Genomic DNA, 245753 nt, shown 5'->3' on the forward strand with positions numbered 1-245753 from the left:
GCCTTCAGTACCCTGTCCAAGCGCTGTCTGCACATTCCGGATCCCCGGAGCTCTGTCCAGGCGTGGTGTGCTTCTTCTCTCCTGATTCACGACCCGCACTTCTGGGTGTCATCTGTCCGGTCTCTGGAAGGTGTCCCTCGGGGATCTCCACGTGGGAGTCTGGGGCTTGTCTGTCTCCTAGGACGTCAGGTACCCCCTCCAGCCTCTGACCCCCCAGCCCATTCCCACTGCCGGGTGCCACCTCTACTCCCTTACTCCCCGTTCTCCTTCAGATTAGGGGCCTCTCTGCAAGGTGGGGAGGTGGGCAGCGCAGAACTACTAGCAGAAATCAGGCCTCCGGGAAGACGCTTGGGGTCAGGAGAGCTCTAGGCTCCTGGTCTGATGAGCGACCTGGACAAGCCCCTGAGGAATTGCCAGGGCAGGGGGATGCAGCCTGGGCTCCGGAGTTTTAGCTCCAATTGGAGGTTGTCCCCTATCAAGGCACAACCCGTCGGAGGGCCCTCTGTCTCCCGCCGATTTAGCTTGGTCTCTCTGACACACTGTGGGAGCTGGTTTGTCACCCTAGGGCTGTGCTCCTAGACCCTGAGTCCGAGTGCGCCCCCTGCCGCCATCAACCTGCCGCTGGCGACCTTGCTCAGACCAAGCCTGACGCTCTGGTCTTGGAGGATGCTGGCTGGTTGCCTATCTGGTTGCCCCACCCTGAAGAATCTCCCCAGCTCACTTGACAAACTTCAATCAATCTTTCCGTCCCTCCCTCCTAGAGCCACCTGCTTGAGGGCTGTCTCTCAGGCAGTTGTTTCACACACATTTCTAAACTGTTTCAAACACACCTGTAAAGTAATTCACTTTCTCCCCCCACAAAAAACTGTACCTTGCAGATCATAGCATCACTGCCTACTCGAAGTTAGATACCGTGAAACATCCTTTCAGTATTTGTTGGTCACCGGCTGTTATTGTCCCTCTCCATCCCACCCTGACCCCACCCATAGAATCTGTATCTCCTAAATATTTATCTAATTTGTCCATGTGTGTCCATAGGACGGCAGCTGCTGTTCATCGAGGTTCCAATCTCAGCCACTCAAATCCATCTCTCCACCCCCATTCCATCCCAGTGAGCTTTGGGAAATGCAAATCTAACCTTGGTAAATCTGATCTCTGCTAAACGCTTCGGAAACTCTACCACTGGCACTGCAGGATAAAGTTCAAATTCTCCAACCTGACCCACACAGGCTCCTCCCCCACGGTGGTTGACCTGCCTGCTCTTAGTTGCTCCAATCACATGGAATTACCTGTAGTTCCTGCAGGTGCTGTTCTCTCACCTGTGACCCTCAAACGTAGTCCTTCCTGAAACAGCATGTCCTCTAGGAAGTCTTCCCTAACTACTCCCGGTGATTGTCTCCAGACTGTTTTGTAATTATCTATTCATCTGTTGTTGTTTTTTTTTTTTTTTGTACAGTTCTTCTGTGTATTCCTGCCACCTCTTCTTAATATCTACTGCTTCTGTTAGGGCCATACCGTTTCTGTCCTTTATCGAGCCCATCTTTGCATGAAATGTTCCCTTGGTATCTCTAATTTTCTTGAAGAGATCTCTAGTCTTTCCCATTCTGTTGTTTTCCTCTATTTCTTTGCATTGGTCGCTGAGGAAGGCTTTCGTATCTCTTCTTGCTATGCTTTGGAACTCTGCATTCAGATGCTTATATCTTTCCTTTTCTGCTTTGCTTTTCACTTCTCTTCTTTTCACAGCTATTTGTAAGGCCTCCCCAGACAGCCATTTTGCTTTTTTGCATTCCTTTTCCATGGGGATGGTCTTGATTCCTGTCTCCTGTACAATGTCACGGACCTCCATCCATAGTTCATCAGGCACTCTATCAGATCTAGTCCCTTAAATCTATTTCTCACTTTCACTGTATAATCATAAGGGATTTGATTTAGGTCATACCTGAATGGTCTAGTGGTTTTCCCTACTTTCTTCAATTTAAGTCTGAATTTGGAAATAAGGAGTTCATGATCTGAGCCACAGTCAGCTCCTGGTCTTGTTTTTGCTGACTGTATAGAGCTTCTCCATCTTTGGCTGCAAAGAATATAATCAATCTGATTTTGGTGTTGACCATCTGGTGATGTCCATGTGTAGAGTCTTCTCTTGTGTTGTTGGAAGAGGGTGTTTGCTATGCCCAGTGCATTTTCTTGGCAAAACTCTATTAGTCTTTGCCCTGCTTCATTCTGTATTCCAAGGCCAAATTTTCCTGTTACTCCAGGTGTTTCTTGACTTCCTACTTTTGCATTCCAGTCCCCTGTAATGAAAAGGACATCTTTTTTGGGTGTTAGTTCTAAAAGGTACAAAAAAGATCTTCACGACCAAGATAATCACGATGGTGTGATCACTCACCTAGAGCCAGACATCCTGGAATGTGAAGTCAAGTAAGCCTTAGAAAGCATCACTACAAACAAAGCTAGTGGAGGTGATGGAATTCCAGTTGAGCTATTTCAAATCCTGAAAGATGATGCTGTGAAAGTGTTGCACTCAATATGCCAGCAAATTTGGAAAACTCAGCAGTGGCCACAGGACTGGAAAAGGTCAGTTTTCATTCCAATCCCAAAGAAAGGCAATGCCAAAGAATGCTCAAACTACCACGCAATTGCACTCATCTCACACACTAGTAAAGTAATGCTCAAAATTCTCCAAGCCAGGCTTCAGCAGTACGTGAACCGTGAACTTCCAGATGTTCAAGCTGGTTTTAGAAAAGGCAGAGGAACCAGAGATCAAATTGCCAACATCTGCTGGATCATCAAAAAGGCAAGAGAGTTCCAGAAAAACATCTGTTTCTGCTTTATTGACTATGCCAAAGCCTTTGACTGTGTGGATCACAATAAACTGTGGAAAATTCTGAAAGAGATGGGAATACCAGACCACCTGACCTGCCTCTTGAGAAACCTGTATGCAGGTCAGGAAGCAACAGTTAGAACTGGACATGGAACAACAGACTGGTTCCAAATAGGAGAAGGAGTATGTCAAGGCTGTATATTGTCACCCTGCTTATTTAACTTCTATGCAGAGTACATCATGGGAAATGCTGGGCTGGAAGAAGCCCAAGCTGGAATCAAGGTTGCCGGGAGAAATATCAATAACCTCAGATATGCAGATGACACCACCCTTATGGCAGAAAGTGAAGAGGAACTAAAAAGCCTCTTGATAAAAGTGAAAGAGAAGAGTGAAAAAGTTGGCTTAAAGCTCAACATTCAGAAAACGAAGATCATGGCATCTGGTCCCATCACTTCATGGGAAATAGATGGGGAAACAGTGGAAACAGTGTCAGACTTTATTTTTCTGGGCTCCAAAATCACTGCAGATGGTGACTGCAGCCATGAAATTAAAAGACGCTTACTCCTTGGAAGGACAGTTATGAACAACCTAGACAGCATATTCAAAAGCAGAGACATTACTTTGCCAACAAAGGTCCGTCTAGTCAAGGCTATGGTTTTTCCAGTGGTCATGTATGGATGTGAGAGTTGGACTGTGAAGAAAGCTGATTGCCAAAGAATTGATGCTTTTGAACTGTGGTATTGGAGAAGATTCTTGAGAGTCCCTTGGACTGCAAGGAGATCAGCCCTGGGTTTTCTTTGGAAGGAATGATTACTCCAGTACTTTGACCACCTCATGCGAAGAGTTGACTCATTGGAAAAGACTCTGATGCTGGGAGGGATTGGGAGCAGGAGGAGAAGGGGACGACAGAGGATGAGATGGCTGGATGGCGTCACTGACTCAATGGACGTGAGTCTGAGTGAACTCTGGGAGTTGGTGATGGACAGGGAGGCCTGGCGTGCTGTGGTTCATGGGGTCGCAAAGAGTCGGACACAACTGAGCAACTGAACTGAACTGAACTGATTCATCTGTTTGACTTCCATTTTTCCCATTGACTATGAACTCTTTGGGGACATGAGCCATGCCTTATTCAAAGCTTACTATAACCAGCTCTTGATACAGAAGTAAGCACAAAATGAGTTTGTTGAATGAAACATAAATAAATGAAAAGATGAAAAGTGTCAGCTTCTAGGAATAAAGAACTCAAAGCTGGGAGAATGATGTAATGCCAATAATAATGACCCTTTACTGAGGGTCAAAAATTTACTAGGTGCTTTACATACTGTGTCATTTAATCCCTACAGTAACCCTGGAAGATAGCCACATGCCCATTTTCCAGAAAAACAAGCTTTAAGTAACATTTCCAAAGTCACAAAACAAGTATGTCAGAACTGAGATTTGAATCCAGGTCTAATTTGAATGAAATTCTGGGGGGTTTTTTGTTTTGTTTTCTGTGTATTTTTTTTTTGGGGGGGGGGTGCTGTGCCTTGTGTTTTAAAGTCCCCCCGTCAAGGATTGAACCTGGGCCAGGGCAGTTGTAAGCACCAAGTCCTAACCACTGGACCACCAGGTTATTCCCTGGGTTTGGGGGTTTTTTTCCCCAGTCTTTTTGTCAGGAGTGTTAAAGACCCCACATCAGCACTGCTGGCAAATCGTAAACAAATTATTATACCTAAAGTAAGCTACAAGGATATGTTACTCAACACTGGGAATATAGCCAATATTTTATAATTACAATTTAAAAATTGTGAGTCACTATAGTGTACAAGTGTAACATAAAACATTGTACATCAACTGTACTTCAATTAAAAAATCATAAATAAAACCACTAAAGTACTAAAAAAATGTAGAAGATTATTTTACTGATTTTAAGGTAGAAAAGGCTTTTCCATCTTTCCATTACACATGACATTAAACCCAGAAGTCAAAAAGAAAAAGACTTGTCTAAATTTAAATTTTTAATTTCTGTAGGGAAAAGGAGAAAGAAACTATAAACAGCATTGGAAGACCAATCACAAACTGTGCAAAGAATTAATATCCTTGATATAAAGTCACTTATAAATCAATGAGAAAAAGATGACCATCTCAATTGAAAATTGGGGAAAGAATACAACCAGTGAGGGGCGGGTGGAAAGAAAAAAAAAAGAATATAACCAAATCATCTACAGGAAAAAGTACTAATAACTGACAAAGATATGAAAAGAAGTTTGGTCTTAGAATAATCATAGAGATTCACTCTAAAAAAGTTTTTCTAATGTGGGCCATTTTTAAAGTCTTTATTGGAGAAGGAAATGACAACCCACCCCAGTATTCTTGCCCAGAGAATCCCATGGACAGAGGAACCTGGTGGGCTGCAGTCCATGGGGTCGCAAAGAGTGGAACATGACTGAGTGATTAAACAACAGTTGAATCTGTTACAGTATTGCTTCTGTTTTATGTTTTGGCCCCAAAGCATGTGGGATCTTGGCTCCCTGAGCAAGGATCAAACCCACACCCCCTGCTTGGAAGGTGAAGTCTCAACCATTGGACCACCAGGCAAGTCCCAGAAATTCACATTTTAATGATACTATTTTTTTCATTTTTTTAGTGATTCCATTATATATATATGTGTTTGGTTTTTTTTTTTGAGTCATGGAGCAAAGCATGTGGCATCTTAGTTCCTTAATGAAGGATCAAACCCATGCCCCATGCAGTCCACTGGATCACCAGAAAGCTCCATATATGTATATATGGAGTTATATATTTTTATTGTGGTTTATTACAGTTATATCTTTCTCACTGTAGTTTATTACAAGATATTGAATATAGTTCCCTGTGCTATATAGTAGGTCCTTGTTTATTATCTATTAATATTTTATATATGTTAATCCCATACTCCTAAGTTATTCCTCCCTCCTCCTTTGGTAACCATAATTTTGTTTTTTATGTCTGTGAGTCTATTTCTGTTTAGTAGATAAGTTCATTCATATCATTTTTTAAAATTCTGCATATAAAGTGATCTCATTATATTTGACTTACTTCGTATGATAATCTCTAGGTCCATCCATGTTGCTGCAAATGGCAATATTTCATTCTTTCTTATGGCTGAGTGATATTTCATTGTGTATGTAGACATATCTTTACCCATTCATCTGTTGATGGATACTTACGTTGCTTCCATGCCGTGGATATTATAAATAGTGCTGCTATGAACACTGGCTGCATGAATGATGTTTTTTAAATCATTCATATCAAAATATCATTTTTTTGAGTTAAAAACCTCAAATAAAAAACTTTTATCTGGGGAATTCCCTGGTGGTTCAGTGCTTAGGACTTCATGCTTTCACGGCTGAGGGCCCAGGTTCAGTCCCTGGATGGGGAACTAACCCACAAGCTGCATGACATGGCCAAAAAAAAAAAAATCTCACAAAAACAAAACACTTATCTGTACAAAGAGTTTGACATTTTAAGAAGCTTTAACATGTTATTGCCTTAGAGATTTTTTGTGTTGTGCTAAAATAATAATGAGATTCCACCTCTAACCTATCAGATTGGGTATGGGGAAACAGATACCAATATAATTTATGAGAACATAAAGCCATTCAGCTCTTTTTGGGGGGCCATTTGGAGTAAATACTCAAATGTTTAATATTGTTACCCCATAACCCAGCAATTCCACTTCTAGGAATCTCTTCTACAAAAAAAACAGCACTAATACAAAAAGAAATGTAGACCAAGTTGGCTACTGCATCATTTATTGGATCAAAATAATTAGAAACAACCACATCCCCATAGGTAGGGGATGGCTTAAATAACCTGTGTTATTTCCCCATGATGGAATCCCATTTTTTATAAAAAGAGGTAGTTTTATATTAACTAACATCAAAACATAGCCAGGATATATTGTTAAGAAAAATAGCAAACTGCAGAATGAGACGCTCTTCTGTTTTCATGCGTGCAGAAAAGCATCTGAAACGAAGCACCTAAACTGTTCCTGAGCTTCTCTACCCACTGGGACAGAGGGGTTTGATCTTTGTTTCCTGTCTGGGCAATGCAAATACGTGAGGAAAGAATTCAGGACTAGACCAACAGGCATTCCATGAAAATTGAGTCTGGCCCCTCCCTCATCCCACAGAATCCCTTGAGGAGAAGGGAAATCTGATTTTTACTCTAGACGTGTCTATAATGTTAGTACCTTTTATTTATTTTTAAACTTTTATTTATCTTTGGCTGTGCTAGATCTTCAGTGCTGCACAGGCTTTTCTCTAGTGGTGGTGAGCAGGGGCTCCTCTGGGTGCTGTGCGAGCGCTTCTCGTTGCGGGGGCTTCTCAGGGGCTCCTCTGGGTGCTGTGCGCGCGCTTCTCGTTGCGGTGGCTTCTCTTATTGGGGAGCACAGGCTCTAGGGCACGTGGGCTTTGCTCTGCAGCACGTGGCACTTCCCAGACCAGTGACCGAACTCGTGTCTCCTGCCTTTGCAGGCAGATTCTTGACCACTGAACCACTAGGGCAGCCCAGTACTTTTTAACAAACAACGTTGCTTGTTATAATTTTAAAAATTCAACCTAGTGAGAGAAGTAAAAAAGAATGTAGGAAATTTGGAAATTATGTGTAAATTTAAGAAAATATCTGCCACACTCTCATCTCCCAGAGAAAAATGCAGTGTGATGCCTTCCTCTCAAATGTTTTTTACGCACATCCATCTTTTTTATTTCTTTAAAGAATATTTATTTATTCGGTTATGTCAGGTCTTAGTAGCAGCACATGGAATCCAGAGTGGGCAGGCTTCAGTAGTTGCTGCATTCTGGCTCTCTAGTTGTGGTCCGAGGGCTTTGTTGCTCTGAAGGATGTGGGATCTTATAGGTCTCTGACCAGGAATGGAACCCGAGTCCCCTGCATTGCAAGGCGGAACCACTGGACCACCAGGGAAGTCCCCCTCACGTCTTTTTTTTTAAGTCTATAAAACAGTCACAAAATAAACACAAAATGGAAGAATTCTAAACATGTATTCTGAGGCCAAAAGGAATGAAATTTGTAAAAAAGGAAACATGATTTACATGTAACAGGATAGCATGAACAAGCTCCCATATTCTTACACAACCTGATTTAGTTGGTTGTTTAGGAACCTTTCATAAGGAATATCTCTTTAATCTTTTATCATCCAACAGTTTGGTTGTTTCCCATTTCAGAAAAATGTCTTGCAAATGAAGGAAAGAAGAGACTGGGGCTAAACAGAGCCCAGGACAACAGAGAAAAAGTCCCTGCAGTCATCTCTTCCCCGTTCCTGACCCCATTCGGTGGGGTCTCTGCCCAGGCCTTCCAGACCCACTCCCAGAGCTCGGCTAGGACCCAGAGCCACCTGGCCTCCAGCACTGACATTTCCCAGTGAAAGTGCAAGGGGGCATGTCTTTCTGGCCCTGGGATCTTTTCCCAGCACAAAACAATCTGATAGGGGCAATCTGAGGCCTAAGCCCCATCCACCATCTTCCCACTCATGAAATTCAAGATCCTCAGGGTTCCAGTGGCCCAGAGATGGGTACGACATTTTCATACTGGGGCTCTTCCTGCCCTTCCTTGTCAGCCACCTTCTGGGGATCCTGTACTAGGGAGCCATCCTCAGGGGCCAGCTCCTGGCCACCCTCTGAGCTCTTGATGCCGCCCCCCAGGCTCCTGGCCCCTTCCTCTGACCCAGTCCCTGAAGACTCCAAGGCCCCAGTCAGCTCCTCCTTCATGGCTGAGCTGGGGCTCTGATTGGCAGAGCCAGAGTCTAGCCTGGGGCTGTCCTTGTTCCGACTCAGGGCCCGACGTGGAGGCTTAGGAATGGCACTCTTGACCTTGGGTTCTGCCTGGCCTTTCTGGAAGCTACCAAAACGGCGGAGGACAGACCGGACGGGGCCCTCAGGTCCCCGGGGTGTCCCTGCCAACATGTAGATCGTGGTGACAGAGCCTGAGCTTTCCTGGACACTGCCCTCGATGGCTTCCACACGCTCAGCCACTGTCCGGCCACCAAGTGGGAGCCGGCGGCGACCAACAGCTGAATCCCTGGGGCTGGCAGTACCAGGAGGGGCCCCATCTGTTTCCACTTGAGGGCCTGTGGACTCCTCAGTCTCCTGGCTTTCAGGACCTGGCTGGGTCCCCCGGGAGAGCCTCTTGGGCTTTCGGAGAGGGCTGGACAGCTCCCCGGAGCCTCGGCGACTCTGTGGTGCGAACTTGGTGCCTTCAGCAAAGGAGACTGATGGCCGCTTGGCCCTAGCGAGGCTGGAAGTGCGCGGGATGGCAAACGGCGTGGAGGCATCCTCAGGGGGAGGGAAGGGACTTCCAGCCAGGCTGGCCTCTGAGGATTCCGCTGGGACCGCAGGGACCATCCCTGGCAGAGGAGACAGAAGTGCTTGACTGAAGCTGGGCTGGGCTCCCCAATCCATTTTACTTACCCAGCTCAGCATCTTTTGGGAGGCCCCCAAAATGGAGCAAGGGAGAGGGTGAGGATGCAGAGAGCCTGGGGAAAGGGCTATTCAGGCAGAGGCTGCTGCCGCTACCCTCTGTTCCCACTGTTCTCCCCGACTTTGTGATAATGCCACACTCCAACCACGCTGAAACTCTCTCGGTGCCACGTGGCCATATCCTTCTTACTTACTGCCTTTTGTGTACACTGTTCCCTCTTCCTGAAATGTCACTGCCATTTCTCCCTGTCCCTGGGCTAACTCCTACTGATTCTGCCAGATTCAACTCCAATACCACGAACACCGAGACATCATCTCTGACCCCTGTCACCCCTGACATGCTGGATTACTAGCACCTACTCGCATGGCCCCCATGAAAGCATGTATCACTCTGTCCTACCACCCACTGTCTCGTAGACTATACGCTTGCGCAGGGCAGGCATCTCTCTTGTTCTCGACTGCATCCCACAGCCAAGAACCGTGATGGGCAGAGTGGGTGCCTGCTACACGTCTGCTGAAGGAATAAAGAAGAGGGTGTGATGAGCAGGCTGGCTCAGGGGCAGGAGGCTGTTTGGGGGCTACCTTCTTGGGGTGGCACGCAATAGGCAGGACCCTCATCCTCTTCTCCAGACTCGGAATCCGAAGAGAAGGAGTCGTCCGAAGCCCAGCCAGCGGAGGGCGGCTCGATGAAGCTGTGGTTGAAGGGGATCTCCGGGTCGTGGTGCGAGACTGCGGGGGAGGGGCTCCAGGTCAAGTGCAGCACCCGAGGGGACACCTTGACCCTTGGCAACCCTTGACCTTCAGCACCCACTTACCTGTCACCCAGGGAAGCTTGTGGCTGCTCAGGGGACCACAGGGCAGTGCAGAGCCCAGGCTGGAGGTCAGGGCCCCCCAGACCCGCAGCTTCATCCTGGACATGGCGGTTCCATCTCTCACCGGCCTGAGGGCAAGGGAGAGTGGTCAGTGTGGGAGAGCCCTGACTAGGGCAGGAGAAAAGGGCCAGGACCATTCTGACTCCACGGCTCATGTGACAAAGTGACCGTGTCTACCTCAGTTACTCTCTGTGACTACAGAGTAAAACCCAAACCGAGATCTGGAGAGAGAGAGAGATTGACCCCGAGATCCAGGCCTGACACAGACGGCAGCATGGCTCCAGAGTCACAAGGTGGCCAATCTGGCTCTGATTTAGCCTCTCTGGGCCTCAACTTCCTCATTTGTAAAATGGGGACAACGACTCCTATCTATCAGAGCTTTTTTTCAGGACCCAGCATAGCACCACCTACACAGAGGACTGCCCCCAAATGCAGCTCTGTGTGATTATCATCTTCGCTGAGCCCCAGCTCACTGATCTTTCTGGAAGTGACACCACCTCTGGGAAGCTCCCCCTTGTCCCCACCCCCAAGCTGGAAGCAACTGCTTCACTCATTGCCATTCCTCAGACAGACTGTGCACGCGTCCTGGTTCCTGAGTGAAGGACTTCTCCTTTTCCCTGAGAACTAGGTCCCCAGGGTAGGGCCTTCTAGGCCTGCTGCTCTGATGATGCCCCCACAGACAAGAGGGGCATGCTCAAGAGGTAGTGAGTGAACTAACAGCACACCAGACAAAACAGAGTCCAGAAAATGGCACGGGCTTCATGCAGGCCAGTGACTAGCAGGGTCACCTTGGGTCTGTGTCCTCCTGGGAATTAAGAAGGCAAATCCCCTGTCCCCAAGTGCCTTGCTCAAAACCTCCGTCCACACTGCTCTGAGCTTCCAAGGGGCCGAGAAGTATGAAGAGGTTTCATAAAGGAACAAAGCTCTTGTGCAAAGAGTGTTCCCCGCAGCAGCCCCCCAGCTTCAATCCCTCCTCGCCTCTCCTTTTCTCAGAAAACCACGCTCTCTGCTGAAGCCTTGCACAGGCTTTCACGGCACTCTCCCTTCACGTCTCTTTGCCTCCCCGCCCAGAGCTATCCTGCTGCTTCTGCCTTCTGCCAGCCTGGTGCCTGCTCCCCCACACCCCCCACCCCTGGAAGCATCTGAGGAGGGCAGGTGGCTGACCTGGTGTCTCCAGGCCACGGCCATGGCCAGCTACCTCATTACCTCTGACCTACATGTGTGACAAGGTCAGCCTATCTCCATCCCAGAAAGGAAACCATAGATACCACCTTGCTTCCACCCATGGCCTGAGCTGTGGGGTCGGGAAGACAGGGGCCTGTGTTCACCTGTCCTTGGGGTCCAGCCGGGCAGCCCAGCAGCAGCAGGCACAGCAGGCGATGGCCAGGAGCAGCAGCAGCAGAGGAACGAGGATGCCCGCAATGAGGGCAGCGTCCTGACTATGCGATCCTAGGGAGGGCGGGGATGGACACGTATTCAGGGCCTTCTTGTCTCCCGCACATCATGTCTCCTCTCTAGCTCTGCATTGCCTTCTCCCCAGAATCTCCCACCTGTGGGGCCCTCCCCTTCTTCTGAGAGATGTAGACTTAGCTCAGCTTGGAGGCCCCCTCCTCCAGCCAGCCTCCCTGCTGATCTTTCCCTTCCTGATGGTCCACGGCCCGTTCCACAAACTCTTGCCCCAATTCTCAGGCCTGATGAGACACCCCAGTGTCCAGCCCTGTGTACCCATTTCCTGCGTGCTAGCCTGTTTTCTCAGGGGACCAGGGCTCTAACCTGTCTTTGGGGAGCTCCAAAGCACCCATACAGATTTCAGGTAGAGAGAGCATATCTGAAGTGGGCTTAGCCTTTCTAGCAAGTAAGGAAGTCCCAGAGCTTGTGTCGAGGGCCATTCTTTCATGATTTCCCTGGCAGACCAGTGGTTAAGACTCCGAGCTTCCACTGCATGGGGCGTGGGTTTGATCCCTGGTCAGGGAACTAAGATCCCACATATCACACAGTACAGCCGAAAAAAAAAAAAGGCCACCCTTCCCCCAGCTACTTCACCCTGTACTCTTTGTTCCAGCTTACCCAGCTGGCAGGCCCCAGAGACAGGGTCGCAGTTTCCCTCTGGACATTCGCAGGGAACAGAGCAGTTGTTTCCATGGAAGCCAGATGGACACGAAGTATTGCAGCTTTGGGGGGACAGGGGAGATAAGCGGGAGGCTGGCTGAGAAGGCATAGAGGTGGGCAGGGGAAGGTAGATTTCTGGGCACTGCTCCCCACCCCCTGCCACACAGACTTCCCCTGAAGGATGCCCAGCCAGACTCCTCTGACCTCTGAGCCACATTCTAAGCACCCCACCCCTGGCAGTGTTTAAAATAATCCCTTAGCTCCTAAGCCCATCTTCCAGAGAGACCATCCACAAACTGCCCCCTGGCTCCCAGGCCCCCCAGGGTGCAAGCCTCAGGCAGGGTCCACCTCTCACGATCTTCATTCCATGTCCACTTGGCGCTATCATTGAAATAAGCAGGATGCCAGTGGAATCCAGACTTCCTCGAGTTTAGACGTCTGGGCAAGGCCCAGCCCCGCCCTAACTCTCTGGGCCTGGGTCCTCTCCTCTGTAAAATGAAATCTCTGCCAGTTAATACTCTCTTCTGTCCCACAGGTGGGAGAACCTGACATTGGCGACACTGACATCCCCAGGTGGCTCAGTGGCAAAGAATCTGCTGCCAAGGCAGGAGGTGCAGGAGATCCCTGGGTTGGGAAGATCCCTTGGAGACGGAAATGGCAACCTGCTCTAGTGTTCTTGCCTGGGAAATCCCATGGACAGAGGGGTCTGGCAGGCTACATACAGTCCATGGGGTCACACAGAGTCAGACACGACTGAGCTGGTTCTACTTCTACTACTGAGCCCCCTTTGGAAGATGCAGACCCCACAACCAGAGGAATACCTTCCTAGTTATGAGTATGCTGGGTGGGCGGTGGAGAAGCCCAGGCAGGGAAGTTTAGGGAGCAGACTGCACAGAGGCCTGACCTAGGCCCCTCCTCCTCCCAGTCCTCACCTGGGCCCCCAGTAGCCAGCGTTGCAGACACACTCCCCTGTCACAGCATCACAGGCCCCCTGGACACAGGTGGGGCAGGTAGAGCCGCAACCCTCCCCAAAGGTGCCAATCAGGCAGGGGTCTTCACACCTGAGGTGAGGGGAGACTCAGAATGGAGAGCAAGGCCAGCCTGACCTCCCCCCCAGGGCCCCACCTATCTTCCCCCATACTTCTAGATTTAGAGACCCAAGCGTCTACACATTCAGCAGTGAAGCTCAGGTGCAAGCAGGGCCTTGAATCTGAGGTCAGACCCAATAGGTGACGGACTATAGATCCCTGGAGGGAGATAAGGGTGGGAAGCCTGAGTAGTGGGGGGCCTGCCCAGGGCCCCATCATCACCCATGTTTCCTGCCTTAGTTTTCACCCAGAGGTGGGCCCCATGGGGTTGTGTGACTATATGCTTGGAAGAGGGGGCAGCTTTCCAAGAGGGAGCAGCTGGGGCAAGCATTTAGAAGGAAGGTATACCTCTCCCTGAGCAGCTGGCCCCTCACCTGGGCCCCCGCCAGCCAGGCTCACAGCGCTGACAGTGACCGGTGTCTGGCTGACAGGCCTCTCCAAGCCGGCAGTGGGGGCACTGCTGGCTACAGTTCTCGCCAAAGGTGCCAGGAGGGCAGGGCTGATGGCACTGGGTCCCGTTCCAGCCCGGCTTGCAGGCCTCGCAGCTGCCTGTGTCTGCAGAGCACGGCTTATTCTGCTTGCAGTGGCCACAGCTGGGAAGAGAAGGAGTCCAGGGAGCCCTGGGAGGTGGACGGATGTCGCACCCACCCAGGCCTCCAGGGTCTAGAGAGCATCTTGGTTCCAGCAGGGCCATTCAGGCAGGTCTGAGCCTCAGTTTCCCCATGTTGTACAACAAAGAGGCTGGACAGACTATCTCTGAGGCTCTAGTAGGATTCCAGCCCTTTCCTAACCACCTCCCCATTCTGAGCCCCATCCTTCGCTGGATCCCAGGGTCCCCAGGAGTTCCCAGCCCAGCCAGGGAAACCAAGTTACCACCCCAAGCTCTGCCTCCCTTCTGCCCAGGGTTTCCTTCCTCCCCCTTCCCCTTCTTCCCTTCCACCCTTGCCACCTCAGAGGTCTGGCATGAACAGGCCTCACTAGTTTAGCTCCTTTCCCATTTTGTGCTTTATAAAAAGGCATCAAGTGCAGGTTTTCACCACTAGCATTTTATCTTTAGATTTTTTTAAGGTTTACTGGGTTATCATTGACATACAGCACTATTATGAATTCAAAGTGTGCAGCGTAATGACCTCATATATATAGTGTGAAATGATTACCATGAAAAGTCTAGTGAACACCCATCATCTCATATGGATACCAAAAAATAAAGTTTTTTTTTTTTCCCCTTGTGACGAGAACTCTCAGGATCTACTCTTTTAACAACTTTTCCACTAAGGCTTATCTTATCTTAATATCGCCTTCATCCTTATTTGAACTTTCTCCCTCCAGAGACTTAATTATCTAGGATCATGCGCTTGGATCAGACTCGTTAGTGGGAGAAGGGGAGTTCATAAAATCAATTTAACAGATCCTGACCAGAATTAAAAAAGGGAGAACAGAAAACATTTGGGTGTATATATATGCGTGTGTGTGTGTGTGTTGTCAGCTTAATTTTTTTACTTCAGTTAATATATTGCCCATCATATACATGTATGATATATATGTATATCATATGTATAAATAAACAAATAAATGGACCATAAAGAAAGCTGAGAACCGAAGAATTGATGCTTCTGAATTGTGGTGTTGGAGAAGACTCTTGAGAGACCCTCAGTCCTAAAGGAAATCAGTCCTGAATAGTCACTGGAAAGACTGAGGCTGAAGCTAAAGCTCCAAGCCTTGGGCCACCTGATGCGAAGAACTGACTCACTGGAAAAGACCCTGATGCTGGGGAAGATTGAAGGCAGGAGGAGAAGGGGATGACAGTGGATGAGATGGTTGGATGTCATCACCGACTCCATGGACATGAGTTCGAGCAAGCTCTGGGAATTGGTGATGTACAGGGAGGCCTGGCCTGCTGCAGTCCATGGGGTTGCCAAGAGTCGGACACGACTGAGCGACTGAATTGAATTGAATACATATATGATGGAATGTAAAACGTTTCTTAAAGTGGGTGGACCTGGTCAAAGTTTGAAAGACCCTGAGTGGCAGAGAGACCCTGCAGTAGTCCTTTTGCCACGCGATTCGTTATGTTTCTTTTGTCCTATTTCTATGGCTTGCTAGGAGTATTCTGTTTAACAGTAACCAGATGAACCTACCTAGATAGCACATTGAAAAGCAGAGACATTACTTTGCCAACAAAGGTCCGTCTAGTCAAGGCTATGGTTTTTCCAGTGGTCATGTACGGATGTGAGAATTGGACTGTGAAGAAAGCTGGGTGCCGAAGAAATGATGCTTTTGAACTGTGGTGTTGGAGAAGACTCTTGAGAATCCCTTGGACTGCAAGGAGATCCAACCAGTCCATTCTAAAGGAGATCAGCCCTGGATGTTCTTTGGAAGGAATGATGCTAAAGCTGAAACTCCAATACTTTGGCCACCTCATGGGAAGAGTTGACTCATTGGAAAAGACTCTGATGCTGGGAGGGATTGGGGGCAGGAGGAGAAGGGGACGACAGAGGATGAGATGGCTGGATGGCATCACTGACCCGATGAACTTAAGTTTGAGTGAACTCCAGAGATGGTGATGGACAGGGAGGCCTGGCGTGCTGTGATTCATGGGGTCGCAAAGAGTCGGACACGACTGAGCGACTGAACTGACTGACTGAAACACATGAAAGTGGTGGGCGAGGGGGACTTAGGGGCACCGAGGGTCTCTTTGCCCTCTTTCACCCCACCCTTGTCTGTTTCTGCGCAACCTTCTCCCAGCGCCCCGGCCTCCCCTCTCATTCTCTCCTGTTCCTTCGCACGCCCTCCTCCCTCCCTTCTCACCCTGGCTCACCTGTCGCGGCACCGGAGCCCGTACTGGCCGGCGGGGCAGGGCAGCTCGCAACGCACGCCTTGGAAGCCGGGCGGGCAGGAGCACTGGCCGGAGACAGCGCTGCAGCGGCCGCGCACGCACTCGCACGGCTGTCGGCACTCGGGGCCCCACCAGCCCGGCCGGCAGGCGCAGCGGCCCGACTCCTGCGCGCACGGCGAGCCGTGGCAGGCGCAGCGGAAGCTGCAGCGGCGGCCCCACCAGCCTGGCTCGCACAGGCAGGAGCCGGTGGCCTGATCGCACCGCGCCGCCGCGGGGTTGCACTGGCACGGGCGGCGGCACGTGGGCGACCACCAGCCGGGCTCGCAGCGGCATGCGCCGGTCTCGGGGTTGCAGCGGCCGTGGGGACCGCAGGCGCACGGAAACTCGCAGCGGTCGCCCCATCGGTCAGGTTGGCAGTGGCACACGCCGGTGGCCGGTTCGCACTGGCCGTGCGGGTGGCAGGCGCAGACCTCCCTGCAGTCGGGGCCCCAGTACTGGCCCGGGCAGCCTGCGACAGGGCAAGGGGGGACGGAAGAGGGTCAGCGGGCTCGGGGCCGGGCACGGATGCTCGCCGCACGCCCCCTTGTGTGCCAGGAGGGACCCTCCAAGAGCCCGGGACAGCCTGTCCCCCTGGGGCACAGCTCACTTCCTGCCCCCGACTCTGAACCATAAGGCTCCTTAAGTACTGGCCAGCCTCCCACTTCCACATTCCTGAACACACTTAAGAGTGGGAAAGGGGCCGGTCTAGAGCCACACGAAGTGGGTGGGCCTGCATTCGGGCCCCTCCTCCCTCTCTTTGGGTTCCCCCCACCCCCAACTGTGTCTCTCCAGGCCTGGAGGCTGCCCTTGGGGTAGCCACACACCCTCAGCGTCTCCTCTCAACCCCAACCCGTGGCGGCTGGCTACCCTCTGGCTAAACTGCCCACCAACCACTTTGCCAAGTCCCTCTTTGTGCCAGAGAAGGTGGACACTCCAGTCACCCTCCAGACTGGCATAAGGTGTATGAGACTGAGAGCGCATTCATTTTGCAGTTGACCGGAATCTCCAGCATCTTTCAGAAAGTTGAAAGGGAAGATGAACAGCCCAGAACTGAACCTGTGGGAGGACTTTAAGGATGGCGTAGAAACCAGATGACTCCGGGCATCCCCAGGAGTGCGTCACTTCCTGTCTCCGGACCTCAGTTTCCTCAGCAAAGCTTGGAGGGACTCTGGCCCTGCTCTTGTAAGATTACTTTGCTACCTGCTTCACCTCCCCTCTCCCCCAGTCCTGTCCGGCCCCTTTATCCTTCAGGAGACACTCAGGACTCACGGGAGTTGCACTGGGCTCCAAAGAATCCAGGTTTGCACCGACAGAGGCCTGGTTTCACACATACCTCGTCTTCCCGGCAGGCATCCAGCCCCTCGCAGATGGCTGAAAAACACCCCACCCAGGTTGGAAGGACAGGGGTGTGGCCAGGGGACACTCTGTCCCTCTCACTGGCTCCCGCCGCCCCTGCCTCCCTCAAGGGCTATTTCCTCAGGGGCGGGGGGTTGGGTCACAGGAGGGACCCTGGCACAAGGGCTCAGGAGGGCAAACAGACCCCAGGGTGGGTAGGAAGGAAGGGTCACTGGGCTCTGTCCTCCTTTATCCTCCAGTGGCGGGTGGGGTGGGGTGGGTGGGACCATCCTGGCTACTCACGGATGGTGCATTCTCGATCTTTCCGCCTCCAGCCTGGGCAGCACTGGAGCTCAGCAGAGGGACTGTGGGGCAGAGAGGGGTCAGCTGGGGGGGCAGCCTGGCCCTGCAGGTGGATCACTGTCACTGGCCTCAGCCCCATCTGGTAGGGCTGGCCAAGGTTTCACAGCCCCACGTCCGCAAACCCTTTCCGCTCTGTCCCTAGCCATCCCACCGCTTCCAGGCTGTCCCCGAGCCCCTCCTGCTTTAGCCCCTCTTTCTTCATGTCCTCTTCCCCCTCATCAGACTCCCACAAGACCCACCTGCTGGCCTTGCAGACGTGCCGCCCCCCGGCGTCCAGCTCAGACCCTGGGGCCCCCAGAGCCTCGAGCAGCAACAGAGGGAACAGCAGCCCCAGCCCCATGGCGGCCAGTGCAGCGGGAGGGCTTGGGTCAGTCTGGCCCCCACAGCGCCCAACCCCCTTCCTACTTCCTCCCCAGGCTTTTCCTGAGGAAACCAGGCTAGAGGGGCGGGCTGCCATGAGGCACCTCCCTGAGACAGTGGGCAGGCGCTGAGATGCAGACACCAGAATAGTGAAAGGAAAAGGGAAGGCCAATGGTGAGGGCTGAGTAGAGGCTTCTGGGCTGGTCTGAATCTGGAGCCGGCAGGAAGATGAGGCTGTAAGTTCCGGATCCCAGGACAGGCGAGCGGGTGAGCCATGGGAATCCATTAGATCACATTCCCCAAGGAAAGTCGGAGAGGGGAGAAGGCCCCCCCACCAGTGACAACCAAGGGGCCATCCTGGCAGAGCTGGGCAGGGGCGGATCACCGGCAGACAGACGTGGAGCTGTTTCTGGCTATCACGGGCAGTTGCTTTATTCCAACAGCTTAGGCCATCTGTACAAACAGCTGGGAGGAGGGCAGTTAGCTCTCCATTTCACAGACGGGGAAACTGAAACTCAGAGAAGCAGCACTTCTATCTGGCCCCCAAGGCTTGGCACAGAGGTATAGGAAGGACAGCATATTAAAAAGCAGAGACATTACTTTGCCAACAAAGGTCTATCTAGTCAAAGCTATGGTTTTTCCAGTAGTCATGTTTGGATGTGAGAGTTGGAAAATAAAGAATTGATGCTTTTGAACTGTGGTGTTGGACAAGACTCGTGAGAGTCCCCTGGACTGCAAGGAGATCCAACCAGTCCAACCTAAAGGAGATCAGTCCTGGGTGTTCATTGGAAGGACTGATGCTGAAGCTGAAACTCCAATAATTTGACCACCTGATGGGAAGAACTTACTCATCGGAAAAGACCCTAATGCTGCGAAAGATTGAAGGCAGGAGGAGAAGGGGACAAGAGAGGATGAGATGGTTGGATGGCATCACTGACTCAATGGACATAAGTTTGAGTAAACTCTGGGATGGACAGGGAGGCCTGGTGTGCTGCAGTCCATGGGGTTGCAAAGAGTCGGTCACCACTGAGCAACTGAACTGAACTGATAGGAAAGAAAGTAGGCTGAGCTCCCATCAGACTCGGACCAGGATTAGAGAAGAGCCAGGGAGGAAGGCAGGGAAGGAGGGAGCCTGGTCCTTTGAGGTCACACATCCAACCACAGACAGACTCCAAAGTCAGGCCTCTGGGGCAGCTGAGACTCCAGACAAAGATGTTCATTGAGAGCACAGCAGGACCCGTCAGGAGTCGGGGGCTGTCGGCCTGCCCACCGGCTCCTGGTGGGGTGGCTGCAGGGTCTCCTCTCCTCCTTGTAGCTGGCTGGGAGCCACACGGCTGGTCTCAGTCCCAGGGGCCTCTGCTTCACCCCGATACCACTGGCCAAAGCTGGGGGGAGACCAAGAGGTGTTTTGAGCCTGGCTGCCAGGGAGGTCAAGGACAGGGGCTGAGGGCAGCAGAGGGTGCTGTAAAAAGGGGACCCAGAGCAAGAAAGGGCAGCATGAGACAGGGGGCGGTAAAGGGGCCACCAGAGGAGCAAGAGGGGATGGGCATGCTACTTGCTTGGGGCAGCAGGAGGGAAGATGGGCCCCTCCACCCTCCACCCCTACCACATTCGTCCTTCCCTTCGTCAACATACAAACTCTGTATTCTGGACTCAGGGGCTGGGGGTTCAGAATGGTCTCCCTTATCGCTGGAGAGCAGGAGCCATGAGCCATCCTCATCGTCACTGAGGCAGAGAAGAGTGAAGAGAGGAGAGAAGACGTGAGGGTCCTTTATCAAGGCCCTGAGGGCCAAGGGGAGTCCGCTATGTTCAGCCTTCTGTGCAGCCCCCAGGAGCAGGAAGGGGAGGACAGAGCGACCTTGGGGCCCCCAAAGCTGGAGTGAAGGAAACTGAATCACTTTGCTGTATGCCTGAAACTGTCACACAACACTGTTAATCCACGATACGCCAACATAAAATAAAAAGTTAAAAAAAGAAAGCTGGAGAGAAGGAAAATCTGGGCAGACAGAGGACATCTTGAGGCTTTTCTTTTCTAGCCAGATACATAGCAGGCCGTGGACAGGCCTGCAGCTACAGCCTTACCTTTACCTGCCTGAGAACAAACAGATGCAGCCAAGACAAGAAACCAAAGAAACCGAAAACCGACTGTGGAGAAGCAGAGTCAGGATGTGCAGCAAACAGGGCAGGTAGGAGCAGCTGTGATCCAGTGAGAAGGCGGTGGGTTCAGCACGGCAGGCTTGGGGGGGTGGGGTGACCAGGTCAGGTTAGCAGGTTCCAGAGGTGGCTAAGCTAGGTGACAAGCACAGTCTGAGGCAATGGGTTCAGAAGGTGACTAGGCTCAGTGGGAATGGAGGCCAGGACTTACCTGCTCTCTGCTTCCTCTGGAGTCCCTAACATTTTGGCCTTAATCTTCTTCCGCTGCTTTTTGACAGCTACCTTCATGGCTTCGAGCAGAAGCCCAGGGACCCGGTGGTCTGTGAGCAGCTCCCTACGGAGGAGGAGGAAGGGCAGAGACAAAGCGGTGGGGATGCTAAGAATAGGTCTCGACTCAAGTACCTGTGCATGTTGTTCCCCCTTTTGGGAACACTCTGCCTTGCTAACTCCTCTGCCCCTGAGCTTAGGTGTCACCCCTCCTGGGAGTACTTCCCTGACAGCCGCTGCTGCTGACCCTCAGCACTGGCCCTCCCCCGTGTGGAAGAAGATCCAGGAGGGCAGGGACTATGTGACTCACGTCCTCCAGTGCCCAGCATGGTGCCTGGCACACGACACCGTGGACGTATCAACCACTCAAAGAATGAGGCGGGTGAACCGAGGCCAGGGAACAGGTGCTCCTGGCGCCCCCGAGCCTCCGGGCCCTGCCCAGCGCCCTCACCGCTGAAAGTAGGCCAGCTCCTCCTTCAGCAGGAACACGTTGGCTTTGAGCTCATTCCGCTCCTGAAGGATCTGCTGAACCTCCTCTCGACTGAAGCTGCACTGCCCTGCCTTGGCGGGGAGCCCTGGCGGCAGTGGGGCATCCGCCTGTGGAAGGACAGGCTTGGTCAGGGGGCGCCTCGGTTGGACAGGGACGCGAGAGGACTGGCAGGGAGCCTCGGGAGGCCAGGGCGCTACCATGGGTGCCAGGCCGGGGCTCTGGCTGAGAGTAGGGGCGGAGGCCGGCTGGGGGCGCACACTCGTAACCACCTTCTAGCTAGCCTGTTGGCCCTGCTACGCAACACAGCAAAACTTTCCCGAGTGCCCACCGAGAGCCGGACCGGTCCCTCACTGGGCACTCACCGGGTCCTCGGGGGTCCCCGGGGCTCTTGTGCCCGCGGCCGCCCACTCGGACTCCCGCCTCTGTTCGCACCCGGGGCCCGCGGCCTGGCCCTGCACCGGCTCTGGAGGCGGCTCCACGGCCGCTTCGCGCCGCTGCTCTCGTTCGCTCTCGCGGTCCCGCGCGGCGCGTAGCTGGGTTTGTACCGCGGCCAATTTCTGCCGCAACTCCGCATTCACCAGCAGGAGGCGCTGCAGCTGCTCCTGCAACTGTGGGCGGAGCCAAGGGACTGGTGGGCGGGGCGCCTGAGGGCCTGCAGGGCCCCGCCCCCCGCACGTTGCCCCGCCCCGCCCTCACCGCCTCGGTCTCCTGGCTGCGCTGCAGCAGGTCGCGGTTGTACGCCCGGAGTTCGTCCCGCTGGCGGTCGGTCACCTCCTTGAGCTGCCGCAGCAGAGCGCGCTCCTCTGAGGAAGGGGCGTTCTCAGCGGCGGGCCCGCGAGAGGGGGAGTCCTGAGCCGCCCCGACCACGGAGCTCCGCAGGCCCGCACTCACCCTGTGGTCCAGAGCGCAGCTCTCTGCGGAGGCGCTCGTTCTCTTCTCGCAGCCGCCGCAGCTCGAGTTCCGCCTGCTGCGCGGATACCTGCAGCTGGGGAGGCCGCGCTGTTAAGGTCAGCCCCCGCTGGCCCAGGCGGGCGGCTGGGGAAGGGCGCCGTGACTTACCGAGTCCGGGGTGGGCCCCACGGCCGCCTTTTCCAGGAGCTCCAGCGCCTGCACCACCAGTGGCACGAGTCCGGCTGCGGCCTCCGGCCCGAAGCGGCGCGCCAGCTCCTGCAGCTCAGCGCCCAGGGCCCCCGCTAGGTGGTACACGAGCTCCGCGGCTGTCCCCGATCCCGCGGCCACCGGAGGCCCGCAGCCATGCGCCCCAGGCACCGCCCTTCTGGGCTCCATGTCCCCCGAAGGCGACCAGGGCTGTGACACCCTCCTCCCCCAACTGAGGCAGGAAAAAGCCAATCAGCCCCGGCCCAGGAATCGGCTTAGGACAGTAGAGGGCGGGGTAGAAGCGACAAGGGAGGAGCGATTCAGGGAAAAGGCTGGAAGAGTCTCAGGGCCCTGGACCCTGTCCTGTTAAAGCCCCCAAGGTCACAGGAAGTAGGACCTTCCGGCCAGGAGTCCAGGAGCTGAGGCCCAGGGCTGTAAGTGGTCACTTTTGTCAAGCCCTCCCCAGTGTCCACACCAGGCTCCACCCCTGTGTCTAGAGTCATGGGGCCTGACTTGGCTGCCAACTCTCCAGCCAAGAGGTGAGAGGTAGGCGGGCTGTCACTGACCTCAGCCAGCGGCAGCCAACTGTCCAGCCGTGTGCCTATTTCCAGGACAGGCTGAGAGTGACACAAAGCTTAAGGGGCTAAGCTGGGCTCTGCAGCTACAGAGAACAAGCCGGGAGCTTCTACACTCAAAATAGTGACTGCTCCAAGAGATGCTGAAAAGCGGTGAAGGTTTACAAGTATTTGGGGGAAAACTGGCAAACGTGGTCATAGCAGCAGGGGTGTGAAAGCCCAACTTTCCTTCAGCTCACTGAGCTTAGAGGACATTTATCCCCACAGCTCCGAACAGGGGGCCTCAAGGTTCAGTACAGCAGCTTGCTGTGAACACGTCCAGCCTCTGCCATCCCTCCACCCAGAATCTGAGCTCAGGGGAAAAAAAGCTTCAAAACCTCCTATTTATACAAAATTTATTATTATACTTTTTCACAATTACAAGTCACCAGGGGTCAACAACATCACAAGCACAGAAGAGAGGAAAAAGGGGCCAAGCTGCTGAATGTCACCAGCTTGTCTGTGGGGCCACAGGCTCTAGCCTTGACCAGAAGGCTGGAGCAAAAGGTGAGGAGACGACTACGCATAGAGGTCCTCTCGGTCCGCAGAGTAGACCTCGCCCTCCTGCAGGAGAGCGAAGTTGAGGAAGTGGGAGGGCCGGTGCACCTCGTGGTAGAACTCTTTGGGGTTTGCCAGCTGCAGCTCGTACTTCATGTTGGGATCATGCCGGACACCTTGGAGTAGAAGGAAGAGGCCAACATTGACAAGGTCCACCTGCCTCACCCAGCCTGGGTCCCTGGGCCATCTCTAAACCAGAATCTGGGCCCAAGTGCTAAGGCTGGTGGCCTAACCTCATCCCCACTTTCCTGTGCACCCCTGCCCGCAGCCCACACCCTGCCCCACATACCCATGAAGTTGTAGTTCCACGAGGACTGGGCAGGCACCATAAAGAAGCCAAGGAAGCGATCCGACAGTAGCATCTGGACCCTCTCGTAGTGCGAGGGTAGGTAGCCTTTGGGGTTGTTGCCCTTGTCTGTGTTCTGGCGGCCCCATTCATAGCCACTGGGGGTCAGCTTGTAGGCTGTCAGGGTGCAGGAGCCTGGTGTGAAGCTGGAAGAGGAATGAGGACAGAGTAAGAGCTCAGGCCACCATTCTGGGCCCTGGCCCGCAAAGCCTCCCATCACCCTTCCTTCAAAGGGGGCGCAAGCCCACCTGCAGGTGATGATAATGGTCTTCTCGCCATCCCAAGATGGGTTGTCAGCCATGATTTTGGCATGGGTGGTGACATCCTGGGGTGACAGCTGAGGAGACTCGTTGGGCTGAGTGTGGATCCAACCTAAGGGTTCCATCTCCTATAGGAAGAGCAGTGGAAAGCTCTTTAGGGCCCAGGAATCCCACCCATGAGAGTAAAACCTCTGCCTTCCCTCCACCACCCCGAGAGCAGGATGCCACAGCTCTCCCACTTCCTCCGCTAACCTTGAGGTACTCGTGCTGGGGCAGCTGGCCAGGCAGGTGCACAGTCTGATGAGTGCCCCACTGTGGTACCATCACGATGCAGCGGATCTCCTTCACCTGGGGGTTATCTGGTGGGCTCACCCCATACAGGTAACCTGCAATCTGGAGACAAGGGGGTCAGGAACCAAAGAGATTCTTAGTACCAGCTTAAGTCCCTTCTCCAGGAACAAGGTCAGAGTTCCCCAAAATGTGGCCAGAATCTCCTGCATCAAAAAAGCCTGGGGGTGCTTATTCAAAATGTTAAACATGGACCTCATCTCAGATTTAATCACATCAGAATCTTGAGTGGGGTCCAGGAATCAGCATTGCTCACACATTCCCCAGTTGATTATTTAAGTATTTAAGTACAGTATCCATAAATGAGCACACAAGCACACAGCTCAGGCATTCAACAAGCTGTACCCATCTTTAAACCCAGCACTCCGCAGCACTTTTTCCACCTTCGGTTTCTCCTCAAAACTACCTTCAAACTTTTTGCCCAATCTTTTAGTTATCTTTTATTTCTTCTAGTTATCTTTTATTTCTTCCTGTTTTTGTCTTTTGTGGTACTCTTTGTCACACACAAGTTAATCATTTTGATGATGGTTTTGTGTTATATATCTTATTTAAGATTATTCCATCACTAAGACAATAAATATTTTCTTCTAATACTCTACTAGAGTTTAGTATTTTACATCCAGATTTTTATTCCACCTGGATTTTACTTCTGTAAGTGCCACAAAGTAGGAATCAAGTCTTCCTTTGCTGATTATTCCAATATCATAAAACACACTTAATCCCACAGAGGAAGTGGAATCCTCAAGTGATACAACTGATTTATTGTATACACATGAATCTGTTTCTGACTATATAATACTTCTTTCCAATAACTTCTAGGCCAATCACACATTCTCCTCTCAATTACCATAGCTTTATAATGCTTTGGTATCTGGTGGGGGCCAAAACCTTCTTCCCTGTTTTGGCTATCCTTACATATACTTTACTCATCCATGAATTTCAAAACCATCACCTCCAGTTCTAGGAAATCTCAGGTGAGTTTTAGGCTCATAAATGCTTAGTACACACTGTGGCCTAGTTGGACAAACATACTCACTTGGGCCCGAAGGTCAGATATGCAGATAAACTTCTTAAGCACGTTCTTGGGAAGGATATAGGTGTACCCAGTCTCCTTGATGTCATCAGATGAAACATAGATGTGATTGGTCCTTAGGTGCAGGTTGGCGGCAGAGATGGCCCTAAACACAGGCAGGGAATGTTGGCATTTCTCAACTCAAGCACCTCACGCGGCACCAGCAGGCCTTCCCATCCCCACCCGTCTTGCCCCGTGCACTACCTGACCCTCCATTCAGTCTTAGAGGAGAAAGTCTGGGTCTCGTAGTTGCTGGTGGTAGAGGTGATTATTTCGTCACCATGCTTATTGACAGTGCGAGTCTGGGTTGCAGTCAGCTGCGACTGTTCCTTGGTCTGCTTCTCAATCTCAGCAATCTGCTGCCGCTGCTGTGATGGTGCTGAGATCTCCATCCCCAGGATGATGTCCCGAATTTCTGACTGTGTCAGCGATGCCACATTCACACTGTGGGGATAGTGTGAGTCACACCACAATGATCCCTTCCCTTGGTCACTTATGCCCCTAACTGCAAGCATGTTAACTGGGTGAGAAACGGAGCCCATGTGTACCCTGACCCCTGACAATCCTAAGTGATACTTATACAGCAAGTGTGAAGTGGAAATACACTAATATGGATCAGATTTGTCATATCCCAGGCTGACCCAATGCCTGTACACCTTTTGACCATGCTCAAACCAGATTTAGCAACCACACGTCCCACTCTACCTCAACAAAAAGTGCCCTGAAACTGGAAAAACTTTCAAAAACGAAAATCCTGAAACAAGTTCTCAATCAGAGTTGACACATCAGTCACCCTTACCAGTGTCTGGAAATCTATGGACATTTTTGGTTGCAAAAATGACAGGGAAAGAGAAAAAAAGGAACGTGTGTGTGTGTTTTATTACCTGTGCTACTGTGGGGTCTGGGATGTGAGAACTTCGTGTGTGTGTGTGTGTGTGTGTGAGACGAGCGGTGGTACTGAGGGGTCTGGGATGTGAGAAGTCCCTGGACTGCATGGACAGTAAAGAAACACCCTGCTCAAAATGGCAACAGTGCCTCTGCTGAGGAACAGTGCCCAAGAGTCAGCTTGAGCCCTGAGACATGGACACTTCCTGTACTATCAGAAGACACTGCCTTACAGGCATCTCCACGACAATTTCCTGAGAATCGTCTCGGCTTAAAATGTTTCGAAAATCCCAGAAACCATATACTGAGCCGCCCGTTTCACCCCCGGCGGCTCTCCTCTGTAGCCCCCACCCCTGCTCACTTGTTTTTCTTGCCGTAGTCAGCCAAGATAAGGTCCTTGAGCTGCACCTCCACCTTGATCCACTCCTCGTCGGTCAGAGTGGGCCAGATGTGGTGCGGCTCTGTGATCGTGGTCTTGTCCGGCTTCAGGATCACCTTCGCGCGGTCGTTGTTTACGTGCAGGGCGCGCAGGATCAGGATGAGGCGGGAGAAGGCCTAGGGAGGTATGGCGGCACGTGAGGTCAGCAACGGACGCTCTTCCCTCTCCTCCAGCCCACCCCTTCGGACACTAACCCCTAAGGGGGCCCCCTCACCACAGGCAGGGCACTGGCCCATTCACAGGTGGATGAGGTGAAAATAAGCCCCCAAGAGGCCTGTGAGAAAGCTAAGGCACAGGACTTTCTTGTGACCCCAAACCCACTCTTCTCAGAGTGACGCTCCCAGCAAGGTGGTTTCATACCGTGTAAGATGAGATAGTCTTGAGCCAGTCGTCATAGAGGTTAAAGAGAACCATCTGTGGCTCAGTGGCTTTAAGGATGAGATCCCCAAACTTCTCCACCTTGAGGCAAGCCTGGAAGGGGAGCTGGAGCTCTGATCCTTTAATCACAATATTGGGGAAGTCCAGCAAGTGCACCTGAGATGAGATCAAGTCCAAGTTTAGAAACAGAGCCAGCAGGTCTCAGCCCTCTTTCCTTCTACCTCATTCACCACTTCTCACCTCCAGTGGATCCAGCATGCCTTTCCTAGTGACAATGATCTGCTTGGGCTGCTCCTCCACGGGCAGAGATCGGATTAGGGCAGCCACCTCCTCAGCTGTCTTCCATTTAGCCAACTGATAAACAAGAGAGGAGGACAGGGAAACTCAGTCTCCGCCCTCCCAGGTCAGATAAAACAGAACATCCCAGTCTCGAAACACTTATCCTTACCCTATGTTTCTACTGTATGCTACGAACTGTTAGGTACTCAAGAGCTATAGAAAAAATGTCCAATTGTCTTGCCCCAAAGGATGTTTCAACCTAGCTGGCCAGACAAAACTCACACAAGCTAGTGTTTGATTATACACACACTATGTCAGGGACAAAAGAAATTAAGGCTAAAGGTCACAAAATGTTGCACAAAGAAAGAAGTCTTGAGGAATGAGTAAGACAGTGATTAACAGAGCTAAGAGAAGAGTTCATGCTAGCAAAGCCACAGAGGCGGAGATGTTCACCAGGGTTTGGGATACCAGGATCCTGGACTGACTGCCAGAGGGCACATGCTACAGAGGACGAGAAACTGTGGCTGGACAAATGACAGCCTACCTAGATATGAAGTACCTAGAAAACCAAAGCGTTAACTCAGCAAGACGTAAGGGGTTACCAAAGGCGTTGAGGTAGAGATGCGGAGAAATCGACATTTTAAGTGTGTGCTCCCTTTAGAAAGATGATTTTTCATAGCCCTCTTCAAGATAGGTTAGAGACAAAAGATTCATGAAGCAGAGAGCCCAGTTAGTAGGTGATGATGGACCTCAATTATTCTTGGACTTCTTACAAGAAGAACACTTCCCAAGTTAAGTAATTCAGGGGGAAAAGTGTAAATGAGATACCCTCAAACTTGCAAAGACAGAAATAGGGAGATTCTCTCTCACACATCCACCCAATAACAAAGAATAAGAGGCAGCAAGGTTCTACAGCCTCTCTACCCTTTAACAGGCTCACCTGTCCCAAACGCTTCTGTCCAGCCCACACAGATGTGTGAATTATCTTGAGAAAAAGCTGCCCTGTGCGTGGGTTGAAGATGAAGATGGCCCCATTGATGGGCTTGGTGGTCAAGTTCCCTTCAAAGGTCTAAAGAATGATTACATCAGTTAGCACAGTCTAGACACAATCAGCCTTCCTTCCTTCCAGTATGCACACACTTGTCCAGTCACCCTCCCACAGGCATATACAAAGCCCCACACCCTCACGTGCGTCTAACTCTCACCTTATGGATAGTCACTCTGTAGACATTAGTGTCATCCACAAACCAGATAATCTGGTTGGAGAAGAGCTCACCGTAGTTCTGAGAGGACAGATAGGGCTCAGTGGGCTCCGATGAATAGAGCTGCAGCCCCTTACGGATCCGTTCACGTAACACATACAAGGCAGGATTTGCCTTCATGATCTTGGCCATGGCCTGCTGTATGAGAGGCTTGCTGCCAGGGAACCAGTTTCCATAGGCACTGTGAAGGGGAAAGAGGCAAGAAAGATTAAGACCAGACTAGAAGTCCCAGGAACAAGGCAAAATGCAACTACAGAGGAAGAAAAGACTGTTCGCCAGGCTGAGATGAAAGTGTCTGCTCATGTACACAGAGGCGAGGAAGAGTCAGTGACCCAGATGAGCAAACCGGCAAACCTCAGCCTCACCTGGGCAAACCAAAAAGCACATGCATACTGAAGTATGGGGTGGGGGTGGGGGTGGGGGACGAATTAGGAGGCTGATAATAACATGTATACACTACTGTATATAAAACAGATAAATAACAGAGACCTAATGTATAGCACAGATAACACAAGACGGTGTAATAACCTATATGGAATCTGAATCTGAAGAAAAACTGCTATAGGTATAACTAAGTCACTTTGCTCTGCACCTGACATTAACACAACACTGTAAATCAACTATCATTCAATATAAAATAAAAATTAATGGGGTGGGAGAGAGGTTCAAGAGGGAGGGGCCGTATGATACACCTATGACAATTCATGTTGATGAACGGCAGAAACTAACACAATGTTGTAAAGCAACTGTCCATCAGCTAAAAATAAGTAATTCTTAGAAATTAAAACAAAGTGTGGGGCTGAGGAAAAACACATGCTTTCGAGCCTCAACTTACCTATGCAGGTTATATGCCAGGTCAATGGCAATGAGCACACCAGTGGGCGAAGGGTAGATACTCATGTTGTCTGTGGTGTAGTCCAAGAACTTGGCCCGGGCATAACGCTCGATGTCATGGGAATCGTAGTCCCCCCAGCGCAACTGTATGTCAATCCAATACTTCTGAGTGGTGGTGCTATCCATCACATCCCTGAAAGTGGAGAGGGGTCAGGAGTCTAGGCTTCCAGGAAGACACTGGTACAAGCAATATCCCCAGAACACCAAGAACTCTCAATCGCTCTGTCTACATCTTAAAACCAACCCCTCTCCTATTTCAGATCAGCAAGATGCACCAGACAATCAGCAGACCTGGCTGAAGGTGCTGACAGAATCAGGGGGTACATGGGCTTCTAATTATAAAGAAAGGCAGCCAGGACAATTTCAAAAGTAGTGCTGCTAGAAGAACAGTAAAATGAAGGTTCCCAGATGCTCAGGGCCCAGTCAGAAGGCACTTACTTAGAGTCGGCCAGCAATGAGGGCCGGGAGACATTCCACTTATAGGATGCAAACAGCAGGATATCTGCACAGGAAGAATTCATCTTATAGGACTTTCGGGGGTGGATTGTCTCCTTCTGAACTGTCTCGATCTCCAGTGCATCCAGTTCCTGATCAAACACCTGGAGGCGAAGGTGGAAAGGTTACGACTATTATGGAAGCCTGCTTGGCGTGGGGGCTGACAGACTGAAGATAATGGGGCAGCTGGGACCACAACAGAAGTCTCATCCTAGGAGCTCCGAGGGTGGATTTCCACACCCCAAACAGCGAGCGAGCAGACTGGACTTTCCGTGGCATCCTTCCCCCTCATTCAGGCGCACCTGACACAAGTCCATAACGATGCTCTCGTGGATCTTCTGCCACAAGTGAGCTCGGAAGATCTGGATGAGAGAGATCTTCAGCGTGGGGATCTTGCCGTGCATGAAGATACCGGTCAGGTCCAGCTGCACCTGAAAGCCCACGTACACCTGATGGGAGGAAGAGGAGGAGAGTGGAAACTGAGCGACTCTGGTCCTCAGAATATCGTTAAGGAGGGAGAAACCCTTGCTTTTAGCTTCCCATTCCCGTATCTACCAATCACACTCACGTTGGCTCGGTTGATGGTTGGGGACCACCAGAGGGTGAACCTACGATTGGGAATCTGGTTCAATCCTGATCGCTGGGCATTGGTGAGCTTCTTCCACTTCATGGACTCCTCAAAACCACTGGCTTTCTCCCTGGGAAACAGAAGAGATCAGGTAAAGTGATGTCCTGCCATCCCTCCCCAGAATACTGCTGACCTCCTGGGGTGGCTGTCTGGGAAACTGCAGTAGCAGACAAAGGCACACAAGGGATGAATTCAAGAGAGCTGTGACATGTGAGAGATCACTGTAGAGAGAACAGGGATTTCCCTGGTGGTCCAGTGGTTAAGACTCCACACATCCAATGCAGGGGGTGCAGGTTTGATCACTGATCAGAGAACCAAGATCCTGCAAGCCCTGTGGCACCGCCAGAAAATAAATCAATGAATAAAAACCGACTAGCAACTGTAAGAAGAGAATAGAATCCTCACCAGAAAAGCCCCTCCCAGGTAGGGAAGTAAGTGCCCTTGAAGAGGGTGTGTTCCAGAATGCCTTCCACACCACCCAGGGCCTGGATCATGTCGGTACGGTAGTTGTTCAGGTTCCAGAGCTTCCCATCATGCCGCTGGTGTGTCCACCAGAAAGGATTCTGCTTCAAAACCTAGAAGGCAAGGCAGGTCCAGTCAAGCTTCCAGGAGCCCACTGCCCCCGGTTCCCACAACAGCCACAGTCCCCCCCAGTACCTGGTACTGCTTAAAGTCAGTTCGAACACGCCAGCCCTTATCATAAGCCAGTGTGTGCCTGTCCTTCTGGAACAGAGTGTTGATTCGAGGAATGCCACGATCCCATGAATCTTCTAGATCTTCTAGGGTCAATCGTCTGCCAAGGAAAAAAGACCAAACTTAAATACATATATGAAAAGTTCAGCATTCCTCCCTAGCCAAGGATAAATATGGTCAGATATAGAACCTACTTCCTTGACTCCACAAAATACGGAATGCTCTGCCCTGACCTCTAGGCAAGGCTCAAAGGTCACCCCTCCTCCTCCGACAGAACTGCTACGCCCTTGTGGATGCCCACCTGTTCTGAGCAATGGCCTCTTGTCTCTTGAGTGCATACTCAGCCCAGACCCGCTGAGAATCAATGAACTCACTCTCCCATGGCTGTATGTAGCGATACAAATTGGGAATCAGCTGGTCTTCTTCATGGCTCATTCCTGAACGGAAGTGTGTGATACCTACATCTGTCTGCTTGGACCACCTGTTCGGGGGCACAACCAAGATTAGGCTAAAAATAAAGAAACATCCCCTTTTCCTCAGGGTCTAAGATTCCTAGCGAAGTCCTACCTGAGGTCAGACTGGGGAATGAGCACATGGCCCATTGAAAGCATGCCAAGTCCACCCAACTCCTTAGGGGTGTAGAAAACGACAGGGGGGAATCGACTCGGCATCTTGGAGTTGAGGCCAATCTTGATTCGTGTCTGGATCTTGTTCTCACACTTCACCAGCAAGTCCAGGAGCTCCTGGGTGTTTACCACAGCCTCTCGAAAGTATGTCATAAGGCCAATAAGAGCTGTGTTCCATTTATTCACAATCTGAAGACAGTGAGGAGAAAGTAAATTATGAATAAGTTCTTGCAGGGAGAGGACTGTGGCTGGGAATCACTAGATACAATTGGCTAAATTCTCTCTAGTTCTCAAGAAAGAGCTGAGCTCAATGTCATTCGGGAAGTGTGTATAAATCAAAATCACTATGAGATATACTTAACACACATTGGAATGGCGATGAGTGAGTGACAAGTATTAGCAAGGATGTGGAGAAAATACAATTATCATATACTGCTAGTGGTAATATAAAATAGTATAGCCACACTAAAACAGCCTGGCAGTTCCTCAAAAGGTTAAACAGAGTAACTGTATGACCCAATAATCCAGGTATACACCCAAGAGAAATAAAAACTTATGTCCACACAAAAATGTGTACATGGACTTCCCTGGTGGTCCAGTGGTTAAGAATCCGCCTGCCAATGCAGGGCACAAGGGTTTGCTCTCTGGTCCAGGAAGATTCCACACGCCACAGGGCAACTAAGTCCACGTGCCACAACTACTGAGGCTGAGCTCTAGGGCCCGAGCTCCGCAACGAGAGAAGCCTCTGCAACGAGAAGCCCACACACAACCAGAGAGTAGGCCTCGCCTGCTCCAACTAGAGAAACACCATGCACAGCACTGAAGACCCAGCACAGCCTAAATAAATACATTAAAAAATCACATTACAAATGTGTACACAGATTGTTCATAAAAGCATTATTCATAATAGCCAGAAAACAGAAAATCCCCAAATGTCCATCTACTGACAAAATGTGGTACAGCCACATAACGAAATATGAAAAGGACTGAAATACTTATACATGCTGCTGCTGCTAAGTTGCTTCAGTCGTGTCCGACTCTGTGCGACCCCAGAGACGGCAGCCCACCAGGCTCCCTTGTCCCTGGGATTCTCCAGGCAAGAACACTGGAGTGGGTTGCCATTTCCTTCTCCAATGCGTGAAAGGGAAGTGTCTGACTCTTCATGACCCCATGGACTGCAGCCTACCAGGCTCCTCTGTCCATGGGATTTTCCAGGCAAGAGTACTGGTGCCATTGCCATACATGCTACAACATGAATAAACCTTGAAAACATGCTAAGTGAAAGAAGCTAGATGAAAAAGGTCATATCCATGATCCGCTTATATTACACATCCAGAATAAACAAATCCATATAGACAGAAAATAAGAGGGACTTCCCTGGTCGAGTCCAGTAGTTAAGAATTCACCTAGCAACGCTACAGATGTGGGTTTGATTGGGGAACTAAGATCCCACATGCTGTGGAGCAACTAAGTCCCAGTACTGCAACTACTGAGGCCACATACTCCAGAGCCCACAGGACATAACACGTCCACACGCAAGAGCCCACATGATGCAACACATCTGCTGTGTGCCACAGCTAAGACCCAGGAGCCGCGACTCCTGAGCCTGCATGATGCAACTCCTGAAGCCCACAGGCCCTAGAGCCTGTGCTCCACAAGAGAAGACACTGCACTGAGAGACTCACCCACCTCAACTAAAGAGGAGCCCTGGCTGCTGCAACTGAAGAAAGCCTACACAGCAACGAAGACCCAGCACAGCCAAACAGAAACAGAAACAACAGATGATGGAATTAGTAGACAAAGACCTACAGCATTTATAATTATGCTTGAATATACAAGAAAAACACGAACATAATGAGGAGAGAAATAGTTGTTAAAGACCCAAATGAAACTTCTAGAGATAAAAATTTCAGTATCTGAAAATGTAAATATATTGATGGGATTTACAACATTTTAAAGCTTCAGAAGAAAATAATAAAGGCAAAATAAATACTTTTCCTGACAAACAAAAGCAGAGCATATTCACTGCCAGTAGACACTTACTACAAGCGATGTTAACGGACATTCTTCGAGCAGAAAGAAAATACCAGATGGAAACGTGGATCTACATAAAGTCATGAAGAACACCAGAAACAGTATGTGGGTAAAAAGACATTTTTTCTCATTTTGTAATTTCTATAGAAGACTAAAGGACTGTTTAAAGCCCAAAGAGCAACAATGTATCACTGTGTTTATAATATAGGTACAGTTAACACTACAAAGAATGAGGGGAAAAATGAAAGTCAACTACTGTAAGGTTATCATACAATACGTAATGTAATAGACTAGTGGTCACAGTAAGACAGAGATGTACACTGTAAACCCTATAGCCACCAAAAAACCCAAAGAACCGTAGCTAATACTCAAAGAGTGGAGATAAATTAAAATCATACCAAAATCCCCACTTAATCCAAAAGAAACTTGGAAAATTAGTTACTCAAGTTTTCCTGGGTCTCTTTTTACAGATTTATGTTATGAAACCTTTGTTTTTCTCATGTTTAAAAAAATAAGTTAAAAAGAAGGCAGGAAAAGAGGAAAAAAACCAGAACGAAGAACAGATGGCAGATTTAAACTCAACCATACTGAAAGTTATCTCAAACGTAATTGGAGTGTTTAGACTACTCGTATGGCAAAGACTGTTCAAATGAATTTAAAAAGCAAGAACCAACTTAGTGCAATCTGTAAGAAGTTAACGTTAATTATAATGACACAGCTTAAAAGTTTAAAGATGGAAAAAGACATCCATGCACACACGAAACAAAGCTAAAGGGGTAGTACTGATGCCAGACAATGTAGACGTTAGAGCAGAGAATATTACAAGGAACAAAGGACATTTCATGATGATAAAGGAGTCAATTCATTAAGATATGATAATTCTAAACATACTGCCTACTTAATAACACAGCCTCAAAATATATGAAGCAAAAAAAAAAAAAAAGATGGACCTGTTGAAATACTAAGACTCAAAGAAAACAAAGCATATGATGATGCCCAAGGGTATGGACTCTATATACCTTGCCAGGGCGCCAACAGCGCTGCTTCTGTCTACTGAAACGTCTATGTGCGCACCAGCTGCAAAGTTAATTTCTAACTGCAGCTCTATCTTCAGGTACATGATAACAACATTCCACCTGGCACACGCCTTGGTCATCACCCATATGCAGGTTTCTGAAGAAAAATGTGTCTCAGTGAGATGGCTCCCTACTCCCCTAAACCTGCTAATCTCCTGGTGACTCACTGGTTTTTCATCTGCAAGCCAAGTATGTTTGTCCAACTTTCACTAAATATTTAAGATACCAGAGCAGTCTGAATTTCAGACATCCTTTCATGCTCAAAAAAAGTATAAATTTCTGGAAAAATGTCATGTGTCTTTGTATTATAAGCTTAGATGAGTTTAATAAAGTGAATGCTATCTCTGAAGCCAAAAATAAAAAGAGGAGCCTGGAAGGGGAAATAAATCTACAACTTCCAACACTCTTCTTTCAGTAACTGACAGAAATAGGCAAAAGAAAAAAAAAAAAAAGATATTAAAGGACTTGAACAACACAACTTACAGAACCTAAATGACATCTGTAAAACCCAACAACAGCAGAATACAGATTCTTTTTCAAGTACACAGGAGACAGTCACCATATAGGCTAAACCATAAAACAAGTCTACATTTGAAAAACTAAGATCATAAAGATCTGACCATAATAGAATTAACTAGACACCAATAACACAGAAGTATCTGGCTTCAGCAATACGTGAACCATGAAGTTCCGGATGTTCAAGCTGGTTTTAGAAAAGGCAGAGGAACCAGAGGTCAAATCGCCAACATCCACTGGATCATGGAAAAAGCAAAAGAGTTCCAGAAAAACATCTATTTCTGCTTTATTGACTATGCCAAAGCCTTTGACTGTGGATCACAATAAACTGTGGAAAATTCTGAAAGAGATGGGAATACCAGACCACCTGACCTGCCTCTTGAGAAATCTGTATGCAGGTCAGGAAGCAACAGTTAGAACTGGACATGGAACAGACTGGTTCCAAATAGGAAAAGGAGTACGTCAAGCCTGTATATTGTCACCCTGCTTATTTAACTTCTATGCAGAGTACATCATGAAAAACGCTGGATTGGAAGAAGCACAAACTGGAATCAAGATTGCTGGGAGAAATATCAATAACCTAGATATGCAGATGACACCACCCTTATGGCAGAAAGTGAAGAGGAACTAAAGAGCCTCTTGATGAAAGTGAAAGAGGAGAGTGAAAAAGTTGGCTTAAAGCTCAACATTCAGAAAACGAAGATAATGGCATCTGGTCCCATCACTTCATGGGAAATAGATGGGGAAACAGTGTCAGACTTTATTTTTTTGGGCTCCAAAATCACTGCAGATGGTGACTGCAGCCATGAAATTAAAAGGCGCTTACTCCTTGGAAGGAAAGTTATGACCAACCTAGACAACATATTCAAAAACAGAGACATTACTTTGCCAAAAGTCCGTCTAGTCAAGGCTATGGTTTTTCCAGTGGTCATGTATGGATGTGAGAGTTGGACTGTGAAGAAGGCTGAGAGCCGAAGAATTGATGCTTTTGAACTGTGGTGTTGGAGAAGACTCTTGAGAGTCCCTTGGACTGCAAGGAGATCCAACCAGTCTATTCTGAAGGAGATCGGCCCTGGGATTTCTTTGGAGGGAATCATGCTGAAGCTGAAACTCCAGTACTTTGGCCACCTCATGCGAAGAGTTGACTCATTGGAAAAGACTCTGATGCTGGGAGGGATTGGGGGCAGGAGGAAAAGGGGACGACAGAGGATGAGACGGCTGGATGGCATCACCGACTCGATGGACCTGAGTCTGAGTGAACTCCGGGAGTTGGTGATGGACAGGGAGGCCTGGCGTGCTGCGATTCATGGGGCCGAAAGGAGTCGGACGTGACTGAGCAACTGAACTGAACTGAATCTGGAAAAACACCTCAATATTTGAAAATTAAACAGCATACTTCTAAGTATGGGTAAAATAAGAACTCACAAGGGAAATCAGAAAACATTTTTAACTGAATGAAAAGGGAAACCTATCAAAATTTGAGGGATGCAGCTAAAGCAGTGCTTAAAAGAAGATTTTTCAGCACTAAGTATGTCCATTAAAATGAAAGGTCCAAAATTGTCATTTAACCTTTACTTTGACAGACTAGAAAATGAAGAGCAAATTAAACCCAAAGTAAGCAAAAGAACAGAACCAATGAAATAGGAAAGAGAAAAAATAAAATTAAACAAAACCAAAAGCAATTTTTGAAAAAGATCAATTAAAAAAAGAGAATAAACTAAAAGTTTATTCCAAAAGATATACTCAAGGTTTTAAGGCAAGGAATGTTTGTCAGACAATTGTTGACGTGAAAGATCACATTGGCTGGAGTTATCATAGGTATCAGCCTTGAACAAACAGTATTCAGGACAGGCAGTACGAAGTGACCCCAGAGTGAGGTAACAGCCTGAACCAAGTCACAAAAGCAAAACTGAGCATCTGAGCAACAGACCTACAGCAGCAGCTGGGGGCCAGAATGGGCTAGATCTGGCAGTAAAGCAGACTTCAACAGGGTACCTGAGGCTTAGTAATAAGTTCTCTGACTGTATTTGGCCCTTGGAATCACAAGCTGCATGGTTTGTATTACAGAACACCCCAGTTCTGCTGTAGCTACCAGTGCTGTATTTCTGGTAGGGAATAAGTATGAATTCCGAGACAGCATCATGTTCCTTTAAGAACAGTAGCAGTTTCCGGGGATGAGTGGAAGCAAGAAGGAAATGACACTGAGTGATTCCATGTACCGTGTACCATGTACCATGGTTAAGAACTTCACACATGTTATGTCTTCATAAATGAGATAAATTCAATCACATAACCTGCACATCATAATACATGACCAACCTGGAATGTAATGTGGAAAAATAAAACTGATGTTAGGACAATGGGTTGCTGGTGTTTTATGGATTTTGTTAGTATTTAATTTCTTTTTACTATAAATGAAAACATAACTATTAGAGAACTTAATGATAACTTTTACTGTATCCTTTTAAACCATGATATAGTAGAGACCGATTTTTCTTCTATTTAAAACTAAATGTATGGCTGGGGTGGGGGCAGGGGAGACAAAGAGGCAGAGAGGGTTTTTTAGGGCATGAAAACTGTATGTTATTTTAGCAATGGATATGTGTTCTTATCGGCTTCCCAAGTGGCGCTAGTGCTAAAGAATCCATTTGCAATCCCTGAGTTGGGAAGATCCCCTGGAGGAGGGCATGGCAACCCACCCCAGTATTCTTGCCTGGAGAATTCCAAGGACAAAGGAGACTGGCAGGCTACAGTCCATGGGGCTGCCAAGGGCAAGACACAACTGAGTGACTGAGCACAAGTATTCTTATACATGTGTTCAATCCCAGAGAATATATACCACACCAAGAGTGAACCTAAGGTAAACTTGGGACTATGGATGGTCACAATGTGTCAATGTAGGTTTTTCTGTGGTAAAAATGTACCACTCTGGTGAGGAACGCAGGCGCAGGGATTTTATGGGAAATCTTAGTACCTTCCTTTCGATTTTATTATAAATCTAGAACTGCTCTAAAAAAAAGTTTATTAAAAATAATGTAAAATAAAAATCAAAACAAAAAAGGACAGAGAAATACACCTACTGCTGGGCAAAGATGTTTGTTTCCTCTAAGTCATCTACACATGCTTAAAGGGACTCCCTGGTGAGAGGGAGAGAAGACAGGGAACTCGGCAAGAGTTCCTGTCGGTCCTCCAGAAGCTAAAGTTAGGTAAGTTGTACCTTACAGGTCAGGTGCTCGAACGTGGTACGTTGCTATTTTCCTTCTGTTATTTCTGGCACTTACCAGAGTCTTGTTTAAATGTTCCAGTCTTATTTCATAGCCACTACTAGGACTGAGGGCGTCCTGGCTCCAAGCCTGGGCAAGCACACTGCCCGTACATAAAGCAAGAATGCACCTAAAGCTGTAGCATCAGTAATGACTACAAGTGAGTCCCCCATTTTACAGATGTGGGAACTGAGGCCCACAGTGTGTGAGTGACTTAACTCAGATCCCAACCAGTAACGTAGCAGAGCTAGGACTGAACCTAGTTTGACTCCCAAACCATTACTCTAACAACTATATCACACTGCCCCCCTGACCTCTGGCTCTAACCTCTCACACATCTATTCCCTTGAACCCTGCCTTTTTCCCCCAGGGCCATTTGCCTCTCTGGTTTCGTCCTTCTCCCCCACCCAATATCCAGGATTCCAATGGGGCCAGCATCTTTGACTCCCTGCATCCAGTCCCTCATGACTCCCCAACAGCCCTATGACAAAGCCCCCATCCTAAATCAGCACTAGAATCAATATACCTTCTCCAGCCCCTCGCTGAGTGCTTGAATAGCTGAGTCCTGGGAAGAGGCACTCACTCACAGCTGTCTTCACTCTCTTAAAGCCCTCAAAGTTCCTTCAACAACTGAATCACATCCTCACTGCTGTGCTCAAGTAAAACATCCTATGCCACTCACTCCAGCCCTGGCAAAACTGAAAAAAGCAAGATTTGTTACAGCTTCCCACTATACTTATCTACATTCACATCAATACCGACCTCTTTCTACTAGGTTCAGAGGATGCGTCCCTGCACCTATTCCTGCTGAGCAGACACCACTCCATTGCTTATCACGTCTCTGCTGCACTCAGAACACTGCTGGCTCCCTACTGTGCAATGACTCCCATCACTCCCATTTAAAATACCTGCCCTGACTTCTATCTCCCTCTAGGTGGCGTCTCGTGTCCCTCCTCCTCCAGCTGCTCTGGCAGACTGACAGTCCTTCCTGTCTCCACTCCCTCACTTCCCATAAGGCCTCACCCACTGCAATCTGGCATCTCTCCCCACTATTTCTGAAACAGCTCTTGCTAAGGTCACCAATGACGTCCTGACTGCCAAATCCAATGGCTACTTGTCAGGCCTTATCTGACTGAAACACTCTTAGGCAACTGACACTGTTAAGTGCCCGTCCCGATTCTTGACAGGCTTGGCGCCCGTGACCCGGCACTCGCCCAGACTGGCCACACTGATGCTCAGTGTTCCCTAAGGTTTCAAACTCATCCCTCTGCTCTTCTCACTCCTTCCGCTTTCCCCAGATAATCTTGCTCATCTTGAGCTTTCAACCATCGCCTTTATGCTGACAGGCTCTTAAACCTACATTTGCAATCCAGACATCTTCTCCAAGCTCCAGGGTGCAAAGTTATCTCTACCTAAACATCCTATAGGAACCTCTAAGTTCCCCCTAACCTCTTACTTTCTCATCTCATTTCTCTCCCTGGAGCTTCAAACCTGTAATACTTTTTTTCATCAAATCTAAGAGGTACCGCTAAGAGGGACAAAATACATACACTTATATATGGATATATTTACCTTGGAACTGAAGAAATGTGATTTCAGTAAGTGTCTGCTGGAACGTCTATCTGGATGTTTTTAGGAACATCAAACTTCTTATACCGTAAACTAAATCCATTTATCTTCTCTCCTAAACCCACTCTTCTCCCTGTAGTCTTCCAGTTGGTGGCTCCATCATCCATCCAGTCACCCATACCAAAAACTGAATGTTATTTTGACTTCCTTTCCCTCTGGCATGTCACCACGATGAAGCTCTGCTGACTTTTATCTACTAACTACTTATCAAATCTGTTCCCCCATCCCTCTACCTTCAGTGTTCTCATCATTTTTATCTGGCCTTCAGCAGAGCCCCCAAACCTCATCTTTCTTCCTACTCTTCTGAATCCATCTTCCTGACAGCTGCACGAGTAAACCACCTAACTCAGAAACCTGAACAGTCACCCCGTGCTCAGGACCCTTATGGGATTAATGAGGCGGTGATGACCTCCATCATCTAGTTCTTATCTGTTCCGCCTCCATCTCTTCCACAATTCTATTGCCCCAAACTTTTTATGGCCCCACAGACACTATGCTTGCTACCTCTTCATACCTCTGGCTGAAAGAAGGCCCTCCCTCACCTGTCTCTCACCTGTTATATCTTTTGGGAAGTATTTCTCCCTTTCCCAGACTGGGCTAGAGTCAAGACCACGAGGACTTTCACTGATCCCCAAATAACACGAGAGCTCTAAAAACACACGGTACTATAGTTCTCTTGACTATGCATGTCTCTCCAACTAGGCAGTGAGCTCGAGGAAGGCAGAGACTCTCACAGGCAGCGTGTGTGTATGCCTTGAACACAAGGAATGAATGAGTTACACAATTCCTGTCACCTGACTCTAGAGGACATAAACCAACCGAAGAAGACAGACACTTTTCCCCGCACTATACCCCTCCAAATGTATCATGGGGAAGTTGAGATAAGGAGTATCATTAAAAAAAAATGTATCCTTAACAAAACTATTAAAAAACTCTACTAAAAAACTGAAAGCCTTCTTTATTACATATTTAAAGGGATAGGAAGCCAGAAGGGAAGAAAATGCTACAGCTAAGAGTTACTCTAAGACAAGTCAGGAGGAGGTGATATTTTTTTTAACACACTGGGGCATTTTATCTCTATATATGTACTATATGCATTGAAAAAGAACCAGGTTATCCCCCCACATGTTTTTACATCTTGCTTCTTTGTGGTGCACGATGCCAGCTGAGTTGTCAGCACAATGAATCCAAACTGATGGGGCAAGAGCAGAATATACTGCCATTTTTCTAGATCTTTGAGTCGCACAGCAAATCTGGGGCTGATCACATCACGACAGTGTTTAATCTGCCTGTGAAGTTCACAGTTTTGCCTGCTCTGTGATCACTAGCAATTTAAAATTCACCAGTATCACGCTGCCTCATCACCACAGCTAGAAACTGGACAATGACTTTGAAACACAACCTGGTAAGAACCTAGACTTCCCTTTCTTTTTGGTATAACTGATGCTCTTGAGAGCAACAGCCAGGACACTCATGTGCACCATTTCTAGAATGGGAAAACAGCAGAAAGAGCAACGCGCCTTTTTAAACCTTGAAAAAAATGTAAGCACACACAGTTAAGTAATCTTCAGATTATTCCTTCTCAATTCCAGCTGCCTTCCAAAGGGGTGGAGCGGGGGGCTTTGGAAGCAACTAAAGAAGAAATAAACAAAGATAGCTTGTTATACTTGCTTTTTAACATGCATGCTACGTTAAAGGTCAAAAGATTAAATTTATGACCTGGATAACAAGCCAGGTTGGGGAAGACACAAAAATGGTGATTTTTGTCCAAATTTAAAAATCCCACTTCTACTCTCACCTTAACTTAGAAGCATTGCAACTACGTAGATGCAGGCTATAGAATTCCTACAAGGATTCTCAGGAAACCACTATGAATTGATCTGACACTCCAAGCTGCAGTATCATGAAGCATGGAGACTGTACTCTGAGCACAGCTGGGAAAAAAGAACAAAGCAGGGAAGGGTGGAAGGGATGAGCCAGAGAGAGGCCACGACTACTGTGTGTACCTTCGTGAAGGTGGTGGAGCCAGAGGCCATCAGAATTTGACGCACGCGGTTGTGGAAGCGCTGCATTGACTCATCATCCACACGCAGGAAACACTGAGCTGTCCGCTCTTTAGTCACCTAAATCACAAGCTCAAGGTTAACTACCTCTGGAAATGCCAGGGGAACAAGAAACAACTCTGACCACCACTAAGCCCTAGCCTCCCAGGAAGGCCCAGCTGATTGACGATGGAAAGTGTGCCGCGCCTCTCGCCCCACACCCGTGAGGATGGAGCTGGGCCTGCTCCTACCCCCGGCCCCACCCGAGACTGTACCTCGTTCTGTAGGTTCCAGACCCCGTCCTTGTGGGTGAACTCCTCGTAGCTGGTGCGGCACTTAGGCAGGATGCGGCACTCAAAACCACACATGTTGAACAGCAGGTTGGGATTGTCCTTACTGTACACGGACACGAAGCTGTTCTCCCACTGAACTGTAGTCACTGAGCGTGGCAGACGGTTCTTGATGTCCCAGAACACTGCCCGACCTCTGCCCACAGAGAACACAGGGTCACATCGGTCTCTTGGAAGAAGCTTCCCTTCAAAGGCCAGCCAGACTGATGACGTCCCGACAAAGCACACCCTCCCACCCAGGACACCGCCTCATCAACTCCTTTTAATCGCCCTCTGGGTCCCTCAGGCTGACACTCTTCCAGCTCCCACAGCCCCAGCTTAGACTCACAGGTTGACATCATGCTTCATGAGGCGCATACGGGCGTCTCGGGGCCAGCACTTCTTGTTATTGTAGCCAACGATGTTTTCGTTGTTGGGGTCAGGGTGCTCTGTCAGGTAACGCTGGATCAGGTCCCGAGCCTCATCTGCTGTGAACCTACAGAGCAAGGTGAGTGGCTGAGGCCCAAGGACACTGGCATCTCATGAGGCCTATGGCTCCACAGGTGGAGGCCACTCCCAATCTCCATGCTACTCACAGGACTTCATCCCATTTCAGAGCGCCAACCCAGAAGCAAGTCAACTAAGGTACAATAGCTGCTTCAGAAGTTGGGCAAGGACCTCAACACGGTAAGACTCCAGGCAAGCCCTCACCTGAAGAAAATATGGATGCGATCAATGTATCTGCAGAAGAGACGGATGGGGTGGGCAGCCTCGGTGGCTATGTCTTGGAAACTGAGAAAATCATTTGGCATCTGAGGTGGCCCGGCCATCTCACTGGCTCGGTGCAACCCCAACACAAGCAAGTCCATCACCAGGCCGTAGTACTGTACAATGAAAGAGGCAAACTGCAGGCCTCTGATGATCCCGTATGAATTTGTATGGTTCATGTCCTAGAAAGAAAGACAATTCTTTACCACAGAGCCACCAGGGAAGCCCAGAAAGACAATTCTTAACCACAGCCAAACCCCGGGGTTTTCAGGGCCCATCCTCTTCTGCCTTCCCCCTGCCATGGAAATCCAAACTCAGTGGGCCAGACCACCCCCCACTTCCCCCAATTCCTTGCCACCCTGCCCCAAGACACACCTTGTAATTGATAACGACATTGTTCTTGGCTGTCATGTAGTCAGCTATATTGTGGTCAACGATTAGACGCAGCAGCCTATTGAGCAAGGTCAAGTCAATCTTCTCATACATCTTCTCAAATCGTGACTCCAGCATGACATTGCACTCGCCCTCGCTTGTCTCCCACACATCCTGCAGGTTATTGATGCCTGAGGGGGGAAGAAACACAAAGCTCTGGCAGGTCAGAAGTTCCCTTTCAGGACTAGTGCCTACAGAGCCATCACACTCCTATCCAGATCATACGACCACTCCATTCATTCACTTGGATTGCTAGCAGAGTCAAACTGCTCAGTGTAACATCAACACCATTTCTTTGGTACCAGGCATCAAGAGAGTAAACTAATTATGCTATCTGGATGAGAATTTCAAGGTAGAAATTAAGGTATCTGCCTTCCTTAGAGGCAACCCCAGAAAAGTTTTACCTTGGCACCATTTGTAAACAAGCAGAGGAGGTGGTTCTGTGTCTGCAGGCTTGATCCAGGGTGGGAACAGGCGGCGCTTGTCAGCTTCGTACCACAGGTACTGGTCCAGGTAGGCATCAGTGATCTTCTCCAGTGGCTCCACATCATACACTGGCACCAGGTGGCTATAGAGGTCCATGAACTCAATGCCCACCTGTGGGACAAGGAAGCTGGCTCACACCAACCCACCAAACACCCTGGGTGCCATGAATGAATCACACAGCCAAAAGAAAACGTGTGGGGCATCTCACTCACTTCTTTAAAGGCTCTCTGTGTAAGGAGGTGTCGCTTGATGCGGGACAGCGCCTCATGGGGGTTGTCATAGGCCTGCTCGATCAGACCTAGCTCCTCCCTCTGAGACTGGTTTAATCGAGACTTCACACTGACAAGGCAGAAGAAAAGGTGAATGAGGGCACTTCCCTGGTGGTCCAGTGATTAGGAATCCACCTGCCAAAGCAGGGGACATGGGTTCAATCCCTGGCCTGGCCAGGAATATTTCACATGCCGTGGGGGTAAACTAAACCCATGCACTGTTAACTTCTGAGCCCGAGCTCCAGAGCACATGCTCCACAAAAGAAACCACCGCAATGAGAAACCCACACACTGCGAGTAGAGTAGCCCGTTTGCTGCAACAAGGGAAGGCCCAAGGGCAACAATGAAGACCCAGTGCAGCCAAAAAACAAATTTAAAAAAGTGTGAATGGGAAAACCAAGAGGAAGCCATCCCCAGAAAGGCCTTCTCTGGACTCTAAAGATGATGCCACTCTGTGTCCATCACCTCCCTAAAGGGACCTGTCGACTCTACTCCTCCCTCACCTGTAAGCTTCCTTGAGCCGCTCCAAAGCCAAGATCAGCAACTTGGTGTCATGCTTGTAGGAGAGCGGGGGGAAGGGGATGGGTGAGAATCTACGGCTTTCCAGCCAATGCACAGTAGTGGTATACACCGCCACCGCTTCCTCCGCTGTGATGTAAGGACCGTCCTGCAAGGTGGATATGAGAATCAGCTTCCCACTGCAGCCTCATCCCACCAGGGCCAGGCATGGTTCCAACCCTGCAGTCTGCCCTCCTGCTCGCGCCCACGCCCCTAGCCCAGCCTACTCCGTCCAACCTTTAGGTAGTTGTGCTGCCGCTCCTGCTCTGCCTTCAGGTAGAGCCGAGTCAGGCGGCCCAGGTTCTTTTTGCACACAGTCTTGTCTACGGTGGCCCCGCGGCGGATGCGCTCTCGGTTGTAGTGGGCGGTGTTGGTCCACCAGTCAGCCTTGGCCTTCACGTACCGAAGAATCATATTCTCTATCGGTGTTGGCAGCCCAGGGACCTGAAAGTGCAAAAGGCACAATGAAAAAGTGACAGGGGGCTAAAGCAATCCAGGACCGGTAATACCCAGGCCCCTCTATGAGCCGGGGAGACCTCCCCACCTTCCAGGGAATGTTGGCCTTCCAGCAGCGCCAGGCCTCACTGAGGTGCTGCAGGATCGTCCGGGCCTTGTTCTGCTTGATCCCCTCAGGCATCATGTCCAGGATGTCATGCATCACAGCGGCCCGAAGCTCAAGGTCAAAATGTGACTCCACTCGCTGCTTTGTTACCGTCTTGGCCACCCCCTTTGAGTGTCGGCCTAGAAGTGAAAGTGGTTAAAAGCAAGATTTGTTGTTCCTACTAAAGTCTCTACTTTCATATCCGTTGACAACCATGGTTACAGTGAAATCAGCAAGTATGAATAAAGCCCAGCACATGCAAGACACAATACGTCTGAAAAGATTCACAACGATGCTTCTGAGGCATTTCCATCCTACAGATGCTCGCTGGCCTTAAGGCCCCACAATGAAGCCCAAGAAAAGAGAATACTAGGTCAGACTCCTTAGGTACTGGGCCTTAGAGGTGATCCAACAGGAAGGGATGCTCAATCTCAAACAAGGACAAGGGAAGGATCAGGAGCACACGTGGCCTATTCTTGAATGGGAGAAGTCAGACATGGAGAAAACCACTCACCTTCAAACTGCCGGGCCAGGAGGTTGCCCAGCCATCGCTCCAGCAAAGGGGTGATTCCACGCATGAAAAACAGCCAGACCCGCCAGCCAGCAGCCCAGAAACCACAGCCAGGGCCCTTCCCTACAGGACCCTAGGATCCCAAGCCAAAGTCAAGAACACAAGTTAGTAATTCATTCAGACAACAACAGAACACTGGGCAGAGGTGGAGCAAAGGGCACAGGTATGGCAATAAAGGGGGGAAAAAGAGAAACTCTTTTAAGATCTCAATATTTAAAATGGAGTAAATGAGGAAACCAGCAACTGAGATTTTCTATTTAGAACTAAAGGTGGGCTCTGGGGAGAAGTGTTGAGATCTACAGGACAGCAGTAATAACACTCAGAGCCTCTCTCCAAATAGGCCCTTGGAAAGAGCCCTGATCGATGTAAAATTAAGATGGATCTGAGAATATGAATGCACAAGGGCAGGGTCCTACCGTGTTAAAGCGATAATAGATAAGGTGCTTCAAGTCCTTGCACATACGAATCTGCCGCATCAGCTTGTATTTGTAGCGGTACATGCCCGTCAGCTGCCCCACGTGGGCGAAGATATACTGCAACCCATCTGCCAGCTGCAACACAGTGGCCCCAGTAGGCTTCAAGCTAGAGCCAGCTCCATGATCAGCCCAAGCTTCACCCAGCTTCCCTACAAGGGGCAGGGACTGGGGATTCCTAGCCTCACCTGGAAGGCATCCACATTGCCCAACCGATACTGCACATGACTGTCCACCACCAGCTTAGTTAGACGCAGAACTTCTCGACACAGATGGAAAGCATTTCCAAAACGAGATTTCTTCCTTTCCTGGAAAAAATGCCAAGGACAGAAACAACAGTAGTCAGCAATGCTCTGGACTGGATACACACCATCCCAAGAAGCCAGGGCAAAACCAGCCCGTCTCTGAGCCCAGGACCCCCTTAAGGTCCAATGCAAGTACCTTGGTGGTGAGCGTCTTAACAGGTTTAAGGTTGAAGTTGTAATCCAGGTGCAGATAGTTGAGGTTCTTTCGGTGAATGAGAAGGTTGAGCATGTTGTAGCCCTGGCGGCAAACCTGTAGCCCCACCTCCACCCAATCCAGCTTGGTAGACTGGAAGAATTTGGTGGCTTTGAAGGATCGGAATAGATACCTGGGATGGGAATAAGGAGTGAGAGTGAATCTCCTGATCATCTCTGGGAACAGAAGAAGGCTGAGCAGGGGCCCCAGGGCACCTCACCTCTTCTTTTGGGCTTTCGGGGGCCGGTGCTTCAGGGCATTGAGCACATAGTACTTAAGCAGCTTCTGGTAGGAGACCCTCACTTTCACAGGCTGCCCAGCAGGACAATGCTCCCGATACCTGAAAAAACACACCCATTAGAGCTTGGCCCACCTCTCCCTCCAGCTGCCCTGCTAAAGGCTATATGCCCACCCAGCTGGAGTCTTTAATCCTATACATCCGCTACTCTCCCCAGGTAGAAGCCTTACCAGTTCTTGACAAGGGGGATGTCTAGGGCCCGGCGAGTGCGACCAGAGCGTAGGTTGAAGGGCCGGGGGGCCCAGAGCAGGGCGATGCCATTGGCTGTATTGTCTGTGTAGAGGGGTGTGTCCTTCAGAAAGGGCTCCACAAATTCTGGGAGCTCAAACTCCTCATCGTCATCTGGCAATGGTTCCTGGCTCTGAAAGAAGAACCCCCATGGGTTTAGCTCCTGCTGAACTGGGCAGAGACCTGGGATGAGAGAGAAACTCTCTGGGGCCAAACACAGTGGCTACATCTGCTATGGAAACTGGGCTGCCTGACAAGAGAAGCCCTGAAGAACGAGGGCAAAGGAGGCCAAGGGAGCAGAGAACAGGGCAGGGCCAACTGGGCGAGTGAGAACCACTCCTCTCACCCCAACTGGCTCTCCACCAAAGGCCTCCCACAGGAGCCCCCAACACAGGGAGAGGTAAACGTGCAACCACCTCCTGTCCAAGCTCCAAAAACTGGGCCTGGGGAAGGAGATCTGTTTATGTTAAGAACATGACGGAACATGAATCAACACCAAAAACACTGTGCCAAGTATAAGAAGCCAGCCACAAAAGACTACATACTGTACAACACTATTTATATGACATGTCCAAAACAGGCAAATCTATAGAGACAGAAAGCAGATTAGCAACTGCCTAGACATGGAAAATTCAAGAGAAATAGACAGTGACTACCATGGGTGCAGGGTTTCTCTCTGAGGAAACGAGAATGTCCTAATAACTGTGGTGATGGTTACACAGCTCTGTGAATAAACTAAAACCACCGAATCATACACTTTAAATGGGTGAATTGTGTGTAGTGAATTACAGCTCAAAAAAAAGAATTTAAAAACACACTGGAGAGACTTCTCCAGTGGATAAGACTTTGCACTTCCAATGCAAGGGACACAGGTGTGATCCCTGACCAGAGAACTAGATCCCGCATGCCACAACTAAGGCCTGGTGCAGCCAAATAAATAATAAAATATTTTGAAAAATAAAAAATTTTTCTGGAAACAGACCAGAATAAGATTAGAGTCCCAGACGAGAAACAATAAAGCCCAGATGGGTAATCACAGAAACCAAGATAATGTGAATAACTTGGTTTGAGCCAAGTACCAAACTCTCACACGACAGTTCCCCTCTTACAGCTCGAGGGGAACACTTAAGGATGGAAATCATGTCTCCCTCTAGGTGAACTTTTATCTAGTCATGCTTCTGCCCAGTCGGGAAATTTATCTTGAAGAGCTGAGAATGTCCCTTCCTCTCACCTTGACAGAGTGTCTATGGGAAATTGGGTTGATCAAAGGATCAAAGTAGAAAGCTGGCAAATCAGGATCCTCAGTTTTGATGAACACAACATTAGGAGTGTGGTACCTGAAATGAAACGAGAGTCAGCCACGGCGCTCCTCCCGGCCCACCCCAAACGCCAGCCACCCCCTCGCCCAGCTGGGCTCCAGCTCTCTCACCAGGTGAGGTGGACATGGTGCGGCAGGTTGTTGTACAGGTAAGGAAACGCAATCTTGTACTCGGTGCGGATAGGCTGCCGGATGATGATCTTGTTGATGTCATTGAATTCATTCCAGTCTTCATCCCTAGGGCACAGAATCAAGGGTGAGCAGCGGAGTTGGGCAGTCTGGAAACTATAATGGGATCTAAAGGATCAAGATTAGATTTTACAATGGCTGCTTCACGTTGATGTTGGGCAGAAACCAACAAAATTCTGTAAAGCAATTCTTCAATTAAAAAATACATTAAAAAAAATACATTTCAAATTTATTTAATTTAAAAACACTCTACTCTCTCCAACTTACTGTAGGTTGATGTCTCGGACAAGAGGCTCAAATTTGGGGCCTCCAGGAATGGCCATATTAAGTGCCTTGGATGTAAAAAAGGCCTTCAGATCAAACAGATAGAAGTAATTGTCATCAACCAAGTCTGTCAAGAGCTGATTGGCCAGGCGGTAGAGAGTGGACATCATAGGCAATGTGAACTGCCAGCGCTGGTAAGTGGAACCATTTACATACCTAGGGAAAAAAGAGAGGCCCATATAAGTTCAAGTAGGTGCACCAGCTAGCCAGGGCATGCTACCTACTGGTCTCCCAGGACCCCCTCTGGAGTTCCAAACCCTCACAGGAGTGGTAACTCCAACTATCACTCACTTCCGGCTATCCCTTAATGGCTGGTGGTCATAGAACCAGTCCAACACAGGGGCATCCTCCTCAGGGTCCAGCTCTAGCTGAATGGCTTCCAGTGGCTCAACATCTAGAATATTGTCAGCATAGTCCAAAGGTGGCTCCTCATCATCAAAAGGGGGGAAACGCATCCTCTTGAAATGCCTCCTGTCTCTTTTTTCCCGACGCATCATAATCCACATTGACCTGGAAGTCGACAATGTCACGCAACAGTTTCTGCATAATGTCCCCTCAACCGCCACCACCACACCCCACATTCCAGCCCCTCTCACCCCCACTGGGAGATGTAGACAGGTTCAATGACCCAGGGGATCTCATTGACAAAGGAAATGGCTCCGGTGATGTGGTACAGCACAGGCACATCCCGAATCTGCTCCCAAGGCATAGGCATGTTCTCCAGGAGCTTGAGGACTGCATGCGGCATGTACTTGAGGGCCCTGTAACAACAGGGAGAGAGATGATTAGAAATGACAAGGTGTTCTGCTACCTAAGCCATGCAGAGAAGTAACAAGGTATCACATTCCACAGAAAACCCGCCTTACAGTCTAACTCCTAAATATAGTACCCAGGCCCTCTGTGACCAGGAACTCTGCCTCCCCACCTCCAACAGTGCCACTTCTTTTTCTTAAACATCACTGTCCCACAACACTGGGTTTCAGTCCCTCTAAATCACCAGCTATCTCCCTAAAAACAGCTTTTAGGCTATCTCACATTCTATTCTCTCTGTGAAGTGAAGTCGCTCAGTCGTGTGCAACTGTTTGCGATCCCATGGACTGTAGCCTACTACGCTCCTCTGTCCATGGGATTTTCCAGGCAAGGGTACTGGAGTGGGTTGCCATTTCCTTCTCCAGAGGATCTTCCTGACCCAGGGATCAAACCCAGGTCTTCCGCACTGTAGGCAGACGCTTTACTGTCTGAGCCTAAATAAGAAAATATTCACACTTTATTTTAATCATTTGTCTGTTATGTCAGTAGGCCATAAGCTCCAGAAAGACTGTTCCTTCCTGATCATTGCTATATCCCTGGCACCTAGCACAGTTCTCAAATACTTTTGAAATAAATACAACTTCCATTGCTGTATTGGACTAGTTCATTAAATGGCTAACACTTTTGTGTAAAAATGAAAAAAGGATCTGCTAAGGTATTTATACCTGTACTCACCCACCTTGGGAAAACAAAAGGACACAAAGACCTCAGGACGGAACTACCCTCAAACCTGAAGACTCTTGTCACTTAGGAATTACAGGCAACAAGAATGCACAGGTGTCCTGCTCGGGGCTTTAATTCACTCAAAGGTAAAGATGTCTTATCATAATATCAACAGGACAAATTAAAAACTCCAGGCCCAGATCAGGGAAAAGAAACATAACAACAAAGAACATAACTGAGAACATCTTACATCGTTGGTAGTAACATAATTGTTACAGTCACTAAGGAGAACAATATGGAGGTTCCTTAAATAACTAAAAAACAGAGCTACCATATGAGCCAGCAATCCTACTCCTGGGTATATATACAGAGAAAACCATAATTTGAAAACAAACATGAACTCCAATGTTCACTGCAGTACTACTTACAACAGCCAGAACATGAAAACAACCTGAATGCAGATCAACAGATGAATGGATAAAAAAGATACAGTACATATACATTCTGTCCAGTTAATTCGCTCAGTCGTGTCCGACTCTTTGCGACCCCATGAATTGCAGCACGCCAGGCCTCGGAGAAGGCAATGGCACCCCACTCCAGTACTCTTGCCTGGAAAATCCCATGGACGGAGGAGCCTGGTAGGCTGTAGTCCATGGGGTGGCTAGGAGTCGACGACTGAGTGACTTCACTTTCACTTTTCACTTTCATGCATTGGAGAAGGAAATGGCAACCCATTCCAGTGTTCTTGCCTCGAGAATCCCAGGGACAGGGGAGCCTGGTGGACTGCCGTCTATGGGGTGGAACAGAGTCGGAAACGACTGACGCGACAGCAGCAGCAGCAGTAGGCCTCCCTATCCATCACCAACTCCCGAAATTCACTCAAACTCACTTCCATTGAGTCGGTGATGCCATCCAGCCATCTCATCCTCTGTCGTCCCCTTCTCCTCCTGCCCCCAATCCCTCCCAGCATCAGAGTCTTTTCCAACGAGTCAGCTCTTCATTCCAATGAGTCAGCTCTTCACATCAGGTGCCCAAAGTACAGGAGTTTCAGCTTTAGCATCATTCCTTCCAAAGAACACCCAGGACTGATCTCCTTTAGGATGGACTGGTTGGATCTCCTTGCAGTCCAAGGGACTCTCAAGAGTCTTCTCCAACACCACAGTTCAAAAGCATCAATTCTTCAGCGCTCAGCTTTCTTCACAGTCCAACTCTCACATCCATACATGACCACTGGAAAACCCATAGCCTTGACTAGACGGACCTTTGTTGGCAAAGTAATGTTTCTGTTTTTGAATATGCTATCTAGGTTGGTCATAACTGTCTTTCCAAGGAGTAAGCGTCTTTTAATTTCATGGCTGCAGTCACCATCTGCAGTGATTTTGGAGTCCAGAAAAATAAAGTCTGATGCTGTTTCCCCATCTATTTCCCATGAAGTGATGGGACCGGATGCCATGATCTTTGTTTTCTGAATGTTGAGCTTTAAGCCAACTTTTTCACTTTCCTCTTTCACTTTCATTAAGAGGCTTTTGAGTTCCTCTTCACTTTCTGCCATAAGGGTGGTGTCATCTGCATATCTGAGGTTATTGATATTTCTCCCGGCAATCTTGATTCCAGCTTGGGCTTCTTCCAGCCCAGCGTTTCTCATGATGTACTCTGCCTAGAAGTTAAATAAGCAGGGTGACAATATACAGGCTTGACGTACTCCTTTTCCTATTTGGAACCAGTCTGTTGTTCCATGTCTAATTCTAACTGTTGCTTCCTGACCTGCATATAGGTTTCTCAAGAGGCAGGTCAGATGGTCTGGTATGCCCATCTCTTTCAGAATTTTCCAGTTTGTGGTGATCCACACAGTCAAAGGCTTTGGCATAGTCAATAAAACAGAAATAGATATTTTTCTGGAACTCTCTTGCTTTATCGATGATCCAGTGGATGTTGGCAATTTGATCTCTGGTTCCTCTGCCTTTTCTAAAACCAGCTTGAACATCTGGAATTTCATGGTTCACGCATTGCTGAAGTCTGGCTTGGAGAATTTTGAGCATTACTTTACTAGCGTGTGAGATGAGTGCAATTGTGTGGTAGTTTGAGCATTCTTTGGCATTGCCTTTCTTTGGGATTGGAATGAAAACTGACCTTTTACAGTCCTGTGGCCACTGCTGAGTTTTCCAAATTTGCTGGCTTATTGAGTGCAGCACTTTCACAGCATCATCTTTCAGTATGCTATGTATGTATCATATTTCAATGATATGTACATCATAATGTACATATACATTAGTACAATGGAATATCACTCAGCTATAAAAAAGGAAATAATGCATTTATAGCAATACAGATGGACCTAGAGATTATCACACTGAGTGAAGTCAGACAAAGGAGAAATATTGTATGACATCCCTATATGTGGAATTTAACAACAAATAGAATCAACATTGCCAGGAGAAATATCAATAACCTCAGATGTGCAGATGATACCACCCTTATGGCAGAAAACAAAGAAGAACTAATAAGCCTCTTGATGAAAGTAAAACAGGAGAGTGAAAAAGTTGGCTTAAAACTCAACATTCAGAAAACTAAGATTACGACATCCAGTCCCATCACTTCATGGTAAATAGATGGGGAAAGAATGGAAACAGTGAGAGATTTTATTTTCTTGGGCTCCAAAATCACTGCAGATGGTGACTGCAGCCATGAAATTAAAAGATGCTTGCTCCTTGGAAGAAAAGCTATGACCAACCTAGACAGCATATTCAAAAGCAGAGACATTACTTTGCCAACAAAGGTCCATCTAGTCAAAGCTATAGTTTTTCCAGTAGTCATGTCTGGATGTGAGAGTTGGACCATAAAGAAAGCTGAGCGCTGAAGAATTGATGCTTTTGAACTGTGGTGTTGGAGAAGACTCTTGAGAGTCCCTTGGACTGCAAGGAGATCCAACTAGTCAATCCTAAAGGAAATCAGTCCTGAATATTCATTGGTGCTGAAGCTGAAACTCCAGTACTGTGGTCACCTGATGTGAAGAACAGACTCATTAGAAAAGACCCTGATGCTAAAAAAAATTGATGGCAGAAGAAGAAAGGGATGACAGAGGATGAGATGGTTGGATGGCATCACCGACTCGATGGACTTGAGTTTGAGCAATCTCTGAAAGTTGGTGATGGACAGGGAAGCCTGGTGTGCTGCAGTCCATGGGGTCACGACTGAGTGACTGAACTGAACAACAAATGACACAAATGACCTTTATTTAAAATGGATAACCACCCAGATGAGCTGTCTGAGAACATTAAAAGTCCCAAAATGACAGCAGCTCTCCAGGACTGAAACATAAGAGACAGGGAGAAGGAAAAGGGACCAAATGCCAAATGAAATAATTCCAGGATGGTCTTACCCCAAGTACACCCTTTTATCATGCCGAAACTTCCTGTTGGTCATGTCTCCATGGTCTCGGATGATCTTCCTGACATGTTCTGGAGGCATGTCTTCCTTCTGCGCATCCACAAATCCAAACTTCCGCTTTTCGGCATAGCGCTTGGCCTGCAATTGTTGCCATTTCCGGGCTGCAAAGACACCTCAGTTTAAAGACCTGCACATCATTTGCTTCATCTCTCCCCACCTCTCACCCTAAACTGAGTTTTCGTCAGGATGCATGACAGAGGGTGGGCATCCAGAAGGAACACTCCCTGCCAATTCTCTTGTCAACTTGCTCTGCTTTACTTTTTTAAATTTTTGCCAGCCATTTATCATTGCCTAGTATTTTTGGTACAACTAATGAAGCCTTTTTTTTTTTTTTTAAACTATGTCTCTTTGCAATTTAAACCCTGTAAGGGAATGGGGTTTTGTCTGCATCACTATTGCATTCCCATTGTCTGGATCAATGCCTACAAGTAATAGGCACTTAAAAAAAAAAAGGATGGTTTCAGAGACTCGATTAGATGAAAAAATTAATAGGGGCTAATAAGTGCACTAACACCTAATGTTTTGACACCTAACAAAACAGGGGAAGGGGTCAAACCCGCTGCGCGCACGCGCACACTGGCACACCCGCCCCCAGGCGCCTCTTCCACCCGCTTTCTTCACCTTTCTCCTGCAGCTTCTCCTCCGACATGTAGTCTGGCAGCGGGGCTAAAGGGCCAGGCACCGGGTTACCCGGCCCTCGGTAAGGAAATACTCCGGCCATGCCCGGAGAATCTGGGAAGCAGCAGAAGAAAAAAAATTAACGAACAGGGCCCAGGCCCTCAAGAGAGGCCGCAGAAACACGTCGAAACCCCCCGCCTGCAGTTCCGCCTCGCTCAGAGTGCGCCGGCCCAGTCCGTCTGGCCGCTCAGCCCCACTGGCCGCTCAGCCCCAACCTAACCTCGCCTCCCGCAGCCTGGCCCTTACAGTCTGCCACGCACCCCTACAGCCCCTCACACAGGCGGCCGCTTTTCAACAAGGCAATGGCGGCAAGCCTACGTCCGCTCCTCGTTCCCAAAGCCAGGAAGTACGCAACCCAGGTTCAGCGGTTGGCCCAATAGGCGCCAAAGTACTCAGACGGTTTGGCGAACTCACCAAATAGAGTTGGAATTTGGGCAGGAAGGGGCGGGACCAAGGACGGAAGTGTTGAGCGCGAGGGGGTGTGGCCGGAATGGCTGCAAGCCCCTCCTTCCGCTTTTTTAGAACAGTTTCTAGGGCCTCAGCTGCGACTGGCCTGAAAGTGAAAGTGTTAGTTGCTCTGCTGTGTCGACTTCTTTTAAGCTCCACGGACTGTAACCCGCCAGGCACTTCTGTTCATGGGATTCTCCAGGCAAAAATACTGGAGTGGGTTGCCATTCCCTTCTCCAGGGGCTCTTCCTGACCCAGGGATCGAACCCGGCCTCCTGTATTGCAGGCAGATTCTTTACTGTCAGAGCTACCAGGGAAGCAACTTTGCGACTCGCCTGGGGCCACTGGAAACCCAAGCTTCCAGAATTTTAATAAATTTGTCGAAATTTGGGGCTGCCCAGGTGGCTCAGTGGTAAAGAATCCGCCTGCCAATGCAGGATTGGCAGGAGACACGGGTTTGATCCGTCGGTTGGGAAGATCCGCTGGAGGAGGAAATGGCAACGCACTCCAGTATTCTTACCTGGAGAATCCCATAGTCAGAGAAGCCTGACGGGCTACAGGAGTCAGACACGACTGAACACGCATGCACGTGGGAATTTGCACTTTACTCTGTGTCTAGGCTTCTGTATTTAGACTTGACGTGCAGTATTAGCTCCGAGTCAGTCAGTCTTTTGTTCATGCGTTCAGTCGTTAATTCAGCCATCATTTATTGAAGGCTCACTAATGTATCAGGGGTTGGGGAGAGGGGAAAGCCAACCGCAAGGAGCTCAACAAGTTGCCCTGAGGTAGACAAGAACCCAAGCTCTTGTGATGCTCTGTGATAGGAATTCGGGGGCAGGGTATTTAACCCTTTGTTGTCAAAGAGGAGTTAGTCAATGAACCGTCAAAAATAAAAGAGGTGGTGGGGAACTACATTGCAGAAAATTTTCTCCCCCTCCCTCTTCATTCCTATTTTCTGTCTCTGGCAACCCTATGGAGTGTATAATGAATACCCTATAACTGTTTCTTAACTCTTTAGTTACGTCTTTCTGCTTGAATTGCCCTACAATCTCCTTTCCTTCGTTTTACATTTCATCCCTCTTGCTCCATTTTTGGTAACAACGTTGAATCTGACTTGGGTCAGTTTGTTCAAACACAAGTTTATTGTGGGGGATGTAGAGGACTTGTAATCCTTACAGCTTCTTCATCTAGATGGGAATTTAGGACTCACAGGAGAAAGTGACACCTATGCAAAGGAGAGTCCAGGCCATTGCAGGCTGGTGTGGAGGTTTATGTAGTTCAAAGAAGAGAGGAAGAGAGGAGCAGTATTAGAGATGTGCTGGAGATGGGTGATATAAGGGATTTGAGGAGGTGAAGAAAGAGGAAGGAAAAAGGAATCCCAGGTGGTGGTAAATGCTAAGGTTAGAGTTTGGAAAGAAAAAAATATGGCATGTTCTGAAAGCAACCAACAAATCAACCTGGCTGCAGTAGAAAGTCCAGTATCATCTTTATTATGTTCATCACTGTCAGTGTCCTGAAGTTCTTAGCACTTGTATAAGGTTCACTGTGTGCCAGGCATTATTCTAAAACCTGCTAAAATTCTAATATCATCTGTTTTAGTTAATGGTATTGTACCAATGTCCACTTCCTAGTTTCTATTGTCCTCCTACTGTTATGTCCTGTTGCTATGTAAGAAGTTCTCAAGCAGGTGAAGGGTACACAGGGACTCACTGTACTATTTTCTAAATGGCATTATTGAGAAATAATTTGCATTCCATAAAGTTCACCTGTTTAAAGTATACAATCCAATGGCTTTTAATATATTTACAGAGTTGTGCAATTACCAGTACCTAATTCTGAAACATTCTCGAAAGAAATCATGCACCTACTAGCATTCACACCCCATTTCTTCCCACCTCCTTCTCCTCAGCCCTTCAGTTCACTCACTTAGTCGTGTCCAACTCTTTGAGACCCCATGGACTGCAGCACACCAGGCTTCCCTGTCCATCACCAACTCACAGAGCTTACTCAAACTCATGTCCATCAAGTTGGTGATGCCATCCAACCGTCTCATCCTCATAGTTCCCTTCTCCTCCCACATTCAACATCTCCCAGCATCGGTGTCTTTTCCAATGAGTCAGTTCTTCCCATCAGGTGGCCAAAGTAGTGGAGTTTCAGCTTCAGCATCAGTCCTTCCAATGAACACCCAGGACTGATTTCCTTTAGGATTGACTGGTTGGATCTCCTTGCAGTCCAAGGGACTCTCAAGAGTCTTCTCCAACACCACAGTTCAAAAGCATCAATTCTTTGGTGCTCAGCTTTCTTTATGGTCCAACTTTCACATTCATACATGACTACTGAAAAAACCATAGCTTTGACTAGACGGACCTTTGTTGGCAAAATAATGTCTCTGCTTTTGAATGTGCTGTCTAGGTTGGTCATAGCTTTTCTTCCAAGGAGCAAGCATCTTTTAACTTCATGGCTGAAGTCACCATCTGCAGTGATTTTGGAGCCCAAGGAAATAAAGTCTCTCACTGTTTCCATTGTTTCCCCATCTGTTTGCCATGAAGTGATGGAACTGGATGCTGTGATCTTAGTTTTCTGAATGTTGAGTTTTAAGCCAACTTTTTCACTCTCCTCTTTCACTTTCATCAAGAGGTTCGTTAGTTCTTCTTTGCTTTCTGTCATAAAGGTGGTGTCATCTGCATATCTGAGGTTATTGATATTTCTCCCAGCAATCTTGATTCCAGCTTGTGCTTTATCCAGCCCAGCATTTCGCATGATGTACTCTGCATCAAGTTAAATAAGCAGGGTAACAATATACCCAGTTGTGGATGTGACTGGTGATGGAAATAAAGTCTGATAATGTAAAGAGCAATATTGCATAGGAACCTGGAATGTTAGGTCCATGAATCAAGGCAAACTGGAAGTGATCAAACAGGAGATGGCAAGAGTGAACATTGACATTTTAGGAATCAGCGAACTAACATGGACTGGAACTCAGATGATCCATTATATCTACTACCATGAGCAAGAATCCCTTAGAAGAAATGGAGTAGCTGTAGGGTAAGGGAGTTAGAGAAGGCAAGGTTTGGAAAAAGAACGAGAGCAGCACTTTCCAGGAACAGATCACCTTTGATGAGGTGAGAAGGGGCAGCAGTCAGATTAGTGAGCTGCTGCACTAACCCAAGAAAAGAGTAAGTATATTAGGCATATATGTGGAACTCTACTGTCTTAAGGGGGCCTGTTCTTATCCAAGGTTGTTCGGAGTAGTTATCTCTTAAAAGGCTAGGGCAAGGAATTCTGGAGATCGGCCAGAGGCTGGACCAGCTGGAAGCTGGGCGTAATCAACCTTAAGGTCCTTTTTTTTTCTTCCGGTGAGAGAGTTCTTTGTTTTGCATAGAATGGTGGGGAGGACCCAGAGGGGAGTTTTAACTCCAGGCTATTTTGAGCCTTGTAACTTTCCTTCAGTAGCCCTCACAGTAAACAAGAGTCTGAAATGCAGTACTTGGATGCAATCTCAAAAATGACAGAATGCTCTCTGTTTCCAAGGCAAACCATTCAATATCACAGTAATTCAAGTCTATGCCCCAACCAGTAATGCTGAAGAAGCTTAAGTTGAACAGTTCTATGAAAACCTACAAGACCTTCTAGAACTAACACCCAAAAAAGATGTCGTTTTCATTATAGGGGACTAGAATGCAAAAGTAGGAAGTCAAGAGATACCTGGAGTAACAGGCAAATTTGGCTTTGGAGTACAAAATGAAGCAGGTCAAAGGTTAATAGGGTTTTGCCAAGAGAACGCACTGGTAATAGCAAACACCCTCTCCCAACAACACAAGAGAAGGCTCTACACGTGAACATCAACAAATGGTCAATACCGAAATTAAATTGATTATATTCTTTGCAGCCAAAGATAGAGAAGCTCTATACAGTTAGCAAAAACAAAACTAGGAGCTGACTGGCTCAGATCATGAACTCCTTATTGCCAAATTCAGAGTTAAATTGAAGAAAGTAGGGAAAACCACTAGACCATTCAGGTATGACCTAAATCAAATCCCTCCTCAGCCCTAGGCAAATACTAATCTACTTTTTTTCTCTATAGATTTGCCTGATCTGGATATTTCATATAAATGGAATCATAAGATAGTGACTTTTTAACTTTTGTGACTGGCTTCTTTTACTTAGCACGTCTTTGAAGTTCATCCTTGTTGTATCACATATGTTTTCTTTGGAGAAACATCCTTTCAGATCCTTTGCCTGTTTTAAAATGGAACTGTCTCTATGTATTCTAGATACAAGTTCCCTGTTATATATATGATATGCACAATTTTTCTCCTGTTCTTTGGATTATCTTTTCACTTTCTGGGTGATATTCTTTGAAGCACATTTTTAATTTGTATGAAGCCTAACTTATCAGATCTTCTATTGCTTATGACTTTGGTGTCACATCTCAGAAATCATTGCCTAACCCAAGAGAGATAATATCTATTTCATAAGGTTGTTTTGAGGATTGAGTTAGCTGATTTATTAACTGTTTTGAAATACTTTTTAGACTCACCTGGGCTTCCCTTGAGGCTCAGAAGTTAAAGTGTCTGCCTGCAATGCGGGAGACCCGGGTTTGCAATCCTAATTTGCAATCCTGTGTTTTCTTTCAAGAGTTTTATAGTTTCAGCTCTTACCTATTTATGATTCACTTTGAATTCATTTTTGCATAGGGGTCCAAATTCATTATTTTGCATATAGATATCCAATTGTTCCAACACCCTTTGTTAAAAAGACTACTCTTTGTTCTTTGTCAAAAACCAACTGACCATTTGTTTTCTCTATAGATTTGCCTGATCTGGATATTTCATATAAATGGAATCAAGCTCTCAATTCTGTCCCGTTGAGCTATATGTTTATCTTTATGCTCTCTCTGTTATTTTTGCAACTTCCATGTGAGTCTAAGTGAAGTGAGGTCACTCAGTCATGTCTGACTCTTTGCGACCCCATGGACTGTAGCCTACCAGGCTCCTCCCTCCATGGGATTCTCCAGGCAAGAGTACTGAAGTGGGTAGCCAGTTCCTTCTCCAGGGGATCTTCCCAACCCGGGGATCGAACCCAGGTCTCCCGCATTGCAGGCAGACACTTTAACCTCTGAGCCACCAGGGAAGCCCAGGTGACTCTAAAAAGTATTTCAAAACAGTTAACAAATCAGCTAACTTAATCCTCAAAACAACCTTATGAAATAGATATTATTTATCTCCATTTTACTGTGAGAAACCCAGACTCAGAAAGGTTGAGTAACCTGCCTTGGGGCACTTGATTAATTGCATAAACTATGTGTCAGGCTCTCTCTAACTTATATGCAACTGTTCATTTAATTGTCACAATAATTCAGTGAGGTAGGTGCTATTATTTAGCCTCATTTTGTAGATGAACAAACTGAAGCTCAGAGAAACCGAGTTTCTTGCTTAAGGCCGCACAGACAGCAAATAACAGAGATGGTAAATAATGGCTCTGGAGCTTGCGGGGTTTTTTTTTTTGGCTGTGTTGTCAAGATCTTTAGTTGCAGTGTGCAAGCTCAGTAGTTACTCTGTAGCATGTCGGATCTTGGATCAAACCCAGGTCCCCCTACATTACAAGGTGGATTTTTAAACACTGGACCACCAGGGAAGTCCCTGGAACTTCTGTTCTTAACCGTACTGCTATATCATCTTCTATTTTCTTCTCAGAAACATAAATGATACAGATGAGAAAATTGGGACCAAATCAAAGCTGGTCTTGAATTCCAAACAGAGTTTTGACCTAATTGCCAACGATTTCCAAACTTTTTCTTTTAAAGATGGAAAACACTTGTGCCAACAAAATAATTTGCAAATGAAGAAACTAAGACTAAAAGAATTAAGAATGTCTCTTAATGCCTTGTAACTGTTCAAACACAGTGTGTCTTGAGTTAATCTGATGAAGTTCAGTTGAATAGGAAAGTGACCAAACCAGAAACAGATCAGAACAGAGAATATTAGCTGCCAGTGTTATTAATTGCAGCCAAACCAGTCTCCTCATTGTTTGAGAAGTTTAAAACTGAACTTGGAGGGGACTATGGGTCATCTAGGTCAGGGTCCCCAGCCTTTTTGGCACCGCGGATAATTCAAGCACATGATATTTATTGTGTGTTATATGTGTTAGTTGCTCAGTCATATCCGACTCTTTGTAACCCCACCCCACCCCCAACCGCCCTGCTTTGTGACCATGTGGGCCATAGCCTGCCAGGCTTCTCTGTCCATGGGATTTTACCAGCAAGAATACTGGAGTGGGTAGCCATTCCCTTCTCCAGGGGATCTTCCCAACCCAGGGATTGAACCCAGATATCCTGCATTGCAGGAAGATAGATTCGTTACCATCTGAGCCACCATTAAGCATCAGATCCTGGAGTTTGGGGACCCCTGATATAGATGAAGGAGTCTTCTGGCTTAAAATATTCAAGTGGCAGTCTAGGAACACAGAAGAGAGGTTGAACTATCAGTTCATGAGAAAGCCAGGAGAAAAAAATCAGTACATAGAAAAAAGAATAACAGAAAACTGATGAGGAAGGCTGGAGAAACACATGGTCTGGAATACGAAAAGGCCCGAAAAACCCAGGGAGGTCACAGCTGGAAAAACTGGAAGAGGCGCAAGGAAGGAAGACTTTCAAGAAAAAGAAGCCCTCTGTCATGTGAAATGATGTACGAGGTAGAAAGACTGAGAAAGGATACAAGCTCGAAAGTTTTCTGACCTAGGAGAGCAGTGTCATAAAAATAAGGGGAGAGGAAGCGTCTCAGTTGCCAAGGAGGATCATGAAACAATGGAGGAAATGGGAATCCACCATTCATTTGAAAATTTGGACATGAAAAAAGATAAGAATTTAAACCAAGCAAGAGGGTTAAGAGAAATTGAGATGAGAAAGAAAGATTAGAATCACAGAACCAACAAAGACATCAGAGATTATTGTGCCCAAACTCCTCTTCAGTGCAGGATGTCTTTGCAAAGTATACTTAACACTGAAAAGATTTCATTCTACAAAGGCTTAATGCACACCTCCCGGTGCTGGCCTTGCCAGGGTGCCCAGATATAGAGGAGAGCAGACCAAACAGAGGCCATGTGTGGTGGGAGCTTGTATTCTAGATGGGAACACAGATGTTAAATAGCTAGCTATACATTTAAGATTTTCATAGTTCTTGTTGTTGTTCTACCAGTTTATTGCTACCAACCCATCTCCCTCCACCCTCCTTATGCATGCGTGCTCAGTCATGTGACCCCATGGACTGTAGCCTGCCAGACTCCTCTATCCATGGGCTTTTCCAAGCAAGAATATTGGAGTGGGTTGCCATTTCCTTCTCCAGGGAAGAGTTTTAGTTTTTACAAAGTTAAGAGTCTTATAGAACTTGTTCCAATGGTTTGTTCCAAAGCACAGCCAACAATGCTCCCTCTATTTCTCTCTCCCCAAAAGAAATCACTTTTACCAATGTTAGCTGATTATTTTGGCCTGTTTTTCTGTTTCACCAAGCAATAAGCTTATATCGCTATTTCTCGACTTTCTACTTTGCGGCATTATCTACTCATTTTCCACTGTAGAAGATGAAGATCCTGGGAATTCTCTGGCCGTTCGGTGTTTAGGACTTTGTGCTTTCACACCAGTGAGGGGTGGGGGACAGGTTCAATTCCTGGTTGGAGAACTAAAATCCCACAAACCCACAGAGCAACCACACACAAATAAAAAAACGGAGCTCCAACACCTCCCCTTAGCCTCTCATGTGCGTGTATGTGCTTCCCACTACCCCATACTCCCAATATGATTGTGACTTTGGTGAGATTAATAATCAAGGTTTACATAACTGTGCATGCAGTAGTAATAGCTAGGCCTTATAGAGCATTTTGGAGAAGGCAATGGCAACCCACTCCAGTACTCTTGCCTGGAAAATCCCATGGACGGAGGAGCCTGTTGGCTGCAGTCCATGGGGTCACTAAAAGTCGGACAGGACTGAGCAACTTCACTTTCACTTTTCACTTTCATGCATTGGAGGAGGAAATGGCAACCCACTCCAGTGTTCTTGCCTGGAGAATCCCAGGGACGGGGGAGCCTGGTGGGCTGCCGTCTCTGGGGTCGCACAGAGTTGGACACGACTGAATTGACTTAGCAGCAGCAACAGCAGCATAGAGCATTTACTCTGTGTCAGGAACTTTTCTAAGCACGTTAACATTAATTCATTTAATTCTCATGATAATCCTATTATTGTCCTTCCATTATACAAATAAGGGAACTGGGACACAGAGAGGTCAAGTAACTTGCCCAACACCACGCACGTAACTAGTAAGTGGAAAATCTGGGATTTAAATCCAAGTATTCTGGCTGTTGAAGCCAGGACCTATTGTACCCACCCTGGCTTTCTGTGAAGGACTCAGCAGTACTGGAGTGCGTGCCCAGCCTCTGAGATGCTCAATTATTTCCTAAGTTTTCAAGTACAGCCCTACCTCCTGGGCAGACATCGCGCCTTTGCTAAGCATCCAGGCTATAGGGAGGGAACCTGCACCTTCCCTCCCTCTTCCCCAAAGTTGTCCTCTCTCCCTCCCCTCTGTCAAGTGCAATCACTTCCAGCTGGCTGATATTGTCACTACTTTATATGAAGTTAAAATATAAAACAAACACGGTTCAGTGGTTAGGACTCCGCCTTCCAATGCAGTGGGTGTGGGTTCGATCTCTGGTCAGGGAGCTAAGATCCCATGTGACTTGTGGCCAAAAAATCAAACCAAACCAAAACATAAAACAGAAGCAATAGTGCCATAATTCCATAAAGACATTAAAAACCCGTCCACATTAAACAAATCTTGAAAAAAATAAAAACAATTACGCACACAAACTTTATTATGCTTCTCTGTTCACAGGCACCCACAGATTTGCAGCTTACTTATTCAAGTAGCAAACTATGATTACATTTCCTTCCAAGCAACTGTTTGTTTTCCCATAGTTAGTAGCTGTATTTGCTTAGTTTTTTGTTGTTTTTTCCTATGGATCCTCTGCCAACTCCCGCTCTGGCTGTTCGTTGGTTTTTAAATCTGTTTTAAAATGTTCAGACATATAAGGTAGTCTATCAATTTCACCTTCCCCTGCAAAAAAAGTCTTTCCCAGAGCTTCATGAGCTGCTGCAGAATATCTAGTTTCCCTCTCTATTTGTTGTATAGCTCTCTTCCTAGGATCCCCTTTCACCATCAACCTGGGAAGTCCTATCTTCTATGTTGGATCTCCTGTTTTCTATTAATATGTCTGGGTCTTCTTTCTTGGTTGACTTCTTTAATTTGATGGAGTGTGTTTTCTAGTGGCTTTCTGAGAAGGGTTCATGGCAGATAAATGTTTTTAGACTTTGCATGCCTGAAAATACCTTTATTCTGCCGTCATACTTGATTGATGGTTTGACTGGATATCTTATTCTATTTCCCCCAAATTTTTGGCGAACTTGCTTGATTGCCTTTTAGCTTCCAGTGTGTTGTTTAGAAGTTCGATGTCGTTTTGATTCCTGGTGTTCGTATGTAGCATTTCCCTCTTCCCCTCTGAAGCATTCATCTCAATGTTCTGAAATTTAATTCTGTTGTTGCTCAATGTGAATCTGTCTCCTTTCACTCTTCTGGGAATTTCAATGATCCATCAGTATGGAAACTCATGTCCTTTGGTTTTGAAATTTTTCTTTCATGATTTCATTTATGATTTCCTTTTTCTTTTCTGTCTTTCCTTCCTGTTTCTCAATTTTCTCTTTCTCTTCATTATTCTAATGTTGGGTGTCTTGGACTAGTACCATGATTGTCTCATTTTTGTTCCTAATATCTTCTTTCTGGGAGATTTTCTCAACTTTATCTTCCAACTTTATCTTTCCAATATCACACTTCTAAATACTCTTTTATTTATTTATTTTTTTTCATAGTGGTACTTGCTTTATTAAATACTCTTTTAATTCTGACTGGATTTAAAAAAAAATTTGGGAGCATTATTTCATGCTTACAGTATATTCTCTTATCTCTCTGAGGAAAATAATGAGTTTTTCCTCAAGTTTTATTTTCCATGAATGGCCTTTACTCTCTCTGTGTTTTCCCCTGTTTTTCACATTCTATATTTTTCATGTTAGAGGCTTTCCTCAAGAGCTCATAATCAGTCCTTCTATTAAACTTGTAATAAGCACTTCCAATGAGAAGTGAGAGTGTATAAGATAAAGGGAGTGGAGTAGAAGGAGGGGAGCCAGGAAGACGGAAACAGGGGAGAATGGAAAGCCTACCAGGCGCTGGGCATTGTCTGTGCAAGGTCCTGAGAAAGGAAGGAGCACGGTGTATTTTATAAACTGAATAAAGCCACCCAAAGAGTGACACAGAGGGAGCTCCCCAGCAGTCCAGTGATTAGGACTCAGTGCGTTCACTGCCAGGACCAGGTTCAAATCTTGGTCAGGAAACTAAGTCGCATGGCAGGGTGGAAAAAAAAGGTTGGCAGGGGAGTGAAACAAAGTACCATGGGGCTTCCTTGATAGTCTAGTGGTTAAGAATCCACCTGCCAATGCAAGGAACATGGCTTCGACCCCTGGTCTGGGAGGTTGCCACATGCAGAGAGGCAACTAAGCCTGGCCACCACAATTACTAAAGCCCATGAGCCCTAGAGCGTGTGCTCCCCAACAAGAGAGAAACCACTGCAAGGAGAAACCCGCACATGGCAACGAGTAGCCCCCGCTCCCCGCCACTTGAGAAAGCCTGCCAGTGACGAAGATCCAGCACAGCCAGAAATAAACCTGAAAAATAACAAAGACAGTACCACAAATCTGGACAGTAGACAAGGGTCACCATGCAGAAGCCTACAGGTCGTATCATGATTTATATATCTATCTGAAAAAGGAGGAACACTGGATGTATTAAGCAGAGAATGACATGATCCAATTTGCATTTTAACAACCATAGACTGATCACTATGGGGAGAGTAGTCACTAGGCCATCATCATGTCACCTAGGGTAGAGATGATGGTGACTTCAGCCAGGGTGGGATAAGAGAAATGGAAAGGAATGAATGTGAAAGCCATTCTGAACTCAGTGATTAATTGGACATGTGTGTGTGTGGGAGTGGGAGGTGGAGTGGTATGGCTTGAGGATGATTCTTAAGTTCCTGTCTTACCCTGTGAGTTGATGGCAGTGCTATGCACAGACCAGGAGCACAGCAAAGGGTGCAGGTCTTCGGGGAAACATCCTGGACGAACCCTTGAATGTCAGAATGCAACAATCCCTTCCTCAACATGTTGTCAGGTCATCTTCAATCTGTGGATGACCCATTTCTACATCCCTTACCTCTGGTTTCCCTCCTTTGGATGACTCCTACTTTCTCAATTTCCCACCTTAAAAAAATTTTTTTCAACGTGTTTGGCTGTGCTGAGTCTTAGTTGCGGCATGCGAGATCTTTGATCTTCATTGTAGCATGCGAACTCTTAGTTTCTGCATCTGGGTTCTAGTTCCCTGACCAGGGAGCAAACCTGGGCCCCCTGCATTGGGAGTTCAGAGTCTTAGCCACTGGACCATGGGGAAGTCCCTCAATTTCCCACTTTAACCATATCCTCCCTGTATCTCCCTGCAGCCTGGTCACTGTCTTGTTTATTCACTGTTACATCACCTATGGACTTTTATAAATACTTGCTGAAAGGAAAAATAGAGTGGTGTGGGCCAATCATAGTTAGAGCCATAAAATAAAACAGCACATTTTCGTGGATCCTAACACCAACAGTTTCACTTGACATTTAGTAAAATTTAAAAAAAATTTTTTTCAAGTATTACAACTTTTAAGTGATTTCAAGTGTTATTTTATATTTAAAGAGATGGGAAAAGATTTTGAAGCAGACTGCAAAGTTCACATGAATTTTTAAAATTCAATATATGTCAAGGAAAGCCTGTAGCAGCTACCCTAGGCTAGGCCCCCCTCTCTCCCTCCTCCCATTTCCTCCATGCTCCCAGCCTCCAACCCCTGCTTGCTGCCAGGGTGGAAACATTTGGATTCTAGGAAGAGCTGGGGTTAGGGAAGGAAGGGCACGAGCATGAAGAAAACAACGTTTGGACAAGCTGCCGAGGGAAGCTAAGAAGGGCTGATGGGCAGTATCTTTCTGGGCCAACACAGCAGCAGGAATCTGTGGCATCCTTGTTCCTTGGCTTCTCCGTCCTCTAGTGGTGCCCTGACCTGGGATCTGGGGCACAGCGAGCCTCTGTGCCAGTCTCTCTGCCCCAGGGATTAGCAGTGCCAACCAGTGAAGTTCAAGGAGGTGAAGGAGCCCTTCCAAGGGCACAGGCTGGCAGGTCAGAATGACAGGACAAAGTTTAATCCAAAGGAATCATTTACCATCCTTGGAATGTCAGCTACTATGCCAGAGCCCGTGTTGGGGTTGGATGGTGACAGGGTGGAAGAACCGCTGCAGGAACCTCTCATTTCACTCTGTAAGAATGACCTCCTAGGGACTTCCCTGGGGATCTGGTGGTTAGGATTCAGTGCTTCGAGTGCAGGGGGCACGACTTTCATCCCTAATCAGTGAACTAAGATCCCACATGCCATGCTGCGCGACCAAAAAAAAAAAAAGAATGACTTCCTAGTCTTCTACTCTTAAAGCCCACATGGCCTGCATTCTTATCTCAATGAAAAGAGCTCATTCAGTCTGAGAATCACTTTCATTTCAGCGTATACTTCCTGTGGAAGATGTGAAGGTTTGTCCCCCACCTGGTTCAGTTCAGTTCAGTTTAGTCACTCAGTTGTGTCCGACTCTTTGCGACCCCATGAACCGCAGCACACCAGGCCTCCCTGTCTGTCACCAACTCCCGGAGTTTACTCGAACTCATGTCCATTGAGTTGGTGATACCATCTAACCACCTCATCCTCTATTGTTCCCTTCTCCTCCTGCCTTCAATCTTTCCCATCAGGGTCTTTTCAAATGAGTCAGTTTTTTGCTTAAGTGGCCAAAGTATTGTTATTTCAGCTTCAGCATCAGTCCTTCCAATGAATATTCAGGACTGATTTCCTTTAGGCTGGACTGGTTGGACCTCCTTGCAATCCAAGGGACTCTCAAGAGTCTTCTCCAATACCACAGTTCAAAAGCATCAATTCTTTGGCACTCAGTTTTCTTTATGTCCAACTCTCACATCCATACATGACCACTGGAAAAACCATAGCCTTGACTAGACGGACCTTTGTTGGCAAAGTAATGTCTCTGCTTTTTAATATGCTGTCTAGGTTGGTCATAACTTTCCTTCCAAGGAGTAAGCGTCTTTTAATTTCATGGCTGCAATCACTATCTGCAGTGATTTTGGAGCCCAAAAAATAAAGTCAGCCACTGTTTCCACAGTTTCCCCATCTATTTGCCATGAAGTGATGGGACCAGATGCCATTATCTTCGTTTTCTGAATGTTGAGCTTTAGGCCATCTTTTTCACTCTCCACTTTTACTTTCATCAAGAAGCTCTTTAGTTCTTCTTTGCTTTCTATCATAAAGGTGGTGTCATCTGCATATCTGAGGTTATTGATATTTCTCCCAGCAATCTTGATTCCAGCTTGGGCTTCCTCCAGCCCAGCGTTTCTCATGATGTAGTCTGCATATAAGTTAAATAAGCAGGGTAACAGTATACAGCCTTGACGTACTCCTTTTCCTATTTGGAACCAGTCTGTTGTTCCATATCCAGTTCTAATTGTTGCTTCCTGACCTGCGTACAGGTTTCTCAAGAGGCAGGTCAGGTGGTCTGGTATTCCCATCTCTTTCAGAATTTTCCACAGTTTATTGTGATCCACACAGTCAAAGCCTTTGGCATAGTCAATAAAGCAGAAACAGATGTTCACCTGGTTAGAGGGAGGGAAAGAATGTGCTCTCAACAGTGAGTTAAGTGATGTTCGTGTTGTCAGGGGAATGCCGAAACGGACCTCTGCCCTGCGCAATGACTACATTCCTGAAAAGTGCAGAAATCAATACTTGGTGAATAGAAGTTTGGCTTTCCAGCTGAAGAAGCATCCTGAATTATAAATACCACTTCAGAGACAATTTGTCTGATTTGATTGATCTTCAGTTGTCAACTTTCTACAGGTTTCTCCCTTTCTCAGGCTTCCTATAAAGAAAGGGGCAAAATAGTGTATCAGAATGTTCCCTGGATTCTTCTTCTGGTTGTGCCACAAACTAGTCGGGTGTGCTTGGATAAGTTGCTTTTCTTTTTTGTTTTTAAGTAATTTTAAAATTTTTATTTGTTTATTTATTTAGTTGTGCCATTCATTCAGGATATTTAGCTGCTGTGTATGAACTCTTAGTTGCAGCATGTGGGATCTAGTTCCCTGACCAGAGATCTAACTCGGGCCCCCAGCATTGGGAGCACAGAATCTTAGCCACTGGATCACCAGGGAAGTCCCCTCACTTAACTTTTCTAGGCTTTAATTTTCTGCAAGGAAATTCGCTGGCAGATCAGTGGTTAGAACTTGGTGCTTTCACTGCCAGGACCTGGGTTCAATCCCTGGTTGGGGAACTAAGATCCCCACACGCCAAAAGGCATGGCCAAAAATAAATAAATAAAATACACATAAAAAAGGATTAAGAATTTAAATGGTAAGATAATCTTGAAGGTCATATATTAATAAAGACTCACTGTTACAAGTAAAAAAAAAAATTTGTTCATACTCACTAAAGCAAATCTGGGAGTTTTTAGAGTTGTGTAACTGAATGGTCTGGGGGATGGGGGGTGGAGTTCTTGCTTCAGGTAGAGCTTGATCCAGATATTTAAATGCTGGTAGAAATCTGTCTGTATTCTGAATCTTTTTTTCTGTCTTGGCTTCATGCTCATGGAAGTTATCTTATATCAACCTGGATTAACGACGTTAGCACATAGTGCATCTCAACCAAAAGTTCTAGCAGAAGGCAAGGTGTGGGGGCTCACAGTTCTGCCCAAGTCATAGGCTCATCTCAAAGAAAAAGGATACCATGTTCAGATTGGCTAGCCCTGAGTCACATGCCCAATGAGAGGAGAGGGAGAGAGGAGCTAAGCAGGCAGAAATAGCAGATGTTGGACACAGGTGCTATAATAGAAAACAAACATATATATGGGCTTGAGTCTAGGCCCTGTCACTAACCGGCTAGGTAATCCTGAGTAAGTTATCTTGGTTTTCTCATCTGAAAAATAGGATGGTGACTTTCCTGGTGGCACAATGGTTAAGAATCTGCCTGCCATTTCAGGAGATATGAGTTCCATCCCTGGTCCGGGAAGATCCCACATGCTGCAGGGCAACTAAGCCCATGTGCCACAACTACTGAGCCTGAATTCTAGGGCCCACAGGTCACAAATACTGAAGTGCACGTGTCTAGAATATGTGCTCCCCAACAAGGGAAACCTGAACACCACCACTAGGGAATAGCCTCCACTCACTGCGACTAGAGGAGGCCTGCAAGCACCAACGAAGACTCAGTGCAGCCAAAAATTAAATATATATATATATATTTATGTATATAGGATGTCTCTATTGTGTGGGGTTAAATGAGAGAAGGTATCAAAGGTGCCTCATGTGGAAGGCTCATGACACATGTTCAGCCTAGGATGGTGTGACTTTCATTAACGATTCTGAACAAATACTGCATTTCAATGAAGGAGCAGCTCTTTAGAGAATAACTTCCCTTGTGTAATCACCTGGAGAGTGAGGGCTCCTAACCTTCAGCCGAACAAATCCAGATTTTACATATAACAGGCTTTGACAACTCAGTTATGGATATTTCTGTTTAATTTTCTTGTTAACTCAGGATAAATTTAAAAATTCTTTTGGATTCAACCCTTGGCATTTGAGAATCACTCTAAATTGTCTGAATCTTTTCTCTTGCTCTAAGTCCATTCTACTGAAGACGTTTGGTTCGCCTTTTCAGAGTAGAGGCTCTAGGGCTTTGTAGATTAAAGAGTTAGTGCCAAGAGATCTTCTCACAGCAAAGCTTCCATAAGCCAGCATCACATTATAAACCAGGACACCTCTGGAGCCAAGAAAAGCGACTCAAAGTCACCATATTCACAAAAGACTGATGATCTTATTTACATAGCAGTTTATTAATTTTTGATCAGGATAGTGTTCTGAAACCATAAAATATCAATGCTTCCCATCCAGGAAATCCTCTCCCTTATGCCAAAGGACAAAGAAGTTATCAGCCAGTAGCTCAGTGGGCACGGAGTCAATCTTTGCGATCATGTCATCTCCCCTGCCAGGTAAGTATGGAGTCAGTCTTGAGGACCACTTCACTGGGCCATGGTGAGGCTCGCTAGAGCACCGCCATGGCAACCCAACTCACTGTACCAAATTTAGCATCTGCCAACCTCCACCATGGCAACCCAACTCATTGTAACAAATTTAGCATCTGCAAACCTCTGCATTTTTTAGCTTCTCTTTTCTAGGCTTTCAACTGACTATGCCTCTTTGATTCACATCATTTATACCTGGTTCACAATACATATAACACCAGTTGATGAGATGTCCACTTACTCAATTATAATCACAGTCCAGTCCCGCCCTTCTGAAGTTTCACTGGGTCACTGTGATGGAAAATTGTGTGTGATCCCAAATTCTCCAGGTGTCCACTTACATCCTGCCCCCTGCCCCTCAATTAGCTAAATCACTTCCTATGTTTTAAGAGTTAACCCATAGGAATAGCTATTTTTCACCTCATATTTCCCTCTATGATGGTTTTTCCTTTCTCCATCTTGGGCACCCTTCATAGATACTACCAAGTTTTCCCAAGAGGGGAACTCGCTTGAACCGTGAATTCATGACAGCAACTGAAGAAAAGGTGTAGGGATTAGAATGATTCAGTATTGACATCAACACATAGTTTGGGAACAGATTCCTCCTATCGTTTGTCACATTTTTCTTTGAAAGCTCGAGACAATGTTTTTGTTAATCAAGGCATTTGGTTAACATAACAATTGAGTTTTGAAGATACTACTTTATTAGGTCTTGGGATTTCCCTTGTGGTTCAGTGGCTAAGACTCCACTCTCTCAGAGCAGAGGGCACAGGTTTGATCCCTAGTCAGGGAACTAAGATCCCACACACCAAATGGCATGACCAAAAAAAAAAAAAAAAAAAAGAAATCTCTATCTCAGTTTCTACACCTTTGCATCTCTGGTTTTAGTCTGACTACATTCAAACCCTCTGCTCTTATTTTCTGCCTGTGCTTACTTCCAACTGTTGCAGTTTCTCCTTGTCTCTATTTGTCATTTTTCCCCTTTGTGCCTTGGTTTTAATGACTCTTTGATGGGGATATCTCACAATCTCTCTCTCTCTCTCTGTCCCCTCTCTATGTTTTTTCCTCTATCTATATGTTCCCTCTTTTTCCTAGTTCTTTTCTTTGAATGTTTATTTCATCGTTCTGCCCCCACGTCCTCTTTTTTCTGATTCTCTTCAGTCCCTTTGCTTATTCTTCTGTGTCATTTCCCATTTCCTATTCTTACTTCCCATCGTCCTACCAGCCTCTGCCTCTCAGTTCTTGTCTCTGTGTTGTGCACTGTAGCTGTTTGTGCTTTGTCTTTCTGCCGGTCTCCAACTCAACATATTGCACACTTTTTCTGTCAATGAATCTTTCCATTGACTGCCTCCTCTACCTTCTGTTCTGCTTCTCAGCTTCCCTGACTAATCTTCACCTCTTTCTCTCTTTTTTTGGTCACACCATGCAGCATTTGGGATCTTTGTTCCCCAACCAGGGATTGAACTCATGCCCCCTGCATTGGAAGTGCAGAATCTTAAACCACTGGACCACCAGGGAAGTCCCCCACTGGTCTCTATTACCACCTCTTTCTTCTCACTCTGCTAATCTATCAGCCACTACCACCTGTCTCCCCGGGATCTGGTGGTTCCTCCTTTTCACTCACTCTCCTTATTTCACCATCTAGACTATCTGTATCTTCCACCACTGGGGTCCTTTCCCATCAGCCTTTATTTCTATTTTGCTTGTTTTCTTTATGACCATTTAACCAATTCTATGATTTTGGTTCTTCTCAGTATCTATAATAGACTTTCTTGAAATTTCTGCCAAGGATTGTGTCTTGCCCTCCATCTCTCTTCGTCTCTGTCTCTTCTATGCAACAAATCTTTTCTTATCTGTCCTTCCGTCTGCATATGTCTGTTTCTTTCATTCCCTTTGTCTCTCTCTAGCTCAGCTTTTTGCTTTTATCTTTCTCTCGCTTTTGTCTCCTGTATCTTTTCTGTGGATAATTAAGGGTTATCTATTTCTTTCCCGTTGTTTAGTGGAATTGCAACTTTCATCTGCTTACAGTTCACACAACCTGGATGTTTTGCCTGCAGAAGGGAGGTGTCTTTTGCAATAGAAAAAAAAAAAAAAAGAAAAGAAAATGAAGTAGAAGCAGCAGAGGAGAAAGGAGAGCGTTCAAATTAATCCCAGAAGAGAGTCAGGTATTCCTTAATGCTTCTGCATCCAAGTGGAAGCCTCACCTCATTTGCTTCTGCCTCTGACTTCATTCTTCCATGAAAGCCCAAGCTTGGGAAGACCCTACACGGGGCTCTCAGAATGGGTGGTTGAGTTCCTGCTATGGCTCTTGACTTTAGTACAGTTTGGAGAAGACAGACCTAGCCAGGTGCTCATTCCTCTAATGAATCTCAGAAATCCTCTAAGAATCTGCACTTTCTTTGAAAAGGTGCAAAGACACTAAACAAAGGTAAAAGGAGGATGCTGGACACAGTTGGACTAGATTGAAATACAAACAGAATGATATGGTTTTGAGAACCAGAAACATCACCAGTTCCTTGTCTCTTAGCAACTGTTATGTCCATCCCTACTGGTTACACAGCACCTGTTGTACCCTCTTCCCTCTGCCATAATTTGGTCATAGATGAGGTCTCTCTTCTCTCTGATCTTCACCCCTTCTGACCAGATCTCTCTCTGATCCTAGAAGGACTTCCACTTTCATCATCTGTTCCTGTGCTAAAGCAGAGTCTCTGTTCCCATTGGCAGTTTCATCCAGCTTCATGTCTCCCACTACCCTTTATTGGTAGCACAGGCTGTACCTCTGGAATTAGTTTGCTGAAAAGGGCAGTAATCTGATGATGGGATTCAGTGAACCAGAAACATCACCAGTTTCTTGCCCAGGTTCCCATCATCCATGAATATTAGCATTTCTCCTCAGATCCTAGGAATGCAGGAGTTAGCTGGAAGAGGAACTGAGGTACTGAAAACCAAGTCCAGGCCTTGTCCCTGGGGGATAGTGCATTGAAGACGAGCATCTCCTGGTGTTAGTCTTCCCTCTCCAAGGCCTGGCAGAGGAGGAGCCTGAGGCTCAGTCTTTCAGGCTGAGAGTGGAATCATCCCTGGTGATGGCCTCACCATCACAATCGGTCCTGGTGCCCCTGGCTTCCTTGTTTCCAAGGATGGGTGGGCAGGGCCGAGATCGCAAAACATCACTGACCAAAATATGGACTCCCAAACTGATGCTCATGACACCCACAAAGGCCAGTCCAGTTCCACCAAGGATGACCAAAGCAAGAGGGATCTGGTGGCATTGCTGGAACAGCCACAGGCTCATCCATCCCAGCGGCACCAGGCGGAAGAGGACCAGGGTGGCCAGGGCGGCCCAGCTGGTCACGCTGAAGGCCAGAGATGGGGCCTGGCGAGAGAGCAGCAGCAGTTGGCGTAGGTGCAGGAAGATGGAGTTGAGCTCCAGGAGCAGAGACACCACAGAGAAGCCCACGTAGTGGCCGGACAGAACGGCGGTGCTGAGGCAGCTCACGACCTGGGGAGCCGAGGTCAGAGGTCAGAGGACCTTCCACGACCTACCACCCATGAGGTCCCAACACAATCAGGTCCCAGCATCCCAGTCCTCAAGAAGGGTTCCCAAGCATTTTGTGGCACTTCCCACAGAGCCCCCAACAAAGCCAACTTTATGTTTACCCTTATGTTAGGAGCCTGAATGGCCTTGAAACAGCCCTTCCATAGAATAGAATTGGAGCAGCTTTGGCCCGGGCTGTCTGCCCCCTACGATTTGCATTCCTGTGCTTTCACACCCTATCCCCACTCCCAGTACTGGGACTCCCCCTTCTTATTAAGCTCCATAGTCAATGTTTCTGCGATAGACTGGACACCTGTGGGAATCCAGTCTCCTTGGGAGACTGCAGTGCTGACTCCAGCTTTGGCCAGCAGTAATCCCCTCCCCGCAGTTCAGCCCAAGGTTGGGAGGATCAAGTGCCAGCAGGGGTTGGAAACTCTGGGGGAAGTCACAGGACAGAAAGCTGATGAGAGACCAGGAACCCCCAGGCTGGGCATGCCTCCTTCCCTGTCTCACCGCTTGCCAAGTCTCACCAGTGCATGGTGACAAACAAGATCCCAGGCCTGGCCCAAGGTCTGGTTCCACAACAAGTCAGTTCCATCTGCCAGGAAATAACCTGTGGGCAAGGAGGGGAGGCTGCTGTTACCCTTCCCCCAAGCCAGTGTCCAGTCTGGAGAAGAATCTCCACCTTTCCCTGCTCTTTAGTTTCCTCTCAGTAAAGCTGCCAGAAACATTTCACTCCATCAAGAAATGGAAGAGCGAAGGAGTCCTGGAATGACTTCTGGAAGTTTGTCCCCTGCCCCAGACTGGTCCAGCTTTCCCTGAAGACTCACCCACAGAGAAAGCCACCAGCAGCAGAGCCCAGGGAGGGTGGCCATGAATCGGGTCGGCGGCCATCTGAGGGTACAGCGACAGCCTGGAGGAGACCGGGGGAGCCATGGTCACCGTCTGTGTGGACACGGATCCATTCTCCGACTGTGGACGGATCGACACCACCCACTCATCCACGAACCCACCCCGGCCTCAGACACTTCGAGATCTCGCATGGATTCTGAAGATGCCCCCGGGTCTTTTAATCCCAGCCAACCGCCCCCCTCCCTCGCCCTCGCCACGGTGCCTCCGAAACCTCTTAAGCCTCGCACCCGAGCAGGGCCCCGGCCCCCGTAAGCAAGCTGTGCACCAGGGAGACACAAATGTTCCGCCACTTCCAGCGGTTCTGGGCGGCAGATCCCGGGGTGGGCAGCAGCTGCAGCCCCCAGTGCAGCCCCCGGAAGGCGGCAAAGGAGGCGCCAGTGACGAGGAGCCCGGAGGGCGCCATGGCCTGGCGGGCGGGCTACGTCCGGATCGGTCCCTGGGGCTCCCAGGCTCTAAGCCCCGACGCATCCAACACCCCGCTGCGGAGACTGCGAGCAGGTTTTGTGGCAAGGCGGGGTCCTTAGGTGCCCCGCCCGCTCCGCCTTCGGAATCGGCTTTAACTTTTCCAGGTCTCGTCCACGCCCCCAACCCCTGGCTGGGCGGTGATTGGAGAAGCCTTGGGGCCGCCGCCCCTTGAGCCACAGCAGCCGATCGCGTGCCGCCCTCGAGGGGGATGGAGGGTAGGGGGCTTCCGGGGCTCAGACCCGTAAACGGAGCTTAAGGAGGCTTTCTGGATGTCGACAGGGATCTTCCCAATCCCTCTTGTGTCCCCACGTCCCCGCAAATCTGGAAATGGCTTGTTAATCTCACCTGACACTCTCAGAGGCCCAGCCATATGAACCTCCACCTACTTCACCTGCTCTCACCTCTCACCTGCTGTCCCTCCTGCCCATCTCCTACCCACGCAGCCCTGAAGTCAGAGGCCAGGGCAAACCCGTTCCTATGGGCATAAACTTCGTCATCGCTCTGCCCCGCGCCCCACCCTGGTCTCAGTTGTGGAGCGGGGGGGCAGGGAGGGGGCGGAGGGGGTGGGGAGGGGACACTGGGGCACCTCACTTCCTTCCAGCCACCTTCCTTCCTGAGGTTTCCAGACCTTGAACACATTTCAGCAACCTCATGTAAACTCCAGGAGTCCTGCCCCCTTGACATGGTACCTCTCATAGGGAACAACTCCCTTTCTCTAAGAGCGACCCACCAGGGCCCCTCCCCTACAGAGGACCCTTTCATCAAGAAGGGAACCATTCAGCCCTAGTCTTGAAAAGCACCCCCCGCCCCCTCCCGCCAGGGCTTGGTACCCATTAGGGGAGGAGTGACTATCTGTGCCAATTTGAGGAGGCAAGGAGAGGTCACACAGGGTTATCTCAAGATTGGGGAAGAGTCAAAGGGAAAAAGCCACATCTTGCTTTCAGAAGCAGGACTGTCAGGATTATACAGAAGCTTTCAGCTTTGGGGGCGGGGAACTTTTCCTCTTCTGAAGAGTGACAGGTTCTTCCTGTTTTCCATTTTACTCCATCCACTCTACATCTCTTTAGGTGGCTGCCACCAAGTCAGCGCAACAGCTGTTCCCTGTACAAGGAGTGGATTCCAGCTACTCCCAAAGAATAAAATTCATAAAGCAATAGGTGCTCCCACAAATGTTCTCACAACTCCCCTCCTCCACCAAAACCCTATTATGTGAATGGGGCTGGGGGGATCTCTTCATTCTTCCACACCCACCTCTCCAGAAGTTTTAAAAATTACACTGATTCTTTTAAATCTTATTTATTATATGAAAGCCATACATGATTAATGTAGAAAATTTGGCAACTACAGAAAACCAAATGGAAAATTACAACTTTATTCCATCATCCAAAGATAACCACTATTATTAACAATTTGGAGTATGTCTGCAGTCTTTTTACAACTGTCTTATAAGTATACACCCATATTTAAAAAAGCAAAATTGAGATCACATAATACATATCATTTTATAACCTTTTTAATATTCAGAGAGCATTTTTCTTTCCAGTCAAATCCTCTCCTACATGACTTTTAATGGCTGCGCAGTGTTCCACCATCTGGGTGGATCCATAACAATTTACTCAAGCAACCCCCTCTTGCAAATTTTCATCACAGTAGAAAAAGAAATGAATTCCCAACCGGATAGTTGGTTCTCAATTTTTCCTACTGCATTGCTGGGATGAACATCTTATTACTAATCTTTAATTATATTCTTAGGATACATTCCCAAATATAGAATTACTAGATCAAAGGCCATGAAACTTTTAGGATGTTTGGCACACATTACCCAACTGACATCAGTAAGACTACCCACTTGTATACCCATGTGCAACATATGAGAGTGTCATTTTAGTACTTCTTTGTCAATAACTGGGTCTTGTTTTTCCTCTTATAGTTGGCTACAGGAAAAAATGCTTCCAGCTATAGCTGCCTTTCTTTAATTACTAACGAAGCACACCTTTTTCCATGGTTTTATCTATCGGAATTTCTTTTATGAATTTTCTGCATATGTCCTTTCACAGCTGGCTCTTGCTCCTCTACGGTGCTTATAGACAAATTACATGGTGAGGAGAGGTGGGAGCAGGAGGATGAAGTCAAGGACACTTCAACATGGTCCCACGTCTCTGAGGGAGGCAGAAAGACTGGAGAGGAATGGAGAATGAAGTAGTCGGCTGGAAGCTTGTCTTCGATGGACGGTGGCTTGTCCTCCCTCCTCCTGGGGGCACTCCTGGCCTCTACGGGCCCCCCTCTGCAGGATGTCCAGACAGGGCCCTGTGCTCTCCAGGCCTGGTCCTTCACTGGTCTTCTGTCTGCCTCTGTGTTTTCAGGCTGTTCTTCCTCATTTCTGCTCCATGAAGGGTGAGGATGGCAGAGCCATGTACCCAAGGCTGGATGAAGACACTGTGGCCCGTGAAGCGAGGATGGGAAGAAAGGACGGAAGCAATGTCCAGGGACAGAGCAACCTTTGTTGCAGCCTGTGAGTGGACTCAAGTCTACCCACCCTCCTCTATTGCAGTCCACTCACATCCAGCTTAGGCTGCAGAAGGGTGGGTTCAATGAGCTACTCTCTCCTAAATCTGTTCCTCAAAAGTGGAGAACAGGATCCAGTTAACCGCACAACTCCTGCCCCCAAACAGAACAGCTTCCAGTAACCCGTGAACTTGATTACCTTCAGGCAGGGAGACTGGGCCAAGGCTGAACCACACCAGAACATGAGCCCAAGGGTGAGATTAGATCAGGAGCTGGGGGTGGCAGTTTTATTCTGCCTGATGCCCCTAAAGTGGTCACATCTCAAAACCCATCTCTTCTGGTTGCTGGAGAGGAGAATTTCCTGCCTGCACGGGCCTGAGCTGAATCTCACACCCTATCCTTAAAAAGTGGGGGAAGTCAGCAGTGGCAGCTGGAACCCCATCAGGGCTGTGGTCCTGCTCTGGGATGCAGGGGAAGCCTGAGCCACCTTTGCTTGGTGGGAAGTCAATGCCAAGACTGAGTTCCCAGCAGCTCCTGGCATTGGTCTAACCCTAGTCCCTCCCCTCAACCTCCAGCCCCAGCTGGGTTCTGGTCAGGGGTGGGGGAAGGGCAACAGCTTATGTGAAAAGCTGTTCTGTTCCCACCCACAGCAGAGGACAGCCCAGGCTCTGAGTCCACAAAAGTGGGCTTCTGATTCCTTCATGCATGCTCAATTGTGTGACTCCCCATTTCACAGGTGGAGAAACCGAGACAGAAGGCCTAAGGGTCCCACGTGGAGGTGAGTATCCCTGAATTTAGAGTCTGGGCCAGACTAAGGAAATACAGGGAAGAGGTAAGAGGAGGGAGATGACTACTCAGATGGGCAACTCAGTATGACCTTTTCCCTGAAGAAGAAACTTACTTTTGAACTTGGAAAGGCCAGTAGGAAGGAATGAGGGGCAAGGAAGGAAGGAGGATCAGGAAAGACATTTGCGTAAAGGGTAAGGCAGGATTTCTTTGCTCCACTTCTTCCCACTGTCAAAGAGCAACTAAGCTTGGGTACTCAGAGCCTTCTATTCCTCAATTCAGCCAGGATCTCTGATCTGAAACTCTCTCTCTTGCTGGGTCAATCTGGGGCAAGGTTCTCCAACTGAATAGGGTTCCCTTCCCTAAAAGGTATCATCACTCTCGCTGTTCAGACCTTCCCAGCCCCAGTTCTGTCACCTTCCAGAGGGGGGAAGCAGCTCCTTCTCCTCTTCTTCCTCCTCCTCCTCGAAGCCAGGGGCAGAGGGCAACAGTTCTTCAACTGGCAGCTTTAGCTGGGTCAGGACATAAAGCTTGCCACTGAAGAACTACTGCGGCTCAGCCAGGTGAGGATGTGGGAGGCACAGGTTCCTAAAAGGGAAAGGAAAGAAAAATGGGAAAGACATGAGCAAGGCCATGTTACAGGGACACTGTCCCACTGGCCCTCAAAGTCCAGCTCCAGTGGATGTTCAACCTTCTAATGAAGGGCTTCTTGGCTCTGATCTGGGCCTCCAGCAAGGGACAAGAGGCAGCTCTGAACCTACTTCCCTGCTCCTCTTTCCAGAACTGAAGGCTGTAGAAACCTGAATGTGCTCTCACCCCTTGTCGCCTTGGCTACCCACCTACCCACAGGGCAGCCTCCAGCCTCCTCAGCACTGAGAGGGCAGGATCGGGGAGCCTGGACACCCTCCACCAGTTACCCAGGTATTAGGTGAGAAGGTGTACCTCAGGTCCAGAAATGGGAGGGATCAGGGCAACTGACTCAGTCTCAGGGAATTCAGCAGGAAGAAGAGTTTTGGGGGGGTGGTGCCTACATCTGGGGAAGAGTAAGGAAGGGAGGAGGTTTAGGGTTTCGAAGGTCAGCAGAGGTTCCTGGGACTGTGAGGAGAGGAAAAGGGACCAGAGGCTGGAGGAAAGGGAGGTAGGGCAGGGTGGTTGGGCAGCTTCCCCAGGACTCTTAAATGCCAGGCATTCCGCTTGCACATTCCGGGTACATCTGGTATGAATTCCAGGCTGTCTGCCGGCCCCTCCATGTCTGAACTTTGTTCCAAGTTCCAAGCCCCGCCCCCACAGTTCCAACGCATGAATCAGCAGGAAAAGCCGGGCCCTGCAGCATGGCCCAGGGAGGGGGCTGGGGGCGTGGCAGGCTTGAAGGCTGCGAGCTTGGGAGGGTGGGTCTGTGCTGACACTCTGTCGAAGGGCATGGTCCATGCCAGTGTGAGGGGACAAGGTGGTCTTGCCTTTAGATATCTATACTCAGAGGGTAAAGAGAGATTAGGGTGGGAGGTTTTCAAATTACAAAACCCTCTTGGGAGGCATGAACTTTGTGGCACCTTCCTTCTCCCAGGTGACCAGTTCAACTCCTTCCCACTCCTATCTGCTTGAGCAGGCTCTGTTCAACCCATAGGACTCAGCTGCTGCTGAGAGTCTGTGCCAAGCAGGTGCCCTTGGCTGCAGGGAGGGGTGGGCCCAGGGCACTGACCCTCTGACCAGCTGCTCCATCAACCCTTTGGCACTCTGACAGCTCCTAGCTCAGTCTGACAGCCAGGATGACAGGCCAAATGAGTTGGAGGCTGGAACTAGGGCCGGAGGGAGGTGGGGGCAATAGCCTAGCCAGAGGCCACGGGGAGGGGCCAAGAGTTGGCCGAGAGGTGGGGAGAGAGGGAGCCCAGTGATGACTAACCCAGGCGCCCCACCCAGCCAGCCGGCTTCCCAGGCGGTCAGGGCCAGGCCTGGGCTAGGGGCCCCACAACCGGACAGGCTGGGGGGAGGTGCAGAGGTGACCTTCTCTCGGCTCAAGACGGCCAGTTAGGCTGGGGAGGGGGGAAGGTTAGAGTTTCCAGGCTCTCCTTCTGCCTGCTCCCCCCACCAACCCGCGGTGAAACCCTAACCTTTGGGTTGCATAAGGCCCCCGCACCGCCGCCCCCTACTCCTCTCCCCTCCCCCCTTACATAACATCCCCTGGAGGGAACGAGAGGAGGGGCTGGTCCGCCCAGAGACCCCTTCCCTGCCAGGGCGCTCAACTGGCCCTGACCCAGTGACTGCCGGCACAGGCAAAGCACCTCCCCGCTACCCGCCCTGTCCAAATCCTCCTCAAGCTGGGAGGCCGGCTCCCGTATCCTCATACCAGAGGGCGCCGAGGTTAGCCGCCCCCAGCCCTCTGGCCCCTCGTCTTCCTCCCAGCTACTCCGCAAAACCTTCTGCACAACTACTGTCCCAGACTCCTTCTTTAAACCTCCTGACACACTACTCCAGCCAGTCAAGGCCCCTCTCCCCCGGAACTCCCCAACCCCCGCCGCCCCCTCACCCCTCCCCCGGAAGGGCAGGGTGTGGCCGTCAGGACCCTACTTTCCCCCATTACCCCGTTAGCACGGTTCCCTCCTGTGCTGCCGGGACCCCAGCTCACACCCACCTGGTGCTGGGTGGGGGGGGTTGCTGAGGGTAGGGGAGCAAATCAGTGCGTCCGATCCCCACGGCCGGCGGCGCTGTCTCTTCCCAGCGCCCAGCACACACCGGCTCCAGTCTCCGATCAGCTGGCGGCGTCGTGACGCACAAACTGCGATTGCACGGCCCAGGGCCAATCACCGCCCACTGCTGGGCAGCGTGACTACACCCACTCGGGGGCGCCAGCGCTTCGCCTTGGTCCCGCCTCCCTGGCCGTCTTAGCTTTGATTGGCAAGGAGGCCACCCCTTTGCCGAGTGGAGTAAGGCTAAGCCACGCCCACCAACTCGAGAGCTGGCCAATAGGTAAAAAGGTGTGGCTTAGCCCTGCGTCTAAGCTACTTGCTTAGAGGGGCGCTACGTCAAACCCGAGTCCTAAAGTGCAGAAGGAAGTCGAGGCGTGTGTGTTTGCGGTGCATACTGGTCAATGTAGTTCTCGGTCTGACACCTCGTTCCCAGAATCCAGCGCGCTCTGTGAGTTGGCATTTTTAAACTCCTCTCAGAATCCATCCCGGCGAACTCCTTAAAGGGCTACAGCCCCTCCTTCTCGGAGCTGTGAGTGGTTCTTTTAGACAGCCCCCAAACGGATTCACTGACCTCTTGCAGGAGGCGATGTTTCTCTCAGGAAGAGCAGGAGAGGCTGCAGGAGTGAGAACTGAAGGTGGAAATCAGCCCCAGGGCACACAGACTCTTCCTTTGAAATGAGGACTCCTGGGAACTTTTGGAGGAGTGAGGACTGCCCACCTCCGCTGGCCTCAGCTTTCTCTTGGAGAGGTCTAATCCACTCCTCCTCCTGGAGGGCCTTCCTAATCAGAGGAAACTTCTGGTAGAAGATGTCTTGCCCCAGTCACAGAGAGACAAAGCCTGTCAAGCAGCAGCTTCCCAACGAAAGATTTATAGCACAGTCTTCACCTGAGGGTAGAAGTTAGACTTGTGGTCAGAAACTAGGGGACGGGCCGGGCCAACGTGCAACTGGCCAGCAACCCCGTCCTCAGGACGATACCCCCATTCTGTCCCGCCCCCCAGAAGCTTTTCACTGACTCAGGCCTACTTGGGGAAGAGATTTCGGAGGTGGAGACCAATGAGGAGGCTGTTCCTTCCCCAGAGGCCAATCAGAGCATAGAGGGGCGGGGACATGGGCCAAAAAAAATTAATAATAATCGGAAAAGAACCCAATGACTTGGCAAAAGCTGCAGAACCGCTTCGTTAAAGGGGCAAGTGTGAGGTCCACCCTATCTCAATCATTCCCATCTCTCTGCCACCATCAAAAAGGGACGTGTGTAGAGGGATTCATGATGTTTCCATAAGCTCCCAATTGAGGGTGAAGGTAACAGCCTAGAGTGTGAGGTAGTTCCTTCTGCACGAAAGACAGGCTCCATCAAGGGATTGCTATGGCTCCTACGAGCTCCAGAATGCCGAACCTGTGTTCAGAACATTGTGCCTTTAAGGAAACTTCCTGCCTTCCACCCCGGTAACAGCTGATTGTTGGAAAGTGTGACCTCAGGGGACGAATCAGCTGTTACCACATCCTCCTCCAGTTCTACCCTCCTCTATCCCCTTCTTCTCCGCCCTCGCCCCCCCCTCCATGGGTGGTGAGCAAAGGAAGATGAAACCCCAAATATGGGGGACCTGCTTGTACGTTCTTTCCTCTCTCTCACTCCAAGGCTGCCTCCCTCCCCCACCCTCCCCCACCCTCCCCCATCTCCTCCCTCCCCGACGCTCCCCTTCTTCCTCCCTCCTCTCTCCCTCCTCTCCCGCCCCTGTCTGCTGGTTAGGTCTTCAGAGGCTCTGAGCGTGGAACGAGAGGTATTTCCTGTCAGCACAGTCAGCTCAGACTCGCCCTCCCCTGGTCTAGTTGGGAGGCCAGTATTGGGGAAGCCCAGAATGGTGGCTGCCTGGGTGTGTGGGTGCTCTCGGAATGGGTACTGGGGAAGGTCCCGTGAATCTACAGTCCAAACCTGGAGGAGAAAAATGGCTGTGGAAAGGAGCCTCCCCAGTGTCAGAACTCTGCTTTCCAGGCCAGCTCCCCACTACTCCCTCTCAGGTTCCTCCCCAGACAGGGTCCTGCTAAGGAGATCCTCCTGGCTTTGCCCATTACTCCATATACATTTTTTACACTGCTCCATTTTTTTATATTTTCACCTCCCCATCCCCCCGCCTTGCCAAAGGTGCTAATGTGGAACCTCCCAGGGGCCGCAGGTGGAGCACAAAGGCCCCAGGAACCAGGGGCTTTGGCTAGGAAGTCCTGTGCTGGAAGACCCAGGTAAATATTTTGCTCAGCCCTGAGCTGGGAGTCGGGGTCACTCCAGGACAAGCTTAGTGTGACGTCCCAGGACTGACTTGGCAAGGTTGGGAGAAACTGAGCAGGGTCTTGGCCAAGCTTGGAAGAAAGAGAAATCTCACCAGCTGCCCCCGTTTACCATTATGCTTAGCACAGAAGTCCTGTTCCCTTCTTCTCACCCAAGACCCTTGGGATAGGCCCTTTCCTGTTTTGTTCTAACTTACCATATTGCCATCCTGCCACTGTGTAGGGCAAAAGCAACAGGCTTTGAGCCCAGGGTTTTTGATCACAGCACTTGTGGGAGCTGTCCTGTACACAGTAGCTTGTTTACTGGGATCCTCAGCTCACTAGGTGCCTTTAGCACAACCCCCCCCACCGACTTATGACAATCAAAATCGTCTCCAGACTGACCAGATGTCCCCTGGGGGCCAAAATCGCCCTCCATTTAGAACCACTGAGTTAGACAAACTTGGATTCAAATTCCAACTCTTACCACCTGTAAGCTCGATGAAGATACTTCACATCTCTGAGCCACAATTTCCTCATCTACAAAATTGAATGAATAATAAAATCATGGCTTATTGTAGGGTTTTAAAAAAGAATATGTTTGAAAACACCTAGCACAATACCTGACTCAGAGTTGGTGCACTAAACTTTAGCTTCCTTCACTTTTCTCCTTGCCACATTGGCAAGAGCTAAGCTCCATCAGCACAGGCTGACTGTCGGGACTGCTGCAGGCTTCCTCCCTGACCATCCAAGCCGTGACCTCCAAGAAACTCAATATGGGGTTTGGTGAAGGAGAGTCGCTGACTTGGTGCCAGATCCCCCGAAGCCCAAGGGTGCTTGGGCTGAGATTCAGGGAGCATTTGGAAACAGAGTTATTACAGGACACAGTATTTCAAAATGTGGCCTGCAGATTGCCTGCATCAGAAATACCTAGTGCTTGTTAAAAATTCAGATTCCAGAGGTCTCAATCAGAAGTACGTCATAACGTTTGAAAAACCACGGTCTTAGGGTTTGAACTGGGGAAGGTGTCATTACCCCAGAATTTTAGAACACCAGTGCCCAGTATTGCAAAGACATCTCAATATGAGAAATGGAAAGAACTCTTAAGAGATAAGGTTAGTTACACTCAAGGTCATTGGTGCATTACAAGCTAAAACCACTAGAGGGCAGGGCACACACAAACTTGAAGAAAGAAAAAGGAATGCCTCCTTACTCTAGGTAAACTGAGAGCAGAGCAAAGAAGACTGCAAAATTTTGTTGGTACTAAGAAGCAGGCTCAGGTGCACTAGTGGTAAAGAACCCGCCTGCCAGTGCAGGAGTCATGAGACGTGGGTTCGATCCCTGGGTTGGGAAGATCCCCTGGAAAAGGGAGTGGCTACCCACTCCAGTATTCTTGCCTGCAGAATCCCGTGGACAGAGCCTGGAGCGCTACAGTCCATGGGGTCACCAAGAGTTGGACACAATTGAAGCAGCTTAACACGCAGCACGCAAGAAGCAGGCACTACCTCCAGAACCTCCTCTGGTCTTAGGTATTTAGACCAATGTTGAGGATACAAGATTGTTCAGTTCAGTTCAGTCACTCAGTCGTGTCCGACTCTTTGCGACCCCATGAATTGCAGCACGCCAGGCCTCCCTGTCCATCACCAACTACTGGAGTTCACTCAAACTCATGTCCATCGAGTCGGTGATGCCATCCAGCCATCTCATCCTCTGTCGTCCCCTTCTCCTCTTGCCCCCAATCCCTCCCAGCATCAGAGTCTTCCAATGAGTCAACTCTTCGCATGAGGTGGCCAAAGTACTGGAGTTTCAGCTTTAGCATCATTCCTTCCAAAGAACACCCAGGACGGACCTCCTTTAGAATGGACAAGATTGTTAAGAACACATAATTTCCCAAGTGAAAAAAAACAATATAGCATGATGGTTACCAAAGGGAAAACAGTGGGGGAGGGACAAATTAGGAGCTTGGGATTAACACACACACACTACTATATATAAAACAGATAACCAACAGAGACCTACCATACAGCACATGGAACTCTCCTCAGTATTCTGTAATAACTTATATGAAAAGTATCTGAAAAAGAATGAATATATGTATAACTGAATCACTTTGCTGTACACTTGAAACTAACACAACACTGCAAGTCAACTATACTCCAATAAAATTAAAAAAACAAAACAAGGGACTTCCCTGGAGATCTAGTGGTTAATTTTCTGTGCTTTTACTGCAGGGAGCACAGGGTCCATTCCTGGTTGGGGAACTGAGATCCCACATGCCACAGGCATGGCCAAATTTTTTTTTTTTTTTTTTAATTAAAAACAAAATAGTACTTGGCCAAGGAGTACAAAGAACATTAGTTTTAGAATGAGCCAGGCCTAGATTTGAATCCTGGTTCTACCACTTCCTAGCTATGGGACCTAAGCAAATTACTTAAAGTAGTCAGCTTCCTCATCCTAAAACAGATCTAAAACTATCCTCTTAAAAAGGGTTGGGGTGAGAATTTAAAGTATGCAAACTGCTTAGCAAGATGCCTGGCTCCTGATCAGTGTTCTGTAAATGGTAGCTGTTATTACCGGTCAAGGTCATGTGACCAAGCACATCAGCGGTTCTAGCTGCTTTTTTCAAGAAGGATACAGATGAAATCAAATTATGGCTGAGCCATTCCTGCTCCTCTCTAATTAGGACTTCATTTTTTTCTTAAGTGCCTTTATGGAGCTCCCACACCTCCACACCAGACTCCTACATGAGGCAAACTCTCCTTCTAGGAGTAGGACTGGAAAAAGAGAGATATTGGCCACTCGCTGAACACAATGGCCTGTCAATCCTGTAAATGAGTCAGAACCGAGACCTCTTGAAGGAGTCCTGTAGTTCTGGCCCAGCTCGCTGGTTTCTGCTCCCTGACGTGCTGCACCGTCCCCCCAGCCATGGTGGCATCTGCAAGGCTCAGACAACAGCAGGCAGGCTCTGTCATACAGCAGAAGCAGATCTTCAACAGGAAGTCTTGGGGGAACATTTCCATCCTGGCTTTTCAGCCTGGTCAACTTCTCTCCCCAAGATTGCCCAGAATTTTTATTTTATTATTAGAAAAAAAAAAAAAAGGCTTTAAAAGAGCTGTCAGTGGGGAAGACTCCAGAGCAGATCTGTGCCCCAGTTTGGTGAGTTTCCATGCTGCCACTTGGAAAAGCCTCTTCGGAGGTTCTTGTTTTTTTACCTGTAAAATATGAACAATAATAACCGCCCTTCCTAAATCACTGAGTGTTGCCAGGGCCAAATGTAATGTTACTACTGAAACTTCGGAAAATTAAAAGCTCTTTCTTTTGGAAGGCAGCATAGAGGCGGTGAAGGGACTTAATGTGAAAAGTCCCAGCTCTGCTTCAGGTTTCTTATCGGTAAAACCAGAGGGAGGTGGTTGTGGCGGCGGATGCGGCGGCTGCGGCGGCGGGGGTGATCACCTGGTTAAAGGCTGCCCTCTCTAAGGGAAACCCTCCCTAGGTCCGCGTCCCAGCGCTTGAAGGAGGAAGTAAGGAGGGAAAGGGAAGTCTCGTGGGCCGCTCATAGCCCCCACCCCTGCCCGATTCAGCCCGGGAGGAAGCGAAGCCGCCACCAGGCCTAGCAGGGTGCGGGGAAGGAGAGGCCGGCGGGCGGTGGCGCGGCCTAGAGGAGGCGGGGTTCCCGGGCTCAGTCGAGCCACGTGCGGTTGTTTCCGTACCGGGGCGATCACGTGAGCAGCGTCAGCTGACCCGTCACGGTGGAGCCTGGCGCTGGCGCCCCTCAGCCCCCGCCCGGCCGCGCCCGGAGCGCAGGACCCTGCGGAGGGGTAAGAGCGCCCCCGCGGCCCCACTCTGTCCCCGGCCCATCCCCGCCTCCTCCGCCCCAGCCCCAGTCCCTCGCTCACCCCTACCCACCTGGCATCCCGGAAGCCGAGGCGAGGGGGGCTGTGGCCGGGCTCAGCCCCGCGCTGCCCCCAGGCGGCCAAGAGGGGATGGCCCTGAGGAGCAGGGGGCGGGAAGTCGCGCTTACCGCGAAGGCGGAGGACTGGTCACCGCCCCCGAGCCCCGACATGGAGGAGCTGCTCCGGAGCGTGGAGAGGGACCTGAACATCGATGCCCGACAGCTGGCTCCGGCCCCGGGGGGCGCACACGTGGTGGCTCTAGTGCCCGCGCGCTGGCTGGCCAGCCTCCGCGAGCGCAGGCTGCCCCCGGGACCCTGTCCGCGCGCCGAAGGCCTGAGCGAAGCGGAAGTCAGGACTTTCTTGCAACGCTCCGTGCAGAGGCTGCCTGCCGGCTGGACTCGAGTCGAGGTGCACGGGCTGCGGAAACGAAGGCTCTCCTACGCGCTGGGCGGCCTGCCTTTTGAGGAGGGGTCCAGCACCCCGGAGACCCTCACTCGCTTCATGCAGGATGTGGCTGCCCAGAATTATCGCAACCTGTGGCGCCACGCGTATCATACTTACGGGCAGCCCTACAGTCATAGCCCTGCCCCCGCGGCTGTCCCTGCCCTGGATTCAGTGCGACAGGCTCTGCAGAGGGTCTATGGTTGCCCTTTCCTGCCACTGGGTGAAGCTGCACAGTGCCCCTCATATGCCAGAGAAGGCCCCTGTGCCCCTCGGGGCTGCCCTGCCTCTCCCAGTCTTCTGAGAGCCGAGGCTCTGTTGGAGTCACCGGAGATGCTCTACGTGGTCTACCCGTATGTGCAGTTCTCCCTGCACGATGTGGTCACCTTCAGCCCCGCCAAGCTGACCAACAGCCAAGCCAAGGTGCTCTTCATTCTCTTCCGTGTGCTGAGGGCCATGGATGCCTGTCACCACCAGGGACTGGCCTGCGGGGCCCTGTCTTTGCACCACATCGCCGTGGATGAGAAACTTTGCAGCGAGCTCCGCCTGGACCTGAGTGCTTATGAGAGGCCCGAGGAGGCAGGGGATGAGGAGACCCCGGAAGCAAGAAACGGGGCAGGTGTCGAGCCTGGCGAGGAGGGACGACGGGGACCTGGGTGTCCCACCTGCCAGGAGGAGCTCAGGGGCCTTGTGCTAGACTGGGTCCACGGCCGCATTAGCAACTTTCACTACCTCATGCAACTGAATCGGTTGGCAGGTCGGCGGCAGGGGGACCCCAACTACCACCCGGTGCTGCCCTGGGTGGTTGACTTCACCGCGCCCCGTGGGCGCTTCAGAGACCTGCGCAAGTCCAAGTTCCGCCTCAACAAGGGGGATAAGCAGCTGGACTTCACCTATGAGATGACCCGGCAGGCGTTTGTGGCAGGGGGTGCAGGCGGCGGGGAGCCACCTCACGTCCCTCACCACATCTCCGACGTGCTTTCTGACATCACCTACTATGTGTACAAGGCCCGGCGCACACCCCGGTCTGTGCTCTGTGGACACGTGAGGGCGCAGTGGGAGCCCCACGAGTACCCGGCCAGCATGGAGCGAATGCAGAGCTGGACTCCAGATGAGTGCATTCCCGAGTTCTACACCGACCCCTCCATCTTCTGCTCCATCCACCCTGACATGCCTGACCTGGATGTGCCGGCCTGGTGCTGCTCCAACCAGGAGTTCGTGGCTGCCCACCGGGCGCTGCTGGAGAGCCGAGAGGTGTCCCAGGACCTACACCACTGGATTGACCTCACCTTTGGCTACAAACTACAGGGCAAGGAGGCTGTGAAGGAGAAGAACGTGTGTCTGCACCTGGTGGACGCCCACACACACCTGACCAGCTATGGCGTGGTACAGCTCTTCGATCAGCCACATCCCCAGCGCCTGGCAGGGGCCCCTGCCCTCGCCCCTGAACCTCCCCTCGTCCCCAGGCTATGGTTCCACACCATCCAGGAGAGCACAGGCCGGGAGGACTTCCCTGCACAGCTTACGAATGGGATGGGCAGGACAGTTTTGGAGGCTACTCCCTGTGAGGCTGGCTGGGCCAGGGACAGGCCCGGGGTAGGGGAAGATGAGTTGGAGCAGGCCACAGAAGCTCTGGATTCCATCTCTCTCGCTGGGAAGACAGGTGACCAGCTGGGACCGTCTCCCTCCTCTACTTCGTCCTCCAGTCAAGTCCCGCCAGGCCTCTTGCCTTTCTCAGGGGCCTCAGCCTCTCGACCGGGCCGTCGGAACAGAGCTGCTGGGACAGACCCCAGGGAAGGTGAGGAGGGCAAGATTCTTCTTCCGGAGGGCTTCAGTCCTCTGCAGGCTCTGGAGGAGCTGGAGAAACTAGGCAACTTCTTGACCAAAGGCCTAGGGGGCCGCTTGGAGGTGCCTGAGCAACCCTGGGTTCAGCCCCCCGTGCAGCTGCGGGACCTCTTTCATCGGGACATGCAGGCTCTGGGGGTCCTGTTGGCTGAGATGGTGTTTGCCACCAGGGTCCGGACACTGCAGCCTGATGCACCTTTGTGGGTACGCTTCAAGGCTGTGCAGGGGCTCTGTGCACGCCATCCCAAGGAGGTCCCGGTGTCTCTGCAGCCCGTGCTGGACACACTTCTGCAGCTGAGTGGCCCTCAAGGCCCCGTGGTTGCAGGGAGGGGCAAGCTGGACCCACTGTTTACATATAGGCCCGTCTCCCAGGGATTGCCCCCACCCTGCCCCGCCCAGCTCCTCAGCCCCTTCAGCTCTGTGGTCCCCTTCCCCCCATACTTCCCCGCGCTGCACAAATTCATCCTCCTGTACCAGGTGAGGCGCGTGGAGGACGAGGCCCAGGGGCGGGAGCTGGTCTTTGCCCTGTGGCAGCAGCTGGGTGCCGTTCTGAGTGACATCACCCCTGAGGGCTTGGAGATCTTGCTGCCTTTCGTGCTGTCACTCATGTCTGAGGAGCACACGGCCGTGTATGCGGCCTGGTACCTATTTGAACCTGTAGCCAAGGCCCTGGGCCCCAAGAATGCCAATAAGTACCTTCTGAAGCCTCTCATTGGGGCCTACGAGAGCCCCTGCCAGCTCCACGGCCGCTTCTACCTGTACACTGACTGCTTTGTGGCCCAGCTGATGGTGCGGCTGGGCCTGCAGGCCTTTCTTGTCCACCTCCTGCCCCACGTCCTGCAGGTGTTGGCTGGCGTGGAGGCCTCACAGGAGGAAAACAAGGGCCTGGCGGGGGCCGCCGAGGATGAGGAAAGTGGGCTCCTGGGGTCCAGGCCCGGGTCCTGTGCCTTTGAGGAGGAGATCCACATGGAAAGGGAGCCTGCGGCTGCCTCGGGCCTGGGGCTCCCGGACTACACCTCTGGCGTCAGCTTCCACGACCAGGCTGACCTCCCCGAGACGGAGGACTTCCAGGCCGGGCTCTACGTGGCCGAGTCCCCTCAGCCCCAGGAGGCTGAGGCTGTGAGCCTGGGCCGGCTGAGCGACAAGAGCAGCACCAGTGAGGCCTCCCTGGGCGAGGAGCGGGTGGCCGACGAGGGGGGCGTCCCGGTGGACAAGAGCAGCCTCAGGTCAGGCGACAGCAGCCAAGACTTGAAGCAAAGCGAGGGCTCCGAGGAGGACGAGGAGGAGGAGGAGGAAGGCTGTGTGGTGTTGGAGGTGGGGGAGGGGGAGGGCGAACAAGAAGAGGTCCCTGAGACATCCGAGCTCATGCTCTCCGACACTGTGCTGTCCATGGATACGGTTGTGGCTGGCGACGCCGGGGCCAACGGGGAGGAAGAAGAGGAGCCGCTGACCGAGCAGTCGGAGGGCAAAGAACAGAAGATCCTTCTTGGTGAGTTCTTGGGCCTGGAGGTGTTGGTCTGATGGTCGTCATCTGCTGAGCTCTGCACCGAGTGGTGGATGGAGCCGATCTACACACAGCAGAGACGCGGGCCTGCCCTCCTAGAGCTCATGTCTAGCAGAGGAGATGCCACGCTGTAGGCAGGAGTTCTGTTAGTGCTGCAAAGAACGTGGCTGGGTACTACGAGGGAACATAAAGTGGGACTTAGATCTCGTTTTCAGGGGTCAGAGAAGACTTCCTTGAAAGTAGTGCTGGTGGAAGTTCAATGAGGAGGAGAAAGCTGGGCAAACATGGCAGGGTCTGTGGTGGGAAGGGCATTCCGGGCAGAGGGAACAGCATGTGTGAGGCTCTGAGGCTGTCATGGTTCCATTCAAGAACCTGTGAAAGGCCAGTGTGGTTAGACTGAGAGAGTGAAGAGAAACGGAGAGGGTGGAGGGCACCTCCTCATTTAGGAATTGGGGGAGAGTCACCATAAGAGTAACCTTCCTGCAGTTTGTGCCCAAGTAGGGCTTCCCTTGTGGCTCAGCTGGTAAAAAATCCGCCTGCAATGCGGGAGACCTGGGTTCAATCCCTGGGTTGTGAAGATCCCCTGGAGAAGGAAAAGGCTACCCATTCCAGTATTTTGGCTTGGAGAATTCCATGGACTGTATGGTCCACGGGGTCCCAAAGAGTCGGACACGATAGAGCGACTTTCACTTCACAGAGGTGCCTGGAGCTGCCCCAAAGCCAGACTCCCACAGGCTGCTCTGCTAAAGGGAGGGTGGGGCCTTGGGGCCACCACGCTCAGGCTGGGCTCCTGGGTGGAGCTGGGACCAGTGTCACTAGGTGGGGCCCATGGGGTGGGGTGGGGGAGTCGTGAGCCCCTGTTATCTGATGCACTCAGGGACTACTCCCGCCCTGCAGATACAGCCTGCAAGATGGTCCGCTGGCTGTCCGCCAAGCTCGGCCCCACCGTGGCCTCTCGCCATGTGGCCCGGAACCTGCTCCGCCTGCTGACGTCGTGTTACGTTGGTAAGATTGAGTATGGGGCTTCCTTCAGCTCTTTGTCCCTCTGGCCCCCTGTAGTGGATCCTCCACGTTCTCATCTCAGACCTCCTCCTGGGTCCCAGTCTGCTGTGAGTGCCTTCCTTGCTTGGGTCGGGTGCAAGGAGACCCCAGGCTGGAGTGAGCATGAGCGGCCACTGCAGTTCCCTAAGGGCTCCTCCCTCTCACTGTCCACGGGCTGCTCAGGACTGCTGGCCCTTCCTTGGCAGGGCCCACCCGGCAGCAGTTCACCGGGGGCAATGGCGAGAGCACCCCGCTGAGCGTGGGCAACATCTATCAGAAGAGACCGATCCTGGGCGACATAGTGTCGGCGCCCGTGCTCAGCTGCCTCCTGCACATCGCCCACCTCTATGGGGAGCCTGTCCTCACCTACCAGTACCTGCCCTACATCAGCTACCTGGTCAGTTGGGATCTGGGGGTGCTGAGGAGCCTGAGGGCTGACCCAGGACTTCTGGGGGTTACAGGGGGTCTGTGGGGCCACCTGGCCCTCATCTGCTCTGTTGCCATAGGTGGCCCCCGGTAGCACCTCGGGCCCCAGTCGACTGAACAGCCGCAAGGAGGCGGGGCTGCTGGCTGCTGTGACGCTGACCCAGAAAATCATCGTGTACCTCTCGGACACCACCCTCATGGACATCTTGCCCCGAATCAGCCACGAGGTCTTGCTGCCCGTGCTCAGCTTCCTCACGTCTCTCGTCACCGGGTAAGTCTCTGCCCACATCCCCCACCAGGGAGCAGCCCAGCAGAGGGGGCTACCCCAGGGTGGGAGTGGGGTGTCAGACATCCTGTTCCTCATCCTGGCTGGGTGACCCTGAGCAAGCCACACTTTTCTGTGCCTCTGTTTCCTCATCTGGTTTGGATGAGGTGGTCTTACAGCCCCTTTTGTTTACAGCTTGTAATAGATTCTGGACAAGCCCTCTAGACTGGGGATCACTGGAGCTTATAATCTCTGTTGGCAGGTTCCCAAGTGGAGCCCAGGCCCGGACTGTCCTGTGTATGAAGACCATCAGCCTCATCGCCCTCATCTGCCTGCGTATCGGACAGGAGATGGTCCAGCAGCACCTGAGTGAGCCTGTGGCCACCTTCTTTCGTGTCTTCTCTCAGCTGCATGAACTTCGGCACCAGGTGGGCAGATGTACCGGGCAGATGTACCTGGCAGCTGCGGGCTGGCCAATGGCCATGGCCTCTGCTAACTCCCCAGGGCTTCCTGCCCACAGGATCTGAAGCTGGAGTCCGTGGGCCGCAGTGAGGGCCAGCTGCCAGAGGTGGCCTTCTCTGATGGGCAGCTGCGTCCGGCGGACCCCGCCCTGCTGGACGAGCTGCAGAAGGTGTTCACCTTGGAGATGGCATACACAATCTACGTGCCCTTCTCCTGCCTATTGGGTACTGCCGCATCATGTCCCCTCCCAGCCTCTGCAGCTACCATTCTTCCCCTGGGAGGGCCCCACTTCCCGTCCCTGGAGTCAGTAGTGGTTGTTAGGTGCAGTTTTCTGGGTCAGAGCCTTAGACCTCTGAGTCCCAGTGACATATAAACAGAGACTGAATTTTGGCCAGTTGGGGGTGGGGGGGCACAGGAGTGGCCTAGCCTGTCCCTGGGGCAGGGAGGGGAGCCAGGCTGCCGGACTGATGTCTTAGGAGCCGCCCAAGAGGAATGAGCGGCCCACCATTCACGTAGCTTCCTGTGCAGGCCTGGCCCTGTGCCGAGTGTCCACATGTGTCATCTCCCTGAATAGTATGAGCAGCCCTGGTCGGATGTGTTGTCATCCCTGCGCTGACATCTGAGCCGTGGGAGGCAGAGCATCACGTGTCTTGGTCCCTGTTCTGTTTCTGATGCCCGGCGTGGCACCCAGCTCATAGGAAAGATGCTCACATGTCCATACTGAAGGCGTGAATCCAGGTTTTCCTGGGAGGAGGAAGCCGGCTCAGAGACAAAGAGTTACTTGCTGAGAGTTGCACAGCCAGTATCTTCCCTGTGTGCTGTGGTTCCCAAGCCCCTTGGGTGGGTGGCGGCAGTTGCTGGCCATCTCCCTTCATCTCAGGACCTCTCCCGCTCCCATCCAGGTGACATCATCCGGAAAATTGTCCCCAACCACGAGCTGGTAGGGGAGCTGGCGGGGCTGTACCTGGACAGCATCAGCCCGAGCAGCCGTAGCCCTGCCATCGTGGAGCCCACCGCGCCCAGCGCCGGCCCGGAGTGGGACCCCCAGGGTGGGGGCTGCCCCCAGGACGACAGCCACTCGGGGACCTTTGGGAGTGTCCTGGTTGGGAACCGCATCCAGATCCCCAATGACTCCCAGCCTGACAGCCCCGGCCCTCTGGGCCCCATCTCTGGGGTGGGCGGCGGGGAGCCTGGCAGCCAGAGTGAGGACAATGCGCTGAAGCGGGAGCTGCCGCGGAGCGCACATGGGCTGAGTGGGAACTGGCTGGCCTACTGGCAGTACGAGATTGGCGTGAGCCAGCAGGACGCCCACTTCCACTTCCACCAGATCCGCCTGCAGAGCTTCCCAGGCCACTCGGGGGCCGTCAAGTGCGTGGTGCCCCTGAGCGGCGAGGACTTCTTTCTGAGCGGCAGCAAGGACCGCACCGTGCGCCTCTGGCCACTCTACAACTCCGGGGACGGCACCAGCGAGACGGCCCCACGCCTCGTCTACGCCCAACACCGCAAGAGCGTATTCTTCGTGGGCCAGCTCGAGGCCCCGCAGTGTGTAGTGAGCTGTGACGGGGCTGTGCACGTCTGGGACCCCTTCACAGGTGAGCGGGCCCGGGTGAGGCCTGTTCTGTAGCTGCGGTTCTGTCCTCTACCAAGGGTGGCGGGTTGGGGTGTAACGGTGTGTGGTTGGGGGTGATGCAGTGAGTCCACAGAACGGAGCATTTAGGACTTGGAATCCATCAGACTTGAGTGTGAGGGTCTGCCAGCTTCCTTGCTGAGTGACTGAGCAAGTCCCCCTGCTGCTGGGAGCATCGATGTGTATGTGTGTGTGTGTGTTAGTCTTTTGGCCATGCTGCTGGCATGTGGCATCCTAGTTTCCCGACCAGGGATTGAATCCGTGCCTGCTGCATTAGCAGCGCAGAGTCCCCAGCTACTGGACCACCAGGGAAGTCCCTGGACACGTCAGTTTTCCCATCTGCAAAATGGGAATCAGAACAAATGCTTAAGTAGATAACGCGTAGAGGTTTGGCTTAACATGTAGCATGTAGTATCCTGGTTAGTAAACAGTTGCTTGCTTATTTTGTGTTGTCATTGTAGGGAAAAATAAGGTTAAAAATCAGGGATTGGGGGGATGGAGTAGTATCAAAGCAGACGGTGGAAGGTGTAGCTTTCAGCCAGTTTGCTATGTGAATAGAGAAGCCTGGCATGGCCACAGAGATGTTAATAGAAAGATGGGAGGGTCAAAAAACATCCTTAGTGTTCGTTGAGATCTGGGATGTGGGAGGCAAGTATGGGGTGGGTAGGGGGGATAGGGGAGAAGGAAATGGCAACCCACTCCAATGTTCTTGCCTAGAGAATCCTGTGGACAGCTGAGCCTGGTGGGCCGCCGTCTATGGGGTCGCACAGAGTCGGACACGAATTAGCATGCATACATGCATTGGAGAAGGAAATGGCAACCCACTCCAGTATTGTTGCCTGAAGAATCCCAGGGACAGAGGAGCCTGGTGGGCTGCTGTCTATGGGGTCGCACAGAGTCGGACACGACTGAAGCGACTTAGCAGCAGCAGCAGCAGGTGGGATAGGAGGAATTGGGGCTCTTCCATCAGTAACTGGAACCCCATACCCACCATGTCTTTCCTTCACAGGGAAGACTCTTCGCACGGTGGAGCCATCGGACAGCCGGGTGCCCCTGACTGCTGTGGCCGTCATGCCCGCCCCCCACACCAGCATCACCATGGCCAGCTCTGACTCGACCCTGCGCTTTGTGGACTGCAGGAAGCCAGGCCTGCAGGTCAGGAGCGACCCTTTTTCCAGCCCTGACCTGGGTGCCTGGCAGGGAGGAGAGAAACCCCTCCCCCCACCCCTGCCCCCCAGGAAGAGAGGAGCCCAGGGTGGAGTTTTTCACTGGAGACAGATCACCTGCAGCAGCAAACCCTCCGGGGTGGGGGTGGGACTCTGGCCAGGGATCCTGGGGGCCTCTCCTTGATGGGTAATGAGGCTCTGGGGGTTGGAGGCTGAGCTGCACCTAGCGGGGGGAAACACGGGTTGGACTGGGCAGTGGAGCCCCAGCTTTTCCTCCTCTGCCGGCAGCATGAGTTTCGCCTGAGCAGCGGGCTGAACCCCGGGCTCGTCCGCTCCCTGGCTGTCAGCCCCAGTGGCCGGAGCGTTGTGGCCGGCTTCTCCTCGGGCTTCATGGTGCTGTTGGACACCCGTACGGGCCTAGTTCTGCGTGGCTGGCCTGCCCACGAAGGGGACATCCTGCAGATCAAGGTGACAGGCCAGGTCCCCTCCCCTCCTGCCTGACTGGTCCAGCCCTCACCTCTGCTTAGGGCCCACCCAGGACGGGCCCCCCTGCTGATGTCCTTCATACCTGCTGGAGGATTGACAGGCAGGGCGGGTCAGGAGCCAGACTGCACCTCAAGGACTTGAGCAGGAGGTGGGCCCCGGGGGCGGGAACCAGGGGGCCGAGCTGACCCTGAGCTTCCTGGAGATGTTCTAATGAATAACCCTTGTCCATATTTGTCTTACTTGGGGGATCAGGGGTCAGGCCCTGTCCATGACCCAGTCAGGTTAAATAAAGCTCAGCTGGGAGGCTGTTTACTGCCCCCAGACCACTGAGCAGAGTCCATGCCCCTTGCTGGGCTGTCCTGGTGGGGGAAGGGGCTGTCCTGGTGGGGGAAGGGGCAGGTCAGGCCTGGGAATCCTGCTCCCACCTCCACCCCGCCCCATTTTTTCAATCACAGACCTCAGGGAGGTCCAGGCAGGGAGGAACAGGGCTATTTGTGGGAGGGTTTTTCCAGGCAATTGGGAGTTCCTCCCCAACCTAAGTGGCAGCCAGGGGACATGCACTGCCACTGCTGGGGGCAGGGCACCCCTGGCTCCTTCCAGGGCCCCCTAGGTTCTGTCGTTGCTCAGTTGTGTCCAGCTATTTGTGACCCCATGGACTATAGTGTGCCAGGGTTCCCTGTCCTTCACTATCTCCTGGAGCTTGCTCAAACTCATGTCTCTTGAGTCGGTGATGCCATCAAACCATCTCATCCTCTGCTGTCCCCTTCTCCTCCTGCCCTCAGTCTTTCCCAGCATCACAGTCTTTTCCAATGAGTTGGCTCTTCACTTCAGGTGGCCAAAGTATTGGAGCTTCAGCTTCAGCATCAGTCCTTCCAATCAATATTCAGGGTTGATTTCCTTTAGGATTGACTGGTTTGATCTGGGTTCTGGATGCCTCTAAATTCTGACTTTCCAAGAAAGCATCAGGAGGTCCCTGGGGTCAGCCTGCATGTTAGTCCTGGCTCTGCCACTTACTGGCTCTGTGACCTTGTATGATGACTTAACTTTCCTGAGCCTTAGTTTTTTTTGTCTGTAAAATGGAAACAGCAGCACCTATCTCATAGAGTTGTTATGAAGATTAATCATGGTAAGATGTTGAATGTGCTTGATACAACATCTTACATGTAGTAAGCACCCAAGTTACAATGATTACTGGGTCGATGATGCTTTAATATACTCATATGAGCTGATGCTAATATAATGTGGGAGGGTGTAATGTAGGAGGGTGGCAGCCTGTCCCTGACTCGGGACAACACGTCTTCCTGGGAGGAGATGTAGGAGAGAACAGGACGACTCCGGCCCCCACTGAGGCTCTCCCCTCTCCCTGGCAGGCAGTGGAGGGCAGCATCCTGGTCAGCTCCTCCTCTGACCACTCCTTGACTGTCTGGAAGGAGCTGGAGCCGAAGCCCACGCACCACTACAAGTCTGCCTCTGACCCCATCCACACCTTCGACTTGTACGGCAGCGAGGTGGTGACCGGCACTGTGGCCAACAAGATTGGCGTCTGCTCCCTGCTCGAGCCCCCTTCCCAGGCCACCACCAAGCTCAGCTCTGAGAACTTCCGCGGCACGCTCACCAGCCTGGCCTTGCTGCCCACCAAACGCCACCTCCTGCTGGGCTCTGACAACGGGGTGGTCCGCCTCTTGGCGTAGGCTGAGGCGAGATCTGGTCAGGCAGAGATGGCACACATCGTCCAGGAAGCCGTCCCTCATCTGTGTTTCCCCAGTAGCTCCTTCCTGGCAAGCCTCAGGCCCCACGCCCTGGGTGCCCACGTGGCCTGCCAGCTAGGGTGGTGTGGGAGCCTGGGCTCCTGAATCCCCAGAGTCACTGAGGCCCCCGGAGGGGATCTCATTCATGACTTGGGGCGATGTTGCTCGGAGCCAGCGGGAAGCAGATGGGAGAGCCTGGCAGGGGCTTCCCTGGTGGCCCAGTGATTAAGACTCTGTGCTTCCACTGCAAGGGGCGTGGGTTCAGTGCCTGGTCGGGGAACTAAGATCCCACATACCAAATGGTGCGGCCAAGAAATAAAAATTAAAAAAAGAGGGAGAGCCTGGGAAAGCATCGCTGCCCTCCCTTCTCTCCAGCTCCGCCCTCTGCATCCGCATGGGGACAGGATGCTCTGGGGAAGAGGGAAGGAGACCCCCTGCCAAGCTGTCTCTACCACAGCCCCCCTCCAGCTGGCTCTCTCTGACACTGTCCTCCAAGGATAGGGAGGCTGCCCCACTCCAGGACACTGATGGTGCTTGGACTCCAGCCTCTAAGGGCTGACCACGGTCCAGGAGTTAAGAGCCTTGGGCTGGGCTCTTAAGTGTCCACCCAGCCAGGCCCTGGCCAGTGTGGGACCAGTAGGGGGAGAAAGAGGGCAGGACCAAAGGAGGGCAGATGGATGGGGCCAGATGGTGCCTGTCTGGAGTGACCCCATGCCTTGCCTGCCCACCCCTCACCACAGTGTTTGTGCCTTGAGCTGATGAGGCAGCTTCTGGGTCCAGAAGCCTTGAGGGAGGGGGTCCAGGACCCTGAAAGAAGGGGTGAGAAGAATCATCTCTGCATCTCAGGTCTCCCTCCCCCAGGGGGACAGGAAGACCCAGGTGTTGCAGGTCCTCGCATTCTGGAGCAGAGATGAGGTCTGAGGCTGGACCCCTGCTGCCTTCTCACTATTTGCAATAGATGTAAATATGATCAATAAATCCTGTGGAAGAGCCATGGATCCGAGTGAGGCTTTTCTTGATGGTGGTGTTCGGGGAGGAAAGGTTGGGACCCCGCAGCTTCCAGGACAGGGATGAGGAGGGGAAGCATCCTGACCATGGTTCTTCAGGTGGTTACAGGGTCCACGGCCTCTAGTTCATGCAGCCCAGAACCCTCACCCCAAGGAGGGGAAGGAAACATTGCTTCCGAGGAGGTGGGATGCTGAAAGAGGCTGCGTCCCTAGACGGCATCTTTTCTCTCCCCTCCCCCTGCCTTCTGGACCCAGGCTGGAAGCAGCCCACCAGGAGCCAGGACATGGGAGGACCAGGGATTCGCATCCTGCATCCTGATCCAGGTTTCCTCCCTTGCCTTTTGTAGCTTCCTCTTCCCTTTTCTTGGGAGGGGGAGGCAGTTCTGAGGAAGAGTCAAGGACACTGGAAGCGGGAACCTGAATGTGACTCAGCCCAGCTCTGTGTCCTTGGCTAGGTCATACAGCTTCTCGGAGCCCGACTGAAGCAGTGATAACCCCCTACTTCATGGGGTCACTGAAAGTCCCCTGTCCTTCTTGGATCTAACCCCGATTGAAGACAGGCTCTTGGTCTCCTGAATCTCCTTTCTCCAGGCTCAGGTGGGAGCCTGAGAACCCTCTCCCGGGGTTCCAGGTGGCTGTCCCAGTATTAGATGCCCTGGTGGGAAAGGGGCTTTTGGTCCCAATATCAATGTTTAACCGGATGTGCAGGTCAATATTTACCAGAAGAGAAGGCAACTGGAACAGTGGTTGGCTGAGAGCAAAGGTCCTGGTGGGAGGGGAGGGCTCAGCTGGGTTGGCTGGAGCGGGGCAGAGCGCGGGAGCACCAAGCGGGCCGGAGGGAGGTTGTGTACAGCAGTGAGGAGCCTGCAGAGGTAAGGGCAGGGGGTGCCTCGGCCTGGAGCTGCCCACCTTGCTGAGGGGTCTGGGCTGAGTTTATTCAGGAGGTTTGTGACTTCCCAGCCTCCTGAGATGATGAGGTGCCAAGGTGGGGGCTTTCAAGGGGAGTCCCTCTGGGAAATGAAAAACTAGAGGTCTTTTTCTTGGTAGGAAGATTTAAAAAACCCAGGTCGGAGATTGGGGCCCTGGCCAAGGGTCCTTGTGTGGGATGCGGAGGGGCCTAGGGGTGAGAGAAAGACGCTTGAGATGGGGGCGGGGTGGGGGTGTGTGCGAGACCCGCTCCGGGGCCAGGCCGAGACCTGCCCATCCCCACCAGTCATCCTGGCTTCCCGGAGTCAGCCTGGGGCTAGTGCGGGGGCCGAGGCCTGTGTTTTCCGTAAGTCCAAAGGTGGCTCTGGCCACAGTCATTCATTGGGCTCAGCCGTTGGGTCAATAAGGCCAGTCTCTGGCCCAGCTCCCCACCCCTACTGAGACCACAGGCCAGCCCACCCTTGTGGACAAGACCAGGCCAGCCAGAAAGGAGAGTTGGATTGGAGCTCTGGGGAGGGAATTCCAGTACGGAGCAGGCTTCAGGACAGGCCTTCCAGAAGAGGGGCCTTGGGAGGCTGACAGCCATCGCTGCGTGCTGGCCCGTGCAGTCAGGGCTCACCAAGACCAACTTAGGTTGGTCTCCACAATACACGTGGGATGAGGAAGGGACTTTTGCCACCATTTTACAAGATAAAGCAGAGCCCAGAGAGTTTAAGGGACACATCCTGGGTCCTCTGCCAAGAGGCGAAGCCTGGATTCAAACTCAGGTCTGACTCACAACTCCCAGCCTTGAGAAATAGGGACTTTTTCTGTTTGGGTAATATTTTCTGCCATGAACCAAAACACTTTCAGGGCATACAGTGTAAAAACCAGAAAACACAAAGCGGGAAGAAAGCAATTCGGGAGAGAGTTCGAGCAATTCACAGCTCAGAGAGACACGCTGTGGGCGTGGGTACTGCTGCTGGTGTTGTCCCCTCCGCAGTGGTGGCTCAGGACTCCAGCTGCCCATGAGCCTGTGGGTGGGATTCCTCCGCGGGTGCGGGGGTGAGGTAGGAACAGAGCCTTCCCGTCCTGCACAGGAACATGGCGCTGCTCTGGGGGCTCCTGGCGCTCATCCTCTCCTGCCTGTCAAGCCTGTGCTCAGCGGTGAGCCTGGGCCGAGGTCTGGGTGGGGTAGGGCGGCAGCTCTGGGAGAGGTCGAGGGTCTTGGGGAAAAAGAGGGGGGGTGCTGGGTTGAGGGAGGTCTTGGCTTCAGGGGTTCCCTCTCCTCTCCCCCTCCCTCTCTCAGCAGTTCTCTCCTGTGAGCACCATGGAGCCCTTGGATCTGCAGGTACTGGGGAATGAGGCAGGACAGGGAGGAAGGTCCCCAAGGGCCTCTCCTGTGGCTGGTGCTGGGTAGGGGGCTCAGGAAGGGCTGCTCTCCATCTGCTTCCTCCTTCCTTCAGCTAATGGACGGGCAGGCCCAGCAGAAGCTGCCCCCACTTTCCCTCCTCAAGCTGGACAACCAGGTACAATCAGGTGGGGCTGGGCAAGAGTGGGCGGGACCCGCGGGAGGAAGGCAAATCCGAAGGGCAAGGAAACGGGGAGGGGAGGGTGGCAGTGAGGCTGAGGCCTGAAGGGAGAGGATGGGAGGGACCCGAGGGAGGAACCTAGCCCCCAGAATGCTGTCGCCCATCGGGACAAGGCCCTGCTGTCCCCAGTACAGGGGCTTTGAAGGAAATCTTCAACAGAGCTGACCCCTTGACCCCAATGCCCCTCCCCCCCCCCAATCTGTCCCTGTAGGAGCCAGGTGGCCAGATTGCCCCGAAGAAGGCCCCAGAAGACTGCAAGTTGTCCCCAACCCCTGAGCAGACACGCAGGCTGGCCCGGGCCATGATGACCTTCACCACAGACCTCTTCTCCCTGGTGGCCCAAAGCTCCACCAGGCCCAACCTCATCCTGTCACCTCTGAGTGTGGCCCTGGCCCTGTCTCACCTGGCACTAGGTACTGGGGCAGCAGACCAGGAGACCAGGTGCAGACCAGGAGAGCTAGGAGGCCAGAAGGAACTCGCCTCCTTCCCCAGAGCTTACTATCAGGCGCTTCCTCCATCAGGGTCCCTTGAAAGTTTGTTAAAAACACAGACTCGTATCTCCATGAATCAGAGTCTCAGGGATTGGGCCCAGGATGGGCCTCTGGTGATTTTTATGCACGAGTCTGGCAGTTCCAGTGTCTCTTTTGGACTGGAGGGTCTCATGGTGGGACAGAGTCCAGAGAGGGAAGGCGATGGAATGAGGTCACCCAGACTAGCAGCAGCGGAGATGGAAGTAAAACTTGGGTGTCCTGACCCTCAGGAGGTGGGAGGAGACAGTGTGGTCTCGTGGGCATGCTCACTGTAGATGTTCAAGGGGGACAGGAGGACTTCCCTGGTGGTCCAGCACTTAAGACTCTGCGCTTCCATGGCAGGGGACATGGGTTTGATCCCTGGTCTGGGAACTAAGATCCTGCAATGCTGCAAGGCACAGCTCCGCCCCCCCACCCAAAAAGGGTTAGGAAAAGATGAGGGGGTGGGAATGCCCACTGCTGCTGTGTCCTCCCTGCTCAGGTGCTCAGAACCAAACGCTGCAAAGGCTGAAAGAGGTGCTGCATGCAGACTCAGGGCCCTGCCTGCCCCACCTGCTCAGCCGCCTCTGCCAGGACCTGGGGCCTGGGGCTTTCCGGTTGGCTGCCAGAATGTATCTGCAGAAAGGTAGGTGTGGGTGGGGGCAGACACTGCCTAGGTAGCTAGGTAGTGCTCTGGGGTGGACAGGGTGAGGAAGATGGACGTGGGCTCAGGCAGTTTGTTGTAACGCTGGTGGCTCTGGAGCCCAAGTCCTGGCAACAGCCTGTGCTCCCTTCTGTGTAGGATTTCCCATCAAAGAGGACTTCCTGGAACAATCAGAACAGCTCTTTGGTGCAAAGCCCATGAGCCTGACGGGAATGAAGGGGGAAGACCTGGCGAACATTAACCGATGGGTGAAGGAGGCCACGGAAGGGAAGATCGAGGATTTCCTCTCAGATCTGCCAGATGACACAGTGTTGCTTCTCCTCAATGCCATCCACTTCCAGGGTGAGCTCCTCCCCTTCTCGGTCCCCACCTGCAGCCCCTACCCCTGCCCTGCAGGCATGCTTTGTTCTGAGGGTCCCTCCTTCTCCCCAGGGCTAGGCTGGGAGGCGGTGGAGATGGTGGGAGATAGGTCGCAGTGTTGCTGGGAGGAGGCCCAGGAACTGGATGGGGCTTTCGTGGAGAGTTCCCTAAGAGGAGCACATGGCAAGCCACTCCAGTATTCTTGCCTGGAGAATCCCAAGGACAGAGGAGCCTGGTGGGCTACAGTCCATGAAGTCGCAGAGAGTCGGACATGACTGAGCGACTAAGCACAGCACAGCCCTGGGAGTAGTGGTAATAGTAGTAGCGTTAGTCACGTCCAACTCTGTGACAGCGTGGACTGTAGCCCGCCAGGCTCCTCTGTCCATGGGTTTCTCTAGGCAAGAATAGTGTCTTCAGAGCATCATCCCAATCTGGGAACTGAACCCGGGTCTCCTGCATTGCAGTCTGATTCGTTACCGTCTGAACTATAGGGAAGTCCTCCCTAGGAGGAAGTGAAGTCTAAAAAAACCTGGGGTAATGGGGGGATTTCCTGGGAGCAGAGCAGGGTAGGGGGAATGAAAGCCCAGATTCTGCAATCGCTCCAGAGAAGACACCTCAGATCACCTGGGTATCACCTGGCACGCCACTGCCTGGGGCCTTACCCTCCACCTTTTGTCCCTTTAATGGGTTCTGGGTGGGACGGGGAAGAGGCTAGTGGTGTAGACCCTACCTTGGTCCCAGTCTAAATGGCCCTGCCCTCTGTTGGATGCAGGCTTCTGGAGGAGCAAGTTCGACCCGAACCTCACACAGAGAGGTGCTTTCCACCTGGACGAGCAGTTCACTGTGCCGGTGGACATGATGCAAGCCCTCACGTATCCGCTGCACTGGTTCCTGCTGGAGCAGCCTGAGATCCAGGTTACCCCTGACTGCTCAGGCTGGGCCTGGGTGCTGGGAGGTGGGAAAGGAACTGTGCAGCTGTGGACACCATAGGGCTCAACAGTGCACCCCCCTCCCTTGCAGTCTCGTCACTGGGGCAGGTGGCTCTGAAAAGTCTCGCGGGGCCCTCACCCAGGGGGACTGAGACTCGAGTCTCTTTGAGGTTCATTCCTTGGGCGTTACTTGTGTGCAGACTCTGTCCCAGGCACTGCGGTTCAGTGGAGAACAAGGAAAAGCAAATCCAGGGAAGACGCACAGTGCCTGAGCAAACGTAGATCAACAGGATAATTTCAAAGAGTGGGGGGAGGTATTTTAGCTAGAGTGGTCAGAGAGCCTTCTTTGAGGAAGAGACATTGTTGAGGCCCCTTTGGCTAAGGGGATTCATTTCAAGGACCTGTGGGTTGTGGGGTAGCACAAGCTCTCAGCAACCCGAAGCCTTTGAGATGCGACTTGAGCTCTCGCATGCTCCTTAGAAAGGAGGGTCTGATTGGGATGGCTTGGTCAGCTTCCTGATGGAGCGTTCTGATTAGAGAGAGGGCTATGCCGTGTATCTCAGGTGCAGCCTCCCGTGCTTCTAGCCTAAACATGGTCCCCTTGGCCTGAGCAAGCACTGGTCCCTGGGCCAGTCAACTGAGGTGGCAGTGTTGGTTAATTTCACAAGGCCGTGACTGAGAGGGGCTGTGGGCAAGGCGGGTCCCCTGGAACAGTGTCCCAGCCTCTCTCCAGTTCACCCTGACACGTGGACCATCTGATTCACCTCCCCACCAGGCTGTGTCCTGCCCACACTTCCTTCACCTTTTAATTTTTAAAATTTTTTGTCTGTGCTACTTGGCATGTGGAATCTCAGTTCCTCAACCTGGCATTGAACCTTTGTACTGGAAGCGTGAAGTTTTAACCACTGGACCACTAGGGAAGTCCCTTCCTTCATCCTTTAGTCTCCATCCTTTGCCCTCCTCGGCCCTCCTCTTCCTCGCACCCTCTGCAGGCTGGCCCAGGCAGCCAGATACTGGCACTCCCCCTCCCACCGCAGGGGTCCTGCCCCCTGGGTGCTCTGCCTGGAGGCCGAGGGGTCACATCCACTAGGGCCCGTGGAGCCCAGTGCTTTTCACCCTTCTTGGACTGCAGAAACACCCATTCACATGAAATCTTACCCCAAATCACAGTATAAATAGGCAGCCAGGCAAGTCACTGTTGGAGGAGAAGGGAGTAGAGAGGGTACCCGCCTCCAGCAGGGAAACCTGGTCCATTGTACACAGGGAGGAAGCGAGAGGTGTTCACCGGGAGTTCCTCATCCCGAGTCACGGGCTGGCTGGCAGCAGAGGAAGAGAGAGAAAACCACCATTTATTGAGTGAGCACCGCCTATGTGCAAACACTCTGCTAGAAGCTTTAACAGTGTATCTCTTTCCATTACATGTCAGCTGGCAGTGTGGGCAGGTAGTGTCACTCTGCCCATGAGGAAGTGGAGGCTCAGGGAGGCCCCCTCCCCTGACACACCTGTGAAGGATGGGCTGTCTCATAAGGGATGCTGGCCCAGCTCCCACCTGGGCCTGGGCGCTTTCTGGCCCTCATGGTGTCTCCTTCCCCTGTCTGTAGGTGGCTCATTTCCCCTTTAAGAACAACATGAGCTTCGTGGTCCTGATGCCCACCCGCTTTGAGTGGAACGCGTCCCAGGTGCTAGCCAACCTGACCTGGGACATCTTGCACCAGCCCTCGCTGTCGGAGAGGCCCACCAAGGTCCAGCTGCCTAAGCTGCATCTCAAATACCAACTGGACCTGGTGGCCACCCTCAGCCAGCTGGGTAAGGAAGCTGGGCATGGGACAGCCCCCTCACTCAGGCTAGGTGGGGTGGGTGAGGAGGAAGTTTCCAGCTGGCAGGTCAGAGTCAGAGCTAGCCTTGTGTCCTGGACTTTTCTGGGGCTTGGGGAGGTGAAAACCTTTGGATCCTCTCTCCTGGGGAGGGGTGCGTGGCCCGGCCATTGAGGGCCTGCTCTGCCCAAGACTGAGCACTGTAAAGAATCCTGAATGGAAAACCAGAGTAGCACATGAGCCTCCCTGGCTCCCCTGCAAGAGGCACGGGAAGCCCACCATGTACAAGGAGCTCAGTCTTATGGGGTGGACAGGTGAGGAATCAAGTACTTAGAATTCAGCATAAGTGCTAAGATAGAAGGCTTCTCTCCAGTTCACCTGGGAGAACACTGAAAAGGCACCAGGCACCTATCTGGACTTTGGGGCAGACAATCAGGGAAGGCTTCCTGGAGGAAGGGGCCTTTAAGCTGATACATGAAGGTTAAATAGGAGTTAACCAGCCCTCTGTGAGTTCAAGGTGTTCCCTGACCAGGATGCCAGACACCCTTCCAGGCAGGTCCAGGCAGCCTGTGGGGCAGAAGGCAGCTCTGACCAGCCATCTGCTGCCCTGGGGCAGGCCTGCAGGAGTTATTCCAGGCCCCGGACCTACGTGGGATCTCCGATGAGAGGCTGGTGGTGTCCAGCGTGCAGCATCAGTCGGCACTAGAGCTCAGCGAGGCCGGCGTGCAGGCGGCCGCGGCAACCAGCACGGCTATGTCCCGCATGTCCCTATCCTCCTTCATCGTGAACCGCCCCTTCCTCTTCTTCATCCTTGAGGACAGCACGAGCCTGCCCCTCTTCGTGGGCAGTGTGAGGAACCCCAACCCGGGCGCGCAGCCGGAGCGCAAGGAGCAGCAGGACTCCCCCGACGGCAAGGACTCCTTCCAGGATCACAAAGGCCTCCCCCGCGGAGACAAGCCCTTCGACCCAGACTTGAAACTTGGGCCGCCCTCGGAAGAGGATTACCCTCAGCCTGGCAGCCCCAAGTGAGGGGCTGTGGCCTCCAGCATCCCGAGTCTCTGCTTGGACCAACATCTCAACTCGTGTGACTCTTTCCAAAAACAGCTTTGTGGGATTGGGGCTGGGGGCCTGGGGAGGGCAGTCTGGGAGAGGGGAGGAAGGGAGCCGTTCTCTTGTCTCCTCTTGGGTAGTTTGGGGTGGGGTGGCGCTGGGAGGAGGGCAGGCATCAGGGAACCATGGGCCTCGGTCCCACATCGCTTCTTCCAATGGGGCCCAGAGGGTGTCCTGGTTTGGGGCTCAGACAGAGGGGTAGCGGTGGGTCATTTTGTTGGGAAGGTAGGTAGTTTATTCCCTAGGGCAGCTGTGTTCCTCCACACTTGTTTACCAGAGAGGGAGGGACAGGGAGGAGGGGACACCCTGGCCGAGGAGAGGGGGCGGCTGTCTTGAGGTTGCACAACACGGGTGGAGGTTGAGCTCCCTGCACCACTGCCTCCTGAGCTGCCCAGGGCCCACCAGCCTCCCGCTCACTGTCACCTCAGTCTCCCCGCTGGTCCTTGGAGGTACCAACACTGCCAAGACTCCTCTTCTTCCTTCTCCCCTCTGCCCCCTCTGCGCCGTGTCTCAGTGGCTGAGAGGGTGGGGAAGGGGGGGCATTAGCTGCCAAAGGCTCTTTTGTAAAGTTTTTGTAGTGATTTTTACGCCACCTGAATAAAGAATGAATGGGCCTGTCTGCTTTGATGTCATTGTTTGGGCTATGGGTGTGAGCACAGGGTGCTGGGGGAATGCGGGAATGAGGCTACCGAGCAGACGCGAGGAGAACCACTCTGGGCTCCGGGAAGCAGCCCTCTCCGTGCCACGTCTGGCCTCTGGCCACTCGCCAGCCCTTGTCCAGCGCGCAGGCCCTCTGACCTTGCCAGCCTGGCTCTGCTCTCAGCCTGGTCCTCTCTCCGGGCCTCAGGCAGCCGGCAACAAAGGTGGCCCAGAATAGCGCCAGCCTCCTGGTCTGGGAGAAGAACTGGCAATTAGGGAGCTTGAGGAATTTTTAATTACACGCCGGCCCCCTCTGTCAGGAGCTGGCGCCTGCCAGCCTGGGAAGGGAGGGGAGCAGGCGGCTGAGAGCGCGGGCTCCAGCTGGAGACTGTCAGTGCCTGAGGATTTGGGGGAAGCAACTGGGGGCACTTGGGCACAGGGCTGGGGGCTGAATGGCTGTCCACGTGGGTGGGCTCTTGTCTGTGAGTGCAGGGTGTCTGCGTGGCAGCAGCCACTTGCAGCCCTGTGGTGCAGTGGTTAAGAGCAAGTCCTTAGGACGGGCTCTGGCTTCTAACAAACCAGAAGGGTGGGGAGATGAGAAATAAGTCAATAAGTGACATACATGGTGTGTCAGAGGGGGATGAGTGCTCTGCTGAGAAGTAAAGCAGGGAAGGCCTCCCTGAGGAGGTGACTTTGGAGCAGAGATTAGAAGGAGATGAGGGCAGGCACTAGGGGAACATCCTGAAGAAGAGCATCCCAGGCAGAGGAGTGGGAGCTGCCCAAAAGGTTTAGGATGAGCAGGAGATCCGTGGGGCTGGAGGAGAGAGAGAATTGTAAAGAGATCATCGGAAAGTTACTGGAACAAATTGCCCAGCCTGCCAGCTTAATTTTCCCACTCCTGAGTTTTCTTCAGTTCTCTCCTGTCTATTCGGGCTCTAGCCAAAATTTGGCTCTAGTCATCACACCCAGGGCTGCCTTGACTACATCTTCTGCCCTGTAAATACTTGTCAGGTGCCTCTGCTGTGCCCAGCAGCACCCCACGCTCTGGGGCTGCAGTGATCAAAAAGCCGACAAGATCCTCCCCGACAGAATCTAAACCTGGTGGGTGATTGGTCCGGTCCGGCAGTCCCCCACCTCCAGGATCTAATGACTGATGATCTGAGGTGGAGCTGATGTAATAATAATAAAGTGGACAAGAAATGCAGTGTGCTTCAATCATCCCCAAATCACCCCCTACCCCGCTGGGTCCGTGGAAAAACTATCTTTCACAAAACCGCTACCAGGTACCAAAAAGGTTAGGGATGCTGGTCTAGACAATAAACAAGTTAACATTTTGGATTGACGTATAGGGCTTCCCAGGTGGCTCAGTGGGTGAAGACTCCATCTGCAATGCTGGAGACACAGGAGTCGCTGGTTTGATCCCTGGGTCAGGAAGATCCCCTGGAGGAGGGCACGACAACCTGCTCCAGTACTCTTGCCTGGAGAATGCCATGGACAGAGGAGCCAGGCAGGCTACAGTTTATAGGGTCACAAAGAATCAGACGTGACTTAGCAACTGAGCATGCACGCATGCATAGTATGCTGAAGCGTAATGAGCTGGACACGACACAGCGATGGAACAACAAAAGCGTAATGAATTTGTTTCACAAACCGAGCGCCCCGTGCCACCAGTACCTAGGTCAAGAAACAGTACTCACTCTCCTGACTCCTGGTAATGGACCAGTTTCTCCTGGTTTTGAACTTGAAATAAAAGAAGCACGCAATCCGTGCTCCCTTGTGCCTGGCTCTTTTCGGTCAACCTCCTGTTTGTGAGATTCATCAGCGCCATGTGGATGGCAATTATTCACTCCCTGTGGAAGACTTTAATTGAGGGGCGCCATGGTCTGAAGTAAGCTCTGGAAGGCTCATTTGGCTGTTGTGTGAACAGACGTTGAGGGACAAACGCAGGAGGAGGGAGGCTGGTTAGCAGGCAAGAGTCGAGTTGTAGGTGGCTTGGCCCAGGGTGCTGGCTGTGGAAATGCAGGGAAGTGATCAGACTTCAGGTATATTGTGCAGGTAGATGTTACAGAATTTGTGCATAGATTGTATTGGAGATAAGGGAAAGGAGAGACTCGCAGATGTAGGGTTCATCATTCAAATCTCTGGATTTTTGTCTTGAGAAGATGAGTTTTACTGAGATGGGAATCTGAGTGAGGGGCAGACTTTAGGATTGACTGGAGATGTCCATTTTGAACATGACTGAAATGCTACATTGATACAGAGCAACCTATGTCCCATTGTGCCTCGGGCAGTTTGAGTTATGCCTGTGGTTCCAGTTTAATTCACAGCACCTATTTTTGATCTTAGAAGTGTTTGGATGATGAATTATAATCTCCTCTCACTTGCTGGGCATCCATGTGGTTATGTCAAAGTCGAGGCTGGAAGTGTGTATTTGGGAACATACAGATGCTTTGAAAGTCATGGAACTGGCTGATGTCACCTAAGAGGAGATGGAGAGAGAAGAAAGGGGGATCCCAGAATCAAGCCAGCAAGGAAGATGGAAAAGATGGGGCTTGTGAGATGGAGAAAAATGGGAGGATGTAGGGAGTCAGGGTTTCAAGAAGGAGGAAGAGTTGGCTGCCTGCTGCCAAGGGCAGAGATGTCTGCTCCTTTGACAGCAGTTTCAAAGGAGAGCTGGGCACAGAAGCAGGTTGGAGGTTGAGGAGGGAAAGCACGAAGACGGTGCCGATGCCACGGTAACTAGCTCTGTCCCGTGTGGGTGGGAGGAAGGATGGAGAAACGGACAGTAGGTCTAAGGGAGGTGGCAATAAAGGCAGTGCCTTCCAACAGGGGAGTAACAGGCTATTTTACGGCTGTGGGATGGTCCTTCAGAGAGGGGTACGTTGATTGTGCAAGAGCGGGGCGGCCCATACAGTGCTGCTGTGACATTCTTGCCACGTCCTTGTGCACATATGCAATCTTTTGGGCTCAAACACTTAGAAGTAGAATAAATGAGTTGTGGGTTTGCATTTTCTTGCACTGCCAGGGCTGCCTCATACAGTCATTATGATTATTTTTCCGAAATTTTGGCTGCACTTGGTCTTTGTTGTGGCGTGTGGGCTCAGTTGCCCTGCAGCATATGGGATCTTAATTCCCCGACCAGGGACTGAACCTGTGTCCTCTGCATTGAATTTTTTTTTTTTTTTAATTTATTTGGCTGTGCCAGGTTTTAGTTGGGGCACACAGGGTCTTTTAGTTGTGGCACACAACTCGGTTGTGACATGTGGGATCTGGTTCCCTGACCAGGGATTGAAACCGGGGTCACTAAGCATGGAGTCTTAGCCCCTGGACAGCCAGGGAACTCCCACGCTAAATATGGTTATGCACAACTTTGCCGTTTGTTGCCAGATTGTTCTTCAGAGGGGTTATATCAATTTACGTTCTCAAAAGGAGGGCCCATGGAGAAGACAATGGCACCCCACTCCAGTACTCTTGCCTGGAAAATCCCATGGATGGAGAAGCCTGGTAGGCTGCAGTCCACGGACTCGCTAGGAGTCGGACACGACTGAGCGACTTCACTTTCACTTTTCGCTTTCATGCATTGGAGAAGGAAACGGCAACCACTCCAGTGTTCTTGCCTGGAGAATCCCAGGGACGGGGGAGCCTAGTGGGCTGCCATCCCTGGGGTCGCACAGAGTCAGACACGACTGAAGCGACTTAGCAGCAGCAGCAGCAGCAAGGAGGGCCCAAGAGATCCTAGCTGTCCGCATGCTCACTAGTACTTGGTATTCTCAGAAGTTCCAGTTTAGCCCATCTGAAGAGTACACTCATCAAAGTATGGTTTTAATTTGCATTCCCTTGATTAGCTGGTGAAAAAAACATCTATTCATAAGTTTATTGGACACTCAGGAGTCTTCATCTGTGAATTACCTGGGCCTGTTTTTCTGTTGAATTGTTTTTATTTTTTTATTGATTTGTAATTATTGCTCTGTTACAGTTAGTAATCTTTTTTGTCAGTTATCTGTGTTACAAACATTTTCTCTTAGTGTGAGGCTTGTCTTTTCATTTTGTTTTATGGTACCTGTTCACGAGAATGAGTTTCTAATTTAGTGCCAAATTTATCAGTCTTTCACAATTTGTGCTTCTTTTGGTGTCTTGTCTGAAAAAGCATTCCTATTCAGAGATCACAAAAAAATCCATCTATACATTTTTCAAAAATGTTTACATTTTTTTCCTGTTGTGTATATCTGTTTGTACTTGCTTTTTTTTTTTTAACGGGAGAGAAGGAACGAGTGGCTTTATTCCTTTGCCAGGCAAAGGGGAAACGCAGTAGGCTAGTGCCTCAAGAACTGTGGCCCCTAAATTTGTTTTTTAAGCCATTAAAATTATCTTTGAAAGGATTCATACAAAAGAGATTATTATTACCTGTCTCCAGGGAGTATGGACTCAGGTGACTGGAGATCAGAGTGAAAAGAGAACATTCTCTTTAGATAGTTTTGAGTTTTGAACATATGAACAAAATACCTATTGAAAAATAAGTTGAATAATTTAAATAAAAATTCATTAAAAAGGTGCTGCAAAAACAGAAATTGTTTTTCAGAAACACTTAAATCTCTAATGTACCTACAGTTAATTTTTGTGTATGTTGTGAAACAGGGATCCAACTTCAGCTCGTCCGCAAAGATAGTCATGCCTTCCCATGTTTCTTATTACTCTTTTATTTGGGCCTTCCCTGGTGTTCAGATGGTAAAGAATCTGCCTGCAACGCGGGAGACCTGGATTACATCTCTGAGTGGGAAAGATCCCTGGGAGGAGGGCATGGCAACCCACTCCAGTATTCTTGCCTGGAGAGTCCCATGGACAGAAGAGCCTGGTGGGCTACAGTCCATGGGGGTCACAAAGAGTCAGACACGACTGAGCACATTCTTTTACTTGACTTTGCCAGGTCTTAGTTGAGCCACATAGGATCTTCCATCTTCATTGTGGCATGCGGGATCTTTTTTTTAGTTGTGGCATACAAACTCTTAATTGCAGCATTTGGGGTCTAGTTCCCTGACCAGGGATCAAACCCAGGCCCCTGCCTTGGGATCGTGGAAATTTGACTACCAGGAAAGTCCCCTTCCCATGTTCCTATGATTAGCTTATTTGTATTCATCATGCAAAACTCAGATTCATATATTCCAACTTTGCTGCCACGATAACCTATAGAGCAGTGCCATCCATCAATGAAAACCACATATGCAGTTTAAGATTTCTAGAAGTTACATTAAAAAAGAAATAGGAGAAATTAATTTTAACAGTATATTTATTTAATCCAATATATTAATCAGGGTCAAAGTTATTGCTATTATTCACATTATTTTTCATACTAAATATTCAACATCTAGTGTGTATTTTACATTTACAGGTGATCACAGGAGCTCTGTGGCCACCGTGGTGAGTGGTTATCATACTGGATGGCATGGCTGTAGACAGCTATCACAGAACGTGCCACTATATTGGAAGGATCTGGGCTCATATCAGCCTCTGTTTTTAGCCAGCGAGCTTCTGAAGGACGGGCACCAAATCTTAATCGTCTATGCACTCCTTCTCCGTGTACCTAGAGAGTGATTTGAATAGAGGTCCTCAGTTTTTGGTTGGAAGGATTGAACTCTGACTGCTTTTTCCCTTTGTAAAAAATCGGGGTATACTTGCTTTACAAGGTTGCACAATAAAGTGAATTAGCTATATGTATACATTTATCCCCTCTCTCTCGGCCTTCCCTGTCCCTGACCCCACATCCTACCCACCTGGCTCATCACAGAGCACCAAGCTGAGCTCTCGTTGTTATACAGTAGGTTCCCACCAGCTGTCTGCTTTACACATGGTAGTGTGTAGATGGCGCTTCCCTTGTGGCTCAGTCAGTAAAGAATCCGCCCGCAATGTGAAAGACCTGGGTTTGATCCCTGGATTGGGAAGATCCCCTGGAGGAGGGCATGGCAACCCACTCTAGTATTCTTGCCTGGAGAATCCCCATGGACAAAGGAGCCTGGGGGGCTCTAGTCCACGGGGTCACAAAGAGCTGGACACAACTGAGTGACTAAGCACAGTGTGTTTATGTCAATCCCAATCTCCCAATTCATCCCAGTACCCCCCACCCCTTGTCCACATGGCCATTTTCTGTGTCTGTGTCTCTATTCCTGCCCTGCAAATTGGTTCATCTGTACCATTTTTCTAGATTCTATATATGTGCGTTAATGTACAATGCTTGTTTTTCTCTTTCTGACTTCACTTTGTATGACAGACACCTGGTTTATCCATATCTCTAGAAATAACCCAATTTTGTTCCTTTTTATGGCTAATATTCCACTGTATATATGTACCACATCTTCTTTATCCATTCATCTGTCGATGGAGAACGCTGACTGTTGACACACTTTTCTTTACATAAATCTCAACCTGGTTCCCTGGGGAGTTCTACCCAGGGGCCCTAGATCTGCTCCCTGGAACCTCACATGAAGTGTGTGTGTGTGTGTGTGTGTGTTAGTCTCTCAGTTGTGTCCAACTCTTTGCAACCCATGGACTGTCGCCCAACAGGCTCCTCTGTCCACGGGATTCTCCAGGCAAGAATACTGGAGTGGGTAGCCATTCCCTTCTCCAGGGGATCTTCCCAACCCAGGGATTGAACCTGGGTCTCCTGAATTGGCAGGCAGATCTTTTACTGTTTGAGCCACCAGTGAGGGTCCCCTAAATTTTCTCTTCTGAATATCCCAGAGTGCTTTCCCTTCCTTCTCTGACCCCGCCTTCTCTGAACAACCACTGGGCTTGTGTCAGGACTCACACGTGCCTGGAAAAGGTTTTGGTACATTCTCTATAATCATTTCTCATGTCAGTATTTTAGTCTCACAATCACACTGCAAGTTTCTTAATGCCCTGAGGTGAGCACAGCCTCGGAGCACTGTTCCCAGGTGAAAACTACGGTGCCCAGGTGGGTGCCAGGTACTCACACTCGGCCTTCTCTCAGGACTAATGTTTACAGTACATTTCATTTCTTCTGCTCAGATATTTTCCCCACTGCCTTGTCTGATCTTCAGAAATCAGAGCATTTCAGTGCTGAAAAAGCACACAGACATCCCAGTCCCATTCAGTCATTTTTCAGTCAAGGGTAGGGAGGAGCCATGAATGATGTCTTGCCCCAAATCTCAGTACCAGAACCAAGGACCAGCAAAAACCCGAGTCCCAGTTCTCGACCAGTGTTTCCTCTATTTTGGCTTCCTCCTGAGCCTCCTCCTGCCAGACTCTTCCTCAGCCCTGCTCCCACCCAGGCTGACGAGGCTGCCCTCCGGGGATGGGGGACACTGTCAGGGCTCCAAAGAAAGGTTTGGTGCTGCAGTCTGATGCGTGAACTGGGGGTGTGTGGCAGAAGGCCAGCAGTGGGTTAAAGTTAACACCAAACAATGATGCAATCACAGATGCAATCACAGACTCCAAATTGAGTGCAGATCGCTTTAAGAAAGGAGTAGCTGTAATCTGAAGCCTGCTGGACGCTGGCTTGGGAGGCAGCAGAAAAGGCTCTGGTGCTCACAGGAGCCCCTCAGTGTGCAGACCCAGGCTGGGCGCAGAGCGGCGGTGCACCCACAGGTAAAGCAGCTCCCTGTCTAGTCCGCTAGTGTATCAGGGGAAGTTGGGAGGCTCCCCTGGGCTGGGGTGACCAGGGTGAGGCAGGTATAACTCCAGGAAGCAGAAAAGAGGGGTGCCAGGGAGAAGAGGCAGGAAGACCATAGTTCCTCCAGCTTGGGGACCAGGGTGAATAGGTGAGGGACGGCAGAGGGAGTTGGAGGTCAGAAGGTCAGAACCCAATTATCCCTAAACCACTAGGAGAAGAAGCTGGAGAAACTGCACCACTGGAAGAAGCCGGGAAAACTCTTGAATGGAATGGGTTGGAAAGCAGTGGAGGAAGGCAGTGGAGGGGAAGAAGTGAGAACGTGGCTAGCTGCTGGGTCAGGTCTGAGCAGCAGTTTGGGGTGGGGTGCTCTGCAACCCTCGGGGAAAGAGGCTGTTGGGTGCTGTGCCTCCAGTGGGGAGCCCATTGGGCAACCTGGCCATGGCTTAGGCTTAGCTCCCTGTTGCCTTTTCAACATCACTGGCGCTGATTTTAAAGGTAACTTCTCAACACTGCCCAGCAGCTGGCCTGAGGGGAGCCCTCCTGGGGTGGGTGGTGTGCTGGGATGGAGGGCAGCGGGGTCCTTCTCTCCAGGGCCCACCATTTTTCTTTGGCCAAGTCAGCTGCCACTACAAGCTGGGAGATCAACGGGGTCTTGGCCTCTTGCAAACAATGACCACTATTGAGTTCAGCCTAGGGTATGGGATTTGGGGGCTTAGCTGCCAGAGCTGGAGAGGTTGGCTGCCCACACCCTCGGTGCTCCCTGGGGCCAGCCACATCGAGGGGCGGGTCTGGGCCAGAGAAGAACTTCAGGCTTCCCAGAAACCCCATCATTGTCTGGCCCATTCCAGTTCACCAGTTCAACCCCCAGGCTGGGGGTGGGAGGGGAAGCGGGCCAGGGAATTCTGTTCCCAAGACTGATCCTTCTGGGGTGCGGGGAGCCGAAACCCCTGGGTGCTCTGCCTCCACGCGTTCAGGTTCCAAGACTTCAGAAAAAAAGTTGCCTGGGGACTTGGTGGGGTCACCATGGTGGGGTGGGGCCGGGCAGTGCCCTTCCCTGCACTGCCCGTGAGGTCCACCGCCATGTGGCTTAAAGGCCGCGTGGTTCTGGGAGGAGGAGGAGTGATGGTGTTTGTCTCACCACTGGGTTTAATCTGAAACACATGTATTGGCTCAAATGTATCCTTCCAGCTGGTAGGCAGGATCCCAGAATCGCAGTTCCTTGTGTCTCTTGATTGGGGCAATGTGGCCGAGAGGCAGGCCTGAGCTTGGCCCAGCTGGGAGGAGTCACCTCCTCCCCGCCCCCGCAGCTTGGACACTGCCCTTTGGACGGGATGGTACCACTGTGCGTGTGCCCCTGGCCAGGTGACAGCTGCCTGGCCCAGCCACAGAACCGTTGTCCCCTTGGAAGACACCGAGTGTGCTCAGAGGGGCCCTCCTGTGCAGAAGACCCTTACTCTCAACCCTCTCCCTGCCCTTGCAGGGGGCTTTCAAGAATCTCTCCACTTCCCTCATCCCCAGGGCTTGAGGTGGAGGGTTCAAAGAGGCACCGCTAATACTATGTGTCCTGGCGACTGGCTCTGGCAGCTGTGGACCTGTGTGCCTTTCCCTGCCAGGGTCCCTGACCACCGCATCTTCAGTCCTCAGCTCACCCACGTGGTAACAATGATCAGATGACCCAAGGTTTGAGCTCAAACTCTGTAGAGACTCCTGTAGAGAAGATCCACCTTCAAGAGCACCTGGACCTGGTTTCCTTAAACACCAGGCCAGGGTGGTGTCTCTCAGCTCCTCCCTCTTCAGTCGGTTCCCTACCCTGGCCCAGGGACTAGAGCTAATGGCTTTTCCTTGAGCCCTGCCGCCCCTGCATCTCACTGAATTTCCAGTCTCTGCTAAACCAGTTTGCTGGGGCTCAGGCAGGGAAGGCCCCTGCCAGCTCTGGGTGGGGCTGGCTGGGTGGAGAGAGCAGCTGTGAGCCTGGACGCTGTTACGGGCTCTATCTTGCCCTGCAGAAAGTTCTTCCCATTGCCTCAGTGGACAATTTCTCCCTGAGTGGCAGGGGCTGCCAGGCAGAAGAGCAGGTGGCTGAAAACAGAGGGGTCACTGGAACTCACTGGGTGACACATGCTCAGGGTTTAGAGAGAAAGCCAGGCTGGTGCCCACTGGCCATCCAGCCATAAGCAGAACAAACTCAGAGGCCATCTTTTCTTTTGCTGCCTTTCACATTGTCCAGAAGATTGTGTGTTAGTCACTCAGTCGTGTCTGACTCTTTCTGACCCCATGGACTGTAGCCCGCCAGGCTCTTCTGTCCATAGGATCCTCCAGGCAAGAATACTGGAGTGGGTTGTCATGCTCTCCTCCAGGGGATGTTCCCAATGCAGGGATCGAACCTGTATCTTTTTAGTCTCCTGCGTTGGCAAGGGGGTTCTTCACCGATAGTGCCCCCGGGGAAGCCCCGAGTATGTGTTTATGGGTATACAAAAGGAAGAGCGAGCTTGAGACCCTTGGCCGGTGTGTGTGTTGCAGGGAAGATGAGAGGTACAGAAGACAGATTACAAGTTCTTGACTCAGCAATGTGAATGGAGGGAGAGCCAGAGGTCCTGACTGCTGGGACCTTATCCCTCTTTCTAACCAGAAGGCCCTCAGAAGACCTTATTTATGAACTTCCCACTGCCTTCATCCCCTCTCACCTCCACATCCTGACCCAAGGTTGAGCAATATAGAGGCAATGAATGTAGGAGGGCAAGAGATGGGGGAGCCCTGCACTCAGAGTTCCCTTTGCCCTTGTAGTCCAGGGGTTGGATCAGTCAGGTCCTAAGAGGCTACTGCTGGGGAGGTATGGGGATTTGGGTGGCCTTACTAAGACATGGTATTATTTAACTTGAAGGAAAGAATTCTGAGGAGTGTCAGAGTGGGTCCCAAGCTGGTAGGAGGAAGAGGACTTGGCTCCCCAAGGGGAAAGGGGGGCCCTGGGGTTCCAGGAGTAGGGAGACACAATTTGGCTCAGGGGTCATTGGAGAACTCACCTGTCTTTGGCCCCGCTGAGTGCTATGAATGCATTGCCGAATTTAATTCTCATCACAATAGGTAAGAACTGATTTCCATTTTACAAGAGAAGACACTGGGATTTAGAGAGGTATTAAGACACAGAACTGGGGACTTCCCTGGTAGTCCAGTGACTAAGACTGCGTTCCCAATGCAGGGGGTCTAGTTTCAATCCCTGGTTGGGGAACTGGACCCCACATGCCACAACTAAGAGTTCACACGCCTCTAAAGAAAAAAAAAAGATTCCCATGTGCTGCAATTGAGACCCGGCCCAGCCATAAACAAACAAAAAAGACACAGGATTGATGGGAATTCCCTGGCAGTCCAGTGGCTAGACTCAGCATTTTCTCTGCCTGGATCTGGGTTCGATCCCTGGTAAGGGAACTAAGATCTCACAAGTCCCTGATGAAACCACAGGTTCCAGGGCAGGGCAATTCGAGGAGAGAGTTTGAGAGCTTCTTGCGGGGGACCTGGGGCTGGACTGGATGCCCCCATTCTCTGTGTTCTGTGACTCTACATTTGAGATTCTGCCCCCATGCTGTTACTAGACATAGATCCAAATCCTACATAATGAGCTGGTCAGGTGCCCGCAGGGAACAGCCTCGGTGTGCATTTGGGCTGGATCACACTCCCACACAGGACCACTGCTGGGCGTTCACCACCCTGGAGGTTTAGGAGGGTCTCCTGGCACAGACATGGATGAAAGCATAAGCTTGCCACAGGACTGTGGGCTGTGAGGCAGGGGGAGGGCTGGGGAAGTGCTGAGAGGGAGGGGTTAGCAAGCTGAGGGTCCACTTCCAGCCCTGGGGGAGGCTGGGTGGAAGGTGCCTGGCCCTGCTCCCTCCCCAGGACGGCCGGTGATGCAGGTGGTGAGGGAAGCAGCCTGCCTCCTCTTTTGCTCTCTTGCAGGCCCCGAGATGCAGGCCCTCGTGCTACTCCTCTGGACTGGAGCCCTGCTTGGGTTTGGCCGCTGCCAGAACGCCGGCCAGGAGGCGGTCAGTAGGAGTTGGGTGTGGTGGGGGCCTGGGGCGGGGGGGACGTTAGCAATCCCAACCCCGCCTCGCCAGGCAGCACGGGGAGAATGGACAGCACCCAGGCTGCAGGCCAGGCTCTGATCTTTCCGTCCAGACAGGGCCTTGGTTTTTCCAAGAGCAAAACAGAAAGCGTCTCGCCCTGCCTTTCAGAGGACAGAGTGGCGGTGGGGCGGGGAAGATCCAATAAGGTGAAAGGCGAAAGCCCTCTAACAAGCCCTTCAGTGAAGAATTTCTCATTACCCTTCATTACTTATGGGTCTCAGTGAGGAGCTGGTGGTCTTGGATGTTTGCTCTGATCCTAACTACGGGGCAGCAGAGATGTAAGAGCGTGGAAAGCCCTCTTTCCTGTCCAGAGAGAGCACCATCGGGTTGCAAAGGCGGATGCCAAGAAGCCTAGGCTATGCGACGATTGGGGGGTAGGGAGGTGGTGGTGACTGTCCCAAGGGCAGCCAGGGCAGGTGGGGCATACTGGCAGGAGCTCTGGACTTTATTGTGAGTTCCAAGTTTGAATTCTGATTCCACCTCTCACCAGATTTTTTATTTTAGATAAGTCACTGTAACTTGAATCTGTTTTCTTATCTATAAGACAGGATGAAAAATACCCATCCTTACAGGGCCAACGTGGACAGTCACTTATTTATCTACTGAACACCTACTCTGTAGGTGCTGGGGATGGGTGGAAATATAAAAGACTCAGTTCTGGCCTTCAAAGAACTGTTTTAAGACATTAATCTTTGAGGATATCACTTAGATCAACTAGTATGAAATGAAGTAACTCAAATGAAAAGAACCACCACAGAGCCTGGTGGATGGTATACACATGATAAGTGGTTAATACATAAGTGGTAGTTGACTCTCAAAAATGGCCAGAGAACTAAAGGTGCCTTCATACTGGGGCCACCAGGGCAAGTCTGTGATGGAGGAGGTGATGTCTGATCAGGGCCGAGAACGACAAGGAGGGTCTGATAGGAGGGTCCATGTGGAGACCTGGGAGCAGTGGGCAAGGCTGAGCAGACAGGGAGACTCTGGCCTGAGAACAGAATTTCTTGGGAAGGGGGACTTCCTTTTTTTTTTTTTCCCATGAGTCACAGGCCTGAAACTCCCAGATCACTGGTGTTTAAAGCTGGCCAGCTAACCTCTCTTGCGGGTTGCCTCTTCCCAGTGGAGCACCCCCACAGGAGTAGGGGGCACAGACTCATTCCAACAGATGGCTATACCTCCTCAGGCAGGACAGCCTTCAGGGACCAGAAGGACAGTCCCACGCCAAGCCATGAGACCAGTCACCCCCTGCTCAACTGCACTGGTCCTTGTACTCAAATGCAGGGCTCTCTGACCCCTGAGAGCACGGGGGCACCAGTGGAGGAAGAGGATCCCTTCTTCAAGGTCCCTGTGAACAAGCTGGCGGCAGCCGTCTCCAACTTCGGCTACGACCTGTACCGCGTGAGATCCGGTGAGAGCCCCACCGCCAATGTGCTGCTGTCTCCGCTCAGCGTGGCCACGGCGCTCTCTGCCCTGTCGCTGGGTGAGTTCCCCGCTGCAGAAAGCCCAGGATCCCAGAGCTGCCCTCTGACCTCTGTACATACCTGACTCTAGGCCCTGGACACACTTCACTTAGGGAGGGTGATGAGGGTCGAGAGGCTGGCCCAGGGGTCCTAGTACGTAGGAGTGGGGGCTCAGGTGGGGGAGTGGGGAGTACTGCTGACACAGTGTGTGGCCTTGGGACCACTTATTGACATTCCTTAAAGGAGCTCCTCCTACGTGCCTGCCTCATCGGCTTGGCTAGATAATGGGGATGTAACTACACACACGCAGACACGGTGTCTGTTCTCACTCGGGCCACACAGCTGAGTTCATGGGGAAAAGTAGGAAATAGGAAGCTGTAGAACAGTCTGGTAAGTGCTGTGATGGGAGAAGCACAGGGACTTTGAACCTGACTCCCATCCTTTTATTTTTCCAGGCCTGATGCCTTTGGCCTACCTTCAGGAAAACCTATTTTTCTTCCACTGCCTTCAAATTCCTTCCTGCCTAGAAAGTCTCCAGGTACCAGCAGATAGACAGGCTCAGGGTTCAGGGTCCCCGAGAGCTAGGCTGACATGGGCCTGGCAAGCAGTTACAGAGGCTCACACGCCTGTTCCGCTTGGCAGGTGCGGAACAGCGGACAGAATCCAACATTCACCGGGCTCTGTACTACGACCTGATCAGTAACCCAGACATCCACGGCACCTACAAGGACCTCCTTGCCTCCGTCACCGCCCCCCAGAAGAACCTTAAGAGTGCTTCCCGGATTATCTTTGAGAGGAGTGAGTTGCCCTGCTGGTCCGAGCTGCCTGAGGCGCATGGGGCTCTCTGCTGCAATGCATCTGGGGGTTTCTTTCTAAACACCAGAGCACGTCTGCCCAGGGCCAGGCCTGGCACTGGGGGGTGGGCAGGAAGGGGCTGCATGAGTACAAAGAGGATCAGAAAGAGGATATGGGCTGAAGGAGACAGTGGGAGGGTTGGGGGAGGGCAGTCATGTGAAGAGAAAACAGCAATGACTGAAATCTGTCGTTCCCCATCCAGTGCCCGGGGAAGCTGGCACGGAGTCTGGGAGAGCCCCGGAAGGATGCCAGGCAGGGAGTCAGGGCTTGCCAAGGATCAGGGAGAGCCACAGACTGTCAGGGAGGATGCTGGGTGAGGTCTCAAGAGTGCACTAACCTCTGCCCCATCTCTTTGCAGAGCTGCGGATAAAAGCCAGCTTCATCCCACCCCTGGAGAAGTCATATGGGACCAGGCCCAGAATCCTGACCGGCAACTCTCGAGTAGACCTTCAGGAGATTAACAACTGGGTGCAGGCCCAGATGAAAGGGAAAGTCGCTAGGTCCACGAGGGAGATGCCCAGTGAGATCAGCATTTTCCTCCTGGGCGTGGCTTACTTCAAGGGTGAGGGCTTCTCCACTTGGCTTTCGGGTGAGGGTGGACAGTGGGTGTCAAGAGGGGGCCAGGGAGGAGGGGACGTCAAAGGCAGAGGAGGACCCTGGAAAGTTCCTTGCCTGAGGGCTCCCTGCTTGTCACCAAACCCAAGGCAAACAATGGATAAGTACTTACAAAGTGTAAGGGGTGGTGGAGAAAGACCAGCAGAGATAAGGGGGCACTCCTGCTCCTGTGCCTTTTTCGGGGCTGGTAGAGGGTCCATGCCTGGCTCTGGCTGCAGAGATCTGCATGAACTTCATAGCCTTTTGGAGGCTGTTTTCTCGTCTGTCACTGGGAGATGGCAAACTGATTTCAGAGGCACTCTGTGTGTGTGGTCTCCTATCTTCTCATGGACCCAGCATCATGCCTGGGACACACAGCAAGTACTCGATAAACCAGGTGTGTGTGTGTGTGCTAGGTCGATTCAGTTGTGTCTGACTTTCCAACTCTATGGACTGTAGCCCACCAGGCTCCTTTGTCCATGTCTAGGCAAGAATATTGGAGTGGGTTGCCATGCCCTCCTCCAGGGGATCTTCCCGACCCAGGGATTGAACCCACATCTCTTACATCTTCTGCTCTGGCAGGCGGCTTTACCATCAGCATCACCCGGGAAGCCCTTGATAAATTATGTTAGTTTTCTAATAACACTCTTCTAGGCCATGGTGAGGTACCCAACTATTCCATGGGCCCAGTGTGAGGCCAGCCCTATTCATGAGCCTTGGGTGGGGTTTTGGGCAACCTCCCCTTAAAATGCTTCACAACTGTCTATCAGGCAGTGTTTAGAGGGGACCCCCTAAACCCCAGAGAAAAATCCTTCATGAAGCACTGAGCTCTAGGAAATGAAGAAGCTGTTACAGATCAGCATGTTAAAGACCACGTTAAACGATCGGCTCACTGTGTGAGCATGGGCAAGTCACTTCACCTCTCTGGACGTTCATGCTTTTCATCTATGAGATGGTCGATGACATGACGTCGAGGTCCCTTCCAGCTCTGGTCTCCCTGCAGTCTGTCTTCTGGACACATCACTGTAGAAGTGTGTACCAGTTCACCTTTCTCCTAGCTATCACAGAACTTGAATAAACCTGACAATATTTCTGAGTTTACACATGGAAGGTAGTCAGGACCCTCAAAATATCATGGTCCAGACTGCCCATCCTAAGACAGAGCTATTCCCTGACGTGTTCGGGCCTCTGATGACTCAGGTTCCTGCTGTTGTTTAATTGCTAAGTGGACTCTTTCGCAGTCCCACGGACTGTAGCTCCTCTGTCCATGGGATTTCCCAGGTAAGCATACTGGAGTGGGTGGCCACGCCGTCCTTCAGGTGATCTTCCCAACCCAAGAGTCGCACCTGCGTCTCCTGCATTGACAGGAGATGCAGGTCAATTCTCAGTTCTTTACCACTGAGCCATCAGGGAATCCCAAGATTCCCGTAGCCGGGCAATTTCCAGAAGTATGCCTTTCTGGTCTCCTGGGTCTCAGGGCACTCCATCTGTTTCATTCCAGGGCAGTGGGTAACAAAGTTTGACTCCAGAAAAACTTCCCTGGAGGATTTCTACTTGGATGAGGAGAGGACCGTGAAAGTCCCCATGATGTCAGACCCTCAGGCCGTTTTACGGTACGGCTTGGATTCTGATCTCAACTGCAAGGTCTGTATGGGCAATGTGAGTGGCGGTGTGGGTTCAGGCAGGATGGTGCAATGGGAATAGAATGGCCTTTGAGATCTGACAGCAGTCTGAATTATTTATTGACTTATTTACGGCTGAGCTGGGTCTTCACTGCTGCGCAGCATGGACTTTCTCTAGTTGTGGGATGGGCTTCTCACTGTGGCTTATCTTGTTATGGAGCTGTTTGAATTTTACCTGCCACGTGCCCTTCAGTAAATTGAGAGCTTTTCTGAGCTCTTACTGGAGTGGGTTGCTGTGCCCTCCTCCAGGGCATCCTCCCAACCCAGGGATTGAACCCAGGTCTCCTGCATTTCAGGTGGATTCTTTACCAGCTGAGCCACAAGGAAAGCCCAAGAATACTGGAGGGGGTAGCCTATCCCTTCTCTTGTGGACCTTCCCGACCCAGGAATCAAACCGGGGTCTCCTACATTGCAGGCAGATTTTTTACCAACTGAGCTACCAGGGAAGCCCCACTAGCTGAGCCCTTTGTTTCTAAAACTGAAGGGCCATAGCTACTGAAACTTATCCTCGGACTCAAGGTTTGTTGCAAGGGTTGGTAAAGTGAAATTGAGTCCTCAAGACTGGGCACTCAAATTCTGGTTATTTATTTTTTTCTTTCCTTCTTCTCTTTTTTGGGGGAGAACTTGTATTTATAAAAATCCAAACCTTCAAACGGAGAAGGCAATGGCAACCCACTCCAGTACTCTTGCCTGGAAAATCCCATGGGCAGAGGAGCCTGGTAGGCTGCCATCTATGGGGTCGCTAAGAGTCGGACATGACTGAGCAACTTCACTTTCACTTTTCACTTCATGCGTTGGAGAAGGAAATGGCAACCCACTCCAGTGTTCTTGCCTGGAGAATCCCAGGGATGGGGGAGCCTGGTGGGCTGCCGTCTATGGGGTCGCACAGAGTTGGACATGACTGAAGCGACTTAGCAGCAGCAGCAGCAGCAAACTTTCAAAATCTGTCGCAAACTCCAAGTTGCTGGCATTCTAAGTCTCTCCTAGGTGACTCAAGAAAATTCTAAGTCAGTAGTTTTTTTCTTTGGGAATCTGAAAAAATGCCTGAAGCACTGGAGAGAAATGCCACCTATGCATCTCTGCAGGTGATTCCAGGGGCTCCTGGGACCCCCGATGCCATCTGCCCTTAGGTTAAAGGCCTCTGCTCAGAGGGCCACTGTACTGCCACTTCTGCACTGCTCTTCCCAGTGCTCATTTCTAGTCCGGGCTCTGTGTATAACAGATGATCAGTAACTATTGGCAGGCAAACCTTGGGAGAGAACCAAGGCCTGGGAATTCAATTCTGGCTTTTTAGAAAACCACAGAAGAAAATTCTTTAAGCAGATAACTTCAGTTGGTATTAGACTAAGAAAAGACAGTGGCTCGTGCTTGAAGAAACATCAGCAGATAGCTTTTGTTTATTTAGCTGCATTAGGTCTTAGTTGCCTCGTGCAGGACCCTTCACTGCAGTGCAAGGACTCTCTAGTGGTGGCCCATGGGCGTAGTTGCTCTGCAGCATATGGGATCTCACTTCTCAGCCCAGGGATTGAACCGCTGTCCCCTGCAATGCCAGAATTCTTTAACCACTCTACCACCAGGGAAGTCCCATCAGTAGACATCTTGCTGCTGGAAAGCAACAGCTTAGAGGGACAACTGTTACACAGATGAGGGGCGGGGAAGCAAGGCAAGGCCTGGTCCCAGGAGAGAAGGCAGCTTGGGGTGTTTGTCCATCGCTAAGCTCCTGGGCTCCAAACGACTAACCCATGTGCTTCCTCCCTGTTGTTTCAGATCGCCCAGCTGCCCTTGACCGGGAGCACAAGTATCATCTTCTTCCTGCCTCAGAAAGTGACCCAGAACTTGACCTTGATAGAAGAGAGCCTCACCTCTGAGTTCATTCATGACATAGACCGAGAACTGAAGACTGTTCAGGCGGTCCTGACCATTCCCAAGCTGAAGCTGAGTTATGAAGGCGAACTCACGAAGTCCGTGCAGGAGCTGAGTACGGCTGCAACACCTCTTTGCTCTTGGGGAGGGTGGGGTTGAATCTTTGAGCCTTCCTTCCACCTTGCTACAGTGAAAGTGAGAGTCGCTCAGCTGTGTCCAATTCTGCAACCCCATGGACTCTACAGTCCATGGAATTCTCCAGGCCAGAATACTGGAGTGGGTAGCCTTTCCCTTCTCCAGGGGATCTTCTCAACCCAGGGACTGAACCCAGGTCTCCTACATTGCAGGCGGATTCTTTACCAGCTGAGCCACAAGGGAAGCCCTCCACCTTGCTAAGCAGAACGCAAAGCCTCCAGGGACTAGTACTGGGGCCCGGGATGATCCCTTCATTCTAATAGTGCTGGAGAGGAAGACTGAACTGCCTTCCTTATCAGACTCATTCCTAAGCCCTAAGACCATACATCCTGTAACAGGAACTCTGAACACTGCCTCTCAAGACAGGTCCCTTGACCTCGTTTCTAATCTTAACCTCACTGGCTGTGTGCTCTTAGGCAAGTCACTTAACCCTTAACCAGCCCAGAACTCTACATATGTCATAGACAGTCAAAAGCAATGTTCCACCCCCACTTAGCTTGCCTTCTTGAGAATCAGGATTGTATTCTTCCTTGCAGCGTTCACAAGGCAAGGTTTTAATGGAAATCTTTCTCAATTTCTGCAGAGCTGCAATCCCTGTTTGATGCACCAGACTTTAGCAAGATCACAGGCAAACCTATCAAACTTACTCAAGTGGAACATCGCGTCGGATTTGAGTGGAATGAGGATGGGGCGGGTACTAACTCCAGCCCAGGGGTCCAGCCTGCCCGCCTCACCTTCCCTCTGGACTATCACCTTAACCAACCTTTCATCTTTGTACTGAGGGACACAGACACAGGGGCCCTTCTCTTCATAGGCAAAATTCTGGACCCCAGGGGCACTTAGTACTCCAACTAAATGTTCAAATACCCCAGAAGAAAAAAACACTAGAGGGATGGCACATTATATATTATACGAAGGCTGCCCCTACATTTCAATGTATACTTTGCAATAAAAGTGCTTTATCCTTACCTTTTGTTACCCTGCTCCTCCTCCTATTTTGAGCTATGTTAAATTTAATGTGAAGACAAACAGCCCTTTAGGAATTTTTTGGTCCCATCTTTATAGGCTGGGTCTATCTAAACTGCAGAAAGTCACCATATGAGATATGAACTTTAGTTATCTGCACTGTATGATGCTGGGACTGAGTCTCTGCTCTGTGGGGGTTCACACTTCAGGACACCAGTCCCCCTGGGAAGAGATTTCCTGTCTCTACAATCAGTGGAGCCAGCTCTTAAATACACAGGACTTTGCACACTACGTTGCTTCAGTCGTGCCCGACTCTTTGCGACCCTATGGACTGTTGCCCGCCAGGCTCCTCTGTCCATGGGATTCTCCAGACAAGAATACTGGAATGGGTTGCCGTGCCTTCCTCCAGGGGGTCTTCCTGACCCGGGGACTGAAGCCGCATCTCTCTGTCTCCTGCAGTGGCAGGTGGGCTCTTCACCACTGGCACCACCTGGGAAGCACAGGACTTCAGGGTTTCATTTTGTGGCCACACTACACAGCATGCGGGATCTTAGTTACCCTGGGTCTCCTGCTTTGCAAGTGTGGAGTCTTAGCCACTGGACCCCCAGGGAAGTCTTGGACTTTAGGTCTTGAATCAAGCACAGATAACCCCCTTGTCAAGCTAATGTCACCTGACAACACAGGCTAACATGCAGACAGATCAGGGAGGAAGCCTGTAACTTCAGGAAATAATTCTTTATTTTATAGAGCATTTAAAGAAAGCTTTTAGTTCACATAAGAATGAGGTCTGTGATGTAAAATTCTACCCATATTCTTTTTAAGGAAGTGGGCCTCTTTTACTAAGTACAGCGGAACCTTTTTTTCAGGAACTTGAAACGTGCCAAGTGTTTCAAGAACAGAACAACTACAGAAGCAGCCACAGGACTAAATTTTTCTTCTTGAAAGTCAGCTCTACCCAAACATCTCACTGGCCATGGCCTCTGCCACAGTGAATTAGCAGAAAGGAAGATAAACGAGATTCTGCCTGCCCTTCATTCAAAGGTTTGAGTGGAAACCATGTTCTGAACACTCAGCTTCTTGAAAAGCTATTGCCAGGCAGCGTCAAGGCCATTCAATTCCTGATTATAAATGCCAGGGCACTGGCATTATAAACTACCAGGCACTTCTTGGGCATGGTTGGGGTGGGCAAGCTCTCCAGGCAGTGTGAATTCTTTTCCACTAACTAACTCATCTGAACCACTTGGTCCCCAGTGGTGACAGAGAACCCAGGGTTCAGATCCAGAGACTCTGGCCTCCTCACGGGGTTTAGACTGGGGTCCCCAACCTCCAGAATCTAATGCCTGATGATCTGAGGTGGAGCTGATGTAATAATAATAGAAATAAAGGGCACAACAGACATAATGTGCTTGAATCATCCCCAAACCATCCCCACCCTGCTCCTGGTCTGTGGATAAACTGTCTCCCATGAAACCAGTCCCTGATGCCAAAAATGTTGAGAGCAGTGCTATATAGCCAGGCAGACAACAGTTCTTCCTATCTTGTCTCTTAGGTTTGAAACCACAAGCAGCCACGCCCACACCCTCAGCATCTTCTGAAGCTGTTTTTCCCCCTTTTCAGTACTTACATAGTCTGTATTTCATTTGCCTGCTTGGGGAGATAGGAAAAAAAAGCGATCTCTTTTCAGGTTTGCTAATAAACATAACTCAGAAAGGAGGTGTTATAAAGCCTTCGCTACAAGCTTGATCTTATTAGTGTTTGGTCAGTGAGTCAGCCAAGAATATACAGTGAAATCCAGAGAACAAGGACTGGAAAACTAGTAGAAAACACATTGAGAGATGCCATCCTAGCCCAACAGTAAAATGGCCCCATATTTATTTCTCTATTCATGATTTATATGCTACCGGATTAAACAAAGGATTTGAGGAAGCTAGATAACGTAAATGAAACTGTCTCTCTAGAGGTAAGGAGCCTCACTGACTTCTGGCTTTATAACTATTTTTCAATTACAACACAACTATTAAGAGTTAAAGTTCCCACTGGACTGGTACACAACATTTCATTACTGCTAGAAACCATAGGAATGTTCCAGTGAAGCCGACATCATCATTTAGAGAGGTGGCGTCTAGCCAAAACCCTAGGCTAACATCCAGATGCCTGCAGACCAGCTAAAATCCTTTTAAAGGGCTTAGGCTCTCCAGATACCAGTTTGAAGTCTTTTCTGGGAAATGGGAGTTTGTGCTGGAGAGTAGTTAACTACTTCAAAAAACATCCATCAAAATAGGTGAGCCTGTCTCTAACTGCGATGCTCTCCAAGTCCTTCCCCATCTCGTACACCAGGCTTGTGACTGTCAGGCAGGTCCTGTATTTTAGGTGACAGCTCAGCAGCAACAGACCCTCTTTAACTCATCCCACCCTACTCCTTAGGTCCCACAGGGATGGGCAGCAAGTCCAATAAACAGGACTTCATCTTTTGTAGCTCCCGGATCTCGTCATTCCAAGGGCCATAATGTACCAACAGGACCTTCTCTGCCTTCTGTATTGTCTTCAGAGCTTCGGGTACTGCACACCTGAACCAAAAGCAGGTAAAGAGGAGTGAACCCATGTATTCAATCAGGCAAAGATTAGTGGAGGGCCTACTCACATCCTGCGAAGAATGCAGAGTACATAACTTTTGTTTTCAAGAACCTTATAGTCTAGAAGGGCAGATAAGACTCACAGAACACACTGAAAGGCAGAGTTTGAAATGAAAGTTACAAAAAAAGTACAAAGATTCCAGGATACGGAGAGACGGGCAGGTCTCAAAGCACTCATCCGATATTTCTGTTGTTGTTCAGTTGCTAAGTCAAGTCCGAGTCTTTGTGACCACGTGGTCCTATATTTACTTGAGGTTTACTCAGGAGTCGTTGTCTCAAGAGACACCAAGTCCATCTGTGATCTGATTCTGCAGCTCTTTGCCCTCTCTCTGACCGAATGGGCTGCCTCTACGTCTTGGGTATCAGGCCCACCCACCACACAGTCCCAGGACCTAGTTTCAAACATTTCACCACACCAATGGCAGCTTCATCAAGGCTGGACGTATTCCATCCAGAAATACTGACAGCAGGGCCTCCTAATGGTCCCCGTTACAAAAGTGGATGAGGCCGTCAACTCACCAACCCTACTGTTCTTTCAACTTGCAAAGCTGGGTTTCTCAACCTTGACGATATTGACATCTGGGGGCCAGATAATTCTTAGCTGGGGGGTCGAGGTGCTGCCGGCCCATGCACTGATGGGTGTTTAACAGTATCTCTGGCCTCCACCCCGAGTCCTAACAATTAAAAACGTCTTCAGACATTGCCAGACGTCCCCTGGGGAGCAAGAAGACGCGTGCTTGATTACAACTGCTTTAAAAATAGGACCAGGAAGAAGGAAGAGGGCCTGGAGTGAGGGTGCTGAGAATGAGCACCCGAGGGAGGGAGGGGACCGAGAAGAATGGCTAAGAGCTGCTACGACGGTGGGCATGGGGTGCGGGGAGCCTGAGGCAACCTCTCCCTGGGAAACTCCCTTCAGAGCTAAGAGCTTCCCCGCATCTCCCAGGAGGAAATTCTAAAGCAACAAATGTGTCAGCAGGACAGAAGGAAGGGATCGTTCCTAAAGGGGAAATAAAGACGTTTCACTTTATTTTCATTCCAGGGGCCGCGTGACCTAATTTCCTAGAGAAACTGTTCGGCCCTCATCAGAGCCTCATCTCTTTTCTACAGAGCAGTGGGGTGCTGTGAGAGCAAAAAGGAACACACAAAAGAGCCTAGTATAAAATCAGTATGTGGCCTGGCGAAGTGCTACGAAACAAGACTTACCCATTGAAGAAGACCTGGGCCAGTTTGAAGAGCTCATGGCCCATCTCCACACTGGATGGCCCATGGTGGACCTCCACCACCTGAAGACTCTTCTGCAGGTGGGTCGCTGACTTCTCCCAGTCCCCTGCAAAGAGAGGAAGATCTGGATCCAGATGAGAACCACAGTCAGCTGTGGATGAACTTGTTCTGGGAAAGGAAAGCTGAATGGAAGGGAGAGCAGCCTCAGATGGAAGACTGAGAGACACCCAACCAGACAAGGCCAAGGTCACGACCGCACACACAAGGCAGGTTCATTCCTCGGAGCGGAAGATACAGACACAGGCCATACCTAAGGCAGCATAGGCCTGGGCCAAGGCATCCTCGATTTCTCCCACCACGCTGTGTTCCGCAGACAGGAAGCTCTCGGCATCACTCTGACACCCCAGCAACAGCTGAATGGCTACCTCTATCAATTCAAAGGAAAGTGGACTCATTACAGACACAAATCCAGTCTTAGAAATGAGATTCCAGCCCTTAAATCCTCTATGGGTGGGCCTGAATGTGGAAATCCCACTTTGTCTCCCTGGGTTGTGATCAACCCGCAATGTTGGGTCCAATAAAGCTGTTCTCTTATGTTTTCTCTTTCAACAGCACAAGGTGCTGGGTGAGGCCTCCCCACATGTGCTCTGGGTTTCCAACTTCAGTTTGAAGTGGGATGGCTACATTCCATGTATGGTCGTTACTTCTCTTGACTCAGAAATCTAAGCAAAAAGGTCAACTTTCATAAAAAGTAGGGTAAATAAATTCCCATGACGTCAAGCCCCAAGGCAGAGCTTTCCAGGATAATGAGGGGTTTTGTAACTCCCTTTCTGGAAAAAGCAGGATACTTAAACCCACTGGGCACATGCTCCACTGCTCTGTAGATGAGAGACAGGCTCTGGTGAGTGCAGAACAGTTTCTCTGGGAAATTAGATCACGAGGCTCCAGAACTTAAGTAAGTGACATTGAGCTTCTGGATATGCACAAAGATTACGGATGTCAGAGATAATCCGTTAGTCTTTAACTAACTCTCTGATGCCTAAGAGAACAACAGCTTAAATCAGTTGGCCCTTTTTCAAGGACATCATGCAAATTGAACTGGTAAGGGTTTGGTCTCACTGGCCTACATAGCCATCTTGTGGCTGGCAGGGGGATAATTAAATTCAACGCTTCAATCTTCACTGAGTATCCTTGAGATCAAGGTGAACTTGGACTGAATAAAAGAGAAGGGGCTGGAGGACCGAAGCAGGGAGCCACTCTCACCTAGTCTGCCGTTTCTGAGATGCTTCTGGGCCTCCCCCACCTGCCGCTGAAGGTCCTGTAGCCGGGAGACCAGGAGGTCTCTGCTGACTGATTCCATACAAGCTGGGCCGCTGCAGCTCAGAACATCATCTCCCTGCAGAAGTCAGTATTCTCTTTATTGACCCAAGTCAGCTAGCGACACTGCACGTGCTTACCCTACAGCATCACTCCAGAACTTCTGACCCTGTGGGGCAAGGAGACTCCTGCCGTAGCATACAATGACCAAGGGGGACTGAATCTGGATTCGGTTTGATGGCAGCAACTTTAGCAGAAGCAGGAGCTGAGCCTTGTGGGAGATTTAGCTTCTGCAACCAAATTAAAACTGGTACAGACCACAGTCTCTTTCCATATTAGCGTTGTGTTGTGTGTTAGTCGCTCAGTTGTGTCTGGCTCTTTGTGACACCATGAACTGTATCCCACCCGGCTTCTACAGTTCCTCTTACTTCTCTCTGGGGCTAGGACTTTGGATGACAGACATATTTCCAGGGGTTATGAAAAAGCCACAAGGAAACCAACAGGAAAAGGTGCTGGGTGAGGCCTCCCCACATTTGACGCTGGGCTTGTTGTGACTTCAGCTTTACAATAAAACCAGTTCCATGTTCTACCTACAGGTCCCCTAAGACATTAGCTGTTTTTCAGATGCCAGAATCCATGGCTCCATTTGGCAAGAGCACCCTGATTTCTCCCGAGGGTCCTCTTTCACCCTTCCTCAGTCAGTACCTGGGAGCTGAGCGGGGAGCAGGCAGCTCTGATATGGCCCATCCCTCTGGCCCAAATGGCTGGAGGGAATCTCTGTGCCTCTGATTTCCCTCCAGCCACAGGTATTGGGTTGATGAAACGCAGTATGATTTTTGCCCACATCTCTGTTAGAGTCTGTATGTTTTTATCCTTCTGGACTGGGAGGGTCTAAGGCTGGAGCTAAAGGCAGCCATCCGGCCACGGCAAGGAGGAAGTCTCTCTGAGACTGGGTTAAATAACAGAGAAAATGGAGCTGAGGGGCAGAAAGAAAAACTGGGTCTTGGTGACGCTCCCTGAGCCCCTGGGCCACAGTGTATTTGAAGCGCCCTTGACCTGGGACTTCCTCGCGATTCACTGGAGCAACCCTGACTTAGTTTAGGTGGGATTCTCTGCTCTTTGCAGGAGAAAGAGCGTGAATCCCAACCCTTCCCTGTGGTTCCTGTAGGGGGTGATCAAGGTGTGGGGGAAGAGAGAGTATGGCTTTCAGCACCTCCAAGTCCCAAAGGCATCCTCCTAAAGATTTCAGGCCTTTCAGCTGGATAACTGATGTCCCAGAAAAGCCACGAGAAGAGAGAAAGATTCACCTGCAGGAGCGCTCTGCAACGGTGACAACGGAAGGCTCCCCGACCAGGCCCCGCCGAGGGTCTCTGCTTCTCACGTTCACAAGGTGGACAGTCGCAGTCAAAGAAATACTGAGACCTCAGCTTCTGGCGCCTCTCAGCAACGCCCATCCTGCTCTCATGCGGTCCTGCAGAAAGACCACGCTTGGCCAATATTGAAACCCAGAGAGCACCAAACACTGCTTAAAAGATTGCAGGGGACTTCCCTGGCGATCCAGTGGTTAAGACTCTGAGCTTCCACTGCAAGGGACAGCGGGCTGCCTCCCTGGTCAGGGAACTAAGATCCTGCACATCACAGTCAAAAAAAAAAAAAAAGACTTCAGCTTAGTGGAGGGTCTGGTAATCACACATCATGTGAGAAGTACCTTTTACTCAAACACGGGTGTAACTATAGAAACAGGCTTCACAGTCATGGGGACAGGAAGGAAAAGAAGCCAAGAAGTTGTTCCCAGTCCATTTTCAGAATAGGATGCTTATAGGGATCAAGCCGTGAGACACACCGTAGTGTAGACACAACAGGGCCTAGTGAGGAGCTCTGTGCCGCCTCCACCAGGAAACAACCCTCCCTGGGCAGATGAAGGCACCTGCTTTGGGGCCTGCCCATGCGAGTTCACCCCGTCCTTTTCTGCTGGAGAAGGTGGGCAGCGGGGAGGATGGACGGCTCACCATAGCAGTGCAAGATCTCTTGCCCACTTCGAATCAGCTGTGATGCCCGAATGGTGGCGATGGTGCCGATGAAGGACACGCTGGTGTTGGGGCTGCAGGAATGGTTCAGGAGGCTGACGACAGGGAAAAGGGCCGTGGCAAGGCGCACCCGCCGGGTGTCAGTAATGAGGCTCTCTTTAGATCCTGAAAGTGCAAGAGGAGACAGGGGAAAAATGCGTCAGGACATTCATCCTGGCCTCGCCCTCCATTCCAGCCGGATGAGCTGGGTGATCAGGCCTGAAGCCCGGCTGAGTCAGAGTTCCACAAGCCGGATCTGATATAAATCAGACGGAGCGTGACTCAGAGCTAACTCTGGTCCCCAGGAAGCAAAGCAAATGAGCACATGAAAAGTCCACCAGAATCCGGGAACCTAACCACTGTGTCTCAATTCCCCCAAAATAATCCAAAGATTAGAATTTGTAGAAAATAATAAAAAAGGAATTATCAGTAGGGAGCCTTCTAGACAAGACAGTTGCATAATGTTCATGACGACATGGAAACCGGAGCACCTGCTGAGGTGACTTCCTAAAGACTTTGATAGTCCAAGTGCTTTTGTTTAACTGGTCTTTGGGGGGTTAATAGAACAGGTAACCTAATGGCTATCTTAAACAGGCCTATCATCTATTTTTTAAAAAACTAGAGTTATTTCTTATGCTCACCTCTTTATTCTGCTCTTTGTCCCAATTTGATGGGATATCAGTCAGTAGTAGTTCTCACTGAAAAAAATCTCTGAATCACTTTTTTTTTGGCTACACCTTGCCGCATGTGGAACTTCCCTGAGCAGGGATCAAGCTTGTGCCCCCTGCACTGGAAGTGTGGGGTCTTAACCACTGGACCACCAGGGAAGTCCTGGGCTATGTCTATTCCAGTTCCATATCCCAAGCAACCTCTTCTTTGAAACACAATCAGCAATTTAACCACATGACTGAAAATTAGGAAGGAAGTGGTGGAAAAGAGTCGTGAGGCTATTTCTGCACCAAGGCTCAACCACTTATATTCATATGTGAATTCTTCTATTCTCCTGAAGGCCCACTTGCTCTTATTTTAGCCATAACTCTAATTGGCATAGCTATTCAGCTTCTCAGCCCACAACAGTCCAGAAACAGAGAACCAATAAGATGCAGGATTTCTGACAACGACCAAGGAGACGGTGACAGACTGGGGAGGAGGCAGAACTTATACAAGGATAATAGCCTTGGGGCAAACAAAAATACTAGCACCACCGAGTTTTACTACAACTGTACATCTGACTTAACCAGAGGCTCTCAGACTCACACCATGCTTGCACGGATTTTTGTGACAGCCATACGTATCAGGAGAATGCACAGTACACACAACCTTGAGCGTACGAAAGGTTTCAACTGCGTTCCGAAGCCTTGGTGTAAGCACGAGCAGATCGTATTTCCAACAAAGCTGGTTGAAATAGGAAAGATACTGGTACTTGAAAGGGAAATTTCAGTTTTCTGGAAAACTGATAAGCCATCACTTAATTGTGATATCACCATATAAGCCAGGAGTCTCAATCTACCAACCACCAAATAATGGGGTGTAGGCACATATGAAATAAAGAAAATATAAACCATCAAGTGAAAATGTTCTAGAAAGGAAAACATTAGCTATAGGGCTAATACTGTCTCTCTGCAGACAATTCTATTACCTGCTGCTGTGGAGAGCCAGAATTAGAACAAGTAAATAAAACTCACAGGGAATCCAAATGACTCCATTTTAGTCAACAGTTCTACACTGTATTGAAATCTTTCATTAGTCCGTCTCCTAAATGCATAACTGATTTTAGTATCCTTCCCCCCGCCTTGTCCAAGGCCTACCTTCTGGTAAATGTGCTAATGAGCAGTGGAAATGCTAAAAGGTAAGGAGGCCGCAGGAAGGAGCAGCACAGGGCACAAACAGTTTGTAGTCTGAATAATCAGCCTCTGCATAATTAAGAGTTGACTTGCATTGCCAACTACTGATAACTGGCAATCTATATTAGAACAGCTGCTAAAATTTTCCCAGAAAAAAATTATCACAATGCCGTGAGTAATGCCAGCTTCGTGAATTATTTATGGATTATCCTCTGACAGAAGTAGGCCCAGCAACTGAGTGGGGTGAGTATTTTATGTCAGAGTTGAATCTCTAATTATCTCGACAAAATTAAGTATTGATTTTAAAAGTTATTCAATATTTTGCATTAGTCATCTATTAGCAGAGATCAGAGAAAGAGAGAATGTGTAGGTACCTTAAGCAAATCTGTTGACATTTTGTGTACAGAACAAACAAAAAACAAAAAAAGAGGGACCGATTCTTTATCTTACGGAAAGGGCAGCTCACTAATATCCTTAGTACACTTAAAATGAGATTCAAGTAAAGAAAAAACATTCATTTATAATACTTTTGGAATATACCTCTCTTGGCAGATATTTTATGAAACTTCATAAAACTTATGGCAGATATTTATGAAATTTCTGTGTAAAACAAGTCATCAAGGATCCCCACGAAAGGTAGATTCCCAGTGGCTGAAGAGTGAAAGGGCAGTGAATTGACCTGAACCTCTGCAGAACTTCATTAATCCCCTTTATGACCTGAACCCAGACACACCATGAATATGCCAGTTTTACCCAGACAGATCTGCACATACCGAGGTCTGGAGTTTCATCGGTGGCCAGTTCTATTCCTTCAAATAAGTGCCAAAGAGAGGTTCCTGAGGAACTATGATTAAATAGGATTTATGCAAAGATAATAACATACATTTTTATAGGTTTTTGTCAAAATCCATCCAAGTTAACACTTTAATCCTTCTTCTGAGCTACTGATGAAACAGCTGCTAATGAAATTCAATGAGAACACTAAACTGGGAGGTGTTGGAACCCCAAAGAAATAATAAAAAGGAATGAAATAAGATTAGAAATATTAGCAGACGGAGACAAAATTAGATTGACTTCAAAAATGAAAGTGAACATTGCTTGTGGGCGTGTTAACTGGTACAACTTTCCTGGAGGGCAATTTTGCAGTATGTATCAAGTGCCTTAAAAAATGCTCTTATCATGTGAACTTTTTTTATTGTTTAAAGAAACGAAATTACAAAAGAAACACATGGGAGTCCGAAAAAATTTACAATCTGCAAATTACAGAGAAAATAACATCATTTATAATACTCTCAGTCAGCTATAAGGTTTTGGAGCATTATATAAGTTTTCTTTCTAGCCCTAAATATGGAATTTTTAACATAACTAGCAACATGAGAGACTTCACTTTGACTTTGCACTTTCATGCATTGGAGAAGGAAATGGCAACCCACTCCAGTGTTCTTGCCTGGAGAATCCCAGGGACAGTGGAGCCCAGTGGGCTGCCGTCTATAGGGTCCCACAGAGTCGGACACGACTGAAGCAACTTAGCAGCAGCAGCAACATGGTACACGTAGTGATTTGTAAGTTACTTCTCTTCACTTAGTATGTCATGGCCATCTCTTTATACTCTAACCTGAGATGTATACTATAATTAAAAAAAAAACACAAAGCAACTCTGCCAATCTGATAGGGAAAAAAATGGTATCTTGCTTAAATTACTAGAGAGAGGTTAGAAATGATCATCTTTATTACTACTTTGATAAAGTGCTTGCTTATGTATACATAAGATTTAACTTATATACCATAAAACTCACCTATTTTAAGTGTAATTCAACAATTTTAAGGAAATTAATCTAAGTTGTGCAACCATTACCGCAATCCAGTTTTAGAACATTTCCATCACTATGTCCATTTGTAAAAGTTGACTTTAAGAGTTGCACAGTTGCTGGGAATGTTCTCATTTTGTCACTCACATTCTCATTTTTCTTTATGGGTTTTGGGGGGTGGGGAGTGTTAAATCGACAACTATTTCATTTCTTACAATGCTGTGTGCCAACAACTTTGCTTGAGCTCAGCTGAATATTTTTTCTGCTAGTCTTGCCTGGGATTACCTTCAGGATTACAACCATCTGCATGTGGTTTTTTGAGAGGCTAGCCCAGGCTTGTTCACAGTCCACATGATCATTTTAAGAATTAACAATCGCAGCTGCAAGGTCTCTTAAGGCTTAGATTCATTAAGTCACATAACATCACTTCTACTGCACTCCACTGATCAAACTGAGGTTCAGCAGGGGGGGAAACAGGCTCCACCTCTGGATGGGAGAAAAAGCAGTGTCAAGTTCAAACGGAGTAAACATATAAGGATGGGACCACAGAAATTGTGGTCATGTTTGCAAACAGCCTCCCCTAGAGGCCTGGAGATTCACCTAGTCCTCTCATTATCCGTATCAGAGTACTGACCCCCACAGAGGTTGAGTAACCCGCCCAAGTTCATACTGAGAGTTAGTGGTTAGAGTGAGAGAACAGGAACTCACTGTTCCCCATCCAGCACTTTCATTCCTTCAAGGGCCTCTTTCACCTACATCTGCTATCTTCTTTTCTGATTATAGTGTTTTTGAAATTTGGCATTTAAGTTAAATCTAGCTATCTTCTAATTACTGAAATTTGGTATTATACACTTTAGAAAGCTTCTCTGACCAGCCTAAAATTATGTAAAAATTCACTTATCTTTGTCTAGATATTTTATGGTTTAATTTTTAAATATTTAATTTTTTAATGACTTGAGGAAAGACTCTAATACTTTTGGGGGGCTACCATATCAGTACCATATTGCTTTTAATTATTGTAGCTCAATGCTGATAGGAAATCTAGTAGTACTAAGTCCCTTCAGTACTTTTTACAACAAAAAGGCTATTCTTACCCAGTTATTCAAGAAGAACTTTAGGACACTGTCAAAGTTTCAGAAAAATCCAATCGTGATTTCACTGGAAATGGCATTATACTGATTAGGTCAATGCAGGGAAATCGGCATTTTTACATTTTTTAGTCTTTCCTTCTCAGGACATGGCATGTGTCTGCATTTATCCAAGCCTTCTTTTATATCTTTCCAAATTAAAATATCCTTGCATTTCTGGAAGAGATTCTACTTGGTGATATATGATTGCTCCTTTAATAAGCTGCTGGATGTGACATAGCAGTGATTTTTTTTTTTTCAGGGTTTCTGCATCTATATTCACAAGTGAGACTGGTCTATAGTTTTTATTCTGGGCTTTGTAAAATGAGTGGGAAAAGGTACTAGGTTGTACCCATGTCCTGGAAGAGTTTATAATGTATAAAAATGATATAAAGTATCATTATATTTTTAGATATTTTTATAATGTTTATATTGTATAAAAAAGATAAAAATATCTTTCTGTTCCTTGAAAGGTACTTTTTAAAAGGTAGCTAAATGTGTTCCTTAAAAGTTTTAAAGAACTCACATAGAAAAGAGTGGGTCTGGCTTGTTTTTATGGAAATATTTTGATAACTTTTTCAATTTCTTCCATAATCACTGGACTTTTAAAGCATTTTCCTCCCTCTGGAAAAATTTAGGCAATTTCTCTTTTTCTACAAAGTTGTCTACTTAGTATTTTCAAATTCAATAATCTAAAGTTGTACTAAATATTTGCTATAAACTTTAAAACAAATTTATATTCTTGGCTACACCCCTTCATTGTTTCTAATTTGGGGGCGTTTTCCCCTGCTGCTGCTGCTGCTGCTGCTAAGTCGTTTCAGTCGTGTCCGACTCTGTGCGACCCCATGGACGGCAACCCACCAGGCTCCCCCGTCCCTGGGGTTCTCCAGGCAAGAACACTGGAGTGGGTTGCCATTTCCTTCTCCAACGCATGACAGTGAAAAGTGAAAGTGAAGTTGCTCAGTCGTGTCCGACCCTCAGCAACCCCATGGACTGCAGCCATCCAGGCTCCTCTGTCCATGGGATTTTCCAGGCAAGAACACTGGAGTGGGGTGCCACTGCCTTGGATTTCTTACTTAGATTTGCCAAACTTCTGTCTCTATCAGGAACCTGTAGACTGTATAGCCTGTGTGCCAAATCCTGCCTGCTGCCTCTTCTTTGTACATATGTGGCCTAAGAATGGCTTTTGCATTTTTAAAAATCATTTATTTTTATTTTTGGCTGCCCTGGGTCTTCGTTGCTGTGCACGGGGCTTTCTCTAATTGCGGGGTGAGCAGGGGCGACTCTCCAGCTGCAGTGGGAGGGCTTCTCACTGCGGGCACTTCTCTTGCTGCGGTATGTGGGCTCCAGGGCGAGGGCTTCAGCAGTTGCGGCCCACGGGCGTAGCTGCTCCTTGGCACGTGGAATCTTCCAGGACCAGAGATCGAACCCATGTCCCCTGCACTGGCAGGTGGATTCTTAACTAACCACTGGACCATCAGGGGAGTCTGGTGCTTACATTTTTAAGTAGTTCAAAAGAAAATTCTCATGAAATGAAAAATTGTAAGGAATTCAGCGTTCAGCGTCCATAATAAATTTTCATTGGCGCCCAGCCAGGCACATTCATTTGTGTGCTGTTTATCATCGCTTTCATGCTACAAGTGCGGCTGAGTGGCTGCAGAAGAGACCACGTGGTCTGCAAAGCCCGGGCATTTACTACCTGGCCCTTTACAGAGAAAGTTGGCTAAACCCTGGTCTATAGGACACAAGCTTTGATGACTATATCTCTGAATTCCCTGTTTTATTATGTTATCTTGGTTTCTATATCCTTATTATTAATATATTTGATCAGAGGGGCATATTAAACTTTCTTATAACCATGGAGTTTTTGCCAGTTTCTCCACATATACTCAGTCACTTTTGTTTTACAGACACAATCTCTATGTTCCTGAGAGCTAAGCTTGATGATACATTTCAGAAAAGTCTCCTTTACAAAAATAAAGTGCCTCTTTACAAAAAAAAAAAAATAGATATCTTACCTTGGGTTCTACTGTTTTATATTAATACCCTGATTTGCCTGTGATTCCCGACATGTCTTGCCCAAACACTTCATGTTGTTTCAAGAGTCACCTGGAGGAGGGCATGGCAACCCACTCCAGTGTTCTTGCCTGGACAATCCCATGGACAGAGGAGCCTGGCAGGCTATAATCCATGGGGTCGCAAAGAGTTGGACATAACTGAGCAACTAGTACTTTTTGTAAACAGAATATAGTTGGATTTTAATCTTTTTGACCCATCCTAAAAGATTCATTTAATAGAGTTTAGTCCATTTATATTTACTGTTTAAGACTCATTTTTATAATTTTCCTACCTTTTGCTCTGTGAACTATTTTTTTGAATGTTTCTCATTTCCCTAGAATGAAGGGAAAGGTATACAACCAATTTTAAATTTGCTAGAATAGTGTTACCACAGTGTGAATATGTGTTTTTAATTTTAAAAATACAGGTATGTTCAAAGAAAGCCATAATCACCCATATTTCCACTTTTAGAATTCATCACTGCTAATTAAGATTTTGGTATTTTTACTTCTAGTGTTGTTTTTTACTAATGTATATACAGTTAAAACATAAGTAAGAATAAATCATGCATAAAATACTAGAACCTCATAGATGAAGACAGAGTCTCCTTTTCCGATCACTTCAGGTGACCAGTATTATGGTACGTATCTAGTCCTTTCTAGTCCTTTTCAGCCACAGAAGATACAAGTGTTCCTGACTATACATATTCTTCCTACCAAAATTCATTCTTAATAACTTGTGAAAAATTTTACCCCAAACTTGCCGTGTAAATAAAAAACTGACTGCAATGCAATACCATGAACAGGGAACAAAAACATTTAGGCGATGACTCTCTGACCATAAGGGGAGGCCAGTGAAGGAGGGCAGGTGGAAAACACGTTCGTCCCTCTGGCTTTGCCATCCTGCCTCAAGGACTCAGCCTGAGTTAGTGGTCGCCACTACTGTTTTTCGCAGACACCAGTTTTCACAGTTTTGCAAGCTACTGACATTTATATCTTTTTCGTATGTTCTACTTAGTATTTTAGAGGCAAGACATAATAGAATCAAGAGGTGGTATCTTTCTGCTGTATAATCTGGAAGCTCTATATACTATTTTTTATATTCAGAAAAACAAAACAAAATGAAAACAGTATTTTTTAAAATGCCAGTGAATGTACCCAAGGGAAAACACAATTCTGTAGAAACACTCAACAGATATATTTTAGAAGGTAGCAATGGCTCAAAGCAGCAAAAGGCAGAGAGGAAAACGGAGACTGGCTTGCAGTGTGATTCTGTTGTATCATGGGATGAGGCCAGTGCTATTTTGGGATGTTTCCTGTGCTTCAGGATGGGGAATTGAGTCCTGCCCCAAAATATGTCCAATGAAATAACTATACACTGTATAACTTGGCAGCTGAATTAAAATTAGAGATAAAAAATATAAACAAAAGGTTGACAGGATTCTACATTACCTCGTGTGAGACAATCAAAAGAGCTAAGCATATATAGTTCAGTGAAGCCACATTTAATATCTGCCTATAAATACTAGGTGTAGATATGACCTCATTCCTCCCCTCCAGAGAGCTAATTAGGAAATTGAGAAAAGTATCCTGAGCTGACTGAATTGAAACACACTGTCTGCTAAAATGGAGATCAAACAACAGAAATGTTGGAAACACCATTTCTTTGCTAATAACAGTATCTGTTGTCAGTACAATCATATTAGAGGTGGCACTCAGGATGCTGGGCACAGGTAACCTCCCCATCTACCTTAACAGCCTCATCTCCAGGGTCTAGTTCAGGAAAACAGGGCTAGGCTAGTCTGTGTCTAGCAATGGCCCTGAGACCAAAGGCAGCCCAAACTCAGATAAGGTAATCCATGTTTGATTAGAAATAGTCATACAGCCCTGGAGAAGGCAATGGCACCCCACTCCAGCACTCTTGCCTGGAAAATCCCATGGACGGAGGAGCCTGGTGGGCTGCAGTCCATGGGGTCGCTAAGAGTCGGACACGACTGAGCGACTTCACTTTCACTTTTCACTTTCATGCACTGGAGAAGGAAATGGCAACCCACTCCAGTGTTCTTGCCTGGAGAATCCCAGGAACGGGGGAGCCTCGTGGGCTGCTGTCCATGGGGTCGTACAGAGTCGGACACGACTGAAGCGACTTAGCAGCAGCAGCAGCAGTCATACAGCCCACTATAGCAGTATTGCCTGAAAAGCTGTGCTGGGCCAGATTCCTCTCTTGGAAATTTAAAACAGAAGAATGGAGGGAAAAATCTGTTGGCTGAAGAGAAGAGACAAGACTAGCTGTGTCACAGGAGTAAGTTAAGATTCTGATACTTTAACTACAGACCCTGCTCCGTCTGCAGTCTTGTTTGTCGTGATTGTTTTGTCTAGATTGTTTGAGCTTTCCTTCACAATAAAAAATTAACAGTGTAGGATTTCCCTGGTGGTCCAGTGGTTAAGGATCTGCCTGCCGATGTAGGAGACGTGTTTGATCTCTGATCCAAGAAGATTCCACATGCTCTGGGGCAATTAAGCCTGTGTACCACACCTACTGAGCCCTTGCGCCACAACTACTGAAGCCTATGCACCCTAGAGCCCATGCTCTGCAACAAGAGAAGCCACTATAATGAAAAGCCTCTGCACCACAACTAGAGTAGCCCCTGCTCACTGCAACTAGAGAAAGCCTGTGCACAGCAATGAAGACCCAGCACAATCATAAATAAACAAAATTTAAAATAAAATTACAGTTAAAATTAAAACAAAAATTAACAGTGTAACAGAGTTTTTTTTGGGCAGGGGATAGGATTTTTAACTTTATTTTTAGAAATAAGCACATCGGCTTCACAACTCTGTAATGTTAGGTGAGATTAAACTACCCATTTTACAGATGAGAAAGCTGAGGCAGAGTAGGATCAAAGTAATTTAAAGTCACAGAGCTTCTCGATGGCATAAGCAGAAGACAGCTGTGTGTTCCCTTAAGCCACTGACTTGACTACTGTTCTCTTTTACAGTTCTTTCTCCACTGTAAATGTTAGCTCTATCAAGAACAATATTGTAAGGCAGAATAAAGAGGTTTCCTCTTACCTGTTTGCTGGATGGTCGTTATTGCCTGAGCATTACACTGCAGCTGTAACATGTGTCTCAGCATAGCCACTCCCCAAACACTCAGCTCTGCACACAACACAGGAGGCTCTGCAGCTTTCAGCTTAGTTGGTTTCAGATCTGTTGTGAAGGCCTGTAAACCAGCTGCTTCGAGCTGCCTGCACAATGCAGAAACACTTAGAGCACAGAGGAATTTGTGCTCAGGGCTATGGTTTTCAGTATGGGGTAAAAGGTGGAAGATGGCATTATAATTCCTTTCATATTTCCCATTAATATCACATCCAGGAATTGGGGTCTCAACTGCTTTGCCCTTTTTGTCCCCCTCTCCTCCCAGGTCATATTTGAGTGTCTGCACCGGATTCTTGCTTTCAGGTAAGCAGATGCCCTGGTTACTCATCTCACCACAGAGCTTCTTGGTGACTTTGCCAACATCCTCAAATCTAGCTAAAAGAGTCGACCTCAGGGCAACATGACAAAACACACCCAGTGTGAGAAGCAGAGCCCCCAGAGAACACTCCACACTATGGTAGCGATCCCAGGCCTGCTGCATACACTCCTGGCTGCAGTACTTGGCATAGCTGCATCCATCACAGGGAACCGGGGCCAGAGTGTGCCTCAGACATCGGTGACAGTGAAGGTCCCCATTGGTAACTTGGATGTCCCACTTGCTCTCCAGGCCACGAGGCCGCAGTGGCACTTCTCCTGGGTTAAGGACACTCACAAAAGCATCCTCTTTCACCAGAAGCTCTCCTGGGAGGATATCTTTTGTGGCAACCAGATAGCGGCCTTTTAAAGGGTCTATATGTAAGCTGACAGAGGACGAGGCGCCAGGAATTTGTTCATTCTCTTCCCTTAGGTCCACACCCTCAAAGGTTTTGGTTAGAGCCTCTGGGAAGATTTCTGGGAGATTCTCCTTTTCTTGTACCTTCACTTTCACACGACAGAGGGTTCTCTGCAGAATCTGAAACTGGGAAGCTGAGAGAGTTGGCTTGGCAGCAAAGCTACTTTCAAGATCAGTGACGGTCTGGCTTGCCTCCTGTGGTCTCCCCAGGGTCACCAGACACTCTGCCTTACGCAACAGCAGCTTGGGTTGCAATCTTTCTGGATACCCATGCGTCTGTGCTCTGACGATGTCTTTAAGGCATGTCTAAAAACAGAAAGTAGATTCCCAAATGACCATTCGTCCCCACTCTATAAAATATTCACTTGGAAGTCTTAACAAAAATCTACAAGTGAGTGAAGGATTATTAAAAATAGAGCAACTACAACCCTGTGCTTATTTCTTTAAATCATATTGTACTGTGATCTTTTAGTTTAATGATTAGAAATACATGCTGAAGGTATTATGTTTAACTGTCATTAACTATTTTTGATTCTAAGGAAAAAAGTTTTACAGACAGAAGAGGCATATTATGGTGATTAAGAGGGCATCCCAGTACAGACTCCGCCTCTTACTAGTTGTATGACCTTGTGCAAGTGAATTAGCTTCTCAGTGTTTAAGTTTCCACATCAGAAAAAATGGGGATAATAATACCTCACAGGATAGAAGTAAAGACAAAATCAAGGTAATATACCTGAAGTGTTAAAAAGATGCCTGGAACACAGTATGTGCTTAATATATGGGAATCATTATTGTAAGAAGTAATAATATAGGGAAGATATAAAGGGCTAAACGCTTCACAAGGTCTTCCCATCGCTGCCTTCAGTAGCCCAGGCTTTTCTTGCTGGGGGACTGGAGTTAGATTCTTGCTCTCCTCCTTTGGACCAAAGGGCTTAAGTGTGAACTTGTGATTACTCAGATAGCTCTCTCCCCCACCCCCGCCACTTTTCCAGTTTTGGTTGTGCTGGGTTTTCGTAGCTGCTCAGGTTTTTCTCTAGTTCTGGAGCATAGGGGCTACTCTCTAGTTGCGGTGTGAGGCCTTCTCACTGAGGTGGCTTCTCCTGTTGTGGGGCACAAGCTCTAGGGCTCTCTGGCTTCAGCAGCTGTGGCTTCTGGGCTCTAGAGCATAAACTCAGTAGTTGTGGAGCACATGGGATCTTCCCTGATCAGGGATCAAACCTGCATCTCCTGAGTTGGCAGACAGATTCTTTACCACTGAGCCACCCGGAAGCCCTACAGGCATATTCTTAAACCTGCTCATCTACTTATTAAAAAAAAATAAATAACCCAAACAAATAAAATAGTTTGCAAACACTTAGAACCTAAAGCATTATTAGCATTAGCTGTGTGTATCACAATTGATCTTAACAACTGAGCACTGCTGACCCACTGGAGAGAGTCCATGGCCCTGGGGAACGTGCATGTCTCTTTCCTGCCAACCAACACCACCCTACATAATAATCTGTGACAAGTGAAGTGAACGATGAGAAAGAACAAGTTCGGGAGGATATCAATTTGCTTCTGGTTCAACCAGTTGCATAGGGCCCAGTTTTAGTGTTCTGAGGTGGAAGCAAGGATGAAGGTCTAGTCCCCCGGGGAACCCCCTGCAGATCCTCTCCAATCACACCAGGCATTCTGATACTCACTTCATACTGACCCAGGTGGAAGAGGGCTGCAGAGCGATTGGCATAACACAGTGAAATGTCCGTAGAGCTGGGCCCCGAATGTGATACTCCCTGAAGAACAATGAACCGGTTAAGGTATATACATGGAAACTAGCATCTTCAGAGTTTTTTTTTTTTTTTTTTCCAGAGAACAGGGGCTCTGCTACAAAACACTGTATACGATCGGGAAAGTTACTGGATCTCTTTGTGCTTCATCTGCTTCATTTTTAAGTACCTTAGAGCAGAGCTGAGAAGATTAGGTGAGGAAATAAATATGTGAAGCACTTTGAAGACAGCAGCTTCAGACACAGGGTCGGCCACAAGACCACACTCAAGGTAAACAAAAACTGAGGAGTATAACCTGGCACATAACAAAGTGTGAGGAGAGCAAACAGAAAGTCACACAAGAAGAAACACTAATGATACGTGGGAAACAATTCCTAGACAGATAGTCAAATACATGAAAATGAAAGCAGACAAAGGCTGCTTTTTTCTACCACCAAATTGGCAAGGAATAATCATAAAGGTGGCGTCTCCAATCACTGGAGAAAAGATTGGGATTATTCAATGAAAGTACTGGGACAAGTAGCCACTGAGGAAAAATAAAGTTGGTTCTCAACAGATGATAAAACTTTCATTAGGATAAATTCCCAATGGATCAAAACCTTAATGTGAAAACTAAAACTGTAAGAGCACTAGAACAGTCCAAAGTGATGCTGGAGTGAGAAATACCTTTCTAATTATGACACAAAACCCAGAAGTCATAAAAGGTTAATAAATGTGGTCACATAAAAATAAAAAATTTCTGTGGAGCAAAAACCAATATCAAAAGACAAACATTGAACTGGAAAAAAATATTTGCAACTCCTATTATAGGCAAAGAGCTCATTTCTTTATGAACAGTCCTACAGATCAATAAGATGACAAGCAATAATTTAGTAGGAAAATAAGCAAATGATAGGAACAATTCTCATGGGAAACATAAACGGCCCTTAAACAAATGGAACATGCTCAACCTCATTCATAATCAGCAAAATGCAAATTAAAACTCTGCTGAGATGCTATTTTTCACTTATCAGATCGGCAAAGAGAAGTAAAATTGATAGGATACTCTGCAGGCATAGGAATGAGATACACTTTGTCTACATGGCTAGTGGGAATGTAAACTAGTTGCACGACTACTGAGGCGATTCAGCAATACATATATCTCTTAATATATACGTGCTGAGGCTTTCCAGTTGGTTAGTGGTCAAGAATCCACCTGCTGACGCAGGGGACGCGTGAGACACAGGTTTGATTCATGGGTCGGGAAGATCCCCTGGAGCAGGAGATGGCACCCCACTCCAGTGCTCTTGCCTGGAAAATCCCATGGGCAGAGGAGACTAGCGGGCTACAGTCCATGGGACCACAAAGGCTCAGACACGACTGAGCATATACACTATATTTATATATGTATCTGTATCTCCACTGACCCAGCAATTCCTCTCCTAGGGATTAATCCTACAGATATCATCTCTTATCCTACACATATATGCAAAATAACATACATGAAAGGCTTCTCATCACAGAATTGTTTGAAGTAACAAAAGATAGGAAACAAATATTGATCTAGAAGACACTAATAAATTAACATTACATCCATACAAAGCAACAGAAGTGCAAAAACTGCAGTGCTTAACAGTGTGTGCAGAATTTTATTTACATAAAAAGAGTGCATGTGTGCAGGGGTGGCAGATTACTTGTATTTATTTGTGTTTGGTGAGGTACCTCTGGAAAAATACCTTTTAACAGCATCAGTGCTACTCACTTCTGGAGATGGAAACCAGGTGGCTGGGGAACAAAGGAAGCAGATGGCACTGTATATTCTTGCACCTTTAAAATTCTAGCTATGTAAGCACATTTCCTATGCCAGAATAAATAGGTAAAATAATGATAATAATACCATAATAATCAGTATTGCTTAGGATATAGAGAAATGAACATCCCATGTTCTGGTGGAAGGGGAGTAACTAGCTTTTTCCTGGAGAAAGATTTAGCATCAAGTGCCAAAGGCCTAAAAAAAAAAAAATTACATTCAATTGACCCAGCAATTGCCCTTCAAGGAATTTATCCTGAGGAAATAATCAGGTGTGTACAAATATTTACATAGAAAGATGCTTCTTGCAGCTTTATGATACCAAACAACCTGCCAACATTAGGAGATGTTAAATCAAGTATAGTTCTCTGTAATGGAACACTAAGCCAGCCGTAAAAAATCATGTTCTAGCGGAAAATTTAATAACATGAGAAAACGGTCACAATAAATTGTTGAGGGGAAAAAAAGCAGGTTACAAAACACTAAGTACAGCATTATCACAATTTTGTACAAGAAAAACATATTTTCAGAGGAAAAAGAGGCTGGCTGGATGTAAGCAAAAATGTTAACAGTGCTTATCACTGGTTATGGGATTTTTTTCTTACTCTTTATGCTTCTCTGTATTTTCCAAGTAAACATATATTACATTTACAATCAGACAAAAATAACAAATAGTATTTCAAAAAAGAAAGAAAATAGCAACTCTATGGGAAAACGGCAAAGTACTATAATCACCAAAATACTAGCTTCATGAAAATAGGAAGGCTCATCTCCCTCTGCATTCAGAACAAATCTTAATTTTTCATCTGATTTTACTTTTTTAGTTTATTTTCCTTGAACAACTTCCCTGTGATCACATTTATGACACGTATGCATGCAGCTGAAGAAAGATTAGCTCTGAAAAAGAACTATTAAGGCATTTATCAGTGATCATTACATCTAGTGGGTTTTAGTTCTTCGGCAATCACTAACACGTTATTCAGATAAATACTTTCTTGTAGCATCATAAAGCAGAGCTTTTATCAATTTTAGAAGATACTGCTGTTAGTCTGATAGCTGGAAAACTAATTCCAAACTTTAAGCATCGGTCTGTTTAAGATGCAGAGTAGGGGGTACCCACTTCAAAAGCACTGGCTTCCCTGATAGCTCAGTTGGTAAAGAATCTGCCTGCAATGCAAGAGACTCCGGTTCCATTCCTGGGTCAGAAAGATCTGCTGGAGAAGGGATAGGCTACCCACTCCAGTATTCTGGCTTGGAGAATTTCATGGACTGTATAGTCCATGGGGTCATAAAAAGTTGGACATGACAGAGTGACTTTCACTTTCACTTAAATTGCACACTAACTATAAATTGCACACTAACTATTTCAATAGACAAGGTTCACAGACCTGATTCAAGGGATTGATACATTCTTGCTTTAAACCCATATTTATTGCTAAAAAATTATGGAAGGAAGTATCTCAGGAATCTTTTTCAAGTTCCTACTCTGGAAGCCTTCTCATACTGTTCATGGGGTTCTCATGAACAGTAGATCACAATAAACTGGAAAATTCTTCAAGAGATGGGAATATCAGACCACCATACCTACCTCCTGAGAAATCTGTATGCAGGTCAAGAAGCAACAGTTAGAACCGGACATGGAACAACAGACTGGTTCCAAATAGGGAAAGGAGTACGTCACCCTGCTTATTTAACTTATATGCAGAGTACATCATGCGAAATGCCGGGCTGGATGAAGCACAAGCTGGAATCAAGACTGCCGGGATAAATATCAATAACCTTAGATACACAGATGACACCACTCTTATGGCAGAAAGCAAAGAAGAACTAAAGAGCCTCTTGATGAAAGTGAAAGAGGAGAGTGAAAAGCTGGCTTAAAACTCAACATACAAAAAAACGAAGGTCATGGCATTCGGTCCCATCATTTTATGGCAAATAGATGGGGAAACAATGAAAACAATGAGAGACTATTTTTTTGGGCTCCAAAATCAATGCAGATGATGACTGCAGCCGTGAAATTAAAAGACACTTGCCCCTTGAAGAAAAGCTATGATCAACCTAGACAGCATATTAAAAATCAGAGACTTTGCCAACAAAGGTCTGTCTAGTCAAAGCTATGATTTTTCCAGTAGTCATGTGTGGATGGGAGAGTTGGACCATAAAGAAAGCTGAGCGCTGAAGAATTGATGCTTTTGAACTGTGGTGTTGGAGAAGACTCTTGAGAGTCCACTGGACTGTGAGGAGATCAAGCCAGTTGATCCTAAAGGAAATCAGTCCTGAATATTCATTGGAAGGACTGATGCTGAAGCGAAACTCCAATACATTGGCCACCTGATGCGAAGAACTGATTCCTTGGAAAAGACCCTGATGCTGGGTAAGATTGAAGGCAAGAGGAGAAGGGGACAATAGAGGATGAGATGGTTGGATGGTATCGCCGACTTGATGGACATGAGTTTGAGCAAGCTCTAGGAGTTGGTGGTGGACAGGGAAGCCTGGCATGCTGCAGTCCACGGGGTCGCAAAGAGTTGGATATGACTGAGCAACTGAACTGAAATGAACCTTAATCTAAGTCACACTGGCTATAAGCTAACCTGGTGGCTAGCCCCCAAATCCAACTTCTCTCTAAATTGGGACTATCACACACTAACAGCCTCATCGGTTATTCAGACAAAAAAGGGCACACAATTCAGTGAGAGCTGATAGACATGGGTTAGGGAGGCCAAGGCGTCCAGTAAGGCTTGCTACACTTGTGCCTGAGGGAATACGTGAAGAGAAGTTTCTTGGTGGAATTTAGGACATATAATACAAACTCTCCTTTGTTTCAGAATATGAACAGAAGCAGAGTTGTACCAGTTTTCTTTTTCAAATCCAATCCAGAATTAATAGACAAAGTTACTAGTGGCTATACCACTTGGCAAGAACGGTTCTGTCTTTTGAAGAAATATGCACTGTTGGATGGTTGAGACAGCTCGTCCTGCTCGGCTGGGGGTGGGTCTTACCTTAGAGTACAGCACTGCGGCTCCCATATAATCCTTCGCCTGAAATTTTTGGTTTCCTTTTTCTCTGTAGAAAAGGGAAGCGTCGGGGTCCTTTCCAACAAGGTAACCTCCAGAAAGCCTTTTTAAAAACATCTCATCTTCAGGTCTTCACGAAGAAAGAAAAAACGACAAAAAAAAAAAAAAAGCACAGACTTGTTATTTCAAGGAAAATGAAAGACTGCACCTGAAACAGGAGTGAGTGCCTATGAAACACTGGGACGCAAGAGGTTGGATGCGTTATGTAACGTGACTGGGGAAACCAGCTTCGGTCTCAGAGACAAAGGGACTAGAATTTCTATTTAGAGGACAGAATACAATTTATGTATTTGTTTTGAGGCTGTGCTGGGTCTTCACTGCAGCGCATGGGCTCTAGAGCACGTGGGCTCAGTGAGCCCACATCACGTGGGACCTTTTAGTTCCCCCAGCAGGGACTGAACCTGAGTCCCCTACACTGGAAGACAGATGCTTAACCACTGGACTTCCAGGGAAGTCCCGTACACTTTTTATTCTATATCTCATAATTACTGGCCAATAAACCATTCCTTGGATTAATGCATTATACAGAAGTTTGGGTGTGGAGAATGACATAATACACAAGAGTCTGTACTAAGACGTAGTCTCCACCTAAACTTTATTGAAAATACCTGGGTGAACAGCTGACAGAGGGGAGAGAGGGAGGAAGGGAGAGAGTGAGAAGAGGGAGGGGGAGAGAAGCCTGAAGAAGAGGAAGAGAGGAGATGAATCATAAAGTTAGTGTAATGAACTGTGAACATCTGGAGAATCTGAAAGAAGGGTGCTGCACAGCAATTCTTTACCTCATTTTTGCAAGAAAATCTGAAATTGTTTCAGTCTGCCAAGTGTTTAAAAGTAAGTATATGAATTCTCTAATATAGAAATATACAAACATACACCTTTCTTCCAATAAAGAAAAATAGTATAGAATAACCTAGCCTATGCTCTGACTATACAGTGCAATGAAACAAAATATGAACAAAATGGGAACTAAAAATCCTCTTAAGCAACTCTTGGGTTAAAGGGGAAATCAAAGTCAAAACTGCAGAATGTTCAGAAAACTATTTTTCAAATTTTTGTTTACAAAGATCTACCATAAGAAATACCTTTCACGTTGCGATTCAGTGTGATGCATCTGCATATATACAGAAATTTCACAAAACATTATCTTTCATTTAATGTCAAATATGGTTTTATTAATATTTAAACACAATATAAAAAAAAACCCTCAAAATAAATAACAGAGAAAGAAAAATAAGGAAAGATTTTATTTAATTCAGAAGGTGTGCTTGCCTGTTCAAAATTTATTCCAGTCCAGAAAATCTGAGGACAATAACCCACGCATATCTGATACACACAGATCCTATTCTTTGTTCTATTTGTTTTTGTGTTGTTTTAAATTAGGTTAAATCTGCAAATCCTATCCAAACAAAAAAGTTGTGATGAACAGTAATAACAGGAAAACTCTTCTTGCCTAACAATGACTATTCTTTAATCTTAATCCAAAATGATGAAAAACTCAATGTTATTGTAATTGGTCTTCAGTGTAATTAATAACTAAGCTGCAATAACTCATTCTTTCTTGCAGCACCAAGTTTAACTCAGTAATTAAAAGTTTTGAAAAGCAAATGGATGGTCTTTTTTAATATTTCAAATTTTCTTTTGGAAGGTTAGGATAAAAAATGTGTGGAAGTGAGATGAAAAACGTTTTTCTTTTGGTGTGGGTGCACTCTGTGGCATGGTAGGTGTTAGTTCCCCACCCAGGGATTGAACCAGTGCCCCCTGCTGAGGAAGCTCAGAGTCTTAATGGATGGACCACCAGGGAAGTCCAAGATGGAACAATTTTCTGGTTAATTTTTTTTTATTGTGGTAAATATTTTAAAAATTATCATTTCAACTATTTCAAAGTGGACAGTTTAAGTACATTCATAATGTTGTGCAATCGTCACCACTATCCATTTCCAGAACTTTTTCACCAGCCCAAACTAGAAGTCTGTACTCATTAAGCAGCAACTCTCTAGTCTTCCCTCCCTCTAGCCTTGGTAACCTCTATTACACTCTCTGTTTCTATGAAGTTGTCCATTCTAGGTACTTCATATAAGTGGAATCATACAGTGTTTGTCCTTCTATGTCTGGCTTGTTTCACTAAGCATAGCATTCTCAAGGTTCTTTTTTTCACAGCTGAATAATATTCCATTGTATGTATATACCACAGTTTCTTTATCCATTCATCTGTTAGTGGACATTTGGGCTATTTTCACTCTTGGGCTATAGTGAATAATACTGCTCTGGACATTGGTGTGCAAGTAAATCTGTTCAAGTCTCATTTTCAGTTCTTTTGGGTATAAACCCAGAAGTGGTACTGCTGGATTACACAGTAATTCTAGTCTAAAATTTGAAAAACTGCCATATTGTTTCTCATAATGGCTATACCATTTTACATTCCCACCAACGGTGAACAAGGGCTCCAATTTGTCTGCATCCTCACCAACACTTTTTAATTTTTTTTTGGATAGTAGCCATGCTAACGAGTATTAGGACAATAAGGTATTTTGCTGTCGTTTGACTTGCATTTCCCTAATGATTAGTGATGCTAAGAGCATCTTTCCATATGCTTATTTCATGTGCTTATCTTCTTTGGAGAAATGCCTATGCAAGTCCTTTGGCCATTTTTAATTGGGTTTGTTGTTGCTGTTCTTGAGTCTAGGATTTCTTTATATAATCTGGATATTAATCCCTTAGCAGCTATATGATTTGCAATATTTTCTCCCATTCTGTCGGTTGCCTGCAGACGACTGCCAACAGAATAAATGCTCTGTTGGTCTTGCCACTTGAGGCACTAAATATCCCACTTTTCACGAAGTCTGATTTGCTTGTTTTTTCTTTTGTTGCTCATGCCTTTGGTTTCAGAGCCAAGAAAAGATGCCAAATCCAATGTCGTCAGCTTTGGGCTTATGTTTTCTTCTAAGAGTTTTATAGTTTTAGCTCTTAAATCAACTAAATTACTTGAGTTATTTTCGAGTTAGCTTTTGTAGATGGTTTAAGGTAAAGGTCCAACTTCATTCTTTGGCATGTAGAGTCTAACTTGAAAGCAGATAGAAAGAACCAAGCTCTTTCCTCTAGCCATGCCTTCTCTTTCTAGAGCCCTAGAGAGGTAGAGCCTCTTATTCGCTTGATAGGCAAAGCAGAAAGGCCCAGCCCCAGCAGAGCGTACAGAAGATAAGAGCTGAGAAGCTATAGCTTAATAACTAGCATCCATTCACACGTGCACATTTTTTTTCCTGAAAATAAGTGCAGTCATCATGGAAGTTCACCTCTAAGTATTTCACCATGCCTCTGCTAAGAATAAGGACATTCTCCTATATCTTGATATTACAATATCATTATCATGCCTAAAAAATTAACTCTAATTCAAATATCATTTAAAATTTCTCCATTATTCCTAAAATGTCTTTTTTTTTTCTTACCCCAACCTGATGCAGGATCAAGGTTCTAATTACTGCACTTAGCCATTATTTCTCTTTAGTGTCTTTTGATAGTTTCATGATTTTTGTTTTATTTTTCATGACTAAATTTTCTGAAGATTCGGGCCAGAAAAATGTTCTACATTCTGGTTTTGTCTCATTGTTTCCTCATGATTAGATTCAGATCAAACAATTTTTGCCAAGAGTATTAGTACATTATTAAATCTGTATACTTTTTGCTGTTTCAAACCAGGAGACACATAATATCAAGCAGTCAGTCCGACCACCACTGGGGATGCTGTTTGGTCATTTGATTGGTGACTGTTAGATTCCTCCAATATAAAGATAACTTACCTCTTGCAGTAAGTAACATTAATAAGTAATCTGTGGGGCTTTGAGGCCATGGGAATAATCTGTTTCCAGTGATCTTTCTTCTAATGGTTTGAGCATCCATTGATGATTATTGCCAGAATTCAGTTATTACATTGGGTGTTACAAAATGGTGATTTTCTAATTTTATCATTATTTTTAAACTTATTAATTAGCATTCTTATGTAAAGACAAATGTTGCCCCCTTTTCTTCTTTTACTTATGTATTTATTTGAATATCACCATGAACTTAAAAAATTCATTTTTATAAACCATTACCATCATCATACTTTTTGATGCTCAGACTGTCCTAAATTTGGACAGTGGAAACTCTCCAGACTGGCTCCTATGTTATTTTTATTTACATAAATCCATTAGTCTTTGAGCATTTCCTTGATTTCTGGAAAGTAGTCCAGCTGTACCAGTATAAAATCAAAACAAATGGAAAGGCAGTGAGTACAGATAATAACTCTGTTAAGGATTCCCTAGGACACTGCAGATTATCAGTGGGAGAGGTTCACTTGTCTCAGGAGGTCTTGATATTGACAAAAGGCATCTAATTGGAGAAAATATTCCTCAAAGACTGTAAATGGCAAAAAAGAAAAGTGCATGCCTGGCTTTAAGCTTTAAAGGCCCAATTCACATTTTCCTTTAACAGGCAAGCATATGGGAATTAGAAATTTAAATCTTTTTTGGTCATTTTAGATTATGATTGGCTAATTTTACAAACAGCTCTCCAGAACTAACTTGTTAAGTAAAGAAGTTTGGGGATGAAGTAGTAAGAGATACACAGAACAAATAAAAACAGAGGGAAAAATTAACTTCAGGGAAAACAAGAGTTGTATCAGAAAGGAAATGTAATTCAAAATATACTTTGTGGTTCACATGATATCTACAGAGACATAATGATATACACAGTGAAAACTGGTTTAACCAGTATCATATTCTATTAGCTATACAGTTGTGGATCACAACAGACTGTGGAAAATTCTGAAAGAGATGGGAATACCAGACCACCTGACCTGCCTCCTGAGAAACCTATATGCAGGTCAAGAAGCAACAGTTAGAACTGGACATGGAACAACAGACTGGTTCCAAATAGGAAAAGGAGTACGTCAAGGCTGTATATTCTCACCCTGCTTATTAAACTTATATGCAGAGTACATCATGAGAAATGCTGGGCTGGATGAAGCACAAGCTGGAATCAAGATTGCTGGGAGAAATATCAATAACCTCAGATATACAGATGACACCACCCTTATGGCAGAAAGCAAAGAAGAACTAAACAGCCTCCTGATGAAAATGAAAGAGGAGAGTGAAAAAGTTGGCTTAAAACTCTACATTCAGAAACCTAAGATCATGGCATCTGGTTCCATCACTTCATGGCAAATAGGTGTGGAAACAATGGAAACAGTGACAGACTACTTTTTTGGGCTCAAAATCACTGCAGATGGTGACTGCAGACGTGAAATTAAAAGATGTTTGCTCCTTGGAAGAAAAGCTATGACCAACCTAGACAACATACTAAAAATCAGAGATATTACTCTGCCAACAAAGGTCTACCTAATCAAAACTCTGGTTTTTCCAGTAGTCATGTATGGATGTAAGATTTGGACTATAAAGAAAGCTGAGCACAGAAGAATTGATGCTTTTGAACTGTGGTGTTGAAGAAGACTCTTGAGAGTCCCTTGGACAGCAAGGAGATCCAACCAGTCCATTCTGAAGGAGATCAGTCCTGAATATTCATTGGAAGGACTGATGCTGAAGCTGAAACTCCAGTACTTTGGCCACCTGATGTCCTTGGAAAAGACCCTGATGTTGGGAAAGACTGAAGGTGGGAGGAGAGGGGGATGACAGAGGATGAGATGGTTGGATGGCATCACCAACTCAATGGACATGAGATTGAGTAAGCTCCAGGAGTTGGTGATGGACAGGGAAGCCTGGCATGCTGCAGTCCATGGGGTCGCAAAGAGTCAGACATGACTGAGAGACTGAACTGAACGAATACATTGTGAACTATAATATAGTTATGACAACAGAATGAGGGAAAAACAAAAATATACATGGAGAAGGCAATGGCAACCCACTTCAGTACTCTTGCCTGGAAAATCCCAGGGACGGAAGAGCCTGGTGGGCTGCCGTCTATGGGGTTGCACAGAGTAGGACATGACTGAAGCGACTTAGCAGCAGTAGCAGCAGCCTGCATGTGAATTGGGAGTAAGAGAGCTAGATTTGGCATCTAAAACTAAAAACTCAAAACTAACATTATTACCATACTGTTTAGCAATATGAAATTAAATACTGGAAGAAACAGTGAAAATAATTTTAAATATCAGTCTTTGGGGAACAGAAATGGGGGAAAGTAAGACAGAGAATTGCTGTTTTTCTTTATAAGCTTTGAAGTATTATTTGACTTCTTACATTATATGCATATTCTGCTGTGCTATGCTTAGTTGGTCAGTTGTGTCCAACTCTTTGCAACCCCATGGACTGTAGCGCACCAGGTTTCTCTGTCTGTGGGATTCTCCAGGCAAGAATACTGGAGTGGGTTGCCATGCCCTCCTCCAGGGGATCTTCCCAATCCAGGGATCAAATCCAGGTCTCCCACACAGCAGGCAGATTCTTTACTGTCTGAGCCACCAGGGAAGCCTGATATGCATATTACTCTGATGAAACATGAACTAAAAAAGGAAAATATTTCCACTTAATAAGGTACCATGTCTACACAGTTTTACAAGATTTTCTACCCGCTTTAAAGAATCAAATAATCCCTACAATACATGAATTATTTCAGAGCACACAGAAAGATGGGAAACTCTCCAATTCAGGCTATGAGGCTACCATAACCCTGATACCAAGAGCTGACAAATAGAGCACAAAAAAGAACATGCCATCTAATACCATTTCAGAACACAGATATAAAAATCCTAAAAATAACATCAGCAAATTGAATCTAGCCATGTGTTAAAAAAAATGATAGATAATAACCAGAGTTTACCTCCAAAACAGTTCAACTTTAGTACATCTACTGATACCAATTTTGCATTAACAGATTAAAGGAGAAAAAGAAAATGATCATTCCTCTTAGAAGACACTAATATATAAAAAGAAAGAACTGATAAAATTCAGCACTTATTTATGGTGGAATGTAAGGCAACTTCCATAAACTGAAAAGGGTATTATATAATACTATATCCCTGTAGCAATGTCCTAAATGGCTATTACTATTCAACACTGCACTAGAGTCTGGTCTAACTAATGCTATAATTAAAAGGTAGAAGAGCTACAAATATTGGAAAGGAAGATTACTGCTTGCAGATATACTTCCTAAAAATTCTAACTGGACTGGCATAAAAATGATGAAATAATGTGAAAGCAGTTAGGTGGCCTGTTACGATTCCTAGGTTATGTTTATACCATCGATCATCAGTTAGATAATTTAATTGGGGGTTAAGTCTTATTCACAAGAACAACAAAAACCTTGTAAGAAGTAAGAATAAATCTGAGAGGAAATGTACAAGATCTGTATAAAGAAAATGATAAAAAAAATTTTACTTATGGACATAAAAGAAGCCCTAAACATGTGGCAAGATATACCCTTTACTTGAATGAGGAAATTTAATATTGTAAAGATGTCAAATCTCCCTAGATGAATCTATAAATCCAACACAATTCCAAAAACCCAATGACACTTTTTATTGAACTTGACTGTCAATTCTGAAGTTCACATGGGGGAAATGTATATAAAAATAGCCAAGATAGTCTTGAAAAAGAAGAATGACCCTGTGTGTGTGTGGGAACTTGGCTTAACAGAGAGCAAAGCCACATTTGTACCAGACTTTTCTGCCTTCAAGTGCTCTTTCTCACTACATCTGGTAATAAAATCTCAGGGGAAACCATTCCTTGTGGTTGGAGGAGGACTGACCCCAATTTCACAAGAGGGTTGGGCATGTGGTACAGGCCTGGCCACTCAGAGGAGCCCACGCCTTTGGTTGAAGGGGTATGCATGCCACCAAAGATAGGTTGATCAGAGTCCAACCCAGACATTTTTTTTTGGCCAAAACTCTTGGAAAAGATGACCTCTTTTCTTGTAGTTATTAAGCTATTATCAGGGTGTGCTCAAGGCTACCAATGGCTATCCTGAGTACCAGGGGGAGAGAGTGCCTGACAGATGAAGAGATGGGAGTCTGATGACATCTTCTGAGCTCCTGGACACAACTTTGCGAAAAAATAGGCCTGCCTTTCTGCACATCCTGGTTTCATAGCCTGTAGATTTCCTAATTTGGGCTGGGTTCTGTCACTTGACTGAACGAATTCTAATATTATACTATAAAATCACAGTAATTAAAACTCTTTGGTTTTGGCACAGAAATAGAGCCTAGGAACACATTTACAGATAAGTAGGAATTTAATTTTTAATGAATGTGGCATTTTGAAGCACTGGGGAAAGGATGGACTATTCAATTAATGATGTCAGGAAATCATCTGGGGAATAAAACTTAAAACATTCCCTCACATCATATACAAAAAATAAATTCCAGATGGATTAGAGAGCTAAAACTAAAACACAGAGCTACCAAAAGAGTTAGAGGAAAATAAAACATTTTTTATAATCCCAGGGAAGAGTAGACTACCCTAAGACACATAACCCAGAAGCCATAAAAGAAAATGACAGATATGGCTGCATAGAGGTTAAAACACATACACACAATTTATGCACGAGAGACACCGTGAGTAAAAATTTTAAAAAGATAAATAATAGACTAGGAGAAAGATTGTAGCATGTACCATAAAGAAATACATAGCCAGAGTCATGAAGACTTCTTATGAACAAGAGAAAGATAAATGATCCACTAGAGAAATGGGCAAAGGACAGGAACAAAAAATTAACAGAAGAAACAGAAATGGGTAACATCGCAAATGGTGTTACTGTAACTAGTCATCAGAAAAACGGGAATTGAAACGTTATTTTGTCCTTAAGGGTGCCAAAAATTAGACTGTTGCTTTCTAATGCTGGTGAGAGTATGTTTATGATATATGGGTAAAGCCTTCTTGGAAGACAATTTGGCAGTTATTTGTTAAATTTTCCATGCTTATAACCATTGATACAACAAATCCTCTTTGAACAATCCATCTTAAGTTCTAAATATATGTACAAAAATATACATATAAGCTGTTCACTGCAACAGTTTTGTAACAATTAAAAAAAAAAAAAACCCACAATACTATTTTACCATTTCCCAAACACAAGAATCTTACAACAATTTAACACCATTTACTCATCTTGCCCTTTGAACTACTGATGTCATGTCTTTGAAATGTTTTAAATCCCATAAGACGTTAACATCATTGTTTTATTTTTGTCATCATTTTAAATAATTAATTCAAAACTATTTACCCACATACATACCTTTTCTGGTGCTTTTCCTTCCTTTCTGCAATCACAATGCTTCCTAACCTGAAGAACTTACTTCAGTATTTCTTAAATAAGCTCTGATTTGCCAAAGAAACAGTCTCTCAGATTTTTCTTTTGCATTTATTTTTGAAAGGTACTTTAATTAGGTATAGAATTCTAGGTGGGACAGTTTTGCCTTACTTTGTTTTTCTTTCACCACTTTAAATGTGCCATTCAGGTGTCTTCTAGCTTCTATAGTTTCACTGAAAAAAACTAGCCATCAGTCATATTCTTACACCCAAAAGGACAATGTACATTTTTTTTCTTTGGTTATTTTGCAGATTTCCTCTTTTTTTCACCTTTAGTTTTGAGCAGTTTGAGTCTGATGTCTCTAGGTGTGATTCTATTTATGTTTACACTGCCTGGGACTTGCTGGGCTTCTGGAATCTATGGGTTGATGTCTTTTATCAGTTTTAGAAAATCTTTGGTCATCCTTTTAGAATATTGCTTCCATCTGCCTCTCTTCTTTACTGACACTCCAATTACAGGTAAGTTAGACGTTTGATTGTATCCTATATATCTCTGTATGCCATACAATTTTTTCCATTCTTCTTTTCTTCTTGTGTTTTATTTTGTTTTTCATTAACCTGTAAACCACTTTCCTAATCTAATTTTCCACTGCATCCAATTTTCTGTCAAGCTTGAGAATTAAGTTGATTTCAATTACAGTATATTTTGAATTCTGAAAAGTCTACTTTTTTGCCTCGATTATTTAAAAATTACTTTTATTGTGGTAAAATACACATAGTATAAAATTTACCATCTCAACCACTTTAAAGTATATATTCAGTAGTCGTATATACATTCATAATGTTACATAACCATCGTCAACATCCATTTCCATAACTTGTAAAACTGGAACTCTAAACTCATGAAAACAATAACCCTCTATTTCCCCCCACCCTCAGCTCCTGGCAATCACCATTTTACTTTCTGCCTCTTTGATTTTGACTACTCTGGACTACCTAAATTTGATTTTTTTATAGATTCTGTTTCTTTGTTGCAATCTATTTTTTCATCCACTTAATCCATCTCCTCTAGTTTCTTCAACATGTTAATCAGAGTTATTTAAAAGTCTGTATGTAGATATCAATCGATCTATTTCTAATGTTAATTTTTTTCCCTCTTCATTATTGGTTATTTTTCTGCCCCTCTGCATGTTTAGTAAATCTGTGTTCCTGACACTGTGTACAAAAAACATAAGGAAGCAAGACAACATCTTCCACCGTCAAAGTGTCTCCCTAGACAGACAGAGTATGAGGGCTGGCCTACATTTATCCAATCAAGAGTTGAACTGGATCAGTGTTGGGCTACAGGCTTACTAAAACTCAGTACATCTGTGGTTTCCTCGGGTGTGGACGTCCTGAGCTTTTGGTTGAGAGACTAGAAGGTCTCTTGTCTCCTCATACATGAAAATTTTGGTCTCTGCATGTTTTGAACTAAGATTTTCTTTTTAATAACTTTTTTTTTTTGGCTGTGCCACGCAGCACGTGGGATCTTAGTTCCCCAACCAGGGATCAAAAATGTATCCCCTGCAGTGGAAGCAGAAGACCACTGGACCTTCACGGAGGTCCCTAGGATTTTCAACTTACCACAACAGAGATGCAGAATCCAGCAAATGGCTTGAGAGGAAGATTGTATGTGTGTTTTTTGTGTACAAAAAGAACACAGGAAAGACGTATGGCCAGTGATCTGGAGGGCTTCCCTGGTGGCACTAGTGGTAAAGAATCTGTCTGCCAATGCAGGAGGCACTAGAGACTCACATTCGATCCCTGGGTTGGGACGATACCCTGGAGGAGGGCATGGCAACCCACTCCAGTATTCTTGCCTGGACAATCCTATGGACAGAAGAGCCTGGGGGCCTACAGTCCATGGGGTTGCAAAGAGTCAGACATGACTGAGTGACTGAACCTGGATGTCTACTGGACATTGCCAACTGGAATATGAATCGTTCAAGTTCCTTCCCAAGACAGCTCCACCTGCAGCTTTCCCAGGTGTGGAAATTTCATCCTTCTACCTTTGCCCTGTAGGTCTACATCACGAGAGCCACTTTTGACTTCTCTCATTCTCTAATACACCATATTCCATGTGTCAGGAAATGCGATTAAGTCCACCATTGGAATTCAACCACTTCTCATCCCTACTACTACCACCCTGGCCCAAATTACTATCACCTCCTCTCTCACCTGGATTAAAGCAATAAGCCTCCCAACAAGTCTATCTATTATCCATTCTTGCTCCTCTTATGAACGTGAAAGTCGCTCAGTCATGTCCGAGTCTTTATGACCCCGTGGGCTATACAGTCCATGGCATTCTCCAGGCCAGAATACTGGAGTGGGTAGCCTTTCCTTTCCCCAGGGGGGATCTTCCCAACCCAGGGATCGAACCCAGGTCTCCCGCATTGCAGGTGGATTCTTTCCCAACTGACCCATCAGGGAAATGTTCCTCCTATAGTATACCCTCAACACAGTGGTTAGAGCAATCCTTTAAAACAGGGATCAGCAAACTTTCTCTAGAAAGCCAAAGAATAAATATTTAGCCTATATGGGCCAAGAGGTAAAAATCAGGCTGTTACATACATACTTCTACAACAAAAGAAAAAACATGCTTTTATTTGCAAAATTCAAAATTAATAGTAATAACTGAGCACATTTTTAAACAAGGTCTACTAATGAGAAAATGAAAACCAAAAAATTTTTAAAGGATCCCATTTTGCTAAACTGGAGCTCAAAGCCAATGTCCCCCATCATCAAATTGACTACAAATGTTTATCTGTAAAAACCATTCTTAGCTGAAGGCCACACAGAAACAGGCAGTGGGATGGATTTATCCTGTGCGATGTTGTTTGCTGATATCTGTTTTAAAATATAATCAGATCATATCATTCTCATCTCAAAACTGCGTTAATAGTTTTCTATTGTTGTGTAACAATTGCCACACATTTGGCAGGTTAAAACAATACCCATTTATTATCCTCAGTTCTGTAGATCACAAGTCCAGGTGGGCTTGCCTGGGCTCTCTGTTTAGGGTCTTAACAGGCTGAAATCAAGGTGAGCTCTTCTACAGAAGGTCTGGGAAAGAATCTGTGCCTAAACTCATTTAGGCGGTTGACAGAAGCCAGTGCCTTGCAATTGTGTGTCTGAGGTTCCCATTTCCTTGCTGGCTGTTAGCCAGGAAGCACTCTGGGCTTCCAGAAGCTGCCTGCATTCCTTGTCATGTGGCTCCATCTTCAAAGCCAGCCAAAGCGCATTCAAATCTTATGCTTTGAATCTCTCTGATTTCCCTTTCTGCTACCAGCTGGGACAAACTCTCTGCTTTTAAAGGTCTTGCTTGATTAAGGTTATGCCCACCCGGTAATTATATCTCAAAGTCAGCTGGCTTGGGACTTGCATTCCATCTGCCAAATCCCTTCCCAGCAGTGTTTAGGTTAATGTTAGATTAAATAACCAGGGGACAAGAATGGTGGGGGTGAGGGGCATTTTTAGAATTCTGCCTACCACATGCTGCAATAACTTCCTACTCAGAGTAAAAAGATAAGGCACTAATAAAGGGCCCACTTGATCGGGAAACCTGCTCCCAACTCCCATGCATGTCCCATTACTCCTCTGATAGTATTTCCTACCACTCGCCCTCTGGCTCACTTTGTTTATTCACTACTACCTGTTCACCCAACTTGCTGTTTTTTAAACCAGGCCGGATACTCTCCCATCTTAGGCTCTCTGCCCAGAATTCTCTTCTATCAGACATCTACTTTGCAAACTCCTGTATGGCGAAGACTCTGCTCCACTTTTGCTCTTTCAAGAGGCATATCTGACGATACCATTTAATACTACAACCTGTACTCTCGTTCCTAGCACTGGCTATTGCCTCCACCCCATTCAATTTTCCTTTTTTCAACTGCACTTATCACTTTTAACATATTATACACATTATGATGTTTATTTCTGTTCCTCCTTGGTAGTAAGGATCTTTGTCTGTCTTAAAAAATTCATTTATCTATTTTTGGCTGAGCTGGGTCTTTGTTGCTACCTGGGCTTTTTCTCTACTTGAGGTATGTGGACTTCTCATTGCAACAGCCTCTCTTGGTGCAGAGCCTGGGTTCTAGGACAAGTGAGCTTCAGAAGTTTCGGCACACAGGCTCAGCAGTCGTGGCTCCCAGGCTCTTGAGCACAGGCTCAACAGTTGCGGCTCACGGGCTTAGTTGCTCCGCAGCAAGTGGATTCTTCCTGACCCAGGGATGGAACCCGTGTCTCCTGCATTGGCAGATTCTTTACCACTGAGACACCAGGGTATTTTTTTAAATGATGTGCTTTTGGTTTACTAAGCACCTAGCACAGTAGTTGGCATGAAACAGATGTTCAATAATAATTCACTGAACGAGGTTTTGGGAAATTGTTTCAGTTTCTTATACACATGTGTGTACTAGGTCGTGATGTACAATATGTTTCTTATTGAAGAATGTAGTCAAGAGTGTTTTAAAACTACTTAGGTTAGACTATATGACCTCCATGGTTCTTTCCAAATAGAATTTTTTAATTTCTATGTGCAGCCACTGAATCTGCACTGTATCCTTTGGGATATGGCAAGGTGTACAGCCTAGTAACTACCTCAAGGCATGACTACTGAGACATAATGCTGACAATGACAAAGCTAACAAGCATCCATCCACCTGCCAATGCAGAAGACTCAAGAGACACAGCTTCAATCCCTGGTCGGGAAGATCCCCTGGAGAAGGGAATGGCAACCTGCTTCAGTATTCTCGCCTGTAAAATCCAACGGACAGAGGAGCCTGGCGGACTACAGTCCAAGGGGTCGCAGAGAGTCTGACATGACTGAGCACAGACATACCTGTTCTACTGATATAATAGGTTAGAAAGAACTGTGGAAATAGCAAGAACTGCTGAATGCCCCAAAAGAGAAAAATCTGCACTTAACTCTTCCATCAGAAAGAGATATAATCTGAGAGGAAGTCATAAAAGAGAACACTTTCCAGATCAAAACTTCCCTGACTGAAGCTTTCATTCACTTACTGAAGAAGCGGAGATGAGTGAAGAAAGAGATCGTGCAAAGTCTCTGCTGTAGAAATGGTGACCTGAATGGACTTGGGGAGCAAAGACCACTTCTGAAGTATGTATGATTTCCACTCATCCACGGGCAGATCCATGCTACTGTAGATCTAAAAAATGAGTGAGAAAACAAGGAATTCAGTTTTCTACAAATGCATAATTTCAGAAAATCGATTTCATTCAAGCAAGCATGAAGCAACAAAATCAGATCTTGTAGTCTCTTCCTACAGTTGTTTACATGCCAAGCAAGGATGTATCCTCTCCCGCACCAATTCACATCCCTTCATTCAGAAATATTTACTGAAAACTGACTTTGTTCCCGGCATCGTATTAGGAAACCGTTATACATGATGAATCAGATTTCTTACACAGTTCAGTTTTTTCTTTTCAATCCCGAGGTCACTCCTTTAGTTCAAGCCCTCACCATTTCTTGTCTGGCATTCTTTCTCGAGTGTCTTTAGTCTTCAGGCCCTCTGACTCCCCCTCCCCGCTCCCCCTTCCCAATTTAGTCCATCCTCCATACTGAGACAGATGTCAATTCTCTGCCTTAAATTCACTGATGCTCCTCCTAGAACTTAGGGAAGCCCAGTGCAAACCCTTTATTATTTGACCCCTGGCCCACTTTTTGATCAAGTCTCGCTTTTTCCTCTATACCCTACTATCCGAATTTCCACACATCCTTCAAGATGGTGGAAATGGTTCCTACTCCGGGAAGCCTTCCCTGATTTTGCCACCTGTGACGACAGGAGCACACTTTGCGTCTCTCCTGGGGCCCAAACCACGTCTACACTGAGTTAAGGCTACGCACAGCAGAAAACTCCCTCGACATACTGTGCTCCCCTCTGGGAGTAGAGACCAGGTCTTATTTACCTTGAGAGACCCCCCACTGTGCCAAGCTCAGGGTCTGGCACCTGCGGGAGCTCAGCTCGGGGTTGCTGAAAGAAGCGAGTCACTGCTTTGACTACATTCAGTAGCAGAATTATCAGGGAACCCCTCGAACACGCCTCTGGGCCAGCAGTCTGTGGCTGCCAGCCAAAGGCCGAGCGCGGTTCGTTTCCTAGAGCCCGAGGGGAAAGCTCCCGGAACCCCTCCGCCCTGCGCCCTTGGCGGCGCCCGCATCACGCTTCGCGCGCCCCGCGGCTCGGCGCCCCGCCCCCAGGCCCCCGCCATCCCGCAACAAGGCCCGGGACCCGGACTCCGGTGGGTCACGTGAGCCGTGTGCCGCGCCTCAGCCAATGCGGTGGCTGCTCGGCCCTCAGACCTCCCCGTGCCGTGCGCACGCCGGGAGGCGGGGGCGGTTCACGCAGCTCCTCCGGCCAATCGCCTTGGAGCGCGCGGGTCCCCGGGAGTAAAGCCAGGCTTGTGTTGGGGGAGCCGGAGCGCGGGAGTTGTTGCGGCGGAACCATGGTGGGCCACCTGAGCGAGGGGGCCATTGCGGTGAGGCGACGCCTGCGAGCTGGGCGCGGTCCGGGGTGGCTGTGGGCCCTGGGGCCGTGCGGGTGGAGAAGGGGGAGAGAACACAGGAGCCGGAGTGATAGCGGGGGCTGGGGAGGAACCACCGGATGACTCCCTAGAATCATCAGTTAACGTATTTTTATCGTCATCTTTTTAAACATGCTCATGTTTTTCCTGCTTAAGGAATTGAAACAAAGTAAACTATTGATTTCCTCCCATCTCTCTCCTGCAGCCACTTTTTCTTCTTCCCTTCCCCCATCCGCAGCGAAACTTTCTGCAAGAGTTGTCAGTTTTCAGTTCTTTTTCTTGCCTCACATTCCCCTTTAACCGACTCGAATTAGTCACTCCCCTCCCTGATCAGTGTTCTTGCCTGGAGAATCCCAGGGACCGGGGAGCCTGGTGGGTTGCCGTCTATGGGGTCGCACAGAGTCGGACACTACTGACGCGACTTAACAGCAGCAGTAGCTCCCTGATCGCTGTAACCCTGGCTAAAGTCAGCAGTGCCTCCTGGGGTTGTTAAATCCAACAAACACTTTTGAGATCTAAATTTATCAGTTCTCAGCAGCGTTTGACTATTGGGCAAAGCTTTCTTCCGGTAGCATCCTCTTTTTTTGGTTTCTATGGCTCAGCTTGGCTTGTCTTTCCCCGTCTTATTTTCAGATCCTTCTGTAAATTTTTCTTGACTCAAGGCTCAACCCTAGGCCCTCTTCTCCCAAAACAATAAAATTACCGTCTCTATGTCAGTTGCTCAAAAGTTTTATTTTTTGTCCAGGGCCAGCTTTACTCTGAAAGACAAACCTCTATCATCTGTGTACTTGATATCTCAAAGACATGTTCCAACATGTTCCAAAGCAAATCTAATATCTTCCTAAATTTGGGCCTCTGCTGTCCCCTGGCTGGATGCATGGCACCGTTATTCATTAAGTTATGCCAGCCAGAAATGGTCGAGTCATTCTTTCTATAAACTCTGTCACCCTGGCTGTCCAGTCCGTACCTAAGTTTGGTCTGTTATGCCTTCACCTATGTCTCAAATCCAGCTACTTCTCTCCAGGCATACTGGCACCCTTGTTTGTGCCTGGCCTTCTCGCTTTTACCCAGCATAATCTTCCTCCTGCCATTCCTAACAGCATATTCCTACCTGGTCTTTCCTTTTTTCCAGCTTTTTTTTAAAGTAAATTGTAAATTCCTGGTATATTTCATACTCCTGCCTTCCACAGGGGCTTTGAACATTCTTTAACCTGTGCCTACTGCCTGGGTGGTGCTTTTTTAAAAAAATTATATTGTTATTAGATTTTTTATTTTTTATTGGAGTGTAGCCAATTAACAATGGGTTGTTCTTCATTCTTCTCCTGTTGATTAGCATAATCTTCCAAGTCTCCACTCAGTTACTTCCTCAAAGAACTCTTCCTTGACTCACTTTGCTAGGCTTAAGTCAAAGTATTTTCAGATCCTAATTCCTGTTTGTTCACCTATTATCTGTGATTTCAGGCAAGATATTAAAGTCTGTCTTTCCTCTTCTGTCACAGGCTAATCATACCTAGTACCTGTTGCCTATGATTAGTGGAAGGATTAAATGAGCTATTAAAGTGCCTAGTCCATGTCTGATACATAATAAATGTGCATTACTTGTTACTTTTTATTAACAGTCGCAGATATGATTTTACATTAAATATTGTTCATTTCATTAATGTTAGTTCCTTTCTGTCTCCCCCCCACTGGATTGTAAATGCTCTGAAGCCTGAAATCTTGTTTGGTTTTTTTGCCCAACACAGTCTGCCCGATTCCTGGAGCAGTGCTGGCCAGTATTAGGTGCCCAATAAATGTTTACTACTTGCGTGTGAGGCAGTGAAAAGAAAGGGACAGAGGTGGATGAAGAGGCACAGTTGGCAAAGTGGAGTGAATATTTTAATACATTAAAAATGATAAACCTTGAGAAGTGATTGCAAATTGTAGTCCTTGTTTCCTTTATAGCCGCAACCCTGCATCTTTAAGACAAATCAGGAATTGTTCTTTACTTTTAAAAACAGTGACTAAGGTATTATTTAAATAATTTGCTGAGTTAGTTTTTGTCATGTTCAAAATTGTAGTATTACTTAGATCTTGTTCATAAACGACAATGAAAATTTATATGTGTGTTTTGGTAGAGAACCTTTGTCAAATTTCTCATCTAAAGCAAGTAATATTTTAGTTCAAAAGACATAGACCCCCAAAGGGCAACTAATGCACACAAATAGTAGGGACATTTTCAGCAAGAGCTAACATGAGAGATTATTCATGAAACTATTGTGGTAAATAGAACAAATAGTATTTCTATCTTAAGTAATTAGGTAATACAAAGAAGGGGGAAGGGAACTAATATTTTTGATCATTTCCAATGTGCCAGATATTTTATTATAGTCAGTACTTACAGTAACCCTGTAAAGTAGATTTTTATCATTAACCCCGTCTTACAGACGAAGAAATTAAAATGCAGAGAAGTAGTTTGTGCACGAGCTGAGGATTTGAACGCATACTTTTGAGCATTGCATTCTGTTGCTTTGTGTTTTTTTCCTTCCAGTTTTACGGAGATATAATTGAAATACCGCACTATGTAAGTTTAAGGTGTAGGGCATAATGATCTGAAACCATTACCACAGTCAGTTTAGTGAACATCTGTCACCTCATACACATGCAAAAGAAAAAATAGTATTTTTTTCCTTGTGATGAGAGCTCTTAGGATTTACTCTCTTAATAACTTTCATATTTAGCATCATTAATTATATTAATCCTGTTGTACATTACATTGAGCCTGGTACTTATCTTACAACTGGAAGTTTACCTTTTGAATAGATTTGTTCAGTTCCTTCTCCCTCTACTTCCTGCTTCTGGTAACCACAAATCTGATCTATTTTTTTCTTTGAGTTTGTTCATTTTTGAAGTGTAATTGGCCTACAAGGTTAGTTCCTGGTGCACAACATAGCGACTTGATATTTCTGTACATTACAAAATGATCACCATCGTTGCTTTGTATTTTTACTAGCAATGGTAATTTGGAATGTTTAAGTCAGTTCTGTCTTAAGTGTATATGTCGTGTTATATGTCCCAGAAGAGTAAGTCTTATATTCACTATTTATTGATGGCACAAACGTTAAGAGTAGTAAAGAAATACATGTATTCTGTTTTAGACTCAGATAGAACAGAAAGGTGCTTGATGAAATTACTAACCTGCCCCTTCCCCTAATTCTGTTCCCCAGTAATGGCTACTTAAAAATCAGACTTCTTGGCAGTCCAGCAGTTACAGTTCTGTGTTTCTAGTGCAATGCACGGGGCTCAGGTTCAATCCCTGGTCAAAATCTAAGGTCCCACATGTTGTGGGGCATGGCCAAAATAAAGATCACATTTACTGAAGTTTAATTAGATTTACATAAAGTAGAAATTATGTTGCATAAGATTTGCACACTATTAGTCTGTAATACATCCAACTGTACACAGTAGTACATCAAGCCATATGCCGTTTGATGAATTTGGACAATTCAAAAAGTATAGAAGGACACAGTGCAAGGTCTGCCTCCAACTGGATGATGTATCCCCCATCACCCAGTTCCTCTTACAAGAGGCAACTAGTGGTATATAAACATTTTCTTGAGGCTGCATAATACTCTGTTTTAAGGGTTTGCTATACTTATTTGTCTGATTCCCACTTAATGGACATTATAGGGAAATAAATGTGCTGTTATGAATAATGAGTACATATGTGATGCCAGTATTTTATGAATACATACATGAAGTAAATGTATATTGTTGGTAAGTATGAATCCCACTTTTATAATTTGTCCAGAGTGATAAAGAACTTAAAGTGGATTCTCAAATGGTAAGCTCTGAAAGGAATCTTTTACTAATGTTATCTGTGGTTTGTTCCAGATACCAAACTAAAAATACGTCAAGTTTTAATCATGATTTGAACACCTGTCTCACAAGAATCCGTTTTTACTTTTTCAGGCCATCATGCAACAGGGAGATACATCTATAAAACCCATCCTCCAAGTCATTGTGAGTATCTCCATATTTTTATGTCAAACATTTTTTGAACTTACATATAATTATAAATTACATTTCATAGAGGACATACAGTCCACTTTAGGAAATTTGTCCACTCTAAATTCTCTTCATCGTCACAAAATTAGTCCAGTCCATGTTGTAACTCTGAGAGAGAAACTGGGCTTTATTTTTCTGTTATGTTAGTCAGAGTTTGATCTCTGGAGGTTCCAATTTGAAGCTTTGCTTTTCTCTTCTTTCCACAATTGGTAGATACTGTATTGCTACCCATTTTTATTTAAGAAAAGTATCATTTCTGTTTTTGCTACAACATTGTTGTTATTCCCATTTCACAGATGATGAAACAGGCTCAGAGAGGAAGCAACTTGTCCAGTTTATACAGTAGAAAGCAGTAGAACCCTGATTTGTACCCAGGTGGTCTGACTCCAGAGCCCACCTGCTGAACCCCTGCTCTTGATTATCTCATCTTAGGAACAGCTTTCTAACCCAAGTTCAGTGCGTCATCATTCTGTTATTCATAAATCTTGCCTTTGTACCTGTCATTTTTTAGCCTTCTAGATAAAGTATTAGAATCTTATAACAAGAACACCTGCTACCTGTGAGCATCTGGAGATTATAGGATTCCTATAAACCCTTCAAAGTCAGTAGAGCCCAGAGTGAAATAATCTCTACATAATATAGAATGTGGGCTTTCCTGGTGGCTCAGCAGCAAAGAACCTGTCTGCCAATGCAGGAGACTTGGGTTCGATCCCTTGGTTGGGAAGATCCCCTGGAGAAGGAAAGGGCAACCAGCTCCAGTATTCTTGCCTGGAAAACCACAAGGAGAGAGGAACGTGGCGGACTAGTCTGGTTACAAAAGAGTCAGGCCTGACTTAGCGACTAAACAACAACAAAAACACACCATTACTTCTTCCTCCTTGGTGGTTCTGCCCTGGGGTTTGTCTTGCTCAGATCTGTCTCATATTTGGCTTCTGGAGCTCTCTACCCAAAAAAAATTCTTCATTAACCCTATCAGTCATTTAAGGAGTTCTCAAATTTTGCTGAGGATTTTCAAAATCAATAGGAGCAGAAATCTGGACCACGATTGCAGATTCTGAGTCAGTAGGCCCGATGGTTTATCTCTCTGTTGCTCCCAAACTCATTACCAGTCTTCTTAAGGCTGTTTTCGTATTTCATGTTCTTCGGAAAGCTGCCTCTGATTTTCTTCAAGCTGAAATAAATGTCTTGGCTCTGCTCGCATGTCATTATGGGCACACCTCTGCTATTCTCTGCCTCCATCTTCACCCCAATTGTAAGCCTCTTCAGGGGAAGGATTTCCCACCCCCCACCTCCCCACCCCCCGTTTTGTATTTTTGTCATGTTTCCTCAATAGTACCTTACCTATATTAGCTGCCTTGTTGTATGATGTTTTTTTTTTTAATTAAATTTTCAATCAAATTTGAATTAGGGGAGAGAGAATACAAGAGTATTGGTAACTTACTTTGTTTTTATCTGTGTTGTGTTTAATAATGTTAGTAGAGAGAGGTTGGTGGGAGAATCATCAAGTCCAATTTTCTTTTGCTTGGATTTAGGTGTCAAGAGAGTGGGCAAGCAGCTCTGTTTCTGTGGGACTAATGGCAAACCCACTCTCCTGCCGCTTAGGTTTACTTATCCCTGGGGACTGGGCAGACAATATGGCTAATGAATCGTGTTTTCTCTCCTAGAACATCCGTCCCATTACTACAGGGAATAGTCCACCCCGTTATCGACTGCTTATGAGTGATGGATTGAATACTCTATCTTGTACGTATGATGTATAAATCTAGGAGTTTGTATTTTAATAATGAAAGCGCACCCAGCAACCTGATTGCAATAATTGGAACATTCCAGAAGTCTACATTTGCTTGTCTGTGTCTTCAGTCAGACAGAATTGCAGCTGCCAGAAAGCATTCTAACAATAGACTGGGTCTAGTGGAAAGCTGCCACTTGGCTTAATTAATTTTCTCTAAGTGGTGCTCTGTGCTTCCTTTGATTAATTTCCCTTAGGATGATATTGACATTTAGTGGGTATGATGGGTTAGCTGTCCTATACTTGTCTTTTTGGGGTTTTATTTCTGCATTGGAAACTTTACAGGGAGAAAGAGAATTTGCAGAATATATACTTACTATCTCTAGTCACAAGGTGAAGGACCTATAAGAGATTTTTTTTTTAGTCTTTGTCATGAAACCTGAATGATTGAAAAGATAATTTGAGGCACTTCAGGAAATACTTAATTTCATCAAAGCACCAGGTGTTAAATGCACAGCAAATTATTACTGTTTTTTTACCTTACAGAGTCTGAGTAGTTTTAATTTCAGGAATGTCTTTTAAGGCGTTGTTTTATCTTTTGCTGGTACAAGTATGATCAGCTTTTAGACTGTCATGACTGAAATGTCTTAGAGACTAAAGCAATCTCTGTGCTTTCAGCATTCATGTTGGCAACACAGCTGAACCCTCTTGTTGAGGAAGAGCGATTGTCTAGCAACTGTATTTGCCAGATTAACCGATTTATTGTGAACACGCTGAAAGACGGAAGGTATGTGGTTTTGTTTTTTTTTTTTAGTATTTATTTATTTGGCTTCATCAGGTCTTAGTTGCAGCACCCGGGGTCTTTCATTGGGGTGCTCAGACTCCTCAGTTGTCGTGAGCAGGCTTAGTTGCTCTGTGGCATGTGGGATCTTAGTTCCCTAAGTAGGGGTCGAACCTGTGTGTCCTGGACCACCAGGGAAGTCCCTGTGGTATGTTTTTTTCCTGTTGTATTGTGTTGTAAAATGGGGGCTAATTTTATTTAAAATAGAAGTTTACTGGATGCCAAAATTCAATTAGGAATCAAAGAGACAGTGGTGAGCTGTCAGCCAGGAGTTCAGAGCTATTGAGTTCTGAACTCAGGCAACTGAAAACGGGACACCGACAGGACAGACGTATGGAACCAAACTGGAAATCTCAGAGCAGGAAATCGAAGCCGAATGTAGAACTCACATTTCTAATCTCTTCAGCAGCACTGATCCTAGGATTCTCTCTTGAAGTATCTTTTAATGAAAAAAGGGTCACTTTTTAGGGCAAAAGAAGATGCATTTCATTCTGTAACACTGCCCCTTTTCTGCAGTCTTGAATCTTTCATAGTAAACAGTTTCTTCAGCCAACAGAGAGTACTGTAGAGTACCTACATGATGCTCCATGCTATAGACACAGCGGTGAACAGAACTGTTAGTCACACCTGAGTAACCATTGCTGAAATACTTTTTTTGGTGGCATGCAGAGTCATACTTGCCAAATCTAGGGCAGTTTAAAAATTAAAACTGTGAGTTTCCTGGCAGTCTAGTGGTTGATGCTCGGTACTTTCACTGCCATGGTTCCAGGTTCAGTTTCTGATTAGGGAACTAGGATCCTTCATACTGTACGGTGTGGCCAAAAAATTTAAAAAAATAAAAAAGCCAAAGTAAATAAAAATAGTAGCATTATTGAATAAGTTATTGAATAAAGTAGGAATTCATACATCCTCACTGAATAAATGAATACATGAGGGGGAACAGAAAGCTTTTCTTACGATGGAATGCCATCTAAAAATGTAGATGGATTGACAGAATTAGAAAATCACCATTTGGCGACCGTCATACATGCAGGAAACATTTAATAGGTGCTGTGTAAGTTTCCTATGGCTGCTCTAGCAAAATACCACATGTTTGATAGTTTAAAACAAAGAAATGATTTCTGGAATAATTTCTGGAAGCCATGAGTTGACATCAGTTTCACTGGGCAGAGATCATGGTGTTGGCTGGGCTAGACTCCTCCTAGGAGGTCTATGGGAGAATCCATTCTTTGCCTCTTCCAGCTTCTGGTGGTGAATAGCATTCCTTGGCTTGTGGCTGCATCATACCAGTCTCCCTCCATGGTCACGTTACCCCTTCTGTCTGTACCAAGTCTGCCTCTACCTCCTCCTTTTTTTTTTTCTGACTGCACAGTGTGGTTTGTAGGATCTTAGTTGGCCAGTCAGGGATCGACTTTGTGCCCCCTACAGTGGAAGTGTGGAGTCCTAACTCTGGACCACCAGGGAACTCCATCTTCCCTCTTCTTAGAAGGATATATGTAGTTGCTTTTAGGGCCCATTGGACAATCTGGGATAAAATCGCCACTTCAGTCCTTAATTAAATCACACCTGCAGAGTCCCTTTTTGCCATAGAAGGTTCCAGGCGTTAGAATGTGGATGTATTTTTGTCGGGGGTGTTCATTCAGCTGACTGCAGATGCTGAAACAGGTAGTGAAAGTTTGATGAGGAACAAGTTATTTTTAGGGTTAAAGTATATCCCCCTGCCCCACACAGCATAATTATTAGTTGTAAAAGGAAAAGAAGCAATTTACAGCGGAGAAAACTGGCAGATGGCACCTTATTCCAGTTGTTGACATTAACTTTATCAATAATGGGGCAAAGAGAAGTCAGCATGTTACCTGATTGGATGCAATGAGAACATAGTGTCAGTTCAGTTCAGTTCAGACCTCAGTCATGTCCGACTCTGCGACCCCATGAACTGCTGCACGCCAGGCCTCCCTGTCCACCACCAGCTCCCGGAGTTCACTCAAACTCGTGTCCATTGAGTCAGTGATGCCATCCAACCGTCTCCTCTGTTGCCCCCTTCTCCTCCCACCTTCAGTCTTTCCCAGTATCAGAGTCTTTTCAAATGAGTCAGTTCTTCACATCAGGTGGCCAAAGGATTGGAGTTTCAGCTTCAGCATCAGTCCTTCCAATGAATATTCAGAACTGATCTCCCCTAGGATGGGCTGGTTGGATCTCCTTGCAGTCCAAGGGACTCTCAAGAGTCTTCTCCAACACCACAGTTGAAAAGTATCAATTCTTTGGTGCTCAGCTTTCTTTATAGTCCAACTCTCACATCCATACATGACTACTGGAAAAACCATAGCCTTGACTAGACGGACCTTTGTTGGCAAAGTAATGTCTCTGCTTTTGAAAATGCTATCTAGGTTGGTCATAACTTTCCTTCCAAGGAGGAAGCGTCTTTTAATTTCATGGCTGCAGTCACCATCTGCAGTGATTTTGGAGCCCCCAAAATAAAGTCTGACACTGTTTCCACTGTTTGCCCATCTATTTGCTGTGAAGTGATGGGGCCGTTTGCCATGATCTTAGTTTTCTGAATGTTGAGCTTTAAGCCAACTTTTTCACTCTCCTCTTTCACTTTCATCAAGAGGCTCTTTACTTCTTCACTTTCTGCCATAAGGGTGGTGTCATCTGCATATCTGAGGTTATTGATATTTCTCCCAGCAATCTTGATTCCAGCTTGTGCTTCATCCAGCCTAATATTTCTCAGGATGTACTCTGCATGTAAGTTAAATAAGCAGGGTGACAATATACAGCCTTGATATACTCCTTTTCCTATTTGGAACCAGTCTGTTGTTCCATGTCCAGTGCTAACTGTTGCTTCTTCACCTGCATACGGATTTCTCAGGAGGCAGGTCAGGTGGTCTGGTATTCCCTTCTCTTTCAGAATTTTCCAGTTTGTGGTGATCCACACAGTCAAAGGCTTTGGCATAGTCAATAAAACAGAAATAGATGTTTTTCTGGAACTCTCTTGCTTTTTTGATGATCCAATGGATGTTGGCAATTTGATCTCTGGTTCCTCTGCCTTTTCTAAATCCAGCTTGAACATCTGGAAGTTCATGGTTCACATATTGCTGAAGCCTGGCTTGGAGAATTTTGAGCATTACTTTGCTAGTGTGTGAGATGAGTGCAGTTGTGCAATAGTTTGAGCATTCTTTGGCATTGCCTTTCTTTAGGATTGGAATGAAAACTGACCTTTTCCAGTCCTGTTATATTATTGCCAAAGATGCATAATCTGTATCCAGTCACGAGGAAGCCTAGGGTAAATTGATGGACATTTTATAAAATAACTGATTTTCAAATTTCAAACATTGAAGAAGTCTAAAGAGATAGGGTAATTAAATATAACACGTGATCCTGGATCCTTACACTGTTAAGGGCATCATTAAGACAATTTATGAAACGTGAATGAATTCTGTGCATCAGGTAGAAGAATTCTTTGGTTTTCAAGTTCAATAACCAGGTCATGTCTCAATGTCAATTGTTCCTCTTTTTTTCTTTTCTGGTACGTGATGTACGCTCTTTCAGTCCACAATCAGTTCTTTCTGATGAAAAGTTTCTGTTGTTATTCCTTAATGACCTTTTCTATTTCATTTGAGCTCCAGTTTTCACTTATGTTGTGGATAACTTTGTTCTCCATATATGTCTTCAGATTGCTCTAGTCTTTTTTTTCTAAGGCATGCCTTGGCTTAAGATTTTCTAACACATCACGTAGTTTGGTCTTTGTTAGATATTGCTTCTGTTCTCTCTTGCCCCTTAACTTTTTTTTTAAAGATACACACACACACACAATCTTAGTTATTTTTTTCAGCTGTGCTGGGTCTTCATTGCTGCGCGAGCTCTTCTCTAGTTGTGGAGAGCAGGGGCTACTCTCTGGTTGTGCTCAGGCTTCTCACTGCGTTGGCTTCTCTTGTTATGGAGCATGGGCTCTGGGGCACTCAGGCTTCAGTAGTTGGGGCACGTGGGCTCAGTAGTTGCTGCTCCTGGGCTTCAGAGCACAAGCTCAGTAGTTGTGGTACTGGGGCTTAGTTGCTCTGAACATGGAATCTTTGCCGATCAGGGATCAAACCCGTGTCTCCTGCAATGGCAGGCATATACTTTACCACCGAGCCACCAAGGAAGCCCTCCCTTAACTTTTCAAGCTCTCTTTTTTTCTCAATCTCTTGTTTCTTCTCATCTTTTGACTTTTACTGAATTCTTAGTCTTATTTTGCAAGCCACACTTGGAAAGCATTCCCTTTCTTGGCTTATGCTTTTCTCTGGATTGGATTCTTAATTGTCTCTGCCCCCTCTGTTCCGTTTATTTTTATGTACTGTTGTGTGTTACATTGCTGCTGTGTTATTTCTTTTTATCTTATGCCTGCCAATGCAGGAGAGATAAGAGACTCAGGTTCAGTCCCTATCGGGAAGATCCCCTGGAGGAGGGCATGGCAACCCACTTCAGTGTTCTTGCCTGGAGAATCCCCATGGACAGAGGAGCCTGGTGGACTACAGTCGACAGAGACGCAAAGAGCCAGACTCGACTGAAGCGGCTTAGCATGCACACACACACATGCTTAATGTGGACAGCTCTGTCCAGACTTCATTTGCTCTGACGTAGTCTAGGCTAGGTCCATCTCCTTGCCAACCTCTTCACTTGGGACCTGTTATCTGCCACCCCGGGCTGCTGTGGATTGCTTGAGTGGTGCCTTCTATCCACTTTCTCTCCTCTAGAACGTGGGATAGGGGAGGGTGGGGAGCATTGCTGTGATTGAGTACAAAAACTCGAGCTCCATTCTCTCCCGTCGCGGGTGATGCCATGTGTTCCTTCCTACCACTGCTGAAAACTTGAGTGTGAATGTGCGACCAGGTTTATTCCTTATCTTATTGATGGTCACTGGTTTATTCCAACCAGGGCTTTAGCAGTCATCCTTATACATTTATCTTTACAAGCTCATGCTGTTACTTCATAAGAGTTGATTACAAGAATTAGAATTGTGGGGATCAGGAGACATCTGTTGTAGAAATTAAACCAATTAACATACTCTTGATCCTTGTATAAGAGGACCTGTTTTTGAATAGGCAACAGACAAGGGTTAGATTCCTGGTTCCCCATGGTGGGGGACTGGAGAGTTACTGCCATGGAGCACAGGGTTTCTTTTTAAGGTGGTAAAATGATCAGAAGTTAGGTCATGGTGATGCTTGCCCAACTCTGTAAATATATGAAAGACTGCTGAATTATATTTTTAAAAAATTTTATTTATTTTTGATTGAAGTATAATTGCTTTCTGGAGAAGGGAATGGCCTTCTCCAGATCCCTGTATGGGAGACAGGGATCAAGACCATCCCCAAGAAAAAGGAATGCAAAAAGCAAAATGGCTGTCTGGGGAGGCCTTACAAATATCTGTGAAAAGAAGAGAAGTGAAAAGCAAAGGAGAAAAGGAATGATACACGGATTTGAATGCAGAGTTCCAAAGAATAGCAAGGAGAGATAAGAAAACCTTTCTCTGTGATCAGTGCAAAGAAATAGAGGAAAACAATAGAATGGGAAAGATTAGAGATCTCTTCCAGAAAATTAGAGATACCAAGGGAACATTTCATGCAAAGATGGGCTCAATAAAGGACAGAAATGGTATGGACCTAACAGAAGCAGAAGACATTAAGAAGAGGTGGCAAGAATACACAGAAGAATTATACAAAAAAAATCTTCACAACCCAGATAATCACGACGGTGTGATCACTCACCTAGAGCCAGACATCCTGGAATGTGAAGTCAAGTGGGCCTTAGGAAGCATGATTACGAACAAAGCTAGTGGAGGTGATGGAATTCTAGTTGAGCTCTTTCAAATTCTAAACAATGATGCTGTGAAAATGCCGCACTCAATATGCCAGCAAATTTGGAAAACTCAGCAGTGGCCACAGGACTGGAAAAGGTCAGTTTTCTTTCCAATCCCTAAGAAAGGCAATGGCAAAGAATGCTCAAACCACTGCACAATTGCATTCATCTCACATGCTAGCAAAGTAATGCTCAAAATTCTCCAAGCCAGGCTTCAACAATACATGAACCATGAACTTCCAGATGTTCAAGCTGGATTTAGAAAAGGCAGAGGAACCAGAGATCAAATTGCCAACATCCATTGGATCATCGAAAAAGCAAGAGAGTTCCAGAAAAACATCTATTTCCGTTTTATTGACTATGCCAAAGCCTTTGACTGTGTGGATCACCACAAACTGGAAAATTCTGAAAGAGAAGGGAATACCAGACCACCTGACCTGCCTCCTGAGAAATCTGTATGCAGGTGAAGAAGCAACAGTTAGCACTGGACATGGAACAACAGACTGGTTCCAAATAGGAAAAGGAGTACATCAAGGCTGTATATTGTCACCCTGCTTATTTAACTTACATGCAGAGTACATCCTGAGAAATATTAGGCTGGATGAAGCACAAGCTGGAATCAAGATTGCTGGGAGAAATATCAATAACCTCAGATACACAGATGACACCACCCTTATGGCAGAAAGTGAAGAAGTAAAGAGCCTCTTGATGAAAGAGGAGAGTGAAAAAGTTGGCTTAAAGCTCAACATTCAGAAAACGAAGATCATGGCATCTGACCCTATCACTTCATGGCAAATAGATGGGGAAGCACTGACAGACTTTATTTTGGGGGCTCCAAAATCACTGCAGATGGTGACTGCAGCCATGAAATTAAAAGATGCTTACTCAAGAATAGCAAGAAGAGATAAGAAAGCCTTCTTCAGCAATCAATGCCAAGAAATAGAGGAAAACAACAGAATGGGAAAGACTAGGGATCTCTTCAAGAAAATCAGAGATACCAAAGGAACATTTCATGCAAAGATGGGCTCAATAAAGGACAGAAATGGTATGGACCTAACAGAAGCAGAAGATATTAAGAGATGGCAAGAATACACAGAAGAACTGTACAAAAAAGATCTTCACGACCCAGATAATCACAATGGTGTGATCACTGACCTAGAGCCAGACATCCTGGAATGTGAAGTCAAGTGGGCCTTAGAAAGCATCACAATGAACAAAGCTAGTGGAGGTGATGGAATTCCAGTTGAGCTATTCCAAATCCTGAAAGGTGATGCTGTGAAAGTGCTGCACTCAATATGCCAGCAAATTTGGAAAACTCAGCAGTGGCCACAGGACTGGAAAAGGTCAGTTTTCATTCCAATCCCAAAGAAAGGCAATGCCAAAGAATGCTCAAACTACCACACAATTGCACTCATCTCACACGCTAGTAAAGTAATGCTCAAAATTCTCCAAGCCAGGCTTCAGCAATATGTGAACCGTGAACTTCCTGATGTTCAAGCTGGTTTTAGAAAAGGCAGAGGAACCAGAGATCAAATTGTCAACATCCGGTGGATCATTGAAAAAGCAAGAGAGTTCCAGAAAAGCATAAATTTCTGCTTTATTGACTATGCCAAAGCCTTTGACTATGTGGATCACCATAAACTGTGGAAAACTCTGAAAGAGATGGGAATACCAGACCACCTGATCTGCCTCTTGAGAATGTGTATGCAGGTCAGGAAGCAACAGTTAGAACTGGACATGGAACAACAGACTGGTTCCAAATAGGAAAGGGAGTTCGTCAAGGCTGTATATTGTCACCCTGCTTATTTAACTTATATGCAGAGTACATCATGAGAAACACTGGACTGGAAGAAACACAAGCTGGAATCAGGATTGCTGGGAGAAATATCAATAACCTCAGATATGCAGATGACACCACCCTTATGGTAGAAAGTGAAGAGGAACTAAAAGCCTCTTGATGAAAGTGAAAGAGGAGAGTGAAAAAGTTGGCTTAAAGCTCAACATTCAGAAAGCGAAGATCATGGTATCCGGTCCCATCACTTCATGGGAAATAGATGGGGAAACAGTGGAAACAGTGTCAGACTTTATTTTGGGGGGCTCCAAAATCACTGCAGATGGTGACTGCAGCCATGAAATTAAAAGACGCTTACTCCTTGGAAGGAAAGTTATGACCAACCTAGATAGCATATTCAAAAGCAGAGACATTACTTTGCCAACAAAGGTCCATCTAGTCAAGGCTATGGTTTTTCCTGTGGTCATGTATGGATGTGAGAGTTGGACTGTGAAGAAGGCTGAGCGCCGAAGAATGGATGCTTTTGAACTGTGGTGTTGGAGAAGACTCTTGAGAGTCCCTTGGACTGCAGGGAGATCCAACCAGTCCATTCTAAAGGAGATCAGCCCTGGGATTTCTTTGGAAGGAATGATGCTAAAGCTGAAACTCCAGTACTTTGGCCACCTCATGTGAAGAGTTGACTCATTGGAAAAGACTCTGATGCTGGGAGGGATTGGGGGCAAGAGGAGAAGGGGACGACAGAGGATGAGATGGCTGGGTGGCATCACTGACTCGATGGACATGAGTCTGAGTGAACTCCGGGAGTTGGTGATGGACAGGGAGGCCTGGCGTGCTGCGATTCATGGGGTCACAAAGAGTCGGACACAACTGAACGACTGATCTGATCTGATCTACTCCTTGGAAGCAAAGTTATGACCAACCTAGACAGCATATTAGAAAGCAGAGACATTACTTTGCCAACAAAGGTCCATCTACTCAAGGCTATGGTTTTTACAGTAGACATGTATGGATGTGAGAGTTGAACTATAAGAAAGCTGAGCGCTGAAAAATTGATACTTTTGAACTGTGGTATTGGAGAAGATTCTTGAGAGTCCCTTGGACTGCAAGGAGATTCAACCAGTCCATCCTAATCAGTCCTGAATGTTCATTGGAAGGACTGATGCTGAAGCTGAAACTCCAGTACTTTGGCCACCTGATGCGAAGCGCTGACTCGTTTGAAAAGACCCTGATGATGGGAAAAATTGAAGGTGGGAGGAGAAGGGGATGACAGAGGATGAGATGTTTGGATAGCATCACCAACTCAGTGGACATGAGTTTGGGTAAACTCTGGGAGTTGGTGATGGACAGGGAGGCCTGGCGTGCTGCAATTCATGGGGTCGCAAAGAGTCGGACAGGACTGAGTGACTGAACTGAATTGTGTTGGTTTCTGCCATATATCAACATGAATCAGCCATAGGTATACTTGTGTCCCCTCCCTCCTGACCCTCCCTCCCACCTCCCACCCCTGAATTATACTTTTAAAGGGTGAATTTTATGGTATATGAGTTATATTTCAACAAACCTGTTTTTAGGGCAAAAAAATAACCATTTCCCCTTAACCTTGTTGGCATATTATACTAGGTATTACAGATTTTTAAAAAATAATTGCTAATCATTTTAATTTAAAATATAATAAATTCTCCTGTTTGTGAGGTCAAGTATCTTTTCATATATTTATTGATATTTGTAGTTCTTCTCTGAATAGCATTTGATTATATACTTTGTCTTTTATGTGTGTGCTGAGGGTAGGGTAGGGGGAAGCTTTTTATGAATGAGGGATATCAACTAATTCTTTTATCTCACTTTATCATAGTCTGTTTATGCTGTCTTATGATAAGGAGTTGATAAGTTTTTTAAAATATAGTTAGTTTTATCCATTTTTTTCTTTATGGCTTCTGAATTTTGCTTAGGAAGCTTCCTGACTGGGTTATAAAAACATTTCTTTGCTTCAGACACTTGGGTGAATTTTTTTAAGTAGACGTCAGTTCATCTAAGATTTTAGTTTGTTTCTGCTTTTTAGTTTTAAAGGCACTTGGCTTATTTTAAGTTATTTAAGGTTTGGGTTTTTGTTATTATTGAAGTATAGTTGATTTATAGTATTAGTTTCAGGTGTACAACATAGTGATTTAATATGAGGTTTACTTTTATATGGGATATAAAGAAAGAATTTAGCTTAGTTTTTCCCAAATGGATGGTGCATATCATGGGAGGTCTACAGGAAGGAGTTTATTCTGAGTATGATGGGAAGCTATAGACTTTTGAGCGGCAGTGTGTGTGATCTGATAGTCCATTCTAAAGGAGATCAGTCCTGGGTGTTCTTTGGAAGGAATGATGCTAAAGCTGAAACTCAGGCCACCTCATGCAAAGAGTTGAGTCATTGGAAAAGACCCTGATGCTGGGAGGGATTGGGGGCAGGAGGAGAAGGGGACGACAGAGGATGAGATGGTTGGATGGCATCACCGACTCGATGGACATGAGTTTGGGTGGACTGCAGGAGTTGGTGATGGACAGGGAGGCCTGGTGTGCTACGATTCAAGGGGTCGCAAAGAGTCGGACACAACTGAGCAACTGAACTGAACTGATTTAAATATTTTAAAGTATCCAAGAGATGATTTTGATAGCTATGTGGAGAATTGGTGGTTGGTGACAAAAGTAGATAGAGGCTGCTGCTGCTGCTAAGTCGCTTCAGTCGTGTCCGACTCCGTGCGACCCCATAGACGGCAGCCCACTAGGCTTCTCTGTCCCTGGGGGTCTCCAGGCAAGAAGACTGGAGTGGGTTGCCATTTCCTTCTCCAGTGCATGAAAGTGAAAAGTGAAAGTGAAGTCGCTCAGTCGTGTCTGACTCTTAGCGACCCCATGTACTGCAGCCTACCAGGCTCCTCCGTCCATGGGATTTTCCAGGCAAGAGTACTGGAGTGGGGTGCCATTGCCTTTTCCGAGATAGAGGCTAGTATTCCATTTATCTTGCTCTGTTCTGTTGATCATCTTTTACATCTATCTGTTTGTCTAGTCCTGTGTTTGTGCCAGAGTTGGTTTTTCTCTTTCTTTTTCTCTACCTTTTTTGTGACATCTTCTTGACATATAATTCATATACCACACAATTCATCTATTTAAAGTGTAAAATAGTTTTTGTTATACTCAGAGATGTCCAGCCATCACCACAATTAATTTTAGAATATTTTGTTACCCACCAAATAAACCCTGCACCCTTTAGCTATCACCCCCAAACACCCCATCCTCCCAACCCTAGACAACCGTGCATCTACTTTCTTTCTCTATAGGATTTGCTTATTTTGAACATTTCATAGAAATGAGACCTTGTAATATGTGGTCCCTTGTGGCTGAGAAGTCCCTAGTATATATTTTTAAAAGGTAGTAGTTCTTTTTTAAAAACTCTTATTTTAGTGCCTAAATATTCTGTCACTGTTCAGTATGCAAGTATTCGTGTGTGTGTGTGAATAATTTATCTGTATCAGGATCCAAAGGGAAGCGCACACTGCAGTCGGTTGGTAGTTCTTTTAAGTCTCTATGAGTGTAGGTTCCTCCTCCATCTCTTTTTCTTCCCTGAGTGTTTATTTGTTGAAGAAACCAGGTCATTTGTCCTTTATCCTCATGCTGTTTCCCACAGTCTCAGTTTTGCTGATTATATCTGTATAAAGTTGTAATGTGTCCTTGTCATCTGTGTTTTCTCCAAGTTGGTATTGTGTGTATTCTTTTCATGTGCTGCTGGATTTATCTTACTAATATTTTATTTAGGATGTATGTATATTACAGAATAAAGTTAGTAGTTTGTTTTTTTTAGGTTTTGGTATTGGGATAATACCAAATGATTAACAAGACTTCTGTTTTTTTCTGTGTTCTGGAGTAATTTGGATAATTTTGGAAGGTGTTAAATATCCACCACTAAATACCTATCAGAGTTTTTAAATAGTGAATCTGTATGTGATATTCAGGAACAGATAGTTTCAAGCTTATTTTATTGAAGTAATATAGCCTTGATATGAAAACCTGCTAAAGGTTGCACGAACTGATGAGTTATATGTGAAAATGTAAAATACAGCAGACCATTTAAAGAATACATCACAATGAGTTTGGGCTTGCTGTTGTTTAACTACTACTCCAGACTGACTACCTTTTTTTTTTTTTGCTGTGCTGTACAGCATGTGGGATCTTAGTTCTATGACCAGGAATTGAACCTGTGCTCCCTGCAGTGGACGAATGGAGTCCTAACCACTAGCCTGTCAGGGACATTCCCCGTCTGATCTTTTTAATGTCCATCGAGACTGTGCTAATTCTGGCCCCGTCAGTTCTTCTGTTTTTCTCCCTGCCTCCAGTTGTGTTCCCCTCAAAGTCTTTCATACTGCAGTTCTTTTTAAAATACGAACATAGGAGAAGGCACTGGCAACCCACTCCAGTATTCTTGCCTGGAGAATCCCACGAGACAGGAGCCTGGCGGGCTACAGTCCATGGGGTTGCAAGAGTTGAACACAACTTAGCAACTAAACTGCCAACCACCACCACTACCACAACTAGAGAAAAGCCCGAGCAGCAATGAAGACTCAGCACAGCCACAAAATAAATAAATACAATTAAATTTAAAAAGATTTAAAAATACGAACATGATCATGGCATTCCTGTTCAGGCACATATTGAGAACCGCTGTGGACCAGTTGCTGAGGTGAACCCTGGAGGATGCCTGCCATGACTGAAAGGGCAGCTTAGTAGGAGTACAACATAGTCAATAATGAATATACAAGTAAAATATATATGTGAGTAAATAATCAATAATGAACATGCAGTTAACCCAGATATTAATCATTGTCAACCTGTATTAATTAAACCTGAGAGATGTGATCTGAAGGAAGGAAAAGATGGCTGTAGAAAAGAGTACAGCCGAAGACTGATCTAAAGCAAAGATTAAAGAGGCCTCTCTTAAAGACCTGATGTTTGAAATGAATATTAGATGAAGCAGAACGAGAGACCCTCACAATCAGAAAGAGGCACGTACAGAGCCCTGTGGCAGGAGAGAGCATGATACACACCAGGACCTAGAAGGAGACAGATGGTGGAGGGCAAGGTGCCAGGAAAGCAAGATCAGCTGGAGAGAGAGGTGTGAAGCCAGAGCTGGCCGAGCCTCATCGGCTATGTGGAAAGGTTTCTAACTTGTGGTCGTTGGTCCTTGAGAAGTTACCGAGAGGTTTTAATCAGAATGAAAGATGGACAAAGAACTGAAAGTTCTTAATTAATTGTAATCACATGAAAAATATCTCTGGGGACTTCCCTGGTGGTCCAGTGGTTAAGGCTTCGCCTTCCAGTGGAGGGGTACAGGTTCAGTCCCTGGTTGGGGAATCGAGATCCCACGTGGCTTGTGGCCGAGGAACCAAAACAAAAAACATGTGACATTGTAATGAATTCAACAAAGACTTTAAAGTACTAAAAAAACACCTTAAAAAAGAGTAAAAAAAAAAATCTACAGTCATATTGGTTTTCACAGGGAAAGGGCAATTGTTCAGATAAGTATATGTTTCTAAAAACAGATCATCTCTTGTTGTGCCACATATTGTCGGATTTAGTAATCTAAATTCTTATCATGTCATTTGCTCCTTGAGATATGGTATGTAGTAAGGACTCTGCATTTTAATTAAGGAACTAGATGGGAAACGAGAACCCTGCAATCATAAAAGGCCTTGATAATGATGCAGTGAAAGATTAAGGGAAATATTTATGTAAGAATTGATATCATATACTTCTCAAGTTATTCAGTAATGAAAAACAGTTGACAAAGGGAAATAGTTTTTATCACTGTGATTATTGGGGGAAAGCTTTTAAAGTAGCTTGTCATTTTAAGGGCTTCTGAATTTATTTTTTCTAACATGTTTCTATTCCTTTGCCTTTGTAGGAGAGTGGTTATTTTGATGGAGTTAGAAGTTTTGAAATCAGCTGAAGCAGTTGGATCAAAGATTGGCAACCCAGTGCCTTATAATGAAGGTAAAATGTTTTTTATAGGTTGTAGCACTCAGCTGAATACCTCTTAATAGATCTGGAATACTTCCTTTTGCTATAGTTTCATTTGTTCCTCTATGGGGGGGTCTTACTCTAGGAAAGAGTAACAGGTTACTCTTTCAGATTTTTTTTTTAATACTGAAAAAATGATGGTAGGACTCTGTAAAGGAAAACCTCTCCTCTGTTTTTCTCTGCATGCAACAATCATACATATTTCTGGCTGTGACCAGATATGTGGGTTTTTTCCTCTCTAATAAGCCATTCTCCAGTTCTCTATGGACATCAGCTGGGTCTCCTACAATTCAGTTTAGTTCTGACACTGGGTATCTGGAGTTAGCATCAGATCTCCCAGGGTAAGGGCTCAGGCCCACCAGACTGCCTTATCCCCGCCTCCACCCCTCCCCCCACCGCTGCTCCCTTCAGTCGAAAGTCCTGCTTGTTACCTGTGCTTCTGACCAGCTGGCTGTAAATTGTAGATTCCTCCAATTCCCTCTTCTGATTCAATTAGATTAATTTTTAAGTTGTATTTGTTAATTTTTGGCACGGCTGGGTCTTCGTGCTGTGCGTGGGTTTTCTCTGACTGCAGCTAGCGGAGGCTACTCTCTGGTTGTGGTGCTTGGGCTTTTCTTTGCAGTGGCTTCTCCTGTCGTGGAGCACAGGCTCTGGGGCTTGTGGGCTTCGGTAGTTGCGGTGCATCAGCTCAGTAGTTGCAGCACACGGGCTTGATTGCTCCACAGCATGTGGGATCTTCCCTGATCAGGGATTGAACCCGTGTCTCCTGTATTGGCAGGCAGATTCTTTACCACTGAGCCACCAGGGAAGCCCTCAGTTATAATAATTTGCTACAGTGGCTTCCAGAACTCAGAGAAACAGTTTACTTACTTTGTTGTTGTTCAATCACTCAGTTGTATCTGACTCTTTGTGACCCGTAACAGGCTTCCCTCTCCTTCACTATCTGGGAGTTTGCTCAAACTCATGTCCATTGAATCGGTGATGCCATCCAATCATCTCATCCTTGGTCATCGCCTTCTCCTCCTGCCTTCAATCTTTCCCAGCTTCAGGTTCTGTTCCAGTGAGTTGGCTCTTTGCATCAAGTAGCCAAAGTTTTGGAGCTTCAGCATCAGTCCTTCCAATGAATATTGGAAGGGGTTGATTTCCTTTAGGATTGACTGGTTTGATCTCCTTGCTATCCAAGGGACTCTTAAGAATCCTCTCTAGCACCACAGTTCGAAAGCATCAATTCTTTGACCCTCAGCCTTCTTTATGGTCCGACTCACATCTGTGCATGACTACTGGAAAAACCATAGCTTTGACTATACAGACCTTTGTTGGTAAAATGATGTCTCTGCTTTTTAATAGCATCAGTATCAGTTCTTGGTCTCTTTTAATCAGTTAATTTTTTTTTTCCATATTATCAAGAATATTTTTCTGCTTTGTGTGCCTGATAATCTTGGAATGAATTCAGGCATTGTGATTCATACTCTGTTGGGTGCTGGAAACTTGTATTCTTGAATTTTTTTCAGGGATACAGTTAAATTATTTGGAAACAGTTTTATCTTTTGGGGTGTTGCTTTTAAAATCTGTTAGATGGGATCAGAGAGTGGCATTTATTCTGGGTCTGGTTATTCATAGTACAGAGGCAAGACCCGTTAGCGTATCCTACTCGATGCCCCATGAATGTGAAGTTTTCCATTCTGCCTGTTAGGTACAGGTGCTATTTCTAGCTTGTTGTAAGCACCAGACACTGATCCCTGAGGTCTTCTCAGATGGTTCTTTCTTTCCCTGGCTTCCGATAGTTTCCACACACAGATCAGCCAACCAGTACTCTGCCGACTCCTCGAGGGGAACCTTCCATCGTCTCTGGAGGTCTTTCTTCATCCTGAGAACCCTCCATGTCTTGATTCCCCACATGCTCAATTCCATCTCCTTAACTCGGTTCTTCCATGCCCACTTCCTGTGTCACAGCCTGGAAACCCTCAGGGCTTCCAGTAATCTGGTGCAGTCACACTCACCTTGTTTGTTTCCTGTCTCAGAATTATTGTCCTTTGTTGCTTAATGTCCAGTATCCTGAGAATCATTTGTCTCATAAATACTTTGCCTTCTTTTTGGTTATTTTTGGTGGGAGGGTCATCTTGGTCTCTGTTATTCTGTCATGTCCTGTACATAGTTGTAAAAGTCAAATAGTTTTGCGAGTGTGTTCTTTGAAGCAAAACCAAAAAAGCATTTCCCTCCCCAGCTGTTCTTTGTCCTCTGGCTCCTATCCAGGGGCAGTTTATTTCAAATCTTAGAGCTGTTTCTCTGCTTTGTGTTCACGTGTTTGTCCATTAAAACTTGTATACTTTTCAAAGTTGAAATATTAAGATAGACATATTTTTTTAAAATAAACATTTTTGTTTTAAATTTTGAGTAGATAATACAGTTACATCTTTTAGAAGGCAAAACTCTAAAATTAAGTATTTAGAGAAATCTTACTCCTGCCCCTGCCTCCTCTTGTCTTGTTCGTACTCACTGCTGCCCTCTGTAGGTAACCAAATTCAGTGGTTTCTTTTTGTCCTTCAAGGGTTTTCTTAATGAAAATACAACCAAAAAAAAGAAAATATAACCAAGTACGTAAATTACGTATTTTCACTCATAATCCACTTTGCTTACACCAAAGGTAGGATTAAAAAAAAACAACACTGAACAGCTAGACAAGTATGTACACTATGTTGTCTCTCTTTTTTTCAGTCCTGTTTTTGTTTTTTAATTTCAGCTTAGAGATATTTTCATATATATACTTAAAGATCTTCCTCCTTTTTATTTATTTATTTATTAACAGTATAGCATATTGTGTTGTGTGACTGTTGCATAGTTTAAGCAGCCTTTTGTTGATGGGCAGTTGGGTGTTTCCATACTCTGGCTATTAAAACAGTGCTGCAGCAGCTAACTTTATACATATGCAGGTATATGGGCAGAGGGGCTTTGATTGTTAAAGGTGAGATTGTTGGATCCGTGGATAAATGCCTTTGTGGTAGGTAGATATGCTTGCGTTCCCTTCATAGGATAGCATTATTTTGCATTCCCACCAACAGTATGTGAAAATACATGTTTCTTCACAGCTATGCCAACAGAGTATGTTGTTAATCTTTTGATTTTTTTTTTTAATCAATCTGATAGATGAAAACTCAGATCTCAGTGTAGTGTTTAATTTGTATTGTGAGCAGTATGAGCATCCTTTTAAATGTTTAAGGGCTCTTTATTCTCTGAACTGTTGTGTTGTCCATTTTTCTTTTGAGTTGTTTATCTTTTTCTTCTCAATTTTTAAGAGATCTTTAAAAAAAATAGAATTAGTCCTTCGTCTCTGATACAAGTTACAGTGTCTTTCAGACTTTGCTTGTGGTGGTTTTTTTTGCTGTGCAGCAGTTTTCTTTTGTTTTTATGAACTTGGATTTTGCAGTTTTTTAAGACTTTGGACTTTTGAGGTGCAGTTGGAAAGATCTTCCCCACGCCAGTTACAAAGGCAGTCACCCGTGTTTTATTCTAGTACTGCTGAGATTTTATTGTTTGTATTTGAATCATCCATGCTGCTTCTCTCTTACAGTTGTGATGTCTTTATTTGTGGTGTTTTGGGCTTCACTTTCGCATAATTTGCAATTTGTCTCTTTCCCCTAGCTTCACTAAAGATGCAGTCTGTATATGGGATGTTAGTTTATGGTAACAGCATTCATTCTTCTCGTCACTCTGTGTGATTTTTAGGAGAAGGGAAGGCTTGGGACTTGGTCATCACCATGCTTCTTTCAGAAGTGGAGCCTTCTAGATTTTAATTTTTACCTATACCAAACGTATTAATTTGGTTATTTACATTGGAAAAGGGAAGCTGCAGCCTATTCAGGTAAAATTTCAAGATGTTAAATAGGAACAGCACAGTTGTTTTGCAATAGTAAAGTGTTTTTAAAACGAGCATGTAGGTTGTCTTATTCCCAGCTTTTAGGAAGGCAAGCCAAGACAAAGCAATACTTAGCATTTCTATGAAATCTCTGGATGCTGTAGGCTTGAGGGAGAGGTGATTTGCCCAACTTACTACCTTTGGCCGGATTTCTTATGTTTTTTATGTTGTATTTAATTGACTGGCTGCTTTGAACATGTTGTCTTTCAGGGGCAGAGTATTTGAGGTAAAGATGGAGTTGAAAGGGGTGAAGGATAATCACCCCTTGGGGAGAGGACCTAGGAGTATGGGAAGCACTCCTTTGTCCAGTGCTCAGTCGCACTGGCTCGTCTTTCTTTAGGCTCTGTTAAAGTGCAGAGGAATGAGGCAGAGATTTTGCTGCTCAAGAGTATTTGCTATTGAATTTCATTGTAACTAGATCAATAACACATTGTTACTTGGGCCATCATGAAATAGCTTTGTTACAGTGACTACTACCTTATGGGTGTATTTCACAGAAATGGTTTCTAATTGTTTATTGGAAAGCAAAGAGACTATTATTAGTGAGTAGAGAACTAAAGTTAGATTTGTATCCTCCCAGCACCTAACCCAGACTTGTAACATGTCAGGTGACCAGTAAAATTAACTCATGAGACCCAGTCCAGAATTAGGCAGAGGAATTCCAAAAGGTGCACTGAAATCGTCTCATGGTACTAGTACCACATTAAGGAAAGAGTGAAGATGCTTAGAGAATTTTTAAAGCATGAGAAGTAAAATTCAAACACAGCTCATGTTTCATTCAATATTGGGTTGGATGGTTTTAAATATCCTGTCTTTACCATTATGTATTTTTTTAAATCAGTATGTATATTAGTCTTGTGTACCTGCACTGTTTCTAACCATAATATCTTACTTAAGACTTAAATTTCTTAATATGTTGCTTAGTTATTAGTGTCACTCATTACTGAAAGATACTAGTTGGAATTTTTTTCCAGCCTGACTCTGTTTATTTTCTATCAACAAGAAATTGTATTTATTGGATTGACTCTTCCTTATATTATTTGTGGTTATTGTTAAGAAAGTAATTACTGGTAGAATCTGAGGTTTTTGTTAATCTGTATACTCTATTGTCTGTTGTCTGATTTTTCTCAGCTGTTATTTTACTATTAGTGGCTTTTTGTAACTACTGGATATTGTAGTTATTAGTTATGTTCTTTATAATTATATTTCTGCCTGCCAGAATTGGTTGTTTAGGGTTAAAAATTAACTGGATGGTAGTGAAGTTGATTAGATCTAGTCACACAGACCTGGGTTCAGGACAGGGTTCTGCCTCTTCCTAGCTGTGTGACTCTGGGCAAGTTACTTGACCACTTAAACCCACTTTTCTCATCTGTTAATTGGGTGCAATAGTACTGTTATATAGAGGGCTTAAGAGTAAGTGGAATAATGCACTTAACCTTGTACCTGGTGCATTAAGTAAGCATTCAAAAAATTGTAGCTATTATGAACTTGTCTATCACAGGGCCTAATTGGAGTCTTATTAAAATATACTAAAGTTCATTGACTCTAAGAATCCAATGGTTATAAAACTATGCTATTATATACTACTAAAAAGAAATTTTAACATTAATTTTAACCCATATGTTAAAATGTTTTAAAATACTGATCTCACAACAGGTAAATAGATAAACATTTTAAAAAAATTGTGGTAAAATACACATAACATAAAATCTACATCTTAGTCATTTTTAAGTGTATCATTAATGACATTCAGTCCAGTCACATTTGTGCAGCCACCACTTCTATCCACCTCCAGAACTCTTCCATCATCCCAAACTGAAACACTGTACCCATTAAACAATCACTCCCCACTCCCACCAGTCTCTGGTAACCACCATTCTACTACAGTAGGCATAAAAGTTAGTTACATTTTGATAGAAATTAACATAAGAGATTGGCAAGATCCTGTGACCATGTCCTATTTAGCAAGATGCTTGGAGAAGCAGGCACGGTGGCGAGGAAGGGACTTGGGAGCGTTGATGTGTTTGAGGCTGTGGGAGCACTGGGGGGACTAGGCTGGAATACAGAAGGGCTGGTGTATCTTCATGGTTCCATCTTTAACTGTTTAAATTATTTGGTTCGTTTGAATAAAATTTCCCGAAGCAGGTAAAAATGCAGATTAATTTCTTCCCAGTTATTTGGACTCAGTACTGTTTGTGGAGCAATTCATCTTTTCCCTACTAATTTAAAGGAAAGTTCACTGTAGAATTTCAGAATGTTCCTTCGTAAGACACACTGTCAAAGGAGAACAGTTCTCCCGTGCAATCTCTTGTGACACTGGAAGTTTAGAGGTAATGGAAAAGCTGAAAAGCAGACACAAAAATTCATTGTCGATAATCTTGGCTCTTTTTTCTATGTAAATAAGGCCTCTCAATTCTCTCCATAGGAAGAACTAAAGAGTTCTGTTTAACCCTTTTAATTTGATGCTAAATTTGTTTTACTCTAATGGCGCAGTTAACTCTCATTTAGTGGTACCAGTTAGGAGTGATATGAGCAGAAGGAAGTAAAATCAGTGCGCAGTGTGCCCATTTGCATTAAGGCCTCGGAAAACCAGTGGGGAACAGGGATGGAAGAAGCAGAGGCAAGGCGGCAGGCAGGGAGCTATTCCAGGGGTGCTCGCCGCGTGTCTGTTCTTACGGCTCTCTAGGAAATGTTTTGAGCTGCACTTGTGTGCCGCAAGCATTCTTGGTGATCAGCCCAGATTAGGTTTAACTTCTGCTTTTAGTGCCACTCACAAAGGCCACATCAAATTCCATAAATTTTTTTTTAATTAGCGTATTTTAAGATTCTTCAGTTTCATCAACGTTTGTAGAAAGGATGAGGGCCAAATAAATACTCTGATGGCATGGCCTTTTTTATTTCCTGTTTGAGAGACATGTTTGTTTCCCCTCCTTTTTCCTTTTAATCTCCGTCTCCCTGACACACCTGCTTCTGAACTCCATCCTCATCTCTCCTGCTGTGACAGTTCACTCGCGCTTCACGGTACCTAAGGCACTTTCAACTCTTATTTTCCACCAACTGTCAGTTGCAAAATAAGGTTGCTTTGTTTGGAAGGGAAAGGGTAGAATCCTTTCTGAATGTCTTCTTTCCCTTTGAAGCAGGAGCACTTCAGAGACAATTGAACTGCTTTTAGGTTTTTGTTACCACCCAGCTTTTTCTTCTGATAGATCCTGCCGTGAACACAGTTCTGTTGATAACATCGATTTGTTGCTATGGAAATAGTGGTAATGTCACCGATTCAGCCCAGTGACTTTACTTCAGGTTCACGCAGGAGAAATGGGCAAGGCTTTAGGGGAGAACCTCATTAAAACTGAAAGCCATCAATTATAAGCAGGTGAAAGGTAAATGGAGCCAACCTTTTAGGTAATGAAAACAAAAGTGAACCCCCAGCACTTTCGCTGCATGCAGTAAAGTGCCCCAGCATGAATTCTGACCCAGGAGAGTCTTTGACAAAAATCACAAATTTACACTTTCTCAGAATATTTCTTCTGCTTAAGTTTAAATCTCTTAATCCAAATTATTGGCACTAAAATGGTCTTTCCCTTTTGATCATCAGGACACGGACAGCAGCCAGTAGTTCCTCCTCCTGTCTCAGCAGCCAGTCCACCAACCAGCAGGCCCCAGCAACAGAATGGGAGCCCAGGAATGGGTAAGGCTGCCACCCAAGGACGCGTGCTGATTGTGTGCGGCAGGCTTTTGAGTGATGATTTGAAATTTAATCTGGGACTAAAGGGAGTTTTCACAATGCTGCACATGACAGTTGCTTCTTGCAAAGAATAATTCCAATTTTCATTGTCAAGTGTGTGATTGAAAAAAATGATTAAAGACAGTCTTTGAAAGATACTTAATATGCTTTTCTTTAAAAAAAAAAATCAAAATGATACACTATTCTCTGTTAATAATTTATCTGGTAGTTTCTCACTTAACATCCTCTTGACTATGTGAATTACATAACTTTTAAATTCTCGCCTTTTAACTCTCCAGGATCCACTTACTCATTTGGTTTGTCTTGCTCCAGGTTTCCCGTTTGGGGCTCTTGGGAGTATTTATCTTAGCTTGAAGACAGTATCGTTTATGTTGGTCATAGGTCTTGCTTCTGTCTCGTGGATGAGAAATAGTTTCTTCTTTCTGACTTTCTCTTCAGCAGGTCCTGAGAGACTATAATGGAATCACTTTGTTTACTCTCTGGCCTCTCCTTTAGGAACCTCTTCGTGTGGGATGTCACCAGTGAAAATTATGATTTGTAGAATTTGGTTGGAATTTATTTTTAGAGTTTCTTTTTTCTGTCACAGCTTCACACACACTTCCTCCCTTCCCCTCCCCTCAATGATGAGTTTCTATTCCTCAGTGCTAAGGTTCTACAAAAAAAAAGCAGGGTTAAGACGTCACTAGCATTTCTGTGAAACTTTCAGGAGGTATGTCTTTTTCCCCACTAGTCTTTGATGTTTTTATCTGCCTTGTAATAGCTATCTTCTAGCCATCTCCTTTTACAAGTGGATCTATTTATATATAGCTGTCAAATTATGTACTGTTGGAGGGAGACGAGGAAATAGATTATCTAAAATGGTAAGTACCCCCAAAATATTCACTTTATTAGGCTGAAATACAAATAGTATGTTATTCTTCTCCCCACTCTCTGACCCCTGACAGATTTATCCTTGTGTCTGTCTTTGGCTTATATTGAGATCCATTAAAAAAAAAAAAATCAGTTAACGGTCTCTAAACACGTAACTGGATGCCGAAAGGAAAAGGACTGGAAGTGTATTGAGGGGGAATGGCCAGCATGCAAACTGGATGTGTATGTGTTTTTATAATTGAGTATTGTATACCAGATCGATATTCTACACGTACACATAAGATGTTCTACAGAGAGCCTGTGCTTCCTCGACTTACCTTGAGGTAATTGTTACTGCTGTGTGTGTGAGTCGTCTCTTGACTCCCGAGTTAGAAAATTTTAAGATCTGGGACAGTTTATGTCTATTTTTTTACCGAATGCTACAAGTACCCAGAATAGTGTGGTGCTTGCTGTGGAAACTCAGTAAATAAATTCTGAATATGGAAGATACACATTTCTACCCGGATGCCATGTTGAAGAAATATTTTGATATAGAAGATATGAAATCATTGGACTAAATTATTGCTTCTGAACTTGGAGGTTGAATCTTAATAGAAACAGCGTGCATATAAAGGCATTCATCTGCTTATAGGTGTTACATAATGACATATTCTTCCCAAGTGCAAGGCAGCTGCATAGGCTTGGAGGAAAAGGAGGCAAGAAGGGGCCGTGATAGCCAGTCCCCCCCACCCCTGTTCATCTTAAACGAAAGACTGATTCCTTGGCCTTTGCTCCCAATTAAACCCAATCCCATAAACTTCATTCTAGATGATCTGTTCCTGTAAGACCAGTTGAGAGCTGGGAGTTTTCTGGGGGTGTTTTGAGGAGATTTGTTTGTAATAGGTACTCTTCACCTCAGATGGTTCACCCACTGTGTCCCTTAATTCCCAGTCTTTCCTTCTTGCTCTTTCTCTTAGGCAACCAGTGGCTTGTCTTCACTTCTCAGTCAAGGTTATTTTCTTTCTCCAACCTATTATCTTGCCTACTGATAGAAAAGTTTAAAGATTCATCTCTGAAATAGCAGAGTCTGGATTCATTACCCTAATTATCTCAACCTCAGGATGTAAGTCAGCAGATACAGTCCTGAACATCTGTACACCCAGCCTTCATTTTAGACCTCACTCTAGTCTCCCGTTTCAGTCTGTGTTTGATTTCCAGATCTCTTGATTATTTAAAAGGAAAAACTAGGCTTCTCATTTTATATGATGTCACTAGTAGATTAAGAGTTCTTACAAAACTTACCATAAAATTTAAATAAAATAATGATTGTCCTTCTTTGTATTTGATTTTAAAGCTTCCACTGCATCTAAGGCTTTTGGTGCCTCAAAGACATTTGGAAAAGCTGGTGGTACCAGCCAAGTGAACAGCTCTGGGGGAACACAGGCCAAAGTGGTACCCATTGCCAGCCTCACCCCGTACCAATCCAAGTGAGTTATTTCATAGAATACATTTAGAAGGGACTTAGAAAGGAGTATAAGAGGTTGTTATGGGCTCTTGAGTTACTCGTATGTGAACTTCAGGGTTACCATGCATAAAATAGGTTTCCTCTGTTTTTGTTTTTTTTTCCAGAAGGGGATGAAATTGCAAATTGTGGCAACCTTTAACTATTTCATAATAAAATAATGGCAGAAAGAGCAATCAGCCATAGCTTATGGAATTTCATTCATTTTAAAAGAGTTTGAAAATTAAAAGATTTAATGTTTTAAGAGGGTGGCTCAGCTGTAAAGAATCCAACTGCCAATGCAGGAGACATGGACGTGGGTTCAGTCCCTGGGCTGGGAAGATCCCCTGGAGAAGGAAATGGCAACCCACTCCAGTATCCTTGCCTGGGAAATCTCATGGACAGAGGAGCCTGGCGAGCTACAGTCCATGCGGTTGTAAAGAGTCAGATACAATTTAGTGACTAAACAACAACAACAGAGTTTTAAGAACCAGTTGATAGTCTTAAGAGTAAAAATAAATCTTTGTTCTAATGCAGAAGGCATTTCATCTTCTCATCAAATAAATAGATGACTTTCAGTCCAGAAATTATTACTACAATTTTGTTGGCTCAAAAGAATATGTGTGTACTGGAGCCTATTATACAGAATGAAGTAAGCCAGAAAGAAAAGCACCAATACAGTATACTACGCATATATATGGAATTTAGAAAGATGGTAATGATAACCCTGTATGTGAGACAGAAAAAGAGACACAGATGTATAGAACAGTCTTTTGGACTCTGGGAGAAGGCGAGGGTGGGATGATCTGAAAGAATAGCATTGAAACATGTATATTATCACATGTGAAACAGATCGGCAGTCCAGGTTTGATGCATGAGACAGGGTGCTCAGGGCCGGTGCACTGGGATGACCCAGAGGGATGGGATGGGGAGGGAGGTGGGAGGGGGGTTCAGGATGGGGAACACAAGTAAACCCATGGCTGATTCATGTCAGTTCATGGCAAAAACTACTACAATATTGTAAAGTAATTAGCCTCCAACTAAAATAAAAAAAAAAAGAATATGTGTGTGTGTGTGTCAACCGTATTCCTATAAACTGAACAGATACTTCTTTTATATGATTTCTTTCCATTAAAAATTTTAGCAGTTGAAAATTAGTGCTCTTTTCAGAATTCTTTCAGATATCATTTACTTATTTATTCTTCAGTTGTTGGCAATGTGAGGAAGGGCTGTTCCCCTGTGAAGTGATGAGTAGGGTAACTAATGTGTCCAGGATGGGCACCAGGATTGGATATCAGACCTCGTGCCCCCCTCTCTCTAATGGCTTCTGTCTCAGATCATAGTGCTTGAGAGTGTTTTCCTTTGGTGGCTTACCCAACACCATGTTCCATACCCTTGTGTTTACATTCCATGTGTGCTGGAAGTGAGACAGAAGTTTGACATCAGTTATATCAGTTCCTGTAATTGAAAATAGCGGCAAAATATAATTGCTGGTATTACTGCATTTTCTAGCTTAGAACCTTTCATTAAGGGGATAGTGTTGCCTTGGTGATGCCTTTTGGAGAAGAGAAAGCGTTTATAAATTTACTTATTTGACAGGAGAATGAGTCAGTGTTAAATCACCTTGTGTGTTTTACTATTTGCTTATTCTATAAACTGTCAAACCTGGATGTCATCCTGGGGTTTTAATTAGCTGGATTAAAATACAGCTTCCCCTGGAAAATAGAATATGCATAAGGTAAGAAAGTCTCTAAGAAGATAATAGGGAGGGAACATTTCAGATCTTTCCCAAGTACGACTCCTGACACTAAGATTATCTGTTTTTGATTTTTAGGTGGACTATCTGTGCTCGTGTCACCAACAAAAGTCAGATCCGTACCTGGAGCAACTCCCGAGGGGAAGGGAAGCTTTTCTCCATAGAACTGGTTGATGAGAGTGTGAGTATCTGTCAGGTGGGGAAAGAAGAGTCCTCAGCTCTGGGAAACAGAGGGCTCACCTCTGTGCAGGCCCATAAGGTGAGAGAGAACAGTAGGCCAAGAAGAAACATGCTTCTTGCTGCTGTTTTTCCTCTCTTGTAATCTTCTGATGCCATCTGTGGGCACAGGGTTCAGTCATAAGTAAAATCCTTGGTCTCAGATGGAAGCATTTATAGCAGTTGACATTAGTTTTCTAAATGTGAGTAGCCTCACGGGCAGGAGAAATCAGAGACGTTGTCTGACTTGCCAGGAGGCTTAGTCAAAGCCCCAAGAGGTGATGTCTCCTTGGGAGCCGCATGGAGCCCTGGGCCACAACAGAAGGCACGTGGCAGCCTGGACTAGTGATAAGTGGTTGGTTTTGCGAGACATGCTTTCTGGCAGCGCAGACTTCCTGTGCTTTATGTAAACGAAGCCAAACCACGATGGAGAGATGAAAAATCCAAGTAGTGGCATCTCAACAAGCTTCTTGTCATGCTATATTTCTGTCCATTCATTTTACTTATAATCCCTAGTATATACTTCAGGCATTCTTTTCAAACAGCTGTATATTTCCTATTTGTTCACACCTCTAAGAGGGCAGAAAAAAATTGTTTGTTTGTTTTTTTATTTGTTTCTGTTTTTTTTGAAGATGGGATAACACCACCAATGACTGTGTCAGAATCCAAATTTTTTAAACCAAATTATTGGTCTCATCTGTCAGTTGGCTAAAAATTCAGCTGTTAATTTAAGTTTCTTCTCCATCTGTAGCGTTTTGACTGACAGGAAAGTACAAGTGAAAATCCAATCACGAGCAACCTGAAAGTATGATTTATTTTAACATTTTTGGCAATGACTCTTGAGTATGAAGTAATTCCTTGATCGGTGCAAATGCGAGGGAAGCTGGTGAATCACGGCGGCCCAACACACTTCCCTGGGGGCTTCAGTAATGTCACTCACGTTCAAAATACATTTTTTTAAGGTTTCTAACTTGAGGTTTAATGAGGCGCAGTAATGGGGATCGGCTAGTTAAACCTGGGTTGTTTCGCTGGAGTTAATAACGTGAATGTGTGACTGTGAACTGTGTGTCTTCTGTGTGACTGTGCTGCTGTTTCCAAGATGTCACCTTGACACCAGAGTGTCCCGTTTTTCACTGGTAAAACGAGCTCCATAGTTCTAACCTGCTCTCTCTCACACGCTTCTGCAGGGTGAAATCAGAGCGACTGCTTTCAATGAACAAGCGGACAAGTTTTTCCCCCTTATTGACGTGAACAAGGTATGGCAGCGTGGCGTCTAGACCAGAAACGGCCAAGTGATGGGGTGGGCACTGCTCTCCAAGAGCAGTGTGATGGTGAAGGCTTTTGAGACCCGATTTGATGGCACATCCCACGTTCCACGGCTTGGCTTCTTTTGCAGGTCTATTATTTCTCTAAAGGCACCCTGAAGATCGCCAACAAACAGTTCACAGCCGTCAAAAATGACTATGAGATGACCTTCAACAACGAGACTTCTGTCATGCCCTGTGAAGACGGCCATCACTTACCCACAGTTCAGTTTGATTTCACAGGGATTGGCGACCTGGAGAGCAAATCTAAGGACTCGCTTGTAGGTAAGTCTGTGCGTGAGAACCAAGATTGGTCATCATTAGTCCGGCTTGCACCACACAAGGGGATGGCATGAGACGAGTCCTTGCTGCTTCACTTTCGGTTGTGCTGTCACGAGAGCCTCGACCATCTTTTTAATTTTGTTTATTTATTTTTGGCTGTGCTGGATCTTTGTTGCTGTGCAGGCTTTTCTCTCATTGCAGAACATGAGGGCTACTCTCTAGTTGCCACGTGTGGGCTTCTCATTGCATTGCAGGGCTTCTCTCTCTGCAGAGCACGGGCCCTAGGGCATGCGGGCTTCAGTAGTCGGTGGCTCTCGGGGCTCTAGAGCACAGACTCTGTAGTTGTGGTGCACAGGCTCAGTTGCTCTGCAGCATGTAGGATCTTCCCAGACCAGGGATCGAACCCATGTCTCCTGCATTGGCAGACGAGTTCTTGACCCTGAGCCACGAGGGAAGCCCTGGACCATCTCTTACTAAAATGCTGTGCTTGTGTCTTAGACATAATCGGGATCTGCAAGAACTACGAAGATGTCACAAAAATCATAGTGAAGTCTAACAACAGAGAAGTCTCGAAGAGAAATATCTATCTGATGGATATGTCAGGGAAAGTGGTGAACGCTACCCTGTGGGGAGACGATGTAAGTGCTCGCGTTGAGTGGCAGGAGTGTGTGCAGAAAGGTGGGGACACAAAGCTTCCTGGGTGGTGGTCTTGCCTCGGGAGCTGTGGGGTGTTGGCCATGTCGGCCGGGTGGACCCTTCCTCGTGAACGTTTGGGCTCTCTGGGGAATATTTGAAAGCCTTTATGATTTACTTCTGTGAGATTTGCTGTGATTTAGGTTTTACGTAGTGAAATTTGCTCTTTCCTCTAACTCGGTTAGCTTTGCTGCATCTCTGAGCAGATTCTTGTGTGCGAGGTTACCTTGTATTGAGTCCATGTAGCATTTATTGCATTCACTCTACATGGCTGTTTTCTTTGCTTTTTATAAAAAAACTTTCTGTGTGTCCTTCCTGCCATTGACACTTGTTTGTTTGTTGTTTCTGTTGTTACGCAGGCTGATAAATTTGATGGCTCTAGACAACCCGTGATGGCCATCAAAGGAGCCAGAGTTTCTGATTTTGGTGGACGGAGCCTCTCTGTCCTATCTTCAAGCACCATCATTGTGAACCCTGACATCCCAGAGGCCTATAAGCTTCGCGGATGGTAGGTTTTTGGGGCTCAACACAGGGGCTATTTGAACTTGGGCTTGGAGAAGAACTGGTTCTTTTGGTTCCTGTAATCAGCGTGTGATCTGTCTGCCAAGCAGAGGGCTCTGTTACTAAATGAAGCAGTTCCTATATTTCTTGGAGGCATTATGCCTTCTGAGAGGATGGCTCTAAAGCCCTTAAACTGACAAACCTGTAATCCCATGACAAACCTGGAGAGTCGCAGGGAGCAATTAGGACAGGAACGCTGCCCGCCAACCTTGATCCTGCGAAGCAGGTGAAGACGGGCTGTAGCAGCTTTGTGCTGGAGCTCCATGAGAGGAGGTGTCTTTCATTTCACGGCTCAAAGCCGTGGGTCTCTGCGGGTGGAGGGGGTGGTGGCTAGGCGTCTTGTTCCGTCTAGACTCCGGTGCCGATCGCATCTTCTAGTGTGTATTCACCAGACTCTGATCGAGTGCAGTGGGCACAATGGGCTTTTGTGGGCAGTATGTTGTTATTCACAAAGCACTCGGGATGAGGAGAACCTACTAAAATCTCCTTGCTGTGTCTAGCTATTTAGGGTGTTAAAACTCTGCCTCAATAGAGCACTTCAAACTGAAACCTGGTATGCAAGCATTGATGTGGTCAGGGGAACAAAGCCCTGGAACTCACTTGAGCTTGCAAGCTACAGAGTGGGGGTAGGTGGGTGTTGATTTCCAACCATGTCCTAGGGTTTGAGTGACTAGAGAATTGCCTTGTATTACATACTCCCCTCTTTCATTTGAGCTTAATGTGAGCCAGCGGCACTACTATTTGAATAGTTTCATGACACATCTAAGGCTTCCCTGGTGGCTCAGTCGGTGAAGAATCTGCCTGCAATGCAGGAGACCTGGGTTTGATCCCTGGGTCTGGAAGATCCCCTGGAGAAGGGAATGGCTACCCACTCCAGTATTCTTGCCTGGAGAATCCCATGGGCAAGGAGCCTGGTGGGCTGCAGTCCATGGAGTCACAGAGATGGACACGACCGAGTGACCGACACACGTGACACATGTACTGGCATGGCCATGTCGCTTAAGCCAGCCTTGTGCGTGTGGTCCGCGTGGATCCCTGTTCCGCTCTTCTGGTAGCTGGCTTTGCATTTTAGCGCAGGGCCCGTTCACTAACAAGCGACCGGAAGGAACCACGGCTTCGGTTTGTCCTTGCTGCTGGATTTCCCGTCAGGCTCTGGAGCACGACCGCGGCTTAATTGCCCACGTTAAGGTCTTCATAGTTTACTTGTTCATAACTGTGATCCCAGTCAACATAAGAAGACATGGCTGTCCTTGAATAAGGCAGCTTGGTGTTGATCAGAAAGGAGCTCGGCGTGTCCGCCCCCCCAGGCAAGGTCTGGGGGTGTCTAGATCTCAGTTGCAGCAACATGGAGTTTCTGCTGTAAGAAGGGCTGCCTCTCTCCCTGTTCTGTTGTTTCCTGATGAGCTGTCTTTGGTGGCAAATGTCTCCTCAGAGTTTTTGAAACTGTAAACTTGTGTTGCTAGTCGAGGTGAAATAGATTTACGGACCTTGCTGTGCCTCTGTGACGGATTTAGCCGCTTACCTGACAGAACAAAAAGGCAATTGTCTGCAGCTTAGGGCAGCATCCATTCTGTCCCATGCTCTCATTTTACGGAGCCTTTTCTGTACGTGGTTACTTTTAGTTATCCTCCTTTAGGGTGACATTGGTGTGTTTTTAATCTCAGACTGCCTCTTTCTTGACACGAGTGTGTTTCTGACACACTCCTCTTGGGTGTCCTTTCCTTCATGTTAGCTGATAATGTGATCAACTTTATAATTTAACATAATTAAATTTCAACTTTCATTTTGGCATAAGTAAAATCTCACTAAGAAGGTTAGTCTACAGGGAAACAGGTAAATACCTTCTAATAAATTATTTTCGATTATATAATCTTTTAAAATTATACCAGTCTTAAAAGATCTGGGAACATTTTTTGCTATGCCATTAAAATACGTCAACTGTCCCTTTCTAGCCTGGTACATTTCAGCGATGAGAAAAATGCAGCTGCTGAGCAAGAATGAGCATCAGTAGCCCAGAGAAGTACACCAGGACTCTCCATTGTTGCTTGTTTTGTTGTTGACTTTCCAGGTTACTGTTTTTTTAGGCACTTGGGCCATCTGGCTAGTGTTGATAGCAAGGCTAATTTAAGAAAAGGTTCTGTGGCAGTTTGGCACTGTCTTTCGTGACCACTGGGAGGCGTCAGAGCAATTGAGATTTAAAAGAGGTCACTCCATTTCTTCAGTAGACTTGAGATACAATGAGGAAGATGATACCTTCAGCCCCACTTGATCATGACCTGTGAAAAGTTGGACGGGGAGCACATAGCCTGTACCTGGCATATAGAAACAAGTATCACATTCAACATGCATATAAAGTACCTGTTATTCTTTGTTTTTCAGGTTTGACTCAGAAGGACAAGCCTTAGATGGCATTTCCATCTCTGATCTAAAGAGTGGAGGAGCAGGTGGGAGCAATACCAACTGGAAAACATTATATGAGGTCAAGTCGGAGAACCTGGGCCAAGGTGACAAGGTATGCGGTTCCTGACTTTCTCCACAAAAGCGTGTATGATGTGTGAGAGGGTGAGTTTCCAGGTCCAGTTTCTGATAACCAGCTGTTAGACCTTAGTCCAGAGCCATGATTCTTACCTGGGGTGATGGCTAAGGATGCCAGCCAGAGTGAGGGAGCCATGCTTTCTAATAGGAGTATGTTATATCCCTCAGGTCAGTTGAGGCAAAAAGATGTTCAGAGCTCTGACTTAGAGAGTTGTGTAGTTCTTGGAGGAATCTTAATGAAGCAGTAGTAATCAAGTTGTGTATTAACATGAACCGCATTCAGGTCCATATTCCTTTTCTGTGATTGTTCCTGCAAGCTGAAATGCCTGCAGACCAGAAAGGCAGCTTTTGAGATTACAGTTCATACTGAGTGTTAGTGAGTTTCGGCGTCAGACACGGAGTGGTTCACGTGTACCCTCACTGGCTATAGAGGATTAACCTCTTGGGGGCTGAGCACCCCTGGTATCCTCTGACAAGAATTGACTGGTATTTGACTGGAATTGCAACTTCCCTTTCAGTGTTTGTGTTTAATGACCCCCGCCCCCCATCTTGCTCTGAATCTGTATTCTGTCAGCAGTTCAAGATTTAAATCATTTATTTCTCCTTTATGTTCCCAGAACCAGTAATTCCTGCTTTATTATTTTCATATTGTACAATATGGTTTTTATTCCTTACTGTCTCATTCCACAATACTTTCTTATCCATCACTGTCAATGACTGCAACTCATAATGCTGTTACACAATGTCCTGAGACTTAAACGTTGGACAGATCTGTGTCACTCTGGGTTTTCTTGTTAACCAGTTTCTTTCTTAGACCTAAGGGTAGACAGTAGGTAACAAGGAATCGGGCCTAGAGAGTACCTATTCACACCCAAACTTTCAAGTCACACTTGGAATCGGGCCTTTACCTGGAAATACAGAAAAACCCTTCAGGCATTCTCCTGGAAGACTCCCCTTCAGTAGAGCAGGAGTCCCCAACTCCTGGGCTACAGACCAGTACTGATCCACAGCTTGTTAGGAACTGGGCCACACAGCCGGAAATGGGCTGCTCCCTGTTGCTTGCATTGCTGCCTGAATCATCCTGTCTGTGGAAAACTAGTCTTCTACCAGAATGGTCTCTGGTGCTGAAAAGGTTGGGGACCGCTGCTCTAGAGCCTTTTAGAGTGAAGATTCATCTGGCCCTGAGTTCAGAGTACACCCAGAGGGAACTGCTCACCCCCCCAAAATTATTCGTCCTGTATCCTTTCCATGACAGTTAAAAGGCAAAGCAAATAGCAACAGAAAGCCTATGCTTGTGACTTGGTCCTTGCCACGTTTACTTATCAGTGATGTCTCCACTTTGAAGGCGCTTGTTCAGTCTTCTTGCATTCTACTGAACTTGGTGACTTAGACCGGGGGCCCACAAACAGGCCCATGGGCCATGTCTAGCCTGCCGCCTATTATAAATACAAATACATTGAAACCAGCCTCCCGCTCTCATCTCTAGACTGTCTGTGGATGGTCTTGCACCCCAGCAGCAGGGCGAGTAGCTGCAACAGACTGTGACCCAATGGCTTGTAAAGCCTGAGATAGATACTGTCTGGCTTTTTACAGAAAATGCTTGTTGACCAAAGACAAAGTTGAATCTAGATGATCGAAATCACTGCTATTGTTTTTAACATGGGAGGAATGGTTGAAGATAACTATGCTAGAGTTCACTGTGTCCTGGTTCTGTTACCTTCTGAGGGGTAGAGGAACAGGAGCAACAAGATCAAGAGCTCTTGAAGTCTTTTGCTTTCATATAGTCATATAGTCTATTTCAGTTTTAATTAAATAAGTTTAGTCTAATTTAGAATTAAGGACTTCCCTGGTGGCTCAGACAGTAAAGAATCCACCTGCAATGCAAGAGACCTGGGTTTGATCCTTGAGTTGGGAAGATCTCCTGGAAGAGAACATGACAACCCACTCCAGTATTCTTGCCTGGAGAATCCCCATGGACAAAGGAGCCTGGTGGGCTAGTCCATGGGGTCACAAAGAGTCAGACACCACTGAGTAACCAAGCACAGCACAGTTTAGAATTAACTTCTTTATTATTAAGGAGTAATAATATGCTTTAGAACTTGGTTTGTTACCCTTCTGGATTTTGTAGTCAGCTCAAGTAACTTCTGAAACTATAGAATGAATTATCCCTTGTAATCACATTGTGAGAGTATGCAAACACCCTCATATGTCAGGGCAAATCCAGTCCTGAACTTTGGTCTGTACTCTTTGCCTCATACCACTCTCTTCTCCTGAAGCCTGACTATTTTAGCTCTGTGGCAACTGTGGTGTATCTTCGCAAAGAGAACTGTATGTACCAGGCCTGCCCAACTCAGGATTGTAACAAGAAAGTGATCGACCAGCAGAACGGATTGTACCGCTGCGAGAAGTGTGACAGTGAATTCCCCAATTTCAAGTACCGCATGATCCTGTCAGTAAGTAGAATGGGTGAACAAGGACTGCTCTGGTGTTTCTTGAGTCCCTGCGAAGCTCCCGGCACTGTGGAGACTAGCTTGTCTCTTAGTTCAGGCTTTCAGATTGTCTGGGATGCTCAGCAGTGACTAAAAGCTGTCTTAGGGAGTGCCTCCTGGTGACTGAAGGGTGTACGATTTAACATGCAGACGACATTGGAGACTCATTCGAAACCTTTAGTCCAAAGGCCATTGCAGCTGGAGGGCCACTGAGTCCAGTGTGCCCGGATCCTGCATCTGAAGGTGATTTTTGTTGGGCTGTATCTCCCCTGAGAACTGAAATCACAGGTCCACACCACATGTTCCTGCTGTGATCCACACTTAACATTTTGAACTTCTCTCTTGGATACTTTTTACATTCTTTGGAAAGAACATAGCTATTTAGTGGAATGGGCTTTTTTCCCTAGAAACTCTTTTAAGGAGTGGAAAAAGTCAATCTCCCAGTCTCCTTAGTGTGTCTTCCTTTTGTTATTTCTGTGGTGTAATGATGTAAAGTTGTTTTTTAGGTCAATATTGCCGATTTTCAAGAGAATCAGTGGGTCACATGTTTCCAGGAGTCTGCAGAGGCCATCCTTGGACAAAGCACTGCTTATCTTGGGGAATTAAAAGAGAAGGTTGGCCATTTCCTGTATTATTACTGTGGTAGTTCCCATGCTGTAACACTTACCTGTTTTTTGCTCTGATAATTTTTGGTCTATTGCTGGTGGGTGTTGTATAGCGTCTCTCACTGCTGACTGTGAAAGCTCATCTAATTCTAATTGTGTCCACCTTGTGCTAACAATGAGGTGATGAAGTAATGTGTATAAAATTCTTTAAAAACAGCCCTTTCTAAGTAGAAAGCACTTTTCCCTCCTGTTCTAAGAGTCAGTGTGCCTGCAGTCACTTGAGATCTGGAAGTATCTTCTGAAGTAAGCTGAAGTCCAGATACTTTTTTTTTTTGAGTCTGTAATAATAAACTTTAAGTCCATTATGGTTTTCCTGTTATAGTTTATCCTGGGATGTTGACTAGTTCCCTGTGCTTTACAGTAGGACCTTGTTATCCCCCCATTCTATATGTGATAGCTTCTATCTACTAACCCAAGCTCCCCGTCCATCCCTTTCCACCCACTCCCCCACCCCCGCCTTGATAACCATGTCTGTTCTCTGTGCCTTGAGTCTGTTTCTGCTTCCTAGATAGGTTCATCTGTGTCATATTTTAGATTCCACACGTAAGTAATGCTCTGTGGTATTTGTCTTTTTCTGACTTTGCCTAATATGATAATCTCTAGTTGTATCTGTGTTGTTGCACATGGTATTATTTCATTCTTTTTTATGGCCGAGTAGTGTTCCATTGTGTATCCATACCACATCTTTATTCAGTGTGCCTTTTTAAAGTAATAAACACTTTTCTGAAAAGTTGAGTCAAATCCTGGTTTAAATTCACATATAAGGTATGTGCTTATTTCATGTTGTCAGATGCGTTCTTACAAAGTAACTTTCTTTCGTAAGGTCACTTTCTCTCTTTTATTTTTATAAAAGAGTATTTTCACATAGTAGTTTTGTTTAATTCAAGGACTAATTACTAGTTATCCTAAAGTTAAGAAAGATGTTTGCTCAGATAAAACATATAAAGACCAATAAAAGCTATAGTTTCTGAGCCACACAAATTAGTATCTGTCTATAGATTTTTCTCCCCCATTGTCCTCCACATCGGTTAGTATACTTGTAAAAGCCAGTAGCGAAAAAGGATTTGTCATTTGTTTTGGTGTGTGTGTGTGTGTGTTTTTCTTTCCTGTCTTTTGTTCGTTTAGCTCTGCCCTTTTGTCTCTTTGAAATTGTCCATGAGCTCTCTGAAAATAATCCCAACAAGCCCTTTTACAGAAATAACTGGAATTGACTTTAAAGTATGATGGTATCTTTTATCTGTTTTGCCTGGTCCTCTATTTTCATATCAGCTTTTAAGGCTCGAGGCAGCCTTTCAGGATTTTTTATGGGCTTATTACATTTGACTGGTTTTACTGCCAGTGAATGAGGACATATAGGAACTCTCCCCTCAGGAATCATAATATTCTTGGAGTATGCACTCCACGCTTTCACTAATCTTGAAAGAATGATGGCAGCTGGTACAATTTTCTGAGGGTTTAACACATTGTTTTATTTACATACCCAAAAGCCTGAGGACTCTGTGTGCGTGTGTGTGTGTAGTAACCTTTATACAAAGAGTTCTATATATAACAAAGCTATTTTCATGTTCCAAGTGGCATGCAAATAATACTTGACTGATATGAACTATTAATTTTATTAAAAGTTCTTGTACATTTATTTTATGCATATTTGTGTAAAATGCTTTCTCTAATCCCTCTGTTTACCAGACTCTTTTTTTAACTCAGAAGCTTAATCAAGTGATATTTGAGAGGCCAGTAAGAGAGAGAAAACTGTGGATTTTAAACTTCTTCCCAAACCTTTGCCCATTTCTGTCTTCTTCACTTACCACATCTGTAAATCCAGAGGCTGAAATAATGTATATATGACAACTTGAACTTTTTTCCTGAGTCCTCGCCCATTCTTAATTTGTTCTGAAGATTCTGAGCCTCAGATTTATTCCATCACAGATTTTGAAAGTTTAGAAATGTATTTCCTAAGAGTGTTTCAGTTTTTTTCTATTGTGATAAAATATACATAAAATTTACCATTGTGAGTGAGTGAGTGAAAGTCACTCAGTCGTGTCTGTCTCTTTTGCGACCCCATGGACTATACCAGTGAACCAGTGAAGTTGCTCAGTCGTGTCTGACTCTTTGCAACCCCATGAACTATAGCATACCAGTCTCCTCCATCCATGGAATTTTCCAGGCAAAAGTACTGGAGTGGGTTGCCATTTCCTTGTCGAGGGGATCTTCCTGACCCAGGGATTGAACCCAGGTCTCCCACATTACAGGCAGACGCTTTACCATGTGAGCCACCAGGGAAGCCGCATGGACTATCCAGTCCATGGAATTCTCCAGGCCAGAATATGGAATGGGTAGCCTTTCCCTTCTCCAGGGGATCTTCCCAACCCAGGGATCGAACCCAGGTCTCCTGCATTGCAGGTGGCTTCTTTACCAGCTGAGCCACCAGGGAAGCCCACGTATACAAGTTCAACGGCGTTAAAATACCTTCATATTGTTGTGCAGCTGCCACCATCATCCAGCTGTAGAACTTTTTCATCCTCCTCAGCTGAAACTCTGTACCCATCAAACACTAACTCTCTGTTGCCCCTGGCAGCCATCATTCCACTGTCTGTCTGTATGAAATTGAGTACTCTAGGTAGAATATTTTAATTTTTAATAAAATTCTACCTAAACAGTTTTATGCGATGAAATGTCACCTATATATTAGTCATTCCTAAGAAATTTCAAGCCACTGGGAGGTGATCATTTTCTCAGAGGTTTTCCTCCAAGTCTTTTCAAAAACCGTACAGATAATTTCAGGTGGTCTGGTAGTTTCCATTCCGACAGTTTTACATTTTGTTTCTGCAGAACGAGCAAGCGTTTGAGGAAGTTTTCCAGAATGCCAACTTTCGATCTTTTACGTTCAGGATCAGGGTCAAACTGGAGACCTACAATGTAAGTAACGTCACCCACGGTGCGTGAGAGTAGCAGCACAGAACTGCTGTTTGTCACCCACAAGCCCACTACAGTGTTAGCTGTGAGTTCCTCTTTCACTGTGTTCCAGACGGAACCCGTAACACCCTGCATTTATTACTCACTGAGTCACACCAGCACTAGGGTACTGTTATCATCTCTGTTTTCAGATGAGCAAACAGACCAAGAGAGAGGTTAAGGGTCTTGTCCAGTATTAACATCCAAGGAAAACATGCTGTGTGGCCTTTTCAGTTAAACCTGGGGGATTTTGGTTTGTGTCCTGACAGAATGGACCCACATCTTCCCCATGGTTTGGGTTCTAAAGTCAGTATATGAAAGAAAGACCACATGTGGTTAAAATTACCTTGAAAATTCCTGTAATTGCTCATAACATCATACAGTTGTAAAATCATGAAAAAACAGCCTTTATTGAGTACTTACTGTCTGCCGGATACTGTTCCACACCCTTTGCATACTTTGTCTCCATTCATCCTGGCAGTAACCTTGTGTGAAGGAACTCTTGTTGCCCGCGATTTGGCAGTGAAAAGCCGTAGGCTTATGGAGAATTGAGTAACTTGCCTAAATTCATATGCTGGCAAGTGGCAGAGCTAATCATTGCACACAGGCAGTCCAGCCTCAGAGTTCTACTCATGCTTAGAAATCTGACTGAGTTTTGTAGATACAGAGCTGGCGTGTGCAGGCCCTGAGCTGGCCTCACCCCAGTCTGCCTCTGAAGGCACTGTCCAACCTAGTGAATGGGCAGTGGGAGAATTCAGGAAACCTTGCTTGTTTCAGGGTTTACTTGCTCTGTTTTCTTGTCAGGCCTTAACTCTAATGCCTGCTAACAGCTGTGTTTGATTTTGTGAGCATTAAATGAACCTCTCAATGTCAGCAGTGTGGTATCAGGGTGGGGTAGGGGTGGTCGAGAGGGAGGGATGGAAGGGTCTCTGGTCCCTGCGTGACGTGGACGGGGTGGTGAAGGGTGGCGAGGTCGCCTCTCGCGGGGCTGAGACAGGCCACGGCAGGCCTCGGCCTCTGCTGCGAGCACGGCTGCTCTCCCCCAGCCCGCTCACAGAGCCCGCGGCGTGGCTTTAGCAAGCCACTGTCTTCTCTGGGCTCCCGTTTCTCGCTCTGTAAAGAGAACAGATTGAACTTGAAGAGCCCTCTATAGTCCGTCACACTTGGAGTCTCGGTTTCCGAGTGTTTGGGACCACGAGGAACCGGTGCAAGGACCTGTGTGGAAGAGAGGCCTTTGTTGCACCAGAAACCCTGGCCTGGGCACTCGTCATCACGGCTCCTTTACTGGCATCACGGGACTCCGAACCACCAGCGTGTCTTTGTGCTTTCTCCTGTTGGGATCAGTGAAACCAGGAACATGGCCACAGGCGTTTATTCGTTCACAAATCGTTCTTCTCTTTTCAAAGGATGAGTCTCGAATTAAGGCCACGGTGGTGGACGTGAAGCCTGTGGACTACAGAGAATACGGCAGAAGGCTGGTCATGAACATCAGGAGGAACGCGGCGATGTGAGAGGATCGTGCCTATGGGGCAGGAGCTTGTGGATAGAGGGCTGAAGCAAACCACCCCCCCCACGCCACCTCCGACCTCCACCCGCACCACCATCCCCGCCCTGACTGACGGCGGTGCAGAGCGCCCCTCTACCATGGACTAAGCCATCACCTCTCGTCACACCTGGGAACCCACTGGCAGCAAAGGCACACAGTGGAATACGCCTAAGTGAAAAGGGAAATACGCTTGTGGGGCTGTGGTATAAACCGTGTCAGACCTCGGGGTCAGCTGCGCGGACCGTAGTACCACTCACTCCCTGTCTTTAGGTTTTTGTCAGTTTTACTAAGAGCTCATTATTTTCAACCAGGAATTATGTCACAAGTAATTGACCCTCAATCTGTAGACAGTGAAATAAATTATGTAAGTCGGGTTCCTGCTTCTCCAGTGCTGACACCTTCTCAGCTCGGGTCCCTTCCCAAGGGGGAGCGCTGAGAAGTGGTTTTGTGGAGGAACTTGAGTGTTTTAGGAAGCCCGTCTTCCTCGATTTCAAAGGCTCCCTTTCTAGAGGGGCCACACAGTTGTTAATGCCTGGATTGGCAATAGGGTAGAATTATTAATCAAAGTCATATCTTTTATATCTGAAGAATATCCTTCCTTCAGGGTTTAATAGACGGAGTCAGATGGGTCTGATATTAATCAAAATGGTCTCTTCTGAGGAAGGCTGATAAGCATTGACTTGCTGTCCCCTAGAGACATCCCGGCAACTACAAAGCATCGCTTTCGTCTCCCCTTCAATTAATGTTGCATTTCTGTTGGTACGCCTTTTCTACCTGTACATGTTTCTTGAATTTGTATGTTTTCTTTTCTTGATTAAAGCTGTATTAAATAGAAGGGATTCTGAAGGGAGAAGCCCTTTGTTGCCATTGCCTTGTTTAATAAACAGTTTATTCTCTGCTTATGAATCCCACTTTCTTTGAATGCAAAGTGTTCTTGTAACTGGAAAGCAATTAATTAGCCTTCATAATAAATGTTCACTTGGGGAAGATGTTAACTCATTACAAACTCGAAGATTAGTCCAAAGCATAGAGATCATTCTTCCTAATGTCTGCAACCTTGAAATGCATCTTTAAAAGAATGAAAACACCAAAAACAAAAAGCCATTGTGCCCTGGAATGCTGATGATCCGGCACTTTGGGATTTTATTGATGTTTACACAGCGGTCTTAACACCAACCAGGCTTTGAAATGTGAACAGACAGTGAGCTGGTAAGAAAACAGTAATTATGCTACTGGGCTTTTCAGTCGGCAAGAACATGCTTGCTCTGTGTGTTCCTAATCATATTAATTATCTATCCGGTCGCTGCAGCCCCTCATCTGGCGTTCGCAGCACACCTCTGCAAGCGTCCAGGCGGCATTGCCGTCTTCCCGTGGTGCCGGGCCCTGGTTTTTAATGTGGGCAAGCGCGGCACATGGAGGCCCTTGCTGGGAGTGAGCACATCCTGCCTGTGTCATCCTTAGCCTTCTTCTTCCGGGAGGAACCAGCTGGCGTCAGGCAGGATGACTTCCATGGCTCAGAACCTAGGATGGCCTTCTCTCAGGCCCTCTAATTGTCTGGACACGGTCAGGATAGCCACTGGGCCACACTTGATTCTCCGGCCAAGGCCTCAGCGATTTTTTACGGAAGCTCCTTTCTGTCTGACCTTGCTCGTAAAGCGCTGACTAGAAAATTACAGTCTTCAGTGCTATGGTGGATTGACAAATTGTGGGTTGGAAGTGGCAATCTAGCTTTCAGCCTGCTAACCAGTCTTTTATATCTACCGCTCCCAGCATCCCCTCCTCTCCCCATCACGGCTCCCACCCCACGAACAGCACTGACCGGCAGCGTGACCCCGACGCGTCTCCTGGAACATGGTACCAGCTGCCATGCCTTCTCCACGACCATGCGGTGACACCAGCACGTCTCCGCGGATGTGATTAGAAGCCCACAGAGGGATGCTCTGAGGTGGGGCGGCTCCCTCGAGGGGGCATGTAGAGCAGATTCCCCACTAAAAAGCAGATCACCGGCAGAGGAGCATCAGAAATTGGCTCCACTGTTTGGCTTTTAAGAGCTTCAGGTCCCTGAGGGTCACCTAAATAGATTCTGGCCCACAGTTCTTAGAATTCTCTTGGAGATAGTTTAACCTCGAAAGGCTGTTCGTGTTCTATTTCTCATCTTTCACTTAGAGATCAATGTTTATTTTGTGTACACCATGACATCAGCGTTAGACAATTAGGGAAAAATCTAATCATTTTGTCTTTATTTTAAATGGCTCTTGGATCCCTTCCAGTCTCATTGTGATGGAGGCAGTGGGGGGGAAAGGGTAATAATCTGATTTCTGTCCATATTTTCTGTGTTTTATGCTTTCCATTAAGGCCTTGCTAATCTCTGGTGTGCTCATTCTGACTTTTTGAACTTCAGGATCAAAAACTTCCCCTCCCCCACGTTCTTTCCTGAGTGGCCCATCTTCGAAAAGTATAAATAATATCGATTATGGCGTTTAATACCCTAATGAAACCCATAGTTATTGACTACGTAATTAATACACTGTCTAAAAGTGAAGTTTGGTAGCCCAGTATATAAAGGTTTAGATATTGACTTGTGTTTCTTTGGCAATATGCCTTCTCGGATTTTATTTATAGAAAGTGAAACTGGTTGTTCAGTCTCTTCTCGTTGTTACTTGTTAGAAACCCACTACTCCCCCCCACCCCTAGTAAATTGATGATTTCCTTATCTCAAAGAGGATGTCCCCCACCCCCAGGGCTCCCACCCACCCTCTTTTATGTGGTTTGTTAGCTCATAGTGTTATAATCCACTCTGCTGCTAGAGCTATGGCTTTCAGAAACACTTTTAGGAATAATCTCTTTTTTTCCCTCTCAAAAAAGACTAGATGTTTAATTTTCATTGTTTTGAAAAAGAAGCCAACTGAGTATGTTTTATTATTAAGCTGATAAGTTTTGTTAATGTCAATTAAAAAAAAAAGAATGGGTACTATTTGAACCATTGATTATTTCTTAAGTAATCCATGTTCATTGTAGAAAAAATAACCTGCAGACAAGAAAAAACAAAATTGTCCTTAATCCCGCCTGTCAGCAATAATTGCTTATATAGCTGACTACTTTTCTCTCTGCTTTTATGTGTGTAATTATAGTTTTAACTTAAAAATGGGATTATATTATGCATATTATTCTGTAACACTTTGCTCCTAGCACTAAAGAATGGACCTCTTTCCTGTTTCAATAAAAATAGATCTGCATTATTTTTTTGTAAATCTGCATAATTTTAATTGGCATTTGGCTATGTGTATGCATGGGTAAGTTTATTGAGCCAATTCTACTGGATGTGTGTATTTTCTAACTTCTAAACTTTTATTTTTATTTAGACCTAATTGGCATATAACATCACATTAATTTTCTCTTTTAGACTGCATTGAGTCCTCATTGTAGCGCACCAAGTTTTTCTACTTGCGTTGGGGCATGTAGGATTTTCGTTCCCCTACCTGGGATTGAACCCGCATCTCCTGCATTGAAAGGCAAACTCTGAACCACTAGACCAGCAGGGAAGTCCATTAGTTTTAGGTATACACATACTTTCTAATTGTATTTTAAAAACTCAGCTTTTGAGCTTTTGATGGGCAGGAACATTCTCCTTTGCTCCAGTGTGAAACTGTGTGCCTCTCTTGTTCTGTACAATTCTCTGATCGTGCTTTCTTTGCCTTGGTTCAGCAAGGGCTCCTCTGACCCTGTATACCATCAAGAGCTGGCAGGTGGTTCAAGCAGGCACTAGAATCATCTGGAGCAAAAGCAGGTGGTTGACTTGGGAGGAGAGGGCTGGAGCCATGGTGGCTTATTCCTACCTACCACATGGACATGGTGGTGGCCAAGAAGAGGCCTGAATCCTCTTGTTTTCTATGAGAAATGGCCTTTTGAGAACACATCTGACTTGCATTATAAATCAACCTGATTTTTAAAAAAAATTTTTTTGACTACACTTTACGGCATGTGGGATCCTAGTTCCCCAACCAGGGATTGAGCCTGCACCCTTTGCCTTGAAAGCTCAGACTCTTAACCACTGGCCCACTGGAGAAGTCCCAAATTAACCCGCTTTTTATCTAAAGTTAATAATGATTATTAAAATCTTTTCATTATATTTGCGATGGCAGTTTCGAATCATTGAGAAAAGTACATAGCACCTGTCTTCATTGACCACCTGTGCCATTTTCTCCCTCTAGGTGACTTTTTTTTGGGGGGGGGGGGGCACACCTCATGGCTTGTGGCATCCTACTTCCCTGACCAGGGACTGAACCCATGCCCTCAGCAGTGAAATCATGGAGTCCTAACCACTGGACCACCAGGGAATTCCCCTAGGTGACTACATCAAAATACCTTGTCCCCAAGAACTGCAGTCTATTTGGAGCAAGGCTTGGGGCTAAGTAGTAGTATCACAACTCAAATTAAAATTCAGTAGATGGAGAGATCACTGGAGACTGGAGTCATCAGAAAAGATTTCACAAAGAATTAGGTGATGTGAGACTCACAAATTGTAGCCTTCATTTAGGTCAGGGGCTGTCTGATCTATATGGAAAATGCGTGCAACCCCTGCTAACAGCTATTCATTCTGTATTCACCACAGGCAGATGAAGCCACGTAGATGCCATTAGAGTTTTAAGTAGCATCAAAGGAAACGGGGTTCCTGTGGAAGTAATGTTTGACCATGGCTGGTATAGAAGGACTTGCTTGTACTATCTCTTGCCAGGCCCGTAACTCTTCCCAGGTGGCACAGTGGAAAAGAATCCACCTGCCAATGCAGGAGATACAGGAAATGCGGGTTAGATCCCTGGGTCAGGAAGATCCCTTGGGGAAGGAAATAGCAACCCATTCTAGTGTTCTTGCCTGGAGAATCCCATGGACAGAGGAGCCTGGTGGGCTACAGTCCATGGTGCTGCAAAGAGTTGGACATGACTGAGCAACTGAGCATACATAACTCTTCTTGCATTGGGCTTGCAAGTCACATGAGTTTGTGACTTGCCCGTGACCTTGTGGCTGAGACCCAACCCACCACCTGGCCATTTTTGCAGCCCTCCAGCTTTGCCAGGCTCTTGATAGCTGTCTCCTTGGACCACCCCCTCCTCCTTAGCTCTTGGTAAATCTCAGAAAAAGACTTTTCATTTCTTTTTCAGCCTTGAATACAGACCATATGAAAAACAATCCCACCTGCCTCGTGAGATATATTTATATCCAATTCAAAAGTAATCGTGTAAACTTTTAATAATTTTGAGCCATTCTTATAAAAAATCATACCTGCTCCCTGGGGTATTACCCGGTTGGTAATTGGAAGTTTGTGCTGTCATTAAAAATGACAGCTTCCTCAGTTAACATTCTTGGTGCTTGTAAAATGCAGATAAGTCAGCCTATATTTAACTTGTGTGGGGCAGCTTCCATTCCTTGGTTAGGTAACCAGGGGCTGGTGCTGGGAAAGCAGTAGAGCTCACTGCAGGGAGCGGCAGCTTTGTGTCCATGAATGCCTCCCCCCGAAACGCAGTCAGAACAACCAGGACTTTTTAAAAATAAGCTTGGATTGGGCTCTCATCTCCCCTCTCACAGTTGACACTGCTGTTCATGTTGAAGTTTATTTATATCTTCAGTCAGCCATGGTACAGAGGTCATTTCTATTGGCCTAAAATTTTAGAGGCTTATGTTTGCCTCGGAAAGCTGATCTCCAAAGCACTTAGGCTTGGAATGCAAAGCTGGTCTTCTGTGGAAGTTTTCTGTCTCCACAGCAAACCTCTCCCCTCCTGCTTCTATCACTACCACCACCAATTCCTCTCTCCATCATTTATTTAAAATTTGAATAGCTTTCGGAGGTGCATTCCTATAAACGAGCTCCCCACCTCTAATGGGCTCTCTCCAGGCAGCAAACCTTCCGTAAAGGAGCCACTAATTAAGCAGAAAACGGTTTGTCTTGCTTAGCCATGTTCCATGAATCTAGCAGTCAATTTAGAAGATGGCAACATCCTTCTTTATGGCTATGATTTTAATAATATTCTTTTGTCTTTCTGCCAGCGGTTAGGGTGTTTATGTACGCGTCTTCCTCTCCACCTTGAAGACTCGTTGCCGTGGACTTTTTATGAATATCCTTATTAAAGTTACTCTTGACGGATCAAACCCTTGCCGAGCCTTCCTGGTCGGAGAGCCGGGCGGTGGGAAAGCTCGTCCATTTGCAGTGAAAGCACGCACCCGGGCTCCCAGGGAAGATGCCTGTCAGTCAAACGGCTCTCTTGTTGTGAGAGGCCCCCAAGGCTCTCTGGCCTTCTCCATCTGAAGGTGTTAGCAGGCTTCCCCGTTGGCAGATGTGCACACCCCGGCCAAGCTGCACATGCCTCCTATTCGAACCTTTAGTTCCTGGAGCCGAGTCTCCTTGTGTGTGTGTTATTCAAGTGCCGGGAGGCTAGGAAAAGCAGGGCCTTCTTAATTAGAAAGCAACATTCTTGCATAGTAGTGGTGTTCCGTTCGTGGCATAATTGTCACAGCAAATTACCAGTTAGGTTAAATATTGAGCTGGTAGTTCTCCGAGCTTCAATTATTTGCTCCACCCCGCCCTCCCCACCCGCCCCTACCCTCACCATCACCTGCTATCCTGCGCTTCTAACTTGATCTTCTGCCAAGTGGTAGCTTTTAAGTGAGGCTTAGAGAAGATACACTTTACAGCAGGAGCAATAAATCTGGCTTTGGGCAAGTTATAGGACGCTGGGAACATCTAAATGAGGGGTGCAATTTTTGCTCCGCGTGAAAGCGGGGGATAAGCTGGGTCGTCTTTCCTGACTTCTCACTCCAGCTATAAAACCGTTAGGTCAGTCAGTATATCTAGCAAGGCTGTCTCCTAATGTGAAAACCCTATTTGAGATGCCAGAAGAAATGCAAAGGAAATACAAGACTCAGTCCGTTCTCTCTAAATTTTCATCGGTGAGGGGGAAGGCCCACAACATGGTAGAGTACTTCTTATAAAGAAGCAAAGTAGGAGACTTCTCTGCAGGTCCAGTGAGTGGTTAAGACTCCTAGCTTACACTGCAGAGGTCACCAGTAGGATCCCTGGTCAGGGAACTAGGATCCTGCAGCCAAAAAAAAAAAAAAGCAAAATGATAGCTATGGGAAAGGAGCCGGTGGAGAGGAGGGAACAGACTCTGGCGGAGGCAGTCCCAACACATGTGAATTGTCATCGCAAGGGCAGGAAAATGAATTGGCAGGGAGAAGAGATCCATCTCCAGCTGAAGGAAGAGCACACAGTGTGGGCGCAGGAGAAAGGGAAGTGGGTGCAGTGTTACCAAGGAAATCAGCTCGGTTCAAGGGCTTGATCTTTGTAGAGAAATAGGAAGTGAGATTGCTGAGCATCGGGAGAGCGGCCTGGACCTTGATTTACAGGGAGCTTAATGTTAAGCCCTTTGGAATGTGGGTCCCAGCTAGCATCCTTTGTCTTTAATTGACCGATTGTCGGCTGCTTCCTGAGCCGGCGTTCAGGCCAGCCAGAAACCCTGGCAGATTGCTCCAGTGCAGCCTCTCTGCTTAGCCAACTAAACCGCCGAGGAAATCCTGCAGGGAATGTTATTGGAATGTTGTACACTCCATTCCTCACCAGCTTCATGCTGGGCGGCTCATTTTCTTTGGACAGAGATAGACTGGCTCCCTCTCTTGTTGATGGAATGAAAATTCTCCCTTGCATTATGGCTCATGTGATAGCTTTGGTGGCGGTGCCATGGGGGTAATGAAGAGCCTCTTAATGGCTCTAGTTAAACCCAGTAATCTCACTCTATCAACCTTCAGCCGGCTGTGGGACTCTAACCCAGTTTTGTATTCCTTAATGCCTAACACCCACCACTGGCATCCGGAGCACATTTATAAATGGGTGCTCATTCCTTGACTCTGGGATTGCGCCTCCTTCAACTCCACTTCTTGGCCAAGGTCAACCTCTCTGAATAAACCAGGGAAGGTGAAGTTATTTTGGCCTCAGCATCACCCTTCTCAGTCTCTCAGCTACTGGGCTGCTGGTATAGTGTCCCCAAGGCGAGGAACTCATTTTATCCTGGAAAATGGGGAGCCGAATTTGCTTCAGGACCTGCCTAGGTCTAATTAGCCCCGGTCTGTAAGCAGGTGTGTGTGCACACGTGTGCCCTTGGCTATAGGAACCTGGGCTCAGCAATGGCTGCTGCTCCCTCTGGGGGGCTCAGTCCTCTTGTTCTCAAGAGAGCTGGTGCATGAGCCCACCTTACCCGGGTCTTCCTGAATTTCCCAGGTTCACCCCCAAATGGAAAAGCATTGATGAACTTATTTGTAGGGAAAGGAATGGAGACGCGAATGTGGACACGGTGGGGGAGAGGAAGAGTGGACGAGTGGAGGTGGCATCAGTGACATACAGACACTCTCCGGTGTCAGAGGGACAGCAGGTGAGAAGTTACTGTGTAGCGCAGGGAGCCCAGCTGGGTGCTCTTCAGTGACCTGGAGGGATGGGATAGGGGGATGGGATGTATGTATAATTATGGCTGATTTTGTTGTTGAATTTCAGAAACCAACACAACATTGTAAAAAAATGTTTTAAATTTAAATTAAAAACCGAAAAAAAAAATGGAAAAGCGGCCAAGTGGATATGAATGTCAAGGCAACTTTCTGCTGTGCCTGAGTGAACTAGGAAATGCACCCCCACACATCCCCCGCCCGGGCCGGAGTAAAGATATAGGTGCGGAGAGAGGTCATTTTAACCTAAATTAAATAATGGAAATGACAATTATGAACAGCACTGAGAGCAATGACTAGGCAGCCAGGGCTACCTGACCATGACAAATGGCTCTCCGGGGAGGGGGTGGGGGGCGCAGGGCTGCTGCAGGGCGCAGCCTCCTGTCCTGGTGGAGCCGAAAAAGGGTCCCTCCACCCGCCGGGGCGAGAGGCAGGGCGGGCGCTGCCTGATTTAGCCTGGAAGTTAAAATCGCTGGAGCAGTTTATAGAAACAGAGGAGTGAGCTGTACCGCACAATCAGTAGGCAGGATCCAGAGATGATGGCATAAACGTTTCAAATGTGCTCAGGGTAATTAGTTTTGAATTACCATGTGCATATTTTAAACATTTAAATGATCATCCCAGGTTTTCGAAAAACAGTTTCACACGGCCTCATGTCGCTCCCCCTCCCGGCGCGGCCTCCCCGCGGGAAGGCAGCCGGCGCGGGGCTGGAGATGGAGCCAGGTGGATGGAGCGGAGCGGTTCTGCGGCAGCTTCGGTGGAGAGAGCAGAGCGGGAGCCGCGCTAACCCGGCGGATCAACGGGGATTAGGCCTCAGCCCAGGTCCTGGCGCAGACAGCTCGCCCAGGACTCTCCTTCCTCCAAGCCACTGTCGTCTGTGCCAGTTTTTTTTTTTTTTTTTTTTCCAAAACGATTTGTTCAGCTTTCATGTTTTCCATTGTGCGTGAAAATGCAATTCCATTTGGGTAGCTTCTCCCTCCCCCGCCGCCGTCCCATTTTATTTTATGAAGACCTGGACAGCTGGGAAACTTGAAAGATGGTTAGCCAGGTAGGAATAACATGAGGGGTTGTACACTCGGGTCCATGTCCACCAGTCAACTTCCAGCAACTTCAGTCGACCCCTGTGTTTGGGCCAGAATGCCAATAGAAGTTTCTAAAATCCCTAACTCGGTGGAGAGTGGAAAGGGCAAACCTGCAGTCTCTCTCCTCTTACAGGAATTGCTAAAGGAGGTGCACGCTGGTGGTATCTTTCACAGGACCTTCCCAGGTCCTTCCCGTTCGGAGAAGCGGGTATTTATAAAGTCAGGTCTCTAATAAAGGACCTGAATTTGGAGCAGAGGCTTAGAAAGCAGCCCCGGCATCCTTTTCTCCCTGTTAGATGCTGTTCCTCCAGCAGGGGGAGCTGGGAGAATAAAAACTAGGAGCCCTTGTCTAGGACCTTTGGAGTGGGAGCTATCTTTGCTGAGATCCTGATTGAATGAAAATTGTTCATTATGCAAACTGTGTGGTGATACACAGAGGCGGCCCCCAGGCACAAACCCCAAGTAGTTGCTTTTTCTCTCTGCAGATTAAAACATATGAATTGCTTTGATGTAATCTTATAACAAAGCCTAATAGAAATTTTATTTCTTCTGAAGTTGCCTGTCATTTCTTATTGCCCCTCTTCTTATGTCCTATTAATACCCTTACAGTCAGGGATACGCGGCTGAGTTTAGACTGTATCTGAGGATGGGAACAGTGTGCTTTCCTTGGCAACGGCCGGGGTTATTTAAATACACGTACACTGCTTGCGATATGTTTAGTCTCTTGGTTTTTCCCGCCACCCCCCACTGCTATTTATCATCTTAATGGAATGCTACAGAATATCACATTATGCAATGTGTTTAAATTGATAAATTATATTAGAAAAATATTAGATCGGATTTTTTAATGGTAAGTGGGTTTTGTAGAAATATTTCCTCATTAGTAGATCAGCTGCTTGCAGGGTAGACATTGTAAGGATTTGGGAATAAGCTATATTTATGACCTATTTGGCTAATTAAAATTAAAGCATAATTTTAGCATGAAGTTCCTGCAAGACTTTGCAGAGAGGGTGGAGGAAGAAACTTGCCCAAATCCAGTTACTTTTAAATGTCAGTTACCATAACAACTTCACATGAGCCATATTTTTGCTTGAAAATTCCTTTTAGGATTCGGTTGCTATAATAATTTGCCTCAGCTCTTTTTAGGAGGCATATTTTCCTGTTTTCCTTTTGTGATCATTTCAAGGCTTTCAATCCTGTAACAAAAATGACCATGTAAATAGCTCCACTCTTCTTTCCTTCTACAGGAGCAGAGTACCCCCCTCCCCAAAATAGAAGTGTAGGCTACAGGGGATTCTTTTACAGGGAGGGGTCTCCCAGACCACAGGGGAAGAGGGCAAAGTTCTAGGGCTCCGTTTCTGCAGGAGCCTGTGTCCTTGTAGTTGGGAATCATTAAGCCCACAGAATCTTCTGAAGTGTCACTGTTCAGCTTTTCTGTGTCCTGGGGGTTTTGCATAAGGCAAAAGCAGATCTGACCCTCTGAAGGAAGTCTAGGTCCGCTCATGTATTCTGGAGGCCTATCGCCTGTCATCAATTTGTTGTTCAGAGGAAATGCTGGCATTTGATGACTGAATGAGGCAATCCCCAAAGTATTCACTTAGAAGCAGAGTGGTAGCACAGTCAAGTTCTGTGGCCTTTCTTTAGCTGTTTAGCTGTTAACCTTAATTCATTAGATGATGTGACCTCAGAGAAGCGCTTGCATCTAAGATCTTCTGGCCACAGGCACACCAGAGGGGACCAGTTGCCACCAGCCTTCCAGCTCTCTCTGGGGCCGACACTGTCTTTGCTGAGGGCAAGCTTGGGGTCCCAGGGAAAAGGTGTTGCAAGTGGGAAGAATATTTAATTTCAAAAGGCTTGTGATCCTGTCTCCTTGGAGGAGCTCTGCTGTTCTTACTCACTTCCGGTGTCCCTTCCCTGGGGCAGAAGTTGCGATCGAGTCTCTGAATTGACCCCACCATGACTTTAGTGACCCTAGCCTCTCTTCTGGGTTCTCCCCATGGTCCTTCTTCTCCCCTGACCATCTTTCCTGTTCTCGCTCCAGCTCTTTGGCGGGATCTCGAATTGTCACATTTTTCCTGTGACTTGGAGGCTTGCAAAGGAACTGTGGGACTCCTGCTAGGAGAATAATAAAGAAAAGAGAGGACTTGATGGCTCCCCTATGATCCCCAGGGACTCCACAGTGGGCAGCCCACTTGGCTTTCTGCTGTCCATGCCTGTGTGGGGAGGGGAGGGTAACCCCTGCCATGACCCCCACCTCTAAGGGTGGAAGTGAGCATCAAATGCAATGATTTGTGACAAAGAGAAAGCGTAAAACCCTCTATAAATGTGTCAGGGATAAAAAGGATTATATTTTCTCCTCGGAGTGAAAGTAGACTCTGGAAGTATGGAACTTATACTCTAGAAAAATCAGCTGGGCTGGAGACATGAGCTTCTCTTTCCACACCTTGGCGGTGTGTCTCTGAAGGAGACTTTGGTGAAGGTCTGCGTCTGTTTGGGGATGTTCAACCTTTTGATTGTTCTGTACACGTTCGCTGAAATGTAATACTTGACATTTCTCAAGCACTGGTTGTGCTTTTTTCTTGTTTTTCAATCTGAATGTAACTGAACTATACGTTCAGGGAAGTGGAAATAAAACATGATTGCTTGGTTTCGATGTGAAGCTGGAGTTTCTGCTTCACTTTCATCCTCCTTTTAAGGATTTTCATCCTTTCCTCAAGTTTCAGTCCCCAGGCACGGAAAGCAGACTGTTCCTTCACACAGGAGGAAGACAGAGATGGGGTGGGCACAATCTGAGGACTCTGCGATTAGATAGATATGAGTTCAAATCCCACATCCTCCACTTATCCGATGTCAGGATTCATTCCCTCATGTGAAAAGCATGAGGGATAATGACCCACACCTTTCAGACTGTTGTGTAGATTAGAAATAATATTTGTAAGTATCTAGCATCAGTTCAGTTCAGTCCCTCAGTCCTGTCCGAGTCTTTGCGACCCCATGGACTGCAGCACGCCAGGCCTCCCTGTCCATCACCAACTCCCAGAGTTTACCCAAACTCATGTCCCTTGAGTCGATGATGCCATCCAACCATCTCATCCTCTGTCGTCCCCATTTCCTCCTGCCTTCAATCTTTCCCAGCATCAGGGTCTTTTCAAATGAGTCAGTTCTTTGCATCAGGTGGCCAAAGTACTGGAGTTTCAGCTTCAGCCTAAGTCCTTCCAATGAATATTCAGGACTGATTTCCTTTAGGATGGACTGATTGGATCTCCTTGCAGTCCATGGGACTCTCAAGAGTCTTCTCCAACACCACAGTTCAAAAACACCAATTCTTCTGTGCTCACCTTTCTTTATAGTCCAACTCTCACATCCAGACACGACTACTGGAAAAACCATAGCCTTGACTAGATGGACCTTTGTTAGCAAAGTAATGTCTCTGCTTTTGAATATGCTGTCTAGGTTGGTCATAGCTTTTCTTCCAAGGAGTAAGTGTCTTTTAATATCATAGCTGAAGTCACCATCTGCAGTGATTTTGGAGCCCCCCAAAATAAAGTCTGACACTGTTTCCCCATCTATTTGCCATGAAGTGATGGGACCAGATGCCATGATCTTCGTTTTCCGAATGTTGAGCTTTAAGCCAACTTTTTCACTCTCCTCTTTCATTTTCATCAGGAGGCTCTTTAGTTCTTCTTCACTTTCTGCCATAAGGGTGGTGTCATCTGCATATCGGAGGTTATTGATATTTTCCCGGCAATCTTGATTCCAGCTTGGTCTTCATTCAGCCCAGCATTTCTCATGATGTACTCTGCATATAAGTTAAATAAGCAGGGTGACAATATGCAGCTTTGATGTACTCCTTTCCTGATTTGGAACCAATCTGTTGTTTCATGTCCGGTTCTAACTGTTGCTTCTTGACTTAAATACAGATTTCTCAAGAGGCAAGTCAGGTGGTCTGGTATGCCCATCTCTTTCAGAATTTTCCAGTTTGTGGTGATCCACACAGTCAAAGGCTTTGGAATAGTCAATAAAGCAGAAATAGATGTTTTTCTGGAACTCTCTTGCTTTTTTGATGATCCAGCAGATGTTGGCAATTTGATCTCTGGTTCCTCTGCCTTTTCTAAAACCACCTGGAACATCTGCAAGTTCATGGTTCACGTATTGCTGAAGCCTGGCTTGGAGAATTTTGAGCATGCCTTTACTAGCGTGTGAGATGAGTGCAATTGTGCGGTAGTTTGAGCATTCTTTGACATTGCCTTTCTTTGGGATTGGAATGAAAACTGACCTTTTCCAGTCCTGAGCCATTGCTGAGTTTTCCAAATTCGCTGGCATATTGAGTGCAGCACTTTCATAGCATCATCTTTCAGGATTTGAAATAGCTCAACTGGAATTCCATCAGGTCCACTAGCTTTGTTTGTAGTGATTCTTTCTAAGGCCCATTTGACTTCACATTCCAGGATGTCTGGCTCTAGGTGAGTGATCATACCATTGTGGTTATCTGGGTCGTGAAGATCTTTTTTGTACAATTCTTCTGTGTATTCATGCCACCTCTTCTTAATATCTTCTGCTTCTGTTAGGTCCATACCATTTCTGTCCTTTATTGAGCCCATCTTTGCATGAAATGTTCCTTTGGTATCTCTAATTTTCTTGGAGATCTATAGTCTTTCCCATTCTATTGTTTTCCTCTATATCTTTGCACTGATCACTGAGGAAGGCTTTCTTATCTCTCCTTTGCTATTCTTTGGAACTCTGCATTCAGATGCGTGTATCTTTCCTTTTCTCCTTTGCCTTTCACTTCTCTTCTTTTCACAGATATTTGTAAGGCCTCCTCAGACAGCCGTTTCGCTTTTTTGCATTTCTTTTTCCTGGGGATGGTCTTGATCCCTGTCTCCTGTACAATGTCATGAACCTCCATCCATAGTTCATCAGGCACTCTATCAGATCTAATTTCTTGAATCTATTTCTCACTTCACTGTATAATTGTAAGGGATTTGATTTAGGTCATACCTGATTGGTCTAGTGGTTTTACCTACTTTCTTCAATGTAAGTCTGAATTTGGCAATAAGGTGTTCATGATCTGAGCCACAGTCAGCTCCCGGTCTTGTTTTTACTGACTGTATAGAGCTTCTCCATCTTTGGCTGCAAAGAATATAATCAATCTGATTTTGGTATTGACCATCTGGTGATGTCCATGTGTAGAGTCTTCTCTTGTGTTGTTGGAAGAGGGTGTTTGCTATGACCAGTGCGTTCTCTTGGCAAAACTCTATTAGCCTTTGCCCTGCTTCATTCTATATTCCAGAGCCAAATTTACCTGTTACTCCAGGTATTTCTTGACTTCCTACTTTTGCATTCCAGTCCCCAATAATGAAAAGGACATCTTTTTGAAGGTGTTAGTTCTAGAAGGTCTTGTAGGTCTTCACAGAACCATTCAACTTCAGCTTCTTCAGCATTACTGAACAGGGCATAGACTTGGATTACCATGATGTTGAATGGTTTGCCTTGCAAATGAACAGAGATCATTCTGTCATTTCTGAGATTGCATCCAAGTACTGCATTTCGGACTCTTTTGTTGACTATGATGGCTACTCCGTTTCTTCCAAGGGATTCTTGCCCACAGTAGTAGATATAATGGTCATCTGAGTTAAATTCACCCTTTCCAGTCCACTTTAGTTCTCTGATTCCTAAAATGTTGATGTTCACTCTTGCCATCTCCTGTTTGACCACTTCCAATTTGCCTTGATTCATGGACCTATCACTCCAGGTTCCTATGCAATATTGCTCTTTACAGAATCAGACTTTGCTTCTATCACCAATCACGTCTATAACTGGGTGTTGTTTTTCTTTGGCTCTGTCTCTTCATTCTTTCTGGAGTTATTTCTCCACTGATCTCCAGTAGCATATTGGACCCACCTGGGGAGTTCATCTTTCAGTGTCCAATCTTTTTGCCTTTTCATACTGTTCATGGTGTTCTCAAGGCAAGAATACTGAAGTGGTTTGCTGTTCCCTCTCCAGTGGACCACATTTTGTCAGAACTCTCCACCATGACCCGTCCGTCTAGGGTGGCCCCACATGGCATGGCTCATAGTTTCATTGAGTTAGACAAGGCTGTGGTCCCTGTGATCAGATTGGTTAGTTTTCTGTGATTGTGGTTTTCAGTCTGTCTGCCTTCTGATGGAGAAGGATAAGAGGCTTATGGAAGCTTCCTGATGGGAGAGACTGACTGAGGGGGAAACTGGGTCTTGTTCTGATGGGTGGGGCCATGCTCAGTAAATCTTTAATCCAATTTTCCGTTGATGGGGGAGCTGTGTTTCCTCTCTGCTATTTGCCTGGCATATAATGGGCTAAATTTAAAAACTGCAGTAATGATTGCTGTCCATGGTTGTGGAAGGGTTGAAATTCCTTTGGTCAGTCTGGCCCAGCTGCCAGTGCCCTGTGTCCTCTGGGGGGAGGGTATATTTTTCACCCCCTCAACTGATTAGAATAAAACCTGAACTCCTGAGCCCAAGGGTGACCTTCATTTGCAGAGTTCTTGAAGGAATCTGGGACAGTAGGAGGACAGCATTCCAGGTAGGCCACTTAAAAAAAAAAGTCATTTATTTGGCTTTGCTGGGTCTTAGTTTTGGCATATGAACTCTTTGTTGTTCCATGGGAGATCTAGATCCCTCACCAGGGATTGAACCCTGGTCTCCCGCTTTGGAATCAAGGAGTCTTAGCCACTAGACTACCAGGGAAGTCCTCCAAGGAAGTCACTTTGAACTCAACCAAAGAAAGCATTTTGTAATGATCAAAACTAATGAATGACATAAGAGGTCACTTTAGAATATAATGAGCTTCTATCCATTTTCCATGAAGAAAAAGCTGGTAAACATTTGCAAAATCCCTGAAGGAGAGGAGCCCTGGGCTTGGCCCTTGCGGCTCAGAGCTTGGGAGAGGACAGACTGTGAGCAGGAGCATTTTGGCTACAGGGTTCAGCAAACACTTCCCTTTGATTCTCTTCCTTCCTGGGGATTTCTGTGGGGAGATGCTCTGTGGTGGCTTCCATCTTAGAAACTGCCTCCACGGTTTCTAAGGTTCTCATGGCTGAGTAACAGTCCAGGGACATGGTTTAGAAAGATGTGGCCTGGCTCTGAGGAAAGGCTTGGTGTGGTGGTGGCTTTGTTACAGAGCCAAAGTCCCAGGCACCTCAAGGGTAGGCAGAGGGTACAGTGGGAAGTGGACTAGAAAGTTTTGCCCCGGAAGCAGTTCCCCAGATGACTTCTAATGTCACTGTGAGTTGAATGGTGTTTCCCCAACAGATATATCCAACTGAATCTGTGAGTGTGACCTCACTCAGAAAGAAGGTCTTTGCAGATGAAATTATGTTAAGGCTCTTGAGATGAGATCATTCTGAACTAGACGGTGAAAGTGTTAGTCACTCAGTCGTGTCCAACTCTTTCAGACCCCATGGATGATAGCCTGCCAGGAATATCCATGGGATGCTCCAGGCAAGAATATAGGAGTGGGTAGCCATTCCCTTCTTCAGAGGATCTTCCCCACCCAGGGATCGAACCCAGGCCCCCTGCCCTGCAGGCAGATTCTTTACCATCTGAGCCACCGGGGCCATTACCATCCTAAACTAGAGTGGACCCTAAAGTCAATGACCAGTGTGCTTAGAAGAGAAGGCTTGAGGGCACAGAGGAAGTAATGTGAAGATGGAAGTAATGCTGCCTCAAGTCCAGGATGGCAAGGATTGCTGGCAGCTATGAGAAACTTAGAGAGAGGCGTGGGGCAGCTTGTCCCTCAGAGTCTTCAGGAGGAAACCAGACTACTGACCCCCAGATTTCAAACATCTGGCCTCCAGAACTGGGGAGAATAAATTTCTGTGGTTTTGAGCCACGCAGCTTGTGGTTATTTGCTTCAGCAGCCCTATAACACTATGCAGCTGCTATTCTGCTATCTGGGGCAGTGAGGGAAACCCTGGACCCAACCACCCAAGTGTCCATCATATCCTGTTAACAACTGCCTCCCTTGCTCCTGGGGCTGTTCTGTGAGGTGCCTCAGCTCAACTGTCCCTTCTCTATCTCCAAATGCTCCCTGGGATCTGATTCCTTCTGCACCAGGTACAACTGTATTGTATTCTTAGTGGCTGGGGTTTTATTACTTAATGATGTCTGAGCCAGGCATGAAGAAACACAGGGCCATCGCCACAAGGCATAAGCCCCATGCAAAAATCACCAGCAGAAATAACATTTTTGAAAATCACCTAAAAAATAAAGGTAGCACCAGGCATGCAATAAACAGCTTCCAGCCACAGTCTGCCAGCCATAAATTTAATCTGTTTTGACCTGGACACAGCTGTTTTCCTCTCTTTTCTTCAGCATCTTATTCTGAGCTGGCAGCGTCCAAGTGCCCATTGTCATTGGCAGTGAGTTTTCATGTTGAAAGACACTTTAATGAGAGAGTTGGCGCCACATTCCGCACCTCGGTGGGTATTGTTCCCTCAGCAAAGTTTGCAGTTAACGAGTTTGGGGTTTTGATCTCAAAAGCACTAGGGAGATAAGCTAGGAGGCCTGGCAGTGACATTCCTTTGGAGACAGGCAGGAGCCAGCACTGTTTTCCAGGAGCTGCTGATCAGCCTGGGAGGGGTCTGCAGGCAGACCACACAGAAGGGGTGAGCATGCTGGGCTATTTCATCCCACTCATCACAGCACCCACCCGAGCTCCTGCTTTCTCCTGGGAGAGAACACCAGAACCCCTGGGTCTGCTTCCTTGAGCTATGGTGGCCCATCTTGCTTTTCAGAAAGATGCTTTTCTTCCCAGGGCAGCCCAGCATTAGCATGGAAATTGAGACATCATTCTCGAGGGGACCTCTGTTGACATGTTCCTCACACATCAGTGCTGGGGAGCCAGTCCCTCGGCTGTGCTCTGAGCAGAGAGGATACATTTATCCTGTCTCCTGGCAGGTGGTACCCAAGGAGCCCTTGCACTGGACCCTGTCGCCACAGAATGTCAAACAACGTGCCGACTTGGATTCTCCAAGCCTGGCTTGGATGTCTCCGGAGGCAGCCTTTCTCCTTCCTGGGACTAATGAGAACCTTTCAAACCATCTTTTTCTCTTTTTTCTTCTTCCTATTTTTTCCTTTCAATATTCTTTTCTGTCTGTGTGAAAGTACCAAGTCCTGAGTGCTGCTGAGAATGGAGTTGTCAAAAGTGAAAAAGGCAAGGAAAAATCAAATGTTACTCTCATCAGCCACAGCTGAAGGCGTATGACGACTGTCTCCCACCGAGGGCCCATGCCAGGCACAGTGCCCCCTGTCTGCAGCCCTGGGTGGTCACGAGGAACTCAAGCACCAGGTACACTTGAAATGGAACAGTTAAACCACGGCCAGCTACCGCCCACGCACCTCTGCTTGGCTTTTCTTTTTTGACTGTGCCATGCAGCATGTGGGATCCTAGTTCCCCAAGCAGGGATCAAACCCTCATTGGAAGGACAGAGTTTAAACCACTGGACCATCAAGGAGGCCCCTCTGCTTATCGGCCTCACTTGACTTACGAGGAAGCCTCTCGTGCCTGAGGAATCCATTTCCCATCTTCGTGTGGACATGTGGTGGCCTCACGTACAGAGCAGGGCGGCGTGTTTGGTGGGCAGGGGTTATGATTTGGAAGAGAAGGTTGTGATCTGTGAGGCCAGAGAGAGAGAGAGGCTGGGAGGGAAGAGCTGTCCTGGGCAGAAAGGCAACTTGTCTTTAATGGAGTCCTTCGCGGGAGCAGAGGAAGGGGGGCTAGAGGGAGACGCGGAAGCTGCAGCGCAAAGTGTAAATAGGATGATTGTTGTCTCTTTCTCGGGAAGTAAATAAATCAGCTCCGTGTAGATTCGAGAGGTGGCTGGCGATGCTGTGTACTTACACGGCGTCCTGGACCCGGCCTCTTCATCGCGTTCCCGACGTTGATTCATGACGCCTTCACCAGCCCACCGAGGGCGGGAGGTGGAGAGAGTTATTATCCTTCCTCTAAATCCAGAGACTGAGAGAGGTTAAGAGGCAGTAAGTTGGGAGTCGAAGGCGGGGTCCCCGCAGCCCTTCCAGCATTTCCTCCACTAGATCATGCTCCACTTAGAAGCAAGTAATTGTCAGGTAACCTATTTTTCGGGGGCTAATTTCAGCGTATGAGGGTTTTGTCTCCCCCGTATATTTCTTTGCCTGAAAAATGTATGAGCTTATGGAGCAGGAAAGAAGAATTTTAATCATGTGCCCGAGCTCATCTGGGGACCAAAGGTCCGAGAGACAGAGAGCAGAGGATGGCATTTCCCGCCCCACCCCACCGGAATGGAGTACCTTTGGCACCCAGGTGAAATGTGGACGGGGAAACGCCTGCATCGGTGGAATCACGGGGCTTCTGGCCTTGGGTTTCCTGAAAATGTGGATCTGAAATGATTTTCTCATTAAGAATCTGTTGACCAAGTGTCCTGGGGGAGGGCTCAGTGCGGGAGAAGAAGTCAGACGCTTTGGCTGTGGGTTTTTGCTCAGCAGTGGTGCTGTGGCGGTGCAGCTGGCTGCTGGGGTTTGCAAATGGGTGGAAAGTGCATAAGCCTCAGTCATCCCAGGCCTGGAGTTCAACCCCGGCTGGAGGATGGAAAGCCAGGCAGTTAGGAAGGGATGAGACTCAGATCTCAGATGCCAGAAGGAAAAGTTCTTTGGAATAGTTCTCCGCAGTGCTACTGCTATAACAAGACCATCCGGAGCTCTTCTCACCCCAAACCCTGCAGCTGTCCCCAGGTTCCTGAGAACGGGCGGGGGTAGCGGGGAGCAGGCGAGCTGCCAGTGGAGCTCTGTCTTGTGTGTTACCAAGGAGCAGGTGAGCAGAGGAAACTGCCTTCTGTCCCCAAAGACCAATTTCTTCCAGCACCAGCAAGTGTGCAGAGCCTCCACCGGGTCCCACACGTCAGGGTGGCCCCGGCTGGAGCCTCACGGATGGCTCAGCAGATGGATGCAAACTCCGCATCTTCAGGCCCCCCTGGGGAGATGCATGGCTCCTTCTACGAGGGAAGGCACACCTGGGCATGCCTGCCCGCCATCTCCTCCACCCCCCACATGTACACCATGCGGAGAGGAAGCTCTAGGCAGCCTGGGCCCTGTTCCCTTATCCTGAAGCGGCAGGGCCCACACCGATCCCTGCTATATTGGGCAGGCCCTGCGGGGACGTAATAGTATGTGTTTAGCACCATTGCAGGGACCTGCCACCATTATAGCCGTCTGACGCAGTCTGGCGCCCCCCACCTTCCATTGCTTGCCTTCATTCCCTTCTTCCCCTCCCTGCCTCGCTTCTCCATCTCTTTTTTTCTCTCACTCAGCCTCTGCTGAATTCTGCATTGACATCAGCACTTCCAAAAACAACAACAAAGGAAAGTAGGTCACTGGCGGTTTCAGGTCGGAGCTGGGCCCCAGTGCCAGCTGAGTCAGGGGGTATGACTCCTCCCATGCAGAGCAGGGAGACACCCCAAACTCTGCGCCTGCTGCTTTGTAAGTGGGGCTGGGTTCCCACCCCTGCCCCATATTCTCTGGGAAGGGTAAGTCCAGGCACATATTCCGTGTGTTTGCACACTAGCTCGCTGACAAGGCAAAGTTGGGGCTCTGGCACTGAGAGCCATGCTCCGATCCTGGTATAATGTTGGGGTTCAGGGACCCTGGGGTGTGCACAGCTGGTCTTGTGAGTGGGAAGGCAGCCTGAAAATCCACATGTTTATTCACACATGTGTACATAGGCCCGTTGCCTTGGCCTCTTCTGCCCTCTTCCTCGGAGGCATCACACGTAATATTTCCTCTGCTCTCTGTGGTCATGGAACTCCCAGTTCTACTTGAAAGATACCCAACATGCTAATTGGGACTCCTGCTATGATTAAAAAGAAATTTCAGATTAGAGCCACCACACTCTAGAGCCGGGGAAGAAAACAGCTCTTTATAAACGCAGCAGGAGCAGACTTTAGAGTCTTTTTTTTTTCTTCTAACTTTGAAAAAAATTGCATCTTGCTGGTGTTTTGCCCATGACGGCTTATGTACAAATAGCCACTGGGTAGGCCCCAACCCATAAAGAGAGGTGTGCTTACAAGGAGATGAAGTTGCAGCTTCCCCCCACCCTTTCTAATACAACAGCTGCAATGGAGTTCTTTCTGTGAGCCTGGATCCTGCCTCACCCGCATCTCTGGCCTCCTGACTTGGTAGATGCCAGCATCCATTCCAGGGCAGCCTTTGCCCAGAATAAAGCGTTTATGAGCAGCCAAGGGTGAGGTGCACATTTCAATCAAGCTCCCTGAAGCAATTAGCTCGGGAGGTCCCCAGGGCTGGCCGGGGGGTGATTTAAGCTGTGGTCAGTCACCGACAGGAGGCACGGCAACGAGGGCAGCGCTCCTGAGTGATTTCACTGCAGGGCTGAGCTCATCGCATGGGTACTTTTAGATCTCATTAGCTTGGGGAGAGCAAGAGCACACTGTACTGGGTCCCCGGGGCTCCTTACCTTTTCAAGCAGCTTCTCTTGTTTCAAGAGGGATCAAGTTCGCCCCATCCCTTCCTACCCCCAGCCCCCAGGTACGATGTTTAAATTTTAATGTTGAACTCAAACCCTCCTCAAAGGGGACCATCTGACTCTGTAGATGAAGTGTCTCCTTTATATCGGTTTCATTAAAAGACCCAAGAAAAGAACATCAATGTTTGCTGATAGAAGAGTATAATTGTCTTTAAGGGTAATTGGCTAATTATTGCAGATAATTATCTGCAAATAACGGAGAGGCAGGTAATAAAGAGAGAGAAGGCTGAATGGAGGGGCTGGGGCAGGTAAGGAGACCTCACTGCTTCAGTGGGATGAGGTTGAGGCTAGGAGAGTATAAGGCCAGGACTGCACTGTCTGACTCCTCCAAAATCACCTTTCTCAGGGTCTTGCGATTCCCCAGAGCAGGAAAATTCCAGAAAGAATTTGGAGGGCCTCCCTGGGATGGCCAAGGAGAGACGTGGAGAAACAAGAGCCCCTGTGCACTGATTCTATCAGTTCACAAAAGGAGGGGTCCTTTCAGGACACCCCTCTCCATCTCCCAGCCAACACCAGGACTCAATTTCAGAAGAAAGGATTATCTTTATATTGAATAACTTTGGTTTAATGAAAAGTTCGCTACATTAATGTTTCATCGCAAATCAGTAATATCACAATCACAGGCTCCCCTTGTCTTCAGACCATTGTTTCCCAGAAGCAGTTGCCATGTCTTTTGGAATGAAGAGGAAGCAGAGAACCTGGGTTTGGCGTGTGGGATCTTAGTTCCCTGACCAGGGAGGGATTGAACTCGTGCCCTCTGCAGTGGGAGCATGGAGTCTTAACCACTGGACCAACAGGGAAGTCCAAGAACCTGGGTTTGAAAGGCTGTTGCCATTTTATTCTCGTAGTCTCTCAGTCTTCCCTGCCCCCTCCCCTCATTTCCTTCATGTGAAGTAGACGATTTGGTCAAAGCCAAGCTGGTTAAGAAGGACTATTTCCACTACTGCCTTAGCCTGATCTCCGGCCTCTGCTGCCCTGAGAGCCAGGGATGGCATCTGGAAGGCAGAGCGCCACCTATGGGGCAGGGTGGGAAGTGCAGCAAGGATTGCTGCTGATGCTGCTGTGTCGCTTCAGTTGTGTCCGACTCTGTGTGACCCCATAGACGGAAGCCCACCAGGCTCCCCCGTCCCTGGGATTCTCCAGGCAAGAACACTGGAGTGGGTTGCCATTTCCTTCTCCAATGCATGAAAGTGAAAAGTGAAAGTGAAGTCGCTCAGTCGTGTCCGACTCTCAGCGACCCCATGGACTGCAGCCTGCCAGGCTCCTCCATCCATGGGATTTTCCAGGCAAGAGTACTGGAGTGGGGTGCCATTGCCTTCTCCGGCAGCAAGGATTACTTGAGGCTTTAATTAGACTCCCAGTTTTTAACTTTTTTGAGGATCTGATGAAAAGCTCTCTGTAGAAACTTGCACTTCCCCAGAGGGCCTTGCATCAGAGCCACACAGTTTAAGGACACACTCCCTCATTCCCCAGCTCTGTTTCAGAATCCTGATTCTTGACAAAGCTCTCTCATCTTTCTCATTTCAGTGACATATTTACACTTAAAATCCCAATGTTTCATTTAGAAACATCCAAGCAAAAGTGTAACCATTTATATCATTGTCCCTAAATTTGAATAAAGTTCCAATAAAGTTGAAAACTTTGTTTTCCTAATCAAAGTTGTTTAAATAGAAAACTACCTAAATATGTAATAGCATGAATTGAAAATAAATTTAGAATTGAAAAAGCAAAATAACCTGAAGTTATACAAGATGTTACCATTGGGGTAAACCAGGTGAAGTCTATACTGGACCTCCTTGTACCCTTTTGTGGTGGGGTAGGGGATGGGAAACTTCTGTGAACCTATATTATTTTTTTTTAATGTTTTTTAAAAATGGAAAAAAATTTCACCAAGATAAATTATAAAAAAATATACTATCATCTACGAAAAATTACTTGAGCTAGTGATTGCCTGTTCATGTTTTAGCCAATTTTCTATTAGACGATTTAATATTGGAACCAAACTTTCAAAATTCATGAAAATACTCCAAACAAACAAAAAGCAGATATATTTGACTGAAAATATTATGATGATGGTAAGTTAATTTTCCAAATGAACAAAAACAATGAAAAGAAAATCTAAATGTCCAAAACAGTCTCAACAAAGCTCTGAGGAGAGGCCAAAAATAAATTATCAAAAATGCTGAAGGGGGATTTCCCCGGTGACCCAATGGCTAAGACTCCATGCTCCCAATGCAGGGAGCCCAGGTTCGATCCCTGGTCAGGGAACTGGTTCCCACATGCTGCAACTGAGACCCGGTGCGGCCAAATAAATACATGAATTAAAAAAAATGAATACTGAAGAGACTTCCATGGTGGTCCAGTAGTTAAGACTCTGCTTCCACTGCAGGAGGTGCAGGTTTGATCATTGATTGGGGAACTAGGATCCCACATGCTGTGCTGTGTGGCCAAAAAATAAAACAAATACCGAAAGCACAAAAAATTATAAAAAATGCAGGCACTTGAGAGGAGCAGCTAGGAAGGTACCTGTTTTCTGTTTGTACATAGGGACCTCCACATTGTTCTCGCAGGTCTAATTGTCGACTTTGAGTGGCTCTTACCCACTGTCCTCCTGTACAAGGCGGGAGCTGCCTGCAGGGGAAAGGAACATGGGGCTGGCTCTTCTTTCTCTGCCTTTACTAGTGGGATTGCTCTACTATCAATATGTGGGGTCCTTTCAGAAATGGGGACCCAGACACCACTGTCAAGAAACTGGAGAGGGGCTTCCCTGGTGGTTCTATGGTGAAGAATCCGTCAGTGCAAAAGACACGAGTTCGATCCTGGGTCTGGGAAGGTCCCACATGCCGTGAAGCAACTAAGATCATGTGCCACGACTTCCGCGTCTGTGCTCTAGAGCCCGGGACCCAAAACTACTGAGCCCATATGTTGCAAAAACTGAATCCCGTGTGCCCATGCTCCGAAACAAGAGAAGCCACCCCAATGAGAAGCCTGCTCGCCGCAACTAGAGAGCAGCTCCCACTCTCTGCAACTAGAGAAAAACACCCGCACAGCAACGAAGACCCAGCACAGCCAAAGATAAATAAATAAAATTATTTTTTAAAAAAACAAAAAAAGAAAGAAATTGGAGAAATAACCGTGCCAGCGTGGGAGTTTGTTGTAACTGTACCCCGGTACTTGTGGGGGTGTCTGCCAGCTCCTCTAGTCACTGGCAATCCCAGTGACCCAGTTTGGGAAAGTTTAGGGGGTCAGGAATGCAGAGAGAATCTCTAGGGAAAGATTCTGCCTTTTGATTCATTCTGCAAATCAGTTCTTCTGAGGGTAAAATTCCTGAGGGTGGGAAGAAAGAGTTGAGTCCCACCCCACACAGGTTGTTCCCACTCTTAGCCTTGGGTCATGTGGGAGGGGGTCTTCCACTCGGGGAAGGAAGCCCAGAGCTGTGTTGGGGAAGACCCCAGTCTTGGGCTCAAACGCATGGATTTGAATTATCAGGAGACTATTTTTTTCCATCTGCAAAATGGGGATTGTGATCCACTCTCCTCAGAGGTGACACTTCCCAATTAACTCTGAGGTTGTGTCTATAAGGGGACTTTAAAAAACTCTGAAATTCCACCCAGTTCTAAGTTGCTTTTTTGTTGTCAGTCATCACTGGTCTTAGGAGAGAAAAACAGATGTGGAGGAAAGATTCCCGAGAAGACAGGGCCATGGCCTTGCTGGAGCTGGCCTCATGGGCTGAAGTGGGTCAGCAACTCTGAGAGATGAAGCTGTCCCTGAGTGAGGAGGCTGAGGGGAGTGGTGGCCGCTGGCGAGACCAAGGCCAGGCTGGGCCCAGTGTTGGGCTGGTAGGGAAGGAGAGAGGCACTCCAAAGACAGCAGAATGGTTGCAGGGAGAAGCCCCCCACCCCTGTCGTGGGAGCATCACCTGTGAGGCCAGGAGGGATGTTCGTCTGGTCTAGGGAGTGGGGAAGGGCCGCCACAGGACAGGTCCAGCCGACTGGGGACAGCTTGGGGGTGTGGAGTCCACAGCAGCCTCTCCTACAGCACCTTCCACCCAAGATATCCAGTCTCCACCCTTCCTGCCTCTGTGGGCACAGAGCTGAGGGCATGTAGGGCCCCCAGGGTGGTCTGAGTCACCTTTCCTATGAACTCTATTCACAGCCAGCAGAGACACAGATGAGATGAGCCTGGAGTGGCATCGGGAAAGGAGGCTGGTGTGGAAATTCAGAAGAGCCTGTGCCTTAGACTTGCAAAGTGCCAGACACTCAGTGGCACTTTAAATGCCACAGATGAAACAGTGAGAGACTCTCTGGGCGGCAGGCGAGACGAGGGGTCAGGGACCTCGGGGCTTCTGAGGCTCAGACGCTGGGATAAAGAATAAAAACACCTTGGAGACCTCAGTGATCCCGAGCGTGGGGGCGGAATGCCAATACGGAGAGGCACCCGCCACATGCCCATGGACACGGCCTCCAGGAGATGCAGGACTCAGTCCGCTGGAGCCTTCTCGGGGCTGGGAGGCACACAAGCACTTTCAGGGTCAAAGCTCAGTGGGAAATGCTGCCCCCTAGGGCTCAGACCAGATTCTGTCTCTGGTCACATGCCTACCAGTCCCTAAAGAGTGGTCACCAGCGTGCGGGCAGGACTCACCCCACCTTCCACTCTCCCTGGGCAGCGGGGAGTGGTGTCTACATGACAACCCCCTCCACCCTGCTCCTGACTATGCTCCTTGTAATCCTCCCTGGGGGCTCAGACAGCAAAGAATCTGCCCGCAGTGGGAGAGACCCAGGTTCAATCCCTGGGTCGGGAAGATCCCCTGGAGGGGGCATGGCTACCCACTCCAGAATTCTTGCATGGAGACTCCCCATGGACAGAGGAGCCTGGCAGGCTATAGTCCTCAGGGTTGCACAGAGTTGGACATGACAGAGTGAATAACATTGTCACTTTTTTTTTTCCCAGTCAAACAAAGGGGGATGTTGGTGGCTGGAAGGTAAGTTCCTCATCAGTGCATGTGGTGGGCATCCAATCTGGGGACCATGTGAATGTCCCGTGCTCGGATGCACAGGGGCGGTGACAGGACACAGTGCCCGAGAGATGCGGTTTTCTCCCTACTGCACCCTCCTGTCTGTCTGTCTGCATCTTCCCTGCCTCTGACTCTGGCTTCATGATGCCCCAGAGGGTTGTTTTTTCTCTCCAAGTGACACTGTGTGTGTGTCTTTTGGGGTCTCTCTTGGACTGCACCAGTCCACACCGGGACCCCATCCCCTCACCACAGTTCCCTTGGTGGGTTTGTCCTGCTGGCCCTGGCCCCTGAGAACGTCTTATTTGGTGGCTGTCCCTTGTATCTCTCTCTGGCTGGAGCAGTGAGCAGACACCTGGATGCTGCCTTGCCTCCATCTCTGGTCAGCTGCCACTCGGAAGGCATCCTTGTCTTGCCCATGACCATCCCTGAAGCTGGGGGGTTGGGTGATCCAGAGCCTCTTGCCTCGGAGGCCTCCCACCTGTCTAGGTCCTGAGCACTTGTGTTTCCTTCTCCCTTAGAGTCTGTCTCCTGGGAAATGGTACTTACAGAGATTGAAGAGTTTAATACATCTCTCACTTCCTCTATTTTCTGAGAGGGAGCTACAGAAACTGTGGTTGGCAGGGGCTCCCCAAAATGCCTGAGTGAAGGAGGAGGTGGGGGTGGGGTGGAGCCTCAACCAATTTGGACAGCACTGTGACCCAAGCCTGCTCTGCAGCAGCAGTGTCAAATTCTGCTGTTCAGACATGCCATTAATGTGCACGCTGCCACACAGGAATCCGTGACACAAAAGGCACAGCCTTCCCCACCCTCCTGGTGCTTAGAAACGGAGAGCTGTAATGAGAAATAAGAGCTGAAAGCAGAGAGATGCAGGGCAGGCCACATCCGTGCAGGCGGGTGGCGTACCTCGGAGGAGGCTGACCCACTTCTTTTGGAGGTAAGGGGCCTTGTGGGCCGGCTCACTGAAATACCACTTAAATTAGCCACTGCTACCCACACAAGGGTCCCCTTTGTTCTCACCCCTCCCGCATTGCTTTTGGAGCATGTCAACACGGACTCACAGTTATCCTGCGCTCGCTCTCCCTCGGGGCATCCTCTGCTGCCTCGCCCAGTGGACATTTTAAGACCACAACCCACCCTGATTCTAGGGGCCCTCTTAAAAGAGACAGACAGAGAGACAGCACAGGTAGGCAGGTCTCACGCTGAACCTCCCTTTCTTCCTGGCTTTTTGGTTGTACTGTGAGTTATTTAGCCAACAGTAGATGTTTATGTATACATTTTTAGAGCTTGTATTTATTAACAGCCTGCAAAGAAGGGAGACGGGGAGATTTATACTGAAAGCACAGTGAGTTAAAAGGGACAATTAGAGGAGCAGAAAGAGATATCGAGTAGAGTTGAAAAGGATATTTTAATGCACAAAGGTTCTTGAGATATTTCCCAAGTAGACAGAAGGTAAAAGAAAATTGGCCCATTACAAGCTGATGGTGGGGAATTGGTAACGGGATGGGAGTAATAGCTGATGGGCTAAACTCCTACTTAGACCAGAGAGCCAGGGTGGGAGGAGGTGAGCTGTAATGCGACCACAATTGCATCAAGAGGCTGAACATTAGATATTGAGAGGGACCCCATCAAAAGGTACACTCGCCGTGGATCCAGCAAAGAAGATACACAAAGCAAGGCTGACATCTTCCAGTTCAGGGTGGAAAAGGCCCCTGAGGAGCTGGGTCCCAGAGTCAGGTCCACCCAGGGGCTGGTGGGGATAGTCTGAGTGGTGGAAACTCAAGGGCAGATTTGCTGGGAACCACCAAATCCCTGAGGCTCCCAGCCGACTTCAGGGAGCCCCACTCCCAGAGCAAACCTGTTCTCTCTGACCCCGGATGCTGCAGCTTGTCCTCCAAGAAGCCTTCCTGGCTCCTCCCAGCCCCCTCAAACCTGCCGACAGGCCTTCTGGAACCCCCCATTTGCCATAGTGGCAGAGTGCTGAGTGATTAGTTAGGTGGCAAGTAAACATTTGCTAAATGGGATTCTTGGCTCCCTGGTAATGAACAGCCCCAGCAGGAGAGGAAAAAAGGGAGGTACAGTCTGGGGGCAGTTCTGGGGATCACTGATGGTCTGCTGGAGCAAGCGCATGCAGAGGTGTCTGGGCAGCCCTGTGGAAGCGAGGAGAGGGGCTGAGGGGTGAGCCCTTTGCGGATAGGGAAGGAAGGAGTCTGGGAGATAAAACAGCTCTGGGGTATTTCCGAGCTTGGAAGCAGCAGGTGTCTGGGAATGGGACTGTGGCCCAGGCACACTTCCAGGGAGCGCTCCAGCCTGCTGGCACGAGGGAAGGATCTGGCTGAGCAGAAGAGGCAAGGTTTCGATGATGAAATCCACTGTTGAGGAACATTGGCAAGCGTGCCACGGGTGCGGGCCACGTGCTTGCAGAGGCGCTGGGGGTCTGGAGCAGGGACGAGCACCCCAAGGCAGGGGGCTCACACCTACACTTTTGGAGTAGAATCCAAGTTCCCCAAGTAGGATCCCTGGGCCTTTCCCTTGCCAGGCTCACCTCCCACACCTCCCCCAACAGCATTCCCAGTCTTCAACTCACAGTTGGTTGCAGATAGCCCAAACGTGGTGCTATTGCATGCCTCCAGCCCTCTGCCTGGAACACTCCCCACACTCTTCTCTGGCTGCCTCCTCATCCTCTGAGACCCATCGAGTGTCACCTCCTCCCGGAAGCCCTCCCTGACAGCCCCCACCTTGCCTGAGTTTCTCATGGTGGTAATGGGGTGCATTTACAGAGACACCAGTCCCACTCTGATTTCACCCATCCCATACTTGTTTCCACATCTAGGCTCTGAGGTCCTTTTGGCAAAGCCACATCTTCACACTTTTAGGTCCCCAGAGCCTGGGCCAATAGTTGGCATAAGTAGATCCTTGTTTAAAGCTTGTTGAATGAAGGGTAGGGAGCTGGCCAAGCTCTGGGGTCTGGGGAGGAACTTGTGGAGAGAAACGCTGAGACCACTGGTGGCAGATGAGCAGATGGCTCCCTCCTGGGGCCTGGGGACAGCAATGAGCGAAGACGGCAGAGGGGCTGGCCCCACCAGGAACAAAGGGGTGGGGGATGGCCCTAGCCTCTGGGAGGAGGATGGAACTCTCCAGGCAGGAACCCACCCCTCTTTGCCCTGAACCACCCAGAACAGATGCCGGGTCTGGTGAATTGAGGGGCCTTGGCTTAGCTCCCAACGTGTCAGCTTGCTCCAATGCTCTGCACAACGGTGTCATTGTGCCTGAGTAGCGTATGAGCCACTGAGTGACAAGTGATGTCATCCACCACAGAGCTGCTTTTATTCCTTCTACTCTTAGAGGAGCAAGCTGCTGAAACACACCTGGCATCCTGGGCCCCTCTGCCTCAGCTCTAATAACAGTCGGCAACCAGAGACTGCGCTGTGCTTGACAGAAGTGGATCATTTATAAAACATTAGCATTTCTTGTCCTGACATTTCACTCCCATATTACAGGACTTACAAAGTCTTTTTAAAAAAAAATGTAATAAAGTGCTTGGACCCTTGATTTTCCCGCCGAGGGCTGTGCTGTCTAAAGTTGGAAATGAAATCAACAACATAACAGCATCCTCAGGTTCTAAAGGGGACAGCTAGGCCTGGCACTGGCCTGGGTAAGAGCAGGCAGACCACTGGGAGCAA

The 245753-nt window shown here is 47.1% G+C and overlaps 9 protein-coding genes and 2 long non-coding RNA genes across 15 annotated transcripts; 4 read left to right on the forward strand and 7 right to left on the reverse strand.

Annotated features, from left to right (window-relative positions):
• Window positions 1-7540: 7540 nt before the first annotated feature.
• SCARF1 (scavenger receptor class F member 1) lies at window positions 7541-19024 on the reverse strand. 2 transcript variants are annotated; one of them, XM_027517106.1, is made up of 11 exons: window positions 18158-19024; window positions 17859-17920; window positions 17490-17591; window positions 16164-16689; window positions 13720-13938; window positions 13190-13318; window positions 12216-12319; window positions 11477-11597; window positions 10092-10216; window positions 9859-9968; window positions 7541-9203 (listed from the first exon to the last, which is right to left on the reverse strand). In XM_027517106.1, exons 1-11 carry the CDS (start codon window positions 18562-18564, stop codon window positions 8631-8633), a joined length of 2478 nt encoding a protein of 825 aa, XP_027372907.1. In that variant the 5' UTR covers window positions 18565-19024; the 3' UTR covers window positions 7541-8630. The 2 variants fall into 2 exon arrangements, with proteins under 2 accessions (XP_027372907.1, XP_027372906.1); XM_027517105.1 differs by having other exon boundaries at window positions 9859-10005.
• Window positions 19025-19254: 230 nt separating this feature from the next.
• Window positions 19255-22748, reverse strand: RILP (Rab interacting lysosomal protein). 2 transcript variants are annotated; one of them, XM_027517107.1, is made up of 8 exons: window positions 22249-22739; window positions 22081-22174; window positions 21886-21992; window positions 21552-21797; window positions 21151-21296; window positions 20644-20766; window positions 19914-20003; window positions 19255-19663 (listed from the first exon to the last, which is right to left on the reverse strand). In XM_027517107.1, the coding sequence occupies exons 1-8, from the start codon at window positions 22474-22476 to the stop codon at window positions 19519-19521; spliced, it is 1179 nt and encodes a 392-aa protein (XP_027372908.1). In that variant the 5' UTR covers window positions 22477-22739; the 3' UTR covers window positions 19255-19518. The 2 variants fall into 2 exon arrangements, with proteins under 2 accessions (XP_027372908.1, XP_027372909.1); XM_027517108.1 differs by lacking the exons at window positions 19255-19663; window positions 19914-20003 and adding an exon at window positions 20010-20567 and having other exon boundaries at window positions 22249-22748.
• Window positions 22749-23240: 492 nt separating this feature from the next.
• Window positions 23241-55916, reverse strand: PRPF8 (pre-mRNA processing factor 8). Its single transcript, XM_027519408.1, has 43 exons — window positions 55825-55916; window positions 55508-55618; window positions 54819-54987; window positions 50563-50727; window positions 50258-50476; window positions 49910-50122; window positions 49565-49690; window positions 49367-49472; window positions 48078-48268; window positions 47830-47949; window positions 47553-47742; window positions 47300-47419; window positions 47055-47189; window positions 46582-46711; window positions 46011-46207; window positions 45704-45910; window positions 45412-45575; window positions 44852-44978; window positions 44558-44750; window positions 44097-44284; window positions 43665-43903; window positions 43303-43449; window positions 42900-43110; window positions 42589-42705; window positions 32006-32253; window positions 31740-31919; window positions 31403-31538; window positions 31151-31320; window positions 30686-30815; window positions 30420-30566; window positions 30061-30221; window positions 29564-29755; window positions 28672-28909; window positions 28407-28535; window positions 27428-27541; window positions 27170-27343; window positions 26732-26925; window positions 25690-25929; window positions 25450-25591; window positions 24318-24458; window positions 24054-24193; window positions 23749-23951; window positions 23241-23575 (listed from the first exon to the last, which is right to left on the reverse strand). The coding sequence occupies exons 2-43, from the start codon at window positions 55605-55607 to the stop codon at window positions 23421-23423; spliced, it is 7008 nt and encodes a 2335-aa protein (XP_027375209.1). The 5' UTR covers window positions 55608-55618; window positions 55825-55916; the 3' UTR covers window positions 23241-23420.
• A 19074-nt stretch (window positions 55917-74990) lies between these two features.
• TLCD2 (TLC domain containing 2) lies at window positions 74991-77286 on the reverse strand. The gene is made up of 4 exons (XM_027518958.1): window positions 76930-77286; window positions 76621-76703; window positions 76321-76403; window positions 74991-75754 (listed from the first exon to the last, which is right to left on the reverse strand). The coding sequence occupies exons 1-4, from the start codon at window positions 77103-77105 to the stop codon at window positions 75302-75304; spliced, it is 795 nt and encodes a 264-aa protein (XP_027374759.1). The 5' UTR covers window positions 77106-77286; the 3' UTR covers window positions 74991-75301.
• Window positions 77287-78447: 1161 nt separating this feature from the next.
• Window positions 78448-83707, reverse strand: LOC113877746. Its single transcript, XR_003506804.1, has 2 exons — window positions 83088-83707; window positions 78448-81046 (listed from the first exon to the last, which is right to left on the reverse strand). It is a non-coding gene; the product is annotated as an uncharacterized LOC113877746 (long non-coding RNA).
• A 4667-nt stretch (window positions 83708-88374) lies between these two features.
• Window positions 88375-89393, reverse strand: LOC113877005. The gene is made up of 2 exons (XR_003506654.1): window positions 89310-89393; window positions 88375-88615 (listed from the first exon to the last, which is right to left on the reverse strand). It is a non-coding gene; the product is annotated as an uncharacterized LOC113877005 (long non-coding RNA).
• WDR81 (WD repeat domain 81) lies at window positions 88679-101305 on the forward strand. Its single transcript, XM_027516655.1, has 10 exons — window positions 88679-93071; window positions 93984-94091; window positions 94334-94524; window positions 94634-94824; window positions 95081-95246; window positions 95339-95504; window positions 96183-96872; window positions 97917-98062; window positions 98362-98541; window positions 99930-101305. The coding sequence occupies exons 1-10, from the start codon at window positions 89387-89389 to the stop codon at window positions 100248-100250; spliced, it is 5844 nt and encodes a 1947-aa protein (XP_027372456.1). The 5' UTR covers window positions 88679-89386; the 3' UTR covers window positions 100251-101305.
• A 774-nt stretch (window positions 101306-102079) lies between these two features.
• Window positions 102080-109813, forward strand: SERPINF2 (serpin family F member 2). Of its 2 annotated transcripts, none has more exons than XM_027516656.1 (10): window positions 102080-102186; window positions 103321-103387; window positions 103530-103571; window positions 103687-103749; window positions 104024-104225; window positions 104824-104967; window positions 105124-105327; window positions 106118-106260; window positions 107876-108080; window positions 108705-109813. In XM_027516656.1, exons 2-10 carry the CDS (start codon window positions 103325-103327, stop codon window positions 109115-109117), a joined length of 1479 nt encoding a protein of 492 aa, XP_027372457.1. In that variant the 5' UTR covers window positions 102080-102186; window positions 103321-103324; the 3' UTR covers window positions 109118-109813. The 2 variants fall into 2 exon arrangements, with proteins under 2 accessions (XP_027372457.1, XP_027372458.1); XM_027516657.1 differs by having other exon boundaries at window positions 103533-103571; window positions 108705-109117.
• Window positions 109814-117310: 7497 nt separating this feature from the next.
• On the forward strand, window positions 117311-129193 carry SERPINF1 (serpin family F member 1). Its single transcript, XM_027518024.1, has 8 exons — window positions 117311-117436; window positions 121410-121495; window positions 122858-123056; window positions 123679-123834; window positions 124250-124453; window positions 125987-126129; window positions 127935-128145; window positions 128809-129193. The coding sequence occupies exons 2-8, from the start codon at window positions 121418-121420 to the stop codon at window positions 129066-129068; spliced, it is 1251 nt and encodes a 416-aa protein (XP_027373825.1). The 5' UTR covers window positions 117311-117436; window positions 121410-121417; the 3' UTR covers window positions 129069-129193.
• A 718-nt stretch (window positions 129194-129911) lies between these two features.
• On the reverse strand, window positions 129912-169344 carry SMYD4 (SET and MYND domain containing 4). 2 transcript variants are annotated; one of them, XM_027519512.1, is made up of 11 exons: window positions 169028-169344; window positions 168122-168267; window positions 153753-153897; window positions 148881-148970; window positions 146337-147501; window positions 136372-136554; window positions 135670-135833; window positions 134309-134441; window positions 133356-133472; window positions 133028-133151; window positions 129912-131758 (listed from the first exon to the last, which is right to left on the reverse strand). In XM_027519512.1, exons 2-11 carry the CDS (start codon window positions 168253-168255, stop codon window positions 131605-131607), a joined length of 2409 nt encoding a protein of 802 aa, XP_027375313.1. In that variant the 5' UTR covers window positions 168256-168267; window positions 169028-169344; the 3' UTR covers window positions 129912-131604. The 2 variants fall into 2 exon arrangements, with proteins under 2 accessions (XP_027375313.1, XP_027375314.1); XM_027519513.1 differs by lacking the exon at window positions 129912-131758 and adding an exon at window positions 131765-132821 and having other exon boundaries at window positions 169028-169284.
• Window positions 169345-169423: 79 nt separating this feature from the next.
• Window positions 169424-215850, forward strand: RPA1 (replication protein A1). Its single transcript, XM_027519514.1, has 17 exons — window positions 169424-169594; window positions 173591-173641; window positions 175351-175429; window positions 176094-176202; window positions 189822-189910; window positions 197446-197538; window positions 199799-199931; window positions 201780-201882; window positions 203105-203173; window positions 203314-203506; window positions 204002-204141; window positions 204556-204704; window positions 207137-207269; window positions 209569-209745; window positions 210288-210395; window positions 213276-213362; window positions 214805-215850. Exons 1-17 carry the CDS (start codon window positions 169562-169564, stop codon window positions 214907-214909), a joined length of 1851 nt encoding a protein of 616 aa, XP_027375315.1. The 5' UTR covers window positions 169424-169561; the 3' UTR covers window positions 214910-215850.
• The last annotated feature ends 29903 nt before the right edge of the window (window positions 215851-245753 follow it).

The sequence above is a fragment of the Bos indicus x Bos taurus genome, chromosome 19 (genome assembly GCF_003369695.1).
Source record: "Bos indicus x Bos taurus breed Angus x Brahman F1 hybrid chromosome 19, Bos_hybrid_MaternalHap_v2.0, whole genome shotgun sequence".
NCBI classification, from domain to species: domain Eukaryota; kingdom Metazoa; phylum Chordata; class Mammalia; order Artiodactyla; family Bovidae; genus Bos; species Bos indicus x Bos taurus.

What these genes read in the sequence shown, in the direction of transcription:
- SERPINF1 (XM_027518024.1), top strand. Translation starts at nt 121,418, where the DNA reads ATGCAGGCCCTCGTGCTACTCCTCTGGACTGGAGCCCTGCTTGGGTTT. An exon ending in AGAACGCCGGCCAGGAGGCG is followed by an intron (nt 121,496 to 122,857) that starts GTCAGTAGGAGT and finishes ACTCAAATGCAG; the next exon opens with GGCTCTCTGACCCCTGAGAG. An exon ending in GCTCTCTGCCCTGTCGCTGG is followed by an intron (nt 123,057 to 123,678) that starts GTGAGTTCCCCG and finishes TCCGCTTGGCAG; the next exon opens with GTGCGGAACAGCGGACAGAA.
- WDR81 (XM_027516655.1), top strand. Translation starts at nt 89,387, where the DNA reads ATGGCCCTGAGGAGCAGGGGGCGGGAAGTCGCGCTTACCGCGAAGGCG. An exon ending in AGAACAGAAGATCCTTCTTG is followed by an intron (nt 93,072 to 93,983) that starts GTGAGTTCTTGG and finishes CCCGCCCTGCAG; the next exon opens with ATACAGCCTGCAAGATGGTC. An exon ending in TGCCCTACATCAGCTACCTG is followed by an intron (nt 94,525 to 94,633) that starts GTCAGTTGGGAT and finishes CTGTTGCCATAG; the next exon opens with GTGGCCCCCGGTAGCACCTC.
- SERPINF2 (XM_027516656.1), top strand. Translation starts at nt 103,325, where the DNA reads ATGGCGCTGCTCTGGGGGCTCCTGGCGCTCATCCTCTCCTGCCTGTCA. An exon ending in TGGAGCCCTTGGATCTGCAG is followed by an intron (nt 103,572 to 103,686) that starts GTACTGGGGAAT and finishes TCCTTCCTTCAG; the next exon opens with CTAATGGACGGGCAGGCCCA. An exon ending in GGCCACCCTCAGCCAGCTGG is followed by an intron (nt 108,081 to 108,704) that starts GTAAGGAAGCTG and finishes GCCCTGGGGCAG; the next exon opens with GCCTGCAGGAGTTATTCCAG.
- PRPF8 (XM_027519408.1), bottom strand. Translation starts at nt 55,607, where the DNA reads ATGGCCGGAGTATTTCCTTACCGAGGGCCGGGTAACCCGGTGCCTGGC. An exon ending in CGGCTCAAGGAAGCTTACAG is followed by an intron (nt 44,979 to 45,411) that starts GTGAGGGAGGAG and finishes CTGCCTTGTCAG; the next exon opens with TGTGAAGTCTCGATTAAACC. An exon ending in AAGACTGAATGGAGGGTCAG is followed by an intron (nt 25,592 to 25,689) that starts GTAGTGCACGGG and finishes GCCTGTGTTTAG; the next exon opens with GGCCATCTCTGCCGCCAACC.
- TLCD2 (XM_027518958.1), bottom strand. Translation starts at nt 77,105, where the DNA reads ATGGCGCCCTCCGGGCTCCTCGTCACTGGCGCCTCCTTTGCCGCCTTC. An exon ending in GGGGCCGGGGCCCTGCTCGG is followed by an intron (nt 76,704 to 76,929) that starts GTGCGAGGCTTA and finishes GGTCTCCTCCAG; the next exon opens with GCTGTCGCTGTACCCTCAGA. An exon ending in GCTGGTGGCTTTCTCTGTGG is followed by an intron (nt 76,404 to 76,620) that starts GTGAGTCTTCAG and finishes CCTTGCCCACAG; the next exon opens with GTTATTTCCTGGCAGATGGA.
- SMYD4 (XM_027519512.1), bottom strand. Translation starts at nt 168,255, where the DNA reads ATGGATCTGCCCGTGGATGAGTGGAAATCATACATACTTCAGAAGTGG. An exon ending in TCTCAGAAACGGCAGACTAG is followed by an intron (nt 133,473 to 134,308) that starts GTGAGAGTGGCT and finishes TTGAATTGATAG; the next exon opens with AGGTAGCCATTCAGCTGTTG. An exon ending in CCAGGCCTATGCTGCCTTAG is followed by an intron (nt 133,152 to 133,355) that starts GTATGGCCTGTG and finishes CTCTCTTTGCAG; the next exon opens with GGGACTGGGAGAAGTCAGCG.
- RILP (XM_027517107.1), bottom strand. Translation starts at nt 22,476, where the DNA reads ATGGAGCCCAGAAGGGCGGTGCCTGGGGCGCATGGCTGCGGGCCTCCG. An exon ending in TGGGGCCCACCCCGGACTCG is followed by an intron (nt 22,175 to 22,248) that starts GTAAGTCACGGC and finishes CGGCCTCCCCAG; the next exon opens with CTGCAGGTATCCGCGCAGCA. An exon ending in GAGTCCAGAATACAGAGTTT is followed by an intron (nt 19,664 to 19,913) that starts GTATGTTGACGA and finishes GTCTCCCCCCAG; the next exon opens with CTTTGGCCAGTGGTATCGGG.
- RPA1 (XM_027519514.1), top strand. Translation starts at nt 169,562, where the DNA reads ATGGTGGGCCACCTGAGCGAGGGGGCCATTGCG. An exon ending in CCCAGTGCCTTATAATGAAG is followed by an intron (nt 189,911 to 197,445) that starts GTAAAATGTTTT and finishes TTTGATCATCAG; the next exon opens with GACACGGACAGCAGCCAGTA. An exon ending in CTACCCTGTGGGGAGACGAT is followed by an intron (nt 204,142 to 204,555) that starts GTAAGTGCTCGC and finishes GTTGTTACGCAG; the next exon opens with GCTGATAAATTTGATGGCTC.
- SCARF1 (XM_027517105.1), bottom strand. Translation starts at nt 18,564, where the DNA reads ATGGATTCCCATGGCTCACCCGCTCGCCTGTCCTGGGATCCGGAACTT. An exon ending in GGGCTCCGGTGCCGCGACAG is followed by an intron (nt 13,939 to 16,163) that starts GTGAGCCAGGGT and finishes TTCTCTTCCCAG; the next exon opens with CTGTGGCCACTGCAAGCAGA. An exon ending in TTGCGTGCCACCCCAAGAAG is followed by an intron (nt 9,204 to 9,858) that starts GTAGCCCCCAAA and finishes CTCCTCTGCCAG; the next exon opens with GGATGGTCCCTGCGGTCCCA.